We start from the raw sequence: 251406 nt of genomic DNA on the forward strand, positions 1-251406 counted from the left end.
TTTTGTCAAAGCAACAAAAATAACTAGGGCTATACAAAACTTGGAGAAATGTTGGGGTTAAGTGGGTTAAAATCTTCAGAGAAATCACAGAGACTGCACAGAGGAACATGTAAAAATGCAGAATTTTGGCACTTTAGCAAGTCTTCATTCATATTAAAAATCAGATGTATTTAATTGTCCATTTATTCTATATTAATGGGCACTTCAATTAATATAACGTACTTTTAAAATCCAATATTGGTGCACAATTTCTACATAAAATTTCAAAGGGACACAAAAGGGACTTGTGGAATGACCCACCTACTGTAAAATATGGTGGTGGATATTTAACGTTATGGGGCTGTTTTGCTTCCACTGGTCCTAGGGCCCTTGTTAAGGTCAACGGCATCATGAACTCTACCAAGTACCAAGACTTTTTAGCCAGAAATCTGGTTGCCTCCACCAGGAGGATGAAACTTGGCCACAAATGCATCTTCCAGCAAGACAATGAGACCAAGCACAAAATCAACATTTTGCAATGGCCATCTCAATCTCCGGACTTGAGCCGTGGTTTGAAATGACGAGGGCAGTCCATAAGCGCAGACTGGAGGATCTGGAAAGATTCTGTATGGAGGAATGGTCTAAGATCCACCCCAATGTGCTCTCCAATCTCATGAAACATTATAGAAAAACGCTCAATGTCGTTATTCTTGCAAGGGAAGGGTGCATAAAGTATTGAAAACAGGGGTGCCAATACTTTTGGGAGAAAAAAGTATTAGTTGTTAAGCAAAATCTCTTTCTCTGAGGAATTGTATTAGTATAAAATAATCTAATTTTCAAAATTTTTTGGAGCATGCAATACAGCTCAGTATTGTAACTATTTATTTTATACACTCTTTTTTTGCTCATCTTTATCAAGGGTGCCAATTATTTTGAAGGTGACTTCACTCTTAGAAAAAAGTGTTCCAAAAGGGTTATTTGCAGAGGGATAGGGTTCAACCAACAACTGTTTTCATCTGAATAACCTTTTTTTGGAAAACAAGGGTTCTTTGTAAGGCAAAGGGTTCTAAGAACCGTTTTGGAAGAAAGGGTTCTTGAATCATTCTTCGTAAGGCAAGAAAGATTCTTTGGAAGACAAGAATAATTCTTTGGAAGGCAAGAAGGGTTACATAGAGCCCTACTGAATCTGAGTAAGGTTTTTTATTGTAATTTTTAATAGTGCCTCAGCATTAGGGTTTACCTCAGTGTTTAAACTTTAATATCAGGAGCTTGAGTAATCTGATACATTTAAAAAGATGTGAGAATGTTTTAAACTACCCATTTTATGGGAATATTTGTGCATGTATCTGGTATTACCTTAATCATTTTACATATACAGTACTGACATAGTTGATTTATTTGCCATGATTTCTGACTTTCAAATTAGTCTTGTCTGTGATTTTATTGAGCAGAGAGTAGGAGATTAGAAGGAAATGAGTGAACCAGCAGTGTATTGTGTGGTTTACAGCAAATTGGCAAGTTTTACCTAGTATTGACGTTTTCGTTGTAACATGTTTAGTGTTGATTCTGAGTTAAAGTGGAACTGACAGTGTTTTAACTACTTTGCAGATATGAAACAAACAGACAACCATAATATCAGTCAAAAATATACAATTCCCAGTTTATGCTACAAAATCTGCTTTATAAGGTTTTAAAAATAGGTTCTTTTTGACAAAACATTTCATGACGTAGAGTAAGGCATTGTTGGCAGAATAGATGGATGCAGTTCAATAAATGTATTTGTAGTCCAACAAATATTGCTATCAGTTTGTAAATCACAGCTGGCCAGGTACACTGTTTGCTGCCTCTGTTCAGGATGCACTGTTTCAGTTTCAATGACTCAGTATTTTGGACAAAAACAGACGAATGTCGCTAACTAAGGCTGGGAATGTCAATATAATCAAATTAGTAAGAGCAATTATCACAAGTCAGTCATAACGTGGCTAATATGCTAGCTTATCTATTTATGTAGCATGCTAAAAACACAGAACCTTAGCTAGCTAGCCAGCTGCTGGGAGGTTGTTATGCAATAGAAGCCGTTGAGAGGAGGACGGCTCATAATAATGGCTGGAACAGAGCAAATGGAATGGCATCAAACACATGGAAACCATGTGCTTTATGTATTTGACACCATTCCACCCATTCCGCTCCAGCCATTACCACGAGCCCGTCCTCCCCAATTAAGATGCCACCAACCTCCTGTGATGTTACGTCCCTGGAGGAGTGGGTGAGTGGCCGACTTTTCCCCCCATATCGCTTTTCTGTTGCTACAGATAGAGATGCAGGCGTCCTTTGGTTAGCTAACAAGAAATGTGAATCACTTTGCTAGCTAGCTATGCTCAACTTGTACGTCTGTTAACCAGAGTTAGCATGTCTCATAGTTGTCAATCAAATGGATTTGGCATTGATCAAATGAGCTGGAAGGCAAGTTCCCATTCAGTTGTCAAAACGTGTGTTGGACAGGCATGCATTGGCAGGCAAGATGTAGAAGGGAGAAGAAGCTACTATCGTTTATCAGTGCAATTTTGAAGACAACTACAAGCTGAAAATGTTTGAGAGGGTTTCCCTCGTTATCAACTGTTCCCTCGTTAGATTTGAGCTCATCTAGCTCTGGCTAACATTAATTGTTGATCTTGTTGTTGTTGATGTGCATTGGCAACTGAGGGAGAGCCTACCTTAAAATTCTAAATTAAATAGCTAAATAATCCATAGTATGACCATCTTAAAACAATTCCCCCCCCCTTTATGAACAACCCTACATAAAGAGTTTGCCTTTCATGCCAGCGACCTGAGTTTGCTTCCGTGCCCCGCTGTTCGATACAGTGGTGTCAGAAGCGGGATGGCGGCCGTGAGGCCGGGACATGTGTGAGGGGGCTGAGTAGTCGAAGCACTTGGACGTGCCTTCCTGTTCGGAGTGGTAAGTGTAGCGATCCTCGCTATATGAGCCATATTACAATTCCTACCAAGTGGGTTAGTTCTTTTGGCGTAATGCATAGGGTGTTTGCCTTTCACGTCAGCGATCTGTTGTTCGCATACCCTGCTACGCTGTTCGCTGCAATACTGTCAATTGGTAAGTACACACCCACAACAATATCTCAACCTTAATAATAATACACTTATAATATGAACAAAAAAAAAGGTATCCAACAGACAGAACAGATTGGATTTTTTTTGTAAACAGCATGTCCATGACAACACAGCTGGTGGACTGCTATACTAGAGCTGGGAGCCAGTGGGAGGTCAGTATGGTCATGTGGGTGGTCACTGTGTGTGTTTGCCACGAAGAGACGAGTTCTGCAGGAGCGAGACCTACAGTAGAGTAAGAAAATAACCAACTGTAGTTTCTAGCGTCCCTGTGTTCGGTGTAGGATTTAGAGGTTATTCATATAGTACAAAAATAACTTACTCTACTGTAAGTCTGTATTCTTTCTGTAGGCATTTCTGTCAATTTCTATACTTATTGATATCCATCCCATTCCTCATTAGGCTTACCACCATCACATTATATTATGGAGTGAGAGCATTCCCACTACAGAGATGGAACAAAACTATTCAGTGTTAACAACAACTTTAATGACATGCCAACTCTCCCCCAATTGAACTGGGAAGTGGAAGTGAGGATTTAACATTCCTGGTACCTGTCATGGTTAATTAAGACATGTGGGAGTGAGGAGGAAGTGGATAGGGTTGTGTGACTCATTCATTAGGGGTCACTCTGGGCAATCAACAAACAACCAGTCTTTGTAGGGGAGTGTTTATAGGGCATCATTCGCACATTGGGCTTGTTCGACTTCAACTGCCAACTGATTGATTTACAAATCACTATGCATCATAAATAACTACTCATTATTAGTAGTTAGTCACAATTTACTCACAATGCATCACAGATGTCATGCTCTCCAACACGGCCCTCACTCCATTGGGGATCATGGATGGCCAGCTATGACAGGACTGGGAGTTACAATTAATACATCATCATACACTGTGTCACTGTGTTCACCTTCCTCCATTACCAGGAGATTGTAAACACACAGGACAGGCCCTCCTGGGTGAAACTACTGTTTCCACTTTCTGGGTGCTCTGTATGTGCTGTTCTTTGTCATTTAGTCAGCCCTCACTGTTATACTGGATGGTTGAATGTGTCTGTCAAGACATCATAAACAGGTGTCCCATTTAAGTTGTTTTATTGATGTGGACCGAGTCTCTTACTGGGTTGCATTAACCCACACATGGGGTAAGTGAAAAAACAGACGTTTTCTCGTGAAAAAGGACGGCGCATTTGTTCTTCAGTGGACTATGTGGAAACATATGGCATCTCGTGTCTGCGTAATGCAGTGACTCACAAACACACTCACTCAGTCTTACACATAGACATTTCTTTTTTAACCTTTGTTTAACTAGGCAAGTCAGTTAAGAACAAATTCTTATTTTACAATGGCTGCCTACCCGGCCAAACCCTCCCCTATGCTGCGCCGCCCTATGGGACTCCCGATCACGGCCGGTTGTGATACAGCCCGGGATTGAACCAGGGTCTGTAGTGACGCCTCTAGCACTGAGATGCAGTGCCTTAGACCGCTGCTCCCTTCGGGAGCCACATACACGCACACACACACAAACACAGACTGTGGCCCCTGCTATCTGCACAGAATGTGATCTGCTTGATATACACGTGGGAGGTGAGGACTCAGAGATACTTAGTGTGTATGTCAAAGGGGAGTGCAGTCAATGAGTCATCAAAAGATATGTATTTTTTAAACTTCCCAAAAACGTCCAATAACTTAATACTATGTTGGATAGGAATTTTATGAAGTGGCTTTGTCTCATTCTGCAAGTGCCATGTGTGGGATAGAGGTAGACACTGGACAGGGTGCATTGGCACCTCCCAGTCAAACATCAAGAGGGAAAGGGGTGGCCCTGGTCATCCTCCCTGGCTGTCGCTGTCGCCTTGCGTCAAGGTGAAGAATATTTCACAGAATGTTATAAGGAGCTTTACACTGTTACCAAATCCCTTCCTTATGCACATGCTGTACTGGTCTTCGAGCACATAAATTATCACAGTGACAACTTCATAGGGGGACAGAGGGGAGGAAAAGTGCAGCTCATGCCAAAAAATAAGACTGTTTGCAGTCAAAAACAAAGCCACGCCACTGCATGTGGTGGGGCTATGTCCTGCAGCGCGCTCCTCAGATAGGCTTCCTGGGAAACAAGGCCGGCCACCCACATTCCTGGCATGGAAAGAGGCGCTTTTCTCACGGTCTGAGGACAGCCTGCCTGTCTTGGGTCAACAGTGTGGTGATTTAGTTTGCAGCGGCTGCGGGTCTCCACTCATTGTTCTGCTCCGAGCAAACTTTAGGCGCCCAATGTGCCTATCCAGTGTCCACTGACCTTGCAGCAGGTCTAGTTTCTCTCCTACTAACAAGTGTGAAACAAGGCTTGTGGAGCAGTGGCGGTTATAGACCATTTCAACTGGGGGGGCCAAGCTGGGGCCAGTTGTACTGTTAGAGGGGCCAGTTACATTAGATGTTATTGTTGTCATATCGTTTTCTTCACTGCATTGCAGGCATTAGCAGGCAAAAGACCATGTTCCACTTTGCCACTGTCTAATAACGGATGTAAAAAAAGATTGATAGCAAAAAAAGGGGGTCCAAAATTGTTGTCACAGGGGCACTGCCCCCCCCCCGCCAGAATCGCCCCTGTTGTGGAGGAGCGTACTTAGGCGGCAGGAGGGGTTGTGTGTGTGTATGTGTGTGTGTATGTCTTAGGGGGAGGCGAATGGGGAGGTGAGGACATGAATGTTACCCAGTCCTCTTCAGGGATCAGCAGCATGAGGGGATGTTGGACGGGACATTCTAAGCACAGAGAAACTGTTATTCTCCTTTATGAATTTTACAGAGCACTGACAGTAATTATAGGTACAGGGAGAATTTGTACTCCATGTCGGTTTTCAGTTTCTAAACAAGCAATTATATGCTTACTAATAAGTGTTGTTATAATAATATAACAAGTTATACCATGGCATTGTTGAATACTTGTTTCTGATTGTCTTTAAGGACATTCTACAGCGTGCATTATCTAAGTGATAATACCATACCGTGCCAATATATCCTATAAACACCGGCTTTGAGGGCATTATTACTTTTATATAATGGGTTACCAACACATTCAAATAATGATTGATTTTTATTAAAAACATTATTTTCATTCATTGATTAATACTATTTAATTCTTCCACCATATATAGTCAGTGGATTGCGCAGTCAGATGGAACAGAGTAAATATGCATTTCAACATCATAGCTTTAGCTGGTGGTAACTTGTGGAATAGACACCGGATGGAATGGGGTTTTAACTAATCTGCATTCAGGATTAGACCCACCCATTGCATAATTCCCTATCATGCACAGTATTCAATCGCTATAGTTCATTCTTGTTTGAGCTGCTTTTGAAAGCAAAGGTCGAATTGAAAAAAAGTGTTGGCATTGTTGAATTCGATTTTCATAACGGCAAGCTAGGACTGATGGTTTGGTTAGCTAAACTACCAAAGTATGTTTGTTTACCACGGCAACTATTGTACTGTAGCTATGCAGTTAACCTGCTAGCTACTTCAGTGGACGTTGAACACATTTCTAGCGGCAAATGTGTTACATTTGGTATGAAAGGGGCGCTCTCCGTAAAGTAATGCAACTCTGGAAGGTCAGTTCACTCCGGTAGCGCGTCGTGGAACACACCTTCCAAGTCCTCCATTATTTCCCATAGAACGCATAGAGCCTCGTTGATTATCCCATATATATTACCAAATATCTAGGCAAATCCAATTTTATGAATTTGGGTTTTAATTCAACAGTTTTGAACTGGTTTCTAAAATCTTTGTTCATATGCCAGTTTTAACCAATACATGAATTGTAAAGACTTTGCAGCTTAATTGGGTGTTTTAACGTTTCTGTTGTCAAACGTAGCCCTACCCACCAAGCAGTGCTGTGCTTCTTCAGACAGTAGAGTTGAGTGGCTTAAGGGCTGAGATCCGGACCTAGATATGCTGTTCTCCCCCCAACACAGTCAGCCTGACCCTCTGTAGATCAGCCCAGCATTCCTCCCTCCCAACCTTTAGGGGTCTGAGGGAAACACTCACAACCACCACTGGCTACTTCTGGAGAGGACACACAAACAGAAACCAACATAATCTCTCCCCTGGGATGTTCCCTGAGGCTCCTAGCAAGGCCCCATAGGGCTAGCAAGATCTTCCCCCAAACGAGGATGGAAAATTAGTCTCACTAGGTGACCTTTCCCTTTAGATGATTCCTTAGTCAGCGTTCAAGCAGTGGACTCCACATCCATAACTGATGCCCATGTGTCTCCCTTAGAACTTTCACTGATGCTGTAGCCTCTCCACTGGGGCTGAAAACACAGGTGTTTTACTGTCTGTCTGCCTAATATGGGCCACTGAGCCTCTAGAACAGGGTCATGAGACAGCGAATAGGAGGAATTTGACCCATGTGTCCAGGGAGTCAGTGTTTGGCTGCTGTATGGGGAGTTGGTCACTGCTGTGCAACTCAGACATTTTCAGTCTCACTGGACGGAGAATCTGTAGAAAGACGCCAGGCAAGCAGGGCTGTGTGTGTGTGTGTGTGTGTGTGTGTGATGGGAAGGTGTCGCACAATAACTCACCCTGGGAGGGGCACCTTGAGACAAATGGGATCACATCTGTGTTAATACATTCTGCGGAGAGCCTTCCGGCTCATACACTTCTCTAAGTGATAGGACGAGTAATACGTCAGGGGCCTGGGAGTTCACACGGGTGCTGTCCTAAATGGAACACTATTCCCTATTTAATATAGTGCACTACTATAAAGTAGTGCGCTATAAAGTGAATAGGGTGCCATTTGGGACACAGCCTTGGTCCGTTCCTCATGGCTGCATGATTGCTTGCCCTGCCCGCACTGGTCTCACTGTCCAGTCTCCAGTGGCATCCAGACAATAAAATGACCTTGAATGTGGCACCCATTTGACACAGCTCATGGAATCCTGTGCAAATACATAACACAGTGTAGACAGTGAATGTGACAGGGCTTGATTTTAAATATAGATTTTTAAATATTGAACTATAGCAAGTCTTCATGAATAAAATGTATTTGAAACCAGTCATATCATCCTCTCTCTCTCCAGGTGCTTGAAAAGGTACTGGGGGCTGGTTACAGGTAGAGAAATTAAAGCTGGGCGAAATGTAGGGAAAAACACTGTATATTGTTGCATTTTCACTTGCTTAGATAATAGTTTGTTCAAGCATGGCTTAAAATAAGGTGTCTCAAAACACGGTCCAGTCAGACTATTAAAGACTGGTCATGCTACCTGACTGGATTGCAGCTGGAAAATCATGCAGCTCACTTATGACACCCTGTGGCCAAGCAAGAGAACACCACCTACATTCTTCATCCGCGTTTCAAGGTGTACTCTATCAGTGTTACTGTGACCATAGTTGAGTATTTCAATATCCAGAAATCAAGATAAGAAAAATCCTGTAAAATGTAAACCCTGGTTCCTCCCATTTGAGCCATGCATTCCAATTGACCCATGCATCCAAGTTAACATTATTTGGCTCAGAACAGCTCAAAACAAAGACTAAGCTAGATATAAATCGCTATGCCACAAGCCCTGTGGATAAGATCCAATGACACAAACATATCAGACAGTGTGGCACTGGCACTTCTCTCACACTAGAAACTGACACACAGCCGTTTACACTCAAACTAAGGACATTGGATTGAACCAGACATGCTATCTGAAGCAAAATAGATTTTATTACAATAGAGGATATTCACTGAGTGTACAAAACATTAACAACACCTTCGTAATATTGAGTTGCCTCCCCCCTTTGTCTCAGAACAGCCTCAATTCTTCGGGGCATGGACTCCACAAGGTGTCGAAAGCGTTCCACAGGGATGCTGGCCCATGTTGACTCCAATGCTTCCCACAGTTGTATCAAGTTGGCTGGACGTCCTTTGGGTGGTGGACCATTTTTGATACACACGGGAAACTGTTGAGCGTGAAAAACCCAGCAGCTTTTTAAAGTGATTGAAGTGGATTTAACAAGTCACATCAATAAGGGATCATAGCTTCCACCTGGATTCACCTGGTCAGTCGATGTCATGGAAAGAGCAGGTGTCCTTCATGTTTTGTACACTCAGTTTAAAATAAATATACGTTACTTTTTTCTCCTTTAAGTCATTTGTACAGTGAAATTAGGACAACGTAGCTAAAACCAGCTGAATAAATGTGTTATTTTTATTTCCTGCACTGTGCTATTGCCTTACTTACACACACAGAAAATGTTTTAGAATTGACAGACACCCAGACCTGCAAAGTGTGGTTGTCTCATGCCATGGAGACAAAAGATAATGTGGACCACAACATGGTGGAGCACTTCATGTCTTAATACAACTTCGGTTGCGTCCCAATGTAGTGCACTGCATCCCAAAGTAGTGCACTATGAAGTAAATAAGGTGCAATTTGGGATGCAACCCTTAGAGATGAGGAGGGCTGCTTGACATAAACATGCACAAAAAATTATGTTGCTTTTTTGTCTTTCTGTGAGACTTGAAATCGCATGCTCTGGGTAAATTGGTTTCATATTGGAGGACAGAGAGCACCACGCAACATGCACAAGAGACCTAAACAGCTTCTCAGAAGGCATTTTGATGTATCACAGGAGCACTTTGCAAATGGGAGTGTCTGTCTTTCTGTACAGACTGTTGAGAGGGGGGGATGATAAGTGCTTAAATTGTGGATTGGAAAAGGGAGGTACATGCAACACTAGTAAAGGGGGAACGTGAAGAGGTACAGGCCTAGAGGTGCACTATCATTCATATGTGTATTCATTACTAGTGTGTATTCATTACTAGTGTGTATTCATTACTAGTGTGTATCTTTAGATGTCCACACAAAAAGGTAAGAACTCCTAAAAAAGCTTTGTCTGGCATAGAACTTTTATACAACCTCCATATCTTTAGTGTCTAAACAAGACATAAAAAATAAAAAAACATGAAATACTTTTCATTTACCACTAAATATTTCAGCTAATAACAGTGCATTCAAAGAAAATGATCATATCAATAAGTTTCAACGAGAAATTATTAAAATGTGTTGATATGTACAGCATTTTAGGACAATATTAATTAGAATAGAAAATGCAAAATCATCCTACGTTGTACTTTTTTGCAGTCATTAAGTTAGAGATGGGACATATTGAACTCAAATTTGATATTTAACCGCTGCTGTCATTTTGAAAATAACAGACCCTACATTTTAGATGACAACAAAACAACAAATACAGAAACAAACTCAAATGTAACTCAAAGGTATTAGAACAGATCAGAAAGCATAGGACAAGGAAAAATAAACACAATCCTGAACATCACCTCATGTGATGGCAACTTTAAACATAAACACTAAAAAGGCACTGTCCACACGTTAAAAAATGCCTTGTTTCAACCCTGTCAAACTGAGGAGTTCGTGCTGATTTGAGAGAAAGTCCCTGGACTCTATAGACTGAATGTTGCATCACACAGTATCCAACTAGATGATTATTTCATACGTTTTTATAGAGAATCATTTCCTTTGAAAAAACTAGGAGCTATCAAGTTGACAAGCAGGTTTATGGTAGATTGGTCATTTTAGTGATTCAGGCTCTGTTAGACAGAGGTGCCCGTCTATATCTAGCTACTGTATGCGTCATTAAGGCAAGAAGAGGAAAGCTCTAAAACATGGGTATTATTCATATATACTGTATATACACAGTGCCTTCAGAAAGTATTCACACACCTGGACTTTTCCCACATTTTGTTGTGTTACTGCCTGAATTTAAATGGATTAAATTTAGATTTTTTTGGTCACTTGCCTACACACAATACCCCATAATGCCAAAGTGGAATTATGTTTTTCAAAATATTTACTAATTAATTACAAATAAAAAGCTAAAATGTATTGAGTCAATAAGTATTCAACCCATTTGTTAGGGTAAGCCCAAAATAATTTTAGTAAAATATTGCTAAACAAGTCACATAATAAGTTGCATGGACTCACTCTGTGTGCAATAATAGTGTTTAACATGATTTTTGAATGACTACCTCATCTCTGTACCTCACACATACAATTATCTGTAAAGTCCCTCAGTCAAGCAGTGAATTTCAAACACAGATTCAACCACAAAGACCAGAAAGGTTTTCCATTGCCTCGCAAAGGACGACACCTATTGGTTCGCAAAGAAGGGCACCTATTGGTAGATGAAAAAACAAAAAACAGTCATTGAATATCCCTTTGAACATGGTGAAGTTATTATTTACACTTTGGATGGTGTATCAATACACCCAGTCACTACAAAGATAAAGGTGTCCTTCCTAACTCAAGGAAACCGCTCAGGGATTTCACCATGAGGCCAGTGGTGACTTTAAAACAATTACAGAGTTTAATGGATGTGATAGGAGAAAACTGAGGATTGATCAATAACATCGTAGTTACTCCACAATAATAACCTAATTGACTGAGTGAAAAGAAGGAAGCATGAACAGAATAAAATCTATCCCAAAATATGCATCCTGTTTGCAACAAGGCACTAAAGTAATAAAACTGCAAAGCAATTAACTTCTTGTCCTGAACACAAAGTGTTATGTTTGGGGCAAATCCAATACAACACATTACTGAATACCACTCTCATTAGCATAGTGGTGGCTGCATCATGTTATGGGTATGATTGGAATCGTTAAGGACTGGGGAGTTTTTCAGGATAAAAAAAATAAACGGAATGGAGATAAGCACAGGCAAAAACACCTGATTCAGTCTGCTTTCCACCAGACACTGGGAGATTAATTCATCTTTCAGCAGGGCCACAACCTAAAACACAAGGCCCAATCTATACTGGAGTTCCTTACCAAGAAGACAGTGAATGTTCCTGAGTGGCCGAGTTACAGTTTTGACTTAAATCTACTTGAAAATCTATGGCAAGACCTGAAAATGGTTGTCTAGCAATGATCAATAACCAATTTGACTTAGCTTGAAGAATTTAGAAAATAATAAGGGGTAAATATTGTACAATCCAGATGTGAAAAGCTCTTAAAGACAGTCCCAGAAAGACTCACAGCTGTAATCGCTGCCAAAGGTGCTTCTACAAAGTATTGACTCAGGGGTGTGAACTTATGTAAATTATATATTTTTGTATCATTTCATTCTCAATAAATTTGCTAACATTTCTAAAAACATTGCATCTCAGTGCTAGAAGCATCACTACAGACCCTGGTTCGATTCCAGGCTGTATCACAACCGGCCGTGATTAGGAGTCCCATAGGGCGGCGGACAATTGGCCCAGCGTCGTCCAGGTTAGGGTTTAGCCAGGTTAGGCAGTCATTGTAAGTAACAATTTGTTCTTAACTGACTTGTCTAGTTAAATAAAGGTTAAATAAAAATTAAATAAATACATGTGTTATTGTGTGTAGATGTGTGAGAAAAAAAAATTCAGCCATTTTGAATTCAGGTTGTAACAACAAAATGTGGAATAAGTCAAGGGGTATGAATACTTTCTGAAGGCACTGTATATGGAAATAATACATATGATTGTATACTATATATACAGATATATATACATATATATACATACACAGTGCTGTGAAAAAGTATTTGCCCCCTTCCTGATTTCTTATTTTTTTGCACATTTGTCACACTTAAATGTTTCAGATCATCAAACAAATTTAAATATTACACAAAGATAACCCAAGTAAACACAAAATGCAGTTTTTAAGTGATGATTTTATTTATTAAGGGGAAAAAAGCTATTCGAACCGTCATGGCCCTATGTGAAAAAGTAATTGCCCCCTAAACCTAATAACTGGTTGTGCCACCCTCAGCAGCAACAACTGCAATCAAGCGTTTGCAATAACTGGCAATGAGTCTTTCACATCGCTGTGGAGGAATTTTGGCCCACTCTTCTTTGCAGAATTGTTTTAATTCAGCCACATTGGAGGGTTTTCGAGCATGAACCGCCTTTTTAAGGTCACGCCACAGCATCTCAATTGGATTCAAGTCCGGACTTTGACTAGGCCACTCCAAAACCTTCATTTTGTTTTTTTAAGCCATTCAGAGGTGGACTTGCTGGTGTGTTTTGGATCATTGTCCTGCTGCAGAACCCAAGTGCGCTTCAGCTTGAGGTCACGAACTGATGGCCGGACATTCTCCTTCAGGATTTTTTGGTAGAGAGCAGAATTTATGGTTCCATCAATCACAGCAAGTCGTCCAGGTCCTGAAGCAGCAAAGCAGCCCCAGACCATCACACTACCACCACCATATTTGACTGTTGGTATGATGTTCTTTTTCTGAAATGCTGTGTTACTTTTACGCCAGATGTAACGGGACGCACACCTTCCAAAAAGTTCAACTTTTGTCTCGTCAGTCCACAGAATATTTTCCCAAAAGTCTTGGGGATCATCAAGATGTTTTTTGCCAAAAGTGAGACGAGCATTTATGTTATTTTTGGTCAGCAGTGGTTTTCGCCTTGGAACTCTGCCATGGATGCCATTTTTTCCCAGTCTCTTTCTTATGGTTGAGTCATGAACACTGACCTTAACTGAGGCAAGTGAGGCCTGCAGTTCTTTAGGTGTTGTTGTGGGTTCTTTTGTGACCTCTTGGATGAGTCGTCGCTGCGCTCTTGGGGTAATTTTGGTAGGCCGGCCACTCTTGGGAAGGTTCACCACTGTTCCAAATTTTCTCCATTTGTGGATAATGGCTCTCACCGTGGTTCGCTGGAGTCCCAAAGCTTTAGAAATGGCTTTATAACCCAGACTGATAGATGTCAATTACTTTGTTTCTCATCTGTTCCTGAATTTCTTTGGATCGCGGCATGATGTCTTGCTTTTTCAGATCTTTTGGCCTACTTCACTTTGTCAGACAGGTTCTATTTAATTGATTTCTTGATTCAACAGGTCTGGCAGTAATCAGGCCTGGGTGTGGCTAATGAAATTGAACTCAGCTTTCCCCAAAATGTGATTAACCACAGTAAATTAATTACTTTGTAACATAGGGCCATGAAGGTTCGGATAGCTTTTTTCCCCTTAATAAATAAAATCATCACTTAAAAACTGCATTTTGTGTTTACTTGGGTTATCTTTGTGTAATATTAAAATTTGTTTGATGATCTGAAACATTTAAGTGAGACAAATGTGCCAAAAAATTAGAAATCAGGAAGGGGGCAAATACTTTTTCACAGCTCTGTATATGCATTTTTTCTTTCTTAACAATATTTAATTTAGAGTACAATTAACAGTGCTGTAAGAAACAAGTGAATGCCTTCTTCAATTACAATATTCAACATTAGATTTACAATAAGGAATGGATATCCCAATCATTTTCAAAACCATAAGATAACTGAACTGCATGCTTTCATAGTAAAACTGAAGCATTGTGCAAGTGAAAGCTTTTCTCTTTGATTTTGCATAGGAACTGCTTGACAGTTATTTACCCCACCATCACCTGTTGGAGCCGCACAATGAATAATACTTTTGATACCTCGTTTGTGTGGAGATGAAAATTGAGAAACCGTATCCGATTTATTCTTAACGCTCTTCAACTATACTTCAAATACATGCCATAGAAAAAAAACGAGAAAAAAAACAACCTTTGAATAGCTGCTGGTTTTGTTCCCGAGAAAACACCACTGTTCTGGGAAGGCGGTTGTTAGTCCACCGGGCCTGTGTGCCTGCCAGACCATCGGGAAAATAGAAAAGAGAAACTCAAAACCAAACCAATACATTGACATTGTATCAACATCAAAGAAACAGCCAATCCGACATGCAAAACATTCTGGGCGACTATTAGGAACTCATGTTGAACAAGGAGGGAGCAGTCCTTTTTGCTCATTCTGGTCTTTTGGTGTTCACCTCAACACACACAAGATATACTGTAACCGTGATTCAGTAAGCTGGGAGTGCTGAGAAAGACATCGGATATGTGTGAGGAGAGAGAAGGAGAGAGACAGCCAGACGTTGGTCAACAGCAATACGACGGGCTCTCTAAACGTGTTTGACTGAGCCAGAGATAATAGGCCAATACATCACTGAAGATCTGCGCAGTATCACTGTCAGAAGCGAACAGCTTCACAGAGCGCAGTCTATCAGTTGGGAAATACATGGTAGTACCTTGTATTGTGGCTGTGAATATTCTTACGATAGAAAACAGAATAAGTCTCTCTCTCCTTTGGCAACAAAAGCACAGTGTTGATCATCATCATCAATATATACCTGTTGAACATGGCTGATGATTTTTGAACATCACAAAAGGCCGTTAAAATAATCGTAAAAAAATTCACACATTTTTCGCCATTGCTGCAAAATAGGTCCAGTTCTCTCAATGGCCAGTACATGTCAGTGTTTCAACACCCCTTCACCAGTCACAGAACAAGCTAAAGTGGCTGCCTTATTCCATGTCCGTCTATCTCGGCGCGTTTGGGCACACACATACAGTACAGTTCCAGTCAACTAGTTTTCAAAGGATAAATACTATAAGAAACAACTTCTCTGCCTTCATTTATACTCAGTCCGCAACCAGCGGTGTGGAGTTGAAGAGGATGGGGCATAATACTTCATCCCAAATTTGTTCCAGCTCTTTGCAGATCCGTTCAGCAGTGCAGTCCTTTGACTGAATAGGAGAAAATACAAACTGAAACTGTAAAGGGCAATAATGAGAAATAAAAATTTAGAACATTACGTTAACAACAACAAAAAAAGATCAGGCAGTAAAAGTCTCTGGAACATACACACTTTTGGCTTCCCAGTATGGTGACGACGCGCACCTTCAGTGACCTTTGGTGACCTTCAGTGACGTCCGTGTCCATGGTAAGATCCGTCAAGCAAAGGTGTCCACAAAGAGGCACCTCACACACTTCCGGCTTGAAATGAGATCGTTCAGATTCACCAACAAATGTTTCCTTGACGGATACGACCCATAGTAAAGAGTAGCTTGGTTGTTGTAACCTGTCTGACGACATGCGGTACCTAGAGTTGTTGGAGACAATTAAAGATTACATAACTTGCTGCATAAACCTTTCCTTCCAATGCAGACTTTTAGACTACAAATCTAGACAAACAAAAGGCCTAAAAGTAGAAAACCCTAAATATTAATATAACAAGATTAAAATAAATGGTGTATTTCATAGTTCCCTGCAATGACATCAGCTAAAGAGCTGACTTTCTCTTATACAAATGTGATTCCAAGCCAACGGGAGAATAGAAGATTCTGTCTTGTTTTCTCATCAGGAAAGTGTTGGCTCATTTTCTTTCTTTTGCTTTGATTGTTATCTGTACATCATAGATATCCAGGGTAAATAAATGTACAGTGAAGGAAAGTGAGGACAGTAAAGGGCTATTTTCCTTTGTCAATATCGAACAACATCTACAAAAACATCAACGATCAAAGTAAACTTAAACTCCACTTCGCAAACAAACAAAAAAAAGTGTCTCGTTAAATGAATAGAAAAAGGTGCTATATGGTATTTATATATATTTATATATGAACAGAGCTGCAATTCTTCCTCTTGAAGAACGTGTTTTTTGTAAGTGCTGTGAATCGTAGTCTTAGTGTAGTAGGCGTGTGTAGTCAAAGTTGCACCTGATGTGTTTCCTTCTTATAATCTAGTATCAACAGATTTTGTCACTTGATGATGATAATAATAGAAAATCTTGTCCTATGCCCTTAGGAGGCAGTGTTTGTTTTTGGTTCCTATGTTGAGTTTGCCTTCATATTGCAGTGCCCTCCGGTAAGTGTGAGGGCATTGGGTGGAAGTGAGGCCAGGGTCACTCTGTGTAGTAGGGCTGACGTGAAGGAGGAGAGAAGTGACTGTTGCGTTGTCGGAATGATCTGACACGTGACGAGGTCTGATCAGGATGAGGGGAGATAAGAGGTTATGCTAAGGTTTGTTTGAGGTCGAGGGTTAAGTTTGGGAGAGGCCCCCTTGCTGTTGATTTGGAGAGCAGTTCTCGGAGCCTCAGTAGCGGTGGGATTGGTGGGAGTACTGTGAGCTCTGCTGGGATGACGACGAGTATCCCTGGGACTGAGTGGAACCTTGGACGTTGCTTTGGTAACCAAGGCGGGAGTTGGAGTGCTGGAGAAGAGAATGGAGAGGAAATAGTAAACCGTTGATGGCTAGAGACCCCTGTCATTAATTATTTATCAGTCAGCACCACTGGAAAATACCGTTGTATATTTCAACCTTGCATGGGGTTTGAGAATAAATAATTCAATAACTGTACCTTGGGAGACCTTGAGGGAGGGGAATGACTTTTGTTGGCAATGTTTTGAATTGTAAAGCTGGCTGAATAATTTACAGATCAAGTATGAGTCCTATAGAAAAGCATGACGCATTGCCACAGATCTGTAGTGTTTATCAACATACCGCTGTGGCTTTTACTTGGCATCCAAAGATGTGGTCTACTTCTCACCGATTTAAAACAGAATCAGCAAGAGACTACCAACCCAATTCGGAGCAATTTACAGTGCCATGACAATTCTATATCCTAAACAGTATACTGTGTATCACGTGACATAGTAAAACGTGCACGAGCGGCTGATGCCAAAAACCCGCTGCATGTTTTATTGTTTGATGATGTAAAACCAGGACCGTTTCTTTGTGCTCTGTACTTTGCTCAGTGATTCCAATGATTGCTTTTGTTGGTCTGAATAAATAAATGATCTGGGGGACTGAGCCACCACATCAATAGATGTCAAAAGAAGGGCTAACTAACCACCTTATACTACAGCTGTAAAGAAAGCCTTCTCTGAATCAGATGACTGATTACGGACCGTGACTCACTCTAACCAGCTCAGACTGGGCCTAAGGCCAAATGTCCTAAAAAGGCAACAACAAAAAAAAGGCAGAAGTCACTGGCCTTCAGATGAGAAACCCTTCTTCTGAGCCACCAGAGTGGCCCTGAGGACCTGCTGCTGGACTGGTGCCCAGGGGGCTTGGGTAGAGGGGATGGGAGCAGAACGTGGCTGAAACTCCTGAAGTATGGAGACCTCGTAAAAAAACTACTCCCATACATCTCTGACTACAACCCACACATCGCCGCCTGTCTAGCAGTCTATCTATCCGCACTCACAGAGAGAGAGGGGGAGCAAGTGGTGCCCATTGGGATACCATAGCCTCGGGGAGAGTGATCAATGAGAAGAAAATTAGGGCGCGGAATGTGACGCCACAGCAAGCTAGCTCTCTGTTCCACTAGGTCTGCCCATCCAGAAAGCAAGGGGATATTTATACATCTGTTCTGGTGAGTCTTGAATTTGAAGAGCCCAGCAGCTGTCCACATGCAGCCTCAGCCCCCTGCTAAATATAGCCTAGTCAGTCAGTCAGTCTAGCAGCACCCCACACGGCCCGGGCCAAGCCAGGAGACACCTCTGAACAGACCACAGTTGAGGTCCGGACAAGGTCAGGGAGGTCACCTTTATCTCACCTTCCTCACACGTAATAAGACTCTCTCTTCCTCTCTACCACATTCTCCAATCTGTCCCCTTTATCAGTCACTACTCCAGTCACCCGAGCCACAGACTGTTCACTGTTACCATCTGGCAAGCGGTATCGGAGTAGCTTCTTCCACCAGGCCATCAGACTGCTGTCTCCCTACACAGACCTGCACCTTAGAGACTATCTGCACATTAGAGATGATTTGCACGGACTACCCACACACACACACACACACACACACACACAGTCAACTCTGCTGTTCTAATACATACTATTGATTCCACTACCCACTTTATACACTGAGTGTACAAAACATTAAGGACACCTGTTCTTTCCATGACATAGACTGACCAGGTGAAAGCTATAATCCCTTCAACCTTGTGGAAAGCTTTTGACACCTTGTGGAGTCCACCCCCTCCCCGCCAAAAGATAGAGCAGGCGCCAAGAGGGGGAACAACAGTGATAGGGCAGCACAATGTTTTGCTTACAGCTTTATCAGCAGGCTAGTGCGAACGAGAGGAAGGACACTATCATCCTGATATAACGTGACCTGTATTCCCACTAGACAGCACAATGCTCCGCTCCGGTCTGATTTGAGGCTGTTGTGTCTTTTCACAAGTGTTGCACGTCCCTGACATCCCCTGCTGTACGTATCTTTGCTCTCTAGTCAAATTATCAATAAAGGAACCTGTTGTTAATCATCAATAAAGGAACACTTGTTTCTTCGGGTCTCCCAAGGGCCTATATGGACATTTTGGATGTAGCAATATGTTAACATTTTGAATCAATTACATTTGCTGACATTTGGATTAAACCCATTTAAATATCAACTCCAGATAATAAATGTAAGCATGCTCCTCAAAAGACAACAACCACAAGCGATCAACCATTGGTGACTGAAGCGATGTCTACGCCTTTCATCTCCTTTCAATGAAAATGGACAGTAACACTATGGATAAGTGTAAAGCTGTAAAAACTCTAACCTGGTACTCGGACTGGTGGACCCCAGTGCCGGAGGAGGCCCCAGAGGGCCCGATTCGAGGTTTCTTGTTTGGGGGCCCCTGGTCCTGGCCGTGCTGGAGGCCTCCACCTTTGTTGGCTCCCGTAGCACCTGTGTTACCGTTGGTCTGTGCAGAGGTCTGTTGGGTGGAGGCTTGCTGGGTGCCACTCTGCTGCTGGGCCTGGGCCTGGGCTGTCGTCTGCTGGTGCTGTTGGGCCTGGTTCTGATGGAGGACAAACACACACAAGTGTTCAGTTAGAGACTGACACCCTGACAGGTTCCTTAGAGTATAACTCTGTTGTAATGTTGTAATCTGCCATTGTGCACCAACACACTCACTGATTCCTTTAAGTAACAGTGTAGTCAGACATTCATACACAATGTACATAAGGTCACTATGGAAAATGCTCACTCAGAAAATGGTATCAAGACAATGTTGCTGTACAACAACAGCCAAATTAACAATGTTTCACTGATCCATCATTGTCACCCTCCCAAATAGTTGGGAACTGGTTAGTACAGTATGTACCCAATATTGTGGTCAGGGGTTTGTTTGCTCAGAGTCCTCAGCCCAGCTTACCACTTCTCAACCACAGGAGGTCAGTGGCACCTGGCTGGAGGGGAGTGGAATGGTATCAAATATATGGTTTCCATGTGTTTGACATTCCATTCGCTCCGTTCCCGCCATTATGAGCAGTCCTCCCCTCAGCAGCCTCCTGTGTTCTCAACATATCCACAAGGCTGAGACATGTGAACCTTAGGGTCAGCGAAAACAAGAGTGGTGTAAAGTACTTAAGTAAAAATACTTTAAAGTACTACTTAAGTCGTTTTTTTGTGGTATCTGTACTTTACTATTTCTATTTTTGACTATTTTTACTTCACTACAAAATATTGTACTTTTTACTCCATACATTTTCCTTGACACTCAAAAGTACTCGTTACATTTTGAATGCTTAGCAGGACAGGCTGATGGTCCAATTCCCGCACTTATCAACAGAACATCCCTGGTCATCCCTACTGCCTCTGATCTGGCAGACTCACTAAACACACATGCTTCGTTTGTAAATTATGTCTGAATGTGCCCATGGATTTCCAAATATAAGGACATTGAAATGATTTATAATTTTACTTTTGATACTTAAGTGTATTTTTTTAAACCAAATCTTTCTCGAATTTTACTGAAGTAGAATTTTACTAGGTGACTTTTACTTGAGTCATTTTCTATTAAGGTATCTTTACTTTTAAACAAGTATGACAGTTGGGTACTTTTTCCACAACTGGAAAACAAGGAGTCCCTCTCATACCCTCTGGGCCCAGGTTGGCAGAGGCCCTGCAGCCTTCATGACGGCTGCTCTGAGGCAACACTTGTATCAGGTGTTGCCTACTTGAAAACAGCTGCTAATGTGATGCAGGCCTGTGGAATGGCAGAAACCGCTCTGTGAGGAGGGGACTGGTATCTTTCTGGCTGTAGTACACACATGCACTCCCTTTCACCTCGTATACACTGATTTGGCTCGGTGTCATACAAGCACCTGCTTTCTGTATGGTCTGGCATATTCATAACATGGTGTTTGATACTCATGCTACGGAACCAGCCAGCCTACATGATCAGTAACACTTTTGTCCAAATAAAGCCTCCTGTAGCCTATCTGCTATCAGGGGAAAGGCTCAACATTACATTACATTTACATTTAAGTCATTTAGCAGACGCTCTTATCCAGAGCGACTTACAAATTAGTGAGATTTACCTTAAGTGAGATATGCATAGAGAGCTAGGTGAGATATGCAGGGGTGCAACTTTGGTTTTAGAAGTGGGGGGCGCCATATTTTTTTTATATATATTTTTTTTTATCCAGCCGGATAAACACTCCAAACAGCCTACCCGACCACTCGGAGACGTCCACATTATCCTAAAGCACACGGTTGCCTCGTTTTGTATCACATTCCAATGATAAAACTGGAGGGGCAAAAATGCAATTACAGAATGTGTGGGTGGGGGGGCACATGTCCCCAGTTAAAGTGTTGGCCCTGGAGGTATGCATCGAGAGTGTATGACAGAGAAGGCCTGGGATTTCCTCTTGATTTGTATCTCACTGATCCACCGGTGGTCTATGAACTAAAGACCACCACCTGACGAATTCAGTTTAACCTAATTTATTTTATTATCTTTGTTTAGCCCGTGTGCTATCAGGGGGCAGGCTAACTGGAATGCCTTTACTTCCAGAGGTCAGTGGACCTCTTCTGGAGTGCTGGGTGCAGCTGCTGCTGTTTGTGCAGCTTGTCCTTATTATCCCATGACATGCCATTCCCTCTCCTAAAACACTGACTCCTTTAGTGCATAGGACACTGTAACGCCCTGGCCATAGAGGGGTTTTTTGTTCTTTATTTTGGTTAGGCCAGGGTGTTACATTGGGTGGGCGTTCTATGTTCCTTTTTCTATGTTTTGGTATTTCTTTGTTTTGGGCCGTGTGTGTGGCTCCCAATCAGGCACAGCTGAAGCTCGTTGCTGCTGATTGGGAGTCACACATAAGGAGCATGTTTTTCCTTTGGGTTTTGTGGGTAATTGTTTCTGTTTGAGTATTTTCCTAACAGGACTGTTTGCTGTCGTTTTGTTCATTTTGTAGTGTTCTCTTGTTTATTTGAATTAAAATTCTAATGATGAGCACATCCTCTGCTGCACCTTGGTTCCCTCTTACAGACAGCCGTTACAGAATTACCCACCAACAACGGACCAAGCAGCAGAGGAAGGAGCAGCACAAGGAGAGGCACCAGGAGAAAAGCTATCTGGAGTCATGGACTTGGGAGGAAATCCTGGATGGGAAAGGACCATGGGCTCAAGCTGGGGAGTATCGCCGCCCGCAGTGGGAGATCGAGGCGGCGAGAGCTGAGAGGCGCTGGTACGAGGCAAGGGAGCTCAACGGACACGGGAGGCAGCCCCACAATTTTTTGGGGGGGGGGCACACGGGGAGATTGGCAGAGTCAGGTGGTAGACCTAAGCCAACTCCCCGTGCTTACCGGAAGCAGCGTGGTACTGGTAGGACACCGTGTTATGCTGTGGAGCGCACGGTGTCCCCAGTGCGCGTTCAAAGCCCGGTGCGCTACATACCAGCCCCCCGCAAGTGCCATGCGAGTGCAGGCATCGAGCCAGGGCGGATGGTGCCAGCTCAGCGCGTCTGGTCTCCAGTGCGCCTCCTCGGTCCAGGTTATCCTGCGCCGGCGTTGCGCACTGTGTCTCCAGAGCGCTGGGAGGGTCCAGTTCGCCCAATGCCTGCTCTCCGCCTGTGCCGGGCCAAAGTGGGCTTTCAGCCTGGAGTGTGGGTAAAGAGTGTCCGTACCAGAACTCCAGTGCTCCCCCACAGCCCGGTTTATCCTGTGCCTCCTCCTCGGACCAGGCCTCCAGTGGGTCTCCCCATCCTGGTCCATCCTGTGCCACCTCCCAGGACCAGGCCTCCAGTGGGTCTCCCCATCCTGGTCCATCCTGTGCCACCTCCCAGGACTAGGCCTCCAGTGGGTCTCCCCATCCTGGTCCGTCCTGTGCCACCTCCCAGGACTAGGCCTCCAGTGGGTCTCAACTGTCCTGAACTGCCAGAGTGGCCAGGGACGCCCGCCAGCCCGGTGAGTCCTGTGCCTACGCCTAGGGCCAGGCCTCTGTCATGTCTCCCCAGCCTGGTGAATCCTGGGTCAGTGCCGTCGGAACAGCCAGGGTCGCCTGCCAGCCGGGCTCAGCCAGGGTCGCCCGCCAGCCGGGCGCAACCATCGCCGGCCGCCAGCCGGGCGCAACAAGGGTCGCCCGCCAGCCGGGCGCAACCATCGCCGCCCGCCAGCCGGGCGCAGTCAGCGTCGCCCACCAGACCTTCGGCGCGGCCAGGTGCGCCACCTAAGAGGGCGACGTCAAGGGTGGAGCAGAGGCCACGTCCCGCACCTGAGCCGCCGCCGTAAGAAGGCCCACCCGGACCCTCCCCTTCAGAGTCAGGTTTTGCGGCCGGAGTCCGCACCTTTGGGGGGGGGTACTGTAACGCCCTGGCCATAGAGGGGTTTTTTGTTCTTTATTTTGGTTAGGCCAGGGTGTTACATTGGGTGGGCGTTCTATGTTCCTTTTTCTATGTTTTGGTATTTCTTTGTTTTGGGCCGTGTGTGTGGCTCCCAATCAGGCACAGCTGAAGCTCGTTGCTGCTGATTGGGAGTCACACATAAGGAGCATGTTTTTCCTTTGGGTTTTGTGGGTAATTGTTTCTGTTTGAGTATTTTCCTAACAGGACTGTTTGCTGTCGTTTTGTTCATTTTGTAGTGTTCTCTTGTTTATTTGAATTAAAATTCTAATGATGAGCACATCCTCTGCTGCACCTTGGTTCCCTCTTACAGACAGCCGTTACAGACACAAGTAAAGATGAAAGTGGATCAGATGTGAACTCATGCTGTAGCGGGATATGTGATCCGGAGGCTCATGCGGCAGCGGGATATGTGATCCTGAGGCTCATGCGGCAGCGGGATATGTGATCCTGAGGCTCATGCGGCAGCGGGATATGTGATCCGGAGGCTCATGCGGCAGCGGGATATGTGATCCGGAGGCTCATGCGGCAGCGGGATATGTGATCCGGAGGCTCATGCGGCAGCGGGATATGTGATCCTGAGGCTCATGAGGCAGCGGGATATGTGATCCTGAGGCTCATGCGGCAGCGGGATATGTGATCCTGAGGCTCATGCGGCAGCGGGATATGTGATCCTGAGGCTCATGCGGCAGCGGGATATGTGATCCTGAGGCTCATGCGGCAGCGGGATATGTGATCCTGAGGCTCATGCGGCAGCGGGATATGTGATCCGGAAGCAGTGTCTTAGGCAAGTGGTTCCCAAACCCCTTCCCTCATTTTGCCATGTCTTGTGTGTGTTCACGTGATATCTGAGTGACACAAACATTACAACAAAATCAATGGCCTAACCTGAGTGGTGCAGTGGTCTAAGGCACTGCATTGCAGTGCTAGCTGTGCCACTAGAGATCCAGGCTCTGTCGAAGCTGGCTGTGACCAGGAGACCCATGGGGCGGCGTACAATTGACCCAGTGTCGTCTGGGTTAGGGGACGGTTTGGCCAGCAGGGATGTCCTTGTCCCATCGCGCTCTAGCGACTCCAGTGGAGGGCAAAGCGCATGCACGCTGACACGGTCATCAGTTGTACGGTGTTTCCTCCAACACATTGGTGCGGCTGGCTTCCGGGTTAAGCCGGCATTGTGTCAAGAAGCACTGCGGCTTGGTTGAGTAGTGTTTCGGAGGACGCACGACTCTCGACCTTCGCCTCTCCCGAGTCCGCATGGGAGATGCATCGATGAGACGAGACTACAGTGGGGGGAAAAAGTATTTGATCCCCTGCTGATTTTGTACGTTTGCCCACTGACAAAGAAAGAAGTCTATCATTTTAATGGTAAGTTTATTTGAACAGTGAGAGACAGAATAACAACAAAAATATCCAGAAAAAAGCATTTCAGAAATGTTAGAAATTGATTTGCATTTTAATGAGGGAAATAAGTATTTGACCCCCTCTCAATCAGAAAGATTTCTGGCTCCCAGGTGTCTTTTATACAGGTAACGAGCTGAGATTAGGAGCACACTCTTAAAGGGAGTACTCCTAACCGCAGCTTGTTACCTGTAAAAAAGACACCTGTCCACAGAAGCAATCAATCAGATTCCAAACTCTCCACTATGGCCAAGACCAAAGAGCTCTCCAAGGATGTCAGGGACAAGATTGTAGACCTACACAAGGCTGGAATGGGCTACAAGACCATCGCCAAGCAGCTTGGTGAGAAGGTGACAACATGTGGTGCGATTATTCACAAATGGAAGAAACACAAAAGAACTGTCAATATCCCTCGGCCTGGGGCTCCATGCAAGATCTCACCTCGTGGAGTTGCAATGATCATGAGAACGGTGAGGAATCAGCCCAGAACTACACAGGAGCATCTTGTCAATGATCTCAAGGCAGCTGGGACCATAGTCACCAAGAAAACAATTGGTAACACACTACGCCGTGAAGGACTGAAATCCTGCAGCTCCCGCAAGGTCCCTCTGCTCAAGAATACATATACATGTTCGTCTGAAGTTTGCCAATGAACATCTGAATGATTCAGAGGACAACTGGGTGAAAGTGTTGTGGTCAGATGAGACCAAAATGGAGCTCTTTGACATCAACTCAACTCGCCGTGTTTGGAGGAGGAGGAATGCTGCCTATGACCCCAAGAACACCATCTCCACTGTCAAACATAGAGGTGGAAACATTATGCTTTGGGGTGTTTTTCTGCTAAGGGGACAGGACAACTTCACCGCATCAAAGGGACGATGGACGGGGCCATGTACCGTCAAATCTTGGGTGAGAATCTCCTTCCCTCAGTCAGGGCATTGAAAATGGGTCGTGAATGGGTATTCCAGCATGACAATGACCCAAAACACACGGCCAAGGCAACAAAGGAGTGGCTCAAGAAGAAGCACATTACGGTCCTGGAGTGGCCTAGCCAGTCTCCACACCTTAATCCCATAGAAAATCTGTGGAGGGAGCTGAAGGTTCGAGTTGCCAAACGTCAGCCTCGAAACCTTAATGACTTGGAGAAGATCTGCAAAGAGGAGTGGGACAAAATCCTTCCTGAGATGTGTGCAAGCCTGGTGGCCAACTACAAGAAACGTCTGACCTCTGATTGCCCACAAGGGTTTTGCCACCAAGTACTAAATCATGTTTTGCAGAGGGGTCAAATACTTATTTCCCTCATTAAAATGCAAATCATTTTATAAAATTTTTGACATGCGTTTTTCTGGATTCTTTTGTTCTTATTCTGTCTCACTGTTCACATAAACCTACTATTAAAATTATAGACTGATCATTTCTTTGTAAGTGGGCAAACGTACAAAATCAGCAGGGGATCAAATACTTTTTCCCCCCACTGTAACTACCAATTGGATACCATGGAATTTAGGAGAAAAAGGGGTAAAAAATAAATACATTTACACCAAAAAAATTGTATATCTATGACCTAAAAAACAGAGATGGGCTAGTTGATTTGGAGTTAAAAATAGCTAAGGTCTGCAACGACAAGAGAAACTGCTGATGCACTACTTGGTTGAATGCACAAGGTGCAATTTCAAAATTATTACAACGTTGAAGAGTAAATTGAAAGCCTGACTGAGTTCCTTAAAAAATAAATAATTATAAAACAAGAGGGACTTCCATATAGAAGCGTAACTTAGCTAAACATGTTGGCAATGGAATTTGAAATGATGCCGACATGACCAGATTGTGATTTATAAATGGACCGTTTTTGGAACGCGTAAACAACAACAGGAATGGTGTATAGGCGGGGATGCAGGGCTGTGTTCCAAAGAAAACCACTACAAGTCTGCTGGCTCTAGTTCCTCAACGGCATAGCTATGAGAGACTCTTCTTTGAGTCGTAAAATGCATTACGTAGGACCTGTGCACACTTTGGAGAGGCGTGTTGCCACTTGGAGACACCAGCTTTGTCTTATGTTGCACCTACCTACATTTCCATGAATATTCTTATGTTACTGAATGTATCCAGAGTATTTTCATATTTCAAATGTGTCGAAAAGTACGGTAAATGTAAAATGCACATAAAATCAACAGTGTAATGTTTGGATTCAGTCTTGTGTCAGATTAACTGTTTTGTCCTCACATTTAGTCTAATAACTTTCCAATAATCTCCAAACTGTTCCCTTTTCATTGCCACCATGGTTATGCATATGCTTTCCATATTCCTTCTGTAAGACACATTTCAATTTATCCCTATCTATATACAGTGCATTCGGAAAGTATTCAGACCCCTTGACTTTTTCCACATTTTGTTACAGCCTTATTCTAAAATTGAATAAATTAAACGTTTTCATCAATCAATCTACAAGCACATTTTTGCAAATAAAAAAAATATATAATTTAGCATTCAGACCCTTTGCTATGAAAAACTCGAAATCGAGCTCAGGTGCATCCTGTTTCCATTGATCATCCTTGAGATGCTTCTACAACTTGATTGGAGTCCACCTGTGGTAAACTCAATTGATTGGACATGATTTGGAAAGGCACACACCTGTCTATATAAGGTCACAGAGTTGACAGTGCAAATGTACACAATGTCAGAGCAAAAAGCAAGCCATGAGGTCAAAGGAATTGTCCGTAGAGCTCCAAGACAGGATTGTGTCGAGCAATAGATATAGGGAAGGGTACCAAAAAATTCTGCAGCATTGAAGGTACCCAAGAACACAGTGGCCTCAACCATTCTTAAATGGAAGAAGTTTGGATCCACCAAGACTCTTCCTACAGCTGGCTGCCCTGCCAAACTGAGCAATCATGGGAGAAGGGCCTTGGTCAGGTAGGCAGGGACTGGGAGACTAGTCAGGATCGAGGCAAAGATGAACGGTGCAAAGTACAGAGAGATCTATAATGAACACCTTCTCCGGAGTGCTCAGGACCTCAGACTTGGGTGAAGGTTCACCTTCCAACAGGACAATGGCCCTAAGCACACAGCCAAGACAACGCAGGAGTGTCTTCGGGACAAGTCTCAATGTCCTTGAGTGTCCCAGCCAGAGCCCAATCGAACATCTCTGGAGAGACCTGAAAATAGCTGTGCAGCAACGCTCCCCATCCAACCTGACAGAGCTTGAGAGGATCTGCAGAGAAGAATGGGAGAAACTCCCCAAATACAGGTGTATCAAGCTTGTAGGTCATACCCAAGAAGACGCAAGGCTGTAATAACTGCAAAAGGTGCTTCAACAAAGTACTGAGTAAAAGTCTGAATAGTTATGTATATTTCTGGGTTTTTTGTGTTTTTTTATTAGCAAAAAAATAAAACTTTTTTCTTTGTCATTATGGGGTATTGTGTGTGTATATTGATGAGGGGGGAAAAAACAATTCAATCAATTTTAGAATAAGGCTGTAACGTAACAAATGTGGAAAAAGTCAAGGGGTTCGAGTACTTTCCGAATGCACCGTAGGCCAATTCCCAGGAGGGGTTAAGGTGTTTTGGGTCTTTTTAGACAGCATGATGGCAGTTCTTAATAACAGCGAATGGCTAAGGATTGTCAATTGTGAGGGGTTCAAGATGCATATCGTAGTATTTCACTTTTAGTCTATAATAGCCTAAACCATTCCACCAAAACTCTATTTACCTTCTCTGTTTTCTCTTCCGGCTCATCTTCGTTCAGGAACTCTCGTTTCGGGTAAGGTATCTGACATCCGGCAAATACACTACAGGAGAGAATGAGACGAGGGATACACACAATCAGTTGTTTGTGAAATAACTGAGAAGCTGGGTGTGGTGCGTACAAATAAAAAAAAAATCGACGTCAAGAAACCAAATCACAACCAGGCTGACCAAGATAAAAACAGGAATCTAGAAATTCAAAACATACCAGACTATGAAATCACAATTCAAGGAATGATTTGGAAGTGCTCTGTTTTAAGTTCACTAAAGCAATGACCTCCATTGTTAGTTTATCAAACAGACTTCTCATGATGTGAAGGGGTTCATTTTTTAAATTGTTTTATTTATTTCACCTTTATTTAACCAGGTAGGCTAGTTGAGAACAAGTTCTCATTTGCAACTGCGACCTGGCCAAGATAAAGCGTAGCAATTTGACACATACAACAACACAGAGTTACACATGGAACAAACAACACATACAGTCAGCTATGATCATGACTGAGTTTGGAAAAGAAAGTTTAGTAGGTCTCACTCTGAGGTTGGTAAAGGGTCCTCCAGGAAATAGGGGTCCTGCAGTGCCTGTTCAGAAGTAATCCTTTTGGTGGGGTCCATTGTGAGGAGTTTCTGGAGCTGAAAAGTGGTGGATGAACACTAAGTTAGTGGTGCCAAGCAAACCCGATCAGCCAGCCAGGCGTATTGGTTTTACAGCTCTTATATCTAGATAGGTCCTTATCTTATACTCTCCAGTGTAAATCAAGGTAGCAGTAGCATGCCCTCCATAAACTGGCATTAAAGTTCAAGAATATACTAGTTACTAGACAGTGTGCCTACCAACAGGAAAACCTTGCTGTCAGGTTTGACTTTATGCTTCTCCATGTATTTGATGAGGCTGCTATTTGCATACCTGTGAATGGGTGAAGCACAGCACATGTAAAACAAACATCTTATAGCAAGTGAATAGTCTCAGAAGGCTGTCAAGCCTGAGAGAAAAGGTCAAACGTGATGTTCGATGTGTGCGAAGGGTTCAGGTATCTTTGGACAGCCGAGAAAGCCCAGGTGTGGTCAGAATGTCAAGCCTTCTCCACTCACGTCGTTCTCCTGAAGTCTTTCTGAAGGGTGGGGTACTCGGGCATCTTCCTGATGTCCTCCCAATCTTTATCTGACCCAATTCAAAACAGATAAAACTTCAGGTCACTTTAACCCCAATTCTTATACTTGCTGCCTTCAGAGGATAATGTAATCTACTGTACATAATGTTCGACAACAAGTACAAGAGAAGGACAAGGTTGATGTTGAGGACTTTTTACCAAAATATTATACGTCATGACTTTCATGACCGTGAGAATCTAACTGGGTTCTTAATGTTCTACATGGTCTCATCGTGTGTGTGTGTGTGTGTGTGTGTGTGTGTGTGTGTGTGTGTGTGTGTGTGTGTGCTGGTCAGACCTGCTGGGAAGCCCATGACACTGAATATCCTGTCCAGCTGGTCGTGGTGGAAGGGGTTACTGGTCTTAATGTCTTCCTGGCGACAGTGGAAGATGGGCTCGGACGTCAGCAGCTCCGCAAAGATGCAGCCAATCGCCCAAATGTCTGCATCAGATAGACAAGCAGCTAGCAATTAAACGGAGTGGTCCGGGCCTATACCTTAGCAGGAACGGACACAAAAGAAACTCGTCTAAACTCGAAGGTGTATCCGAATATCTCTCACACTAACGGAGACTGGACAGTCACAGGAGTTTCCTCTTAAGAATTCATCTTAGGAATTTCTGCATCTGCAACCCTGTGCATAAACTCATCTAATCTCATATGTGATGGCTGTAGTGTATGCCTAGGGCCTTTTAGTGTGTTGGCCTGCTATATGCATCTGATGGCAGACACCCCGAAGGGCCTGTTGGCTTCGGCCAGGGGGGCTCTATTGAGTAACATATGCCATTCCTATACAGTAGGGCGTTCATTCACTGCTGTACAATGTAGAGAAAAATAGGGCAATTCAAGGGGTGCTACCAAACGAATATCAAAACTTAGGGCAAAGAAAACCATGTCATTACAAATGATATAGAATGAATCATTAGATTGTTCACTACAATATAACATTAATATATTTGTACTTGACAGTGTTGATTAAATAAAAATGTTAATTTGCTGTGACCGGTGCTAGTTTAGACTGCGCCGCTCTTGGTTGTATCGTCATATTTGGCGTTGTGAGGTGGTACCATTTGGAGGCGTTTCTGCTGGTTGGACCAATCAAAATCAACTCATCACCTATATATCACCTATATCCCCTGGCAAGACGGGGGGCACTAAAATGTTTTGCCTGCGAGGTGGGGCGGACCCGACCAAATATCGCTTAGGGCCCCCCAAAAGGGTAGACAAACTCTGCAAATACGGTCTGAGTGAAAAAAATCAAAAGAGCAAAGTCCTACTGGTCTGTCTGTGCTGGTCGATTTTCAATTCATTTCCATCTAATCTCTGTGCTTTGGTTGCAAAATAGGAAGCATGTGTTAGGTATGGATATAATTTAGTTACACAATACTTCTCTGGAATGTCTTTTGATGTACACTCTCCTGTGCATTTATTTGGACAGTGAAGCTAAAAGACTTAATTTGGCTTTATACTCCAGCATTTTGAATTTGACATCAAATGTTTTATATGAGGCGACAGTATAGAATGTCAGCTTTTATTTGAGGGTGTTTTCATACATGTCTGTTTTACTGTTTAGAAATGAGTTTTGTATTTTAATCCCATATTCCTAACATGCAACGATTACATCAAGCTTGTGGATGCATTTGCAGTTTGTTTTGTTTGTGTTTCAGATGATGTTGTGCCCAGTAAAAATGAATGGTAAATAACGTTGTCGAGATACAGAGTTCGCTTGTAAGCCTATTTGGCAGGAAATTGAAGCTGAGCTGTAGTTTCGGTTGCCTGCTTCAGTTTATGAGCCTTTTATTAAAGAATGTAAAACAATGTTCTGTCTATTTGCTGCTTTTCATTCAATCATATAGCTTCTTTAGGCTATGGCCTAAAATCAATTAGTTCATATGGGCAGAATATTATATTTTGTAACATATGCTACTGAATTTATGAGCTCATGCTAAAATATTTAGATCTGGTAAAAAGGCAGACATTTGATCATTTCAATAAAAAAAATAGTCTGTGTCACGTGACAATAGAAATGGAAACATTGTGATTTCAGAGACACAAAGTAATCATACCCTCTATGATTAAAGGGATCGGAGTCCATCTGTTACTGGGTTATCACCATCGTCACGATTTACAACATCCAAATTCACCAAATCGTGTGTTTATAAGCCCACTAGGCTACTCATCTGTTATCAATAAATGTCCTGAATGACAGAAAGGAAAATACCTTGGGTGTTCGCGCAATAGCCTAGACTCACTGTCCAATCCAACGCACAGAAACATATGAAAACATGAACTCATTACCTTGATGCTTTCCCTGTTAAATCTTCTAGACCCTGCTGCAAATCAAGCAGACAACAGCAGATAATCAACACAAATGTAATGGTATTGGATCACAACCGTCTTCACTGACACAACGAACGAGACAAAAATATATTCTGGACATTCTTCTGAACACCGTTTTCCACACGGGCTGTTTTTTTTGCATCACGTGCTATAGGCCTATCACAACAGCGGTTTGTCACTTGACTGTCATTCAGAAATATATTTCCTGGGTGGTCGACAATATCACTAGGCCTAACGAAACAGATGGATACCAAATGCGCATCCAACAAGTAAATCCATTAGCCTATGCATAGCCTATAGAAAAACCACGCAAGTTAGGTGACTCTCACCCAGAAGCATTCGATTTTGCAATTTTGGATTTGTGTGTCAAAGAAAAATGTTTTCACGGGCGCAGCCTAAAATATCAATATGTACATTAGATAAAGCGGTACTGCCGTTAATAGTGCACCATCTCATAGACTGAACAATACTTTTGTTCCGCTGATAGCCCAAAAGGGATCAATGGGTTTTGTATTCCAATGATTATGCTTTCAGAACATTCATACTTAGCCTACTGGTCAATCAGCTCACAGTCGTCTGGACACTTTCCTGTGTGCAGTGCAGGTCAGTCATAGTTCCTTCTCCTTTTCATATTCAAAAAATGCAACTAGTAGCCTATTGATACAGACTTTACATAGGATTTTGGTGCCGAATACTATAGCCTAATACTCCTCCAAATCGATGGACTGCCGACAAACAGCGGTGCAAAAACTCGAATAATTAGGCTATCCTATAAAACGCAGCGTGTGGCGAAAATGAATGAATCTGCACAGCCCTTGCTAAAGCCAATTATGATGTTAGAGTAGCTATGCCTATTAAGGGAAATATCATAGGCCTAGTTTGATTATATAGAGCAAATTCTAAGAAAATAAATTATTACAAGGTTGAAATACCATTTCTTTATATGTACATGTTTTTAATTGATTCATTAATGTATTAGTAGGTTTATGGATTACATGTTTCAAGTTATTTGCCCAACCTTGTTTTATTTGTTTTATACTGTCTAAAAGGCAACAAATGCAGCAATTTTTATCTATTTATTGTATACAATATTCTGCCCATATAAATAAATGTATATACAATATTCGACCCACACCCACCCTCATGATGCCATCTATTTTGTGAAGTGCACCAGTCCCTCCTGCAGCAAAGCACCCCCACAACATGATGCTGCCACCCCCGTGCTTCACGGTTGGGATGGTGTTCTTCGGCTTGCAAGCCTCCCCCTTTTTCCTCCAAACATAATGATGGTCATTATGGCCAGACAGTTCTATTTTTGTTTCATCAGACCAGAGGACATTTCTCCAAAAAGTTTGATCATTGTCCCCATGTGCAGTTGCAAACCGTAGTCTGGCTTTTTAATGGCGGTTTTGGAGCAGTGGCTTCTTCCTTTCTGAGCGGCCTTTTAGGTTATGTCGATATAGGACTCGTTTTACTGTGTATATAGATACTTTTGTACCGGTTTCCTCCAGCATCTTCACAAGGTCCTGTCCTGTTGTTCTGGGTCTGATTTGCACTTTTCGCACCAAAGTACGTTCATCTCTAGGAGACAGAACGTGTCTCCTTCCTGAGTGGTATGACGGCTACGTGGTCCCATGGTGTTTATACTTGCATACTATTGTTTGTTCAGATGAACGTGGTACCTTCAGGCGTTTGGAAATTGCTCCCAAGGATGAACCAGACTTGTGGAGGTCCACAATAGTTTTTTCTGAGGTCTTGGCTGATTTCTTCTGATTTCCTAATGATGTCAAGCAAAGAGGCACTGAGTTTGAAGGTAGGCCTTGAAATACATCCACAGGTACACCTCAAATTGACTCAAATTATGTCAATTAGCCTATCAAAAGCTTCTAAAGCCATGACATCATTTTCTGGAATTTTCCAAGCTGTTTAAAGGCACAGTCAACTTAGTGTATGTACATTTCTGAACCACTGGAATTGTGATACAGTGAATTATAAGTGTAATAATCTGTCTGTAAACAATTGTTGGAAAAATTACTTGTGTCATGCACAAAGTAGATGTCCTAACCGACTTGCCAAAACTATAGTTTGTTAACAAGAAATTTGTGGAGTCGCTGAAAAATTAGTTTTAATGACTCCAACCTAAGCGTATGTAAACTTCCGACTTCAACTGTATATCATATTTGGGGGCATGATCTTTGTGCATCTGTAACTTGCTCGCTCATCATTACGCACTCATCATTCATGATTATCCATAATTGTGGTAGCATCCACATTAATGTAGAAGAGTTCAGAAACAGATTCTATGTACCTCTCACGTTAAAGCAAATTACTCACCGATTGCTTTGGTGTAATGTCGGGCCCCTAGAAGCAGCTCAGGGGCCCTATACCAGAACGTCACCACGACGGGGTCAAGGTCCGCCAGGGGTTTGAGAGGAGAGTTGAAGAGTCTGGCGAAGCCCATGTCAGCTAAAAGGTGAATAAGATAGAGTGGGGGAAAGACAACATAGTATCAACGTGAATGAATGACGATGAAAAACAGGGCGAGCTCAACTCAAAGCTACTCTACTCTCCATTTCTTAAGCCAGGAGAGCCCCATCAGAAGAGACTTGATAGTGACTAGCAGCACAAGCATTTCAAGCAGCCTTTGATCTGGTATTTCCGTGAAGGTGTTTGGTATCAGGGATGATCCCTGGCTCTGTTGAGCAAGTCATATCGTTGGCAACGTATAACTTGTCAAAGCCACCACGCTTGAATTCCACTGCTTTTTCTCTCTCACAAGAGCAGGCTAATCAAATCAAATGTATATATATATTTGGATTGAAGTCCAATCAAAATATACGTTGTGACTGGTGTTTATGTCAATAGGTCATCTTATGGGCTAGGTCTGCACAGAACCTGGAGTCTGTCATGATCAGTAGTCTTATGGGAAGCTCTCATTTCTGTAGTCTCATGGGAAGCTCTTATTTCTGTAGTCTCATGGGAAGCTCTTATTTCTGTAGTCTCATGGGAAGATCTTGTTCTGTAGTCTCATGGGAAGCTCTTATTTCTGTAGTCTCATGGGAAGGTCTTGTTTCTGTAGTCTTATGGAAAGGTAATTCCCTATCATGGGTAAGTCTTCTGTGTCTGTGCAGGACCCGAAGTGAAGTCTGGTGGTCTGGCCTGGTGGATGTCACACGGTCATCGACACCCAGACATCCCTGAGCTGCAAGTCACCAAGGGGGTCCTGTAACTCTAAAATAATAACTTAGCACTAACACTAGACTCTCAGGGTTCGGGTATAAATATAGTCCAGCCGCCACTGCAGACCTGTGACATCATCCCAGAATAGTGTCACGCTGGGGAGTAGGTTATGCAATAGTGTCATGTGGCCATTTTAAGCCCCTCTGCCTGTCCCTGCGCTCAGAGACCCTCTCAGAGGCTGGCTGAAGGTGAAACGCTACAGCCATTGTACTCTGTTAAGTCAACAAACTCATTGATCTATGGTCACATCATTCAGCTGTTTTGATCACATTTAATTTTACATTAAAATGTGAATTCAAGTAATGTAAGTACACATAAATTATCTCTGTCAATCTACTGACAAAATAACATACATTATCTCTGTCAATCTACTGACAAAAAAAACATACACTTACTGACAAGTTTAAGCCTTTAAAATCACTGAATCAGCAGCCCGCTCCATCTATCATCTACAGAGTACTGACTTCAGTGTGTACATTTAGCCCATCTTACCAATTTTCACCCGTCCTCGTTCTGGGCCCTCCCCCATCACCAGAATGTTGGCCGGTTTCTAGAGAAGAGAGAGACAAACAGTCAACTATCTTCTGCGTGTGCTTCAGCCTTCAGGGAAGCCTCAGAGGCTCCAAGTCCAACTAAGAAAACACAACATAGAAATAAGGTTACATTCACTTTACAGGTTTATCACATAATAGACAAAAATGCCATGCATTTCCAATGACTTTTAGAAGGGAGGTTTGGGTAATAACAGTGTAACACACAAATAACAGAGGCAGAGCATGCCAAATGGAATGTAAGTTACGCTCTTGACCTCCATACTGCCAAAGACAAAAAAATTAAAAAAGAGGTCAAACTATTATGGTGAAAGATTGCTCCATCAATGATTCTACTGATCGTTGATATCAAGGTCTACCATGGTGGTGAAACATGCCTGTGCCTTTGGGACATCGCTTCCAACGACATAATAATGTTCTCTGTCTGAGTCTGTGTTTTGGGGCTTTGGGGAGGCACGATATTATGGTGCCCTGTATAGCAATGTGATTTACTGCATGACACCAGAACCACCTAGCCAATTTAAACCCGGAAACATTGAGAAACATAAAAAAAATATGAATCTAGGCCAGACAGTCTGTGTAGCAACAATTCAAATTGCAGAATAAATACATCAAATAACAGTTTACCATGATGTTCTCACTTTCACCATCTACAAAGCTTTCTGCCCAAAGAAAAATGGCCTCCATGTTATAGTATTGCTTCATCTAATACTTTACTCATCAATATATACTCAACAAAAATATAAAACAACATGTAAAGTGTTGGTCCCATGTTTCATGAGCTGAAATAAAATATCCCCAACATTTTCCATATGCACAAAAAGATAATTTCTCAAAAATGATGTGCACAAATTTGTTTACATCCCTGTTAGTGAGCATTTCTCTGTTGCCAAGATAATCCATCCACCTGATAGGTGTGGCATATCAAGAAGCTGATTAACAGCATGATCATTACACAGGTGCACCTTGTGCTCGGGACAACAAAAGGTCACTCTAAAATGTGCAGTTGTCACACGACACAATGCCACAGATGTATCAAGTTGAGGGAGTGTGCTGACTGCAGGAATGTCCACCAGAGCTGTTGCCATAGAATGGAATGTTCATTGCTCTATCATAAGCCGCCTCCAACGTTGTTTTAGAGAATTTGTCAGCACGTCCAACCGGCCTCACAACCGTAGCCCACATGTAACCACGCCAGCCCAGGACCTTCTTCACCTGCGGGATCGTCTGAGACCAGCCACCCGGACAGCTGATGAAACTGAGGAGCATTTCTGTGGGCCTATGCCCTCCCATGGCGGCGCTCCTGCCCAGTCATGTGACATCCATATACTAGGGCCTAATTCATTTATTTCAAATTACTGAATTCCTTATATGAACTGTAACTCAGTAAAATCATTGACATTTTTGTTCAATATACATTATCTATACTGCACATTCATGTCGTCTGAGTGTAAAAAGGTACACAGCACATCCAAAACGAATCGTCAATTGAGTGCGTCATTCTGTTCCAATGACTATACTTACACAGTAGGCTACTTGCCCACTGTTAATTTCCTCATGTATCCTTTATGTATCCTTCCATTTTCTGTCAGTCCCCTGAGTCTGTGTGTGAATCTTAAACCCATAGGATTCAATCTGCTCAACAAACACGGGCTGTTGCTATAGGAACCCCACTAATAATGAGCTCTATTATTCAAACACACAACAAAACAGCGCTATCTGCAAACACAATGACGACTCCCTCGAGGAGGGTCTCTCTTCACTCCCAAATGACTGGCACCGGCTCCTCTTTCAAATTCTAAATAACTGGGCTCATACAGTCAGACTAAAGAAATTCCTTTTCACTGACCTTGTGTTTAAAGAGATTATATTTCCATACAGGTGAGTAATAATTACCAAAAAGTTCACATAAAAACAGAGATTGGATGAACGGGCAATGAAAAAGTAAACAGAGCACTGAATTGAGGTTGTAATATTGCTGTCTGATAGTTTTCCACAAAAGTTTGGATTTTTTGGGACTCTTAACATGTGCTTAGCTTCCCAGAAATGTAAGGAAGTTTCATGAGAGTGGGTCAAGACTGGAAAACAAATATCCCTAAGCCCTCTGTGGGACTGAAAATTCAATCCCTAAGGAGGTGCCCGTCTTTCACAAAAACCCCCTGTAGAGTCAAAAATAGCCAGAGGCACACCATCTTTACATGTACTGGGAACCATACAGCAGTGCCATTATTAATTCAGTATCTTTGTCCTTGCTTTCGCTGTAGTATTTTTTTTTCTTCTACTTCCTACATGTCTTATGATTAAGTAATGACCTGTTTTTTTTCTCTCGACACACAAGCATTAACCACTCTACTGTACTATCAGAACCCCATTACACACTGCGCCATGAGTTATAACAGCGCAGGCCTGCCTCAGCCCACTCTACACAGGATATAGACCTAGGGAGGGCACACGCACAGTACATATTCAGACAGAAGGACAGTTCGTGTGTGGTTGCTGTTTTTCCCAGACATTTCCTAGTGGCACATGTGACACGTGATCACGGGGAGCCAGGGATCACTCCAGCTATGAACAATATTCCATTACGCCAGAAGGCACGTCTTTTATTAATCATGAAAACGAGCCACCGTAGGCAGGTAGGTGTGAGAGAGAGAGAGAGAGAGAAGCCTAGCACATCTATTTGCTGCAGCTGAAACCTGACTTTACTCTCAGTGTAACGTGGCTACAGCCTGTACATATTGACAGTCGAAGGCATTTTCAACCTCAAACAATTGTTTCGGGCAGAAATAGGAATTACTGCAGTATTCGGGTTTGGAGTACAGCTAGAGTCAGCATGGTGGGGGAGGGATCTAACTTCTCTGGCTAGTGTGGGTTACATAATTTAGGCAGGAGCAGGGGGCAGGGCTGCTTGGCTTACTGGAGAGGAGGGGGTAGGGTAGGCTGGTTTCTCTGCAGCTGTGCAGCGCAGCACAAGGTTACGTGTTGCATAACGGGCAAAGTGAGTGGTGGAGGGAGCCATGCAGTTACTCGTATCTACCCCTGTGGCTGTAGATATAGGAATGCTGCCAGAGCCACTCCCCCCTCTAGCCTAACTCTAACACACCTCCCCCAACATTACTGTGGAGTAAAAATTGATAGAAAACCACCCCATATCCAGACGCGCTAGAATGTGGCCTTTTTCAATGAGTAGCAAAATGCGAGGTAGGAAAAAAACTTGCCTCTCATATTTCAGAACAATTTCACAATGAAAAGGCTAACAAACTAATTGCGCAAAACAGATACTCACATATCCCAAATCTTTTGCGTCCTGGATGATTCATTAACCGCATATACTGACCAGGCATTAAATACCTGCTTATGCTATAGAATCTCTAAGCAAAATTATAGCAATCCACTATTACCATGGCATAAACTGCTGAGCAATCCCCATCATCATCAACAACGTGGTCCACTATCCTCTGAATGTTATCAATCAGATTTCAACTCCAAAAGAACCCCACCATAACGGTATGCCTACAATACATACGTGCTCTGTAAACTGCATCTCTGCATTACTCGACTCAGGCTGATGTGGTAGGCCCAGTGACTGAGGCCCTGATTGATAGAGCCCTGTGTATTTATATAACGCGAGTTAGCGTTGGTCTTCATCGCACGACCCTGCCATCTGGGAGACCTGAAAGAGATTGCATAAGAGGGGATGACTTGATGGAGACCTTATAAGATTCCCGTAGCTGTGGGATTTGCAGAATCACTCTCTGATTTCCTCTGCCTCTCCAGTGACGGAATGAATCGGAAGTCGCATCAATATTGACTGACTCAATTAGTGTGCAGGGAGAGAACATCAAACAGCTGGCATCAATGAGTTAGAATAGATTAGATTCTCTACTACCTGGTCATCCATCCACATACATGATGAGTTTTTAATCAATATAATCAATATAATGACACAGCTGGTGTCCCTAATAGCAAGTCACACTGGCTGGCATGACAAACTATTGGCTTTCCATAAGCAAGTTGGTGTGTGTTATGCTTCTGTTTTATGGTGTTATATGGTGGTATACAGTGTCATACAGTGTTATAATGTAATATAGCCTAGCCCTTTTCACAGAAAGTCCAAGTTGGACCATAATCTGTTGGGTTTAAGCCAATCAGAAGAGCAAAAAAAAATCTCAATCTACAACAAAAAAAAGCTTCTTAATAAGGAACTGCAGAGAGAGATACAGTAGGTGTTGCAAGAAGGAGAGGTTTTCACAGCCAAATAAGAGAAACACGTTCCGAAAACACTTCCAGAAAACACTCAGCAGTGGTGCATGGGTAAAATCACTAAGGAAGCCAAGCCAGGGGGGGGAAAAGGCATTTACAACCTGTTGTGATAATTGTGCTGTTTCATCTATAACCTGTTAGTTATATCCCTTGCCACCGTGATATATAGGCCTGAGGCCGAAACAATAAGAAGACACAGTGGCAGAGTAAATTCAACCACACCTTAGTTTCATCATAAAACCAGAGAGCAACACCTGCCCACAAACAAATAGTTACATGACTTACAGCACGGTCAAGCAAGTTAATGTTTGACATTTTCGGACTACTAAACAACTATTGATTTAGAACCAGAGAGTTACCGCAAGTCACAAAGAAAACAGGAACTGCCTCCACTATTCCAGCACCATTTCAACTTCAATATTTCAACATCATCAAATCACCTCTGTTTAGTCTAATATAGTGACAACTAAAAGATACCAAAAACAATTTAGTCCAATCAACGTGAGCAAAATATGATATGGCTGTCCATGGTACTTATTTGCGTGCGTGCGTGCGTGCGTGCGTGCGTGCGTGCGTGCAAAAAGAAAAAAACCATGTTGACTCACCCAGAAACGCCAATGCTCTCCTCCTCTCTTTCATGACTCTGTCATAACCTAAAAGTGTGTAGTGTTTGTTGTCCTAGGCCACCTGGCTAAAATGCTTGCTGGCTAGCCTAACTTCCTTTCATGGGCAACGATGTGCCAGTCCAGCTACTTAACATTAGCCTACTACATCTAGCGACATATTAAACTTCCATCCTCTCAGGCCAGGGGCACAATGTATGAATTTATGGTTAGATCAGAATCGCCGTTATAATCGTTGGCCAGAACAGATAATTACATCCATGGCTAATTTGGGAAAGGGACAATTTTAGCAAGCTAGCTAGCCACCGAAGGACAATTCTGTAAATAACGTTTAGCTTGTGATTGGTGTGAAGCCAAATCCAAACTGGCTTCCCTTGTATGATCTTAGCATTTTTTTTTATCAAGGGAAGCAAAATGCTCGCTGGCTTCCCTTGCATTCAATGCTACGGGCGGCAACAATGTCATACTCTTTTTGACCAGACAGCATCAGATAGATGGCCAACATATACTGAGACAGAGGGGTGCTGTTTCGCTTGCTCGCAAGCTTTCTCCAGTGAGATACATTCAGCCTCTTGCAAATTGAAGGAAAATTATGAAAGACAGAGACGAAAGACTTAAAAAATAATAATAATAATCTTGGTCCATTTTTTGGGAAAGCCTGGCTTCCCTTGGAATCCATTAATACACGCCACTGAAAACACTGTGGGAAAACCGTAGGGGCGAAAATCTCACATGGGTGCTAGAGTACAGGTTGGGTGGTGGCGGTTGGTGAGGGTAGGGGGGTAGAATTGACAACATTAACCAGCCGAGATACTTTATTCCACAGCCAACGGCGTTAAAATTCTAATAATAAAGTGTACAAGGATTTAACAGCACCTGTGCCAGAACATAACAGGATTCAGTTAGTTGGCGAGAGGGTTGCTTTTAGGATAGCTGTTGTAGTGGACACCACTCATTGCTGCTCTTAGATATGCAAGCAAACAAGTGACTTATTTGCATGCATCCTATTGGTTAAAAGCAGCCTGTATCATAGTTCAGATCAATGACCAACAGCAAAAGGACAGATCAGTGAAGACTGGTCTCCCTCAATGTGAGCAAGACAAAGGAGCTCATCGTGGACTATGGGAAAAGGTGGGCCGAACAGGCCCCCATTAAAATCGACGGGGCTGTAGTGGAGCGGGTCGAGAGGTTCAAGTTCCTTGGTGTCCACATCACAAACAAATTATCATGGTCCAAACATACCAAGACAGTCGTGAAGAGGGCACGAGAAAATCTTTTCCCCCTCAGGAGACTGAAAAGATTTAGCATGGGTCCCCAGATCCTCAAAAGGTTCTACTGCTGCACCATCGAGAGCATCCTGACCGGTTGCATCACTGCCTGGTATGGCAACTGCTCGGCATCTGACCGTAAGGCGGTACAGAGGGTAGAGTCGAATGGCCCAGTACATCACTGGGGCCAAGCTCCCTGCCATCCAGGACCTATACAATCGGCAGTGTCAGAGGAAAGCCCATAAAATTGTCAGAGACTCCAGTCACCCAAGTTATAGACTGTTTTCTCTGTTACCACACGGCAAACGGTACCGGAGTGCCAAGTCTAGGACCAAAAGGCTCCTCAACAGCTTCTACCCCCAAGCCATAAGACTGCTGAACAATTAATAAAATCGCCACCAGACAATTTACATTGACCCCCCCTTTTGTGCACTGCTGCTACTCGCTGATTATTATCTATGCATAGTCACTTCACCCCCACCTACATGTACAAATTACCTCAACTAACCTGTACCCTCGCACACTGACTCAGTACCGGTGCCTCTGTATATAGCCTCGTTATTCTTATTGTGTTACTTTTGATTATTACTTTTTATTTGAGTCTACTTGGTAAATATTTTCTTAACTCTTCTTGAACTGCACTGTTGGCGAAGGGCTTGTAAGTAAGCATTTCATGGTAAAGTCTACACTTGTTGTATTCGGTGCAGGTGGCAAATAAAGTTTGATTTGATCGGTGGATGAGGTGTCAGTGAGCAGGCGTAGCAACACTGTAAATGGACACTGATACTACACTCTACTCACCAGATCCCTGTGAAGCACCCAGTTGGCATGGAGGTAATGGATCCCGTCCAGAATCTGATACAGGAGAGACTTGACCATCCCTCTCGGCAGCTGCATGGGCTTCTTATTGGCCTTGGAGGCTCGGTGGAACTTGATGATGTGCTGAAAGGAGATCAGAGGGAGTGGTGTAGAGAAATGTATCAAGCAAAAGACTGAAAACACCTAGGTTTCACAATATACACTACCGTTCAAAAGTTTGGGGTCACTTAGAAATGTCCTTGTTTTTGAAAGAAAAGCACGTTTTTTTTGTCCTTTAAAATAACATCAAATTGATCAGAAATACAGTGTAGACATTGTTAATGTTGTAAATGACTATTGTAGCTGGAAACGGCTGAATTTTAATGGAATATCTACATAGGCGTACAGAGACCCATTATCAGCAACCATCACTCCTGTGTTCCAATGGCACGTTGTGTTAGCTAATCCAAGTTTATCATTTTAAAAGGCTAATTGATCATTAGAAAACCCTTTTGCAATTATGTTAGCACAGCTGAAAACTGTACATAGATACATAGATACATAGATACTTACATACATGGTACAGACAGGAAAACATCAAGAACAAAGATTAAAACAACCAACAGAACAGGTTGATGAAACATCCAAACAAAGACTGGCTAACTGACGGTCATGATGAATCACTTACCCAGAGATCATGCTCGGCATAGTCGAAAAGGAGCCAGACCTTTCGGTCACTGTGGGACAGGAACACTTTCTGCAGGGCAATCACGTTGGGGTGTTTCAGCTCTCGAAGCAGCTGGAACACACAGCAAGAGGTTACATGAATCTCCAATAGCAAAAAACACCTCTTTCAATGCACATTTATTAACCCACTGTGAACACACTGGTTAATTCAAAGTTGTTTCCACATAATTTCAATGAAATGACATTGAACCAATGTGGAATAGATGTTGAATTGACGTCTATGACCAGTGGGAACACATTGTGAATTATTGCACTGACTAGAGTCATTCAGGGTTACAACATGAACTTTGAAAAATTACACTAATTAGGTACATCAAGTGTAACAGGAAACATCAAGTTTCCCGAGTTAGAATAGATTAGATTCTCTACTACCCGTTCATCCATCCACATAGATGAGTTTGTTTTGTTATCAGGAACATATCTTTCCAACAGTCCACTACTCACAATTATCTTGTGTTCACAATATAATGACACAGCTGGTGTCCCTAATAGCAAGTCAACCTGGCTGGCATGACAAACTATTGGCTTTCCATAAGCAAGTTGGTGTGTGTTATGCTTCTGTTTTATGGTGTTATATGGTGGTATTCAGTGTTATAACAATGTAATACTTATATTTTTTTATTATTTTTATTTAACCTTTATTTTACTAGGCAAGTCAGTTTTAAGAACCCATTCTTATTTACAATGACGACAGATTTTTACCTTGTCAGCTCGGGGATTCGATGTAGCAACCTTTCGGTTACTGGCACAACGCTCTAACCACTAGGCTACCTGCCGCCCCAAATATATAGCCTAGCCTTTTCATATAGCCTAGCCCTTTCCAAGTTGCACCATAATCTGTTTTGTTTTAAGCCAATCAGAAGACAAAAAAAACAAAAAAAACACAATAAGAAGACAGTGGCAGAGTAAATTCAACCACACCTTAGTTTCATCATAAAACCAGAGAGCAACACCTGCCCACAAACACACAGTTACATGACTTAATACAGCATGGTCAACCAAGTTAATGTTTGACATTTTCGGACTACTTAACAACTATTGATTTAGAACCAGAGAGTTACCGCAAGTCACAAAGAAAACAGGAACTGCCCCACTACTCCAGCACCATTTCAACATCATCAAATTTGTATTAATTAGGGATCCCCATTAGCTGCTGCCAAGGCAGAGAACTATGTTTGAACTAAATGAGCTAAAGACAAAACAGTAAATCATTTAACATCCCTACACCACCACATATCCACAACACAAAATGTTCAATACCATCATACAACAATATCACAATGTGTGCGTATGCATGTGTCTGTACCTTTGTGTGTGTCTCTTCACAGTCCCCATTGTTCCATGAGGTGTATTTTTACCTGATTCTACTGCTTGCATCAGTTACCTGATGTGGAATAGAGTTCCATGTAGTCATGGTTCTATGTAGTAACGTGCGCCTCCCGTAGTCTGTTCTGGACTTGGGGATTGTGAAGAGACCTCTGGTGGCATGTCTTGTGGGGTATGCATGGGTGTCCGAGCTGTGTGCTAGTATTTTAAACAGACAGCTCGGTACCTTCAGCTTGTCAACATCTCTTCCAAAAACAATTAATGATGATGTCTCTTCCACTTTGAGCCATGAGAGATTGACATGCATGTCATTAATGTAAGCTCTCTGTGTATTTAAAGGTAATCCCTGTTCTGAGCCAACTGCAATTTTCCAAAGTCCCTCTTTGTGGCACCTGAACACACTACTGAACAGCAGTCCAGGTGCGACAAAACTAGGGCCTGTAGGACCTGCCTTGGTGATAGTGTTGTTTAGAAGGCAGAACAGCGCCTTACCATGGACAGACTTCTCCCCATCCTAGCCACTGTTGTATCAATATGTTTTGACCATGACAGTTTACAATCCAGGGTTACTCCAAGCAGTTTAGTCACCTCAACTTGCTCAATTTCCACATTCATTATAAGACATAGTTGAGGTTTAGGGTTAAGTGAATGATTTGTCCCAAATACAACACTTTTAGTTTTAGAAATATTTAGGACTAACTTATTCCTTGCTACCCATTCCGAAACGAACTGCTGCTCTTTGTTAAATGTTGCAGTCAGTTCAGTCGCTGTAGTAGCTGATGAGTATAGAGTTGAGTCATCTGCATACATAGGCACACTGGCCTTACTCAAAGCCAGAGGCATGTCTTTAGTAAAGATTTAGTAAAGGGCCTAAACAGCTACCCTGGGGAATTCCTGATTCTACCTGGATTATGTTTGAGAGGCTTCCATTAAAGAACACCCTCCGTGTTCTGGTAGACAAGTAACTCTTTATCCATATTATAGCAGTGAGTGTAAAGCCATTACACATACGTTTTTCCAGCAGCAGACTATGATCGATAATGTCAAAAGCTGCACTGAAGACTAACAAGACAGCCCCCGCAATCATTTTATCATCAATTTCTCTCAGCCAATCATCAGTAATTTGTGTAAGTGCTGTGCTTGTTGAGTGTCCTTCCCTATAAGTGTGCTGAAAGTCTGTTGTTTACTGTGAAATAGCATTGTATCTGGCCAAACATAATATTTTCCAGAAGTTTACTAAGGGTTGGTAACAGGCTGATTGGTCGGCTATTTGAGCCAGTAAAGGGGGCTTTACTATTCATGGGTAGCGGAATGACTTTAGCTTCCCTCCAGGCCTGAGGGCACACACTTTCTAGTAGGCTTAAATTGAAGATGTGGCAAATAGGAGTGGCAATATCATCCTCTATTATCCTCAGTAATTTTCCATCCAGATTGTCAGACCCCGGTGGCTTGTCATTGTTGAAAGACAACAATAATTTTTTCACCTCTTCCACACTGACTTTATTTGGTCAGATATACTTGGATGTGTAGTGTCAGCATTTGTTGCTGGCATGTTTGTTTATCTTGCCAATGAAAAAAGTCATTAAAAGTAGTTAGCAATATCAGTGTGTTTTGTGATGAATGAGGCATCTATTTACATTTACATTTTAGTCATTTAGCAGACACTCTTATTCAGAGCGACTTACAGTAGTGAATACATACATTTCATTTTTTTCATTTCATGCATTTGTTATTTTTTTTTGTACTGGCCCCCCGTGGGAATCGAACCCACAACCCTGGCGTTGCACACACCATGCTGGCGTTGCAAACACCATGCTCTACCAACTGAGCCACAGGGAAGGCGTAGTTTATGTTTAGTCACGTGTTCCCTCATCTGATTAAAGTGGTGTGGAAATCCATTATGTTTTGTGTCTTTATCGGTTAGGTGTTCCGGTGAGTTAGGACATGAGAGATTTATAACAGGCATAAACAGTAGCCTACAGCATGTAGGACAACTGTTATACTTGATGCACCTGATTAGTGTAATTTTTCAAAGTTCATGTCTTAACCCTGAATGACATGAATGACTCTTGTCATTGCAATAATTCACAATGTGTTCCCACTGGTCATAGACGTCAATTCAACATCTATTCCACATTGGTTCAATGTAATTTCATTGAAATGATGTGGAAAAAACGTTGAATGAACCAGTGTGTTCACAGTGTTGTAAATAACAGCTGGTGCACTATATCTAAGGAAGTCTCGAGCTATTTCTCGCCTGAGGTTGTGTATGTCATGATAAGCTGTACACCACACTACCTACCAAGAGAGTTCTCATCTGTATTCTTCATAGCTGTTTACATAACACCTCAGTCAGAGGTTAGCACTAAGATAGCATTGAATGAGCTGTATTCCGCCATAAGCAAACAAGAAAACACTCACCCAGAGGCGGCGCTCCTAGCAGCCAGGGACTTTAATGCAGGGAAACTTAAATCAGTTTTACCAAATTTCTATCAGCATGTTAAATGTGTAATGAGAGGGAAATGAACTCTGGACCACCTATACTCCACACACAGAGAGGCAGACAAAGCTCTCCCTCGCCCTCCATTTGGCAAATCTGACCATAATTCCATCTACCTGATTCCTGCTTACAAGCAAAAATTAAAGCAGGCAGCACCAGTGACTAGATCAATAAAAAGTGGTCAGATGAAGCAGATGCTAAGCTACAGGACTGTTTTGCAAGCACAGACTGGAATATGTTCCGGGATTCCTCCAAAGGCATTGAGGAGTACACCACATCTGTCATTGGCTTCATCAATAAGTGCATCGAGGATGTCTCCCCCAGTGACTGTACGTACATATCCCAACCAGAAGCCATGGATTACAGGCAACATTTGCACTGAACTAAAGGCTAGAGCTGCCTCTTTCAAGGAGCGGGACCCTAACCCGGAATCTTATAAGAAATCCCGCTATGCTCGCCGACGAACCATCAAACAGGCAAAGCGTCAATACAGGACTAAGATCGAGTCGTACTACACCGGCATTGACGCTCGTCAGATGTAGCAGGGCTTGCAACCATTACAGACTACAAAGGGAAGCACAGCCGAGAGCTGGCCAGTGACACAAGCCTACCAGACGAGCTAAACTACTTCTATGCTCGCTTCGAGGCAAATATCACTGAAACATGCATGAGAGCACCAGCTGTACCGGAAGACTGTGTGATCACGCTCTCCACAGCCGATGTGAGTAAGACCTTTAGAAATGTCAACATTCACAAGGCCGCAGGGCCAGATGGATTACCATGACGTGTACTGCGAGCATGCGCTGACCAACTAGCAAGTGTCTTCACTGACATTTTCAACCTCTCTCTGACCGAGTCTGTAATACCAACATGTTTTAAGCAGACCACCATAGTACCTGTGACCAAGAACACTAAGGTAACCTGCCTAAATGACTACCGACCCGTAGCACTCAACATCTGTAGCCATGAAGTGCTTTGAAAGGCTGGTCATGGCTCACATCAACACCATCATCCCAGAAACCCTAGACCCACTCCAATTTGCAATACCGCCCCAACAGACCAACAGATGATGCAATCTCTATTGCACTCCACATTGTCCTTTCCCACCTGGACAGAAGGAACACCTATGTAAGAATGCTATTCATTGACTACAGTTCAGCATTCAACACCATAGTGCCCTCAAAGCTCATCAATAAGCTAAGGGCCCTGAGACTAAACACCTCCCTCTGCAACTGGATCCTGGACTTCCTGACGGCTGCCCCCAGGTGGTAAGGGTAGGTAACAACACATCCACCGCGCTGATCCTCAACACAGGGGCCCCTCAGGGGTGCGTGCTCAGCCCCCTCCTGTACTCCGTTCACTCATGACTGCACGGCCAGGCACGACTCCAACACCATCATTACATTTGCCGATGATACAACAGTGGTAGGCCTGATCACCGACAACAAGACAGCCTATAGGGAGGAGCTCAGAGACCTGGCCGTGTGGTGCCAGGACAACAACCTCTCCCTCAACGTGATCAAGACAGAGCAGATGATTGTGGACTACAGGAAAAAGAGGACCGAGCATGCACCCATTCTCATCGACGGGGCTGCAGTGGAGCAGGTTGAGAGCTTCAAGTTCCTTGGTGTCCATATCACCAACAAACTAACATGGTCCAAGCACACCAAGACAGTCGTGAAGCGGGCACGACAAAACCTATTCCCCCTCAGGAGACTGAAAAAATTTGGCATGGGTCTTCAGATCCTCAAAAGGTTCTACAGCTGCACCATCGAGAGCATCCTGACTGGTTGCATCATTGCCTGGTATGGCAACTGCTCGGCCTCCGACCGCAAGGCACTACAGAGGGTAGTGCGTACGGCCCATTACATCACTGGCGCAAAGCTTCCTGCCATCCAGGACGTCTATACCAGGCGGTGTCAGAGGAAGGCCCTAACAATTGTCAAAAACTCCAGCCACCCTAGTCATAGACTGTTTTCTCTGCTACTGCACGACAAGCGGTACCGGAGCGCCAAGTCTAGGTCTAAGAGGTTTCTAAACAGCTTCTACCCCCAAGCCATAAGACTCCTGAACATCTAGTCAAATGGCTACCCAGACTATTTGCATTGTTTAGGGGCTCGTGAGTAAGCATTTCTCTGTAAGGTCTACACCTATTGTATTCGGCGCATGTGACTAATAACATTTCATTTGATTTGTTTTTGGTATCTTTTAGTTGTCACTGTACACACTGGTTAATTCAACGTTGTTTCCACATCATTTCAATGAAATGTCATGAACTTTGAAAAATTACACTAATCAGGTGGATCAAATATAACAGATTTCCTGACTGATATAAAATCTCATGTCCTGGCTTACCTGGAACACCTAACCGATAAAGACAAAAACCATGGGCTTGACTTCATTCAACTGACAAAGGGAAATTAAACAAAAAGGAAGACTGAAATGTATTGAAATTCATGAGGGATTTCCACACCACTTAAATCAGATGAGGGAATATGTGCTGTTGTCGTGAACTCTCCATCCCACTCCAACCATCAGGCTATGCAGCCAGCCCAGCCCAGAGCTGTGTGTCCATGGATTTATTCCATAAAAGGGATGGCCCTGCGTGTGTTAACTGCTCTAGTCTGTCCACTGAACACTGTGTGCCATACTAATGGGTCCAAAGCCGATGTTCCAGCGCCACCGTCGCAGGCAACTCAGCCCCTGCACAGCTGTGCCAGGTCAGTCTTCACTTTACAGTACTAACACAAAGACAGTACACTCCTACACACTAAGGACACTGTTTTATTGCACTAAGATAATGACATTACACTCCTACTAACTCAGCTGTTCCTCTTCATATTCATCCCTCCCAGCTTCTTTTGTCAGCGAAGGCACTCTCGGACAAAACTAAATCCATAATCAATTGAGCCCTTTAGATAGACTATGATATATATATATGTGTGTGTGTGTGTGTGTGTGTGTGTGTGTGTGTGTGTGTGTGTGTGTGTGTAGAGAAAGAGCTGAAACGGTCCGTAATCCAGCTATCCAGTGAATGAATTATTCACCCATAGGGCTAATGTGATTACTCTGTCACCGGACCTGAAATCCCATGGAAAAATACACATAAACTTGCTCTACTGGTTGTCTGTGTGGTTTGTCCTTCTGCTGCTCGAAAATTGAGACAAAATATCCACAGAGTAGTGTTATTAACCCGACTTTCAGTACGCTGGTCTGTATATTGGTTTGTAGTTTCAATACTGATGCAATTCGCATGTGCAAACACTTGCACAGTATGGCTGAGCCTCTGGTTGCACACTTCCAGCTGATTGCGAGGAAAAGTGCTTCGGTCGACTAAATTCGGTTACATTCGGCTATTGTTTACATATTGTGCATCACGTGCAATGAGTCAAGAGATCGAAAAATATAAGCGACAGAACATACCAGCGCCACAAAAAGTCAGGTAAACACCTCCTACTGCTGCTAAAAGGACCAACAGCACGGACAACCGGTAAAGTCACCTCAAACATCCTTTTATTCAACATTCTGGCTTGTAGAGACCTATTGAGTCTTTTTTTTCTAGCAACATCTTTCAGACTGATAGCCATGGAGTAACCATGGTAACGGTCTGATGTTTGGGCAAGGGCAAGGACGGCTATAATTTCAGAGTGTCCGCCCGTCGCTGACAGAGGGTTACAGCCAGGTGGTGGGTAGCTCTCTGCGTTGACCTTGTGCTATATCATGCACACAGTCTCCTCCTTGGTTCTACCCGCAAGGCGGGCTAGTACTACAGTAGTAAGCTTCAAAAAAGTGACAAGAGGTGTGAACACAGCTCAGGGGGAATAATGCTGTGATTGTATGCAGCATGTTTGATTTGGCCTTTGGATGGGAGAAATGAGGAGGAGGGTTATTGAGGTTAGTGTTTAAATCACAGCCTAATCCCTGGGTTATCACATGGCATTGTGCTAATGAGCCCTGGGCTTAGAGGCAGACTACAGGCAGAACCCTGGCTTTGTGACGCTTGGCCACGCTGACTGGACTCAAAGAGCCACAAGGACACACATTCGTGCCACACAAGACCAATGCTGGTTTGTAGGTCTGGCACAGTTATTGTATAACCGCGTAACCGATGGTTATGGATGAAGACCATAATGAAAATAAAATAACCCATCTTCTGTCACCGAACAGCTCACTCAAGACTGGACGGACATTCGTGCCATTGAGTCTGTTTCTGCGGTAACATGGACTCTTAACTACTTGATGAAACATTGTTGCGCCTTGCTGAAACAAGCAGCAGCACACATAGAAATAGAATGACTAGAACGTGCTTAGATCCTCTAACCCTGGCAATTTGACTGGTAAACTCATGGGTACACTCGCAAGGGCTGTCTGGTATTGGGATGCAATAGTTTGAACATAAGATTCAACAACAGACATAAACTGAACAAGTTCCACAGACATGTGACTAACATAAATGGAATAATGTGTCCCTGAACAAAGGGGGGGGGGTCAAAATCATAAGTAACAGTCAGTATCTGGTGTGGCCACCAGCTGCATTAAGTACTGCAGTGCCAGTTCTTGCTGTGAGATGTTACCCCACTCTTCCACCAAGGCACCTGCAAGTTCCTGGACATTTCTGGGGGGAATGACCCTCCGATCCAACAGGTCCCAGACGTGCTCAATGGGACTGAAATCCGGGCTCTTCGCTGGCCATGGCAGAACACTGACATTCCTGTCTTGCAGGAAATCAGCCATACTGCTCGTTCTGTGCGTGGTGGCATTGTCATGCTGGAGGGTCACGTCAGGATGAGCCTGCTGGAAGGGTACCACAAGGGAGGAGGATGTCTTCCCTGTAACGCACAGCTTTGAGATTGCCTGCAATGACAACAAGCTCAGTCCGATGATGCTGTTACACACCGCCCCAGACCTATCCTAGCTGGAGGGGTGCTCTCATCTTATCTATGAAGACAGGGCTCTAACTCCCCTTGCTCCACAATGAAATAGGGTGCAGGCCAGGCAACAGGCTGTTAGCCAGCCTGCCAGCTTAGTGGAGTCTGCCACTAGCACAGTCAGTTTAGTCAGCTCAGCTATCCCCATTGAGACCGTGTCTGTGCCTCGACCTAGGTTGGGCAAAACTAAACATGGCGGTGTTCGCCTTAGCAATCTCACTAGAATAAAGCCCTCCTCCATTCCTGTCATTATTGAAAGAGATTGTGATACCTCACATCTCAAAATAGGGCTACTTAATGTTAGATCCCTCACTTCCAAGGCAGTTATAGTCAATGAACAAATCACTGATCATAATCTTGATGTGATTGGCCTGACTGAAACATGACTTAAGGCTAATGAATTTACTGTGTTAAATGAGGCCTCACCTCCTGGTTACACTAGTGACCATATCCCCCGTGCATCCCGCAAAGGCGGAGGTGTTGCTAACATTTACGATAGCAAATTTAAATTTACAAAAAACCCCAGACGTTTTCGTCTTTTGAGCTTCCAGTTATGAAATCTATGCAGCCTACTCAATCACTTTTTATAGCTACTGTTTACAGGCCTCCTGGGCCATATACAGCGGTCCTCACCGAGTTCCCTGAATTCCTATCGGACCTTGGAGTCATAGCAGATAATATTCTAATTTTTGGTGACTTTAATATTCACATGGAAAAGTCCACAGACCCACTCCAAAAGGCTTTCGGAGCCATCATCGACTCAGTGGGTTTTGTCCAACATGTCTCCGGACCTACTCACTGCCACAGTCATACTCTGGACCTAGTTTTGTCCCATGGAATAAATGTTGTGGATGTTAATGTTTTCCTCATAATCCTGGACTATCGGACCACCATTTTATTACGTTGCAATCGCAACAAGTAATCTGCTCAGACCCCAACCAAGGAGCATCAAAAGTCGTGCTATAAATTCTCAGACAACCCAAAGATTCCTTGATGCCCTTCCAGACTCCCTCTACCTACCCAAGGACGTCAGAGTACAAAAATCAGTTAACAACCTAACCGAGGAACTCAATTTAACCTTGCACAATATCCTAGATGCAGTTGCACCCCTAAAAACTAAAAACCTTAGTTTCTTATGTCAAACTCCCTGGTATACAGAAAATACCCAAGCTCTGAAGCAAGCTTCCAGAAAATTGGAACGGAAATGGCGCCACACCAAACTGGAAGTCTTCCGACTAGCTTGGAAAGACAGTACCGTGCAGTATCAAAGAGCCCTCACTGCTGCTCGATCATCCTATTTTTCCAACTTAATTGAGGAAAATAAGAACAATCCGAAGAAAAAAAAATGGATACTGTCGCAAAGCTAACTAAAAAGCAGCATTACCCAAGAGAGGATGGCTTTCACTTCAGCAGTAATAAATTCATGAACTTCTTTGAGGAAAAGATCATGATCATTAGAAAACAAATTACGGACTCCTCTTTGAATCTGCGTATTCCTCCAAAGCTCAGTTGTCCTGAGTCTGTACAACTCTGCCAGGACCTAGGATCAAGTAAGACACTAAAGTGTTTTAGTACTATATCTCTTGACACAATGATGAAAATAATCATGGCCTCTAAACCTTCAAGCTGCATACTGGACCCTATTCCAACTAAACTACTGAAAGAGCTGCTTCCTATGCTTGGCCCTCCTATGTTGAACATAATAAACGGCTCTCTATCCACCGGATGTGTACCAAACTCACTAAAAGTGGCAGTAATAAAGCCTCTCTTGAAAAAGCCAAACCATGACCCAGAAAATAGAAAAAAAAACTAATCGGCCTATATCGAATCTCCCTTTCCTCTCAAAAATGTTAGAAAAAGCTGTTGCGCAACAACTCACTGCCTTTCTGAAGACAAACAATGTATACGAAATGCTTCAGTCTGGTTTTAGACCCCAGCGTAGCACTAAGACTGCACTTGTGAAGGTGGTAAATTACCTTTTAATGGCATCAGACCGAGGCTCTGCATCTGTCCCCGTGCTCCTAGACCTTAGTGCTGCTTTTGATACCATCGATCACCAGATTCGTTTGAAGAGATTGGAAACCGAAATTGGTCTACATGGACAAGTTCTGGTCTGGTTTAGATCTTATCTGTCGGAAAGATATCAGTTTGTCTCTATGAATGGTTTGTCCTCTGACAAATCAACTGTAAATTTCGGTGTTCTTCAAGGTTCCGTTTTAGGACCACTATATTTTTCACTATATATTTTACCTCTTGGGGATGTCATTCGAAAACATAATGTTAACTTTCACTGCTATGCAGATGACACACAGCTGTACATTTCAATGAAACATGGTGAAGCCCCAAAATTGCCCTCGCTGGAAGCCTGTGTTTCAGACATAAGGAAGTGGATGGCTGCAAACTCTCTACTTTTAAACTCAGACAAAACAGAGATGCTTGTTGTAGGTCCTAAGAAACAAAGATCTTCTGTTGAATCTGAAAATTAACCTTGATGGTTGTACAGTTGTCTCAAATAAAACTGTGAAGGACCTCGGCGTTACTCTGGACCCTGATCTCTCTTTTGACGAACATATCAAGACTGTTTCAAGGACACCTTTTTTCCATTTACGTAACATTGCAAAAATCAAACATTTTCTGTCCAAAAATTATGCTGAAAAATTTATCCATGCTTTTGTTACTTCTAGGTTAGACTACTGCAATGCTCTACTTTCCGGCTACCCGGATAAAGCACTAAATAAACTTCCGTTAGTGCTAAATACGGCTGCTAGAATCCTGACTAGAACCAAAAAATGCGACCATATTACTCCAGTGCTAGCCTCCCTACACTGGCTTCTTGTTAAGGCAAGGGCTGATTTCAAGGTTTTACTGCTAACCTACAAAGCATTACATGGGCTTGCTCCTACCTATCTTTCCGATTTGGTCCTGCCGTACATTCCTACACGTACGCTACGGTCACAAGACGCAGGCCTCCTAATTGTCCCTAGAATTTGTAAGCAAACAGCTGGAGGCAGGGCCTTCTCCTATAGAGCTCCATTTTTATGGAATGGTCTGCCTACCCATGTGAGAGACGCAGACTCGGTCTCAACCTTTATGTCTTCATTGAAGACTCATCTCTTCAGTAGGTCCTATGATTGAGTGTAGTCTGGCCCAGGAGTGTGAAGGTGAACGGAAAGGCACTGGAGCAACGAACCGCCCTTGCTGTCTCTGCCTGGCCGGTTCCCCTCTCTCCACTGGGATTCTCTGCCTCTAACCCTATTACAGGGGCTGAGTCACTGGCTTACTGGTGCTCTTCCATGCCGTCCCTAGGAGGGGTGCGTCAGTTGAGTGGGTTGAGTCACTGACGTGGTCTTCCTGTCTGGGTTGGCGCCCCCCCTTTGGTTGTGCCGTGGCGGAGATCTTTGTGGGCTATACTCGGCCTTGTCTCAGGATGGTAAGTTGGTGGTTGAAGATATCCCTCTAGTGGTGTGGGGGCTGTGCTTTGGCAAAGTGGGTGGGGTTATATCCTGCCTCTTTGGCCCTGTCCGGGGGTATCATCAGCTGGGGCCACAATGTCTCCTGACCCCTCCTGTCTCAGCCACCAGTATTTATGCTGCAGTAGTTTATGTGTCGGGGGGCTAGAGTCAGTCTGCTATACCTGGAGTATTTCTCCTGTCTTATCCGGTGTCCTGTGTGAATTTAAGTATGCTCTCTCTAATTCTCTGTCTTTCTCTCACTCTTGGATGACCTGAGCCCTAGGACCATGCCTCAGGACTACCTGGCATGACTCCTTGTTGTACCCAGTCCACCTGGCCATGCCGCTGCTCCAGTTTCAACTGTTCTGCCTGCGGCTTATGGAACCCTGACCTGTTCACTGTGATTACTATTATTTGACCATGCTGGTCATTTATGAACATTTGAACATCTTGGCCATGTTCTGTTATAATCTCCACCCGGCACAGTCAGAAGAGGACTGGCCACCCCTTATAGCCTGATTCCTCTCGAGGTTTCTTCCTAGGTTTTGGCCTTTCTAGGGAGTTTTTCCTAGCCACCGTGCTTCTACACCTGCATTGCTTGCTGTTTGGGGTTTTAGGCTGGGTTTCTGTACAGCAATTTGATATATCAGCTGATGTAAGAAGGGCTATATAAATACATTTGTAATTTGACCTATGACGGTGCCACGTTGAATGTCACTGAGCTCTTTAGTAAGGCCATTCTACTGCCAATGTTTGTTTATGGAACTTGCATGGCTGTGTGCTTGATTTTATTCACCGATCAACAATGGGTGTGGCTGAAATAACCGAATCCACTCATTTAAAGGCGTGTCCACATACTTTTGTATATACAGTTGAAGTCAGAAGTTTACATACACCTTAGCCAAATACATTTAAACTCAGTTTTTCACAATTCCTGACATTTAATCCTCGTAAAAAGGCCTTGTCTTCGGTCAGTTAGGATCACCCCTTCATTTTAAGAATGTGAAATCCCAGAATAATTGTGGAGAGAATGATTTATTTCAGCTTTTATTTCTTTCATCACATTCCCAGTGGGTCAGAAGTTTACATACACTGAATTAGTATTTGGTAGCATTGCCTTTAAATTGTTTAACTTGGGTCAAACGTTTCAGGTAACCTTCCACAAGCTTCCCCACAATAAATTGGGTGAATTTTGGCCCATTCCTCCTGACAGAGCTGGTGTAACTGAGTCAGGTTTGTAGACCTCCTTGCTCGCACACGCTTTTTCAGTTCTGCCCACACATTTTCTATGGGATTGAGGTCAGGGCTTTGTGATGGTCACTTCAATACCTTGACTTTGTTGACCTTAAGCCATTTTGCCACAACTTTGGATGAATGCTTGGGGTCATTGTCCATTTGGAAGGCCCATTTATGACCAAGCTTTAACTTCCTGAAAGATGTCTAGAGATGTTGCTTCAATATATCCACATAATTTTCCCTTCTCATGATGCCATCTATTTTGTGAAGTGCACCAGTCCCTCCTGCAGCAAAGCACCCCCACAACATGACGCTGCCACCCCCGTGCTTCACTGTTGGGATGGTGTTCTTCAGCTTGCAAGCCTCCCCCTTTTTCCTGCTAACATAACAATGGTCATTATGGCCAGACAGTTCTATTTTTGTTTTAATCAGACCAGAGGACATTTCTCCAAAAAGTACAATCTTTGTCCCCATGTGCAGTTGCAAACCGTAGTCTGGCTTTTTTAATGGAGGTTTAGGAGCAGTGGCTTCTTCCTCGCTGAGCGGCCTTTCAGGTTAAGTTAATATAGGACTCGTTTTACTGTGGATATAGATACTTTTGTACCCGTTTCCTCCAGCATCTTCACAGGGTCATGTCCTGTTGTTCTGGGATTGATTCGCACTTTTCGCACCAAAGTACGTTCATCTCTAGGAGACAGAAGGCGTCTCCTTCCTGAGCGATATGACGGCTGCGTGGTCCCATGGTGTTTATACTTGCGTACTATTGTTTGTACAGATGAACGTGGTACCTTCAGGCATTTGGAAATTGCTCCCAAAGATGAACCAGACTTGTGGAGGTCTACAATTGTTTTTCTGAGGTCTTGGCTGATTTATTTTGATTTTCCCATGATGTCAAGCAAAGAGGCACTGAGTTTGAAGGTAGCCCTTGAAATACATCCACAGGTACACCTCAAATTGACTCAAATTATGTCAATTAGCCTATTAGAAGCTTCTAAAGCCATGACATCATTTTCTGGAATTTTCCAAGCTGTTTAAAGGCACAGTCAACTTAGTGTATGTAAACTTCTGACCCACTGGGATACAGTGAATTATAAGTGAAATAATCTGTCTGTAAACAATTGTTGGAAAAAATGACTTGTGTCATGCACAAAGTAGATGGCCTAACCGACTTGCCAAAACTATAGTTTGTTAACAAGAAATTTGTGGAGTGGTTGAAAAACAAGTTTTAATGATTCCAACCTAATTGTATGTAAACTTCCGACTTCAACTGTATAGTGTATGGTGACTGCTTCATTTGGCTGGCCGATAATCGTCATTCAAAATTCCATGACCGTCACACATCTGGTTTCTCATCAGTGGAGGCTGCTGAGGGGAGGACGACTCATAATAATACCTGTAATGGAGTCAATGGAATGGTTTCAAAGATATGGTTTCTGGGTGGTTGATACCATTCCATTGACTCCATTCCAGCCATTACTATCAGCCGTCCTCACCTCAACAGCCTCCACTGTTTCTCATAGTACAGCTTTCAACACTATGCACTGTTTATAATCATCTAAACTAATAAAAGTGATCCTGTGCAGTCACATGACTACGAAATGTCTAAAGGTAATTTTGTTATGATAAAGAGCAAACAGTATCTGGTATAACAACACATTGTATTTATCCTGGGGAAGTCCAGGCTATGCATACAGTACAGTAGTATAACAGTGCTGTTTTTTCATCTTAACATTTCAGGTTAATACTCAATCCCCTTCGACAGACTCAATAAGCTTATTGCAGTGAGTCCATCACAGGGGATTGGACCTTCGTAGAATCACTCCAATCTGAAGTGAATTTGAGAACACAGAACAAGAGTAAAGCGAGGAGAGTGCAACAACAACGTACTGTAACCAGGACAGCCTCTGTCAATGTTCATGTTCCTTTACAGGGGGCATGGCCTTAGTGAAACCTCACTGCCGTAATCAGATGCCCGTAATTCACTCTCTCTCTCTCTTTGGATCACAGGAAGAAAATGGCAGCTATCCCAGGGGACATTTTACTGCGCGGAGTATAGAAAAACTCTGACTGGGTCAACATGAGGTCATATCTACACTGGGGTCTGAAATGATTGACACCCTTGATAAAGATGAGCAATATTTAATGACTGTATAAAAGAAATAACTAAAATACTGAGTTATATTGTATGCTAAAAAAATAAGGTAATTGTATTATTTTATACTAATACAATTGCTCAGAGAAAGATATTTGTTCAGCAAGTAAGACATTTTTTTCTCAAAAAAAGGTAGGGGTCCAAATTATTGACACCACTAAAGATTCTTATAAATAAAGTAGTCAAAAGTTTAGTATTTGGTTCCATATTCCTAGCAGGCAATGACTACATGAAGGTTGTACCTTTACAAACTTGTTGGATGCATTTGATGTTTGTTTTGGTTGTGTTTCAGATTATTTTGTGCCCAATATAAATTAATAGTAAATAATGTATTGTGTCATTTTGGAGTCACTTTTATTGTAAATAAGAATAGAATGTTTCTTAACACTTCTACATTTATGTGGATAAATAATATAATTCCCAAAAATATTTTTTGCATACAATATAGCTCGGTATTTGAATGATTTATTCTATAATTATTGCTCATATTCATCACGGGTGTCAATAATTTCATACCCCATGTTACATGGGGCAACGCTAGCAGATACACAGACTTCCACAAAACTACCTCTAACTTCCTTCATTACTGGACACAGAGACATAAAAACGGTATCCACATGTTAATCGGACTCTGGTGAAGTAGATAAGGCGCCTCATTGCCAAAATCCAGAGGTATCCCTTTAAGGTAGTACCTCAACATGCTCAGGTACAGAGGGCAGTCGGGGCACGAGCTGTCTCGTGGTCTGTGTTGTTGCCATCTTTGTTTGGATTTGTGTCCCTGATTCTTTTTTTCTGCTACACATAGCATGTCAATTAACGATTGTGGCAAATAACATAAAAAAAGGTCACGATTTATGAACTATTAATCTGCTAGATCCATAAAATAGAGAAGTCTTGTGTAATCAATCTTTTGTGACCGTGCTGTAAATCCCAATATTGTACACATTTCCTGCTTCAAACCTTTCCTGTTTGTCTGTCGAAATCAGTAACAATAACAGGAAAGAAAATACAAATTGGGTACAAGAAAAAATGCATTAAAACAATGTAGCCTAACCAGAACCCTCATAGTGAATGTGTGGCAAGAACATAAGTCCTTGGCCTGTTCTGGGAAAAATGTATTTTTTTTTTTACAGAGAAAGCTCTGGCTAGATTTGGGTCAAACGTTAGCACAGCCTCTGTGGCCAGGACAGCCAATACACCTTTAAAAAGAGGGCACATACGACCTGGATCCACGAGGTCTTTGGCTTTCAGGCCACTAACCACCCGTGACCCTTATAAACTGTAAATAACCCCACATATCATTTGGACAGTTAAATAGCTAACAATTCAGTTTATTTCTAGGGACATTTAAGCTTTGGCAGTCATTAGCACATTATACATTGTCACATTTACAGTACTAGTCAAGAGTTTAGACATACCTACTCATTCAAAGGTTTTTCATTATTTGTACTATTTTCTACATTGTAGAATAATAGTGAAGATGTCAAAACTATGAAATAACACACAAGGAATCATGTACTGTAGTAACCAACAACAACAACAAAAAGAGTTAAACAAATCAAAATATAGTTTATATTTCACATTCTTCAAAGTAGCCACCGTTTGCCTTGACAGCTTTGCACACTCTTGGCATTCTCTCAACCAGCTTCATGTGGAATGCTTGAAATTCTATTATTAATCCACATAAATGTAGAAGTGTTTAGAAAAATACTATATTCTTATTTACAACAAAAGTGACTCCGAAATGACACAATACATTATTTGGAATGAGTAGGTGTGTCCAAACTTGACTGGTACTGTACAAGGGTTTAGATCAATGTGGGTTTTGTATTACACTCAAAGATCAAGAGTCAAAACAAGTCACTAATGTGACTTGGCGCAAAGAAGGGGGATAAGAGAGTGAGAGGAACCAGAAGAAAACAGCGTTTCCTTGAGTTGGGTGAAGTCTCAAATGACATCCTATATAGTGCTCTCATTTACCAGAGCCAGATGGGCCCTGGTAAAAAGAAGCGCGCTACATAAGGGATAGGGTGCTATTTGGGACGTAACCGAGGACCGACTAACTCGCTGGCTTCCCTCACGTGGCTACAGTGCACTGGGTCGATAAATCCAGGAGGCATGCTGCTGCTGCGTTTGTGTGTTTGGGACCGAGAACCATTACCCCAAGCTTTTCCCCTGAGACTGAACAAAGTGAAGGCAAGGCAAGCATTCCGCTCTCTCTGCTCGTGCCGCCGCCAGCCATTTGCGCTTGTTATTCCGTGTCGCCCAGAACCTGCTGACTCTGCTGTGTCATTGAGTAACCATGGTCTCTGTGGCTCTGGGGAAGATTAGCGTAGCTACTAGCGGCATCTTCTTGAACAGAATGGATGCCCACACGCAGGTTCTCTTAGGTACGCAATATAACTCCCCTGAAGAACCCATCTCATGGCTAATGTGTGCCATAAAAAGATGCATAGAGCAATTCAATTTAAAAATGGCCAATGGTTTTAGATCACCATTAAGCTAGCTTCTACCTCTATTTTCCTTTATTAACTTCATATGAAACAAAATTCCAATTATACAACCGTCTCCCCTATCTAGCTACTGTACTAAAAAGATCTTCCTCGGCATGGACACACTGTCACTGACTCTCATTTCATCCATGGAAACCAAGTGAGAGAGCCTGTCAACCCCCTCCCTATGCAAACACAACCAAAATATGGTCATGTTTGCACAGTGATTAGAATGGTGGGAGAGAATAGCTGACTGGGTCTGGCTGACGGAGTGAATAGCAGAACTCCTCTGAGATCGAGCCAAAGCAGGTCCCAGAGGGAATCCATGATCATAGGATTCACAGAAAATTCAGTATCAGGTGTCTTGTGTCGAGGGACCCATTATCCCTGTCCCCTAGTAAACCTGATTGCCAATGTTTCGCGTGGTGTAGTGTTAAGACATAATGTGTAGCTTAGCCAATGTGTAGCCCTTCCCAATGTGGGCTTATCTGATGAAAGATCCCCTGACAGTGACTTTTTAAAAACTTTTTTACAACATGTTTTCGTGAAACAAAGTACATATTTGTGCAAATCACTGTTGTCATTGTTTAGTCTGAAGGACATTTATCCTGGTCCCCTTTATTGTATTAAAACAAAAGCCATTTTCTGATATAAAACTAAAGGGAAAATGTGACTTGCTTCAGGGGAAACACCGCATTTCAAACAATGTTTCAACCCTTGAGGTGGGTCAATCTAAATTGGACCAACAACAGACCCACACCTGTTAGTTTAGAAATAGACTCTCGAAGTAGAATGGGTGAAATGGATGCCAGAATTGCACAATAACAGGGTTTTTATTGGTGTTGCAGTGCCAATACACTGCTCAGATTTTCTGCATGAGTCACAGACCTAAAAAGCCTTTGGACAACAAGTGAGAAGTACTGGCAGACCTCAGGCCACACCATAAGCGGCAATAACCCACTTATGAGAAGTAGGCTTATCAGCAAACGACTAGGTCTATTGACCACTGACTGAGTTTGAGAGAAAACAGAGAATGACACATCTAAAAGATATGTTTAATACAATGCTACTGCTGTATCTAGTAAAAGTCGACAGAGAAAAAGTGATTGAGAAACCCCATCAACCACAGACATAGATAAACCCACTGACTGACCTGAGTGAAAGCGAGCAGGATTCCTTCTCTAGGAAGGCTCACACTCTGAGGCCTTTATTTAGTACAGGCCTCCACAGGTCAGTTCACTTCCTGAGGACTTACCCAGTATCATCTAAACATAGTCTCCTGTGTAACAGGGGTTTAAGGGGTGAGAGAGGTTCAACTTGAATCCTCACTGACTGGTCTATAGTACATTATGCAACCAGCTGCTTTAAGCTGTGTTTCAACAACCAGGTCAGTGGCAGTGCACAGTGCAGTGGTTACATGTGGATCCTTTGACGCAGATGAGTTACAAGACCTTGCTTAATTCAATACAATTAATAGGCCTACACATCAACATACACTGAGTGCACAAAACATTAGCTCTTTCCATGACATAGACTGACCGGGTGAATGTTGATCCCCTATTGATGTCACCTGTTAAATCCACTTCAAATCAGTGTAGATTAAGGGGAGGAGACAGGCGAAAGAAGGATATTTAAGCCTCCAGACAATTGAGACATGGATTGTGTATGTGTGCAATTCAGAGGGTGAATGGGCAAGACAAAAGATTTAAGTGCCTTTGAGCCGGGTATGGTAGTAGGTGCCAGGCGCACTGGTTTGAGAGTGTCAAGAACTGCAACACTGCTGGGTCTTTCATGCTCAACTTCCCATGTGTATCAAGAATGGTCCACCACCCAAAGGACATCCAGCCAACTTGACACAACTGTGGGAAGCATTGGAGTCAACATGGGCCAGCATCCCTGTGGAATGCTTTCGATGCCTTGTAGAGTCCATGCCCCGAAGAATTGAGGCTGTTCTGAGGGGAAAAGGGGGGGTGCAACTCAATATTATGGTGTTCCTAATGTTTTGTACACTCATTGCATATGCTATTGCATGTCATCTGGTTTCATTAGGAAACATTACCCATTACATTATGCAAAAGCTTAAATTAATTAATTAATTAATTCCAATGATTGCGCAATTTCAAAAAGGTACTGTACATTCACTTCTGAAAATGTATTACACATAATGATTTTTCCACAACTTCTGAAGGGACATACCAACATGGAAAAAGCTAAAAAGATCCTCAAGCCATTTGAATGCACAAAACCAATAACACATGGCAGCAAAACCTCCCTTAGTCAGTTGTGAGTGTGGCATGCCAAACATTAAACTCTAGCACAGTTTGCACAACAAAATGGGGGTTGCAGTGGTGGTGACACAAAGAGTCCATTGTTCTGTTGAAGCGAAGTTGGTCTGAGAGACTTTGAGGAAAATCCATTTCTGGTGGCTCTTAACTTCAGCAGGCGCCCTCGGGGTGTTATGATGTGATGATGGGAGCCTGCTGTTGTACTGCTCATCTAATAATAATAATAAATAATAATAATAATAATAATACTAATTTGGTGGGTGCATTTATTTGTCCTATTTCCCACTTGTACAAGATGTTTTCAGAGTATTTTGAATACTTACAGACAATGCGATTAATCACAATAAAAAAGTTCACTAACATTTTAGAACTGATTAACTCTCATTGCGCTAATTTGAACATAGTGCATTTTTAAATACAAATAAATGCTCCCATGCATTTGAACCCAGGTCTGTTTGGTATTTGAAATAATGTATTTGGAATACTTTCAAATAGGCCTACTTCCAATAGAAGCAGTCGATTCGGGCCATAGTATTTAAAAATACTTGAATACAAAGAAAGTAAGTATTTAATGAAAATCTGTTTTTAAATAACAAACAGGCTTGTATTTGAACCCAGGTGTGGAGCTTTCTTCCTGAGGGTGTCCACAGGGTCTGGGTCAATCCCATAGCAATACCAAAAAGAAAAGGTAAAAGATTGAAATTCATGAATTGAACTTACTATGGGCAATTTTCCAGGGACGTGTTTGCATTTCAACAGCATTACAAGTTATAGTAGTCATGAGGGCAAGCCAGCCAGTGGTGACACAGGGCTGACTAATCCATCAGTTTATAGTACAATGAATAAGCATCAGAGACCACATGAAGGAAAAATTGCACGCTGGCCAGAACTCTGTGCCATCTGACAATTCAGTCTCCTGTAGCACAAACTAGAGGACGGCGCCAGGAGAGAGAGCAGCAGAGCAGTAATACAGTCAGAGCAGTAACCTGACACCGACTAACAGTGTGCAGCTACACACGGTCGTAGGCCAGGATGATAGGATCCACTGTGGAGAGAGACTGGGAGAGGTGTGCTATGCAAACAGAACAGGCTAAACACGCTAGCTAGATGCCCAGTACTGGGTCAGATCACCAACACAACACACCAATATTTACTTTCATTCAGAACAATTTAGTAACATTCCTTGCCAGAATTTCCGCCTGATGGTTCAAAAAACAAAGCAATGCTGCCATAATAGAATTTGAGCTGAGACTTTTTTTTTGAATGAAAGCGTCATGTTCTGTTATAATTATCATAATTACCATAGATATTCTTTTCAATTACTATTGTAATTCCTAATTCTATGATCGTTACCCTGCATAGCTACATCTGAAAGCAGAGTGGGTGAACCATAGAATCAGGAATTAGAATACTAGAATGGCTTTGAACCTTCTTATGATGAAAGGTCAGCCATTTTGGTCAGGGAGTTGGTCAACCATGGTTTGCCAGTGCTGTGATAAGATAGTGTAAAATAATGCATTTTATGAATTTTTCTGCACTGTATGTTTGTTAGCTAGCTAGCTAGGCAGACAGTTTTAAGGAATGATTACATTAATTTCTCAAATTAATTGCCAACATTCCATTCATATCACATGCCTTACTCTTATGTTCCTACATAAGTAAAAGCCGGATTATGCCTCTACTGCCATTCATTCCAATTAGACTGGTTTGGATTTTTTCCTGACAAATATGGCTGCCATTTTCAGCCCATTCTAAAACGCTGAGGTTTTATGATCTACCGCCAGGCCATCAGACTGCTGAACAGCTAACCCTAGCTGTCTCCCTACACAGACCTGTACCTTTGAGACTATTTTCACGCTAGAGACGATCTGCATTTCAGAGACTATTCACACTGACTCTCCACACATCCAACCCTTACAGACAATCACAAACGCAACCCATAACCCCACACACAACAACCCATAACCACTCAAACACACCCCAAGTCAACGCAGCTGCTCTAGTATACACACACTACCCACTGGTTGAATCAACATTGTTTCCACTTCGTTTCAATGAAATTACATTGAACCAACCTGGAACTGATGTTGAATTGACGTCTGTGCCCAGTGGGTACGCACTATATTTGTAAATACAACACATTCATTATCTATTATCTTATTGTGTACATATCAGGCTAATACTATGCATATTACCTCTTCTATTACAAAAATGGTATATTTGATTTGACTCTAATTATTGATAATTGTACTGCAATGTTGAGGGAACTAGCACACAAGCATTTCGCTGCACCTTTTATACCTGCTGTAAACTGTGTATGTGATTTGAATTTAGACTTCTTATTTACCATACTGTACCTCCAAGAGCTGTGCAAATTTGGAGATCGCTTTGAAATTCACTATTCCGTTGACAGTCTATCGACCACTAACAATGTGTTCAAGACCCCCGCCCCCCCTCCAAAAACGTTTTTTTCTTTAAGATTAGCCAGCCAAACAATAACGCACACATTCTTTCTACTCTCACGGTTTGCAGCCAATCATCACCCACTGAGTAAGCTTGACTGTATTGTGGGTAGAAACACAGTAGGTTTGTCACCACAACAAGTAGTGTAACCATCATACAACATTCTGATATTGTGTGGATCATGTAGCACATACCTAGAGAGGTTGGTATGTGGAACTTACATAACAAATCCCAGTCAGCTCCCCTAGCCTGGTACGAACCATCCTGATCTCACGAGCTTACATTCTACTACGCTACACAGACACATCGCATCCGTGTAGCGAAACAGAATGTAGAGAAAGGAAAGGGAAGATACCTAGTCAGTTGTACAACTGAATGCGTTCAACTAAAAATGTCTCTTCCGCATTTAACTCAATCCCCTCTGAATCAGAGGTGCGAGGGGCTGCCTTAAAAATCGACAAGCTCACGAAATCAAGACGGTTGGTATGAGGCTACAGCTCCCGTGTTCTTGGACTGCTTCTGCTTTGCACTGGGTTAGGAATAACCTGCAGAGCAAGTGAAAAATGTAAGCGACCACTGAGTGTAAGCAAAGAGGAGCTGAGTGGACGCTGGCGTCTTCACAAGGGCACTCGTTTGTGTGTTTCTCTCTTTGCACCAAAGGCAAATATTGTATTGTTTATAACACATTGGAGGCCTGAACACTATACAGTAGATGTGTGGGAGCCATAAAATGTGCAGACCTTTATTTATTTATTTATTTATATATATATATATATATATATATATATATATATATATCATGTTTACATGGTGATGTCTCTATTCTTTATGCCATTAGGAACACTGCGCAACTCTGGGGCTATTACAATCCCAGAAGCACATCAGTACAGGAATACACTCCACAGACAAAGTAGAACAGTTCTTAGGTTTCTACTCTTTAATATAGCACCAGCTAAAGGGTTAAAGTCAAGAAAATGGCACGGTGTAGCGACTACACATAGTATCTTATTGTAGGAGAAAACACAGGAGAATGGAAAACAACATTGTCCTTTCTCCTAGAAAACAGCGCCTTTAAGCAATATATTAACTTACAGCAATTTCCCTGCAAGCAGACATGGATATTCCAGTTCCTTCAATTTGCTTCAGTGCGTACTCCTTCTCATCTTTCCTGCAGAGAAACAGACAAATAAAAAAATAGGACATCACAATCCAGCTTTATTGCTTTGGCAATGTAACACAGGGACAAATCTTGAGCATTGTCCCTGAGCGTAACACAGGGACAAACCTTGTTCTTGAGCATAGACAGATTAATAAAATACTGCATCAGGTATTGAAGGTTGTGTGTTTATGAGCGAGAGTTAGAAAGGACAGGGGAAATGGAAATGATGGAGACGGACTGCTCGACGTGTTCTTATGGAACAGTAGAATCCCTGCCATTAGCAATATCCTCTTGCTGAAGACAGCTCTTCCCTCGCCACAGGCATGCTCTGTTGTTGTTGAGTGCAGCCTCTCATCATTATCTAACCACCCTGCATTTCACCCCCCCAATGCAAACACACGCTCTGGCTTCAACCATAGCCTACATACAGAATTCATAGCACACACAGTGCAGAATCAGAATGATCAAAGACAAATAGGATTTGATTTAATAAATGCAGTGTCAGGAAAAATCAGAGGGATTTTTTCTTGACATTGTATTCTGAGGGTATTCCTATGCCCTTGTAAAAACTTGTTGGTGGTGGGAAAAGGCATTGATGAGATGTGCCTGCCAATGAAGAAATGTGAGACATATTGTGGTATGCACACATACAGCACACTACGATGCAGGGGACAATTGATTATCTGAGATAAGCAGTATCCTCGTAGTAGGGGAACATTTATTAAGCCAATATTGACTCTTCAGAAAATATTATTGAGACTAATTCAAACATGTTAGATTGCAGAAAATGGTTTTGGTGAAAAGGTGAAAAACTTTGGATAATGAAGACCAAATGTTGTACTACAAATCCATAGTGAGTTGATTCATGTTTTTTTAATCAAACATGACATCACCAACTTGCCTGATGCACAGTAAACAACACTGTAATCATGAACAACACAGTGGATTGTCTAGTCATAGAAAATGATAATGCACAACAAGAATACAAACATGAGTTTGGAGGGTGGGGGGGGCTTTTTCTTTTGCTATTTTCCACCACATAATACGAATGGTGAATAAAGGATGCTTCCCTACCGAAACAGTTCAGAAGAGTTTGTGCATATATTATGATGACATTTTGTGATGTTTTTGTTCGTTTTGGACTTCGGTAAGGGTTTTTTCGACTGTTGAGCACACATTTCTTTCCTCAAGGCTAGCGGAAGTTCGGGAGCCGAATTCTACGCCCCTTCGTTCGTGATTGGTCAACTGCAGGGATTCTTCAATATTCTTTGTTGTCATTCAACGAGAGACGACTCATTTTCATTGATAAATACAGCGCCAAACATCTTAGTTACTGTAGGTGTAAAATTGCGCCACCAAGATCGCCTCGGCAAAAACTTCTAAATTAATGATAGATTTCTTGAGTTATCTTAAATTACTTCTGACTATTTTGAGGAAGGATAGGAAAAACTATTGACGCTTTTTTCTGGTCTTTTGAGTATGCGAGCACACTCGTTTGGTTCGCTAGCAGCCAGCCGAACTGAAGCATGCTGACGCCTTAAGGCTGTCACAAAAGCCTACATGGCCACAATCCTGATTCATGTTCCTAAATTCACATATATGCGGACTCCCTCTTCTCGAATATCCATACTGTATACTACATACTTAATAAGCATATACTACAAACAATTTTTTTATTTAACTAGGCAAGTCAGTTAAGAACAAATTCTTATTTAGAAAGGACGGCCTACCCCGGCCAACGTTGGACCAATTATGCACCGTCCTATGAATCCTATGGGACTCCCAATCACGGCCAGATGTGATGCAGCCTGGATTCGAACCAGGGACTGCAGTGACACCTCCTGCACTTAGATGCAGTGCCTTAGACCGCTGCGCCACTCAGGAGCCCACTATATACTATTAGTTCATTTTAGTATACTGTAAACTAGGTATTCCCAAACTGGGGTACGCGCAATGCCGTCAGGGATATGCCACATTTTTTTATTTTTTCCCCCTTCACATTTTCAAACAGTCCATTATATTTTCCAACGGGGCTATACATTTGGGTGAGTTTTTTTTCTCGCCTGAGTAGCCTCGTTTCACTGCCCAAAATAAAATTAAACCATCTAGTGTTCAGCAAAATAACAACAATGTCAAATAATTAACATCCAATCATATTAACCGTTACACTCTCAGGGGAATTCCACTAACAGTCCGTATGTAGCCAAACGTAGCTACTGCTCTTGTTGGTATCTGTATTGATGGCGCAAAAGTCATGACAGGGAAACATAGTGGAGTGGTAACGCGCGTGCAAGCAGTTGCTCCCGACGCCACTTGGGTACACTGCAGCATCCACCGAGCGGCTCTGGCTGCCAAGGGAATGCCTGACAGCTTGAAAGACGTTTTGGACACTACAGTTAAAATGGTTAACTTTGTTAAAGCAAGGCCCCTGAACTCTCGTGCATTTTCTGCACTACTCAATGATATGGGCAGCGACCATGTAAAGTATTAACGCCTGTTTTTGAATTGAGACCATCATTTTTCACTTGTCTGACCGCTTACATGATGATGAGTTTCTCACACAACTGGACTATCTGGGTGATGTTTTTCTCTCGCCTGAATGATCTGAATCTAGGATTACAGGGACTCTCCGCAACTATATTCAGTGTGCGGTACAAAATTGAGGCTATGATTAAGAAGTTGGAGCTCTTCTCTGTCTGCATTAACAAGAACACACAGGACTTTCCATCATTGTATGATTTTTTATGTGCAAATGAACTCAAGCTTATGGACAATGTCAAATGTGATATAGCGAAGCACCTGAGTGAGTTGGGTGCGCAATTACGCAGGTACTTTCCCGAAACGGATGACACAAACAACTGGATTCGATATCCCTTTCATGCCCTGCCTCCAGTCCACTTACCGATATCTGAACAAGAGAGCCTCATTGAAATTGCAACAAGCGGTTCTGTGAAAATTGAATTTAAATCAGAAGCCACTGCCAGATTTCTGGATTGGGCTGCGCTCAGAGTATCCTGCCTTGGCAAATCACGCTGTTAAGACACTGATGCCCTTTGCAACCACGTACCTATGTGAGAGTGGATTCTCGGCCATCACTAGCTTGAAAACGAAATACAGGCACAGTCTGTGTGTGGAAAATGATTTAAGACAGACTCTCTCCAATACAACCCAACATTGCAGAGTTATGTGCATCCTTTCAAGCACATCCTTCTCATTAACCTTTGGTGAGTTATTTACAATTTTCGATGAACAAATAAGGTTTTATATGTAAGATGGTTAAATAAAGAGCAAAATTATTTATTATTATTATATTATTATTTGTGCCCTGGTCCTATAAGAGCTCTTTGTCACTTCCCACGAGCCGGGTTGTGACAAAAACGCACACTCATTCTTATGTTTAATAAATGTATCGTATAGTGTGTGTGTGGCAGGCTTACAATGACTATAAAAAGTTTGGGAACCACTGGTGTAAACGAACGGTATCCTTTCAGTTGAGCGTACTAGCGCTTCACCTGTCTACCGGAAGTCGATGCTGTTGCCATGCAACCTCTTGCTTTTTATTTTTTATTTTTTGGTTTTATTATTATTATGAACAAAACAAATACAAAAACAGAAAATCACAAACAAGAGTATATAAACCTAACAGACAGGGGTATTACATATCGAGATACATTTTCCATTTGTCAAAAAGTTTTATGCTAAGTATTGCTTTTTTGTTTTTACACTTACTGATCATTTTCAAAATAATATTTAGATTCCATCTTAATTAAAACAATGTTTTGTTCTCTGCCCACTTCATTTTATGGATATAGAATCTGCCATGAAAAATAAAGAAAGGAACAATGAAAGTTAAATCAGAGTCCATATCATTTGGATCAAAATAAAACAATATCAGTCTTTCAAATGAACATTAATAGTAGTTTCATTTAAAATAAAATCTTCTGACATAAGAACAGTCCCAATCTGTGTATGATAAAGGTCTTTGAGTTTGTATGATACTTCTTTCACCTTATTAGATATACAATATTTGCCAGACAACAACAAGACTTTGTTGCAGTTCACTTGTCCTAGGGCTGCATTCCAGTATATTCTAGCAGATGGAATAGTAACATCTTGACAGAGTTCTTATATACATGTTATTACATTTATAGTATAAAAATGTCAATTCCTTCTAGCAGTATTGAGGCTACAAAATCCTCAACAGTGGCACTTGAGTATTGTTATATTCTCCTAGAAGAAGAATAGCACCTTTAGGGACAACTATTTGAAACTCCTCAGGAGTGAATGTAACATTTGTGTTCTTATGAATTCTGGATAATCATATAGTTGTCCATCATTATCCAATAATTGTTTAACCCAGATAACGCTGTTGTCAAACCAGTTCTGAAAAAAACTTGTTTTTGTATTTCATATGGCTTTATTATTCCAGATTGTATATCTATGTGGGGGAAATTGTTTGTACATGAGGTTCCAAGTTAGAAGTACTTGTACTTAATAGGGATCTTTACCCACATCAAAGTTGCATTTGAGTAAGAATTCCTGACCACAAATCTGTTGAAATATTAAATTAGGGATTATATTCCAAATACAATCCTTATTTCTTAAATAGTTTAGTATCCATTTGATCGTAAAGACTGTAATAGAGGTATTAAAATCCAGAGCATTCAACCCTCCCTCACTTTGGGTGGTACATATCACAGCTTTTCTTAAATAATTAGGTTTATTCCTCCATATGAAGTTAAATAATTTAGTATCAACCATTTTAGTTACTGACAGAGGAATATCCAAGGCAAGGGAGGTATACAGTAATCTGGACAGACCTTCAGATTTTGACAAAAGTACACATCCAGATAAAGAAAGATCTCTTAAGAGCCAGGAGTTAAATCTCTTTCCATTTTTTTCTACAATAGGAGAGAAATTTAAGTTGTCCCTTTCTTTCTGATCTTTGCTAACTTTAATACCAAGATATGTGATCACATCGTTACATACTGAGTTTAAGTCACATCTTTTCAACACAAATAATTCACATTTCCTAATATTCAGAGATAAACCAGATACATGTGAGAAGGCATTAATACCCTTAATAGCTTTCCTGACTTCATTATGATCTTTATTTTTTTAATGGTGGTGTTGTCAGCCAATTGTGAACATTCTCTCTTTATCTTGTATCTGAGTACTCCTACAACAATCCTTACTGATATGAAGTGCCATAACTTGTGTGACCAATACAAATAAGAAAGGAGAAATTAGGCATCCTTGTTTAATTCCACGTCGAATGTCAAATCTCTGAAGTTCCATGGATAATTTCACAGAGCTGTTACTATTATTGTAAAGTGTCTTAATTACTGTTCACCTTGAAAATATTGACCAAAACCCAAAAATCGAAGAGTCTCAAAAATAAAAAAAATAATGTTAAACTGTATCAAAAGCCTTGTAAAAGTCTACAAATAAAATAAAGCTATATTCCATAATGTGTTCATTGTAGTCTATCAATTCCAAAACTAGTTGAATATTATTACATATATGTCAGCCCTTCAAAAAAAAAAACAGACTGGGTATCATAAATTATTTGGTCAATAACTTTAAGTCTTTCTGCAAAGATGAATGCAAGTAGCTTTCCATCATTGTTCATTAATGTGATTGGTCTCCAATTTTCAAACATCATTGGAACTTTGTTTGGTTTGGGGATTACAGAAATGAGGCCTTGTGTCATATATACAGGCAGGACCCCTAAATCAATTGCCTCCTTAAACATTAAATATAAAAATTCAACAATATCCTCCTGGAAAGATTTATAGAATTAACTAATAAAGCCATCATTCCCTGGAGATTTGTTCTCTTTTTACGTGCTGATAAATTTATTTCATTAATATAAATAAATTCATCACAAGACTTTTGGAAGTCTTCATCTATGAATTTTGCATAGTTTTTGACAGAGTCTAGAAAGGCAGATATGTCACTAGTAGGACAGACATTACTGGTGTAAAGATTACCATAGAATTCTGAAACATGTTTTGGAATATCTTTGGAGTTTTCATTTTCTTTGCCATCTATATTAAGCTTATGAATAGAGGTATATTCAGAATTTTTGTATTTTTAGTTTTTTTCTTCCCTTTCCTCTAACCATCTCTTTCTTGATTTTACAAATGCACCTTTTGCTCTCTCTTCATATATTTGGTCCATTTCTAAAGAAAAAAATTGTAAATAAAATAACTGACCCTTTCCTTCTTCATCAAGGTCCTCTATAGGGATTAGAGAAAGTATTTCCTTAACAAGTTTCTCTTCCCTCAATTTTTTAAGTTCAGCAATTTCTTTACCTCGCTTCATGACTGTTTGTCTTATTTCATACTTCAATATTTCCCATAAGGCTTAAATAGTTGTGCTTTCCTCCAATTTTCTTGTACAATATTTTTGGCATCCATCTTGAAATGATCATCTTCCAACAGTCTACTATTGAGTTTCCAATAACTCCGATTCGGTTTAACTTCAGATCCATTAATATATAAAGATAAGAATATAACTTTACGATCAGTAAGAATGTATGGTTCAATGGATACCTTGACTACATTGTTATCTAATGAATTAGAAACCAACCAGACGTAAATTCTTGACTGTCTGGACATGTCCTTGTTACTCCAAGTGAAGAACATTTTATCAGCATATTTAGATCTCCAAATATCGAATAATCCAAGACTAAGACATAGATTAAACTCAGGAATAATAATGCTGGATCTGTTAGGAGGGGCATATCTGTCAATCATTAGATACAGAATTAAAACCTCCACCTGAGATAAAGGTGTATTTCAGGATATCAAAGTTAACTCTAATCTATTATTCAGTGACGTTGCAGGCTAGCTCAGTGCTGCCCCCTCTCATTGAGTATCTCAAGTTGAAGGCCGACCGATGTACTGCAGGCTGCCATTAGCAACTAAATTATCCTTATAACTGTCTGTGTGAGATTTTAAAGTAATCGGTTCAAGGACATACACCTAGTGAAATAAAATAAATTACTTGTACCATGATTGTGATTTAAAAAAAGTAATGGATCCACAAATATTAACCACGAAGATTGCCATTTCCCCATTCATTATAATGGAGGATCCTGTTTTCTGGAAACAATGCCTGCAGTACCACCTTCGGCCTTCAACTTGAAATCCTCAATGCGAGGGGACAGTCGTTCTCCCCTGGGCTAGGTCTATTAGTCTGGCTAACACCTAACTCGAAGTCCTTCTGACATCAGTGTGTCACAGCTCTCCATCGCTGTGATTCACGTAAGTTGTGTCAGCCAGGCCTACTGCACCACCCCTGAAAGCATGCGTCACTGAAAAATCAGCAACAACAACGCTATGTTTCAGTTTGACAGAGACACTATCCAGAATATTGATTAACTAAATAGATAATGGGACTTATCTATCAATATTAGTAAGCCTACAAATGGCATAAATGAATACACAATATGTCCAAAAAATATCAGCTGTTTTTCTCAGGCTACTTGAACGACAGATGACGCTACCTGTAAGAAAAAGCAGGGAGGGGGGGGGGTTTGCGGGAAATGAGAGGAACGGAACACCAGCATGCAACCGAATTAGATTACAGTGCATTTCCACATAATTCGGATAGCCACGCTAACTTCGCCCTCATGTGTGTGCTAGCAAGCAGGCAAGGTAGTGCTAAGTATCAACAGCCAATCCAGTAGGGGCTGGAAGTTATAGTGAGCTTCAATTGGTCAATAGTGTTGCGATATTGCAGAGTATTTGCATAAAGTTCAGCTTTCCCCAACTTTGATCCTGCCCTGTTTACGCTCCCTCACCCATACATGCATTGTCCACATTCCGTGAAAATAAACAAAGCAATAAAATAAAACGGCCCTTTTTCAGGACCCTGTCTTTCAAAGATAATAAGTAAAAATCAAAATAACTTCACAGATCTTCATTGTAAAGGGTTTAAACACTGTTTCCCATGCTTGTTCAATGAACCATAAACAATTAATGAACATGCACCTGTGGAACGGTCGTTAAGACACTAACAGCTTACAGACGGCAGGCAATTAAGGTCACAGTTATGAAAACTTAGGACACTAGAGAGGCCTTTCTACTGACTCTGAAAAACACCAAAAGAAAGATGCCCAGGGTCCTTGCTCATCTGCGTGAACGTGCCTTAGGCATACTGCAAGGAGGCATGAGGACTGCAGATGTCGCCAGGGCAATACATTGAAATGTCCGTACTGTGAGACGCCTAAGACAGTGCTACAGGGAGATAGGGCGGACAGCTGATCGTCCTCGCAGTGGCAGACCACGTGTAACGACACCTGCACAGGATCGGTACATCCAAACATCACACCTGCGGGACAGCTACAGGATGGCAACAACAACTGCCCAAGTTACACCAGGAACACACAATCCCTCCATCAGTGCTCAGACTGTCCGCAATAGGCGGAGAGAGGCTGGACTGAGGGCTTGTAGGCCTGTTGTAAGGCAGGTCATCACCTCACCAGTCATCACCGGCAACAACTTCGCCTATGGGCACAAACCCACCGTTGCTGGACCAGACAGGACTGACAAAAAGTGCTCTTCACTGACGAGTCGCGATTTTGTCTTACCAGGGGTGATGGTTAGAATCGCGTTTATCGTTGAAGGAATGAGCGTTACACCGAGGCCTGTACTCTGGAGCAGGATCGATTTGGAGGTGGAGGGTCCGTCATGGTCTAGGGCGGTGTGTCACCGCATCATCGGACTGAGCTTGTTGTCATTGCAGGCAATCTCAACACTGTACGTTACAGGGAAGACATCCTCCTCCCTCATGTGGTACCCTTCCTGCAGGCTCATCCTGACATGACCCTCCAGCATGACAATGCCACCAGCCATACTGCTCATTCTGTGCGTGATTTCCTGCAAGACAGGAATGTCAGTGTTCTGCCATGGCCAGCGAAGAGCTTGGATCTTAATCCCATTGAGCACGTCTGGGACCTGTTGGATCGGAGGGTGAGGGCTAGGGCCATTCCCCCCAGGAATGTCTAGGAACTTGCAGGTGCCTTGGTGGAAGAGTGGGGTAACATCTCACAGCAAGAACTGGCAAATCTGGTGCAGTCCACGAGGAGGAGATGCACTGCAGTACTTAATGCAGCTGGTGGGCACACCAGATACTGACTGTTACTTTTGATTTTGACCCCTCCTTTGTTCAGGGACACATTATTCAATTTCTGTTAGTCACATGTCTGTGTAACTTGTTCGGTTTATGGTCTCAGTTGTTGAATCTTATGTTCATACAAATATTTACACATGTTAAGTTTGCTGAAAATAAATGTAGTTGACAGTGAGAGGACATTTCTTTTTTTGCTGAGTTTACGACTTGTGCCAGAAGGCCCTATGCCAAATTACCAGTCGAACCTATATAGAAAAAAACACCCTCAACTGTGCACTGGCATTTACATTTTGCAAATTATTTATTGTTTCTTACAGATAGTATATATTCTGCTACTATGGACAAAAGTTCCATATTACACTGACTTCCCTAAAGGAGGGATCATTTTTTGTCATCATAAGCCTATAATGTCTTCCCTGTGGCTCAGTTGGTAGAGCATGGTGTGTGCAATGCCAGGGTTGTGGGTTCGATTCCCACGGGAGGCCAGTACAAAAAAAAAATGCATGAAATGAATGAAATGTATGCATTCACTACTGTAAGTTGCTCTGGATAAGAGCATCTGCTAAATGACTAAAATGTTAATGTAATAATGGGCTATAAGGCCTACTAGCCCAATCAGATAGACATATAGGAACTCATTGCACTGATCAATCAATACTGGAGGTGATATACTGGATTACATCCAGTATTGATTGATCAGTGCAGATGAGTTCCTATGTCCTATATGCATATCTGATTGGCCTAATAGTCCAGTATAGGCTAATGATAGTGTTATATAGTGGTCTACTCCCCCTCAAAACCGAAATAGCATAGCCTACATTTCCACTTTCCCTCCAATCTGGGGAGAAGTCTATGCTCCAGGCATATCATGAGATTGGTACCCAAATGAGAATCAAACACAGCAGAAATCACTTGCTTGTGCAGGAAAAACACATTTCGATGTATTTTAAAATGATCCCACAGAAATGTTGGCGCCTTTGCAAAGTAAATGGCCAATAAGGAACAGCAACAGCAAACATTTACAAAATGATTCATTGTGTGATTTGAGTATTTTATCCATATTAGAAAACAATAATAATAAAGTATTAGCCAAATACTTATATTCTAATCATTGCTGTGACACTTGTTTTATTTGTATTCCAGCACCAAAAGGAGTTAAGCGTTGCCTCGAGTTCGACTGTGTCAGTGCTCTTGAGAGATCTTGGCAATAATATGATGATTATTTTAAGCAGCAAAAACTTAGCCAAGTTGACCAAGATCATAGCTTACACGATTCTACTGGCGATATTCGGCTTATATAAATAACTAAATTTGAAAGTACTCTGGGTTCCCATGAACAGGGTGTCAAATAAACATCATCACTGTGTTGTTTTGGGGGAGGACCGTTGCGAGTGAGTGCGTACATGAAAACAAAAACACACACTGGCAGAGCTCAGGGAGGTTCAAATGTGGTCTCTGTCCAACGTGCAAAGAGATACAGTCTTCATATAAGGCTTTCTGCAATCAGTTTATTGAGTAAACAATAACGTTCAGAATCTTACCCGTCTTTGCGCTTAGCTTTATAAACGTGCCCGTATGTGCCTCGACCCACTTTGCAACCTTCATATTCGAATAGATCTTCTACCTTCTCTCGTTCGGCCGCGAGCTTTGTTTTGAAGTCGTAATCCATTTTAACCCATAAATATTTCTTAAATTACAATAAAATAAAATATTAATTATTACATGCATTAATTAAATAATCTGGTCGTTTTATTCCCCCACCATTTCCTTGTTTGGGATTTTGGTCTACTCCGTTTAATGTTCACTGGCTCGTTGACGTTTCTAATTGGCACGCAGGGCTTTCTGGGGAAGGTAGTTTACAAAAACGTCAGTTTGAGTTATCAACATGGAAGTAAAAGGTCCGTGAAACTACAGTCCGCATTTTGCGTTACAGTTTTTATTTAACCTTTATTTAACTAGGCAAGTCAGTTAAGAACAAATTCTTATTTTACAATGACGGCCAAACATTCCCGTAACCCGGACGACGCTGGGCCAATTGTGCGCCGCCCTATGAGAATCCCAATAACGGCCGGTTGTGATACAGCCCAGGATGAAACCAGGGTCTGTAGTGACGCCTCTAGCACTGAGATGCAGTGCCTTAGACCGCTGCGCCACTCGGGAGACTTAAAGTGCAGTTACTGCACTTGCATACTCATGAACATTCAAAAAGAATGGGGGAGATCAGTTGTAACATTTCGTGTTTTATATACTACTCAAATTAACAAATGTGTCAGTTACTCTTTTGTAGTTTGACCCAACATGTGCAGGTCTCCAATACGTTTTTGAATTGAAATAATCAAGTGAGGTTTTTCTCAAGTAGCCTCAACTAGAGGAATAGTCTACTATACTATCCCCCATTTGACACCTATTGCCTTGAGCTGTTACATGAGAGAGGTACATGTAGCGAATCGGCATAACCATCATTTTGTAATATGTTTGGAGATTAGCAATGTACACACTTTCGTCATGCTGACAGTTGCCTCAGCCAATCGCCACTTAATGAAAAGGACCCGCCAATGTGATTCGACTAACTTGAGGGTGACGTGATAGGCTAGGTGAATAAAATCACTGTGCAGCCCTCATTCTGCGCTCTCCACAGTATGGCCGGCGATATTAGCTAGCAGTCGCTCTACAGTATTCTCTGTAAAAGGGAAGACGGTAAAACCAAGAAATTACACCTGGATTGCTAAAGGACTGTACTTAATAAATTATAACGATCAAGCAAGGACTAGCTAATTAAGTTGAAAACGTAACCGACATTTAATTTCTGTTATTGGTGTCTGCTGTGCCACGATGGAAGAGAACGGTGCACACTTCTTCGAGGGAACCGAGAAGCTGTTGGAGGTGTGGTTCTCCCGGCAAGATGAGAATAAAGGAACAGGGGACCTCCGTACCATCCCAAGGTTTGTGAAGTGAAGATTTGATTAATGCATGCCTGTCTCTACTTGACTTTGCTTGCTAGCTAAGCTGCTAGCATGTGGCACTGTATGGACACAAGCAATCCGTCATCTGAAGACTGGCTGTAGAATCAACCCTCAACAATCGCTAAAAACATCGTAACCAGGCTTTCTTCCTCTTGCTAGTCAGTCTGTTTAATGACAACGAGCCCAGTTATCTCGTGAACCTCCATAGCATCTTTCACTGACATGTCATGTGGTGGCCGAATGAATTACCATCCCCCATATTCGACCGCTAGCTGTAGTAGCTTGGCGCTTGCTAGCGCGGTAGCTAGCTGAGTCATTCATTCAATCGGTGTTAGTTAGCTAACGTTAACCATGTCACCTGTTTGTTGGATGGTTCGCTATATGTTGGCTAGTCTACCTATATTTCATCCAACTGTCAAGCATGGTCTCCAGTAAAAAATCTTTGTATTCTAACATGTTCAGAAATGTATCTAAATATGGCTTGATGCAATGTAAGGTATCCGGCTGGCTACGTATTTGAAATCGAGTAAGTTTTTTTTGTTACCCAGGCAAGAGAAAGGGTACGATTGGGTTGAGTTTGACTGCGCGGGTTTTTCGCATACTGCGCATGCATTTGGAGTTAGACCGACGTACACGTGCATCTTTATGCAGTAATGCATCTTATGTCAAAAGCTAGGTAGCTCACTAAATCTACAACTCAACTTGTGAAGTTGTCATTGTGTAACTAGGTTTAGTAATTTTCCATTTCATTTGTTCTCCTGCGTCACGCATGTGGGCCCTAGCATCATGCTAAGCATGTGGTAGTGCCTTGGGGCCGTGCCTTGTGGCAACTTTAAATATATATATATTATTGGCTGTCTTTCTGTTAAGCTTTACATCTGCAATGCAGAATGAACTAAACCTATAAACATAATCAATATGTAATGGATAATGATCCGTTTGAGTTGATTGCCCACCAGTTATCTGAGAAACGAATCTTCAATCGGACTCAATGCATGAATGGTCTGTAGTTTCATTAACGTTACTTGGAGTCTCTTGCTACTATTACTTGTGCAGGTACGATGAAATAATAGAGTTCCATGATACTCACTCGTGGTTCTCCAACTTCATAAACTAGGCCCTTAATGCATTGCCCTAATATGTTAAAGGACGTGTTACTATCAACCATACTAAAATTATTGAAATGCTCTTTTTGAATACGTGAGAATGTTTCTTGGAGTTCCAGCAAACTGCTGTTATGTATGATTAAGTCAAACAGTAGGGCAGAGATTCAAACTTTTATTTACTCCGTGATGACCACATTTGGAGAATTTCAAAACCCCACCATGTAAAAAAAAAAAGAAAAGTGATTTAATTGGCCAATGTTTGCTTTTTTTATTTGGGGCATGACTTTTTTTATTTACAAATTAGCCTGAGTGTACTTTTGAATTTCAATCTAAAGGAAGTATGGTTTGAAGTGACAAATGCATTAGTTAGTGGATAGTTCAGAAGATCATCAAGCAATTTTGTATGGTCTACTATGTAGATTGATTTTTCTATTCTATATACCCAGTCTGATTTAGTGCCTGGTCTAGGCTTGGGCTGTACCAGGATGTTTAGAAATGGTCATGTGATTTTTACAAAACTGCTAACAATTTTACGTTTTTCAATAAATGTATCTGTACTTTAAGCAAATACCTGCAGTGAACTTGTGCACTACTTTAGGAGACTAAGCAGATGGTGTTCATTTCACATCACATTATGAAGCTTATGTTAGTTCCCCAGAACAGTTGAGCCAGTCAAGTGTTTGTAAATAGCACCGCAGGAGAAAGCAGGAACAGGTGAGTCCAGCTGTGTATTGACAGGGTTTGTTTTATATTGAAAGTAAAGGTGTTTTGTTTTTCTCAATAGTGATCAGGGACATTCAACTACAGTTTTCTGTCATAGGAAATAGTATAAATCATTAAGCAGGAAATGGCTTGTCAATGACAACAGTAGTGCGAAACTTTGGCTGGCAGCCGCACAAGTAATTGAGCTTACAATAAACTTTTTTTGTTGTTGCTAAAAACAATGCATGGCCATATCTTTATCATAAAGAATATAACCAGCTACATTTCCTAAAGTATTATGGTTAATGCTTAAATTTAATATTGCATTTTACCAGAGAAATAGTCTGTAGCAACACATCATTCAGGTGTCTTCTGATGGCATGCCCGTTCATGAATTCTCATCTAAGTGGAGAAATGCAACTGAAGCAAAACATTAATCTGATGCTGAGCAGAAATTACAATAGAAAGCATTATAGAGCTGTGTTTACGGAACGCCGCAAGATATTTCTTACGCATTTTCTTTTTCCTGCGTGGGAAAAATGAAGAATGTTACGTCGACCCTTAAGGTTAACTTGCTAGTTAAGGTTGTGGGGCATATTGTTTTGGCTTTCTGCTGTGCTTAAAGTCAAAGCCCTTTGGATGAGTTACCTGTACAGCTGATTTCCTAGTTTTTTCCGCCAATGTTCTGTGCCCGTCTACGCCTCACCTCTTCTCCAAGAAGCAGGCAGGCCCGTTGCAGCTCCGACTCCACACAGTACTGTTCTTCCTCCAGACAAGCATGCATACATTTTTTTTCATTTGCTTGTAAAATAAAAAGAATTCTGACTTTCGGTACCTCCTACCTACAATACATGACTGAAAGTGTGTGGACACGTGCTCGTCAATCAATTCATTGCAATATCATGGGCGTTAATATGAAGTTGGTCCCCCCCCCCCCCCCCCCCCCCCCCGCCTCTAACAGCCTCCACTCTTCTGGGAAGGCTTTCCACTAGATGTTTTAACATTGCTGCAGGGACGTTTGTCCATTCAGCCACAAGTGCGTTAGTGAGGTTGAGCCTGGCTTTCCAGTTCATCCACACCGATCTCGATATACCATTTTTGTATGGGCCTCGCTTTGTGCACAGGGGCATTGCCATGCTGAAACAGGAAAGGGCCTTCCTCAAACTGATGCTGCAAAGAATGGTCTAGAATGTCATTGTATGTTGTAGCATTAAGATTTCCCTACACTGGAATTAAGGGGCCTTGCCCGAACCATGAAACAGTCCTAGACCATTCCTACGCCACCAAACTTTACTGTTGGCAATATGCATTGGCGGAGGTTGCGTTCATCTGCCAAACCCAGATTTGCCAATCTGACTGCCAGATGAGTAAGTGACTCGTCACTCCAGAGAACCTGTTTCCACTGCTCCAGAGTACAACCACTCCAGTTGACGCTTGGCATTGCGAATGGTGATATTAGGCTTGTTTGCGGCTGCTCGACCATGGAAACCCATTTCATGAAGCTCCCGACGAACGGTTCTTGTGCTGACGTTCCAAACTGCATCTGGAAGGAACTTGGTAGTGAGTGTTGCAACAGAGGACATACAATTTTTACTTTCTTCAGCACTCTGCAGTCCAGTTCTGTGAGCTTGTGGCCTGCCAATTCGCGGCTGAGCCGTTACTGCTCCTAGACATTTCCACTTCACAATAACAGCACTTACAGTTGACCAGGGCAGCTCTAACAGAGCATGAACTTGACAATCACATTGTTGGAAAGGTGCCATCCTCTGCCAGTGCCACGTTGACAGTCACTGAGCTCTTCAGTAAGGCGTGGCAGTGAGCTCCATTTTTCAAATGTTTTTTATACAGCTCGCTATGGGTGTGGCTGAAATGGCAGACTCCAGTACTGACTCCACAACTTCATGAGCTGGTTTGCCGGTCTTTGCGCTCATTAGCATTTTGTTGGCGTTCTGGTAATGGACGCCAAATGTGATTTTTGTTTTTTGGGGGGGCTCCCCCTTGTGTACTAAGACAATAATACTCTAAATCCCAGTGTGGACTGAATGAGGATATGAACATCTGGAACCTAGACAACGCTAGTCTTTCCTACTGTTCAAGAAAGTCCTGCTCGGCTTCTGGGCATCAGACGGAAACCACTCATGCGTGTTGCCAAGAGTCTACCTTTGAGTGATTTTTATACATTTTTATTTTTTTTAGCTTAAAACATTCAAGAGCCACATTATTACAAGAGCATCTAGCGGCTACCGACGGTTACTGACAACCCCAGTTCTATGAACCAAGCGCCGTTTTATTTCAGTTGCTTTTGCAACCCCGCTTTCAAATCAGGCAACCCCCACATGGGGTCACGGCCCTTAGTTTGGCAAACACTACATTGGGGCATACACTGCTCTTAAATATCTAGGTTTCTTGACGTGCCCTCTCCACCATGCCTCTGTTTGAATGCTTGGTTGGCTGAAATGATCAGTTAAATCCAGTACACAAATTAAGATGTCACATTTTCATATTGACGACACATAATCAATCAGACTCAATGTGTGCAACTTCACTAGAGCGTTACACTTTGTTACTGTTTTTTCCTTTTCTCCTTTCAGTGTCCATTTTGTTTCAATGTAGAGTACCAGTCAAGTTTGGACACCTACTCATTCCAGGATTTGTTTTATTTTTACTATTTTCTACACTGTAGAATAGTAGTAAAGACCACTATGTAATAACACATATGAAATCATTTTAGTAAGTGTTAAACAAATCAAAATAGCCTTAGGCTGTACCACATCTGGCTGTGATTGGGAGACCCATAGGGTGGGGCACTATTGGCCCAGCGTCGCTGGGGTAGGCTGTCATTGTAAAAAAAAAAGAATATTGACTTGCCTAGTGAAATTTTATGAAGTTTTGCGCTCTCGGCATTCAACCAACTTCACCTGGAATGCTTTTCCAACAGTTTGAGTTCCCACATATGCTGAGCACTTGTTGGCTGCTATTCCTTCTCTCTGCGGTCCAACTCATCCCGAACAGCTCTATTGGGTTGAGGTCAGGGGATTGTGGAGTCCAGGAAACTCTTGACTAAATAGGTGTGCGTACTGTTAGGCCTGTAAACCCCTATGTAAAAAGGGAGATCACAATTCTGTTTGTACACTTTTTAGGTGGATATGCTTCTTAAAACCTATTTGAAACAAGCCTTTACACTTCGTTATTATCATGGCATTTAATTGTTATTACTTATAAATTTGAATTTACAAAGAATGCTAGGTTGAAGAGGGTCTATCGCTTCGTAATTGTGCATGGCGGAGTCAAAATAAAGCTATATGCCTACCTTGTCTTTTGCAAATAAAGAAAATATTTATCCAATTTTGATACTAAACATTTCACACTAAGCCCTTAAATAATTTCACGTTTTCCAGTGGCAATGGTCTTCAGATAGGATGCTGTAATGAGAGAAATAATCTTGCCTGATCTACTGAAAATAGGCCTTAAGCAAGATTAAATCATTACATGAGTGTTTGACTCCTATTAAAGATGGAGTCTGCACATGCTGCTTTATGACTGGACATATAGGCCTATAGAGAATGCTCCCCCCCCCCCCCCCCCCCCAACGTAAAAAGACCTGTCAATTAAAGCCACAAGCAAATGATTCTCCTTCCTTTAACTTATTTTAATGAAACTAGGCCTACCTTAGGCTTTTCGAAAGTAGGCTATAAGATAATAAATTGACAAGGGGAGTATGCGCCAGTATGAAATAGACAAGCTGTGTATTAGTTGTCGATCGGCATTGATTAATCTAAAATCAAGAATATTCACTGTCAAATTATAACATGCCTGGTTTGAGAGTATTGGTGCACTGTCTACTTGGTGCATTATAGCCCCCCCCCCCTTATGTGGCAAGGTTCATGGCTACTCTTGCCAACGTAGGGGAAAGCTTGAGTTCTGTTTTAGAACATAATCATCAGATCTGGGTTAGGAAAGTGTCAGGCTTACAGAATGAATGACAGCGGGTATTAATTTACAGCCAGGGAAGATTAACTGCTCAGACTCTGGATCAGGGGTGCTGGATGCCTGCCAATGTCCAAATAAGTCCAAGGGCATCTGATTCACGAATCTGTACCTCACACCCACCTATGCCGCTGACTTTCTCTGGGCTGAGTAGCTGCTTAAATTCTGTCCTCATCAAATTGTGGGCTGTTGACCAACATTTCTTGGTGTATTGTCTGACTGAGGAATGTTGACCAGAGCTGCCACTAATGGGGAAAGTTCACCTATTCATTTGACCTACGTTGAGGGTGTTGCAAACTTATAGTTCCCCAGATAGGCACAAACCCAGGCACACATGGCAAATATCAGTTATTTGGCTGTGTTTATCCTGGCTTTCCCTTTCCCTCAAATTTCCCAGGCAAGAATGGAGTCCATCGTCACCAGGAATAGCTATAGTGCCCATGTCACACTGAGATGTGAGCTACTACAGCGCTCCATTGAGAGCCACTCGATCGGTACTGGGATGTTACCAGACTCTTCTAGTAAGAGTGTGACCCAAACTTGATGACCCCTGAAATGAGTCCTGGTCCTGTAAAGGATATTGCCATCAATGTTCTTGTTGCCAGGGTTATTTGCCCAAGGCTTGCGCAGTTGGGCAGAATGGTGATTTATGTCAACCATGGAAATTGATGTCGGTGGCTGGATGAGCTAAACTATTATAGCTTATTTTGACATCTATTACTTAAAGGACAATTCTGCCACATTACCAGTTAGTGTGTATATATGCACTACTGTAAGATATGATACACTTTTATCGTTTTTGTTAGAAATGATTACTTGTTTTTGCCACTTTGAAGCTTCTGTATTGCCCTCGTCTACAGCATACTAAGATTCCCAGGGTGCATTTTGTCTATCAAGCCCAGGCTAAGCTTAGTCTAAATATATTGCTTATGTTATGAGTGCATTTCCCATTTTAATTTTGGGTTGTAAATATATTATGCTTGCATGAATGTCATGTTGAATATATTGATTATACAAAACATTAGGAACATAGCTTTCACCTGGCCAGTCTAGATACGAGCCCTTATTGATGTAACTTTAAAGCATTGAGACACATGGGGTGTGTGCCATTCAGAGGGTGAATTGGTAAGACAACATATTTAAGTCCCTTTAAACTGGTTATGGTAGGTGCCAGGTGCACAGGTTTGAGTGTCCAGAACTCCAACGCTGCTGCTGAACAGTTTCCCATGTATCAAGAATGGTCCACCACCCAAAGGACATCCATCCAACTCGACACCACTGTGGGAAGCATTGCAGTTAACATGGGCCAGCATCCCTGTGGAATACTTTCGACAGCTTGCCCCGAAGAAAATAATTCCACCTTAATGTTAACAACCTATGCTAACCATAAGTTACTGTTTCTAGTTAGCCTGTTAGCTAATCTGACTGCTACATGCCAAAAAATAAGTGTTTGCAACAGCGGTTTAAGAATGTATAGGGTTGCAGCCTGTATATTTGGCGCTAATGTTAGCAATGCTAGCTAAGAATCTAAACCTACTGCTTCTAGCAATGTTTTCAACAATAAGACACATGCAGCCTTAGTGACTGTCCAAGCAATCATCCAACACTGGAGGTCTTTTGGAACTAATATGTAGTTTACACGTAAATATGAAAATAAAGGCATTTGCAAAGGGCACAATGGCTGCAGGCGTGGCAACTTCAGTCCTTCATGGTGGTAGTGGTTTCGCTGAATGAAATCATGGGAGTTTGAGCATTGACCAGAAATTTGAGTAAGCTGGCTATAAATATCAGGTATTCAATCATCTATTTTAAAATAATTCCGGACGTTATTAGACAGACAACCAGAGAAACGCGTGTGTGTGTATATAGCTGGAAGAGGAAATATGATCAGAGCTTCAGATAGTTATTTTGATCACTGAACATGACTGTCCAATTATTGTATTCGTCATCTCAGGGATTCTACTTTAATGTCAGAAGGAATTTCTGGTTTTGCTCAGCACTGAGCAGTCAATAAACAGACATCGTAAAATTACACGTTACTAAACATTTTGGTTATTATGGGGTGTTTAGTAAAGTGGCGGAGTTGTCCTTTTTTAAGGAACGCTCCTGATTTAATTGAAACTGTTTGGATGTTTTGTGGCTCACCATACTTAAGTTGGCCTAATTGCTATGCACATTACATTTCTTAAACACACCAATGGATAAATAGAGCCAACAGGTTTTCAGCACTTGAATCCATGACCGCTTAACTAATTTTCTAATTTTCTCTCTGCAGCAGACATTTAGTGAGCAATATGTTTTGAACATCTAATCGCAGTATCGAATCACAATACCTATAGAATTACAATACCTATAGAATTACAATACCTATAGAATTGTGACAATCTCAATACATAACATATTGCCACATGTATCGTATCATGAGATCCCTAGTTGAGAAATCTGTGCCCTGGAGGTGAGGACTGAATGTTAGACACAGCTGGAGGCTCTTTGCAAATGGATTCTATACTGGTCTGAGGACATTTTCCTGTTCAAAGGTCACAAAGCCAAAGCTGTTTGCAGTGTGACCACTAAAGGGGCAGTCAAGTCGTGTGGGGTTCTGCCAGGGTTGCGCAACGCTCCTTTTTAAAATTTCACCTATTTAACCAGGTAGCCTAGTTGAAGTTCTAGCACCTGCAAGGGAATGCCAGGGCTCTGGACCCGGCACAATCCATGAGTATAATACTGGAGCTTGGTCTGTTTTCTTGGAAGGTGAGTTAACTTGTCAAACAGCTCTGTTTTTCACTGTCACTGTCCATTTTTTTTATTTCTTTGTCGGGCTAATTAGATAACCCAAAATTGCATCTATGGAATCGTAAAATGATTAGCTTAGATTAGGGCTGGGGGACAATCCGAATTTGTTTTTGTGCGACATTCCAAATGCCTGTAAGTATCAAGGTTATCGTTTTATGAGCGTTTTTGTCCGCATGTTGTATTTTTGGTTATTTCTCACCTGTGTGCACCTTAGAGTACAGTGCCTTTGGAAAGTATTCAGACCCCTTGACTTTTCCACATTTTGAAGTTATAGCCTTATTCTAAAATTCATTATCTACACGCTACCCCCATAATGACAAAGCAAAAACAGATTTTTGCCTATTTATTAAAAATAAACGGATATCACATTTGCATAAGTATTCAAACCCTTTACTCAGTACTTTGTTGAAGCACCTTTGACAGCCATCACAGCATTGAGTCTTGGGTATGATGCTACAAGCTTGGCACACCTGTGTTTGGAGTTTCTCCCGTTCTTCTCTGCAGGTCCCCTCAAGCTCTCAGGTTGGATGGGGAATGTTGCTGCACAGCTATTTTCAGGTCTCTCCAGAGATGTTCGATCGGGTTCAAGTCCAGGTATTGGCTGGACAACTCAGACATGCAGTGACTTGTCCCGAAGCCACTACTGCGTTGTCTTGGCTGTGTGCTTAGGGTCGTTCTGTTGGAAGGTGACCATTTGTCCCAGTCTGAGAACCTGCTCCAGAATGCTCAGTACTTCAAGGATGTCTCTGTACTATGCGCTGTTCGTCTTTGCTTCGATCCTGACTAGTTTCCCAGTCCCTGCTGTTGAAAAACATACCCACAGCATGATGCTGCCACCATGCTTCACCGTAGGGATGGTGCCAGTTTTCCTCCAGATGTGACGCTTGGCGTTCAGGCCAAAAAGTTCTTGGTTTCATCAAACCAGAGAATCTCTTCTCGTGGTCTTGAGTTTTAAGGTGCCTTTGGTTAACTCCAAGCGGGCTGTCATGTTCCTTTATACTGAGTGGCTTCCGTCTGGCCACTGTACTATAAAGGCCTAACTGGTTAGTGCTGCAGAGATGTTTGTCCTTCTGGAAGGGTCTCTTGGTGCCAGAGTTCCTCTGTGGAGACATGTCAGAGTGACCATCAGGTTCTTGGATGCCTTCCTGACCAAGGCGCTTCTCCCACGATTGTTCAGTTTGGCCGGGGGGGGCCCAGCTGTAGGGAGTCTTGGCCGTTCCAAACTTCTTCCATTTAAGAATGACGGCCACTGTGTTCTTGGGGACCTTCAATGCTGCAGACATTTTTTTGGGACCCTTCCCCAGATCTGTGCCTCGACACAATCCTGTCTCGGCAGTCTACGGACAATTCCTTTCGACCTCGTGGCTTGGTTTTTTTCCTCTGACGTGCGCTGTCAACTGTGGGACCTCATATAGACAGGTGTCTTTCCAAATGTCCAATTAATTGAATTTACTACAGGTGGACTCCAATCAAGTTGTAGAAACATCTCAAGGAGGATCAATGGAAACAGGATGCACCTGAGCTCAATTTCAAGTCTCATAGCAAAGGGTCTGAATACTTATGTAAATGTATTTGTTAATTTTAATACAGTTGCAAAAATGTCTAAACCGGTTTTTGCTTTGACATTATGGAGTATTATGTGTAGATTGCTGAGATTATGTATTTCATTTTAGAATAAGGCTGCAATGTAACAATGGGTCTGAATACTTTCCGAAGGCACTGCTTGAGGAGTGGAGCATGCCCAACTTGACTGGAGCAAGATTCCCAAAGGCTGGAGCTTCACGAGCTCAGCATGCATTTGTAGTCTACTTATTTTTATTCGTCCCCCCCCCCCCCCCTCTTCAGAGGACAGACCTTAGTTTTTTTGCTACATATGCGTACGTGGTACTTTTATGTGCAACAGTCGCAAAGAATACCAACTCTTTAATCCCACCTACCTATCATAGGCCACCCTCATTTGGTTTCCATGTGCCATATATTAGTTGTGCTGTGATACACTTTAGAAAAAAGGTTAAATGTTTTTTAATTGTATCCACAGATGAGCTAAATAACCTTTCCTACGAGTATATTATTTATTGACTATGGCTTTCCAAATTGCCCAACACTGCTATTTGTAAGGTTAAGTGCACTTCTTTTTTTTATGAACCATTCCTGAACCTGTGACCAGAAACAAGCTACATGGGGGAAATACCAGAATAAATAGTCTATTGATTGGTGCCAAGAGAATCTACAGAGCTGAGATTGTATGCCATATTTCTCTTCTGTTGGTGGCAAGAAGGTTATATAATTTAAAGACTGTTGAATCAAGTGTAGTTTTTGTACCAGTTCATAAACCATGTGCCATGGACTTGGTACATTTATTTTGCAACCTGTATGGCCCAGCTGTCAACATTTTTGTCCTCAGATGAAACTGGTTATGGCAGTCAAACAAGTTCCCTACATTCTAACTGCATATGACACATCTGTCTATTTATATCATAAATATAATGATGTATAGAAATGAAAAGTTATAATTTAAAGGCAACCTTTGAACAGGTAGAGCCTTAACCTACTGGAGAACCATTTTGTGTTTAAGTATAATTTGAGTGAAGCTTTTAGTGAGATTTAATTTTTTTATTTATTTTTTTAACCCCAAACTCATAATCATTATGAAATATTTTTTGCTCATATGATAGAGTTTTCTGGAGTAGGCAGTGCCATTAGTAAGTAAACTGTGATGGGACAAATAGGCAAGTATTTACCTCCATGGTTGCAGAATCCGATCTAGTTTTGCTAACTTTCTATTAAAATTCATTTTAAGTTTATTAGATTTTAAAAGTGAATACCAAGTATGTCTACTTCACCATCTGCCCATTTTATTGGTAAACAAGGTAGTGTAAACACTTTACATAATATGGTACACACTAGGTTTTAATCCAGAGGCTAGAAAATGGAACAAGATAGTCAATGAGACTGCAGGGATCCAGTTTGCGGATTTAAGATAAACTAGTCATCGGCATCCATTGACCCTTTTTGTTTTTTTCAACCCCTTGATCTTGTTGGCTCTCATTTCAATGGCCATAATAAATAGATATGGAGACAACGGACAGCCTTGTTTGACTCCTCTTAAAAGCTCAATACCTTCTGGGAAGTAACATTTACTATTTTACATCTGGGGTTGCTGTACAGAACTTCAACCCATTGTATAAGAGATTCAAATTAAAGTAATCCAGGCATTTATATATAAATTCTAGTCATACTTTATTAATGCCTTATCAAAATCTGTTATGAAGACCAGACCTGTTATCTTTTCATTATGTTCTATTGTTTCAAGTAATAGTTGTATATTGCCCATGTAAAAAAAAAATAAAAAAAAGTCTAATCAGGATGAACAATATTAGACTTTAAAAAAAAAATCGGTACTATGCATTTCGCCAGGATATTGGCATAACATTGAAGTGTTAGAGGCCTCCAGTTTTTTACATTAGCTATCTTTACACTTAACACCTGGGTCCTGTTTTAAGTAATGAAATCAGACCTTGAGTACCTGAGGGTACCATTTGTATAAGAGTAAAACATGCTAATGGGTATTTGAGTACATCAAAGGTCTGATGCCTCCAGTGGTATACTGTCAAGCCCTGGTGTTTTTCCAGAATTAAAAGATTTTATTGCCTCAAGTTCCTCTAAGTTGGCCTTCATTTCTAGTCTGCTTGTGCTGCTATAACCCCCTTGCTTTAGCTAAGGTCATGGCGTTCGCTAAATATTTTCATAAAGAAACTGATAATACATTTCGCTGAACTTGAAATATAAAGATTAGCCGGCTAATCACTAGCACGTGGCCTTGAGTGACACCTGTTAATTTTCTATAGTCTAATACCTGCTACAAGAAGTTGGGCATTATTAGTGCATTAAGCATGGTTGTATTTAAATTTGTAACAAGGGCAATTTGATAGATGGACTTGAATGCCAGATCAGTGATTATTGCACAAAAAAAGCAGCTAACTATTTTGATTTAATTGTATTGGGCTTGTTTGGAAGGTTTATTTGGCCTATATCTTGAAGCCCTGAATTCATTTGATTATTGCTGACTGTTTTTAAATGCAGTGTATTTGACCTTTAATTGTACAACGATGCTTATTTAGAACATTTCTTGATGTATATTGTGAGTCGCCCATACATCAGAGTATTTTTAGGCCATATTGTCCAGCCCTAGCATAGCTCAATGTTTTAATTTAGTCTGCTAGCAATAGAACTACAGACACGGCTCTGAGGGTTGTTTTTTTTATTGAGAAAAAGTGTTTAACTTCAGTAAAAAAAAAAAACATCAACAAATGCTTTTGTCTTTCAGGTTTGAGTGGGACAAACTTCTGGAGAATGTGCACTGTTTGATCATAAGTGTGACGAAGACCGACAAGCAGGAAGCTTATATACTCAGGTGAGTAGCGACCGGATCCCTGTTCTGTTTGCCTCTGTCACCTTGGCACGTACCTTTTTCCTCTTCCAGATTAGGAGGCAGGTATTACATTTGGGTCATCTGTAATCTTCTCATTACGAGTGGCTGTATGGCTGGCTGCATGGAAACTGTCTTCTCCCCTTGGGTGAAGGGTGTCTCTGGCTCTATCTGAAGGGCCTAATGACCTGGGTCTTATCTGAACCCAGGTGATAAGTGCCAGCTTTTGGCCCCCAATAAAGCAGCTAAATAAAACTGGCACCAGCCAATTGTGCAGAAGAGGGAACACAATGCTTTTTAGCCATTGATGGAAATGCTTATCGGTCTATAGGTTCATTTGCACAGTTTCGTGGAATTAAATTGGAACATGTCTTAAGTCGTTATGATTCTTATCACACCACATACAAATGGATACAAAACTTAGTTTGAGGGGGAATCTGTCAGACAGTGCGAGAGCTGCTGCTACAGCTCCTGTTGCTGCGGGAGTGAAACATGCTTTTATTTGACTAATCATTGCGAACCGTTCAAAATGCAATTTAATGTTGGTTTTGATGGCCACAATTTAAAAATGGCTGCTTTATTTATTCTCCACCGGTAGTTGGAGCGCAGCTTCCCATTCACCTTTAAGTGCTGGCAACGGTAAGCAGGCTTCAGCGCGTCACACCACGAGGCGAAGAGCGCAGGAGGCAGTATGCATTTTGAAAACAATGTAGTTAATTGTGAAACCAACATTTTACTTCATATTATGAGGTATGTACTTGTGTTCTCGCGGCTACTTTGAAGCAATCCGTTTCTATAAACGTGGAGGCAATTATTTTATAAGACTTGCCATTGCAACAAGTAGCTTATTTCTGTCATGTCCTATTTGTTTTCACATCAACTTTAATTTTCCAGTATCCAAAGGCACAATCCTTGTCATATTAGCGACCCATGCTAGTTGTTGGCTCTTTAGATCTCGCTTATTTTAATCTCACATGCCACAGCTCACATGTGCAGTGCGCTTTTGAAATCTGTTTTCCATCAAATTGTATTATGGCACATGTGCATGTAGTCTACTGCTGTGTGAGCATTGCTGCAAAGCTATTTGTAAACTAGTTTATCACTGTTTTTAAGCTAAATGTTCTGAACAGCCTCAATACCTTCAAGTTATTTTGATGTACTGGTTGTATGAATTGGATCTATTGTTCCACAACTGTCCCAGTCTGGAGTAGGCCATTTCTTTCTTGCACAGAATAACAAGCTTACCAGTAGTATAGGTCTACTATGTGGGATAGTAGATAGTCTAGTGATTTTGCTGTTCGTTACTCCTCTTATTGGCTGTGAAAAGGTAAACCTGTACAGTTTATCTAAAATCGTCAAAGTGAGTGTCGGAATTCGGTCAGGACTCCTCCCACCGTTGGGTTGCGTGTTCTGTTAAGATTCATTACCGTAATCTAAGTGTGATTTGTTATTCTGAGCACTGTGGGTGGATGCCATAATCGCATTAAGCACCCAATCCGTATGTCCAGGAAATTTTCAAATGCTGTCAAATTTCCTAACGGAAACCCTAATAAAGCTAATATTTTACACATTTTGTTTTTAATGATAAGTATTGAGTTGAACCTATTTTATAATTGAAGTACTGTGGATGGTTACAAATATCCCTGTGAGCTTCCCAGGGTTAAGAACATATTTTAGACCAGGTATTCCCAAACTGGGGTACGCAATGCCGTCAGGTACGCCAAACAAAAATGTGACTCGGATTTAAAAAATAAAAAAAATTCAGTTCTCGCCTGAGTAGCCTCATTTCACTGCCAAATAAAATTAAACCATCTAGTGTTCAGCAAAATAACAATGTCAAATACAGGTAGCCTAGTCAAATTATTTAACATCCAATCACATTAACTGTTACACTCTCGTGGGAATTCCACTGATGAACCGCATGTAGCCAAATGTTACCTGTACTGATGGCGCAAAAGCCATGACAGGGAGACATAGTGGAGTGGTAACGCGCGTGCAAGCAGTTGCTCCCGGCGCCACTTGGGTACACTGCAGCATCCACGAGAGGCTCTTGCTGCCAAGGGAATGCCTGACAGCTTAAAATGTTTTGGACTCTACAGTTAAAACGGTTAACTTTAGCAAGGTCCCTGAACTCTCGTGCATTTTCTGCACTATTCAATGATAATGGCAGCGACCATTTAACGCATTTACAACATGCGTGCGCTGGTTATCAAGAGGCAAAGTATTGACTTTTTTTTTTTTTTTTTTAATTGAGACTAGCTTAATTTTCACTTGTCTGACTGCTTGCATGATGAGTTTCTCACACGACTGGTCTCTGGGTGAAGTTTTTTTTTTCTCGCCTGAATGATCTCAATCTAGGATTACAGGGACTCCGCAACTATATTCAATGTGCGGCACAAAATTGAGGCTCTGATTAAGAAGTTGGAGATCTTTTCTATCTGCATTAACAAGGACAACACACAGGTCTTTCCATCATTGTATGATTTTTGTGTGCAAATGAACTCAAGCTTACGGACAATGCCAATTGTGATATAGCAAAGCACCAGAGTTGGGTGCGCAATTACGCAGGTACTTTCCCGAAACGGATGATACAAACAACTGTATTCGTTATCCCTTTCATGCCCTGCCTCCAGTCCACTTACCGATATCTGAACAAGAGAGCCTCATCGAAATTGCAACAAGCGGTTCTGTGACTTAAATTTAATCAGATGCTCAGTATTCTGCCTTGGCAAGTCACATTAAGACACTGATGCCCTTTGCAACCATGTACCTATGTGAGAGTGGATTCTCAGCCCTCACTAGCATGAGCTAAAAACAGGCACAGACTGAAATGATTTAAGACACTCTCTCCAATACAACCCAACACTGCAGAGTTATGTGCATCCTTTAAAGCACACCCTTCTCATTAACCTGTGAGTTATCAATTTTTGATGAGCAAATAAGGAGATATATATATACACACACACACACATACTGCTCAAAAAAATAAAGGGAACACAATGTAACTCCAAGTCAATCACACTTCTGTGAAATCAAACTGTCCACTTAGGAAGCAACACTGATTGACAATACATTTCACATGCTGTTGTGGAAATTATAGGCAATTAGCAAGACACCCCCAATAAAGGAGTGGTTCTGCAGGTGGTGACCACTTCTCAGTTCCTATGCTTCCTGGCTGATGTTTTGGTCACTTTTGAATGCTGGCAGTGCTTTCACTCTAGTGGTAGCATGAGACGGAGTCTACAACCCACACAAGTGGCTCAGGTAGTGCAGCTCATCCAGGATGGCACATCAATGCGAGCTGTGGCAAGAAGTTTTGCTGTGTCTGTCAGCGTAGTGTCCAGAGCATGGAGGCGCTACCAGGAGACAGGCCAGTACATCAGGAGATGTGGAGGAGGCCGTAGGAGGGCAACAACCCAGCAGCAGGACCGCTACCTCCGCCTTTGTGCAAGGAGGAGCAGGAGGAGCCCTGCAAAATGACCTCCAGCAGGCCACAAATGTGCATGTGTCTGCTCAAACGGTCAGAAACAGACTCCATGAGGGTGGTATGAGGGCCCGACGTCCACAGGTGGGGGTTGTGCTTACAGCCCAACACCATGCAGGACGTTTGGCATTTGCTAGAGAACACCAAGATTGGCAAATTCGCCACTGGCGCCCTGTGCTCTTCACAGATGAAAGCAGGTTCACACTGGGCACGTGACAGACGTGTCAGAGTCTGGAGACGCCGTGGAGAACGTTCTGCTGCCCGCAACATCCTCCATGACCGGCTTGGCAGTGGGTCAGTCATGGTGTGGGGTGGCATTTCTTTGGGGGGCCGCACAGCCCTCCATGTGCTCGCCAGAGGTAGCCTGACTGCCATTAGGTACCGAGATGAGATCCTCAGACCCCTTGTGAGACCATATGCTGGTGCGGTTGGCCCTGGGTTCCTCCTAATGCAAGACAATGCTAGACCTCATGTGGCTGGAGTGTCAGCAGTTCCTGCAAGAGGAAGGCATTGATGCTATGGACTGGCCTGCCCGTTCCCCAGACCTGAATCCAATTGAGCACATCTGGGACATGTCTCGCTCCATCCACCAACGCCACGTTGCACCACAGACTGTCCAGGAGTTGGTGGATGCTTTAGTCTAGGTCTGGGAGGAGATCCCTCAGGAGACCATCTGCCACCTCATCAGGAGCATGCCCAGGCATTGTAGGGAGGTCATACAGGCACGTGGAGGCCACACACTACTGAGCCTAATTTTGACTTGTTTTAAGGATGTTACATCAAAGTTGGATCAGCCTGTAGTGTGGTTTTCCACTTTAATTTTGAGTCTCCAAATCCAGACCTCCATGGGTTGATAAATTGGATTTCCATTGATTATTTTTGTGATTTGTCAGCACATTCAACTATGTAAAGAAAAAAGTGTTTAAGATTATTTCATTAATTCAGATCTAGGATGTGTTCCCTTTATTTTTTTGAGCTATGTATGTATGTATGTATGTATTCCGGACTATAAGCCGCTACTTTTTTCCCAGGCTTTGAACCCCGCGGCTTAAACAATGACGCGGCAAATATATGGGTTTTTGCCGCTTTCAAAAAAAGATTTATCCAAAAAAACACATTCTGTGACGTGCTCAGTTATTTTTTTTTTTTTTTGGCGGCATGAAGCTTTCATTAGACTAATGAAATTGCCAAAGGGGTTAAGGGCAAACTTTTTTGTTTAAATCGAGCGCTCAAACTTCCCATTCTGATTACAGTAGTCATTTTGTCACCCTCATCAAGTCAAAGACACGGAGAAATGCATATGATGCAGCTTTCAAGTTGAAGGCGATTGCTCTGGCTGTTGGAAAAGGAAATAGAGCTGTTGCACGGGAGCTTGGTCTTAATGAGTCGATGATAAGACGTTGGAAACGGCAGCTTGAGGAATTGACTCAGTGCAAAAAGACAACTAAAGCTTACTGCTAATTTTTTGTTACAAGCCGTGTTTTGTTAAAGCTTGTGTAAAGTTAATTTGTTTCAATGTACTTATAGGCACCTGTGGCTTAGACGTGCGGCTTATTTATGTTCAAAATAATATTTTTTTTTTTTAATTCAGTGGGTGCGGCTTATATTCAGGTGCGCATAATAGTCTGGAAATTACGGGATGGATGGATGGATAAAGAGCAACGTTGACTATTTGTGCCCTGGTCCTATTAGAGCTTTTTGTCACTTTCCATGAGCTGGGTTGTGACCACTCGCTCTTATGTTTAATAAATGTATTGTACAATGGTGGCAAAAAAAACATTTGAGGGTCCTGGTGCTAGAGGGGGTACGCAGCTGAATGCTTGAAGGGGTACGGGACTATAAAAAGTTTGGCAACCGCAGACTATTAACACTGTAGTAAACCTTTTGTTAAGTTATTCCATGGATCCCTTGGCCAAAATGTGTTTAATCTTTTAGTAATAGACATTACATTTTATTAATGAATTTGATATCTGGTTGTGGCGGACCCCACTGAGACCCAATGGACTAGGGGTGTCATCTGAGTGGGGTAGTTGTGAAGGCCGAGGTCGCCGGTCCCACCTACAACCCTCGGAGAGCGCACAGATCACAAGGGAGGTGGTGGATCCACCAACCTTGACGGGATCAGAGCTAGCTGCGTAGTGAAGTGGCAGCTGTCAACTGTTTGTTGATGATATGGGAACGGCGTAGTCCTGATTTCAGGAAAGGACTACTTGTGATGGCTTGAATGCAAGTAGACAAAACATGACTGATCTTCGACTCCTACCGTCTCACTGGCTATGCTATAGTCAACTGACTGTTCCTTATTAAGAAAACATCACTCTGCACGTCTCCCTGGAAGTCGTCTGTGACTAATGCCTTGTTCACACTGGCAGTTTGAAGTGAACCTAAGGCATTTGATGACTTACTCGCCTATGTTTGTTTTATTACGTGGGCCCTCAAATTCAACTCTGGACCTCGAAGCCAGTTTCACTGCATTTTGTCATTGTTCCCCTCTAATCAGGGACTGATTTTTAGAACTGGGACACCAGGTGGGTGCAATTCATTATCAAGTAGAATGGAACCAACAGGCTCCAGACCTCGTAGGGTAAGAGTTGAATACCCCTGCTCTATAGAATCATTTGTAAGCTGTCACTAGGGTAATGCCTGGCCAAGGGTGGCATGTCATGGTGCCTAGCTGGAAGGCTTACAACCTCAACTGGAAGTTGTAGAAACTCAAACCTGGGGAAACAAATTGTTCTATTTTAATTCTGAACACAGTTTGTAATATTGGATGTCAGTCGCGTTCATGTCACAAATGTAGGCTTAAGGCTATATTTAACTGTACGTGTGTAACATGCATAACTAATCTTCCATTTCTTTCTGTCCTTTTTTTCAGTGAGAGTAGCATGTTTGTCTCCAAGAGACGTTTCATTTTGAAGACATGTGGAACCACCCTCTTACTGCAAGCACTGATGCCTCTGCTGGAACTCGCCAGAGAGTACTGTGGCTTTGATGCCATCGAGGTCAGTGTGACACCCACGCATGACCTAAATGTTTCTTCAAACCAAGAATTACCCACCGTTTATAAACCATGTTATGCGGCAAGACATTTTGTGAGGCTCATGTAATCTTTGTACTGTCTTGTTTTTGTAGCGACGTTCTCGTGGACAGGATAGGTCAGAGGTTTTAACTCCATCTCCTCACTACCTACAGAATTTCTTCTATTCTCGCAAGAACTTCATGAAGCCCACCCATCAGGAGTTCCCTCATCGGAACTTCCAGGAGGAAGTGGAATTTCTCAGCCAGATTTTCCCAAGTAAGTACTAATCCCCTCCATACTCTAAATTCCATTCTCGAACTCTAATCACCATGGGCGTGACTGGTAATTCATGGATGGGGTGAGTCAGCGACGCTGTACAGGCTGTGCTGTTTTATCCTCTACTGATTTTAGAGGACAGAGTATGAGACATGGGCACATGAGAGAAAGAAATGACATGCGGTTCTCCTTTTCCAGACGGAGCAGCGTACTGTATGGGACGTTTGAACTCTGATTGCTGGTAAGGTCACAACACTTGATACTGAAGGAATATACTCAAGATACTGTTCCATTAATGACAATGAATAATGCAGTGGACATTGCCATTGTTAGACTTTAACTACACTGTTCAGTGCTGCTGAATGCGTGCATGTTTTTCCTGTACGCTGTTTCGCTGCAGGTACCTGTTTACTCTGGATTTGCCAGAGTTCTGGGAGAACGAGCATGCGGATCAGACGCTGGAAGTTCTGATGAGTGACCTTGATCCAGCAATTATGGACCAGTTCTTCATGAAAGACGGTGTTTCTGCAAATGATGTCACTCGTGTAAGGCCCACTGACTAGCACTGTTCTCTTTGTTTCCTTTTAAGAGGGGTCACTCAGTAGGGTACTGTTCAGGGGGACCTGTCTTTATGACAGTAATCTATTGTGGTTTTTGTCTAATGACCTTCCCTGGTGATTGGTACTAATATGGAAAATATCTGGGGGGGAGGGGTTTTCGATACGGTTTTATAAAAATGCATTTCAACTGATTGTGTCTGAAGTCGTGACCGCTGCTTGTTGATTGCCCATTGTGCTAGATGTGAATGTTCTGGGGGGGGGAGGGGGCGCCCTAACTTACCGAACCAGTTGGTGTACAATTGGAAGCTCATCAACTGACGTCCCATGAGCAGGAAATTATATGTTGATGGTCTGTGAAAGGGGTTTTGTGCATGCGGGGATATTTTTTTTAAATTTTTTTTTTTAAACAATCGTGTAGGTGAACAGGAAGAATAAACCAATATCGAGCTATGCCTTGCTCATATTTATATCAAATTATCCCTATTGGTGCCCACTAGCAATATTCCCCTTATCGTATAGATAAACACCATCATAAAGCTGACTGTTCATCAGTCAACTAGTAGTTGCTGTTTTGTAGTGCAATTATTAGTCAGTTTTTCTGTCTTTTCAGATGAGTGGAATTCGTGACCTGATACCAGGTTCTGTGATTGACGCCACAATGTTCAACCCTTGCGGCTACTCAATGAATGGAATGAAGACTGATGTAAGTGGATCTTGTCAATGGTCTTGTCTTCAGGGTCTTCTCTACAAATACACCTGGGACATTATCGAAAACCAATGTCTTTTGTCTTACAGGGAACTTACTGGACGATCCACATCACTCCAGAGCCAGAGTTCTCCTATGTCAGCTTCGAAACCAACCTCTCTCAGACGTCCTACGATGATTTGGTCAGGAAAGTTGTGGACGTGTTTAAGCCAGGAAAATTTGTGACAACGCTATTTGTTAACCAGGTATGTTCTCGTTCAAAACGGTTCCGTTGTTGCTTGTGGATGTTCGGCTCTGCTTTTCAGAAACGTGCTCTATAATTGACTCTATGGCTTCACTGTACTTGGCATTTTCACCGTTAACCTGTTCCCTTTCTCTTTTTTTCACTGTAGAGCTCCAAATGTCGCAGTGTCTTTTCTTCCGCCCAGAAACTCGAGGGGTACAAGCGCCTCGACCGCCAGTTGGCCCAATTCAACGATTACAATTTTGTCTTTACTAGTTACGCCAAGAGCCGCCAGCAGAATCAGCAAAGTTGAGGTTTAAGAATGAAAAAGAAGCGTAAAAAGAAAGGAGGCTGCGTCGCAGGCCTCGCCCCCCGCGGCCGTCTCTCTGTCCAAGCAGAGAGGCCCACTCCACTCTGCTGCCATTGTTGTTCAGGATTTCTTGGCGTCGAGGCCACAGGCCCTAATAGTTTGAATTGTATGCGTTGTTGTACCTATAACTTAGCTCTCTTGCATGAAAGCTCTTTTCTCTGTTTAGATAGTCTAGTGCACTCTTGCTGTGATCTTGAAGTGCATGTCGAGGAATTAAACATGCTCTATTTGAGGCTGTCCAGCCTTGCCCCGTGTGCCCAGTGCAGCGGCCCCTTCCTGCAGGTCTCCCCCCTCATTCCCCACAGACAGGGTTTCCGTGCCCACTAGTCCAGGGCCCTGACATGCTCAGATGGGTCCACCTCTATGTGCTTACCGATTTATTTAAAAAAATGTTGAAGTTGAAATGCAATCCCCCCCCCTTTCACTGATTTGCTGTTTATTTGATCTGTTGCAAATGTCTTTGTTTTTGAGTGCACTTTAAGAACACTTTTCAGCTCGAGCAGGACTCCTCAGTACCCGAACATAAAACGCCAACCCTTTTTTAGATTATTGAATTTCATGACTTTGGTCTTTGAGTGATTTAGAAGCATGTGAGCTTTGGCCCATAATGTTATTTGTCATGTAGCATCAACCTATTTAATGAATTCCTTAAATCAAAATGCCATACTTTGTCAGTGTTTCGTTACCAGAGGATTGGATAGAGGCTGACTGCTGGGTCAATTTGTTCTTGGCTGTAAACTTCACCGGAGCCAAAATGCTAGAATTGGGTTAACCTCCCGTTCAGTCAGCCATGCTTCTCTCCACCTCGACAATACATTTAGCTGTTGAATGTGTCCACAAAGACGGGCTTTCAACTGTTCCCCATGCAACAATACACCTTAGTGTAAATAATTTAATGTCCAGTTGGGTACTTCACAGTATGGGATGTGTAATACATGTTCACATTTACACCAAGGCTCCTTCTACATTTATAAACTGAGTGGTTCAAGCCCTCAATGCAGATTGGCTGAAAGCTGTGGTATATCAGACCATACACCACACCCCCGTGTGCCTTATTGCTTAAGTATACTGTACCAACAGGAAGCATCTGGTTCATGGAATTCTGTTTTAAACACTTAATTTATGCATTAATTGAACACATTTTTTTTTTTCAAAGTCCAAACTTGACACTAGATCAGTCATGTAAGAACAAAGGCTGTGCCAACTGTGAATGTTGAGGGCCATGTTTAGACTAGAGGAGCCCGTTGAGGGGCTTGTATCTGAATGTAAATGACTCAAGGAGACTCAGTCCCCTTGTAGCTGCGGTGTGGGCCAGAACAATGCCCTTTGCCGTCCAGCATGGTCAGCCATTGTCCCTCGGCCCAGCAGGTCTCCGTAGCATACAGTGAGACTGTCAGCTGGCCCCAGAACCATGCTTGACAGAGTGGTGCTCCTGGCTGCACCGTGTGGCCCTGAATGGAAATAATGACTCAGACTCTGCTTAGTGCAGCGGTTGCCCAGCAAAGCATTTCTTTTTATAAACAATGTACATCCTCTCTTTCCCCCCCTATACAGGAATCGGTAAGCGCACAATAGAGGCCCACCAATCTGAGCATGCCAGGGTGATCCCGGATCATTCCACACAACTGTTGCATAAACCATTTTATTAATTTTATTGTGCGCAGACATTTGGCATTGAATTGGTCCCAAATGTGACTCCACTGCAGTTTTTTTTGGAGCACAATCAATACCCTTTGTTCAGTGAGGGGAAAAATCCTGTGACGCTGTGGTGCATGTGACTAGTTCTGTATTGCTTGACAGTGTAGTGTTCTGCGGTCTGTTCCTCCTGTGTAGAGTGATGTGCTTCACCTTCCAGTTTCATCAGCTCAGGTAGATGGGACTGAGGCATTCTGATGTTTTATTGAACAGGTGGGTTGGGGTTAATGTTTGTGTACTTTGCCACCTTAGTGCTGAAGGCAGGCCCTCATCTATATGGTTACTATACAGAGATTGATGTTTTGAAATTGAGTTTTTATATATATTTTTTTTTAGGATGTGGGATTGTCTTCTCGGGCTGGTCAGTAATATTCATGATGCTTCCCCTGCCAGTGAATGCAGATTGATTTGAATTTGCTGACAAACCTGGGGGAACATTTTTTTTGTTTTTGACTGCTGTTTAAAAAAAATAAAGAATTAAGACTGCTGTTTCTGGCCTGCCTTTAGCGCTACTTCTGAGGGTTATAACCTGTGCTGCGTTGCCCCATTATGTTAGGAACTGTAAGGTCACGCTAGTTCAGAAAGCTCTTAAAACACCAGAGAATGGATCATACATTATATACACACAAGTCTGGACATACCTTCAAAATTGTGTATTCAGCTATTTCAGCCACATCTGTTGCGGACAGGTGTGCACAATTTTATACATCGTACAAACATTGGCTGTAGCATGGCCTTAAGGAAGAGCTCTGACATTCAATGTATCGCCGTCGTAGGATGCCACCTTTCCAACAAGTAAGTTCGTCAAATTTCTGCCCTGCTAGAGCTGGTAGTGCTGTTTCTGTGAAGTGAAAACATCTAGGAGCAACAACGGCTCAGCAGCGAATTGGTAGACCTCACAGGACGGCTGAAATGCGTTTTAAGTGTGTGTGTGCGCATATATATATATTTTTTAGTTCTCGGTTGCAACACTCACTACAGAGTTGCTTCCAGATGCAGGTTGGAACGTCAGCACAAGAACCGTTCGTCGGGAGCTTCGTGAAATGGGATTCTATGGCCGACCAGCTGTACACAAGCCCAAAATCATCATGCACAATGCCACGCATCAGCTGGAGTGTACAGCTTGCCGCCTTTAGAATATGGAGCAGTGGTTTCGCGTTCTCTGGAGCGACGAATCATGCTTAACCATCTGGCAGTCCGATGGCCAAATCTGGGTTTGGCGGATGCTATGAGAACGCTACCTGCCCCATAGTGCCATCTAAAGTTTGGTGCAGGAGGAATAATGGCCAGGGGCTGTTTTTCATGGTTCAGGCTAGGCCCTTTAGTTCCATTAAAGGGAACGCTTAACTCAACAGCATACAATAACATTCTAGATTATTTGCTTCCGACTTTGTGGTTTGTCGATCGGTGTGGTTGAACTTGACTTGTCTGCACAGAGCCTTGACATCAACTCCATTGAACACCGTTTTTAGGATGAATTGGAACACTGACTGTGAAGCCAGGCCTTAGCGCCCAACATCAGCGCTCAACCTCACGAATGTTCCTGTGCTGTAGGGACTTGCTTCCCTTCAGCCAATGTTCCAACATCTAGTGGAAAGCCTTCCCAGAAGATTGGCGGCTGTTTTTAAAAGCAGTAAGGGGGGACCAACTCAATATTAACGCCCATGATTTTGGAATGAGATGTTTGAGGTGTCCCTGTACTTTTGGTCATGTAGTGTGATGGTGTACCGTAGACAACGACAATTTCTCCCCAGGAAGCTGAAATTGTGACTGACGTTGCAAGTGGACCATTAGAATTAGTTGTTTCATGTAAGGACCTGGGCAAAGTTGACAATTTGGAATATCTTCCCTCCAATATGTCTGGCTTTTTGGAATGGTTTCGCTTTTTTTTTTTTTTTGAGGACCAACCTTCGCCAGGTATCCTTACCTGAAATGTCATTCTTATGCCTGTATTGACCAGCCTCTGTGTTCTAAGAGCTGTAGTGACTGGTTTAGGGAATGGGCACCAGCACATTTCACAAAAGGTAACTTTTGGTTACTGTTTTTGGATGAAGTCATATTTAGACTTGATGATCTGCGTAGGGGTTAGTTCTGTTGGTTTGGAACATAGCGTAAAAAAAAAGGGAGGGGGGGGGTGCAATTTTGCCTACGGACCAACCATATTTTGTTTTTGTCCAACCCTTTTTGTTGTAAAACCAGTGTTCCAAACTTAGCTTCTAAAAAATATATATATATTTGGATCATGAAATTGTTCTTGCCTTACCTTTTTAGAATCCCGTGCTGTGTTTTCTGGGGAAGGGAAAAGTCAAACACCGCCCCTGATTTCAGGGTGAACTTACAGGATGTACTGAAGGGAAAACTTTGCTGTTCTAATTATTTTGTTATTCTTTGGATGGTCAAGATGTGCTAAATATATCTGTACTATGAGCTTGATGCTTTAATAAATAAAGATGACTCTTCTGTGTGACTTTTTTTTTATCAGCATTGGGCATAAGCTGAAGTAAAGCAGTAAGTCCAGTCCACTGCGTTGAGCTAAAACTGTAGAATATCCAACCTGCACATAAATATATGGCATTAATAACGCCGGTGTTAGGATCAGGTCTGATGCATGACTGGTCATGATTCAAGATGTTAAATTAATTGATAAACATTTGAAGTTACAAGGCTCACATTTAATTTCAATGTCTCATGGCCCAAAGCGACACATATTGTTTGCTAAAACCAAAACATGGTCCCAGGACCGAGTTTGAAGAGGATAGGCAGTCTCAGCAAGGCGATTATGCTGCAAGCAAAGGAAGTCTGCTGGGGCTAGCTATTGGTTAAAATGTGCACCTACAATATCTACATTTATTTACATTAATATAATTCGCCCTTTCAGATCTCGGAAATATGTCCTGTATTTTATATATACTAAGTTATCATTCATTCATGTATTTAAGATATACAACATTTGAAATAAATCGTAATGAAAACAAGTTCAGAGAGTTTGGGTTGGTGTTGGGTTTGAGCATAAATCAAAAAAATCTGAATTAAGTAATCGATTACTTTACCCCATTGTTTCCTGTGAGATTGCTCAGGGGCGCGTTTGATCAGGAAGTGTCATTTCAGCGTGTGCCATCTTGGAGTTTTTGGAAGCATTTCATGCGCAGTTTGAGCTACTCTAGGCTCAATGCTGCACTCTGAGTGTCTCAAATTGGAGGGTGACGGAGGTACTGCAGGCTGCCATTAGCAACTAAATTCTCCTTATAACGTAGTCTGTGATGTTAAAGTAATCGGTTCAAGAACACATCTGATAAAATAGAAACAATTAATGGTACCATGATTGTGTTCTAAAAAAAATATCCACCAATATTGACTACGAAGATCGCCATGTGCACCCCAGTATCTACTTGCACATTCATCTTCTGCACATCTATCACTCCAGTGTTTAATTGCTAAATCGTATTTTTTTCGCCACTATGGCCCATTTATTGCCTTACCTCCCTAATCTTACTTCATTTGCACACACTGTATAGACTTTTATATTGTGTTATTGACTGTACGTTTGTTTATCCCATGTGTAACTGTGTTGTTTGTGTCGCACTGCATTGCTTTATCTGGGCTAGGCCGCAGTTGTAAATAAGAACTTGTTCTCAACTGGCCTACCTGGTTTAATAAAAATAAAATCCCGTTCACTGTAATGGAGATCCTGATTTCTGGAAACAATGCCTGCAGTACCGCGGTCGGCCTTCAACTTAATCGTCAATGCAATGGGACAGTCGTTCTACCCTGGCGTTGAGTTATCGACGGGTTTTATAGCTCTCTATCGTCATCCAATGGCCACCTGAGAGTACTGCACATGTATCCACTGTACAGAACGACGGATGTGACGCAAAATTAACCGCGACATTTTCCGCTGCTGTAATATTCACGTGGAGTATTTTGAAGCAAGCACACGAGTGAAGCCCTCAAAATGAAACAATACGGAGGAGTAATGTAAGTTGTGTTTTACCAACAAAAGTATATCATGCTTAATGTGGTTTTTACCCTTAAACTATAACTTTCGAGTATTTATGTAGTTAAACGAAGTCACTTGCTAGGAAACTAACAATGTAACGTTAGCTATCTAGCTTGCCTAATAAATCTAACTAGTTAGGTTTCCATCCAAATGGCGACAGATTTTCATGCGATTATACTGAAATCCGCATAAAAACAAGATTCGCATTTTTACGGCCGGAGATAATTCAATTACATTGATTTGTGGATAAACTGCTGTGCGTGATGACGCAGTGCACATAAAAATGCATCGCAATTGCAACTCCGCTGATTTTCTCACATATGTTGCGTTAAATAGCTAGTGTGCCCACTCTGGTATTGGCACATGCACTCTAGCCAAAGGTTCGCAGATACAGTGCGGACATGGCGAGGTTATTTTTTGTTAAAACGGCAGCCAAGTATCTGGTCATGTTATTAGAATTAGACCATAAATATTTATTGGAAAGGTGCATCAAGCTCATCACCTTGCACTTTCACCACCCTGTTAAATACATAATGTATTTCATCTGTAGCCTAAAACTGCGTGCTTTCCCGACGAATCGTAGTGGGAAGACCACACAATGTCAGTGACTCCCAAATGTACTTATTTTATATCAATTTTTGTGCATAAAAGCGTTTCCACCGGCATTTCTTGCATAATTCATTTTACCGACACAAAAATATCCCACATTGTCTAGCATATTTTGTTTTGTCGCGATTTGGAAAGTTTACCAACATTTTCTGTTTCCATCAGTCCTGTCTTGACTTTTTTTAATATCCGACATGTAATTTACATGCTGACCAAACCGCTCATCCAGCCTCTCGCATCTCCTCATTGGTTTTAGGAGCATATACCCACGTGGGTGATTGAAAGATGAGTAGAGGACCTTGTGCATTTATAGGTAAAATAACAACCCAATGTTTATATCCCAGAACAAATCTGCTATCAACAGCAAGCTAGTTAGCTAAATTGCCATACATGTTTAATGCTTTTCGACCTGTCCTTAAATGAAAAATAATTGTTTCAGTGTTTTTGATATTTCAATCTGCGTGTCCTGATTGTGTCTGATGTGGGGATACAAAATCAACATGCATGCGTGCTGTCGCAAAATAAATGTGCACATGCATGTTATTCAATCATTGCACCCACACTGCTCAGGCGCTAAAGTAGAACTTCTCCCATCTCCTCATTGGTTTTTAGGAGCATATACCCACGTGCGTGATTGACAGATGAACTGAGTTCCACACTCCAGTCCAGTTGGTAGTGGTAATGCCCTTATAGTTGGTTGCCAACTGCCATATAAATTCAGAAGAAGAAGCCTGAAGGAGGAGAGATTACTAGAAACAAACTTTTACCCTTTTATCTGTGGATTAATTGTCGGAGTAGAGGACTTTGTGCATTTCAGGTAAAATAACAGCCCAATGTTTATATCCCAGGACAAATTAGCTAGCAACAGCAAGCTAGCTAGCTAAATTGCCATAAATGTTTAATGCTTTTCGACCTGACCCCGAAACATTATAGTTGGTTCAGAGTTGGTTTTGAAATTTCAACCTGCCTGTCCTGATCGCGTCTGGTGTGGGTGGACAAAATCAACATGCGTGCGCACACACGCAAGCATTGTGGTCAGCATGTTACAGGCATGTAGGCCTACATACTTTTTTGCATGTGCCAAGTTAACCCATTCATAGATGCTAACTACCTTTAGCGACTCTTAACAACGCGAGGAAACTTTGTTGCCCCTTGCTGAAGCAATCGACGAATAGAACCGACTTGGAACTAGTCTGTGTACCAGTCTTTTTAGCTAACATTCCACTCCGTCATTGCCAAAGAGACTGGCCTTTCGGCAATAGTCCCAGTTTGTAATAGAACGTCGCGGCTCTGCCTGCCTGTGGGGGAAACAAAATGTGGTTACCTTTTACAATGCCTTTCCCCCAGTACATGTCTAAAGATTACTTTTCCACATTGCCTGCTATCGAGCATTCTAACTACTTTCCAACGAGCTGCAGTTTTGGAATAATTATCCCGTCTACTTTCCGCAAAATGCTACTTTGCAAACTGTTAGAGCCATTTATAATTGGTATGAGCTATGCTATAACCACCTTAAACATACAGGTTCCACACTGAAAATATGCAAAAACATTGGTTTGATTAAGACAGCGTATTTTCATCAATCATTAAGTCTAGGCCTACTCACCAAACAGATGTCGTGGTTGTAATTTATCACCATGCAGGGTTCCATTTCAGAAAATAAATTGAACGTCATGTATATTGAAAATAATAAATATTTTGGTTTGTAGGCTAACTTTCAACTCGCCAAATTCAGCCCTGTTTCAAACGATAACTCTTTGAGAGTAACTGTTCCAGGCACAAGATGCACATCACTTTGCGCTGGCAACTTTTTTGATTTGTAAAAATATTCTGTTCTATTTCATTTTATTGTTATATTACATCATGTTTTAACTAGAGGTCGACCGATTATGATTTTAACGCCGATACCGATTTATTGGAGGACCCAAAAAAGCTGCTACCGATTAATCGGCCTTTAAAAAAATATATATATATAATATATATTTGTAATAATGACAATTACAACAATGCTGAATGAACACTTATTTTAACTTAACATAATACAAATAAAATCAATTTAGTCTCAAATAGTGAAACATGTTTAATTTGGTTTAAATAATGCAAAAACAAAAAGTGTTGGAGAAGAAAGTAAAAGTGCAATATGTGCCATTTTAGTTCCTTGCTCAGAACATGAGAACATATGAAAGCTGGTGGTTCCTTTTAACATGAGTCTTCAATATTCCCAGTCAAGAAGTTTTAGGTTGTAGTTATTATAGGAATTATAGGACTGTTTCTCTCTATGCCATTTGTATTTCAATGCTTCAAGCAATGCGAAGAGCTGCTGGCAAACGAATGTTTGAATGAATGCTTACGAGTCTACTGCTGCCTACCACCGCTCAGACTGCTCTATCAAATAATAGACTTAATTATAATAAACACACAGAAATACGAGCCGTAGGTCATTAATATGGTCGAATCCAGAAACTATCATTTCAGAAACAAAACGTTTATTCTTTCAGTGAAATACAGAACCGTTCAGTATTTTATCGAACAGGTGGCAACCCTAAGTCTAAATATTGCTGTTACATTGCACAACCTTCAATGTTATATCATAATCTGGCAAATTAATTACGGTCTTTGTTAGGAAGAAATGGTCTTCACACAGTTTGCAACGAGCCAGGCGGCCCAAACTTCTGCATATTCCCTGACTCTGCTTGCACTGAACGCAAGAGAAGTGACACAGTTTCCCTAGTTAATATTGCCTGCTAACATGAATTTCTTTTAACTAAATATGCAGGGTAAAAAAATATTATTGTGTATTGATTTTAAGAAAGGCATTGATGTTTATGGTTATGTACATTGGTGCTACGATTGTGCTTTTTTCGCAAATGCGCTTTTGTTAAATCATCACCCACTTGGCGAAGTTGAAGTAGGCTGTGATTAGATGATAAATTAACAGGCATTGATTATATGCAACGCAGGACAAGCTAGTTAACCTAGTAATATCATCAACCATGTGTAGTTAACGAGTGATTATGTTAAGATTGATTGTTTTTTATAAGATAAGGTACGTTGCGAGCTAGCATTAAACTTGCCTCCTTGCTGCACTCGCGTAACAGGTGGCCAGCCTGCCATGCAGTCTCCTTGTGGATTGCAATGTGATCGGCCATAATCGGCATCCAAAAATGCCGATTACCAATTGTTATGAAAACTTGAAATCGGCCCTAATTAATCGGCCATGCCATGCATCATGTCTGCGAAATTAACAAAACAAGCCTATGCCATTGCACAGCCATAGGCTTCTGCAAGCACTGGCGGTTACTGCCTGCTTGTAGATATTTTTTGGAGGGTTTAAAAACAAAAATGTGACCTTTATTTAACTATATAATTCCATGATATAATATAACCAGTTGATATTACGGTTTAAATAAGTTAATCTTAAAGGGTACTTGTTATTGACTGTGTGTGTGGGACAATTAGGATTTATCTGTAATGGTTATGGTAAGTTAGGCATGGTTGAGCACTGTTGGCATAGAGATAAATGCGCACCTTTTTTCCAGCGTGGGCCTCGGGGGAAAAATTTTGCCAGTACTCAAACAGTAAAAAATGTCAACTGCCCATCCCTAAGGCGTAGCTGTGCAAATTTGCTATCTGCGTCTCCGAACACCTGTGTAAACTGAAGACAGACACCACAAACGTGTTGGCACTGAAAAATACTGTTGGCTGCAACTGTGTTAAAACAATGTATTTTGATGTGATATGAAAGTACTGAACGACAGTTGAGAATCGAGTCACGTTCAGATGGAGTATTTGGCTGTTATGGCTGCCAGAGCCAATTGGCCTCTAAACTGAACGTGTAAGGTCCTTGGACGACAAGAAGTAATGTTAGGCTCCTTTAGTCCAATGTTGGTCTAGTGCCAGGTTATATTAATCAGCGTTTTGAAAAGTCGGTTTAGTAATACTTTCCTGTGGATATTGTCTCAAATTTCGAACCTACATAAGGACCAACCAACCGCACAGACAAGCGGTAGAGCAAGCTCAAATGTGATTTTGTTCAACACTGGCTTGAGAAAACTTTACACGTTTTTTTGCAGTGCTTTGTTTGACTGTACACCAATAATTGGTATCACGGTCTTATTTATTGGGCAAGTAGTTAGCTAATGTTAACTAGCTAGCTAGACTTCCAAACAGTGTTGATTGAGTGCATTTCGCTAGATGGAAGCGCTATGTCCGATCATCTGTGTTGTTACTCATGTCCTTGTCTACCATAGCTGAAGTGTCTTTTTGTTGTTGAACGAATGTCTCCTCAGAAAACCTAAGACGAAGAGGGCTAAGCGCTTCCTTGACAACAGAGCTCCCAAGCTTACAGAGAACATCAAGAATGCCATGATTATGAAAGGAGGCAACACCAGTATGACTGTCACTCAGGCCTTAAAAGACATTGTACGTTTTCTGACTGTCGACCCTCCTCCCCATCTAGAATCATGAAGACTGTCAAGGTTTGAGAGTGCCAGCTAGATAACTCTCAATTTGTTTTTTTTCTCCAGTATGCCCTGAAGAAACCAAGTGCTGTACTGTACAAAAAGTAAGTGATGGATTTTAACTTTACTTAAGTTAATCTTCAAACAAACCCAGTATACTGGTTGTACTGAAAATATTGTATTTAGTGTTCATCATGTTTTATTTTGCCAATGTCGTTGATAAGTGGATATTTAATACTTGTGCATGAAGGACTGGGTTTACTGAAATAATAATAACAAGGCATAAACACTAGTCCGTCAATTGCTGGTACTTGAGATGTGTGTTTTATCCAAATGTTGTTTTTCCTTCCAGGAAAAATATAACTAGGCCATTTGAGGATTCTACATCATTGGTCAGTTAACTCAATATGTTGCATGAATTCATTTCCACTTCATATCAGATTTGTTTTAACTTGGACATACCAATTGTTTGGGATTGTGATAATTTGTGAACATTCACCTGCTAGTAGTCAAAGCAGTATTTTACACTGTAGACATACTAGCATCATTTTAAGATGCAGTGTGTTCACAGCACTAAAATCAGCACTCCCCGCGGATTATGTAAGAATTCCCAATCATCGGTATTTTGTCTCTGTCTACAGGAATTCTTCTCGAAGAAAACAGATAGTTCTCTGTTTTTGTTTGGCTCACACAACAAGAAAAGGCCAAACAATCTCATATTTGGTAAGCATTTTTATATTTTATCAGTGGGAGATGGAGACCTTGCTCTACAGGAGATGTCTGGTATGTTTCACAGCAGATAAGGGTTTGACTTTTTTTTTTTTTTTCAGGTCGTCTGTTTGATTTCCATGTGCTGGATATGATTGAGCTCGGCATTGAGAAGTATAACTCCCTAAGTGACATCAAGGTGACGTTTCCTTTATTTTGAGACATTTTCTATGTAAGTTGTAGTTGCGTTGTTCAACATTGGTGCATGACACCACTGTGCCTTCTCAATCTGCCAGGATCTTAGTTCATTAACACTGAGTGTTTCATCGCCTTGTCTTTGTCCACGGTCTGCTACGATAGGCCAAATAAATACACCTCATTTACATTCTCTCCCGGTGGCCTGAATTAACATCTAGAACTGAACTTTGCTCTAAACACTATTCTAGACGCATTGTCTTCCCGTTCTTTAAAAATGATTCATTTGGAAAATTGTAGTTTTACTGACAAGACACTAATGGCTGGAACAGGCACACTTGGATTGTAAACAAAGTAAGTTGTTAGTGTTCATCATGTCTATTTTTATATGATGAATTTATTGTACTTTTCCTCCTGTAACTTTATGTTCGGTTTCCAATGCATTGCAGAGCAGCAAATGTCCCGAGGGGACTAAACCGATGCTGGTGTTTGCAGGGGATGCTTTTGACCATGACAATGACCACAAACGCCTAAAGAGCCTTCTTACAGGTACAATTTAGTCTAAGCTAAACTTTTGAATTTAGTGTTAAGTTGTTGTGGGGTTAATTTCAGTCCTACAGTTAAAGATTTCCCCTTTAGTTAAAACACATTTACTCTAACTAGAAAACATTTAGATAATAAATACTTACCAAATCCTCCATTATTTTGGTCTTATAATAACATTGCATTTCATGTCAACGACACTATTGACCATTTTCTACTCTAACTTTGTTTTATTATTCAGACTTCTTCAGAGGTCCTGTTGTGCCTTCAGTGCGCCTGGCTGGTCTGGAGCATGTCCTGCACTTCACTGCTCTGGAGGGGAAAATCTACATGCGCAGCTACAGGTATGTCTGCCTTCGAGCAGCTGGACCATCTACCAGTGCCTCCTATTATGACATACGGGTTGTGTCCCAAATGGCACCCTATTCCTCATGTAGTGTAATACTTTTGACCAGGGCCCTTTAAAAGGAATAGGGTGCCATTTGGGACGTTGCCACGTTCTGTGAAGTTAGTGTCTACCGTCCATCTCACCCCCCCGAAATGATCACTAGTCAAAGCTCTTTGTTTTCTCCAGATCCCTGTTGAAGAAGTCTGGATGTCGGACCCCAAGGATTGAGCTGGAGGAGATTGGGCCGTCTTTTGACTTTATCTTGCGGAGAACACACCTGGCATCAGACGACCTGTACAAGACAGCTCACAAACAGCCCAAGGCTCTGAAGGTAGGAAAGATGTCTAGTTGCAGTCAACATCTTTTTCACGCTCTTTCAACAGCCGCTATGTAGAATGGCGCGAGAGGTTGCTTCTTTTTAAAACGTCTTAATTGAAATGAAACTTCAAAGCAATCGAAGTTCTCATGTTGCTCTTTGTCATTTCTATTCTTTACAGCCCAAGAAGAAGAAGAACATATCCCACGATACTTTTGGTACCAAGTTTGGCAGGTTGCACATGCAGAAGCAGGATCTGGCCAAGCTCCAGACACGTAAGATGAAGGGTCTGAGGAAGAGGAGGGGCCCGGCAGCCGCTGCTGTCGTGGCAGGAGAGACGTCCCCGAAAGCCACTGAAGGAGAGTGAAGTCTTCCCAGGCTTTAATGGACATTTCACAAGCTCACGTCATCAAGTTAACTGTGGATGTTGACTGATTTCTTCAGAATTGTCATCAATGATGAAAAGAATGACCCCCACATGTTTACCTTCTGCAGGTATGTTCGTCAATGTTTCAAGACAACAATGTGGTGGTGTGCTAATCGATATCTCTTTTTAATGCCTTGCAAATTGTCTTCATTCTGTTGCTGATGTTGCGTAGGTTGGAAAGGTTTTGTGTGAATGGCAGGCAGTCTGTGTGGGTGCATAAGAAAAATTTGAATTAGCCATCATTCATCTAAAATACTTTTATTTTCTGTATTTTAAACTGCGCGTACATCGGGGAACAGTTCTCAATGAATAAATTTGTTTTGTACATCTTGTCTTGTGCTGTTCTTTTCATAATGTACTATTTATCTCTGGTACATTCAGAAATGTTAAGTTTGAGAGGAAATAATTACACTTTTCACTGTGCCACCACAAACCTTCAGGTATAAAGATTTGCCTCCTTATGAAGAAATCACAACTGTAATTAGACAACTTGGTATATTTCAGTCAGCTTCCAGGTATGAAACATTTGCCGGCAGATGTGGATATGAAGTCAGAAGTATTGGTGTTAAATTGCTGGATGTTTCTGGGGATAGTTAACTTTGTACACAAGGTCGCTGTTTGACTATTGAGCTGCTAAATTCATAGTTAATATTCTCTTTTATTGAACCTTTATTTAACTATGCAAGTCATTGAAGAACAAATTGTTATTTACAATGATTGCCTATCCCGGGCCAAACCCTAACCCAGATGATGCTGGGCCAATTGTGCACCGTCCTATGGGATTCCAAATCATGGCCGGTTGTGATACAGCCTGGAATCGAACCACTGAGATGCAGTGCCAGAGACCACTGTGCCACCTTGGCTATGGCGTTATATTGAAATCAATAGCAAAAATAGTACAATTAAGTCTTATTTAAAGGAAGTTATGTTTAAAAGTGTTAGATTTCGTTTTTTATAATGTTTAGGCCTACTGATCATGGGGATAATTCAGAAAACTTTGGGTAATAGGCTACTTATGAAAACAGGTAATCGCCCCCTTCCTAACCACCATTGTATGTAAAGTTAATCTGGATTGATTACATTTTTTTGATTATGGACGTTAACTTCAATACAGCACAAATTCTAGTTCTGAGACTGCTAAATAAACTTTTGCCTTGCAAGCAGAAGTTATCTCCTCTGTATAACCAGGTGAAACAAATGTGTTCTGGATCTTCTCTTTAATGTTTTTTTCAAATGTTTCAATCGCTACAGTAATTATTCAATGCTCTGGCGTCATACTTTAAAAAGACAGCAATGCGTCCAATCAGCGACAGCTACCGGCATAATGTATGCACAACCCGCCCCCCGGGTATCTATTTATACAATATTGCAACACTGGTGTTTTACACTACTGACAGTGCGAGCTGGCGGTAGACATTTTCAATACGGCTTCTGCTTCTGAATGGATGCATCTTCCAGGTAACAATTCGCTGAAAAGGAGATGCGAAGTATTCTTATTTGTAGATAGACACGTTTAGGGGCATACCATTATCTGATTCTCTTCAGTTGAGTTTGGCTGCAGCTTGAGAGCGCACCATTTAGACTAGTTACCGGTATATTGCTGTCATCATATTTGACAGTGTTAAAAATCTGCACAGTCGTTCCAAGAAATGACAGCCGGTACCAACATGACAGACATTGAATCTGACGCAAGTAAAGAAGCGGTCGCTGAGGAGCCTGCAGAGGAGACACCAATGAAAGCAGAGGAAAAGCGCTCGGACGATGCTGAGGAAAAGAACGAGAACGGGGATAGTAAAGGAACCATCCAAGAGCAGGTTCCCGTTGCTGTGGAGGAGCCCGAGTTCGTGCACCCAGAAGGAGGATGGGGTTGGGTGGTTATGCTGGCTGCAATGTGGTGCAATGGAGCGGTGTTCGGAATCCAGAACGCCTTTGGCATCCTGTTCATGTCCCTCCTGAAAGAATTCGGCTCACCAGAAGACGATGACCTCAGGTTTAAAACAGGTGAGTTCACAAAATGGGTAGTGGGCACACGAACACAGCAAGCTAGGTAGCCAAATACCGTAGTAGGCGGAGTGCATGCATAATCAAATATTTGTACTCCTTTTTGGCTGTATTTCATAAAGTGAAATTTATTATTGCACCTTCTGGTATGTCTAAGCCACGTAAATACGTTCTGATTAGGCAATGGCATAAAACCCACACTAATCCAAAATACAGTTACCGCACGCTCTACTCTAGATTGTTTTCTGTCAGTCAGCGATGCACATGGCTAACTCATTCGTTGAACGTTAGCCCAATGCGGTTCGTTTAGGCCGGCATTTCAATAACAGTCCGTCAGTCGCAAACAGCCAGCTAGCGTGCCAAATAATTGTATATAAACCATTGGATACTAGCTACATGCCTCAATTAGAAGCTGGCCTCATTCAACTTAATCTTTTCATTTGTAAAGTTGTGTAAATCATGTCCAGCTCCCCGGTGTCCCCCTACGTTTAGGTGGCTACAGGTGTGCGGTGTGCAGGGTTGCATGACAATCATATCTGTTCTACTATTTTGTTACTTTACACCCCTCTCAACCGGCCCCTGACAGTAAAAGTGATTCATTGTGTGGTGGAAATCTTTGTCGGCCCTCACTGACATAATATAACAACATTGACATTTGTCATTTATACATCTGCTTATGTTAGCAAAATTGTGTCTGGCTATCTGCATACTTCCCTTCATTCCCGTATGGCCATGTACCGATTACTAAGAACAGGGCAAGGGGCATATTTCCGCTCCCCCTGACTCTCTCCAGTCTCAATGTGCATTCTTTGGCAGCTGCTCTTGCAGTGCATACAAAACTCATTAAATGTTCATGAAAGAGCAGGACCCCAGAATACCTTAGCATTTCAAGGTTAATGTTTCCGAAAAGAAGCCCATGAAAGATTGTGTTCTCATTTGGCTGTTAGTTAAAGCTGGAATCCTTAATGGTGAAACTGCCACGTCCATTTGGGATATTAGAACAAAGTCGTTACTGCGCACAACGAATACAGACCCACCTCCCCTCACACGCGTTAGAACCGCAGAATATGTGTTGCAATTGTTTTTACTACACTGCTCATCTGTTTCTACGCTCCTCACTTCTGTTTAGTCAACAAAACAAACAAAAAATGCGCCTGGGGTCGACCAGCGGTGCTGTCACCTTTCGGGATCTCAGCTTTAATGGATATAAATTACACTGTCATTTCAGCCTTACAGTATTGTAATGAAACAGCAGGGAGCAGGTTTCGAACCCTCGACCTTCAAGCCCGAAGTCCGGCGAGCTATCGACTGTGCCGCAAAAGCATGCTCGTCCGGCAGAGTCGATTTCCGCGCTTATAAACCCAGGGTCGTTACAGTATTAAATAAGAAGAACATCCTTTGTATAACACAGGCATAACAGTTTGTGTGGTAGACTTGATTTAGCCCTGTCTGAAACAAATTACCACAGCTCTCTCAGTTTCGGGGCCATTAAAATGTTGAAACATGCCTGGAAACGGTCTGTTCAGACCGCGTTCATCAGCCACCTGTAGCTGATGTTATCGGGGGTTTCTGTTGATGTGTGAAGTGCTCCATTTGGACACTAATAAATGTGCGAGAAGGCTATTTACCACGCTTTGATTAGGTTAACGTGTTAAGAAGACTCGTTGTGTAGACTATGACCCTTTTCAAAGGGAAGGTCATGCATCAGTCCTTGGCAGTGTTAATCATCAGATTTGATAAGGCAATCAGTAATCACCCTTTTCCTCACATTGACATTGTTCTGATTATTAGGAAGATTTGCACAAGTGATCAATCCAGATATAGATGAATCAGATCCTGTTAACTGATAGCTACTAATCAAAGCATTCACTTAAAGCATTGTCACATTGTAATTACAATTCATTATAATTCCAACTAATCACTCATTGGTCATGGATTTCCTTGTTATATTGTTTTTCTTCAGTACCATACTTAGTAGGCCTACTGAACCTCAGATTATTCCCCCGCCCCAAAGTGTAAACCTAGTCCCCTCTTCCTCAGTCTGAAATGAGTAGCAGGGATTGCGTCAGCGCGCTTCAAGTACAGCTGTCGCCCGCCTTCCACTTTCCCTCGTAGTCCCTCTCCAGTTGTCAGAGAGGTCTCACCTAGGGAGAGCCTGAGAGGAACATAATCCAGCTAGGCACTCTGCCACTAGATACAGGTCCCAGACAGTGGGGGTGCTTCTCGAACCTTTGGCAACACATACGGTGCCTTCGGAAAGTATTCGAACCCCTTGACTTTTTCCACATTTTGTTACGTTACAGCCTTGTTCTAAAATGGATAAAACAATTTATAATTCTCAGCAATCTACACACACAACCCCATAATGACAGTGACAACAGTTTTTTAGAATTGTTTTCATATGTATTCAAAGAAAAAAAGATAAGTATAAAGACCCTTTGCTATGAGACTTGAAATTGAGCTTAAGGTGGATCCTGTTTCCATTGATCATCCTTGAGATGTTTCTACAACTTGACTGTAGTAAATTCAATTAATTGGACATGATTTGGAAGGGCACACACACACCTGTCTATATAAGGTCCCACAGTTGACAGTGCATGTCAGAGCAAAAACCAAGCCATGAGGTTGAAGGAATTGTCCATAGCGCTCCGAGACAGGGGAAGGGTACCAAAAAATATCTGCAGCATTGAAGGTTCCCAAGAACACCGTGTTCTCCATTCTTAAATGGAAGCAGTTTGGAACGCCCAGCCAAACTGAGCAATTGGGGAGAAGGGCCTTGGTCAGGGAGGTGACCAAGAACCCGATGGTCACTCTGACAGAGCTATAGAGTTCCTCTATGGAGATTGGGAGAACCCTCCAGAAGGACAACCATCTCTGCAGCACTCCACTAATAAGGCCTTTATGGTAGAGTGGCCAGACAGAAGCCACTCCTCAGTAAAAGGTACATGACAGCCCGCTTGGAGTTTGCCAAAAGTCACCTAAAGACTCTCAGACCATGAGAAACAAGATTCTCTGGTCTGATGAAACCAAGATTGAAGTCTTTGGCCTGAATGCCAAGTGTCATGTCTGGAAGAAACCTGGCACCATCCCTATGGTGAAGCATGGTGGTGGCAGCACCATGTTGTGGGGATGTTTTTCAGCGGCAGGGACTAGGGGACTAGTCAGGATCGAGGCAAAGATGAACAGAACAAAGTACAGAGGCCCTTGATGAAAACCTGCTCCAGAGTGCTCAGGACGTCAGACTGGGGTAAAGGTTCACCTTCCAAAAGGACAAAGACCCTAAGCACACAGCCAAAAAAATGCAGGAGTGGCTTCGGGACAAGTCTCTGAATGTTCTTGAGTGGCCCAGCCAGAGCCTGGACTTGAACCCGATCGAAAATCTCTGGAGAGACCGGAAAATGGCTGTGCAGCAATGCTCCCTGACCAACCTGACAGAGCTTGAGAGGATCTGCAGAGAAGGGGAGAAACTCCCCAAATATAGGTGTGCCAAGCTTGTAGCGTCATACCCAAGAAGACTCAATGCTGTAATCGCTGCCAAAGGTGCTTCAAGAAAATACTAAGGGTCTGAATACTTATGTAAATGTCATATTTAAAAAAATAAATAAATAAATAAATTGTAAATTAGAAAATGTCTTAACCTGTTTTTTGTTTTGTCATATTGGGTATTGTGTAGATTTAATCAATTTTAGAATAAGGCAGTAACGTAACAATGTGGAAAAAGTCAAGGGGTCTGAGAACTTTTAGAAGGCACCGTATAATGTATATTTTGCCGAACTCTGGGTATGCCTTGTTTGGATTGCTGGTTGGCTGCCAGAGAGGAAACGTGATCATTTCAATACATTGTTGTATGGCTGCAGAAGTAACGGGGAACATATAGGAAGGGGTTTCTGGAAGTCTGTTTAATCAATATGGAGTAGATGGATCATGAATATAGCAAGACGTTTATTTTATTATCTTGTTGTAGAATACCAAAGATCAGCCCGGTCTTCATCAAGAAATTCAGGAATCTCTAACTGGTATTAAAGCCTCCTTGATGTTAACACGAGCATACGCAATGGTCCCAATAGGGTTGAGATGAACTGGGACCTCAAATTAGCTGTCACTCAGGTAAAGTAGAATTTTTAAATTGACCCTAGACAACACCCATTTAGGCCCATCTATAAACTTGATACACCAACATGAGCCCCTCGACCCCTTCCTATCCAGTCAGATCGTAAAGGTGTTGACTCTCCATTCACCAGTTGGACAATTTCCTGTTAGGTGCTGTTTGTCTCAACAGTTGGACTAATGACCTCGGTCAACATTCATTGACGTCCTTTCTCTCCCCAACGTGGGGGTTCAAGGGGGGAAGATTGTTGGGTTGCACAAATGCTACCTAAATGCCACCTGCCTCTGTCAGGATGTCTCCTAAGTAGAAGTGCAAAGGAAGGCCGTTGGTTGGAGGCCCATTGCTTTCACATGACCGGAGGTGTTGATATTAAGACTAGTTTAAATTGATGCTCAATCGATCATCCTAATTGAACTTTGTCCCTTCCGTCTATGGAATTTCTTTCACAGAGCGAGGTGTTTTTAGATAGTGAAACACTAATTTGTTTCCGTGTAACAGGGTTAACAAGATTGTTTAAAATGATTTAGATTGTATTGAACTCCGTCAGATTGGCCTAATTTTACAAGCAATTCATTTCATGATGAATTGTAACGACATTATTTGTAAATTAATTCTCAATGACCTGTCAGGGAAAATTGGGTTGGATGGGAGATAAAAGAGATGCTTTCAGAGTACTACAGATATCGTATCTTAATTTGATCACTGTTGTCGCAAACTTGTAGTGTATTCAATGTTTAAAAAGGCTTGTAAAGTTTGTACTTTCCACTTTAAAAATTTCAGACTTGATTTACACTAACTCAAAATGTATCAACTCCTACAAAAATATCCATGAACCTTTTACTGCAGTGGGCTAAATTAGGTTCACTGAGTGTTTCTTGGTAGTCTTAAACTACTTTGAAACAAAAGTATACACCTCACACACATGGTTATGGGCCTGTACTATGTCAGATATAGAGTTGAAATGTATTACATTTTGAGTTTGCATCCCAATATTACACTTAGTATACATCACACAAGACTCAAATATAACAAAGCTGTTTCACATAGAAGCACTGGATTTTTGGCGGGAAAAAATAAAATGTTGATTAATTATGAAAAATATGAATATAATTCCACCCATGACTTCGCTGAATTGACTGAAGGAAAAAGGGGTACTTCTAATTAACATTTCCTGTTGCAGGATGATTTTCCTGCTGTGAGAAACTGGTCACATTTTAAGATGGTACACCTGTATAATCAACCATGTAGTTGCACTTTTTAAGCCTATACGCTATTACCAATTTTCATTTGTGCTGTTATTCATAACTTTTTTTTAAACATGTTTCTTAATATTAACATTTGAAATATATATATTTGATTCAGCCATCACAGTATCAGCCATCACAGTATCAGCCATCACAGTATCAGCCATCACAGTATCACATAAGTATCAGCCATCACAGTATCACATAAGTATCAGCTATCACACCATGTAAAGCGCGTGTCAAACTCATTCTACAGAGGACAGTGTCTGTGGGTTTTTGCTCCTCCCTTGTCCTTGATTGATGTATTAAGTGATTAGTAAGGAACTCCCCTCACCTGTTTGTCTAGGTCTTAATTGAAAGGAGAAAACAGCAGACACTAGACCCTCCGTGGAATGAGTTTGACACCCATGTTGTAAAATAAACTATTTATTTTTTCTTCATAAAATGCAATACACTGGATTTATTTAAACTCCGTCAGACATAATAAAAGCCTTTTTTATTTTTATTTATTGTCCACATTTTTTTAAAGGCCTCGCTTGTTTCATTTATAACATCGGATTATTCAAATATGTAATACAAATCTCACCATTGTTGTTTTAAACAACATTTATAAAGCAAACATGACTTCAATTAGTTTAAGCATATGTTGCAGAACAGTGGTTAAAATATTGACAGAAAAGAGATCTTAGTGGGGTTAGCCATCAGTGGCGGAGTTGACAACATATTCAAAACCATTGAATTAGGAATTCTCATTGCTCAAAACTGACATATTTTTACCTCAAATTCAAGTAAAAAAAGGAAAATATAGCAAATTATTCATTTGAAAATCCCCAATTTAAAAACAACCATTCTATCAGATCCTTCAGCACTCTGACAGAGTTGAAATAATATATATTTTTTAAAATCTGAGCTGATGTTTTACGAAGTTGCCAAATTGCATATTTATCTTAATTATTCAAGTGGCATACGTATTAGAAATAGTTTTTCCTCAGTTGCTTTATGACTCTAAAACCTAATTTTAAAATGAACATTTTAACCATAACTCATTCTGTCTTAATCTATAAGGGAGATGGAGTTGAGAGGTTGTGATCGTGGTGATTTCAATATTGTTTAAATCTATCAAAAGTAGAGGTCTTTCGGGACCATGCATTGTCTTGTTGTACTACATGCAATCAGGAGATGAAGAAGAGGTTATGGTATAGCTGGCCCTGCTCAGTCCTGACTAATTTACAATTTTATACAAATCTGAGTTGACCAAAACCCCAGATTATTTAAATTTTATTTTTTTAGGAGTCAAGGTTTTGAGAGAAATATTATTTAAAGTCAGAGAGGGCTATTGCAAGAAAGTACACAAAATCCTTTATCCCTTTTTTTTTTTATAGTTGAAAAAAAAATAAAGTTTCCTAGCCGGACAAGAATTGTTGAGACTTTCAAGAATCTCTGCAATAATATATAAACGTTTACCATTTATTTATATAAATTCATTTTCAGGAACAAAGACTAGCCTAAGTGTAGGCATGCACAATTAAAAAAAATATTGGTAGTGTTTATTCGACCTGTATTTCTCAACTGATCCATCTTGTATTGATCACTTATGGGATGCTTGCCATCATAAGATGTGCTCTATTTCTATGGCACTACGCATGACTAAACTAATCTTAAACCACAGACCGGGTTAAAAAGTTTGGTGGACTGGCCCTCATCTGCTTAGGTAGATGGCTATGGGTCTCTAAGAAATTCTGTATAAAATACATTCTTACTGGTATTCGGGCCTCCTTGATGTTTAAACTAGCAGACCAGTTTTTTTTGTGGCCAGCCTGCAATTGTTCATGTTGACTAGAGAGTTCTTGAGGTGTAAAATGCATGGCATTATGCTAGCGTTATCACAATCTGTTCAGTTGAAATGGAGGTTTTATGATTTTTATTAGGATCCCCATTAGCTGACGCCAATGGCATCGTTTTACTGTGGATATAGATCCTTTTGTACCTGTTTTCTCCTGCATCTTCACAAGGTCCTTTTACTGTTGTTCTGGGATTGATTTGCACTTTCCGCACCAAAGTACGTTCATCTCTAGGAGACAGAACGCGTCTCTTTCCTGATCGGTATGACGGCTGTGTGGTCCCATGGTGTTTATACTTGCGTACTATTGTTTGTACAGATGAAAATGGTACCTTCAGGCATTTGGAAATTGCTCCCAAGGATGAACCAGACTTGTGGAGGTCTACAATTTTTTTTTCTGATGTCTTGGCTGATTTCTTTTGATTTTCCCATAATATCAAGCAGAGGCACTGAGTTTGAAGGTAGGCCTTGAAATACATCCACAGGTACACCTCCAATTGACTCAAATGATGTCAAATAGCCTATCAGAAGCTTCTAAACCCATGACATCATTTTCTGGAATTTTCCAAGCTGTTTAAAGGCACAGTCAAGTTAGTGTATGTAAACCTCTGACCCACTGGAATTATGATACAGTGAAATAATCGGTCTGTAAACAATTGTTGGAAAAATTACTTGTGTCATGCACAAAGTAGATGTCCTAACCGACTTGCCAAAACTATAGTTTGTTAACAAGAACTTTGTGGAGTGGTTGAAAAACGAGTTTTAATGACTCCAACTGAAGTGTATGTAAACTTTGGACTTCAACTGTAGCAAAAAAGACATTAGACAAAAATACTTTTCATAATTATTATTCTTTTTTTTTATCCCCCTTTTCTCCCCATTTTCGATCTTGCCTCATCGCTGCAACTCCACAATGGACTCGGGAGGTGAAGGTCGAGTCATGCGTCCTCCGAAACATGACCCGCCAAACCGCGCTTCTTAACCCGGAAGCCAGCTGCACCAACGTGTCGGCAGAAACACCTTTCAACTGACGACAGAGTTCAGCCTGCAGTCCCTCGGCCCACCACAATGAGTGGCTAGAGCACATTAAGCCAAGTTAAGCCCCCCCCCACAGCCTAACCCTCCCCTAACCCAGACGACGCTGGGCCAATTGTGCGCCGCCTTATGGGACTCGCAATCACGGCTGGTTGTGATACAGCCAGGGATCAAACCCGGGTCTGTAGTGACGCCTCTGTAGATGGCTGCGCCACTCAGAAGGCCCCACTTTTTTTTAGACACAAATGTACACAAATGCAACTAAAGAATAATGATATGTGGGTGTGTGTAGAGTTTGTTTGTGTGCATCAGTAACGCATAGGCCATGTGAGTTTATACACACAAAGGTTTGGAACTGAGGGTTAGGTACAGTATTAGGAAAGCCAGGGTGAATGTTGGAAATATTGGCTTAAAGTACAGTGACCACTGCTCCTACCAGGGAATAGCAGAACATGTCTGAAAGCATATTTGGCAGTTGCAACCAAGTTACATGCGTACCAGGGCCTGTTTAATTTCAGTTGGAATGGATAAAGACATGGTTTGATGTTGAAAGTTGTTATTCATCCTGAAAGTGCTAGAGCAATTCTTTAAAAGTGGATAGAGAAAATTCCAAACATGTTTATTCTCTGATAGCCTATTCAGTAGCAATGCACAACTAGTCTAGCAATGCTGATGTCAAAGAAATGGTGTATAGACTTAGGTCTAGATAGCATTAGATTTGTACTTTTACCTTTTTCTATTTATGGTGCACCTCACAAAAGAGCTTGAACTGCCATGTCAGGGGAATTTAGCTAAAGAGTAACTTCTTGAATAAATATATTTACACCCAGAGAAAAGAGCAAGGCATTTAACCTCAGGATTCAACTTCAACCTAACTCTTGTCCAGGTTTGCTTATTAAAAAAAAAAAAAAAAATTCATCAAGGTGTTGTCTGGGTGTTGGGACTGTGAAAACAATGTCAGCCCCTCTTGGCCATTTGCCATAAATCTGAACTTTTTAACAAGCAAATCTGTTCCATTTTGTGTGACTCAAGCCACTTCTCCTAATCAGCTGTACAGGCCGGGTGTGTCGGTATGCTATAAGGACACCCCTGGCCTGCACAGCTCTGTGTAGGAAAATTGAATATAATGTTGCAGGCTTTTTTTTTTTAAATTTTTTTTTTAATTCTAACTAAACTTCTCCTTCAAGAATGTCAGCCTGACTGTTGGCCAGGTTAGTTGGTCATCAATGTGGGTCATTGCCGCTCACTGTTTATCTGACGTCATGGCATTTAGACATTTCCCCAGAGCTGCCAAATCTAAATGAAAATCTAGAATCCCCTTTTTAATCCAATTAGTATGGTCCATGGTTACCCCTGCAAATGGGGGGCAGGGGTACAAACCCTTTGCTTTGGCCCTAGGCTTAGCCCTCCTGATGAAAACCGAATGAAAGCCACTTGATCCCCATTCAACTTGCCAACTGAAAAGGATAAACAAATTATTACTAGCTAATCTAGTGGTATTAGTTGTGTGAGGAGAGAGGAGTGATCACAGATCAGGTGGTGTCTGTAAACTCATGGCGTGTGTGTGTGAAGTACGCGTCCCTGTCAGTAAATTATCCTAACACCTTACTGGCTATCAGGAGGGGGACATGTAAATTCATTGTGCGGGTATGTCTCGACTGTGCTGTGGTGAGGAGAGGGCAGTCAGGGACAGCTAGGCTGTACTGGCCAGTTACTGTTGGTTTGATGAGGTGTTGCGCCCCTCATTGCCCCAGTACCAAAGATCTAAGGAAGAGCACTGTTCCAATTTCCCAGCAGGCTTCCATTCTGTGCTCTTCTGCCACAAGTGAGCAATTCAAAGTTGCTAGTTGAGGGTCAGAGGTCAGGGTAATTTTTCTGCCGGTATATTGTGTGGTCTTGTATTCATCATCCTGTCATGAGGTAGTAAATATTTCTCTATGGCCTCAAAACAGCTCAGTAGTTCTTAAATACTTTACGATAATGGTTAAGGAGATTTGCGTAGAAAAAAAAGACCCTTGCCTTTTCTGTGCGCTGTGGTCAGGGGTGTCATGCAACCCAGAAATCCCAGTACGTTAAGATGGCTGGGGTGTGGTCTGTTTTTGAAACGGCTGAAACAGATCTTTCCTGCAATCTAAAGTCATAATCATCATGCTTAATTCTATGTCAAAAATGTAAATTTTTCTGCATATCTTAGCATACCTCTTGAGTGGTCTGTATCCTCCTGATTTACTGTTGAAGCTCTTCATCAGAAGCACACTTTTTGTAAGTAGTTAACTGTTGTCTCCAAGTTTAGCTGGAATTTAGACTGAAAGGATTTGACAAATGTGATTGGTTGACTATGACATTGGCCTACGCTGCGCAGAATAGCACATCTCAACAACTTTGGAGAAGTGTTTAACATCACCAGTAACACATCCTTATAGGTATATAGAGCTATATATCTCAGTACCAGTCAAAGGTTTGGACACACCTACTCATTCCAGGGTTTTTCTTTAATTTTACTATTTTCTACATTGTAGAATAATAGTGAAGACATCAAAACTATGAAATAACACATGGAATCATGTAGTAACCAAAAAAGTGTTCAACAAATCAAAATATATTTTCTGTCTTGATGACAGCTTTGCATACTCTCAGCCAGCTTCACCTGGAATGCTTTTCCAACAGTCTTGAAGGAGTTCCCACAAATGCTGAGCAATTGTTGGCTGCTTTTCCTTCACTTTGTGGTCCGACTCATCCCAAACCATCTCAATTTGGTTGAGGTCGGGGGATTGTGGAGGCCAGGTCATCTGATGCAGCACTCCATCACTCTCCTGCTTGGTCTAGCCCTTAAACAGCCTGGAGGTGTGTTGGGTCATTGTCCTGTTGAAAAACAATTGCTAGTACCACAAAGCCCAAACCAGATGGGATGGCGTATCGCTGCAGATAAATAAATCATGAACAGTGTCTCCAGCAAAGCACCCCAGCACAATAACACCACCTTCATGCTTTACGGTGGGAACCACACATGCGGAGATCATCCAGTCACCCACACCGCGTCTCACAAAGACGCATGTCGGTTGAGACCAAAAATCTCAAATTTGGACTCCAGACCAAAGGACAAATTTACAGTACCCGCAAAACACCAGTCTCAACGTTAAGTGAAGAGGCGACTCTGGGATGCTGGCCTTCTAGGCAGAGTTGCAAAGAAAAAGCCATATCTCAGACTGGCCAATAAAAGTCAAAGATTAAGATGGGCAAAAGAACAGACACTGGACAGAGGATGTATGTCAAAAGTGCTACATCACAGCAAAAGAGGCAGGTTGGAATGTCTGACTGAAATGCGGGGACAAATCAACCTCTTTAAAAAAATAAATAAATTGTAAATTAGTGTTTTGAATTTGTTGATAAAATCCATGACATTTGGTTCCAGGACAAAGGGCCAATATGTGGGACTGTCCCACACAATCCAGGACATGTGGTCACCCTAATTCCACACCTAGCTTCTCCATTTCTATCCCACTAACAGTGACCCCAGAGGATAAGCCAAGTATCATCACTCAAAAAGAGATCATTTTAAAATAAAAAAATGTGGATAAATATCCCTTTTAGGAATTACCATGATTTATTTCACCACATTTACAATCCACTCCAGAGGAATTCAGTACCTTGTACAAAGTAAATAAATCTTCATGTTCTTCAGTCTTGGCTGTTCCCCTTGTCTTTCTATAAGGCTCTGGTGAGATTAGAGTGAAGCCTGTGCCAGGCTTGTCTGGTCACGTGGCATCATGGTTCACTCCCCTACACAGTACACACAGGCCTAACTGTGCCCGCCCTCCTGCCCAAGTGCAACTCCACAGCCTGTGCCAGTGCCAAAGCTGAACACAGGGAGGCTTGACAGTTGGAAACCTGATCAGCCTATCATAGCGTTGGATGTTGGGGCGTGGGGAGCAATAAGCAAAGGCCCTGCCAGGTCACTGGCCTTCACATCTGTGTAATGGGCTTGGGCTCCCATCTGCTCTCTCTCTCTCTCACTCCCCTAAAGGAGTCGACTTTGTCTCTTCTGTCCTGGGCTCTTTGTGTACCTCCGACCAAATCTTTGGGCTACCCAAGAGTTAACGCTGTCGAAAAATAGGCAGGAGAGCGCGTCCTTGTGAGACTAAGGTGAAGGGAAAACCGGCCAGCACTTCCCTCCATTCTATTAGTATAGTCACTTGATAATAAGATGGATGAGCTACGGTCATGGATTTTATATTAATGGGATGCTCTAGCTGTAATATTCTCAGTTTTTCAGAAACATGGCTTTCGGACAAGATGCTCTCCCCCTTTTGCCATCAGAACAGACTCAATTTATTGGGTCATGGACTCTACAAGGTGTCGAAAGCTTTCCACATTGATGCTGACCCATGTTGACTCCAATGCTTCCCACAGTTGTTCAAGTTGGCTGGATGTCCTTTGGGTAGTGGACCATTCTTGAAACCACAGGAAAATCTTGTGTGAAACCCAGCAGTGTTGCAGTTCTTGACAATCCACCTAGCACCTACTACCATACCCCGTTTAAAGGCCCTTCAATATTCTCTTGCCCATTCACCCTCTGAATGGCAACATGCACAATCCATGTCTCAATTGCCTTTAACCCGTCTCCTCCCCTTCATCTGCACTTATTTGAGGTGGATTTAACAAGTGACATCAATAAGAGATAGCATTTAGCTGGATTCACCTGGTTAGTCTGTCATGCAAAAAGCAGGTGTTTTGTATAGTCAGGCCACAACAACAAGCTAGCACTTGACGAACTGTACGAGGCTATGAACCATGCACCCAGAGGCTGCTTTTCTTGTGATTTTTCTTCTGCTTCACTAAGACACACATGATGCCCAACTTCTATCAACAAGTCTCCTTCGCCACTAGGGGCGATAAAGACCATTGTTACTCAACCCACAAGCAAGCATACAAGGCCCCCCCCCCCCCCCCCCGGCAAATCAGATCATGACTCCATACTTCTGCATCCTGTTTACAAACAAAAGCTCAACAGGAAGTACCTGTGATGCGCCATAGAAAAATTGTCCACCATAGCAGAGGCTATCCTGCGAGACTGTTTTGCTAGTGCTGACTGGAATATGTTCCGGGACTCCGCCGACAGCATCGGCGAACTAACCACCTCCGTAACCGGCTTCGTAATTAAATGCATCACCAATGTTATCCCCACAGGGAAGGTAAACCGCTTCCCCAATCAAAAGCCCTGGATTAACACAGAGTTGCACGCTAAACTGAAGGACAAAGCTACCGCTCTCAGGGCTACTGCAGCCAACCCTATGGCTGAGGACGTGAACGCGTACAAGAAGTCTCACTACGACCTCCGCACAGGCAAAAGGACAATATCGGAACAAGGTGGAGTCCTATTATACCGTCTCCGATGCTCGACGCATGTGGCTTTTTTAAAGGTCTTTAAACCGGTCAACACTAATGGCCAGATGGTATTCCAGGGCGTATCCTCAGGGCGTATCCTCAGGACATGTGCAAAAACCAAACTGAACACAAGGGCGCTGTTTTCAAACCCCACTGACGCACTGTGTTCCGATGGTTAACAATGCTAACAAGTTCATGTAAAATCCCATAGAGAATACGAACTTAATTCTAACAAGTTACAGCCTTAACAAGCCTAACAAGTTACGTTACAGCCTTATTCTAAAATGTATTAAATAAAAACATTTCCTCATCAATCTACTGTACACACAATACCCCATAATGACGAAGCAAAAGCAGGCTTTTATAAATTTTAGCAAAAATAAAATACTGATATCACATTTACATAAGTATTCATACCCGTTACAGCCTTGCGTCTTCTTGGGTATGACGCTACAAGCTTGGCACACCTGTATTTGGGGGAGTTTCTCCCATTCTTCTCTGCAGATCCTCTCAATCTCTGACAGGTTGGATGGGGGAGCTATTTTCAGGTCTCTCCAGCGATGTTCGATTGGGTTCAAGTCCGGGCTCTGGCTGGGCCACTCAAGGACATTCAGAGACTTGTCCTGAAGCCACTCCAGGGCTTAGGGTCATTGTCCTGTTGTAAGGTGAACCTTCGCCCCCAATCTGAGGTTCTGAACGCTCCTCCATTGATCATCCTTGATGTTTCTACCACTTGATTATCCCTCAATCCTGACTAGTCTCCCAGTCCCTGCCGCTGAAAACAATCCCCACAGCATGATGCTGCCACATCCATGCTTCACCTTAGGTATGGTGCCAGGTTTCCTCCAGACGTGACACTTGGCATTCAGGCCAAAGAGTTCAATCTTGGTTTCATCAGAGCAGAGAATCTTGTTTCTGGTCTGAGAGTAATTTATGTGCCTTTTAGCAATCTCCATGCGGGTTGTCATGTGGCTTTTATACTGAGGAGTGGCTTCCGTCCGGCCACTCTACCATAAAGGCCTAATTGGTGGAGTGCTGCAGGGATGGGATAACCTTCCACAAGGACAACCATCTCCACAGAGAAACTCTGTCAGTGACCACTGGGTTCTTGGTCACCTCCCTGACCAAGACCCTTCTCCCCAATTGCTCTGTTTGGCCGGGCGGCTAGCTCTAGGAATAGTCTTGATGTTTCCAAATTTCTTCAATTTAAGAATAATGGAGGCTGCTGTGTTCTTGGGGACCTTCAATGCTGCAGAATATTTTTGGTACCCTTCCCCAGATCTTTGCCTCGACACAATCCTGTCTCGGCGCACTATGGACAATTCCTTCGACCTCATGGTTTGGTTTTTGCTCTGACATGCCCTGTTAACTGTGGACCATATATAGGCAGGTGTGTGTGTTTGTGTGTGCCCTTCCAAATCATGTCCAATTAATTGAATTTACTACAGGTGGACTCCTATCAAGTTGTAGAAACATCTCAAGGATGATCAATGGAAACAGGATGCACCTGAGCTCAATTTCGACTCATAGCAAAAGGCCTGAATACTTATGTAAATAAGGAATTTCTGTTTTTTATTTTTAATACGTTTGCTAATATTTCTAAACCTGTTTTTGATTTGTCATCGTAGGGTATTGTGTGTAGATTAAGGAAGAAACACATTTTAATCCATTTTAGAATGAGGCTGTAACGTAACAAAATGTGGGATAAATCAAGGAGTCTGAATACTTTCCCGAAGGCACTGTGTATATTACCATCGGTATTTATATATTCCTGCTACCAGCCTATCACGCCTACACTGACACTCTCATGCGCACACACCCACCCACCACTTATACCGCTGCCATACTGTTTATTATTAATCCTGCTACCAGTCACTTTCTCCTAATCCCTGCCTCCATGTACACATCTTCCTTGCACTATAAGCGTACCACTGTACTGTACTGTACTTGTGCTTGTGACAAATGAAACTTGAGCTTAAAAGAATGCCAGGTGGGTTTATTATAGGCCCAAAGTCCTGAAACTTTTGGAGAGCCTAATGTTAGTGTAGCTGTAAAATAACTTTGCGTCAGCTCAAAGTCCCAAAAAGCGTTTTTTTGTTTTGATATAATGTGAAGTTCATGCTGAATGATTGATTGACATCTAGCTGCTAGAGTAAACAGGGGTTCACACACATATAACGCTGATATTGTTTTGCCTAGCTATGGAACAAAAACGGACAGGGAGACGGATGAGATGATGCTGCTAACGATGTTTTCTCTAGATGTGAAATTGACCAGTTTTCAGGGATGAAACAGAAAATGTTATTTCACTAGATCTCCTAGTGAGATCAAACTGTGCTTCTCTGCAAATGATAGTTGCTATGACTGCCCCCTGGTGGTTTTGACTGGCAAGAGCGTGAAGGGTCTGACAAGCCAGTGACCTGCTGGAATCCAGACCCATTCTTGACCTGCTGCCCGTCGCCAGCATAAAATCAGTACTAGAGACCCCAAACATGAACAATGATTCCGACGCAACTAAGATTGCATAACGCTGTGCAAGTGTCTGTAATTCTCTGACATGGCATTCCATCTGTACAGGTCGTCAGGTATGCCTCACTGGAAGTGATTTTACTTTTTCTGATCATTTGTAAATGCGGAAGCAAATTAGGATTGCGCAGCAGCCTGGGATCGAGATGTACGTTTTTAGGCCTAATCCCAAACCTGTCCCTCCTGGCCACGCAGAGTGTTCCTCCTCAGGTTAATCTGCCAGCTGTCCTGTTCGTTGCTGGACCGAGCTAGTTCTCCCAATCTGAGTTATATAGCTGGGACACAGTGTTGCTTTCCTCCCAGTCAAGATCCCACGGACCTGCTGGGGGAACAGGAAACAAGGTGGAGTGGGACGAGGCCTTTCCTCCTCCTATTCCTCTCCTCCGTTACTCCCTCCATCTCTGGGGGTCTCCAGCTCCGGTTCTCCAGGCCAACAGCAGGAGCTGTCTGAGAACGGACCACACAGGGTAAAGTTTATTTTCTTTAAAAAAATAATACAAAATGACACAATGGTTCCATGTCTGCCTGTGGTGGAGGGAGGGATCTTATCAAGCGTTGTTTTAGAAGAAACGCTTTGAATCGCTCTATCAGTCTCTCCTTCCTTGTCCTGAGCTCAGCCATACAAAAGACAGGCATTCCCAGCCTTGTTTTCAAAGTGGTGATTTAACATTTACAAGCTATGGCTCTAGTGGGCCCTTGGGTTTAATTCAATACTTAATGCGTCTGCTGTTTTTTTTACGGCTGCGACAAAACTATAGCCTACTGGAGACGTGCACAAAAAGTGTTGGTATGACCAAGTATGGGCAGTTGGCACACATTTTTAAACGAGTACGTGGACGAAAGCTCCTCAAATGTTTGATCAGTAAGCAGGTTAATGTTTGACAGAGCATTTGATCTCTGTCTCAAGTAAGCTTGACACTGCGTTTAGGTCAAGGTTGTTGGGAGATGACGTGTATGAGTAGGTAAACATACTGGCGGAAAGTGCAGCAGCACACAGCCCACAGTGGCTGCATGAGCACCGATTTATACTTTTCTTTTTCTTGGCTTCCTGATCATGATGGTCGACGTCAGCCCATAGACTGAGGGGCTGGAAAAAGGACATCAGCGAATGACCTTCAGTGACCGAGCACCTACAGTAGTGCTTTGGAAACGGGTACAGCAGGAGTCAACAGAAGCTTGACCATGTGCAGAACACCAAGTCCCTCTGCTCTGAACACCCCTTATAGAGCAGGCAAGTGTAATGCCTTCCAGCAGGGAAGGAGTGAGAGGCGAGGGAATGACTGAGGCAAGTGCAGTGTAGTGTGTAGAGCAGACCTGGGTTCAAATCATTTCAAAAATCATTTGAATACTTTTAGCATTTGCTTTAGTCTTCCTGCAGTGCCAGATGGACAGGGTTTGCGCTCTTGTAACTATGCTATTGGTTCCATTGCACCAGGCAAGCTCAATCGAGACCTCATAATGAAATTATTTCAAATGGTATTTGAACCCAGGTCTGTGGTTGTGTAGTGTACAGTGAGGCCCAGGTGTGGACTGGAGTAGTGGACTGTGGCCCTCCATGGGGGCTGGAGGATTAACCAACTAACTGCTCTAATTATTGGTGTAATTGCCAGGAGCTCTGGTAATGTCATGATTGGGGCCTTTCTCATTACTGCTGGGCTGGTCTGGCCTGGAGGTGGGTGTGTGGGTAGGGGGCAGTGCCGATGAAGCACCAGGCAGGAGAGAATGGAGCCACTGGCAGCCTAAGCCGGGCGTTATAACATTTGTCAGTGTAACACCAAGGTGCTCAGGCCGAGCTGGACAATATTGGCCCTCCTCCAAATGGAGACTGGCTTCCTGTGAGCTAAATTGGGCTGATCAGTTTAGTTCTGTAATGACATCTCTCTGATTAGTTCTCTCTCAGACCGTGTCTGTCTGTGGGGACTGGGGATGACTTGTCTCTGGTCATTGTCAAACCCAAAGAGCCCTGTTTCCTTGGCAACAACGGCACAGATTCTGACTGCTTTAATACTATTGGTTAGTGGTCCATTATAATAATGAATCTGAGAGGAACTACAGATTTCTTTTTCTGGACTGAATCATTGAGATGTTTTGAAGAGCCATATGTGTAATGTCTTTCCATGACGTCTGTGTCTTAGAGCAGTAAATACTATTTTGTGGGCTGAATGTAAAGGGAGAGGGTTTTAACAGCTGCTGAGGTTGTTTCAGGATTGTGGCCGTTTACTCTCCAACTCCCCTTGGGGCACATTTAACATCATGGCCTGGCCTGCTATGCTCAAAAACATGCTCAACATATGGAGCCTTGTGTGTTAAACCCATTAACCCTACTCTAGTCTACTCTCCTCCTCCTCTTGGATACATCTCTGCTCCAGTCAGTTAGCCTCACAGTCTACTCTTTGTCTCTCTGACACCAGAGGCTTTATGTTATACAGATACTGTACAGTAACAATAGCTTAGTCGTTGTACAGTTACAGTACACAATCTCTGAGTCAGTCTTCCTTCGAGTCAGAGGTGACTGGGTCTAAAATTAGTCCGACAGGCTGATCATAATGCGACGTGGCTGTGCTGGCTGGTGGTGTTGAGGCTGCGTTGCTCTGGCGCTGTGCTCCATTTACTTCCCCCCTGATGGAGCCCTGACTGGGGCTTGTCCTGAGATGTCTGGGCTGCAGCATGGGCTGGGCTGGGGATGTGTGAGCCCTGCGGGACGGGTCTGGACCTGGGCCAGTTTGTCAACATCAAGCAGCTTAGCCTCCCCAGATCAAACCCAGGAGCAGGGACAGAGGCCATGGTCAGGACCGACGGGTCGGGTCGGCTAGAGTTACTGGGGCAGCCAAGCCAAGCAGCTCCTCATAGGAGTTAGCCTACTTCTCTCTTTCTAGCTTTTAGCCTACATCTCTTACCATTCTCCAAAACCCCTGTGTAGTTATGTAATAACATGAACAAAAAGATTTGGTCTTATTTTTTTGTGTCGACAAAGCTGAAGTGTAATTGAGGTTGCGTTTTTATGCAGCTGTGGGCTACGTCACAACCTACTTCTGGGGTATTGTAATCTTTCTAGGGAAAGTAAAACCAGCCCATTATGTTTCCCAGTGAGCACCACCTGACACCGAAGTCCATGGATGTTGAAAAGACGTTGAAATTTGGTCCGTCCGCCCTGGCGTTGATTTCAATATCCAGTCATCCACAGATGACTTTTTTTGGGGGGGGGCGGGGGGACAGATTACCGTTACCTCTTCACCCTCTAACCCCCGATCACTCTGCGCTAGGTTCCACTTTATATCAGGTGAGGGGTAGTATAAGTCATACTGCATGGGAGACTAGTCTTATAGAAAATGAGTCTGTTTTAACAAGCCCCAGTATATGGATAAAAACCTAAAGAAAGTAATTTAATATTCCAACCCACACGCACACAAACATACAATATAGAATTGCCAGCTTCAGATCTGTATGTCTTCCTTCCATTGAGGCTTTGGATGTATAGCGGATTTACAGCATATCATTAGTGCTTCTGCCTTAAGCCATTTCGTCACGTGTTTGCACAACCATAGTCCGTTAGACTTGCAAACAGTTTGATCACCGTATGTTCATAGATTTGGTATTCTATACCCTCCTGTAAACTATTGGATTAGCATAGCTGCGTTTTGGATCCTACCTGTCTGTGTTGCTTTATCATTTTCACTATAATACAAATTTGACTCTTGCTCTGAATTTTTTTGTTTCAACTGCTTGAGCTTGTTGAGGTGTTGATGACCTAGTGGTTCTAAGGACAAGGTTGGTAACCGTAACAACAACCAACCTAGTTTCAAAACCCAGTGTCCCACAACCTGAGGTTACAATGAAATGACACCTTAACAGTGTGTACAGTTGAAGTCGGAAGTTTACATTTTAGACATTTACATTTTAGTCATTTAGCAGACGCTCTTATCCAGAGCGACTTACAGTAGTGAATGCATACATTTCATAATTTTTTCTTCCTTTACATTACATACACTTAGTTTGGAATCATTAACTCGTTTTTCAACCACTCCACAAATTTCTTGTTAACAAGCTATAGTTTTGGCTAGTCGGTTAGGACATCAATGCATGACACAAGTAATTTTTCCAACAATTTGTTTACAGACAGATTATTTCACTTATAATTCACTTTATCAGAATTCCAGTGGGTCGGAAGTTTACATACACTAAGTTGACTGTGCCTTTAAACAGCTAAGAACATTCCAGAAAATGATGCTTTAGAAGCTTCTGATAGGTTAATTGACATAATTTGAGTCAATTGGAGGTGTACCTGTGGATGTATTTCAAGACCTACCTTCAAACTCAGTGCCTTTTTGCTTGACATCATGGGAAAATCAAAAGAAATCAGCCAAGACCTCAGGGGAAAAAAATGGTTTACCTCCAAGTCTGGTTCATCTTTGGGAGAAATTTCCAAACGCCTGAAGGTACCTCGTTCATCTGTACAAACAATACCACGCAGCCGTCATATCGCTCAGGAAGGAGACGCCTTCTGTCTCCTCGAGATGAACGTACTTTGGTGCGAAAAGTGCAAATCAATCCCAGAACAACAGCAAAGGACCTTGTGAAAATGCTGGAGGAAAAAAGCCAGACTACGGTTTGAAACTGCACATGGGGACAAAGATCGTACTTTTTGGAGAAATGCCCTCTGGTCTGATAAGCAAAAATAGAACTGTATGGCCATAATGACTATCGTTATGTTTGGAGGAAAACGGGGGAGGCTTGCAACCTGAAGAACACCATCCCAACTGTGAAGCACGGTGGTGGCAGCATCATGTTGTGGGGGTGCTTTGCTGCAGAAGGAACTGGTGCACTTCACAAAATAGATGGCATCATGAGGGAGGAAAAGTATGTGGATATATTGAAGCAACATCTCAAGACATCGGTCAGGAAGTTAAAGCTTGGTTGCAATGGGTCTTCCAAATGGACAATGACCCCAAGCATACTTCCAAAGTTGTGGCAAAATGGCTTAAGGACAACAAAGTCAAGGTATTAGAGTGGCCATCACAAAGCCCTGACCTCAATCCTATAGAAGATTTGTGGGCAGAACTGAAAAAGCGTGTGCGAGCAAGGAGGCCTACAAACTTGACTCAGTTACACCAGCGCTGTCAGGAGGAATGGGCCAAAATTCACCCAACTTATTGTGGGAAGCTTGTGGAAGGCTACCCGACACGTTTGACCCAAGTTAAACAATTTAAAAGGCAATGCTACCAAATACTGAGTGCATGTAAACTTCTGACCCACTGGGAATGTGATGAAATAAATAAAAGCTGAAATAAATCATTCTCTTTACTATTATTCTGATGTGTATGTAAACTTCCGATTTCAACTGTAAGTGAGCTACGCTTTCCTCTCAGTGTAGGTAGGATGGCACACTGTACTTGTAGTCAGTGTGTGTTGTGGACCTGTGTTCAAATATGTGTATTTGAGTATCTGCTATTTAAAATAATTTCAGTGTATTTCAGAGTATTTCCAAACATATTAAACTACTTGTCTTTTAAAATCAAAAGATATCTCAATACATACTTTGAATGTATGTGAAAGTAATTGAGATATTTGAAATAATATTTGAACCATGAGCCCGTGTCCACAAAGCATCTCAAACGTCTTTAAAACCTGTTTCAAGACAACAACAAAACTCCCAGCTCAGAGTAGGTTTTAGAATGTTGTTAAGACAATGCCCTGACAAAATCTGAGCTAGGAGTAAAACCACTCCTAAAAGTTTCTCAGCTCGTAATCACGACAGTTTGAGATACTGCAAAGGAAAGTTAGTGATGACGCTCATTGACATTGCTGCAAATGATGGGGAATAACCAGTCTGTGAACTCTAGTCCATAGCACACTTCAGACAACCACGGTGAATGTGACTGTACATCAAATGTTGCAACGGTCAGGGACGGACTGGGACCAGAAATCGTCCCTGGCATTGCTATCATACCAGCTCATTTATTGCCTCGAGGGAAACGGTGATCATTTTCCGCAAATCTCCCAATTTAGACAGGCCCATTGGGATGACAATGGACCAGCCCATCTGGCATTTGGCAGAATTTCCCAATGGCCAGTCCATCCCTGGTAAAACGATTTGATATCATTTTCGCCTGACATGATCACTTTGCCCACTCTTAATTATTGCCTAATATGTTGGCATGCATCTTTTGTATTTCTTTTTAACCAATTCTGATGCTTGTTAAAAGTCGAATTTTGATCATATTACATATCAACACACTCCCGTTTTAACAACTCCAAATCACTTTGGCACAGTAGGCATCAAGTCACTTTCCTTTATTGCGTACTGTACAACGTTTGAAAGGTATCATTTTCATCTAACACAATCAAAGAAACAAAACGTGTTTATTTATTAGCCAAGTGGTTTAAAGTATTTAGACATATCGTTGTCAAAATTGCAAGAGATACTGTTGCATGTAAGTCTAGATTATTCATGTTTTGATCATAAAGAAATATCTAAACATTATTTTAACAACTCCAATGCAATTGCATGTGTCGCAGGAACCACTGACTCGCTGCATTTTTCTGTTATCAAGACACCTGCTGGTAACTCGTAACTGGTTAGGACCGCTCATGAGGGTGTCCGAAATATGTCAACTAAGTGGGACTATTATGGGGCTTCATGCATAGCTTTTATTCTTACTCATACGGTTAGGAGTAAAGGATCTCTATTCTCAGCACTTACGACCTAGAGTCCTATAGGTGTGGCTGAGGTCTCTTCTCCAGCCCTGGGCTGTTTGGTGTCAGGGGAAGCCTGTCCTGGCCTGTACTGAAAAGAGAGCTCATGCCATGGCTACCTAGCTAGTTTCCATGTTGCTAGGCCTAGAATATATTATGAGTGGCTTTTTGTTTGACGAATGAAGCGAAATTATCTGTTTCAACATTGAAAAGTGGTGATATTGGATTCTCTGCTTTGCCATTAGTAGTTACTTTCCATTGACTTCGGTTAATAAGTAGCCAAACCCTCAGCTAATGGTCTAAAATGTGAGGTTTTTAGTGTATTTGCTCAATTCAGGTCCTACCCACTATCTTCCATTAACTAGAACCGTTTGGCGTCCTGTTAAGAAAATGTGTGCAGCCAGCTACTCTTAATGTTACTGCTTACTGTCAGGGATTGGCCTAGAGGGTGGACAGACAGACCATGTGAAAAGGACAAACATTTCGTCCTGTTTTCATCCTGGGCTCAGTCAGTGAACAACAGCACTTGCGTAAGCAGAATAACTGCCATACCAGCTAAATCTATTAAAAAAAATGTTTTTTTAAATTGCTGCTCAGAACTGCTACTCACATTAAATAAATTGCATAATAATCACGTGGAAATTTATTTAGATGCTATAAATGTCTTCGAGCCAGAGTGTTCATTGACCTCCACTGAAAAGTCCATCAATGTGCCCTCCTTAGTTGCACAGTGAGGTCTTGCAAGAGGGAGATGCAAGCCCAGGGTAACTGAGTGTGAGGGGATTGTTTCTTGGCGTGGGGTAAGGTAGGTCTGGTCTGGTTGCTGCTGGGTTGACTGGGTTCACCATCCACAGTCTCCGAGCACAGCAGCGGGAGAGAGAGAGGGGGGTTAGGAAGTGAACAGAGGAGACTTAGACCAGCTCTGACCAGTGTCTGTCTGTGTCTCTGTCAGTGACTGCACGGTTGGGGCCTCCGGCGCTAGCAGGATGTCACCTGGAAAAGAGGGCATCATCCTGATATTACATTTTCAATTTGGAATTCTTCCCTTTCATCTGAAGTGTAAATGCTTTTTAAATGGGGAAAGCCCACAGATGAAAACGGGACAGCAATTTCCTGTTGTCTTTTGTGAAATTCTTCTTCTTTTTTTTGTTCAGTTCGGTCCATGTATTACAGAATGTAGGCTAAAATGGTATGATGTCTGAGAAAATGTGACACTCTTAGAACATCCATAGAATGTCTAGGAGTTTGTTCAGTTGGGACCTCAGTACTTCCCTTTGAATGTGGCCTTAACCTGTTTTTTGACTGCATTCAGCCTACGTCAGTATTTAATCAGCATGTTTACTTCCACAGTGAATATAAACAACTAGAGGTGATTCCAGGATATAAAGCAATAGTTTTCAAAAAATGTTATGCCACATGCAGTGTGACAGTACAGTGAAATGCTTTTCTTGCAAGCTCTAACCCCAACAATGCAGTAATCAATAACAATGTAATACTAATAAAAACAAGGTAGATCAAAAAACGAGATATAAGAAGAACATGATATACTAAGTAAGAATACTATATACAGGGTCTGGTCCAGTACCATATTTACAATGTGCATGGATACTGGATTGATACAGGTCGCTCTGTAAGGTGACCAGGATATATGGCAGAGTAGCAGCAGCAAATCTTAGCAAACTTTATTTGCCACATGCGCTGAATACAAGTGTAGACTTTACTGTGAAATGCTTACTTACAAACCCTTAACCAACAGTGCAGTTCAAGAAGAAGAAAATATTTACCAAGTATGCTAAAATAAAATGTAACACAAGAATAACAATAACGAGGCTATATACAGGGGGCAACGGTACCTAGTCAGTGTGCAGGGGTACAGGCTTGTTGAGGTAATCTGTATATTTTAGGTGGGGGAGAAGTGAGGGGGGGGTGTCAATGTAAATTGTCCTGTGGCGATTTTTATGAATTGTTCAGTCTAATGGCTTGGGCGTAGAAGCTGTTGAGGAGCCTTTTGGTACTAGACTTGGTGCTCCGGTGCCGCTTGCCATGAGGTAGCAGAGAAAAGAGGAGTGACTGGAGTCTGACAATTTTATGGGCTTTCTTCTGAAACCGCCTATTATATAGGTCCTGGATGGCAGGAAGCTTGGCCCCAGTGATGTACTGGGCTGTTCGCACTACCCTCTCTAGTGCCTTACGGTCAGATGCCAAGCAGTTGACATTCCTGGTGGTGATTCAACCTTTCAGGTCACTCTCGATGGTGCAGCTGTAGAACCTTTTGAGGATCTGAGGACCCATGCAAAGTATTTCTAGTCTCCTGAGGGGGAAAAGGTTTTCTCGTGCCCTCTTCACGACTATATTGGTATGTTTGGACCATGATAATTTGTTGATGTGGACACCAAGGAACTTGAAACTTAACACCCCGGCCATCCTACAATCTAAGCTTGATGCCCTCAATCTCACACAAATTATCAATGAACCTACCAGGTACAACCACAAATCTGTAAACATGGGCATGGATGTCATCCTCAATTAACTCGCCCTCCAAATACACCTCTGCTACGATCACTGCCTGCATCCGTAATGGGTCTGCGACCAAACGACCACCCCTCATCACTGTCAAACGCTCCCTAAAACACTTCTGCGAGCAGGCCTTTCTAATCGACCTGGCCGGGGTATCCTGGAATGACATCGACCTCATCCCGTCAGTAGATGAGGCCTGGTTATTCTTTAAAAGTGCCTTAATCACAATCTTAAATAAGCATGCCCCACTCAAAAAATGTAGAACTAGGAATAGATATAGTCCTTGGTTCACTCCAGACCTGTCTGCCCTTGACCAGCACAAAAACATCCTGTGGCGTTCTGCATTAGCATCGAATAGCCCCCGTGATATGCAACTTTTCAGGGAAGTTAGGAACAAATATACACAGGCAGTTTGAAAAAGCTAGCCTTAGCTTTTCTAACAGAAATTTACATCCTGTAGAACTAACTCAAAGTTCTGGGACACTGTAAAGTCCATGGAGAATAAGAGCACCTCCTCCCAGCTGCCCACTGCTCTGAGGCTAGGAAACACTGTTACCACCGATAAATCCACTATAATTGAACATTTCAATAAGCATTTCTCTACGGCTGGCCATGCTTTCCACCTGGCTACCCCTACCCCAGTCAACTGCCTGGCACCCTCCACAGCAACCCGCCAATGCCCCCACCATTTCTCCTTCACCCAAAACCAGATAGCTGATGTTCTGAAAGAGCTGCAAAATCTGGACCCATACAAATCAGCCGGGCTAGACAATCTGGACCCTCTTTCTAAAATTATCTGCCAAAATTGTTGCAACCCCTATTACTAGCCTGATGAACCTCTTTCGTATCGTCTGAGATTCCAGAAGATTGGAAAGCTGCCGCGGTCATCCCCCTCTTCAAAGGGGGTGACACTCTAGACCCAAACTGCTACAGACCTATATCTACCCTGTCTTTCTAAGGTCTTCGAAAGCCAAGTTAACAAACAGATTACCGACCATTTCGAATCTCACCGTACCGTCTCCGCTATGCAATCTGGTTTCAGAGCTGGTCATGGATGCACCTCAGCCACGCTCAAGGTCTTAAACGACATAACCGCCATCGATAAGAGACATTACTTTGCAGCCGTATTCATCGACCTGGCCAAGGCTTTCGACTCTGTCAATCAACACATTCTTATTGGCAGACTCGACAGCCTTGGTTTCTCAAATGATTGCCTCGCCTGGTTCACCAGCTACTTCTCTGAGTTCAGTGTGTCAAATCGGAGGGCCTGTTGTCCGGACCTCTGGCAGTCTCTATGGGTGTGCCACAGGGTTCAATTCTCGGGCCGACTCTCTTCTCTGTATACATCAACGATGTTGCTCTTGCTGCTGGTGATTCTCTGATCCACCTCTACGCAGATGACACCATTCTGTATACTTCTGGCCCCTCTTTGGACACTGTTAACTAACCTCCAGACGAGCTTCAATGCCATACAACGCTCCTTCCGTGGCATCCAACTGCTCTTAAATGCAAGTAAAACTAAATGCATGCTATTCAATTGATCACTGCCCGCACCTGCTCGCCCCTCCACTACTCTGGACGGCTCTGACTTAGAATACGTGGACAACTACAAATACCTGCGTGTCTGGTTAGACTGTAAACTCACATTTAAGCATCTCCAATCCAAAATGAAATCTAGAATTGGCTTCCTATATCGCAACAAAGCATCCTTCACTCATGCTGCCAAACATACCATCCTACCGATCCTAGACTTCGGTGATGTCATCTATAAAATAGCCTCCAACACTCTACTCAGCAAACTGGATGTAGTCTATCACAGTGCCATCTGTTTTGTCACCAAAGCCCCATACACTACCCACCATTGCGATCTGTACGCTCTCGTTGGTTGGCCCTCGCTTCATACTCGTCGCCAAACCCACAGGTTATCTACATGTCTCTGCTAGGTAAAGCCCCGCCTTATCTCAGCTCACTGGTCACCATAGCAGCACCCACTTGTAGCACGCGTTTCAGCAGGTATATATCTCACTGGTCACCCCCAAAGCCAACTCTTTCCTTCCAGTTCTCTGCTGCCAATGACTGGAACGAACTGCAAAAATCTCTGAAGCTGGAGACTCCTATCTCCCTCACTAGCTTTAAGCACCAGCTGTCAGAGCAGCTCACAGATCACTGCACCTGTACATAGCCCATTTATAAACAGCCATCTATCTACCTACCTCATCCCTATACTGTTATTTATTTATTTATTTATTTATTTATCTTGCTCCTTTGCACCCCAGTATCTCTACTTGCACATTCATCTTCTGCACATCTACCATTCCAGTGTTTAATTGCTATATTGTAATTACTTTGCCACCATGGCCTATTTATTACCTTAACTTACCTCATTTGCACTCACTGTATAGAGACTTTTAGTTTTTTTCTACTGTATTATTGACTGTTTTGTTTGTTCCATGTGTTGCATGTGTCGAAGTTGCTATGCTTATCTTGACCAGGTCGCAGTTGCAAATGAGAACTTGTTCTCAACTAGCCTACCTGGTTAATTAAAGGTGAAATAAAAAAAATAAAAAACTCTCGACCCGCTCCACTACAGCCCCGTCGATGTTAATGGGGGTCTGTTCGGCCAACCTTTTCCTCTAATCCACGATCAGCTTCTTTGTCTTGCTCACATTGAGGGAGAGGTTTTTGTCCTGGCACCACACTGCCAGTTCTCTGACCTCCTCCCTATAGGCCGTCTCATTGTTGTTGGTGATCAGGTCTACCACTGTTGTGTCGTCAGCAAACTTAATGATGGTGTTGGAGTCGCGTTTGGCCACGCAGTCGTGGGTGAATAGGGAATACAGGAGGGGACTAAGTACACACCCCTGAGGGGCCCAGTGTTAAGGATCAGAGTGGCAGACGTGTTGTTGCCTACTCTTACCACCTGGTGGCAGCCCGTCAGGAAGTCCAGGATACAGTTGCAGAGGGAGGTGTTTAGTCCCAAAGTCCTTAGCTTAGTGATGAGCTTCGTGGGCACTATGGTGTTGAACGCTGAGCTGTAGTCAATGAACAGCATTCTCACATAGGTGTTCCTTTTTGTCCAGGTGAGAGAGGGCAGTGTGGAGTGCGATTTGAGATTGCGTCATCTGTGGATCTGTTGGGGCGGTATGCGAATTGGAGTGGGTCTAGGGTGTCCGGGAGGATGCTGTTGACGTGAGCCATGACCAGCCTTTCAAAGCACATCATGGCTACCGACGTGAGTGCCACGGGGCGGTAATCATTTAGGCAGGTTCAAATCAAAGTTTATTTGTCACGTGCGCTGAATACAACAGGTGTAGACCTTAGGTTACCTTTGCTTCCTTGGGCACAGGGACTATGGTGGTCTGCTTGAAACATGTAGGTATTACAGACTCAGTCAAGGAGAGGTTGAAAATGTCAGTGAAGACACTTGACAGTTGGTCCGTGCATGCTTTGAGTATACGTCCTGGTAAACCGTCTGGCCCAGCGGCTTTGTGAATGTTGACCTGTTTAAAGGTTTTGTTCACATCAGCGTTCAACACCATAGTGCCCACACAGTCATCCAGAACAGCTGGTGCTCTCGTGCATGCTTCAGTGTTGCTTGCCTCGAAGCAAGCATAAAAGGCATTTAGCTCGTCTGCTAGGCTCGTGTCACTGGGCAGCTCGCGTCTGGGTTTCCCTTTGTAATAGTTTAAGCCCTGCCACATGTGACGAGCGTCAGAGCCGGCTTATTTGATGGTTCGTCTGAGGGCATAGCAGGATTTTTTTTTATAAGCGTCCGGATTAGTCTCCCGCACCTTAAAAGCGGCAGCTCTTGCCTTTAGCTCGATGCGGATGTTGCCTGTTATCCATGGCTTCTGGTTGGGATATGTACGTACAGTCACTGTGGGGACGACGTCATTGATGAAGCCGATGACTGAGGTGATGATGTATTCCTCAATGCCGTTGGTTGAATCTCGGAACATATTCCAGTCTGTGCTAGCAAACAGTCCTTTGGTGTAGCATCCGCGTCATCTGACCACTTCCGTATTGAATGAGTCACTGGTACTTCCTGCTTTAGTTTTTGCTTGTAAGCAGGAATCAAGAGGATAGAATTATGGTCAGATTTGCCAAATGGAGGGCGAGGGAGAGCTTTGTTTGCATCTCTGTGTGTGGAGTAAAGGTGGTCTAGGATAAAAAATCTAAAAAATCCCCTGGTTGCACAATTTGGAAAAAACTGATTTAAGTTTGCTTGCATTAGTACCCGGCCACTAGGAGCGCCGCTTCTGGCTGAGCATTTTCTTCTTTGCTTATGGTCTTATAGAGTTGGTTGACAGCAGTCTTAGTGCCAGCTTCGCTTTGTGGTGGTAAATAGACCACTACGAATAATACAGAGTGCGGTCGACAGCTTATCGTAAGGGTACTCTACTTCAGGAGAGCAATACCTCGAGACTTCTTTAATATTAGGCATTGCGCACCAGCTGTTATTGACAAAAAGACACACACCCCCACCCCTCGTCTTTGCAGAGGTTCTGCCGGTCGGTGGAAAATCCCACCAGCTCTATATTGTCCGTTTCTTCGTTCAGCCACGTCTCGGTGAAACATATAATGTTGCAGTTTTTAATGTCCCGTTGGTTGGATAATCTTAATAGTAGGTCATCAATTTTATTTTCTAACGGTTGCATGTTAGCAAGAAGAATGGAAGGCATTGGGAGTTTACTCGCTCGCCTCCGGATTCTCAGAAGGATCCCCAATCTACGTCCCCTTTTCCGGTGTCTTTTCTTCACGCAAAAGGTGGGGATCTGGGCCTGTTCCAGTGAAAGCAGGATATCCTTCTCGTCGGACTCGTTAAAGGAAAAGGTTTCTTCCAGTCTGCGATGAGTAATCGCTTTTCTGATATCCAGAAGTTATTTTCGTTCATAAGAGACGGTAGCAGCAACACTATGTACACTAAGTTGCACAAAACGCAAAAGAAAAATAACAAAATTGCACAATTGGTTGGGAGAATGTAAAACGTCAGCCATGGTCTTCGGCGCCATCTTGGTTCAGCAGCGTGTATGATGATTGCACATGAGTGGGTGTGTAGTCAGTGTAAATATGTGCGTGTGAGCAGATGCTGGAGTGAGTGTTTGTTAGTCTCAATGTGTTGGGGCCCTGTGAGTGTGCATAGAGACAGTGCAAGAATAAAATACAAAGGTCAACTCAGTCCGTGTAGCTATTTAGTTAGCTATTCAACAGTCTTATGGCATGGGGGTAGAAGCTGTTCAGGAACCTTGTGGTGTCAGACTTGCTGTGTGGAAACAGAAGTCTTTGGCTTGGGTGGTTGGAGTTTAAAAAAATATATATTTATATATATTTTTTAATGATTTTTCCGGACCTTCCTTTCACACCGCCTGATATAGAGGTCCTGGAAGGCAGGGAGCTCGCCCCAGTGATGTAATAATAGCCTAGTAGCCAAAAAGACTAATTGTTAAATATTTTGTTCATCAGAACATGATTGTGTTTCTATCTGTCTTGGTATAGGCTCTGAAATTAAATAGTCCAGGCTATGATGCCGCGCTCCTTATATCGCACAGCAATACTGTAGCCTACGCTTCCTGTCAAGGCTACTGGTCTATTGACTTTCAATCATGCTTGGCTGTTGAATGAGCGATTTTGATAAATGGTAGATTGGAGATTTGCGTGGAGATGCACACACTTTCCGGTCAAGTTCAACATTTTATAAATACCAACCTTTGCTGGAAAACTGGCGCATGCAAGGTTTTAGAGTATTTTTGTGTGTGCATGGGCCTTGATAAATGAGGCCCCTGGTCCCAGATTTGTTTGTGCCATCTTCCCAGCTCTTATTGCTGTTGCGTTGGCAAGATAGCGTAAACCAATCTGGTACCAGGCTCAGATCTCCTTAGCAGCTGTTTCCTCTTGACAATGGCATGTGTTTTCTGTTCCTCTCTTATAACTGTAGACTGCAACATCTGTTGTAGTCACCCTCCATGCTTAGGACAATATCAGTTGATTTGAAGTTTATTTAAATTTTTACAGGGACAGTGCACATTAATCAACGTTTCAGTAAAAGTGACAGTTTTAACCAGCCGGCTAATTTTAAACCCCAGTCCCAGGTTATTAAAAACAATTACAATAACAATACAGACAAAGAACGAGCAGTGAGCACATGCAGAGCAACATAGGACAAGCAACACGTAGACTTGTTTTTGATAGCTCGGAAAGATTTGTTGTGTATACTCTTCACGTTCACTGATGTGGGGCCTAGTCTTATCTATGGCGTTATTATCGACACCTGTGATTTTGGACTGTGACGGATTGTCATCACAAGCTTGATCTATTTGTACAATCTGGAATAATAGAATTAGCCTAGCAGGCAGCCTGCGGAGAGGAGGGATTCCTCAAATGGAAAAGAGGCGTATAAATTGAGGGATGACCAAGGCTCTTCACCCTGGGTAAAAAAGTACTCCGAGACCTTTAAACTCTGGAATCCGTAATGGTGAAACGGCCACGTCCGTTTGCGTAATTACAACAACAACAAACACCGTTTTTTTTCTTCTCTCTCGGTCTGACATCATTGCACGTGTGATAGAAGAGCACAATATGTTCTGGAATTTTGTTTACAATGTTACGCAGCGCTCCTCAGCGCGCCAACATAAACGATAACAGTGGTGGTGGGGCGGCCAGTGTCGCTGTTTCCCCGCTACTGCTGATTCCACTTTAAGGCAGGGATTGACATTCAAGTCTGAAAATTATTTTTGGGTTGCTTTAAGATTAGGATCGGTTAGGGGTTTGAATCTGAGATATCAGCACTGGAGTTCTCTCAAAGCAGGCTCAACCTGCCGTAAATGGTCTGTCTTTTACTTAAACAATGGAACCAGAAAAATCAATAACAAAATTGGTGTGTGTGTGTGTGTGTGTGTGTGTGTGTGTGTGTGTGTGTTCCACTGCCGTTGGGAGAGGAAAAACAAGCAATCTCACGTTTGCTTATTTCCTATGATAAGAATAAAGGGCGGAAACCATATTTCTTCAGCTCCATGCTGTGTTTATTTATTCCAAGGAGGGATCCTAGAGTGAGGGTTGTTATGGCCATGGTGGTAGACTAAGGCCTGCTGGGACCCAGATAGAGATCAGACAAGCAGAGCAGCTCCACGGGTCTATATGTCGGCTATGACCGGCGGCACTGTTGTTGTTCACACCTCTATTAGACTGCCTTCTGTTAGTCCCTGTAGTTATTTACCTGCACAGTAAACAAGAGGAATAAGTACATTCCTCACCGGGCGCAGACGTCAGTTCAACGTCTAGTTTAAATTTACATTTGCTTGAGTTGTCAACTAATGTGAAATCAACATAAAAAAATCACAATGTCATTGGATTTAAATTAAAAGTTAGATGAAGGTTAAAAAAAAGACAAAATGCCACTGACTTTTTGCAAATCCAAAAAGTTTTCCAGGTTGGTTAAATGTAATCACAGATTTTTTGGGATGGTTGAAATGACGTGGAAACAACGTTAATTCTACCAGTTTTTGAACAGTGTGTTCTCTCTTTTGACATGTATTTAGGTGGTTATTCTGATCCGGGAATATTATTCAAAAGTGCTGATATAGCTTAGGCCTATGTTATGTTTCTTTTTGTCATGAGGAACTGTAAGGGTTATTTTTCCGTATCTGTTAGAAGGACATGGTCTGTAGTGTGTATTTGGTGTTGATATAAGACTCAACTGTTTTCCTGATCAGTGTTTCCTCTTTCCTCAGTCGTTCTTCCTGCTCCTTTGTCCTACTACTAGTGCTCTTCACTACTGGTCTGGGTGGCGCTACATGTTTAGATCAAGCCTCTTTCTAGTTTACTGTATTCTCTAATACTTTGGTTAGGATTCAGATATTAAGGTCACTCCTCCTCGTCCTTTAGGACTGTCGTGTGTAGATTAACGTGGCCTATTCCATAGGATCAGTCAAAAGGTTAAAAATAAAATAAACTTTATCTAGGCAAGTCAGTTAAGAACAAATTCTTATTTACAATGACGGCCAAACCCTAACCCGGACGACGCTGGCCCAATGGGACTCCCAATCACGGCCGGTAGTGATACAGCCTGGAATCGAACCAAGGTCTGTAGTGACGCCTCTAGCACTGAGATGCATTGCCTTAGACCGCTGCGCCACTCGGGAGCCCAAACATGTCCTCTTGTTTAGACCAGAGGATGTGTTTGTTCAGATAAATGCTCAGAGGACAAAAAGAGTCACTTAACTAATTAACCCAGGAATGATGCTTAATGCAGAAAACTATCGAATGTACAGTACCAGTCCAAAGTTTGGACACACATACTCATTCAAGGGTTTTTCTTTATGTACTCTTTTCTACACTGTAGAATAATAGTGAAGACATCAAAACTATGAAATATCACGTAAGTAACCAAAAATGTTCAACAAATCAAAATATATTTTAGATTCTTCAAAGTAGCCACCCTTTGCCTTCATGACAGCTTTTCACACTCTTGGCATTCTCTCAACCAGTTTCACCTGGAATACTTTTCCAACAGTCTTGAATGAGTTCCTACATAAGCTGAGCACCTGTTGGCTGCTTTTCCTTCACTCTACGGTCCAACTCATCCCAAACCATCTCAATTGGGTTGAGGTCGGGGGATTGTGGAGGCCAGGCCATCTGATGCAGCACTCCATCACTCTCCGTCTTGGTCAAATCGCCCTTACACAGCCTGGAGGTGTGTCCTGTTGAAAAACAAATGATCGTCCCAATAAGCGCAAACCAAATGGGATGGCGTATTGCTGCAGAATTCTGTGATAGCCATGCTGGTTAAGTGTGCCTTGAATTCGAAATAAATCAGACAGTGTCACCAGCAAAGCACCATCACACCACCATGCTTCACTGTGGGAACCACACATGCAGAGATCATCCATTCATCTTCTCGGCATCTCAGAAAGACACAACTCCTCAAACCAAAGGACAAATTTCCACCGGTCTAATGTCCATTGCTCATGTTTCTTGGCCCAAGCAAGTCTCTTCTTCTCATTGGTGTCCTTTTAGTAGTCGTTTCTTTGCAGCAATTCGACCATGAAGGCCTGATTCACGCAGTCTCCTCTGAACAATTGATGTTGAGATGTGTCTGTTACTTGAACTCTGTAGCATTTATTTGGGCTGCAGTTTCTGAGGCTGGTAACTCTAATGAACTTATTCTCTGCAGCAGAGGTAACTCTGGGTCTTTTCTTTCCTGTGGCGGTCCTCGTGAGAGCCTATTTCATCATAGTGCCTGATTGTATTTGCAACTGCACTTGAAGAAACTTTACTAGTTCTTGAAATGTTCCCGTTTTGACTGACATTCATGTCTCAAAGTAATGATGGACTGTCGTTTCTCTGCTCATTTGAGCTGTTGCCATAATATGGACTTGGTCTTTTACCAAACACGGCTATCTTCTGTATAACATCTCTACCTTGTCACAACACAACTGATTGGCTCAAACGCATTAAGAAGGAAATAAATTCCACAAATGAACTTTTAACAAGGCACATCTGTTAATTTAAATGCATTCCAGGTGACTCCCTCATGAAGCTGGTTGAGAGAATGCCAAGAGTGTGCAAAGCTCTCATCAAGGCAAAGGGTGGCTACTTTGGAGAATCTCAAATATAAAATATACTGCTCAAAAAAATAAAGGGAACACTAAAATAACACATCCTAGATCTGAATGAATGAAATAATCTTATTAAATACTTTTTTCTTTACATAGTTGAATGTGCTGACAACAAAATCACACAAAAATAATCAATGGAAATCCAATTTATCAACCCATGGAGGTCTGGATTTGGAGTCACACTCAAAATTAAAGTGGAAAACCACACTACAGGCTGATCCAACTTTGATGTAATGTCCTTAAAAAAAGTCAAAATGAGGCTCAGTAGTGTGTGTGGCCTCCACGTGCCTGTATGACCTCCCTACAACGCCTGGGCATGCTCCTGATGAGGTGGTGGATGGTCTCCTGAGGGATCTCCTCCCAGACCTGGACTAAAGCATCCGCCAACTCCTGGACAGTCTGTGGTGCAACGTGGCATTGGTGGATGGAGCGAGACATGATGTCCCAGATGTGCTCAATTGGATTCAGGTCTGGGGAATGGGCGGGCCAGTCCATAGCATCAATGCCTTCCTCTTGCAGGAAGGTCTAGCATTGTCTTGCATTAGGAGGAACCCAGGGCCAACCGCACCAGCATATGGTCTCACAAGGGGTCTGAGGATCTCATCTCGGTACCTAATGGCAGTCAGGCTACCTCTGGCGAGCACATGGAGGGCTGTGCGGCCCCCCAAAGAAATGCCACCCCACACCATGACTGACCCACCACCAAACCGGTTATGCTGGAGGATGTTGCAGGCAGCAGAACGTTCTCCACGGCGTCTCCAGACTCTGTCACGTCTGTCACGTGCTCAGTGTGAACCTGCTTTCATCTGTGATGAGCACAGGGCGCCAGTGGCGAATTTGCCAATCTTGGTGTCCTCTGGCAAATGCGAAACGTCCTGCACGGTATTGGGCTGTAAGCACAACCCCCACCTGTGGACGTCGGGCCCTCATACCACCCTCATGGAGTCTGTTTCTGACCATTTGAGCAGACACATGCACATTTGTGGCCTGCTGGAGGTCATTTTGCAGGGCTCTGGCAGTGCTCCTCCTGCTCCTCCTTGCACAAAGGCGGAGGTAGCGGTCCTGCTGCTGGGTTGTTGCCCTCCTACGGCCTCCTCCATGTCTCCTGATATACTGGCCTGTCTCCTGGTAGCGCCTCCATGCTCTGGACACTACGCTGACAGACATAGCAAACCTTCTTGCCACAGCTCGCATTGATGTGCCATCTTGGATGAGCTGCACTACCTGAGCCACTTGTGTGGGTTGTAGACTCCGTCTCATGCTACCACTAGAGTGAAAGCACCGCCAGCATTCAAAAGTGACCAAAACATCAGCCAGGAAGCATAGGAACTGAGAAGTGGTCTATGGTCCCCACCTGCAGAACCACTCCTTTATTGGGGGTGTCTTGCTAATTGCCTATAATTTCCACCTGTTGTCTATTCCATTTGCACAACAGCATGTGAAATTTATTGTTAATCAGTGTTGCTTCCAAAGTGGACAGTTTGATTTCACAGAAGTGTGATTGACTTGGAGTTACATTGTGTTGTTTAAGTGTTCCCTTTATTTTTTTGAGCAGTGTATATTTAGATTTCTTTTTTTTGTGGTTACTACATGATTCCATATGTGTTATTTCATAGTTTTGGTGTCTTCACTATTATTCTACAATGTAGAAAATAGTAAAAATAAAGAAAAACCCTTGAATGAGTAGGTGTGTCCAAACTTTTGACCGGTACTCGTATGTGTACATGGGCTTAACATGAACCTATATGGAGGAAGGTTTTACTTACTCTTTTCTTTGTTGATTTGTTGACATGCATTGTTCATAGTAATTCGTAAAACCTGACTTTAAAAAAAAATGTTTGTTTAGCGGGGCAGCCAGAAGAGGACTGCATCACTTCACCTCACACTCCAGCAACATTTCCCATGTAACAACAAAGCCTGTGTGAACAGTTAAATATTGCTGTTATTGTTCGTATACTGTAATGTAACACGTAGCCTAACCCTCATCTCTCTCTCTCTCTCTCTCTCTCTGTCCTGCAGCGTGGGTGGGCTCCCTCTCCATGGGGATGATTTTCTTCTGTTCTCCCATCGTCAGCGTCTTCACAGACCTGCTGGGCTGCAGGGTGACCGCCGTGGGCGGAGCCGCCGTGGGCCTGGTGGGACTGCTGGCCAGCTCCTTCGTCACGTCAGTACTTGTATAGCTACCCTCCTCATCAACCATTCTGATGTGTTGTGTCTACAGGTGTTGGTGTACCAGGGACTTTGTGTGTGTGTGTGTGTGTGTGATAAAGGATGTACAGGAGCTCAGCCTGCTCTCAGGTCCTCTCTTTCTAGACATCTCATGAGATGGCACAATACCAAACTCTCAACCATTTTAATCTATGTACATACACTACTACTACAATAATAATAGTAGTTGGCTCTGTGTCAGTCAGTAAGGCTATTGCCTGACTTTGAACAACACCTAGAAAACCCCCTCTGGATCTGTTCTCTGGGTGGTCTTTTTAAAACATATATTTTTGTCACACTCAAAATAACTCTAGCTTTTTTAAAACCCATTATCTGTACTAAATTACGGGACCATTACTACATGTGACATATCACTGGGTCAAAGTAGAAGTACAGTGAAAGTATTGTTAAACGCAATAAATGAATACCACAGCTGCGTTTTATCTAGGGTTAGCCCCTGCAGTGGCGTGACAAGTGAGTAAACATTAGCGCTCTTGTCTTGATGATCGTAGCACTCTGAGAGACCTGTCATTAGCGCTGGCCTGGAAGCAGCTCCAGCTCACCCCTGACCTCTCTCACTGATCTATTTATCCAGGATTAGTGATGTGCTAACGGTAACCCTGGTTAGAGCGTTGGGCCAGTAACTGAAAGGTTGCTAGAGCGACTCCCTGAGCTGACAAGGTAAAAAATCTGGCGTTCTGCCCCTGAACAAGGCAGTTAACCCACTGTTCCTAGGCCGTCATTGTAAATAAGAATTTGTTCTTAACTGACTTAGCATAGTTAAATAAAGGTTCAAATAAAATAAAAAAACGAGGACTGGGAAGTAAACAAACATTGTCAGTATAGTGAGTGTACACATCCTGGGAGTGAGGCTGTAGCTGATACCCTCCAGGTGTTGGAAGTTGGACCAGGCTAGCAAGTTCACAGCAGCTCAATTATCTTCACCCTGGTGTTTGGTTCAAGTCAGACTTGAGAACTTGTTTTGCTAGAACCTCTGAGTCAAGTTCATAGAGCTTGTTTTTTTTTTTTTCTGTGTGAAATTTTAAGCAGGTATAAACATGACTGTGGGGAACTCCCATCATATCCTGTCTCTCTTCTACTCTCTGAACCCACAGGTCCCTGGGTCCCATGTACTTCACCTACGGCATCGTGTTCGCCACGGGCTGCTCCTTCGCCTACCAGCCCAGCCTGGTGATCCTGGGACACTACTTCAAGAAGCGCCTGGGCCTGGTCAACGGCATCGTGACGGCCGGCAGCTCTGCCTTCACCGTCACCCTGCCCTTCCTCCTGTCCGGCCTGCTGGAGAAGGTGGGCCTGCAGAACACCATGAGGGTCCTCAGCATCCTCATGCTCATCCTCATGCTGGCTGGGTTAACCTACACTCCCCTGCTGCCAAAGCCTGTCAGCAGCAACAAGCCAGGCAGCCGCTGCCCGCCCATGAGTAAGGTGTTCAACGTCAACATCTGGAAGTCTCTGGGCTACCGGATCTGGGCCTTCGGCATCCCGGCAGCTCTCTACGGATACTTTGTGCCTTATGTTCACCTGGTGAGTTTTGTTTTTCAGTGGTGATGTGTACTATTGGGGTGTGTGTGTGTTTTGTTTTCATTACTCCGGTCTCGCTTTGTCAAAGGTTACCGACATGTGGCAAAAAGTAACAGAAGTAGAAACGCAGCATAGAAACGTGGCTGTGTGGAACATGTGGGGTTGATTTCGTGTCCACTGTCCGTCATATTCTCGATTTCCCTCATGGTGTGTTTTGGACATTGGCTCTGGGTAACTCAGTTGACAGTAATAGCCAGGGGTTATTGGTTAGTAGATCTAGAGCAGGGATCTCTGCCAGTAGCTTTCTGCCCACCTATGAGTAGCTCGCCAAGCAATTCTGAAAGTACATGCATTTGTTCCATCCCGAACTGTAAAAAAACATTATCCTACCCTAGTTAACCACTATTGGCTTAAAACGCAACACAACGTCTGCCAATACATTTCCATCAATATTGCCTCTGTCGGTTTGGTGCACACATTTGTTTATGACGCCGTATGTTGCCAGTTAGCGACGCTAATGATAACGTCTTGTGGGTACACCGAAAAACTTTCCCCAAAAACCTTCTCAATTAAATGTAAACGTCAAAGTAGGCTTACCTGACTGAACTATAAATCATGATTTATTTGTATCAATTGGGTGGCCATTTTTCTACAAACTGTGCCCATGATGTGCTGCAGAAGTAGTCCTAACAGCAGAAACATCTCTAGAACATCTTCTTTCACATTTGTTCACAAAAAAAGGGAAATGTGAAAAAGGAAATTTCACCCCCGTCTAGCCCTATATACAGTGCATTCGGAAAGTATTCAGACCCCTTGACTTTTTCTACATTACAGCCTTATTCTAAAATGGATTAAAATAGTTTTTTTCCCCCCCTCAATAAACACACAATACCCCATAATGACAAAGCAAAAACAGGTTTTTAGACATTTTGGCAAATATATAAAAAATGGAAAAATATCACATTTACATAAGTATTCAGACCCTTTACTCAGTACTTTGTTGAAGCACCTTTGGCAGCGATTACAGCATCAAGTCTTGGGTATGACGCTACAAGCTTGGCACACCTGTATTTGGGGATTTTCTCCCATTCTTCTCTGCAGATCCTCTCAAGCTCTGTCAGGTTGGATGGGGAGTGTCGCTGCACAGCTATTTTCAGGTCTCTCCAGATATGTTCGACCTGGCCAACTGAAGGACATTCAGAGACTTGTCCCGAAGCCACTCCTGCATTGTCTTGGCTGTGTGCTTAGGGTTGTTGTCCTGTTAGGTGAACCTTCGCACAGTCTGAGGTCCTGAGTGCTCTAGAGCAGGTTTTCATCAAAGATCTCCCTGTACTTTGCTCCGTTCATCTTTGCCTCGATCCTGACTAGTCTCCCAGTCCCTGTTGCTGAAAATCATCCCCACAGCATGATGCTGCCACCATGCTTCACCGTAGGGATGGTGCCAGGTTTCCTCCAGACATGACACTTGGCATTCAGGCCAAATAGTTAAATCTTGGTTTCATCAGACCAGAGAATCTTGTTTCTCATGGTCTGAAAGTCCTTTAAGTGCTTTTTGGCAAACTCCATGCGGGCTGTCATGTGGCTTCCGTCTGGCCACTCTCCCATAAAGGCCTGATTGGTGGAGTGCTGCAGAGATGGTTGTCCTTCTAGAAGGTTCTCCCATCTCCATAGAGGAGCTCTGTCAGTGACCATTGGGTTCTTGGTCACCTCCCTGACCAAGGCTTTTCTCCCTCGATTGCTCAGTTTGGCCAGGCGGCCAGCTCTAGGAAGTCTTGGTGGTTCCAAACTTCATCCACTTAAGAATGATTGAGTTCTTGGGGACACAATCCTGTCTCTGCGCTCTACGGACAATTCCTTCGACCTCGTGGCTTGGTGTTATATCTGACATGCACTGTCAACTGTGGGACCTTATATAGACAGTTGTGTGCCTTTCCAAATCATGTCCAATCAATTGAATTTACCACAGGTGGACTCCAATCAAGTTATAGAAACATCTCAAGGATGATTAATGGAAAGGATGCACCTGAGCTCAATTTCGATTCTCATCGCAAAGGGTCTAAATGCTTAGGTAAATACGTTTTTTAAAATTTATTTACATTTTTTATTTGCAAACATTTCTAAAAACCTGTTTTTTCTTTGTCATTATGGGGTATTATGTGTAGATTGAGGTTTTTTATTTATTTTTTATTTCATCCATTTTAGAATAAGGTTGTAACGTAACAAAATGTGGAAAAAGTCAAGGGGTCTGAATACAACACACCCCACTACTTTGTGACCCCAACAGATCCTACACCAGGCCATTGGTCTGGGAGGCTGGAACCCCTTCTCTCAAAGCCTCCTGTAGTTCTTCTGCCCTGAAATCTCTGTTGCTGTTACTACCAATTAAATCTTCTGGGATTTCCTTTCCATCTGTGTGTTACAATTATTGACGATAGCTATAAATGCCAAGAAGCCAACTTCCCTAAAGCACAAACTGTTGGGGTCACTCTGTAATGGCCGACTACTCACAGGGATCCTCTCAGGCTCCCTCACCCTTTGCCCACCAGCACATGACACTTTCTGCACTGCTCTCACACTGGGAACTTGAACCTGCCTCACTTGCACAGGACATGTCTGATCCCCAGCAATATAGCTACGGCCACAATTGAAATACTTTTACTGATGTGATTTAAGTATTGACATGGTCTCAGAACATCCATTTTCCTTGTTTCTCTATTAATAATTGTAATATTGAGAGTTAACTGAAGAAAATGAATTCTGGAAAATACTAAAGATAATTTTACTGGGGCCTGTCAGGCCAAATACTGTTTATTAACTATTATTTACCAGGTATATAGACAGAAAACACATCTATTGCACACCCAGGACCTGGGGAAGAGCTGCAGGGTATGGGAGAAGAGAACAATGTGCCTATTCAAAGGCTATTAAATAAATGAGTAGCTTGCCACGTTTCATTTTTTTAAAGTAGCTCTCGTGCTAGAAAGGTTTGGAGAACCCTGATCTCGAGCTTCACAAATACAAAAACCCACATTATCAAGTGTGGAAGGTCAGGAGAGGGGAAGTCTACACCTCAGCTATGCCTGTGGCATAATGTCTTTGTATGGCCTCAAGGACCTGTGTCACTGTTTTTGAGCTGGAGTTTTTGTTTCCTTCCTTCCTATGGCATGAGAGTTGTTTTTAAACATCTCTCCTGACCTTTGGCCTGTTGCTGCTCAGTTCAACTGAGTACTGTGCCATAAGCGTTTAGTCATAAAGCAATTCATTTTGTACACTGCATGTCAAAATTTGAAATGCTGCTATGATATAGGCTTGTCAGGCTTAGACACACACATCAGTTGTTTTTTCTATCAGCTTATGTTAAATGTTTGTCTTCAAATGGTACAAAGATATATAAAATACAAGCACTGCTTACACATCATATACTTGACTGTTAATCTGTGGTGCCATAACAGTCCTAGATAGAATACTGTTCAGTCTTGTATTTTACTGTACACATTATACCAAAGACAGAGCCTGTAGTCTCTTCTGACAGTCACTGTATGACATGAGTCTGGAAAGTAAAACTAAAGTGCTTCAGACCTGACTGGAAGATGGTTGTAATTTTGAGTTTTTTGTTGTTGTTGAAAATACCAACTTTTTAAATACTCAAGGTTGAATATTGAGTTTCAACTAAAAGGCAACTATTTTCTTTGATATTCAAATACAGGTCTTAGAAAAACAAGTAATATTTGAGAGTATTTTGAATACCTCTCATAAAACCAAATACTGTTTCACGGTATTTGAATATATGCCGCCTTGAAAAAATGTTTGTATTTGATGGGTTCCAAATATTTAATTACCAAAAACTACAATAGTTAGTTGAATCCTTCTAAATATATGATCATAAGCACATTTTGGAGGGCTCCTAGATATGAATCTTAAAATAGCTTATAGTCTAGAATGAAATACGTGAGGGACGTGGAATCACCTCAACATTAGAATAGACAATTTTTACAGCTTCAAAATGAACGAACAAATATTTTCATAATGAGACATGAGGTAATACAGTAACACTTGACATGTATTGTGACTTTGATTATTACAACAGCAACATTATTGTTACTAGGACGTTAGAAATTGCTTTATAATTGCAATCTAATGGAATTATTATGTAAGTGGAATCCTTTACAGTAGTTACAAAAATTCTCAACTCATTGCTACGCAATTAAAATGAAATTACCAAAGTATTATGTAACAACATGCTAATAAAATGTTGCTCCAAGTAATTACATTTGTAATACACGGGCACAAGAACTGAGAATGCTAACGTCAACACAATATGGCTATTAAGTGTCAAGGAAACATCCCAAAACTGCCTTCTTAAATCAACTACAGTCAATGTAGCTGGAAAAAATCATGTTTGTATTCTGAGTAAACTGTCCCTTGTTAAAGATGGTATAGTGCAGGCGTCGGCAACAGGTTGACGATTGTAAAATCACCAGAAATTCAGCTAAAAATGTATTTAGGAAATCTGTTCCCAAGTATTCCCACGAATAAAATTTTTTGTAAACGTGTCTCAGTGTAATTAAAGGTATGAAATTATTGTTATTTTAAAATACAATCTCTTTTTGCGCTTATTTGGGGTCAATTTGCAGTATACAAATTATTATGTATTCAAATAGTTGTAGTCACCTGCAAAGTAACTTTGTTTCCTTGGAAAATGTTTTACTTTCCGCAAAGCATAGTTAACTTCTTTGTGATCTGGGGGCAGTATTGAGTAGCTTGGATGAATTAGGTGCCCAGAGTAAACTGCCTGCTACTCAGGCTCAGAAGCTAAGATATGCATATTATTAGTAGATTTGGATAGAAAACACTCTGACGTTTCTAAAACTGTTTGAATAATGTCTGTGAGTATAACAGAACTCATATGGCAGGCAAAAACATGAGAAAAATCTAACCAGGAAGTGGGAAATCTGAGGTTTGTAGTTGTTCAAGTGATTGCCTATCCAATATACAGTGTCTGTGGAGTCATTGCACTTCCTAAGGCTTCCACTAGATGTCAACAGTCTTTAGAACGTTGTTTCAGGCTTCTACTGTGAATGGGGAGGGAATAAGAGCTATTTGAACCAGGTGTCTGGAAAAATGGCATAAGCTCAGTCATGTGAAAGTGAGCTGAGTTCCTTTTCATTTCTGAAGACAAAGGAATTGTCCGGTTGGAATATTATTGAAGATTTATGATAAAAACATCCTAAAGATTGATTCTATACATCGTTTGACATGTTTCTACAAACTGTAATGCAACTTTTTTGACTTTTCGTCTGGACATAGTGTATGCGCCTTATGGATTTGGAATAGTGAACTGAACGCGTGAACAAAAAGGAGGTATTTGGACATAAATATGGACTTTATCGAAACAAAACAAACATTTATTGTGGAACTGGGATTCCTGGGAGTGCATTCCGGTGAAGATCATCAAAGGTAAATTAATATTTATAATGCTATTTCTGACTTTTGTTGACTCCACAACATGGCGGGTGTCTCTATGGCTTGTTTTGGTGTCTGAGCGCCTGTACTCAGATTATCGCATGGTGTGCTTTTGCCGTAAAGCTTTTTTGAAATCTGACACAGCGGTTGCATTAAGGAGAAGTGTATCTTTAATTCTATGTAAAACACTTGTATCTTATATCAACGTTTTATGATGAGTATTTCTGTAAATTGATGTGGCTCCCTGCAAAATCACTGGATGTTTTAGAGGCAAACATTACTGAACATAACGTGCCAATGTAAACTGAGATTTTTGGATATAAATATGAACTTTATCGAACAAAACATACATGTATTGTGTGACATGAAGTCCTATGAGTGCCATCTGATGAAGATCATCACAGGTTAGTGATTAATTTTATCTCTATTTCTGCTTTTTGTGACTCCTCTCTTTGCCTGGAAAATGGCTGTATGTTTTTTTGTGACTAGGTGCTGACCTAACATAATCATATGGTATGCTTTTGCCGTAAAGCCTTTTTGAAATCAGACACTGTGGCTGGATTAACAAGAAGTTAAGCTTTAAAATGGTGTATAATACTTGTATGTTTGAGGAATTTGAATTATGAAATTTCACTGGCTGTTGTTGAGGTGGGACGCATATCCCAGAGAGGTTAAAACTATAGTTATCCCTGGTCTGAAGAGCATGAGACTCTGTAGAACTCAGGGCGTCCAAACGGAGGATAACTCAATCTAAATAAAAAGGTTGCCAAATGTGTAGTATTGCTTGGATGCATACCAGTGTAAAGTATTTCACAGCAGTTATTCAATCCCCTAATATACATACGGTAGATGCTTTAGTAGTGTGGTCTGTGGAGAGTCAGTAAATATGTCTGGGAGGTTTGGTGGAGTTACATAAACACAGGTCTTATTATTCCAGTATTGCATACCATTTATAGGATGGAAAACATCTTCTGTGGAGAGACCTTGAGAGGAGAGATCTGTCCTGGGGCTTAGTAGGTCACTGTTTATTTGGAGGAGATGACTTTGTTATTGGAGGGAGGTCACTTTCTTCTGGGGACAGCCCTCCGTGTTCTCCTAACACTTTAGTGTCTGCTACCCAGGCTTGGCCACCGCTGGGCCCTGTCAGTGTCCAGCCCTAGCCCCATCCCTGGGCCCAGCCCGAAGCTTCTATATCATCAGGAAGACAGGGGAACCCAGGGGTGAAAGGCTGGATTGTTTAACCTTTTCAGGAAGGGAGTGCTCACCTCGCAGTGTGCTGGGACTAACAGAGCTGCTAATCCTAGTGGGATATTTGAGCTGTTTTCCCTCAGCTACTCTGCTCTGGTCAAAGTGCTGAGTCCAGCCCTTTAGTGTGTGTGTGTGTGTGTGTGTGTGTGTGTGTGTGTGTGCCTATTCCTCATCCGTAGCCAAGTCCCTATCAGCTGAAGACTGGGAGTCTAAAGTCCTGAAGAAGCGTTCCCTCTCACACTATTCCAGGTATTTCACATATTGGAGAATTAGATAACGTATTTCACCACGTACGACTGTATTCCTAGAGGTCTGATTAAAGGGAAAGGCATTGGCATTGCCAAGGACAAGTTGAACTGTATGTTTTGCAGGATATGTGTGAAGTCTGGATGGCATTGGTGTGCAAAAACGGGGCAGGGCGGTAGCAGATTCAGTCAGTGCATGGATTGTGTTAAGGTAGCCTACCAGAGGCAGTGCAGGCTGGCTTTCTCACAGTGCTTCCTAATTACATTTTTACATTTACATTTTAGTCATTTAGCAGACGCTCTTATCCAGAGCGACTTACAGTAGTGAATGCATACATTTCATACATTTTTTTCCTCCGTACTGGTCCCCCGTGAGAATCGAACCCACAACCCTGGCGTTGCAAACACCATGCTCTACCAACTGAGCCACACGGGACCATACCAATTACATTCAATCATGAAACCTGTTTATCAAATTACAAAGTTTATTCAGCATTTACTTTGATCTTGGTTTTGCACCACTGTGTTAGTCACTGTCACTGGTGAGTTTAACTGCCACCAATTTGACAACAACAAACTCATTTGTCACCAGCTGCTGTGTGCTGGAGGGAGGGTGTTATGTCCTGGAAAGGTTTATAATAAAGCTTGTGGAGAGGGCAGCAAGTAGCCTAATGGTTAAGAGCGTTAGGGGTTAAGTGTCTTGCCACGGGCCCAATTGCTCCTGCAAGTCGGTCTGGATAAGAGCGTCTGCTAAATGACAAATGTAAAATAGTGTCTGAGCTGCAGATGGAATTAGTTTAACAAGCCGTGTGTATGTGTCTTGGGGGGGGTGTGTCTGTCATCGAGGATGATGGTTGTGTTGTTGGTTTGTCTGTGCAATGTGCGTGCGAGAGCGCGTGACGTGCGTCAGCATGCACTGACGCGGTTGTTTGTGTGCCTCGGTAGTGTATTGTTGGCTGGTCAGTGTGGTGTTTATTTAAGGAGGGTGGGATGTTCCATGTTCCTGACAGGGACACCTGGCGGGTGGTAAGTCAGTAAGCATTAGGTCACGTGGCTAGGCCACATACTAGAATACGCGATCACAGACGGGGACACGGCCCAAATGCCAGCCTATCCCCTATATATTCACTACCAGGGTCCCCTAGTGCTCTAGTCAAAGTAGTGCACTACATAGGGAATAGGGTGGCATTTGGAAGAGTCAACATCCCCCAAGGTTATGTGGTTGATCGGGAGGGATGATGCCCACTGGCCAGTAAGTAAAGTGCAAGTGAGCCTGTGAGCAGGTGCCCTAGCAGTATTTAAGGGCCAGGTGTTGCTGGGTAGTATAATGGCCAAGCACAGCAGGCCTGGCGTCTGAGCCAGCAGGGAGTGGGACACCCTGTGGACTGGAGGAATGTTGTCTGTGGGCTGTAGTACTATAGCCTCGTGAAACCAGACTGAAGGTGGAATAGAGGCTCTTTGACTGGGACGCAGCAGCAGGAAGGGGTTTGGATGTGGTGTTGGTGTCCTTGGAGGCTGCAGCTACTGGCAGGGCTCCAGGTACCAGGCCGGGCCTCCCAGGCAGCCTCCCCAGCTCTGGGGCACACCGATTGGTGCTCCCGTGTAGGCGGGACCGGCAGAGGCCTGGAATCGACATCTGGGCCGCGTTTCACATGCTCCGATACACTACGACCGCAACTATGCAGCCCACAATAGTTGCGATGGTGCTTTCACTTTGCCTGTGAATTGAGCAGAAGGAGTTGCAGCGGCTGCTATGAATATTATATAGGGATACAATGCCTTAAGAATGTATTCATACTCCTTGACTTACTGCACATTTTGTTGTTACAGCCTGAATTCAAAATGTATTAAATATTTAAAAAATTCTCACCATCTACACACACACACACAACCCCATAACAACAGTGAAAACATGTTTTTAGAAATGTTAGCACATTGTTTTTGAAAATGAAATACAGAAATATCTCATTTACATATGTATTCCCACCCCATTTTGCTATGACACTCCAAATTGAGCTCAGGAGCATCCAATTTCCTTTGATCTTCCTTGATTTCACTACAAGTTGGAGTCCACCTGTAGCCAATTCAATTGATTTGGACATTTTAAAAAGAAACACCTGTCTATATAAGGTCCTACAGTTGACAGCGCATGTCAGCAATTACTGTGACATTATTGCAGGTATCCCTTGGGCTTTGTCAAGCGCCATCCATAGTGGTTTTAAATGTATCCTGTGTAGGGCCTCTGATCGAGGACTCAGGCCGCGGGGAGAGACAGACCGGGCGGGAGCGTTTTGAGATGCAGTTGCACTGGGATGCCATCTGGCCGCAAGCAAAGTTAGGAGAAGAGGAATATTGGCACAGGGACACTAAGGTGGATTACTGAGGAGGAATGGAGGAAAAGAAGAGGTGGCAGAGAATGAGGAAAGCAGAGTTGGATTTAAATTTGAGGAAGATGGCGATTTTAAAAGTGGAGATGGGGTGTTGAAGAAGATTGGTATCAAGTGCAAACAGTGAGCCGTGTATCAGACCAAGTTCTGGAGGTTAAATGTAAGTGAATGAGGGCGAGTTAAGTAAGGTGGAAGGTGTGGTGAAGAACTCTGAACCTGAGCCTGACATCAATGGACATGATAAATTGAATCAGTTAAGGTAACCTGTAGTGGACTTTGATATTTGTTTGTAGTTTCTTCTAATCAGAGGGAGTGGGCGTTGGCCTCCCGAGTAGCGCAGTGGTCTAAGGCACTGTATCGTAGTGTTGCGGCGTCACTACCGGGAGTCCCATAGGTCGGCGCTCAATTGGCCCAGGTCGTCCAGGTTAGGGGAGGGTTTGGTCGGGGGGGGGGGGGCTTGTCTCATCCTCTGAAACATGACCCGCCAAACTGTGCTCCTTAATACATGCCCGCTTAACCTGGATGCCAGCTGCACCAATGTGTCGGAGGAAACACTGCTCAACTGACGACCGAAGTCAGCTTGCAGGCGCCAGGCCCGCCACAAGGAGTCAGAGTGCGATGAGCCAAGTAAAGCCCCCTCCACCAAACCCTCTCCTAACCCAGACCACGCTGGGCCAATTATGCACCGCCCTATGAGACTCCCGGTCATGGCCGGTTATGACATAGCCCGGGATCAAACCCTGGTCTGTAGTGACGCCTCAAGCACTGCGATGCAGTGCCTTAGATCACTGCGCCACTCGGGAGGCCACAAGGTGATGAGTTTTGAATATAGGGTTAGTTGGCAGGGTAATTAAAATGTATTTTATTTCTTTATTTTCCCGGTTCCCCTTTTCTCATTTTGTGTCACAAAGTGTAATATATCTATACTATAGTTCAGTTGGATGCAGTAATGCAACATATTGGATGCCAACTGCCATTAAATATCACAGAAGTGCATGTCAGAGCAAAAACTATACCATGAAGTCCAAGGAACTGACCCTAGATCTCCGAGAGAATTGTGATTAAGGCATATATCTGGGGAAGGGTATTAAACTATTTCTAGAGTGTTGAAAGTTTCCAAGAGCACAGTGGTCTCTATCATTGGGAAATGGGGAAAAAAAGATGGAACTGCCTAGAGCTGGCAGCCCCGTCCGACCCAAACTGAGCAACCGGGCAAGGAGGACCTTAGTAACCTCCCTGACCAAGAACCCAGTGACCACTCTGACCGAAATACAGAGTTCCTTGGCTGAGATGGAAGACTCAAAGCTGTAATCGTTGCCAAAGGTGCTTCTACAAAGCATTCACTCAGGGGTGTGAATACTTAGTGCCTTCAAAAAAATATTCATACTCCTTATTTCACATTTTGTTGTTACAGCCTGAATTTTAAATTGATGTAATAGATTTTGTTCTCAGCCATCTGCACATTACTACCCCATAATATCAAAGTGAAAACAACATGTCATTAGAAATGTTATTGAAAATGTAATCTACATATCTCATTTACATAATTATTCCCCTGAGTCAATACAAGTTAGAATCACCTTTGGCAGTAATTACAGCTGTTAGTCTTTCTGGGTAAGTCTCTAAGAGCTTTCCACACCTAGATTGTACAATATTCTTAAAAAAAAATCTTCAAGCTCTGTTGTTACGAATCCCTTTGGCCCTGCAGTCTAGGGGGGATGGAAACGAGACCCGTAACAACATAACTCATGCAAATCATAATAGTGAGAACAAAAACCACAGACAACTTAAATCTACTGTCAAACACTATAGGTTTATTTTAAAACACATGGTAAAGGGGGGTGGGAAAAGGGGCTGAGCTGGACCCAAGGAAAGAAACAATAATCCAAATACACCCCTAAACTAGACTACTTCAAGAACACTTAGCTAACTAACCAAAAATACAGTGGGTGGTCCACCCAGTTATAACTAGTGTATTTAGACACTTTTCCTATGGGTAATGTAGGCCCATGGGTGACTTGGCACACCACCCCCTTTTGAGAGAGGGAGAGAGAACACATCTGTCAAGTTAATTGTTGATCACGGCTAGACGTCACATACATGTGATTAGCAGATGTTATTGTGGGTGTAGCGAAATGCTTGTGCTTCTAGCTCCGACAGTGCAGTAATATCTAACAAATTACACTACATATACACACATCTAAGTAGGAATGAATTAAGACTATATACATATGGACAAGCAATGTCAGAGCGGAAAGGACTAAGATACCGTAGAATAGAATACAGTATATACATATGAGTATTGCTAGATACAGTTGATGTCGGAAGTTTACATACACCTTAGCCAAAACACATTTAAACTCAGTTTTTCACAATTCCTGACATTTAATCCTCGTTAAAAATTTCCTGTTTTAGGTCAGTTAGGATCACCACTTTATTTTAAGAATGTGAAATGTCAGAATAATAGAGAATAATAGTAGAGAATGATGTATTTCAGCTTTTTATTTCTTTCATCACATTCCCACTGGTTCAGAAGTTTACATACACTCAATTAGTATTTGGTAGCATTGCCATTTAAATTGTTTAACTTGGGTCAAACATTTCAGGTAGCCTTCCACAAGATTCCCACAATAAGTAGGGTGAATTTTGGCCCATTCCTCCTGACAGAGCTGGTGTAACTGAGTCAGGTTTGTAGGCCTCCTTGCTCGCACACACTTTTGCAGTTCTGCCCACATATTTTCTATAGGATTGAGGTCAGGGCTTTGTGATGGCCACTCCAAAACCTTGACTTTGTCACAACTTTGGAAGTATGCTTGGGGTCATTGTCCATTTGGAAGACCCATTTGCGACCAAGCTTTAACTTCCTGACTGATGTCTTGAGATGTTGCTTTAATATATCCACAAAATGTTCCTTCCTCATGAAGCCATCTATTTTGTGAAGTGCACCAGTCCCTCCTGCAGCAAAGCACCCCCACAACATGATGCTGCCACCCCCGTGTTTCACGGTTGGGATGGTGTTCTTCGGCTTGCAAGCCTCCCCCTTTTTCCTCCAAACATAACGATGGTCATTATGGCTAAACAGTTCTATTTTTGTTTCATCAGACCAGAGGACATTTCTCCAAAAAGTACGATCTTTGTCCCCATGTGCAGTTGCAAACCGTAGTCTGGCTTTTTTTATGGCGGTTTTGGAGCAGTGGTTTCTTCCTTGCTGAGCGGCCTTTCAGGTTATGTCGATATAGGACTCGTTTTACTGTGGATATAGATACTTTTGTACCTGTTTCCTCCAGCATCTTCACAAGGTCGTTTGTTGTTGTTCTGGGATTGATTTGCACTTTTCGCACCAAAGTACGTTCATCTCTAGGAGACAGAAGGCGTCTCCTTCCTGAGCAGTATGACGGCTGCGTGGTCCCATGGTGTTTATACTTGCATACTATTGTTTGTACAGATGGTACCTTCAGGCGTTTGGAAATTGCTCCCAAGGATGAACCAGACTTGTGGAGGTCTACAATTGTTTTTCTGAGGGCTTGGCTGATTTTCTTTTGATTGTCCCATGATGACAAGCAAAGAGGCACTGAGTTTGAAGGTAGACCTTGAAATACATCCACAGGTAAACCTCCAATTGACTCAAGTTATGTCAAATAGCCTATCAGAATCTTCTAAAGCCATGACATCATTTTCTAGAATTTTCCAAGCTGTTTAAAGGCACAGTCAACTTAGTGTATTGTATGTAAACTTCTGATCCAGTGGAATTGTGATTAAGGGAAATAATCTGTCTGTAAACAATTGTTGGAAAAATTACTAGATGTCCTAACCCACTTGTCAAAACTATAGTTTGTTAACAAGAAATGTGTGGAGTGGTTGAAAAACTAGTTTTAATGACTCCAACCTAAGTGTATGTAAACTTTCGACTTCAACTGTATGTAAACATTATTAAAGTGACTAGTGTTCCATTCCTTAAAATGGCCAGGGATTTCTAGTCTATGCCTATAGGCAGCAGCCTCTATTGTGCTAGTGATGGCTGTTTTTCAATCTCTCTGTCCCAGCTTTGATGCACCTGTACTGACCTCGCCTTCTGGATGATAGCAGGGTGAACAGGCAGTGGCTAGGGTGGTTGATGTCCTTGATGATCTTTTTGGCCTTCAGGTGCTGTAGGTGTCTTGGAGGGTGTTTGCCCCCGGTAATGCTTTGGGCAGACCGCACCACCCTCTGGAGAGCCTTGCTGTTGCGGGCGGTGCAGTTGCCGTACCAGGTGGTGATACAGGATGCTTTCAATTGTGCAGTTGTAAAAGTTTAAGGGTTTTAGGTGACAAGCCAAATTTCTTTAGACTCCTGAGGTTGAAGAGGCTCTGTTGTGCCTTCACCACACTGTCTGTGTGGGTGGTCCATTTCAGTTTGTCAGTGACATGTATGCCAAGGAACTTGAAGCTTTCCACCTTCTCCACTGCGGTCCCATTGATGTAGATAGGGGGTGCTACCTCTGCTGTTTCCTGAAGTCCACAATCATCTCCTTTGGGAGTGTGGTGCCTGGAAAACAACCTCTCACTCAACGTCAACAAAACAGTGTCTGTTGGAAAGCAGACTGAACCAGGGTTTCCTCTAGGATTTTGCTCTCCCGTTTTCTTTTGATCAACAAAAAAAACTCCCTAGGCCTTGCCGATGACAAGCATACCCATAACATGACGCAGACACCACCATGCTTGAACATTTGAAGAGTGGTACTCAGTAATGTGTTGTGTTGGATTTGCCCCAAACATAACGCTTTGTATTCAGGACAAAATTAATTTCTTTGCCACATTTTATGCAGTTTTACTTTAGTGCCTTATTGAAGACAGGGTACATGTTTTGGATTATTTGTATTCTGAACAGGCTTCTTTCTTTTTTCGCTCTGTCATTTAGGTTAGTGTTGTAGAGTAACTACAATGTTGTTGATCTAACCTCAGTTTTCTCCTATCACAGCCATTAAACTCTTAACTGTTTTAAAGTCACCATTGGCCTCATGGTGAAATCACTGAGCGGTTACCTTCCTCTCTGGCAACTGAGTTAGGAAGGACACCTGTATCTTTGTAGTGACTGGGTGTATTGATACACCAGCCAAAGTGTAATTAATAATTTCCTCATGTTCAAAGGGGTATTCAATGTCGGCTTTTTTTATTTTTACCCATCTACCAATAGGTGCCCTTTGCAAGGCGTTGGAAACCATCCCTGGTCTTTGGTTGAATCTGTGTTATAAATTCACTGCTCGACTAAGGGACCTTTTATAGATATGAGGTGGTACAGAGATGAGGTAGTCATTCAAAAACATGTGAAACGCTATTATTGCACAGTGAGTCCATGCAACTTATTATGTGACTTGTTAAACACTTTTACTCCTGAACTTAAGTAGGCTTGCCATAACAATGGGGTTGAATACTTATTGACTCCAGACATTTTCAGCTTTACATTTTTTATTCAATTTGTAAACTTTTCTAAAAACATAATTCCACGTTGATATTCTGTGTAGGCCAGTGATACAAAATCACAATTTTAATAAATGTTTCATTCAGGCTGTAACACAACATTTTTAAAAAGTCAAGCAGTGTGAATACTTTCTGAAGGGCCTGTATGTATAACTGTTAAGGCTGGGAGATGGTGGTGGCTTCACTGAGTTGTATGAATGGTGCACCCTGCCTTCCCCACTTCTGAAAAAGGAGTGGTGTAGAGGGAGGACTCCTCTCGGGGGTATGCCTGAAACATGAGGAGACTGCCCCCCCCCCCCCTCCCAACTCATAACTACAAACACATACTGTATACTCTATCAAACATGTAGATCCTCCTTACAGCACATTGTCCACATTGAACACAATGTGCCAAGATCATTGTTCTATGTTCCATATATGCTTCCCATTGCAACTTATCGCTCTTATGACATCTAGAAACTAATCAATTGTAAGCATCTACTAGCCTTTTGTCTGTTTTCCACTAGACGTGGCAGCTGTGTTCTGATGTGACTGAGTACTGACGAGATGCTTGTGTCCTTTACGTCTGTCCCATAGATGAAGCATGTTGAGGAGCGCTTCGGAGAAGACGCCAACAAGGAGGTTCTGCTCATGTGCATCGGCGTCACGTCCGGCGTGGGCCGCCTCATCTTCGGCCGGGTGGCTGACTACGTACAGGGAGTGAACAAAGTCTACCTGCAGGTAAAGTCTACTAACCTCGAGGTCTTGCACAGGTCATTACTAGGTCTTTAAAAGATACCCTATTCCCCATATAGGGCACTACTTCTGGCCCGATGACACCCCACTCTCCATAAAGTCTACTATGTGTGCAATTTAGGGTGTCATTTCAGATGTAGCCTGAAGCCCATGTCATAACCATTACTCTGATTAATGCAATGCTGCTGTGTGCATCACATTCATGTTGCCTCTCTGACATCCCCTCCGGTCTCCTCCCGCCCAGGTGTCTTCGTTCGTCGTCATTGGCGTGATGTCCATGATGATCCCTCTGTGTCATGTGTTCGGAGGGTTGATCGCGGTGTGTCTGCTCATGGGCCTGTTCGACGGCTGTTTCATCTGCATCATGGCCCCCATCGCCTTTGAACTGGTGGGCTCTCAGAACGTGTCCCAGGCCATCGGCTTCCTGCTGGGCATGATGTCTGTGCCCATGACCGTGGGGCCTCCTATTGCAGGTACAGTTAAGCAGTCAAGCCGGTTGGCCGCGTTTGAGATGGCATCTTCCCGGGGGGGAATAGGAAAGTTAGTACGAGGCAGGAAAAAGTTAAATCAATCATAGAGCCACTGAATTGGTTAGGCTGTACTGTTTGAAAGATATTAGCATTTAGCTTGACGCTGTAAAACGTTTGTCCCTGGAGTATGATTGTGAGCTTTAGTTGTTTTTCTATAAACCTCTGGTTCCACCTGGTGTTTCGGTGCAACTGTGAAAGTGAAATGCTCCATACTCTACCATACACAAAGGAACATAAAGAAATTGATTCACAACATGGCAACTTTGCACCTTCTACAATTACAACTTGATATGAGTAGAGACATTATCTTGTGAATATGATACTTGTGTAAGCAATTCTATACCTTGTGGAAGATGCATATGTTGAGTGCACAGACGTCCATTCATTTTAATCTCTTTCTAATTTAGATATCATTCATATCCACATGAGTCATGTGCAACCTGTTTGCACTGTATTACAAAAAAAAGGCATCCGTTTTTCTCTGAAATAGACTAGCATTCCAGGAAGAGAGGGAAACAAGGTGGTAGAAGCAGGGAATGCAGGAAGTCATGCAATCTAGGGATGTTAAGGGACGGAAACCACAATCCACAAAGGGGGGTTCAGACGGAGGGGCCTAATTAGCCCTGAACCCAATCCACTCAGTCTTCACTAGCCAGTAATAATCAGCTCTTTGTATTAAAAGAGAGGGTTTGCACTAACCCAGTACCACTGGGCAAAAGCTGATTGAATCAATGTTGTTTTCATGTAATTTCAACCCAAAAAATGTATGTTGAATCCACGTGGAAAACTGATTGGATTTGAAAAAAGTCATCAACATAAGGACATTTGGTATTTTTTTTCACCCAAATTTTTTATCTAAATCCAATAACATGATTGATATTATTTTGCACGGTGAATTCCCATTAGTTGACAACTCAACCAAATGTAAATCAAAACTAGACGTTGAACTGCTGTCTCTGCCCAGTGGGTACCTGGTATCACTCTGTCCCAGCTCAGATAAGCATACCTTTTTGTTTTATATCTGAAAGGACCTAATAAGGTGTTCACTGTGGGGTGAAGTTATGGGGTTATGCACTCAGGACTGGGGCATGCTATTGCTGACCTGTGGGGTTTGTTCCTTGTCTTTAGGACACAAAATGATTCAGGATGAACGAGTCCCAGATATTTTGATTAATGATGAACGAGTCCCAGATATTTATATGTCTCTCTCTCTCTCTCTAGGGTTCCTGAGGGACAGGCTGGGGAGTTATGACGTGGCCTTCTATTTGGCTGGTATCCCGCCTATCATCGGTGGGGCCGTGCTGTGTCTGATCCCCTGGGTGGAGGCTAGACGTATCAGGAGAGAGCAGGAGGAGGCAGCCAAAGATGGCACCCAAGAGCAGATGCTGGAGTTCAAGAGGAACAGTGGGGGTCAGGGAGATGCACTAGCAGTGAAGACAGCGACCCCCGACTCTGTCATCTAAGTCTCCCAAAACACACTCAAAACAAAGATACAACTAGACATACAGACAGTTCATATTCACTCGCAGGAACTTACATTTACATTTAAGTCATTTAGCAGACGCTCTTATCCAGAGCAACTTGGAACTGCTGATTTATCATATTTATTTATGATACAAGAATAGACGAAATATGTATTGACCTGTATGTGTAAACAATATTTTAATGGCTGCTTTTGCAGGAGAATGTGGGGCAAATGCTGAAGTAGTACTACATATCAGTTATACACATAGATACTCAACAAACACAATTGAACATGAAGGTGATCTTGAAGAGCTTTGCATCGGATTGTTTTCCAATCTTGCAGCTGTTGAATTAACTTGAAGGTTAAAATGAGGAAATCTAAAAAAATATATATATATATTTCTTACAAGGGAACGCACATTTTACTTGGGTGCTTTTTGAAGTCTGCAACCACTTATTTACATGAGAATAGCAGTGGCCAGCCTTGCTAGAAAATTCCCTCGTTTTCAATGTGCATTTTTTTTTTAAGGGCATTGAGGATCGTTCTCATCATTGCCTAGAAATGTTCAATACAAGCTTGGATATAGTTTTTAGGCTTTGCAGAATTTTGAAGAGAAAAACAAACTAGATTTATTGGGTTTGATGAAAAATATATATTTACAATAAACGCTAGGGACATATAATTGACCATATATGGTAAAATAAACTGTAATATCTAATTTATTTTCTCAAATGATCCCATAAGTAGTATAGGTAAGTAAAGTGTGTTTGGGACACATATGTTGCTTGTCTTGACAACAGTATAGCAAAGAATCTACTGCTAAGTAGAATTTAACTGGGGAAAAAGCTGCTTTTAAAAGTCAACCCTTTTCTGTTTATGGCACAAAGTGATCTGTGGGGGATTGACACTCTTAAAACATGCCAAGATTGTGAATTTCTGAGTAATGAGGTATGACCTGACCATACAATATCACTTCAAAGAAGTGCTTTATGAGATAATGGGTGGGGATGTAGTTAGTTCCTAGTGGTGGTAGGGCTTACTATTGTCTTAGTTTTAAAGGTCACCTTGAAGGTGCTTGAGCACCTCAAGGGAGCAGCTTGAAGCACAATTACAGCGGCCCACCCGTGAAATATGAAACGTCATGTCAAGGCTGCAGTACTCTGGACCTGAAATAGGCCTGACTTTACCTGAGGCTGTATTCAGTCGTTAGTATCTCTGATACAGTATAACTTGAATGCGTCGTACACAGTGCCTGAGAATCCTTTTCAGTGTTTTTTTTAATCAGAACCACCGTTGTCATTTTGTATACATAGTTTATAGCAGCTCGGAGCAGGATTCTCAAACTGAACGTCTGCTTGTCTGACTATGCAACGTGAGTAAAGGATGAACGTCAGTGTTGATTATAAGGAGTAATTTACATAAAACGGAGATGAATGAATATTATGAATAGATTTTTTTTTATTGTTGATGGCAGTATTTTGTCCAGCACATATAGGCTAGTAAACCAATGTTATACTTTCATATATTCTAATTGTAGTAGGCTCACTCAGTCCACCATATTTCAAATGTAATTTGATATGTAATCATTGACAAATGTGACCATTAGTCAAGTTAACCATTGACTATGTGCTCAGTTCATTAGCCTTTTGTTAGGAAAAATATTTGTTTTAATGATATTTTTCATATTTGTATTTATTTTTTTCTAGAATTTGTTTAGCGGCTGATGTCATGCCATAATTAATTGGTGCTTTCCTTTCTCATATTATTTGATGTTTTGAAGACCAAAACAACTTTTTCGTATTGATTATTTTGGGTGTGCCCTTGAAATGTAAAGAAAATGGCCGATTTATCTATGGTCAATTCTATTTGCCAAAGCACCACCCTCAGGATAGTTTATTAGGCCTTTCAAACATTTTATGTTTCAAATCACCCTCCTGACTTTCAACAATCATTTGATAATTATAAAGATTGCTCTTGGAGAACTTGAAGACCCACAACTTTTACAGTGTAGGATTTTGACTCGACAATCCCTTGACCACTAAGCACGCAGAAAAGTCATAACTTATCAAAATCCAAACTATCCAGCTCTGTAGGTCATTGGTTTCGCCAAGGCAAGACTTGTGACACAATCTACCTCAGATGTCATGCAAATGTCTAGTATTTTGTCCTACACAGTATTTGCAGGACAGAAAGAGGCTTTCAGTTCAAACCATTACAAAACACGACCATCACGTGTTGTTTGGGCAATATTTCCCTTCCACTGTATGTCTTTATACAGTCGATATCCAAACATTAGGAGAGACTATGTAAAAGAGTCTTCCAGCTTCCTAGCCATCACTGTTTGCTCTGAACGGGATTGCTGCCTATCTGTACCACAGAAAAGTGTTTGTCTGAGAAGTACAGTACTTCAGTAGAATTTTGTGACCAGGGAAATGCAAATAAATGACTAATTCTGAAAAGAAAAGTTATCTTGAACTTAAATCTTGCTTTGGGAATTGTTTTTTTCTATACTTTGAATTTCCTTTTTTTTTTGCTATCGATGTGAGACTTAGATAATACCCATGTCACAAGGAATGTTTTGGATACATTTTTTTCTTTTTCTAACCAGAGCATACATTTCTATTAGGGAAATGTCAAATTTATATATATAAAATTTGTTTTATCAAGTCTTATTTTTTTGTTAAGTTCATCTTTTAGTTATAATTGCTATATTATTTTACTTTACATCCTAGACATACGCAGTTGCACAATTCACCGATGAAAGCCTCAGGTAATTTCTCAATAGAAATTCCTGAAATTGTACCCTGGAGGTTTTACTGAGATACCTCCTTTGCCATACACATCTTAGTAATTATTCATTACATTATCTCGTACTGAATTAATTCCTTGGCATCCAAAGAAGTTTGTCACCTTTTTGGGAATGTCCCAGTATTTAGATCATATGAAGAGAATTTAAAGATTTGAGTTTATGCATGTTATGTTTAGTGGCTAAAGACCAAATTCAACAGCATATTGTTTGAAATGATTCAATTAACATGTTTCTAGTTACATATGCAGGTTATATATAGATTTTATTCAAACTCTTTTGCTGTTCACAGGTGTAATTGAGTGTATATCTATGCCTAATGCAACTAGAATTCTACCACACTGTCACAAAAAAATATTAACTTTGCTGCTTTCACTTTCACCCCATGTTATGTGCATTATGTGCATCTCTCATTTTGTTGTTCACACAGATACAGTTTATTTCTTTAGTGTATATGTATTTCTTTAAAATACACTTTTTTTTATTGCTGATCATTAAAATCTCTTAGCTTTGTAGTTATTTCAGCATTTTATTGCTTTTCTAATTGCCTTCATAATTTTATTGCATTATTTGTTTTAATATGTCATAGTACTATGTACAACTGAAATTAAAATACATTTTTAACAAAGTAAGGATGTGTTTAAGTTTTTTTCCTTCCCCCTTGAGTTTCTCATCAATCATCCCTCTCTAGTTGCATCATGGGAAAATTATACATCACCCAATTTGAGCCTACCAATGTCTCTGTCAACCTATAGGGCCTGGTTATTTAAGCTACTTTATGCATGTACACACACTAAAAAACAAAGTGTTTGCTGTAATCCAATATCAATACTGGACCATCCTTCCTCTTAACACATTGTTCTCACACGTCTCTGTCATACAGGGGAGTCAGACTGTTGCCAAAGCGAGCCATCAACTATAGAAGGCCAATCTATGTGGCTAAGCACGACTCCAACACCATTTAGTTTGCTGACGACACAACGGTGGTAGGCCTGATCACCGGCAACGATGAGGCAGCCTATAGGGAGGAGGTCAGAGACCTGGCAGTGCGGTGCCAGGACCCCAACCTCTCAACGTGAGCAAGACAAAGGAGCTGATCGTGGACTACAAGAAAATGAGGGCTGAACACGTTCACATCGACGGGGCTGTAGTGGAGTGGGTCGAGAGTTAAGTTCCTTGGTGTCCACATCACCAACAAACTATTATGGTCCAAACACACCAAGACAGTTGCGAAGAGGGCATGACAACACCTTTTCCCCCTCAGGAGACTGAAAAGATTTGGCATGAGTCCCCAGATTCTCAAAAAGTTATACAGCTGCACCATCAAGAGCATTCTGACTGGTTGCATCACCGCCTGGTATGGCAACTGCTCGGCATCTAACCCTACGGCGCTACAGAAGGTAGTGCGTACGGCCCAGTTCATCACTGGGGCCAAGCTTCCTGCCATCCAGGACCTATATACTAGGCGGTGTCAGAGGAAGGCCCAAAAAATGGCCAGACTCCAGTCACCCAAGTCATGGACTGTTCTCTCTGCTACCACACAGCAAGCAGTCAGTACATGAGCGCGAAGTCTAGGTCCAAAAGGCTCCTTAACAGCTTCTACCCTTAAGCCATAAGACTGCTGAACAATTAATCAAATGGCCACCCGGATTTATCCCCTTATTGCATTGACCCCCCCCCCCTTTTTGTTTTTATACTGCTGTTTATTATCTATGCATAGTCACTTTATCCCTACCATGTACAAATTACCTCAGCCACTGACTTGGTACCTGTATCTCATGTATATTGCCTCTATTGTTATTTTGTGTTACTTGTATACATTTATTTTTACTTTAGTTTATTTAGTAAATGTTTTCTTAACCAACAATGCAGTTAAGAAAATAGAGTTGGTTTTACTGCTAACCTACAAAGCATTACATGGGCTTGCTCCTACCTATCTTTCCGATTTGGTCCTGCCGTACGTACATACATGTACGCTATGGTCACAAGACGCAGGCCTCCTAATTGTCCCTAGAATTTCTAAGCAAACAGTTGGAGGCAGGGCTTTCTCCTATAGAGCTCCATTTTTATGGAATGGTCTGCCTACCCATGTGAGAGACGCAGACTCGGTCTCAACATTTAAGTCTTTACTGAAGACTCATCTCTTCAGTAGGTCCTATGATTGAGTGTAGTCTGGCCCAGGAGTGTGAAGGTGAACGGAAAGGCTCTGGAGCAACGAACCGCCCTTGCTGTCTCTGCCTGGCCGGTTCCCCGCTCTCCACTGGGATTCTCTGCCTCTAACCCTATTATAGGGGCTGAGTCACTGGCTTACTGGTGTTCTTCCATGCCGTCCCTAGGAGGGGTGCGTCACTTGAGTGGGTTGAGTCACTGACGTGGTCTTCCTGTCTTAGTTGGCGCCCCCCCTTGGGTTGTGCCGTGGCGGAGATCTTTGTGGGCTATACTCGGCCTTGTCTCAGGATGGTAAGTTGGTGGTTGAAGGTATCCCTCTAGTGGTGTGGGGGCTGTGCTTTGGCAAAGTGGGTGGGGTTATATCCTGCCTGTTTGGCCCTGTCCAGGGGTATCATCGGATGGGGCCACAATGTCTCCTGACCCCTCCTGTCTCAGCCTCCAGTATTTACGCTGCAGTAGTTTGAGTCGGGGGGCTAGGGTCAGTCTGTGATATCTGGAGTATTTCTCCTGTCTTATCCGGTGTCCTGTGTGAATTTAAGTATGCTCTCTCTAATTCTCTCTTTCTTTCTCTCTCTCGGAGGACCTGAGCCCTAGGACCATGCCTCAGGACTACCTGGCATGATGACTAATTGCTGTCCGCAGTCCACCTGGCCGTGCTGCTGCTCCAGTTTCAACTGTTCTGCCTGCAGCTATGGAACCCTGACCTGTTCACCGGACGTGCTACCTGTCCCAGACCTGCTGTTTTCAACTCTAGAGACCGCAGGAGCGGTAGAGATACTCTCAATGATCGGCTATGAAAAGCCAACTGACATTTACTCTTGAGGTGCTGACTTGTTGCACCCTCGACAACTACTGTGATTATTATTTGACCATGCTGGTCATTTATGAACATTTTAACATCTTGGCCATGTTCTGTTATAATCTCCACCCGGCACAGCCAGAAGAGGACTGGCCACCACTCATAGTCTGGTTCCTCTCTAGGTTTCTTCCTAGGTTTAAGCCTTTCTAGGGAGTTTTTCCTAGCCACTGTGCTTCTACACCTGCATTACTTGCGCTTTGGGGTTTTAGGCTGGGTTTCTGTACAGCAATTTGAGATATCAGCTGATGTAAGAAGGGCTATATAAATAAATTTGATTAAGAGTTAAGTGCTTGTAAGTAAGCATTTCACGGTAAGGTCTACACCTGTTGTATTCTGCGCATGTGAGAAATACAATTTGTGTCGAAGGCCAATCTTCAGAAGATGTGAAGACATTTTCAGTAAATTTAGACATTCTTACAAGTAAAATGACCTTTCCTTGCATGAAAAGCACAAAAGCAAAAATATTTGTAAGGAAAACGTCACAAAATATTTATATTATGACCTCTAGAGGTCACTGTTCCCAACGACAATTTCAATCATACGACCTACTACTTCCTATACGCTGACGCGTCAACTGAGCCTATCATCCATTGAACCACATCGTAGTAGCAAAGATTTGTATAACTAAACCCAGATAGACAACAGCCTGTCGTTTCCAACGGGAACAAATTAGTCATAGTGGGCAGAACAAGCAAGTAGGTGGGCAGAGCCAAGCACGAGCTAGCGAGATCCTATTGGCGCGTTCTAGCAGATATCTGCATATTTCCGTTAGGGAACGCCTCCTATGTGAAGTGCATGTGTTCGATTCACCATTGCACTCCTAAACAAAGCGATTTTTTTTTTTAATTGTAAAGGGTAAAGTCTACAAAACTTTGTTCACTCTGTTCATAACATATTGTAGGTTTGGGAACAGAAAACTGTACTGAGATCAAATGTTTAATCGATGAGAAAATGTGCAGAATGTCAGCCAAAATCCATCTCGTTCCATCTTCTCCTACTGCCGACCAGTGGGCTTCCTCTCACTACCACATTTGGTAATGAGTGGAAACGCTAGGCGGATGCTTCACATTTATACATCCGGTGAGATATCTGTCTCACTGTGGTATTAGGCTTTTACCGCGTTCACATATTAGCCGAAAAACTAGGAAACTCGTTATGCACGTGTATAACTACAACCAGTTACCAAGTCAGAAATGAACGCGTTTCCTAGTTCCGGCTAGCATCTGAACGCGGAATATTACCCGCAGCCACCATTCTCCCGGATGACAAAATGAACCGAAGGTGTATGTCGACCTGGCCAACTTGTAGTCCTAAAAACCGGAAATTAGTTACCTCTGGTTTGTTCAGCCATTCCTATGGGGAAAATGAATGAGGAAATAATATGGTTTTGGGGTAAAGGCGGAAAATAAAGTCTGAGGTTAGCACAGGCTAAGGAGATCCTATACGTTTTGTTCTATGAGATAATATCAGTCAGTTAATATGACCTTTAAAAATTATGAAGACTTTGTGCTTTTTTTCTTCATAAACGCTTAAAAATGCACAAAAAGTGACGTTAGCTGAACAAAACGAGTAAGATATCCTTAGCCACATACCTTATTTTCGGCATTTACTCAAAAACTCCATTCATTTTGTACAACGTACCATGGCGGAGTTAGTGCATACAAAAAGACGCCATTACTATTTATCTCTAACAGAGTAGGATATCTGAACTTGTCGTTCACTGAAGGCGCACCCGGTCAGTTTGTTTACCAACTGCGCTGGCGCAAACTTGTCAATATTGCCAACCAGCAGGATTCAAACAAAGACGTTAGCCATAATTTGACAGCTCGACCATGTCTGTCTCGGCCGCCAGAGATCCTGTTGTGAAAAAGAAGCATGTTCGTTTCGCTAGAATGGAGGAGGAGGATGATAACGATGACCAAGAGGAAGATACTCTGTTTGACAAGAGGAAAGACACGAGACGAGGGCTGAAGAGTGTCATGAAAGGGAGGAAGACAAGTTCGAATTCAGAGTTCGACGATGAGGTTGAAATCATCGATAGAGGTGGCAGGGCCCGCGGTTCTGGAGGCTGCAGCAGCTGGATGATCACCTTAGCGCTCTGTGCGTCGTTCCTCGGCCTGGTAATGATGAATGCTTTTTATTAGGCTAGTAGGCTAGCCCAAGGGACTGAATTGGAACCATTCTGTCATCATATGTACCTTTTTTATATCTGAGAATTGAATAGGGTCTCTGGTTTTATTGCATAGTTTGTTTTACATGGACATTATTGTTCTGGTTGTTTCCCTATCCCCATATCTTCACTAAAACTAAAATACAGGTTTTCTGTACATGTTTTAAAGCTTCACCTAATTTTACATGCGTCTCACATGGTCAGTAACTATTCCCATTCCCATTCGATAACATCTAGCATTTCCAAGATTCATTCATTGAGTTCATTAGTTCTGTGATTGTGATTGTTTTAGTGGCATTTGAGACAATTGTTACTTTCTTATTCTCAGGTAAAATGAGTGTTGTTAGGGATATATTCTGAATGAGCCGGATTTGCATTTCATGGCTGTAAAACTAGCTCTTCAATTTAAGAACAGGTTTAAAAGGATCCGCCCCTTTCCCCCCCGAATTTTCGCTTAAAATGACATACCCAAATCTAACTGCCTGTAGCTCAGGACCTGAAGCAAGGATATGCATATTCTTGATACCATTTGAAAGGAAACACTTTGAAGTTTGTGAAAATGGGAAATGAATGTAGGAGAATATAACACATTAGATCTGGTAAAAGATAATACAAATACATTTTTGTAATTTTTTGTAACATCTACTTTGAAATGCAAGAGAAAGGCCATAATGTATTATTCCAGCCCAGGTGCAATTTAGATTTTGGCCACTAGATGGCAGCAGTGTATGTTCTAGACTGATCCAATGAACCATTGCATTTCTGCTCAAAATGTTGTATCAAGACTGCCCAAATGTGCCTAATTGGTTTATTAATACATTTTCAAGTTCATAACTGTGCACTCTCCTCAAACAATAGCATGGTATTCTTTCACTCTAATAGCTACTGTAAATTGGACAGTGCAGTTAAATTAACAAGAATTTAAGCTTTCTGCCAATATCAGATATGTCTATGTTCTAGGATTTTTTTTTTGTTACTTACAATGTCATGCTAATCACATTAGCCTACGTTAGCTCAACTGTTCCGCGGGGGACCCACCAATCCTGTTGAGGATTTTTTAAGCTTTTACTTCCTGGCACCTGTCCAAAGGTACAATTTTGAATAACTGTCGTCTTCCCGAAAGGGAAATGAAAACCCAAAATGTCACACTTTATATTATTTACCATTGGCTGCCACAAATAAAGTTCAAAATACCCTTAGAATATTACTGTATGTATCCTAGAAAATGATGATGGCCCAAGACGCTACCACTGTTTGCCTAAGAACTCTGAGAAAGTTCTGAGATATGCGCATACTTATACTTGCCTGTAGTACAGTGTACTAGTTTATTATTTATGTGTTCCAGGGGATGAGTATCTCTGTCTTAGGCCCCACATTTCAAGACCTTGCCATCAACGTCAACCAGAACATCAGCAACATCTCCTACATCTTCGTAGGCCGCTCGATGGGCTATATAGGCGGCTCTGTGTTGTCCGGGATTCTCTTTGACTGCATGAACAGCCATCTGCTGCTGGGTATGTCTAACAGACTAAAATATACATAGACTTAACTCAAATACAAATACGTGGTGTCCATTGGCTCTGAAAAACATTTGATTTAACCTCTAAGATATTATTGTGGTCCTGTGTAGGCTATGAGTTCGTAGAGCATGGCGCTAGCAATGCCAGGATCATACTTTTGATTCCTGCCCAGGCCACCCATACGAAATATGTATTCACGCATGATTGTAAGTCACTGTGGATAAAACCGTCTGCTAAATAGCATTTATTAGTATTAGTATTATTATATTAGTATACAGTATGCATTTGTTGTTGTTATTATTATATTAGTATACAGTATGCACAGAGAATGCATCACCTTTGCTTGTCAAAGAATGCCAAAGGTTGTTTTTGTGGGTGATCATGACTTTTATACAGTGCATGGTGCATGCTGGTTGAATATACCCCACTCCTAACACTGTATCTTCTCCACAGGCCTCTCCATGTTGGTCACAGCGTTTGGGATGTTTGCCATCCCTTTCTCTAAGACGGCCCTTCTCCTCACTGCTCTGATGTCCAGTATTGGAGTTTCCATGGGCTTTCTAGATACAGGTGCAGTTCATCTCACAGTCTTTATCTTTAAGATAGTAAATACGTATCTACTGCACACAGTACAAGAAGTGGTTGTCAGTGAATGTCTCTGATGCTGTTTACTGTCCTCTCTGGTAGGTGGTAATGTCCTGATCCTGCAGACGTGGGGGGATCAGGCTGGCCCCCACATGCAGGCCTTGCACTTCAGCTTCGCGGCTGGGGCCTTCGCCTCGCCCATCATCGCCAAGCTGCTCTTTGGAACGGACCTGGACGTGGCTACAAACAGCAGCATGGAAGCCCCGGTGGCAAACTCCACCTCCCCATCTGTCACAGACCACATACCCCAAACCGTGTCTTCTCCTATGGTCATTCGCTTCGTCCACAGTAGCAGCACCCTCAAGTCCATGTGGGCCTACGTTGTGATCGGTGGTTTCATCCTGTTCGTCTCCCTCGTCTTCTTTATCCTTTACGCCCGCCACAGCCCCTCAAGGGGCAGGGCCCAGACCCCCTCAGGGAATCCCCTGGTGTCCAAGCACCACAACGCACTCATTGCTATGCTCTTTGTCTTCTTCTTCTGGTACGTGGGGGCCGAGGTGGCGTACGGCTCCTTTATCTTCACCTATGCTAAGGATTACATTCAGATGGACGAGGCTCAGGCAGCAGGGCTCAACTCCCTGTTCTGGGGAACGTTTGCTGCCGGCCGGGGCCTGGCCATCTTCTTTGCGACCTGCATGTACCCAGGCACCATGATTCTACTGAGCCTGGTGGGCTGCACGCTGTCCTCCCTGTTCCTCACCCTCTTCAACAGCAACAAGGTGGCCCTGTGGGTCTGCACTGGTGTCTACGGTGCCTCCATGTCGACCACTTTCCCCAGTGGGATCTCCTGGGTGGAGCAGTACACCACGGTGACCGGGCGCTCTGCTGCGGTGTTCGTGGTGGGGGCGGCCCTGGGGGAGATGGTGCTGCCCGCCCTGGTGGGCTTCCTATTGGGAAGGATCCATGATCATCCCTTGCTAATGTACCTGGCCCTGGGCACCGCCACCATCACCTCCATCCTCTTCCCCTTCATGTTCTGGCTGGCCTCGTCCCCCAGCGGCCCCAGTAGGACACCTCGCACCAGGAGCCACATGGAGCCTGACGACAGCGAGTACCGCCAAGCCCTGCTGGACTCGGGCGCCAATGATGAGGAAGAGGAGCAGGAGCAGCAGCGGGAACAGAAGCAGGATCACGAGGCCGACCAGTGGAATGATGCCGACTTCGAGGTCATCGAGATGGATGACACCAGCCTTATGACCTCTCCTAATAAAGCGGTGTTCTCTTCTCCTAGCAAAGCGCTCTCGTTATCTCCTAATAAAGCGTTGTCATCTCCTAACAAAGGGCTTCCACCCCCTGATGTTGCTGGGACATCAGGGGACACTACTGCCACATCTGTCCCCGCTACTCTCCAGTCCCTAGAGCCAACAGTTGGGGCCTCTTTCACAGACTCTATGTCTCTCCGGGGAGACTCACCCAGACGGAAACTGCTGCGTTCCCTGGACCGGCAGAAGAGAGACTAGGGGCTAGATTCAATCAGATCAAGCATTAACCGGCGATTGCCGACACCCCCATAGCTGGTGTTTTGGTGGTGTAACTGCATTAGAGCTGTCAAATCGGAGCTGCTGCTCGTGTGATCATTGTCACGAAGTCATACCCGTCCCACTCATGTTAGAAGTTCAGAACAAGTAAGTGTAGATTATATAGAAATAATGACGCTCAAATGTAAAATCATTAAACAAAATGAGGATTTCTATCAGCCTAATCGAAGTGTAGATTTATATCTCACATTCCACTAAACAACTTGTAAACAGGCTGCATGGGATTTCTCTTAATGCGACTACGTGCGGCCAATGGCAATATCCGCTTTAGGTATACTGCCGGGAGCCACTTGTGGATTTGACAGCTCTAATGCAGTTCCACCTCTGACACTCTGCCTGGGAGCCCGGGATTCAATCGGATTAACAGTAAGGCCGGGATTCAATCCTAAAGCCAGGATCGCATCCGATCGTGCTTTGTCTGCAATGTACCTTTTTAAAGGCAATTTTCTCGCGTTCACAGAGACCACATTTACAGTCAATGCTGCATATGTCTGCTCAATCGGAAATTACCTTTAAATTGTGCATTGTCACGAAGTGCGATCGGAATGAATACCGGCCTAAGGGCTCTAGTCTGTGAAATGCGCCATTACTCCAAGTGCTTTAAAGACATTACTGTATTCTAGAAGAGCCATGGCCCTCTTCAGAGAAACTTGTTGATGTCTGATTGTCAGTGACTGTAATTTGACCTGTTTAGTTTAACACACATGTAAATGTTTGATACTACAGATTTACAGTGCAATATCATTTACCCCACTCCTACACAGCTTATGTATACTACATCATTTGAAGTTGTATGCTGTGGTGGACATTGAATTTGTTTAAACATTAAGACCTCTTGCCACTGTTGCTGGTAATGAATTATAACTGTTTACATTAGTGAAAAAATGTTCCTTTAGATATCCTAAAGATGTCATTTTCTTTGTCATATTTGAATTATCAACAGTTAAAAATAGGAATTTTGCCACCAATGTGGCCTGATTTATGAATCATTTGTTTTTTGTCAGACCTTTGTTTGAATATATGTCGCGTTCATGTGCTAGTTGGAACTAGGAAACTCAAAAATGTTAGACTTGCTAACTCGTTGTAGAAAGATGTTCCCGAGTTTCCCACTTGGAAAGTATCAGAATCAAGCCACTGGGCAAAGATGTAAAATCAAATCAAATTTTATTAGTCACATACGCCGAATACAACAAGTAGACCTTACAGTGAAATGCTTACTTACGAGCCCCTAACCAACAATGCAGTTTAATTAGATGTTCAGTAGTCTTATGGCTTGGGGGTAGAGGCTGTTTAGAAGCCTCTTGGACCTAGACTTGGCGCTCCGGTACCGCTTGCCGTGCGCAAGCAGAGAGAACAGTCTATGACTAGGGTGGCTGGAGTCTTTGACAATTTTTAGGGCCTCCCTCTGACACCGCCTGGTGTAGAGGTCCTGGATGGCAGGAAGCTTGGCCCCAGTGATGAACTGGGCCGTATGCCCCAACCTCTAGTGCCTTGCGGTCGGAGGCCGAGCAGTTGCCATACCAGGCAGTGATGCAACCAATCAGGACACTCGATGGTGCAGCTGTATAAACTTTTGAGGATCTGAGGACCCATGCCAAATCTTTTCAGTCTCCTGAGGGGGAATAGGTTTTGTCGTGCCCTCTTCACAACTGTCTTGGTGTGCTTGGACCATGTTAGTTTGTTGGTGATGTGGACGCCAAGGAACTTGAAGCTCTCAACCTGCTCCACTACAGCCCCGTCGATGAGAATCGGGGTGGGCTCGGTCTTTTTCCTGTAGTCCACAATCCTCCTTTGTCTTGATCACGTTGAGGGAGAGGTTGTTGTCCTGGCACCACACGGCCAGGTCTCTGACCTCCCTATCGGCTGTCTCATCGTTGTCGGTGATCAGCCCTAGGCCTACCACTGTTGTCATCGGCAAACTTAATGGTGTTGGAGTCGTGCCTGGCCGTGCAGTCATGAGTGAACAGGAAGTACAGGAGCGGATTAAGCACCCACCCGAGGGGCCCATGTGTTGATGATCAGCGTGGCGGATGTGTTGTTACCTACCCTTACCACCTGGGGGCGGCCAATATCTTTTCCACATTGGTTCAACAGAATTGAATTAAAATGTCGTGGAAATGTTGATTCAACCAGTGTATGCCCAGTGCGAACCACTACACAAATAAGTTACGTTAATTTTAACTCCGAGTTTCCGATAGCACATGAACAAGTTCTCTCTCACTTTTTTGTAAAAAAAATTGATTTAAGTCTTGTGCTGTGATGAATTGATTGTCTAGTAATCTGTAGTTTTTCCATTCAGATGTGTGATCTTTGTTAAAGTTTATCACGTTTGAATTTTTCTATTAAAACAAATCAAAACCATGAAAAACACTAAAACAAAGACTAGAGAATTTAATACATTGAGTTTTATTATATCAATCTTCAACCTCCACCCACAGCAATGTCCATTAAAAACAAAGCAAGAAACACTTCCTTCATATTTTTTTTTGTACATTTACATTTATACAAATACACAGATCCTGTGTATAGTTGTTTGGGAAATAATATAATCCATCTTGACATGGGTAGATGGCATATGCTGTTTTAACATGGAGAAAGCATTAGAAATGTGTACAAAACAAATATGCACAAGGAAATAATATATACTCTTGCCATAAATTATCAAAATACATTATTGCAACAGTCCCAGAAGTAAAAAGTGAAATGAATACTCCCCATCCTCTTTTGATAGGCATTAGAGCCTCAGAGTATAATGATAATATGCTTTTTCATAACTGACAAATACAAATCGAGGCTAAAAGAAACAAATGGCACACAAAACAGAATACATAAAAACTAGTTGATTTGTTTTCATTTTTTAATGCTGATGCACAGATAATTCAAATGGGCACTTTACAAGAACTATTTACCAAAGATTGTATTTGATATAAAAAAGGGAAATGTAGTTAAACAGTTTTCTTCAGTCAACCTTTGCGTCGTAAGGAGCTCCTTAGAAATACTGTTCAGACTTTAAGTCTTGCATTTACAAATTGCTACGGCGCCTACAAAATAAAACGGTAGAGTCCTCTTCGGGTCAGAGTTAATGCCATCTTTATGATACAGAAGAGACCATCTCCATCCATCTGAAGAAAAAAAAACATCAGCTTCAATCACAACCAACCAATAGCAGCTAATGAAGACACAGTGAGCGAGGGAGAACGAGCCCTTGAAAACCACTCCCTCGTCTCCTTCAGGAGGCCCAAACCCAGCCAGAGCAGAAATACTTGTATAACAAATAACAACGGGACAACATGAAAACCCAACGGGGTTCAATCAAAGCACCATTTAAAAAGGAACAGACAGGGGAAACAGCTGGATGAGACAGCGTTGGTTTAGCACCAGAGTAGCTGTGCTGCGCGGGGCAGTGGGCCACGGGGCAGTGGGCCACGGGGCCGTTCAGAATCCGAACTGCTCCAGGAGCTGTCGGAGGTAGGGGGCCTTGGTGAGCTGTCTGTTGACCCGGGACAGCTTGTAGAGCACAGGACAGTCCAGAGACACACACGGAACCTGCCGCTCCGCACTGCCGCTGCAGTTCCGACAGATCTGGACCAAATGGAAAACAGGTTGGTTGGTTAATGGAGTTTAAACACTGATGAATCTTTATAGCTTCTGCTCTAGCTACAGAACCTCACCGACCAGTTGGAGTGAACTGTCCCTCTAATATTACATGATGACAGGGCTAAAAATACAACTCTAAGCTTAGCTCGATTTCCATCTCGCTGTACTCTGACTCTCTAAACTCAAATGCAGACAGTGCTTGGAGACTATTCAGCATCGGCTTGTAGTACACTACATGACCAAAAGTATGTGGACACTTGCTCGTCGAACATCTCACACACACCCCATCCTGCTGCTATAACATCCCCCCTCCACTCTTCTGGGAAGGCTTTCCACTAGATGTTGGAACATTGCTGTGGGGACTTGCTTCCCTTCAGCCACAAGAGCATTAGTGAGGTCGGGAACTGATGTTGGGCGATTAGGCTTGACTCGCAGTCGGCTTTCCAATTCATCTCAAAGGTGTTCGATGGGGTTGAGGTCAGGGCTCTGTGCAGGCCAGTCAAGTTCTTCTACACCGATCGACAAACCATTTCTGTATGGACCTAGCTTTGTGCAAGGGGGCATTGTCATGCTGAAACAGGAAAAGGGCCTTCCTCAAACTGTTTCCACAAAGTTGGAAGCACAGAATCGTCTAGAATGCCATTGTAGCATTAAGATTTCCCTTCACTGGAGCTAAGGGGCCTAGCCCAAACCATGAAAAACAGCCCCAGACCATTATTCATCCTCCACCAAACTTTACAGTTGGCACTATGCATTCTGGCAGGTAGCGTTCTCCTGGTATTTGCCAAACCCAGATTTGTCCGTCGGACTGCCAGATGGTGAAGCATGATTCATCACTCCAGAGAACGCGTTTCCACTGCTCCAGAGTCCAATGGCGCCGAGCTTTACACCACTACAGCCGACGCATGGCATTGCGCATGGTGATCTTAGGCTTGTGTGCGGCCGCTTGGCCATGGAAACCCATTTCATGAAGCTCTCGATGAACAGTTATTGTGCTGACGTTGCTTCCAGAGGGAGATTGAAACTCGGTAGTGAGTGTTGCAACTAAGGACAGATGATTTTTACACGCTACAACAGTCTGCAGTGCCATTCTGTGAGCTTGTGTGGCCTACCACTGAGCTGTTGTTGCTCCCAAATGTTTCCACTACATAACAGCAGCACGTACAGTTGACCGGGGCAGCTCTAGCAGTGCAGAAATGTGACAAACTGACTTGTTGAAAAGGTGACATCCTATGATGGTGCCACGTTGAAAGTCACTGAGCTCTTCAGTAAGGCCATTCTACTGCTAATGTTTCTCTATGGAGATTGCATGGCGGTGTGCTCGATTTTATACACCTGTCAGCAGGGGTGTCCACATACTTTTGTTTATATAGTGTGGTGTAGCTTGCCAATGATGTCCTCCCCCCCGACCTTTCACCTTTAGCAGCTGGTCCTGCTGGCTCTCCCAAAGCCGCATGTCCTGGTAGAGAGTGACGGCCACGCGTTGGGGCTCGGCCCGGCAGCTGGCACACACCCCTAGCTGGGTGAGCTCGTCACACACAGGACAGTGCAGTGTGGTGAAATACTGGGAGATAGTCCCCTTCCTCCCCACTTCCTCCCCTCTGGCCACCATGGAGCATGACGCCTTCTGGACCTGAAGACAGAGGACATGTTTAGAGCCATGGACTAGGATAGATTTGTGGTGATAAATAAGGTATTTGTTTTTATCAAGACTGTAATTCAAATAGTTGACAGGTCAGACTATTTTTGTCTCTAGAACTGGTGTCAAACTCACTTCATGGAGGGCCTAGTGTCTGCAGGTTTGTGTTTTTTTTCCTTTCAATTGAGACCTACACAAGATGAGGGGAGTTCTTTGACGAATTAAGGTCACTAATTAGGGAGGAGCGAAAACCGCAGGCACTCGGCCCTCCACGGAATGTGTTTTGACACGTGCTCTAAAACAGTGTTTCCCAACTCCAGTCCTCCAGTACCCCCGACCGCACATGTTTGTCGTTAGCCTGCTTCAGACTGAAGGGCAAGGGGACTTGGCTCTTTCAGACCAGCGTTTCTCAACTCCAGTCCTGCAGTACCTCCAACGGTACAGGTTTTTGGACAAACGCACCCGATTCAACTCACCCAGGTCTTGATGATTAGTTGACAAGTGGAATCAGGTGAGTTTGTCCGGAGCTACAACAAAAACGAGGTACTGCAGGACTGGAGCTGAGAAACACGGGTCTAAAAAGAGCCAAGCCTCCTTGCCCTTCAGTCTGAAGCAGGCTAACGAGACAACAGTATGAAATCTGCATGTCCTTTACACAACTCGCCACTAGATGGAATCATTGGCATTTCAAAAAGGCATGCCTAATAATGGCTTGGGTACGAGATTGGATATTTGTCTCATTTGATTCCCGACATGTAGCCCTTTTTTCTTTTGTTCTCTGTCTGCACGACAGTCCGGACAAAGCATTCAAAAGCACCACTGCTGCTTCAGTGGTCTCTGTGTGTGTGTCATCAAACGTCTATTCTCTGCTGCATGGATCTACCATCAGTTTGATGAATCCCAGTAACTAACGAACGAAGAGCTGGGAGACCAGAGGGCCCACATTTTAAGGGTCCGACGACCCCCCCCCCCCCACCCCCCTTTCATAGCCTCACCCTGGGGAGCTCCTGGTACCAGCTGAGCACATCCACACCGATGAGCTGGAAGATGCGCCGCAGCGGGGGCAGGATCTGCTTGGTGATGTAGTAGGTGGCGTTGAGGCGCAGGCCCGGGTCCTGCAGCACCTCCAGGGGCCGCCGCACCAGCTGGATGAGGGGCACGCCGGGCGTCCCGTACACGATCACGTAGGGCACCCGCTCGCCCACCCGTGGCTCCAGGCGCCGGTCATAAGCCATCATACGCCTGGGGGGGGGGGGACATGGGGGTGGCAGGACACAGCATTGGAATGGCTGTTTCATTATAATCTAGCACCCCAAATATGTGCAGTGGTATAGGACCACACATACATAATGTACTCAGATTTCATTTCATTAATTTATCACAATTGTTGCTTTTTTTTTAAACCAAAGTACACAAATATCTGAATAAAATATGATGCATTTGCTCCTTGTTTTTGTACTGCAGTAGTACTACTGACTATAATAAATTGTAATACATTTCCTGAATCACACAGAATATTTTTCCCCTTTAACCATGTCTCTGAAATCAGGTTTTGCCACCCATTATGGGCTGGGTTGCTAGGCAACTGTCTCAGGTACAGTACACTGAGCTAGGCCCGTTGTAGTGCAGGCAGACAATGGACATTGTGGGGAATCAGTAAGTGGCTTCACAAAGGGCACACAGCCCGACGAGAGGGGAGGAAGGTCTCACACACACACACTTCAACAAGCCACTCCACAGAAACACACTAGTTAGACATGCAATGACATTTAGGCACTGCCATATTGTCCACACACAAGATTTCTCAAAGATGCTACTGTCAATTCAACACCGTCGTGTCATAAACACACAGTGGGACTACACTCCCCTCAGGCGGCGTGTTGTTGGTGTACCTGGTGAGCTCCAGAGCAGGGACGCAGGCCCCCGGCCGGTAGGAGCTGCTGCCCCTGTACTCCTTAGCGAAGGTCAGGTCCTGCATGCTGGCCTTGGCCTCCAGCACCTTCACACACTGACGCTGCACAAACTGCTTCACCTGGCTGATGTCCCGCGTCTCAAACAGCAGCTTGATGGAACGCTCCAAAATCTAGGGAGACACCAGACGCCAGTTTATTTCTACACGTCGACCAGGCCGACTGTGATAGTATAGAACGTTCAGACAAGGACTGATTCCCATGTGTGCGCTTTGCATTAATCTGAGCACGGTCTGCTAGTAGAAATCTGGCATGATTGTGAAGGCTGTAGACAGAGAAGGCAGAAAAATCGGTCAAATTTTGCCGGTTACCTTGGAAACAGCAGTGCAGCCGTCTCGGCGCACAGTTTCGATCCCCTTGGCGTCGAACACGGGGTCCTTCTGGTCCAGGCTCTCGTACATGTAGCCCACGTACCGCTTCTTTGTCTGGAGCACGCACGGGAGGTACACCTGGGATCACACACACACACACACACACACACACACAGAGAGAGAGGAATTAAACCACACACACATTGTGTGGGCTTCAATACAGACAGCCAGTCTAGCAACTTCATACTGTACTGAGCAGACTGTACCTTCTCAAACTTCAGCTTGACAGGTTTAGGGTTGGTAGCAGTCACCGCCTCGGCAATCTCGTTGCCGATCTTGAAGGCCTGCTCTTTAGTCGCACCCTTTAGCAGGACAAACATGCTGGAAGAGACACAAGCAGAGGTTAAGAAAAGACAGTCACCGAAAACACCAGGGCCCAATATCTCACGCTTCCCACTCTGGGCTTGTCCCTACCTGTCTGTGTCACCATAGACAACGTGGGCTCCCCACTTCTTGGTGTCGTTGACCAGCTTGATGGCCCTCTCCAGGGTTTCCCTGGCTTTGTGGACAATACTATCTCCAACCTGTAGAGGCAATAGATGGAGACATGCATGAGAAAAAGGCTGAGCTAAGGTTACTGACAGAGCGGGGGCCAGAGAAAGATATATCATGGTCATGGAGTTTTGGGTAAGTGTGCCAGACGTTAGCGTGACCCCTCACCTCTACGCTGGGCATGCGTCCGGAGTAGTTAGCGGCGGTGTAGCCGAAGGTGACGTTGGCGATGAGCTTGAGTCCCAGCTGCCTGGCGTCCAGGAGCCTCATCAAGGCCTTGTCCTGCTTGTAAGTCTTCATGGAGCGCTTCACCATGAACCGCGTGTTCAGGATCTCATCCAACATACTGGGCAGGACCCCCTTCCTCACCGTGGGCTGAGCAGGGAACAGACAGACACAGTTAAACTCAATAGTTCCATAACGGTTTCATTTATTTCAGCAAAATCCACCTCTTTCATGGGGAAAAAGTGAACGTATCAGAAGAGTTGTACCTTGACAAAAGCGATGCCGTTGGGAGAGATGGTGATGTCATTGCGGAGCTGGTAGAGGAGCTCAGGGGGGACCCGCAGGGAGGTGCAGCCAAACTTAAACTCATCGGGCCTGAAACATGACAGTGGTCGGTCTCTGTACCTTGACTGACATCTCACTCTACCAAAACTAGAAGGTGTGTGTATGCATGTATGCATGTATGCATGTATGCATCTTACGTTCCCATGCTCTCCACGTGGCCCAGGCAGGTAGAGTAGCAGTAGTTGTAGGCGATGACGATGGAGGGGTAGAGCGACTGGAAGTCCAGCACCACCATAGAGTTGCTGTAGAAGCGTGACTCGGGCTCCATGACCAGCGGGATGCACTGCGGCGCCCTCTGCTGGGCTCTCTGCTGCATGCTGGGCGTCACGGGGATGTAGTTCATGGGCTTGGCCACGCGCAGCATCATGGACTCCACCCGGTACTGCAGGGAGAGGAGAGCGATGAGGAGAGAGAGCAGAGTGGACTTTCTCAGACTGATCACTGACAACTCCATGCGGTTTAGCGCATTCTCGACAAAACGTGTCCTTGTTTCCCCTTGATCATCCCGTCTTTAATTTGTGGTGTGCAGTACTTGTTCTGACCATCACCAATTCCTAAAAACCTTCTAGTTTACCACAGGAGGCGGTAGAAGTGAGCCAGACAGAATCTCATCCTGGACTTCAAAACGGTCCTGATGTGCCTTCTTAACTCCTCTTACCGGTTGAAAGGCAGTGGTCAAACCACATAAAGACACAAAATGAGACTGTGAGCGAAACACCAGAAAACGTAGCACCTGCAGAGCAAAACATTACATCAACGCAGCGTGCCAATCCACACCACAGCCAATAAGCCAACATTTCTGAGATCCGGTGGGTTCCTGACCTGGGATCCTCTGGTGAGCACGTGGTAGAACTGGATCCCGAACACCCTGGCCAGCTCGCTGGTCCTGCCGATGATGTCGTGCTGCTGGAGCAGTTGCATGGTGCCGCCCAACCGGCTCACATAATGGTCCACCATCTTCCACCTGGCAGGCACACAACAACAGAGTCATACTGCAGATGTAACAACCCATTTTATGGTCTTGTTTCAGTTTCAACTGAATTGGTATGCAAAACCATTAAAAGAGTAAATCGCCAAACAGAGTGACGATGGTTATAATGTGAGCGCGGTGAAAAATTGAGAGCAGCCAGGTAGGTGGGTGGGTGGGTGCGGTGCCCACCTGTGCAGGTCCGTGTTGTGGTCGAACCAGTCCGACAGGGTGCGGGGGCTGTACAGGGGGAAGCGCTGGTGTAGGACGTGGAAGGCCACATTCTCAAAACTGTAGTTGTTCAACGTTACCTGGTAAAAAAAATAGGAAATACACTCCTACAAATAACCCCAGAAACCAACAAGAGAAGATTCATAACCAAAGCTAATTTATACGGTGGAAAGGTTGGCAGCGTCGATTCTAAGCGATTGATGAGGTCTGCAGTGGCAGCAGATACCTCAGTCTTCATGATCCTCCACAGGTTGATGACGATGCGGCCGATGATGTGTATCTCTGTCATGGTGTCCGCGCCGTACTCGTCCCTCTCCGCAGCGAAACGGTTCTCCTTGGCGTCACCTGAGGACGACAGACAGACGTCACCACACCCGACGGAGGAGCAGCCAGACGACCGGACACATCTAGCAACACATGCTCCTTTGACCCGGACGGAATGGCTGGCGGTAGAACGTCAGTGAAAAACCTCCTTGACGTTTCTGTACGGAGAGCCAATATTATTTCAATACAGTGTTGTGGCAGCAGAGAGGGCAAGGGTCAGTGCCACCCTACCTGGCACCCTGGAGAGCTGCTGGCACAGGTCAAAGTTGAGTGCTGATGCCCGCTGGAGGATGTAGCCCCAGGAACGCATCTGGACTTCATAGCCTACCAGCATGTCTGGGTCAAACCTGCCACGACAGAACAGGGACTCGTGTTAACAGCCACAGTACACATGTTTAACAGTGGCCAAAACAAAAACAGAAATGGTAAGATTTCATAGAAAGGGAAACAGATATGAATATGTATAACACATTTAAATCAAAAGCAGTGAATTTGCATATGCGCTGTCAGTCTTGGGAACATGAACACCCAGCGAAATATTTAACAACCGATCAGGTGTCCAACAAAGCCACCGTGTGCTTCAGTTCTCCTTTTTTTCGCAATGTAAGGATCAAGGTCAGAACCACAGGAGCCAATACGGTACCTCCTCATGATAGTGACAACTTCCTGGAACAGCTGCTTCTCATCCACAGCGTAGGTGACCTGCAGTCCTGAGACCCCAGATCTGACCAGCAGGGGTGCTGTTCCTCTGACACCTGGGAGGACACACACACACACACACGTCACAAAACGCTGTTCTTTCAGCTCCAAGCACAATGACCGTTTACACAATGACAATATTTGAAGCCAGGTCAGACAAATGTGGTCCATCCATCCACAGCATGGCGGGAGGGACTGAGGGAGTGGCCCATCACCTTGGCCACTGTCCTGGCAATCCTTGTCCACCACAATGGCCCCAGTCAGCTGCGTCTTGTCTGAGTCCAGAAGGGGTGCGTCAGAGCTGAAGCAGTAGAATAAGGCACATATGGGGTCAAACTCGGGGTCGGGTTCCAGGTCCCGCCGGGTCCGCGCGTGAAGCTCCATGCTCATCAACGTCAGGTGCTGCACCTACAGATGAAAAGGAAAAGCATGTCACATTCCTTCTGTACCACTACGGTGTGTGTGTGTGTGTGTGTGTGTGTGTGTGTGTGTGTGTGTGTGTGTGTGTGTGTGTGTTTGCGTCACCTCGTGCAGGGCTTTAGCGTCCTGGAGGTTCTGCATGCTGACTTTGAAGCCGTACGAGTTGCTGATGCTGGGGCCCTCGATCTGAGAGTTGTCTTTCTTTGTAACGTTCAAAGCAGCAAACTGGTTCTGGGGACGGAGGAAGGGGGGGGGGGGAAGCCCGATCACATAACGTTAAAAAGGGAGAACGGTGTATCCGGGCAGATAAAGTAAACGCGACTGATTCAAATGATCAAAGCAAAATCTGTAACGCGTCTTGGGCTATTTACTTGTCTGATGCTCTTCATCAATATTCTGAAACCATACATAGCTCTTTAAGGTATAGAGGCCAACATATAAAAAATAGTTTTTTTTGGAGTGAATGGCCTAAAATGAATAGGAGCTTAAATTCTCCGTGTTTGTCCTGACCTTCATCTGTGTGGTCAGTAGCACTCTCCTCAGGGTTTCTGTGTGCTCCCCTCTCCTGTGCTGCAGTCTCTGAGATGGAGACTCTGCGTCTGGGATTGAACAGAAACCCCAAAATGAGTTCAGGGAGGTGGTTCGACACATAATGACATTCCAGAGGACAAAACAACTGCATGCAGGCGGCTTCCTCCTATTAAAAGCTAATTCAATAAATGACTGTGACAGATTAACAATTCTGGTACGCTTGATTAGTCAATTATGCAGTCATTAATAGAAGCCATAAAAATTTCACACCGAGGTAAGAAAGAAAGTTGGAGTAAAGAAAAGCTTACGGCGGGAAGGATAGCGGATGCTATCGCTAATGTCATTTCCCACGGTCGGCGTTAGTGTTAGCGGCCGAGGCAGGATGAAGAGTGATAGGTGCCGACGGCCTGCGGCCGGAGAATGATGGGGCTTACCTTCAGTCAAAGGGGTGCTGCACACAGGTTCAGACTCGCCTCTGCATCTGCGTCTCCTGAGGACTGGGGTGCTGTGGAGCTGAAGGTGGGGGCTGGTCCTCTCCCTGTCCCCCCGGCTCTTCGTGGAAGGCAAGGGAGAGGGACTGAGGAAGTGCTTCTCCTCGCTCCTCTCTGGGGAGGTGCAGAGCCTGGGGGACAAGGGTGACCCTAGATCTGACCCTCTCCTCTCACCCTCTACTCCATCTAGTCTTGAGGGGCTGGGCTGCGTGGGCTGCTGCCAGGGCGGCAGGTCTGGTGAGTCTGGAGAGATGGATTTACCGTAGTACTCCTCCTCGGGGTCTCTGGTGTTAATGTCTGATACAGGCTTCACTCCTCTGGGGCTGTCCTGAGTTTCCACCCCCTCAACAGGTGATATATGTAGAGAGAGATTGTCCCTCTGAGTCCTGATATCGGAGGGCTTCACAAACCCCTCCTCTTCCTTCAATGCTGCACAATGGAACAGAGTGGGCTGTTCAGTCCTGTCCGTTTGCTGCTCTTCTCTTATCTGTTCTAACCGTCCCCTCTCCAGTGCTCCCATGTCTCTCCTGCCCCTCTTCAGATGCTCGTACTGTTTCCTGGCCTCCAACCATAGCTGGACGCGCTCGCGGCTGGGGGCGCTCCTACAGGGCAGCAGAATGACCTTCTGGTCCCCGGCTGAAGAGGGGCTGAGCTGGGCCTGGTCTCCGGTGGCTTCTGCTCCCAGGGTGTGAGAGGAGCCGGGCCGTGTCATGGCGGAGAAGGCCGTCTTCCAGAAGTGTAGCCCCTCCAGGGATAGGTCCCCGTTGAACTCAGCCAGTTCCTTGGCCAACCTGGTCTCCACCGTCAACTTACGCCCACCGACCTCCCTGGAGAAGATAAAATGAGTGAACGATGTACGACATCATGCCTCGCCACAGCCTTAGTCACAGACAGATATTGTGTGTAACATTTAACCCTCGACTCAATCAATCAAATGTATTAAGTATTTTTCACATCAGTAGTTGTTATACAGTGCTTTTAAAAAAGTAAATCAAATAATCCCGCGATTAGAGCTTAGTGGTCTTACCTGGGTTTCCCTGGGGCATCTGAGGGGTTGCTGCAGAAGGGTTCCTGAAAGGTGGCCTCAGACATCTCCAGGTCCAGGAGGGTGGTGAGGATCTCTTCCCGGTTGGGAGGGGACATGAGGGGCTTGAGGATGTGGGCTCCCCCCCCTGTCCCCCTGAGGAGCTGGCTACTGGTCTTCACCTGGGATATAGAGTTAACCGAGCGCGGAGAACTACTGGCCGTGGTCGACGTCAAAGCATCATTCCCCTCCAGTAAGTCCCCGGTCGGTGATCCTTCGTTGTCTGCGAAAGACGCAGAGCTCAAAGGCAGCGGTAAGACGGGGTCGAAGGCAGAGAACAGCAGCTCTTTCCTCTCACAGTGAAAGCCCTGGAAGTGGCTGAGGCCGTGGAGTTTGCCCAGGGACGTTCCCCACTCTCTGCTCCTCAGTAACCTCTCGGAATCCAGAGAAGATAAATGGTTGGAGACAGATTCACCATTTTCTGGCTTGTCAAAGAGGTCAGGACTCAGAGGTCCAGACAAGCTTCGTTGGAGCGCCTCCCCAGACCCAGACAGCCTATCAGGCCTCTTCTCAATGCTCAGCGCCAGCGCAGGGTCGGCCTCCTGGGTGATGTCACTCAGGAACTTCTGAGGCAGATTCTTGTCGGTCAGAACAAACTGGCTGCCCATGTACAGGCTGGAGAACTCTGTCTGGCTGCCAATGCCGATAGCGTTGATGTCGAAGTTGTAGTTGTGTGGGAGCTCTGGGGAGAGGCTGTCCTCTATGGAGTAGCAGCTGTCCAGGCCTGGGTCTGACAGGAACACTGGGCTGTCGTCTGACATAGGTGGCTCCTGCTTCACCGGTAACTCCGGCTGAGAGTTCGCCTTACCTTTCCTGCTTCTGGGCTTCTTCTCCTTGGGAGTTGTAGTTCTTGAGACCCGGGGTTTCCGTGGGGTGGCTGAGGGAGTTTTCCTGGCTCTTGGTGGCTTGGCTGCAGCAGGGTCTGGTGTGGGGCCAGGGGGCTGTGTTGTAGTGGAGGAGGAGATCTCTGTGCCCACTGTCTGGGTTGGGAGGCACTGACCACCTCTCTGCTGCCTCTTCTGCAGGAGCTTCTTCAGAACAGCCAGGCCAGAGGTATCCTCAGGTAGGGCCTCCCCGTTCCTAAGGCCTGAGTGGGGGGACCCTGCTTTGGGGGCGCCCTTACTCTTCCCCACCATGGGGGACTTCACCTGAGGAGCTGTGCACTCATCAACCGTAGTTTCTGCCTTCACAGCACAACCCTGCAGTTGGCCTGGATGCGTTTGGAAGAGTTTGAGAGCAAAGCTTTGGTTCACCTCCATGATGGAGGTCTCATAGTCCTCGGACTTTGGTTCAATGAACTGGGACAGGGATTTAGAGCCAGTGACCCCATGGGAGCCGTCAATGATCTGGCTGGTTTTGTTAGCTGACTGCTGAAAGGGTGGTACAGCCTTTGAAGAGGATTCAGTAGGAGGCAACTCATCCTCTGGGAAGAGGAGCTGGGAACTGTCACAGTCTCTGCTTTTTACAGGGAGCTGTTCAGCCTCTTCAGCCTGCTTCTTCCTACGAGGCCTTCGCGTTCTTGTGGTGGTGTTAGTAGAGTCACCACCCACACTAGTCCCATCAACTGTTTCTAGATCTTTCTTTCTCCTCCGTGGAGTCCCAGTAGTACTTTTCCTTCTCGTGGCACTCTCCTTTTTGACTTCCGCCGAAAGCTTATTAGCAGACTTAGTCCGTCTTCTTGGGCTGCTAGGTTTAGCAGTCCGGCTTCGGTTCCGCACACCTCGGCCTAAGGACTCTGGGGGGGTTTCCTGACACACAGAACTGAGACAGGGATCATTTAATGGGTTCATCAACCCATCAGAGGACATGGCTTCCATAAGGGGGTCACTGGGGGACCAACACCGGGGTGGGGTTGAATCAGTGGGGCTAGGGGATCTCTCAGACAGATAACCCAACTCCACCATCACATCAGAGTACTCAGTGGCGTGGTCATCGGCCAGTTCACAGTAACATGGCCGCGGGCATGGCAGAGAGGGTAGAGTCGAGGCTTTCCTAAGGCCTTTAGTCCTTCTAGGCCTCTCACCCCCCTGCCTGACTCTGACTCGAGGTTTGGGTGGGCCACTGACCGTTTTCTTAGTGGTGGTGGTGTTGACCTTAACCTTTCGTTTGGGCTGTTTCTTATTAGCCTTGGGCTCACTGAGAGGAAACTTGACTGCACAAGACTCTAGAACCTTAGGCCAGAAGGTCTTGAGAGGGGCCATTTTAGTGTACGTCTCCAGTTTGTCTGGTGTGAGCACCACCCGCTGCTCCTCAGCACTCACCTTGGCCATCTTCACCAACATGTTCTTCCGACCCTTGAACCTGTTGATGATGATGTACTTGATGATGATGGGTGGCTCCCGTGGCTCCTTTCTGGACATCTTCCGTCGTTTCTGGTACTTGAGTTCCTGCGTGCTGAGGATATAGTTGTCTTTGAAGCGGACGTAGTTGTCTCGGAGGGCCAGAGGGTGCTTCACACGAGAGGCGCCCGAGTGTTCCCCGTCCTCGCTGCTGTCGTAGCTCATCTTGCGCTTGGCCCTCAGGGTGTACTTGCTGCCAGGCAGACCGGAGGCTTTGGTGCTGGTCACTTTAGCAGGAAGCTCAGGCAGTGGGGCCAACCTGCCCTCCACAGACGCCTCAGTGGGACTGGTGGGGACTGGGGACGGTGTAGGGGACACGACAGGGGCTGGAAGAGGGGAAGGGGCCAGGACAGGGGAATGGGCAGGAGCAGGCGATTCTGGGAGTGGTGCTGTGGGTCCAGTCTCCTCCATGACTGACTTTGCCACTGTGTCCGTGCTCTTAGGACAGGCAGGCATGATGGACGTTAAGGCCATGCCCACTTGGCTGTCAGAGGCTAGGCTTTCCCCAGCGTTCGCTTTAGCTTTCTGGGCTGCTGCAGCCGACCTCCTCTTGCCCAGCTTTAGCCTGGACCTGCGTGGCTCTGCCTGCTCTAGCTTAGCGCAGCCATCGGTCAACTTGTTGCCCACCACCTTCTTGGCGGGCCTGGTAAGGCAGTTGGAGAGAATGACACTGGGGAAGAACTTGTAGTGTGCCTCCTGCTGGGCTACTATGGTCCTCTCAGTCTTGTTCTCCTGATAGTCCTCGTACCGGATCTTCAGCTCGCCCATGTCCCCCTCCTCGCTGCCTTGGCCCATCTCACCCTCCCGCGAGGCAATGAGCTCGTCCTCTTCTATGGGGCAGGGGGCTGGGTTTATACTGTTCCTCGGTATGGGGCTTTTACAGTCTTTCTGACCCAGCTCTAGATCTGTCTTGCTGGGGCAGTTCCTCAGCTCAGAGTAACACAGGGAGAAGCTCCTGTGGTTCTGCAGGATGGACAGGCGATTCTTCTCCACATTCTTGATGCTGCTGTACTTCTTCCTGCTCTGGGTGATTTTCCCGTTGCCGAACGGAAAGACGTCCAGATCCGACTCATCCAGAGCCATCGTCTTCTTCTCGTAGGTGTACAGAGGCCGAACGACATCTATTTTGTCCACACAGATCTGAGAGACCTCGGCCTGGTTGGCGATGTTGCAGGGAATGGGGTGTTTGACCGGCTGGATGTAAGGTATCTCTTTATTCACCTTGAACCCTGTGGAACACTCATGACTGTCTTGGCTGAGGGAGAGGAAGTGCTTATCAGCTGGTTCCTCTGTGTCCTGTGAGAGGGCTTGCCGGTGCTCCGGGTGTTTGCGGTCTAGGAGGATCTTGGCTGAAGACGGGGGCTCCAGGTGGACTGTCTCCCCAGGAAAGGGGTTCCTCTTCCCCAGGATCTTATCGGTGACGGTGAGGGACGAGTGGGTCCTGGAGCCTTTGTCCGTTACCGATGAATCTAAAGAGGAGATATAACAGGAGAGGAGACAACATCTCGATACCGTGACAGGAATGTATAAGGCAGGAGTCAATGAAATGTGTCGATGTGTTAGCTGCAGTTTATCATCTATATTACGTTCTTATAACTCACCACTGTTCTCATCCGCAGCACCGTCCAGCTGAGGAATGGACAGGTTGGCAAAAAGAGAGTTGTTCCCACTCCATTCCATCTCCTCATCTGACGAGTCCTGGGGCTCGTCACTGAAGCTCTCTTCTGCCTCCTTCACACCAGGTCTACGGAGGGAGATAAGACACATTGATTTAACAATGAGGCATCGCTTAAACTATTTAGTCACGGCCCCCCGCAGGTGACCTTCATCTGACTGCCAAAAGTGTTTACCATTTACCATTGTGAATTCAGTAGAAACACATGAAAATTATGTAATTAGGTGTTTTTATTGAGTTAATATTAAACTCATAATTAATAAGTTAATATTGAGCAAGGAAAAGAAGTACAAGGTAAAGAAAGAAAATAAGAAATCAGTCACCTCCGTCTAGTAGACTGTTCTGGAAGGTCGCTGTCCCATCTCTGTGACATCAGCAGACTGAGTTCTGCCTCCTCCCTCTCTAGCTCTGGCCCCTCCTCCTCCTCATCACTGTTGTAGTGAGCGCTCCCTCCCCCGGGCAGGGAATGCTGGGAGTTCTGCCTCATAGGGGCCGCCCGATACCCATCATCCTCCAGGCCTGCCAGCAGGTCCACCATGGCATGGTCCTGGCTGCTGTCTGCAACACACAGAAATACCTTGGAGGTCGCTCATCTCCAGACTTGGATGCTCTGCTTATGGCCTGGAGTTATAACTAGGGCCCAGAGTTTAAAAACTGCCATTGGCGATGCTATATAAACAATCCGTTGATTAAAAGCAGATTTAAAAAAAAAAAATGAAACTGATAAGAGCAGTAGGATAAGCTGTTCTCCGTAGATCCGATGAACACAGTGCAGTATGTTTGCCTACCTAGTATGGGTGAGTGGTTGGATTTCTGGGAGAGGGGGAGAAAGGTCTGACTGCTCTCCAACAGACTCAGAATGGCCTCCTCATCCACAATGGCCTCCTCCTGGTCTTTACCACGGCTCCTTTTAGTGTCTGAGTGGCGGGAGAGAGGGAGAGAAGGTTATCATTACTGACAAACAGAGTGCACGTGTCCCAAATGGCACCCTATTCCCTGCACAGGGCACTACTTTTGACCAGAGCCCTATGGGCCCTGGTCAAAAGGCGTACACTATACAGGGAACAGGGTGCAATTTGGGACACAGCCACAGTGAATGGTTCAGCATGAGGCCCCGCCGTACTCCATTCTGTCTCCGTGTGTGCCAGTCGCCTTGCTTCCCTAGCATTTCCACTGGTCCTACGGGAGACTTGGCAGACTGAGCGAGCAGATTAGGCTAATGTAGATCAACACTGTGTCACACTTGAAATTCAGTCACAGTAGGAGTGATAGGATATCATTTGGACGAATGTCAATCCACCTTCTCTGGCATTCAGACAGACAGTCTAGCAGAGGGCCAGTCGGTCGGGAGAATTGGGAGGAAAGTTGACGTCACATCCCTTTTACTGTCTAGTCTAGCAGAGGGCCAGTGGGCAGACGGAGACGCCTTGCTCACCTGTCTGGGAGTCTCTATGCGCCTCTACCAGGTTGGCTGGTGTACACCGCAGCAGCTCTGGGGTCAGGACGTCAGGGTGTAGAGACAGATCAGCTGGGGATGGATCCTGCTCCTCTGCCGCGTCATCCACAGACCCAGACTGAGTCCTATTTAAAAAAAAAAAAAAAAGAGGGATGCGACCGTTCAAAAAGGAGACTGTTGCTAAGGTTATTACTTGAGTCATGGACGAGGTCCCTGGGACCAAGCGCCGCAGCAGTCATGTTTTATTAGCAATCCTTATTGTCTTAATCAGGAGATATGGCTGCAGTGTGTGTGAGAGAGAGAGAGAGACAGAGAGGGAGAACGAGTGAGAGAGAAGAGTGTGGGATCGAGAGAAAGAGAAGAGGGAGTGTGTGTAGACTGTGTGTGTGTGTGGGAGGAGGTATGAATGGAAAGCTGGCAGGTGGCCAGCAGTACTTTGGGCTCTCCTCCAGATGCCTCTCCCTATCAGGCTCTGCCATCCGCTTTGTCCCGTGCTGCACCCCTGCATTGCTTAGCAACTCACTACTTATCAACTCAACGGAATATTGAAAAATATGCAAGGTGGTACACAAAAGGTAGAACAAGCAATGCAGGTACTAGTCCCCCCCCCCCCAAAAAAAAGAATTTGAATATTCTATATGTCTCATTTCCATTATTGTAGGGCAGATGAAGGAGTGCAGAGGGGCTCCAGAGACAGGCCTCTGTGCTCACGACTGTCTCGATCTGGTGTTAATTAGTCTCGTTCCTAATGACTTTGGTGGCTAAACGAGGGAGCCCAGCAGGTGCCAGGAGATTCCTGCAGCGATTAAAACATTTCAGCTCCCAACTCCGCCTCCTCCCATCCGCAAAAACCGCTCGTCTGTACTTACTACAGTACAGCCTGCCTGTCTGTCTGTGGTAACAATCAGAGAGAGAGAGAAAGCGAGCAACTAAATAACAGCTTTAAAAAAGTGCATAAGAGTGTAGTGGACACCTTTAGATGTACAATAGACAGACGGACTCAAATCAAAGACAATGCGTGTACATGCGAGAGCACGCCAGACAACCAGTGAGAGTTGTGATCTGGGAATGTGTGTGTGTGTCACAGTGCTGCCAAGCCACAGCGCCGTCACGTGAGAGGAAACGGGTCCCTGTGCCAGGGCCCAAACTGCTCCCATACCGGCCTGGCCTTTGATAGAGCCGTTTCACTTTCCTCCCACTTTCTACCCATTGGTATCAACTTAGCTTTGTGAGTAGGAGCCATCTGGACCTGATGTAACAGCGCACACCGGGCCAACTGTACTTTTATTTATAACAGGAAATTCTTTCTGCTCGGCAAGGAGGGGGAACAGGGAGAGCCCTGGGATATTAGACAGCAATGACCCCCATCAACCCTGGACCAACCCCCTCCCTCCCTCCCTCCATCCTCTCTGGCCCAGCCACTGACAGTGTTGAGATGAACCAGGAAGAGGCATGCAGTCACCATCTCATATAGACAAAGACAGCAATACACTAACCAAAAAGGCATGGGGAAAATAAGTAGCCGTTTTAACATAAAGAATGAAAGACAGACCAGATGTAGATTCTCTCTAAACGCAACTTATGTGTTCTCCGGCGGTAGACATCTTGTCTTGAAAGCAGCAGATGTTTACTCTCAAAGACCACCCCTGCCGCCCCCTCTCTCAACTTCCCAAACCAAACAAAGCACAGCTATCCACTTACGCAATGTTGAGCAACTGTTTGTCCGACGATGACTAGTCAAGTTACCCTTAAAGACTATGGGAAACTCTTGTGGCGAGCCATTCCCCCGCTTAAAGACAGCAAGCTTGAGGGTGAAAGTTGTTACTTACACATCAAACTCATTTTCCTTCAGGATCTCCTTGAATCTCTGCATGAAGGCTCTCTCGCTGTCCGTCGAGGCGACAAACCCACGATCTGGAGGAGCACCAAAACGCAGGCAGAGGTTCAATTATTACACTTTGATGTATGTGTGATGCACATGGGACAGCAGTCAGACTCAGAAAGGCATGAGTCGTGACAGAGACAAGCCTAGGTTATTTATTACCTGGTCGATGCATGTTCCAACAAGCAGACGGGCACATAATATGGGGAATAGACCACTGGCGATTGATGGCACCTTTATTGGGGAGGACGGGCTCGTGGTAATGGCTGGAGGGGAATAGGTGGAATGGTTTCCACGCGTTGGATGCCATTCCGTTCGCTCCATTCCAGCCATTATTATGAGCCGTCCTCCCCACAGCAGCCTCCACTGGCATCGACTTACAGGTAACAGCGAAAATAATAAAAAAAACTGTTGAGTAGATGAGGGTTCTGGCGGCTCTGCTATGGTGTGGGGTGCATTTTCCTGGCATGGTTAAGGTCAGGGGTCGCCAACCTTTTCTAGCATTAGAGCTACTTTGAAAAAACATAACCCGAGCGACTCATTTTTCGTTCTCTTCTCTTCTCTACCCTGCAACCCTTCCCCGGGTCTTTAGTGTACAAGAGATGTGTTTTCTGTCAATATGCCTGGTAAAATAATGGTTAGTAAACATTATTTGGCATGACAGGCCCCATAAAATTATATTCGGTTTTCTCCGTTTTTTTTTTATTTTTTATGTTTCCTACTCAATATTACAAATATTCACAGAGAAACACCAAAAATTGATGTCCTGAGTCAATGCTTAAATCACATCAGAAGAAAGAAATGTAGGCCTGAAAAAACTGGAATTCCCCTTTAACTGCCATCTAGCAAGAGAAGAATTTGTTGATCTAATGATGTTTCTGCTGTTCGGACGACTGCTGCAGAACATGTCACGGCAGAGTTTGCAAAACAACGGCCACCCATATGAAACAAACAGTCACGCTAGGCAAGCCTACTTTGCAGTTAACCTTCTCAGTTAAAATGTTTTGGAAAGTCTCTGTTTACTCGACCCAAAAGACGTTGTCATTAGCAACGCTAACTGGCTACATAGGGCGTGATAGACAAAAGCACGGTCCAAACACACAGACAGACGGGCAATATTGCTGGAAATTAGTTAGCAGATATTGTGTTACATTTGGCTTTTTAAGCCAATAGTGGCTAACCAGGGGTGGGAAAATGTCAATGTGGCTTTTGATTCGATATCAGCTGGGAGCTGTATGTTTATGACAGTGTGTGATGGAAAAATGCATGTACGTACAGAATTGATTGGCTAGCTACTCATAAGCGGGCTGCGATCTACCTGTCGGAAACCCCTGGTTTAGGTCAACTCAACCCCTTAGAGAGGGAAAGGCAAACGCCAATAAATGCACAGCCATTTTGAGTGATCGCCTTCGACCTACGGTGAAGCATTTCTACCCTGGTCGCTGAATGGTTCGACGAGCGTGAAAACGATGTATATCTTATGTCATGGCCGTCGCAGTCACCAGATCTCAACCCAATTTAACACTTATGAGAGATTCTGGAGCGGCGCCTGAGACGGCGTTTTTCCACCACCATCAACGAAAATGCCAAATTCTGGAATTTCTCATGTAAGAATTGTGTCGCATCCCTCCAACAGACACTTGTAGAATCTACGCCAAGGTGCATTAAAGCTGTTCTGGTTCGTGGTGGCCCAACTCCCTATTAGGACACTAGGTTTGTGTTTTCATTATTTTGTCAGTCACCTTTATATTCAGCCGATACACATGTAGGTAGACCTGCTGGAAGTTTAACTGTGGTGTTGACTAACGGAGGAACGGCTGTGAGGAGGTATAGAGCTGTCAGTCACTCACCCTGTGACCGTGGGGTCTCTGAGATGACTGGTTCACTCACCCTGTGACCGTGGGGTCTCTGAGATGACTGGTTCACTCACCCTGTGACCGTGGGGTCTCTGAGATGACTGGTTCACTCACCCTGTGACCGTGGGGTCTCTGAGATGACTGGTTCACTCACCCTGTGACCGTGGGGTCTCTGAGATGACTGGTTCACTCACCCTGTGACCGTGGGGTCTCTGAGATGACTGGTTCACTCACCCTGTGACCGTGGGGTCTCTGAGATGACTGGTTCACTCACCCTGTGACTGTGGGGTCTCCATCTGAGATGACTGGTTCTTCTCTCGTCGTCTCTGCTTCTCATCCTCCCAGATGGCCTGCAGGCCAGGGTTGCTGCCAATCTGATCTGCACACACACAGTGTCGGCATAGATCAGTCGGTTGAATGAGGACCTCTGCATTTCCCATCTACAGTTGGTTGAATGAGGGCCTTTGTTTCAAAGAGTACATTGACGCACGCAAAGTTAAAGAGCTCAGATCACCACTAACCACTCAAAACTGGACAAGAGCTCGAAATCAGAATCATTCCTCAAACCATTTCCTTTTCAACAGCGAGTTTGTATGTCTGTTTTTTGGGCAGATGGAAAATCTACTTGCTGAAGGCACATATGTGGACTGCCCTGGCGTGACCCCCTTTCTGCCAGATAATGGTGTGTGTGTGTGTGTGTCCCACACTCCATATTCTGAGCACAGCTAATCTAAAACACAACCAAGCACTTTGTTTCTGCTGTGTCATTCTGTTCCTAACATGTATCACGAATAGCAGGAAGGCTGTAGAAATAGTTCATACTGGATTGAGATACTATAAGGTCAGGGAAAACATTCCAATGCAAGACGCGTATTCACGCATGTTTTTAACGGAATGTTCTCTTTTTGCTTTATGTTCCCAGTTCAATCTGCTCTTCCAGTCTTCCATCCTACACCCCCGTTTCTCTCTCGCTCCCCCCCCCCTCCCTCCCCTCCCTCACAGAAGGTCTGAGGCAGACGAGACTACAGAGAGACAGGGTGAGTGGACAGTGTTTGTTTTGGCCCGGGTGGTCACTGATCTAACGCTCTGGTGTGCTGGAGAGACTGGCAGTGGGGTGAGAGACAGACTGTTTGATCTGGAGAAGGCCTCCATCGCTCATCTGGGTTACATCGGCAGGGGTCCCAAATGGAACCCTATATAGGGCTCCGGTCAAAAAGTAGTGCACTACATAGGGAATAGGTTGCCATTTGAGACGCAGCCGAGGTTCGACGAGGAAAAGCCTTCATTCCTCGACCGTGTCGCATAGTCAGAGCAGTGGAGTCATTCACCAACCCGTTCCCTCAGTCTCTCCTCATGCGTCTGTCGGTACGTCTGACTGGCGGTTTTATATATATATATATATATATAAAAAACTAAAAGATGTTGTTTCCCAGTTTCTCGCCGTCCTTACTCTCTATCTCCAGACGGTTGAGGATGTCTACAGCCACAGCATCCACTTCCAGCTCACATGTGCTCTGTTTCTCCACATCCTCCAAGACCAGGGAACTGCATCAGAGAGAGAGAGAGAGAGAGAGGGGAGGGGGGGGTAGAGCGAAATGGAGAAAGAAAGAAGGAGATAATGCAGATTGGGCGAGCGAGAGCAAGAGGTGAGCACACAACATGGATATACACATTACACACCAAATCCTACACGGAAAGAAGTGTACAGACAAGACCTACAAACACAACGCTGCATTGGCCCACAACATGTAATTGGAGCCGGTCTGTGCTGGCGTGGCTCACCAGGCTATGGCATCATCCTCCCAGCGGACAAACATGCCTCCCAGCGTACTGTCACTCAGTTTGGAGGTACAGGGGCTCTTCAAGGGGCTGGTGCCTGGCCTGCTGCTGCAGCCCTGGCGATCTGGGGGAAATCCCTCTGTTTAAGAGACACACAGACACACAAAAACGTGAATCGTGCGTCGTAAACCAGTCCGCAGATATTGTGTCTTCAACACACAGCAAAATGCAAAAAGAAAAGCATACCAGCTCAGTATTTTCCAATTTACTTGGATCTACACAGCTTTCTAAAATCCCAGGTCTTTTGTCATCGTCTTCACTTGATCCCAGATTACAAACTCCCTTTCAACTAGGTGTTGTACAAAGAAGAATATAAGCAGGTGTACATTATCACAGAGTTTTAGTCCCTTTGTACTTTTTGGTTCTTTGCAACCCATTTTCCATTGATTGCATCAGAATCCAGGAAGTGGCCCTCTCTTTGTCTGGGAGAGTGTTGCGTGAACATTGTTAAGAACCTGTTCATCTGAAGCGGGGGGGGGGGGGAGGGGGAGGGGTCCTGGCCTATTCATTAACCCTTCCATGCATGGTGGTGTCATGCTGGTTTCTGCCTTCCCTGGCCCAGGAGACTCGCTCAGGCATGAAGACAACTGCAGAGCGGAGATACCTGTCCCATCTCGGCTCAGCACGGCCCGGGATTAGCACTTGGTAAGCCTCAGTCGAGATCAAACAGAAAATGGCCAATCTACCGCTTTATTCCCAACCATCAGGCGTAGACGAGTGCGAAGCCAAGGCTAAATTCAACCCTTAGATCCGAGGGAAACCTTCCTGCTCCTCCAATCCCACTGTGAAACACCTCCCCCCTGTTCTACCACTCTCGCCCCGCTACTGCGAGGCGCCTAGCGAGTCACAGGTTCACGTCCTGGGATGACGGGAGGAAATCTGACTGCCACGGCCCTCAACACTCTCCAGCCTCACTGGAGAGATATCGATTGTCCCAGCTCGGCTAGCTGCCTGTGGTTTTGTTTTGGTTGGCAGAGGCGATGTGGGACGTAATATTAATACTTAACAGCTGTGTACAGTGCAAGTTCAATCAACAACCCTAGTTCAACAGGTCATAAGTAAACACATCCATATTCAAGCCCTTGCTGTTCATTTCTCTAGATTGATGGCTGGGTGTTTATCCAACTCAGGTGAAAAAAACAAGTATGCAGCAGCAGTACCAAGAATGTGCTTCAGGCTCCTGGATCGGGGTACAGACGGACGGGGACGGACAGATGGGGACGGACGGACGGGGGACGGACGGACGGGGACGACGTCGGTCTAGCGTTCTATTCTGGATCTTCTGTGTACCTTCACTTCTTGTTAGGTATGCTCAACAGGCTTGCAGTGTTCCAGAATGCTAGTTATTCCTCTAGTCTGCCACGGACCCCATTACTTCCAGTCTTCTCCCGCGCTCTTGTCTTCCGCTCTAAACTTTACTGTGTGTTGGTGAGGTGTCATCTTTGAAGAAGTCCACCTTTTAAAAAAAAAAATGTATGGAAAGCCTGTCAGGTCTTTGTAAAGCAAGGGTGTTATCTGCTAGCCACTTAGCAAATTACACACTGCCCAGGATGCATTAGGAGGATAAGGTTTGTGTGTGTGTGTGTGTGTGTGTGTGTGTGTGTGTGTGTGTGTGTGTGTGTGTGTGTGTGTGTGTGAGATGGAAAGAGAACGAGAACTACAGCAGCTGCCCGAAGCATCTCAAGGCCATCGTAAAGAACACAAATACATCACGACAAAGCATGGCAGCTCTTCCTCTCTTACACACCCCACCGAGCCAGTATGTCCAGTCATAGCTCTGGACTGTTACGACTGGGCACACTGCGCACCCCTCAGCCACACCTAACAGGCAACAGTCGTACCCATGACTGCTTGAAAAAGAGAAGGGGGGAGGGGGGGACAGCAAAAAAAAACGGTGTGCCACAACACCACTCAGCCAGGTCACCGGTTTGTAACAAGGTTCCTAAGCGGCCTACTCCGTTCCTGCCCGTCCCTTACCTCTGCACGGCCGTCTCCGGCGGAACTTGACGGCTCCCAGGTTGACCAGGTTCATGCCGTACAGGTTGTAGTCGATGAACAGCTGCAGCAGGTAGGGGATGTGGGCCTCGTGGGGCTGGTAGCTCTTGTTCATCACAGCGCCTCCTTGTAACAGCTCACACACCCTGGAACCACACACACACACACACACACACACACACACACACACACACACAGTTTTACGTTGGATTAGATGTACGTTATTGTACGCTATTCCTAGACATGTACTTTGCATCCAGACAAAGCTGTGTGTTCCAAAAAGATTGAGTCGGAGAGGCTTTCATTCCAGAGTTGATATGCTTTCATTCAAAAAAACACAGTCACCTTGTAGTCCGAGTCGCTGGAAAACAACTGTGACCACACGCAATTTTACTTTTCAAACCTGAAACGTCCCGCCAATCTTTTGGTCGGTCCTATATCCATAATAATAATGTAGGCCACAGTGACAGTTCCCCTTTAAAGGTCAGAGCGGAGAGAGTTGATTGATTCAGTGATTGATCTGGAACAAGACAGGGGCTCATAACAGTCAGTCAGGCTGGGAGCAGACAGTTTGCCAGTTAGTCTCTCTCTCTCTCTCTCCTCCCTCAGTGTCTCTCTCTCTCTCTCCTCCCTCAGTGTCTCTCGCTCGCTCTCCTCCCTCGGTATCACTCGCTCGCTCTCTCTCTCTCTCTCTCTCTCCTCTGTCCCGTCTCTCGGAATCAGTGCAGTAGCACGACTCCACTCACAGTGACTGATAGCTTCAGCAGCTAAATAACAGCCGGTGTGCGTACACACACACACACACACACACACACACACACACACACACACACACACACACACACACACACACACACACACACACACTCTTACACAACAGACACGTACTCGCTCTGTCTCTCTGTCTCAAAACACACACACACCGCGAGAGCTCTGTAATACATAAGCGGGCCGATCAATATCAGCAGAATGAGCATCATAGTCATGTCCACACAGGCTAGCCTACAGACAGAGAGCATAGCCCTCTCTAACAACAGGAACACACTGCGAAAGTTAACATATAGGCTATTACAGCTCCAACTAAAAAAACACAGACTGGTGAGAAATGCAAGCTAAGGCAAAAACAGTAGAACACGCTCCTCACCTTTTGACCATCTGAGGATTGTACAGATAGATCTTCATAAACTTCTTCTCCATGGCATGGTATCCATAAAAAGGCCTGTGGGGGGGTAGACAGTCAGAAGAACCTCTTGGGAAAACAACACAATACAGACTTCACCTACCATTCACCTTCTAACATAACATGAGCCTTCAGACTCTGCCCCTTTCTCAATGTGTCTTTTCTTGATTCCTCGTGTCTTCTCTCCTCGCCTCCTACTCAAAACCCATAGGAGGAGAATGCCCTAGGGGAGGAACCTTGGGTCATCTCCTCCAATGAGGTTTGATGAAGGAAGCGAGGAAACAGGATGGGAGGAAAACCAAATTGAGAAAGAGCCTCCGCCGTGTACTGAGTGACCCTACTAAGGAACAGTGGTCTAGCTAAAAGAGAGGGAGCGGAGACTTACATGCCGGAGACCAGTGCCACCTTGAAGACGTGCTGTGTGTTGGAGGAGGGGTTTCCCATGGACACGTTGAGGGCCCTGTCGACGCTGAAGGCCACCTGACGCAGGTAGCGCTCCGCCTGCTGCCCGTAGCCATCGTAGGGCACATAGAGGTAGGGGAAGATGCCATGGAGGTGGAGACAGGTCTTCTGACCTGAGAGAGAGAGAGAGAGAGAGAGAGAGAGAGAGAGAGTCAGTCTGGTTGAGACAGTGGTAGGCTAATCCTTCATTCACCGTGGAGAAATCGTCGGGAATTGAACAAACAACGTTCTGTGGTCAGAGGCGATAGGATGGCCGTTCGCGTTGGTCCGCCTCGTCCTTCAGACAGAGGGCGTGTGTTCATGTGGCAGAGCTACTGTGTCAAACTCAAAAAGAAAAGTTGGTTACCTCAACCCATAGTAACAAAATGTGAAAACAGGCACAGAGTCAAAACACAAAGCCACTCGGCATTATACAGCGATATAAAACTAAATTCAAGTAGTAGTCAGACTCCTAGTTCATTTACACAAAAAGCAAAAGCGGGCCGACTTTAAACAACATATTTACAGCCGGTGACATGACTGATTTTACTAAGATACTATTAATACTAGACATGCACACAATGGAGACAGATTGGCCTCTCTACTGAGGGAAGAAAGAGAGGGGGGGTCCAGTAAAATAGCTCGTACACACTTTCCAACCGCGGGAAGAGAAATGCCGCCATCCAGCCCTGCTCAGACAGACTGATGAAAAACAACAAAAGGTCTGTAAAAGGAGCCTTGAATCATGAGTGCACGCCACCATGATGTCTAGCCGGTCATTACTAACCAACTTGATAGTAGACGGGGGACTGTCTCGTAGATGAGGGACTGTCTCGTAGATGAGGGACTGTCTCCATGAGGGAGACAGTCCCCCGTCTACTATCCAGTTGGTTAGTAATGACCGGCTAGACATCCCCCCTCGTGGAGACAGTCCCCCGTCTACTATCCAGTTGGTTAGTAATGACCGGCTAGACGTCCCCCGTCTACTATGAATAAATATTCTGTGTGACAGAACTAAAAAAGGAAGCCAAGCCATCGAGACCATGCAGACCAGATGAGACGGAAGGACTGACAGCAGGAGGAAGCAGTACAGAGCTTCACCGCCCCAGCACCTACAGAGCCTCTCCTCTCCCACACGTCAGCCCCATCTGTCCGCTAGGAAACCCGGGCACGCGCCCACACAGAGAACGCCACACGGCCCCTTAATATCAACATTTGTAGGGGAATTGAGGAGGGGCGGGGGAGGGGTTGTTGTGGGTAATGGAGTTCTATTTTTTTTAGGGGGGGGGGCCCTTTGGCACTGTAGTCTCCACCCAGCCTGGCCCTGCCCGCTGCATGACAGATGCTGTCAAGTGCAATGCCGCTGCAGTCCGCAGTTCCCTGAACCCGTGGCATGGAGTATTTCTGCAGAGAAAACAGCCTGCGCAAAAACAACATCCTACGTATCTCTGCAACCATGCAGAGGGTGACACAGGAAGTGGTCAAAATATACAGAGAAACAGACAGGGTTATGTCATCATGAGGTGGCTGAGGGCAAACGGACAGCGCCAACCAAGAGAAAGCAGCTCTCCAGGGAAACCCCTTACAGACGACAGTGGCAAACAACGCAGCATGTGAACTGCTTTCAGTTTCGGCACACGGGCATCAACAAGGCGAGCAGACCAGACCGGTGAATAACCCTTCGCGTCTACATAGAACGGCCTAATCGGACATCCGATCCTTTCGCCACCACAGAAACAGACAGTCAAGGCAGGATAAGTGCGCTAGGCAGTGTGTCTTCTCTAAGAACAGACAGACAGACAGGTAGACTGGCATGGAGCCAGTTGGGGGCGGAAAGGGCAGACAAAAGGAGCTGTGAGGTAGGCTAGGTACAGTTGGGAACGTGTGTGTGTGTGTGGGGGGGGGGGGGGTGTATGTGCCTTGCTAGCGAACACAGTCGTGGCACACAGACACACACAGCCAAAGCCATTGGTGAAGCTGCTACTGCAGTTGCTAGGTAACGGAAGCCGGCAAGCAGCACAAGCCCCTGACAGACAGCGGGGAAATATAAACAAGTGATTCTTTCCACCCAGCTGGCCGGTAAGGAGCGAGAGGAAATAAGAAAGATAGAGGAAAGGAGAGGGAGAGAGAGAGAGACACACAGAGACAGAAAAATAAAGTGAGAGAGGGAGAGAGAGATAAAAAGAGAGGTAGATATAGTCTCTCTTTCTAAAAGAGAGAGAGTGTGAGAAAGAGATTGAGATCGAAAGTGAGAGTCTCTCTCTAAGAGACCGAGAGAGAGAGACTGAGATTCTCTCTCGGTCTCTTAGAGAGACTGAGTGAGTGAGTAAGAAAGAGAGAGAGAGAGAGAGGAAATGAAAGAGGGAGTTGTGACTGACTGAGGTCTAGGCCCTAGGGCTGTTCTCTCTCTCTTCCTCTTCCTGTCTGAGTAGAGCGTAGTCCCCAGCCACCCATCAGCTCCTGAACGCCCCCCCCCCCGACCGAGCGGGGCTCCCTGATTTGTTAAAGGGAGGGAGGACCAGACCAGGAGAAGGGAACTGTGGGGCTACTGCAGACAGGGCCCTATCATAGAGTTAGATAGAGGACGCAACATTGGAGCCGTCCCATTATGGCATCTGCTAGAGCATGGTCAGCACAACTGAGGACATCTCCATTTTGAAGTAGTCCATTTTATTCTTCTTCTACGAGTTGGTAAACAAACTGAAAGAGTTCACACTGCCACCAGGAGTGCATTGTTTGAACAGCAATAAAGCCCAAGTCTGTGAATTACTGCCACATTTGCTCACAAGTATAATTCATTGACTGATCCCTCTTGATGACCTGGATGGAATTATGTGATCCTTCCTTAACCCATAGGAAGTCCCACCCAGTTAACTACTTCAAAATGGTGAAGGTCCTCAATGGCGCTGTCCATGCTAAAGCAGGGCACTAGAGTCCTCTATAGAAACGATCTACATGAAGGAACATGGAGGCAGAGATGACGATGATTCTCCCTCTCCTCCTCCAGGTCTGCAGCAGGCAGCGGGTCTGAATGACTCAGCATTACAGCAGCAGCTCCAGTCTGTCAGTACTGTAGAGTTACAGTCAGAGTGCTGCCTGCTAGCTGCTACTGTACACTGCTGCTGTACACTGCTGCTGTCTGTGAAGGAACGCACAGACAGACAGAGACACAGACAGACAGACGTGGATCCCTCCAGCCAGACAGCAGTCTATAGGAGTCCCTCTCACTGCATGGAGCAGCGCTCTTAATAAATATGGAAATTAGCTTGTGTGTATGTGTGTGAGAGTTTGCATGCACTTGTGTGCGCAACTAGCCACTCAGATCCTCCATCTTGATGAATACCCATTCATGCTTTCGCTGGACTGGACCTGATTGATTGCAGGAAGCTCCGGGGTCACACAGAACAAGAGTGTGGAGCTGTATAGAACCCTTCTCTCTGTACAATTTGGGCCCTGAGGCACAACCCACAGATGAATGTAGCTTCGGCGTGAGGGGGAGTCTGGGAGGGAGCGAGGGATGCAGGGGGAGGGCAAGTCCCTCTTAGATGGGGGTCTGTAGGGGGTAACATCCCCTCTGCTATTGCCTCTGGGCCAGAGTAATAAAGAACATGGACAAAACTTGGTTAGGGATTTGGACTGTGGATTATAGACAAAAATACCAACTGGGTTGTACAGTAACAAGAGAATAATAAAGCCAAGATGTTCTAATGAGTTGAGAGAACAGAACCGAGCACCGTGGAAGAGAGGCTCGTCAACACAGCCTGAGCCCATGTCGAGGACATAATATCTGCCTGGTCATGAACCCAGTCCCTAACACTGTAGGATAGCGGGGAGACGAAAGGCTCATGGAAACCTAACACTGGTATCTCAACATCTGGCGAGAGCCTCCTGCATCGTCCGTCTCAATGCCAGGGCACTAGGGTGCGGGGAGCGACAGAAGAGGGTGGAGGGTGGAGAGCGAGCGAGCGAGCGAGCGAAGTGTAAGAGGGGGGCGAGAGAAAGAAATAGCAAGAAGGAGAGAGAGAGAGAACGATCAGAGGGAAAGGCAGAGCAAGTTAGACTGAGGGAGAGACGCACCTGGCATCATCAAATCTAACCCCCCTACCCATTATGCTGCTTCATAAGAGTCACGGTTTCCCTCCATCCCTGCCAGAGCACCTGCAACAACAAAAAAACACCAGCGGCCTGACTGACCAGACATCTTCCCATAGCCCCGTATGGTGTGGAGAGAAGAAGGGACGGACGGCAGGAACAAACTAATGGGTGCCGCATGAAGATACTGTCGATCAATAAAGCTTCTGCTTGCTTAGCAAAGATCTGCACCATCATTTATCTTCCCGTCCTTCTAATGAGTTTTAAATGCGGGCGGGTGCGTCATAACTCCTCGCACAGACACACGGCCGTTCTAAAAGACATCCCAGTAAACGCCGGGGGGGTGTGTGTGTGTGTGTGTGTGTGTGTGTGTGTGTGTGTGTGTGTCTCGTTTTACATTAGACTTCAGGGTAATAAAAACGGGAGTGTGTTGTGGGGGATATCGATGTGCCGTGCCCGTCTCTGGTCCACGTCGCGGGCACGGCGTCACCCATGGGGGAGGGAGGTTGTCCGCGTGTCGAATCTCACGCGACGGTTCAGTTCCGCGGGTTCCCTACAGACGCCGTCCTGCACCACGACACGAGGGGGGGGGGGGATACTTGTTTGAGGAGGAGGAGGGAGAGAACAGAGACTGCAGTGAAGGGAAGAGGAGAAAGAAAAGAGATGAATGACTACTTTAAATCTCATTGCTCTAGTCTGAGGGGTTTACTCCAGTCACCCGCTTGGGGGGTGTAGAAATGTATGCCGCTTCTTTATAAACTATACTGAACAAAAATATAAAAAACGCAGCATGCAACAATTTCAAATATTTTACTGGGTTACAGTTCAGGAAATCAGTCAAATGAAATGCATGCATTAGGCTCTAAATAATCGATGGATTTCACATGACTGGTACTACAGATATGCATCCGTTGGTCACAGACACCTGAAAATAAAATAGTAGGGGCGTGGATCAGACCACCATTTCCCTCATGCAGCACATTGCATAGAGATGACCATGCTGTTTGTGGCCTGTGGAATGTTGTCCCACTCTTCCAACGGCTGTGCGCAGTTGCTGGATATTGGCAGGAACTGGAACACGCGGTCAAACGCGTCGATCCAGAGCATCCCAAACATGCTCAATGGGTGACATGTCTGGTGAGTATGCAGGCCATTGACGGACTGGGACATTTTCAGCTTCCAGGAATTGTGTACAGATCCTTGTGACATGGGGCCATGCATTATCATGCTGAAACATGAGGTGATGGTGGCAGATGAATGGCACGACAATGGGCCTCAGGATCTCGTCACGGTTTCACTGTGCATTCAAATTGCCATCGATAAAATTCAATTGTGTTTGTCTAACTTATGCCTGCCCATACCATAATCCCACCGCCACCATGGGGCACTGTGTTCACAACGTTGACATCAGCAAATTGCTCGCCCACACGACGCCATACAAGTGGTATGCGGTTGGGAGGCCGGTTGGAGGTACTGCCAAATTCCCTAAAACGATGTTGGAGGCGGCTTATGGTAGAGAATTTAAATTCTCTGGCAACAGCTCAGGTGGACATTCCTGCAGTCAGCATGCCAAGTGCATCCTCCCTCAAAACTAGAGACATCTGTGGCATTGTGTTGTGTGACAAAAATGCACATTTTACAGTGGCCTTTTATTGTCCCCAGCACAAGGTGCACCTGTGTAATGATCATGTTGTTTAATCAGCTTCTTGATAAGCCACACCTGTCAAGTGGATGGATTATCTTGGCAAAGGAGAAATGCTCACCAACAGGGATGTAAACAAATTTCTGCACACAATTTGATGGGAATAAGCTTTTGGTGCGTATGGAACATTTCTGGGATCTTTCATATCAGCTCATGAAACATGGGACCAACACTTTCCATGTTGCGTTTCTATATTTTTTCAGTATAACTGGCCAGCATGGTGTAAAGGTCTTCTAGCAGACACTACTTGATGCTAGTCCTGGGTGAGACTATTGAAATGCTGCCAGGACAGCAATTTATGAAGTGGTGTTTGGTGGCATGCAGGAGGAGTAAACAGTGTGTTTGCCATGCTGTGGAGAGACTCTGATCACACTGTGCCTATGTGTGTGTTTGTGTGTGTGTGTGTGTGTGTGTGGTAGAGACACTCAGAGAGGAGGAGGAGAGAGGCAGACATCGAGGCGGGGTGCTGCTATTTTTGGCCTTGCCTGGCTGCGAGGAGCGAGTCTGCTGATGAGCAGAGCAGAGGTGGAGAGGACACAGACAGGGGCTGCTGAGCAAGGAGATGAGCATGTTGATCTATTTACAGCTCTACCTAGCCCTGTGCCCCATTCATACACCGCTGTATAGCCTGTACTGTGCCTGTGACTGTGTGTGTGGGTTTGGGTGCTGCTCATTAACTACCCTCTGTTCGGATACCCCGCCCACTGCCACCCCCTCCTCCCCATACACCATCCTCCTCAAACCCCCTCCATCACACACACACACACACACACACACACAACTGCAATTTAGGCAAAAAGATAATGCACACCGGGTCCATTCAATCACTCATCCTTCAAAATGCTTATGCAAATAGGTTTGTTTTAGAGCGACAGAGAATAAACAAAGGCGTGAGGGTAGGCCGTTTCTTTACGGGCACCTCACCCTCTTTCACTCAGAATAGTACACTGCCGCAGCTTCCTGCTCTGCACTCTTCCCTGTTCTTTGCTTTACACAGTTGGCCACGTCTCCAGATCGGAGTCCGACAACCGACACAGAAATCTCTCCGGTCCTGCCCGAAATTCCACAGAGTGGCAAAACCAGGAACGGGTGTTCACTCACCGACCACCCTGTTCTGTAAATGCCTCGTCCTCCATTCGTTGAACACCGAACATCTCCTATACAGTGGTTTAACCAGGCGTATTCGTCACGGACTGCATCCAGATCGGATTCCGAACACAGGCCAGTGTCTTCAGCTGTGTCCTCAGGCCTCCAACAGAAATCAGCGTAAGAGGCTGGTAGCCCTGAAATGCTTCCTTTCCACTGTCAGTGTGTCACAGCTTCCATTGTGTCATTTCTAGGAGCCAGAAGCCTCCCTGGCTGAGGTGACTTCATGCTGGGAGAGAGAGACTGGTGGTCCCCGGGCCAAACCTGGAGCAGACTGCGCTGTGTTTTCCCTCTCCACAGCCAAGGCCTGTCCTGGCAGACCGCCTGACTCCTGAGCACAGAGTGGGGCAAACAAGTCACTGGATGTCGATTCCCAGCTCTCAGCGAGGGATTTCCTACAGCATTCCCAGTTGTTCCTTCCCATGTCCTGTAACCCCCAGACAGTCCTTACCTAGTCCAGTCCTGAGGCAGACAAAAGCCCAAAAGTCTTTTGAAAATCTCTTCAAGGGAATTCCTAGATCGTTCCCAGACAGCCCTTTACCTACAGTCCTGACTGAGGCATGAAACACCTCTTAAGTCTTTGTGAAGCTCCAGACTGCTGGGTTCAGTAAAGACGTCCCTGGCACTTCAGCGCGGTGAGGAGCAAACAGACCAGACGGCCCTGCCAACCAGTGCCAGTCAGGAGTGTTAACAGATGGCCAACCACCTAGCCTCACACGGAACACACACACACACACACACACACACACACACACACACACCCACACACACATCAGAATACAATATCATGTTTGATTCCGTCTCTGACTGAGGAGTGTGTCACAACAGCACATTCTTCTCCAGACCTCATGGGTATAGGCCTATGTTGCGAGACTCCATCCTAGTGGAAGACGTAGGTGGCTGGGCAGTGAGCAGGGGCCCCCTTCCGCTACCATCCATCTCCGGTGTGGGATACGAGTGGCGATAACGGGCCCCAGTTCATTCATCCGGCGACGGTGTGACGGCACTAATGATCCCGCTACAGCGGATTAACAGCACAGGCCTCCATGCCCTCTGGTGTGTCAAAGCAGGGGCGCACACACGCACGCAGTGTTGCAGTCATTTAGCTGTGGCGCAGCACCGCGGCAAAATCATTGCCGCTAAGGCAACAACAAACTAAAAAATACGGAACGCAAAATAATATTTTGAAGATCCAAGAACAGTCCACATTGACTTTTCCTCTTTAAAACAATGAATAGAAAAAAACAAAATAACCCCATAGTAGAATAGTACATCTATGTTGTGTGTTCTATGCGAGAGAAATAGGCTATTCCTCTCGAGGTGTATTCCAGTTGCGAGTGCCATTGGGAGGGAAACATGCATTCTGACAAGCAATCCATGCACAACAACGCCTAATGCAATTACGGGAGAAATAGCCGTTTTAAAATGGCCTTTGTTAAAAAGAGGGAGATCCAGCTTTCCATTCCTACTTTATTCCTGAGTGCATAGGGGAGAGTGGGGCTAAATGTAACACCTGTCTATTGTAGGGTAACTTGGGGTAAAAAAAAAAGCCACCCTACCTCAAATACATTTTTGGGGGAGTAACTTCAATTGTGATGAGACAGATGACGTTTTCGTTGTTGAGCAAGAGTGGCAACCAGGGAAAGTGTTGGGGGGAGAATGGTGACATGAAGTGGTTTCTGTGAGAAGTACAGGCAGGGGGTGTTTTACCCCGGGTGGCGGAATACCCCACGTTACCCTAACAGATACCTACATTATAGGTCACTGTGTTCATGCAATTTTTTGGAACATAATATTCATCAATATGATGCTAACTAGTTAAAAGATCACATTCGGGGCCTCCTGAGTGGAGCAATGGTCTAAGGCACTGCATTGCAGTGCTAGCTACGCCACTAGAGATTCTGGGTTCGAGTCCAAGCTATGTCGCAGCCGGGAGACCCACAATTGGCCCAACGTCGTCCGGGTTAGAGGAGGGTTTGGCCGGCAGGGATGTCCTTGTCCCATCGCGCACTAGCAACTCCTGTGGCGGGCCGGGCGCCACAGCACCAATACATTTCCTCCGACATACTGGTGCGGCTGGCTTCCGGGTTAAGTGGGCATTTTGTCAAGAAGCAGTGCGGCTTGGTTGGGTTGTGTTTCGGAGGGCGCACGGCTCTCGACCTTCGCCTCTCCTGAGTCCGTACGGGAGTTGCAGCGATGAGACAAGACTGCAACTACCAATTGGGAAGAAAAAAGGGTAAAAATAAATAAATCACATTGGGGATCGAGCTAATGATTAGCCCAATAGGGTAAATGCAGATAGGCAACTTGGTCCTTCAACTATATTTATTTATAGCCACTATGCTGCATCAGTTGGGCCACAGGTGATAATGCTAATTGCTTATGGTATACCTGATAATATGGATGGGCTATATGTAGGGCTGGGAATTGCCAGGGACTTCACGATACGATATTATCACAATACTTTGGTGCCGATACGATATTTATTGAGATTCTCCCGATTCTATACGCATTGTAATTCGATACTGTGATTTTATTGCGTTTCGATGTTCCAAACGTATTGCTCACCATGTGTCTGCTGCAGAGGGATGAGAAAACCACATTTTGATCGGTCATGGAAATAACAGTGCTGAAAACAAATTAGCTCCCTATTTAAAAAGAAGGAGAACAAGCTATGAAGGAAAAATACTGGAGTTTTGGTGCAGGTACAGTCAACTAGTGCAAAAATAATATTGCGATATTGTCAAAATGATACATCTTCAAAAATTATATCCCGATATGCAACTATCCTCCACCCCCCCCCCCCCAAACAATTTTAACAATATGTTATTGGGCTCATTTCATTTTGAAGTGAAAAGTCAGCAGAACTGAGCTCGTCATTCCTTCTCCATAAAAATGCTGTGACCTTCTCCCCCACTGATACGCATATTTCCAGAGGAAACACACACACAACCCCCCGGGGGTGGGACAGGAATATAAGTCCAAGCAGTCAGAGATGTCTCACAGCGAGAAGGAAATACTCTGACTGGGGAATAACCAGGATAGTAGGACCACCGAGACCACCGTCGCAACATGCCTGTACAGACTCTTCTTTATCCAGGGGTGAGTCCTCGCTGCACAGCTGCCCAATGTCAGACGTGGTGAGATAGACAAATCGATGACCTTTCAATGAGCATCACCTGCACCCCGGCACACCTGTCTCAACCAGTCGCATTAATCAGGTGGGCTAGAAGGGTGTGTGTGTGTGTCTGCCAGACCTGTGCGATTACCGCGACGGCAGCCTGTCGATCGATGTCCTGCCAGCTCTGGCTGTGCTCACACAAACATGTTCAATCAATCAAAGTCTGCACGCCCAACCACCTCAAGAAGCGACGGGAGCAAGTGAGCCATAAGATACAAAAACCTGAGAAGGTGAGGAGGCCAAATGACTAACATTCCACGGGGTGTGTCTTTATCAGCGGGATAGAATGACAGAACGGTAGCGAGAGAAAGAGGAAGAGAGAGACAGAGAGGGGATACAGTCCGGTTCGCTAGCACTGCAGTGGGTGACCGTCGCAGTGACGCGCGCAGGTCCACAGAACCACAGCCCCCCCCCCCCCCCCCACAGAACCAGGACCTGGTTTCTGTGGCTTGACCTTCGCTCCCTCGCCGCTCTGTGTGTCTGTGTGTCATTGTGGTCCAGTCCTCTCGCCTACTCCATGTTTATATTTGTGGCCCGCTAATACCAGTGGCCCTCTGAGCCTCTAGCTACAGTCGAGGGGGGAAGACTATTACTAGCAGGCTGAAGAACTCTGCTACCAGGGCAGCTTTATTCCCCACATAGTCCAGACACAAAGCCACATCGGTCTGGCCACAGACCCAAGCACTATGCTTAATGATGAGGAGCGTCAGAGGAGGACAGACCAGAACAGCACAGCCTGGGGGCAGGACAGAACCCACTGGAGATGCAACAACAACTGGAGGACGGGAAGAGGAGGAGGAGGAGAGGAGAGGAGAGAGGGGGCTGTGAAGTGCATTATGCTAGTATGCCAACACTGAGGCAGAGGCCCCACATCCAAAACCACCTGTCCAGTCAGATTAGAAAGACCCGACTTCTCTCTCTCTCTCTCCCTGCATCTTCACTAATGTCTTCCACCGTGTTGGAGCTCAGGTATGTGACCGTGGCTCAGGGCGATGAAGGAGGGGTGTCAGGGTGAGAGGCCGATGAACTTGACAGGGTCAGGGAGGGTAAAGGCCAGGGAGGGTAGATTCAGTCCCACACGCATCACTGACCGGGACCCCCCCCCACCCAAACAGGACACAGGAACACAATGTGACATGACACCTGCAGGGACAGGTCGTCTCTGACACTGGAAGAGAGGGAGTAGCTGTGGAAAAAGGAAGGTGGGTGGGGTGGGGGGGGGGAATTAGGAAGAGAGAGAAATTGGTTCTGCAGGAACTGATTGAACAGTAGGTAGAGGAGAACAAAGGGACAGAAGAGGGAGCGAGGGGAGAGGGAGAGCACAGGGAGAGAGAGAGCGAGAGAAAGAACGAGACAAAGGAGAGGGGAAGAGCGAGTGGAGGAGCGCGAGAGAAAGCGCGAGAGCGATAGAGAGAACGAGCGAGAGAGAGAGGGAGGGAGGGTGAAAGAGCACGAGAAGAGCTCCACAGAGTGACCAGCGGGTAGGGTATCCTCCGTGTCTGCGGCTCTCAGTCTGACAGCAGTGTGTAGACTAGCCTGACGACACACACACACACACACACACACACACACACACACACACACACACACACAGCAGGGAATGAACAGTGTCGGGGAATGACTTCTCTCCCTGCATCTTCAGGTATGTGACTGTGGCTCAGGGTGAACTTGACAGGGTCAGGGAGAGTAGAGCACAGGGAGGGCAGCTGCAGTCCCACATGCATCTCTGACCTAGTCACATTCTGAACAGGACACAGGAACACAAAGTGACATGACACCTGCCGGGACAGGTCGTCTCTGACACACGGAGAGAGAAAGTAGCTGTGGAAAAAGGAACAACAAAAAAAGGGGGAGTGGGGTGGAATTAGGAAGAGAGAGAAATTGGATCTGCAGGAACGGATTGCACAGTAGGTAGAGGAGAACAGAGAAGGAAAGGCCGGCGTAGGCAGACCTGGCTCTCAAGAGAAGGCATTTTGTGGGCAGTGTGCACACAGCCTGAGGTGGAAACTGAGCTGCACTTCCTAACCTCCTGCCAAATGTATGACCATATTAGAGACACATATTTCCCTCAGATTACACAGACCCATAAAGAATTCCAAAACAAACCCAAGTTCAATAAACTCCCATATGTATTGGGGGAAATACCAGTGTGCAATCACAGCTGCAAGATGTGTGACCTGTTGCCACAAGGGCAACCAGTGAAGAACAAAATCCATTGTAAAGACAACCTATATTTATGTTTATTCATCTTCCCCTTTTGTACGTTAACTACTTGCACATAATAAACATTTGAAATGTCTTTGCTCTTTTGTGAGTGTAATGTTTACTGTTCATTTTTATTTCACTTTTGTTTCATATCTACTTCACTTGCTTTGGCAATGTTAACATATGTTTCCCATTCCGATAAATCCCTGAGAGAAGAGAGAGAGAGAGGAGAGAGAGGAGAGTGACCAGCGGGTAGGGTATCCTCTGTGTCTGCAGCTCCCAGTCTGACAGAAGTGTGTAGACTAGCCTTACGACACACACACACACACGAACAGCATCACTGTGAACACGCAATATGTATGACCGCACATGCTGCTGGTTGACCATTAGCCTGGACGCTTCTGTACTAACAAGCAGTCTGATATTCCAACCCAGGCAATTAAAAGACAGACACATTTGGTGTTAGAGAACGTAAATATTCATTTAGTCAGAAACTGCCAGGCAGTCTGGACTGGAGAGCGACTGTGAAATTCGAAATAAAATGACAAATGGATACCCTTGTTCGACGGCAGTGAACAGAACAAAGGGAGACCGACGGCGTCTGAATCGGAATTGAACTTTGCGATGAAATAATATATTATGTAAATGTCTCCCCTTGAGATATTAAAAAATGTGAGAGGTGGAATCAAACAAAGCTATTGTGTTTCCAGCCTAATGTGCTAGCTAGACCAAGTGTTGCACATGATCTACCGTAGGCTAGTACTGTGGCTAATATCAGAATGGCCGGAAGCCATCTCTATCCAATGATAGAGAGAGCGAGAGGAGAAAGAGAGAGAGAGGAGAGGAGAAAGTGAGTGAGGAGAAAGAGAGGAGAGGAGAGACAAAGTGAGGAGAGGAGAGACAAAGTGAGGAGAGGAGAGACAAAGTGAGGAGAGGAGAGACAAAGTGAGGAGAGGAGAGACAAAGTGAGGAGAGGAGAGACAAAGTGAGGAGAGGAGAGACAAAGTGAGGAGAGGAGAGACAAAGTGAGGAGAGGAGAAAGAGGAAAAAGAGAGGAGAAATAAAGGAAGGGGAGAGAGAGAGAGAGAGAGAGAAGAGAGAGAGAGAGAGAGAGAGAGAGAGAGAGAGAGAGAGAGAGAGAGAGAGAGAGAGAGAGAGAGAGAGAGAGAGAGAGAGAGAGAGAGAGAGAGAGAGAGAGAGAGAGAGAGAGAGAGAGAGAGAGAGAGAGAGAGAGAGAGCGCAAGGTACCACGACAACAGCCATCAACATCCAAATCTGAGTTGTCACCAACGTTGTTTATACGCTCCGGTGTCCGCCCGTGTCCGAAACGCCCTGATCAAGATAAAAACACAGCCAGACAACAGGACATTTTCCCTTAACAGGTCTGCGTGCCCATTTTCAGCACGTCGAAATTTGATATTCATGGCATGTCTCTGTGCCACACATCACACAGCGTTGGGGAGGCGTGATTGGTGCATTAGACGAGCGAAACTCCCTTCCTCCCTCTAACACACACACACACACACACAGACCAAATTGCAGCCGATATAGTGCTGTGAGGGAAAATAAGGTAGCTAGGAGAACAAAGGGGATATGGGGAACAGGTTTAGACATTTCCCTTCAAGAAAAAAAACGGATGCTTTTTATAAAGAGGGCAGGCATGAAACTCTTCTAAAATGAAGACAGCAGCAGAAGACTATGTTCTGGTCGACCCAGAATCTCAGTGTTTCATGTAGCCCCCCCTTCACTGTGCTCCTCCAGCACTGACAGAACAGAAAGAAGCAAGCTTGGTTGCCTTTAAAAAATAAAAAAAACAAGCCGGGCTATTTTTAGAGCCAGCCAGAATTCCCCACCCCCCTTTAATAAGCCTGCTTTCATACACACTGTGTACAGTGGAACTGTGGAATTAAAAATTGATCTCAAGACATGCCGTTTGGTCTTCACAGGCACATTGAGATGCGGGTCCTCACAAGGAAGGGGAGCGTAGAATGGGGTGTTCAGAAAGCAGGGCTTTCCTGTCGTAGCTACAGCTTCAAAACAGAAAGCTGCAGTCCTACTTCTCCGTCCCCAACGGCAGATACATAAGACCTACCGATAAGAATTTAATCCATGCGCGTGTGTGTGTGTGTGTGTGTGTGTGTGTGTGTTTTATCAACATCCAGATTGAAGGCACAGCATAACAGGTTCAAAGCATTCCAGTCCAGGCTCTTTCTCTGCCAAATGATTTCATTCTTTTAAAATAAGATCTTCAAAATCTGCCTGAAACACTACACAGTTTCCCATACAACAGTGAGTGGCCTGGGGGACAGAGAGCCTGAATGGCCCGTGCAGGGCCCCTCTCCCTCAGTCCTCTAACTTAGGGACAAAGAGCCCGGAGAAGAGAGGAAGGGTTCGGAACACTCAGAAGCGACCCAAAGTGACCCAACTCCACGTGCCAACACCGGACCAGAGAGGGACCACACAGGCAGTACCTGCTTTTTAGGGACTCCCTGCATTCAAAGAACACAAGCCCACTTAATATCCCAACACAACCGTTGGCAGGGAGACAGCCCACAGTTACTGAGCACTCCACATCAAACGAGAAGAACACAGGCGTATTTCATAAAGTACCGGGGGAGAAAAAAAAGGGAGGCATTTCCTGGCCTGACGCTTGCGACCAACGCAAGTAATCCAGCCCAGCTTCAGTCAGGGACTAATCGCATTACCTCACCGGCAGGCAGCAGTAAAAGCTGACCGAAGACGCATACGAGGCCTACTGATGAGAGCAACAACAGCCCGCTGATATCCCCACAGGCCCCTAGTACTGCCTAGAATGTGGTTAGGGCAGGTGTTTAAGGACAGAAATCCCATGTCTGCTATAGTCCCGGATGTGGTAGAGAGCGCTTGGCTGGTCCGTCCGTCCGTCTGTTGTCTGGCTGGGTGTCCGTCTGCTACGCCAACCTCCCCCATCAGCCTGGAGGTAAATGTCTGTGAGTCAGTCAGTGGGATTTGCAGCCAGAAGACGTATTTACCAGCAGCGAGCGGTAGACCTGGCTGGCCACCTCCACCTCTGTGTGTGTTATTAACACAGCATGTCTCCTATTGATTCGACCCAGCCAAAATCAAACAGCGCAGAAAAGAGCTGCTCACTCAGACAATTAACCATCCAGCGGTGGCCTGTCAGAAGGCGGGAGGTGAAAACACACACTCACGAAGCTGGCTGGGCGAACCGTCAAGGCATGGCGCGGCACCTGCAGTAGTAAGGTGGAGCTCCTCAGACAGGTGCCAGTACCAGAGAGGAGAGGTGGCTGGTTTCTGCTTTCAAAATGGCACCCTTATTCCCGATATATAGGTTCCCTGGTCCAAAGTAGTGCACTGTAAAAGGAAATAGGCTGCCATTTGTGATGCAGCATCCAGGGAGATCCTGGACTCCCTCTGGGGGAGTGACCTTGGCATGGCCGGAGGCCTGAGGGGAGAGGAGACCGCAACTAGAAAGCCCAACACCAATCAAGACTGACAGCACATAATAGTCCTACACACACACACACACCGGTCTGCAGCACCGTCTCAGATTCAGCCGAGCCCACCATGAAGCGAGCCAGCCCAGACTACGGTGGCTGTGTAGTCCCATTCAACTCCCCTGTGCTAATGAATCCACCATCCATCACACAGATATACGGCCCGCCAAAAAATATCAGCGTGGCCACCCCACCAAGGTTCCATCTCACTCGGGCACTGCAGACATCTCTTTCTCCTTTTTACCAGATCCACAAAATCCTGCCGTTAATTCAGCTGAAACAAATCACCTGGCAAAGTTGAGCGTAAAATGTTCCCCCTGTAAGCCATTAGTCAATTGACAAACTGAAATGAAAAGGCTTTGCTGTGAGGCTGCGATTGTCTTTTCAGTTCACTGAAACCTGTCTAAGGTGAAGTCTGAGAGCTAGGTGGGTACAGACCTACAGTATGAAAAGACCAGGGTGTCACCTAACTCCACCTGGGCGACAGAAAAGGATGGCAGGGACAATGACTAGCGCTGCAGCCCCACATCTCTGCCCTCGGCGGTGGTGACGCATTCAAAAAGCCACTGTAGAACCGGAGGGAGCTATTAAAGCCATCAATCACCCAGACCCGGGCGCTGCAGCAAGGGCATATGTGTACTGTACAGAAAAACCTCAGGAGAGAGAGAGGGAGAGAGAGGAAGAGGGAGCTGAGAGAGCAATCAGAGAGCAAGAGAGCACTCAGGAAAAACCTCCCCTCATACAAGACAAAAGGCACACAGTTCAGCTACAGGCCAGACTAAAAAAGGTAGGCCTAGAAGAGTTCAGCTACAGGCCAGACTAAAAAAAAGGTAGGCCTAGAACAGTTCAGCTACAGGCCAGACTAAAAAAAGGTAGGCCTAGAACAGTTCAGCTACAGGCCAGACTAAAAAAAAGGTAGGCCTAGAACAGTTCAGCTACAGGTTAAAGATTTAAGGTGTCCGCATGCTTCCCAGCTGAAACAGTTCAGAAGAGTTTGTGCATATATTATGACAACGTTGTGGCCTTTTTGTTCATTTGGACTTCGGTAAGGGTTTTCTCGGCTGTTCGGGCACAAAATAATTTCTTGAGGCAAGCCAAAGTCGGTGATTGGTCAACAGTAAGGATTTTTCAATAAAGTCTTTGTTGTCTTTCAACGAGAGACGACTCGTTTTCATGCACATTTTTTCATTGAGAAATACAGCACCAAACATCTTAGCTAGATGCAGAATTGCACGACTAAGATCTCCTCAGCAAAAACGTCAAAATTAACGACAGACAATTTTGAGGAAGTGTGTTACAGGCTACGGCATCTCAAAAAATTGACAAAGAGTACTATTGCCGCTTTTTTTCTCATTTATCAAGCGAAGGTCTTTTAACCTCTCTAGGGTAGGGGGCAGTATAAAAAACGTACCCGATTTAATCTGGTTATTACTCCTGCCCAGAAACTAGAATACGCATATAATTGTTTGATTTGGATAGAAAATACCCTAAAGTTTCTAAAACTGTTTGAATGGTGTCTGTGAGTATAACAGAACTCATATGGCAGGCCAAAACCTGAGAAGATTCTGTACAGGAAGTGCCCTCTCTGACCATTTCTTGGCCTTCTATAGCCTCTTTATCAAAAACAGAGGATCTCTGCTGTAACGTGACATTTTGTAAGGCTCCCATAGGCTCTCAGAAGGCGCCAGAACGTTGAATGATGACTCTGCAGTCCCTGGCTGAAAAACAGTAGCGCATTTGGATAGTGGTCGATCTGAGAACAATGACACAGGCACGCGCGTGCGTGCACGTGAAGAGTCCATTTTCTTCTTTCAGTCTTTGAACGAAAACAACGTCTCCCGGTCGGAATATTATCTCTATTTTACGAGAAATCGCATAAAAATTGATTTTAAACAGCGTTTGACATGCTTCGAAGTACGGTAATGGAATATTTCGATTTTTTTTGTCACGACATGCGTCCGCGCGTCACCGTTCGGATAGGGACCTGAACGCACGGACAAAACAGAGGATATTTTAACATAACTATGGATTATTTTGAACCAAAACAACATTTGTGGATGAAGTAGAAGTCCTGGGAGTGCATTCTGACGAAGAACAGCAAAGGTAATCCAATTTTTCTTATAGTAATTCTGAGTTTAGTGAACGCCAAACTTGGTGGGTGTCAAATTAGCTAGCCCGTGATGGCGAGCTATCTACTCAGAATATTGCAAAATGTGCTTTTGCCGAAAAGCTATTTTAAAATCTGACACCGCGATTGCATAAAGGAGTTCTGTGTCTATAATTCTTAAAATAATTATGTTTTTTGTGAACGTTTATCGTGAGTAATTTAGTAAATTCACCGGAAGTTTTCGGTATGTTTGCTAGTTCTGAACGTCACATGCTAATGTAAAAAGCAGTTTTTTGATATAAATATGAACTTGATTGAACAAAACATGCATGTATTGTTTAACATAATGTCCTAGGAGTGTCATCTGATGAAGATCATCAAAGGTTAGTGCTGCATTTAGCTGTGGTTTTGGTTTTTGTGACATTATATGCTAGCTTGAAAAATGGGTGTTTGATTATTTCTGGCTGGGTACTCTCCTGACATAATCTAATGTTTTGCTTTCGTTGTAAAGCCTTTTTCAAATCGGACAATGTGGTTAGATTAACGAGAGTCTTGTCTTTAAAATGGTGTAAAATAGTCATATGTTTGAGAAATTGAAGTAATAGCATTTTTAAGGTTTTTGAATATCGCGCCACTCGATTCCACTGGCTGTTGACTAGGTGGGACGATTTCATCCCACATACCCGAGAGAGGTTTTAAGGGAGTATGCGAGCACACTCACTCCGAACTGAAGCATGCTGGCGCCTTTAAGAGTAAGCACAGTCTATAGCTCAGCTATGAGGTAAAGGCTAAAAAAGGTATATATATCGCCTTGGCCACAGTACAGACTAAAAGGTATTCCGTTCTGCTTTATGTTAGAGGCTATAGGGCTAACTCAGCTAGGCGGTAAATGCATTGGCTACAGTAGAGTTATAGATTGAAAGTTCATTGTGATATAAACCTACCACCCCCAGTAACCGTTCAGCCACAGTCTAGAAGCAGCAGCAGGTGATCGGCATCATCACCCAGAGAAAGGGGTGGGGCCCATTCTTCAGCTTTAATGCACTGTAAATCCTCCATAGAGGCCACCTGCAGTATTAAAGCATTCAACGGACAAAAACAACCTCACTGATTTACACTTGATTGATACCCGTTGCATGGGGGGGGGGGGTTCTAAGCTTTCAAAGTCCATCATGTGCCTGCGGAACCCTTTGAAACCAGATAGCACTTCTGGAATTCCTGGCTTGATGCGAGGCCCCTATGACAGAGACACGGCATGGCATGGAGCTGCTTCTTCACGACCACAAAGACACGACGAGGTGCCATTACTGTCTCCCGTTACTCATGAGAGGGGCACTGATTGGACCACCTTGACGTACTAGAGAAGGAAGGCCCAAAGAGATGGAATGCATGACAAACAAAAGAACAACAGGCTTTTGTTAATGGTTAATGAGACCTGGACAGGCTGAGAGGGGCGTGTGTGTGCGTGTCTTCACTGGAAACCCCCCAACGGAAGGGCTTTTAAAGACCCGGGGCCCCAGTGTCTGGTGACAATAACATCACAGCCTCAGGATTATCAGGGGCCAGGGTTCATGCTGCTCTCTGCATTCACAGCAAACTCCTCTCTCACAGAGCAAGGCATTCCTCCCTGGCAGCTATTTTTTTGGCATCAAAACTAGTCGAAATTGGAACGAGCCTGGAAGGGAATGGATTCAACTGAGGCTAAAGGGACTAGGCCCACAAAAGACAGCCAGCCATGTGGCTACAAAACATGAGAGATAAGTAGATAGCCGTATCCACGTTAAAGTAGCCTAATAAGAAACACAGGCCTAGGTTACATCTTGAGAATGCTAAAGAGTCCAATAAATAAATAAAAAAGGGAGGTAGCAAATCAAGAGAAAAATGACCTTTTGACTAATGAGACGCCCGGTCTTTGAATCCCCCCCATTATCCTGTTGACGGTTCCAGGAGGAATTCCTTTAGAGGGCATTAGAGTTCCCCTGGTGAGAGGTAAAGGGGGAGGAGGGAGGCAGGGGCCAGGAGGAGAGAGGGTTGGAGGGAGGCCCCGTGTTTTATCTCTTGCCGCTGTTCGCTGCTTGACCCCTCATTCAGGTCAATTGGTCATGCAAGTTTCCCCTCCCCTGCACACACACACGCACGCAAACACAGTCAAGCAACACAAACAAAAAAAAAAACTGTTCCTGGCTGCCTCTCCCAGGCATTGAGGCAGTGAGAATGCCTGCTAGATCTAGTAAATCTAGCCTTGCTAGACATCAAGCAGGATCAATGCTGCCAGAGCTCAAAGACTGCAGCAAACTGCAACTCCCAGCAGTGTGGGAGAGACTCTGTATTTACCATGCATGGAAACTTCAATCAAGCCTGCCAGTGCTGCTCGAGCTGGCTGCTGCTGGCCTCTTACATATGCAATGAATTACTGATTACCACTGCATATTGTGCCCAAGCACTATCATTTGGCCTAAATGAGCAACGATTGAGCATGCTGAAAAGCAACGGAAACCATGGAAAGAACAGCATCAGCGTCTCCAGCGTTCCGTCATGCATATGGGTCCCCTGATGGACGTAGACAGGTAGCTAAGGCCTATAGAGGAGTACATTACATCATGTGCTGTGCAACCAGACAGCAGCACACCACTAGAACACTATGCTCTATTAGGGCCGGGGACTGGGCCTCAGGGGCTGGCCAACTAAGAGCAAGCAGACTAAGTGAAAACAGGAAGTGTGGTGTCGAGTGACAGAGGGCAGAATGGTGTGTCTCTCGTGTCTGCTCTGTGCACATGGCTCGTGTCAGGAGAGGACAGGGAGGGGTTAGAGAAACACCAGGTGCATGTCGCACAGGGCCACGCATGTAAACACACACACACACACAGCCGAGCAAAACAAACAACTTACTTTTTAGTCCAGCAACTCCCATAGAATGAGATCAGTGTTTAGGTTACATGACAGCTTTGAAAGCATTACAGACAAATGTAGACTAGCCTATTTATTGGCGTGTAGGGAGAAACAGAGACATGCCAACGTGTTATAGCTCAGCCCTGACGCATGTATACAAGACTGATGATTGTATTACCTTTGTGTGGGTGTCTGTGACCCATTTCCAGTCTATTCTTTTTAACACTAGAAAAGCCTGCCATCTTTTGGACGTCAACAGTCGAAGAAAAAAAAATAATACATTTCATATATGCTAGTGCAAAAAAAGGAAAAATAAATAATTTGGTTGTGTCTATGAAGGTACAGTAACATAAACCGGGGGTCGGTCAAGCCTTGGATGCCGATTGTCTGAAAACCGTGGTATACGAGACAACATGCCACAGGTATGGATGCAAAACTATTGTTTACTGTTCTAATTACGGTGGTAACCTGTTTATAATAGCAATAAGGCACCTCTGGGGTTTGTGGTATATGGCCAATATACCACGGCTAAGGGCTGTATCCAGGCACTACGCGTTGGCCATATACACCACACCCCCTCGGGCCTTATTGCTTGATTAGAATATGAAATAACATGTATTTTAAAGAACAAAATAGCATTTTCATTAGTTTATGTAACTGTAGGCTATATGTACAAATAAAACAAACAAAAAAAAACACTAAAAACACCACAATTCAAGTGTTAAAATTGATTAAATAAACACCATCACAAAGATCATTCATTATTGGTTTGTTATTAGGGCAGGTCTTAAGGAACATTATGCATTTCAGAAAATGCATTTCTGAAGAACAGAACGGCACATTCCGAGTTGAAAAATATTACTGCGTTTTGAGTGTTGCAGTAACGCTATAAGGAAAAATATATTTTAGGTGATTTGAAAAGTTCAGAATCTGCTCTCCTATAAAGACATAAAAACGGATTAACTGCGAAAAAAGGTCACTTTTTGACATTTCATCAGCCTGCCTGTGTAAATTCCAAGCTAGACTATTATATACACGTGAAATTTAATGAAACGGTTTAGGGGAAGTTTCGATGGGCCATCATCAGCCAGTGAATGACAGATGGAGGGGGGGTGCCATGTCCTCTTAAAACTGCTTATAACAAATGTTAGTGATATTAAGATTCTAGCAACGACAGTATGTTATAGACTTATTCGGGAAAAATCAAGGACGGGAGTCAAAGACAAAAAAAAAAATGGCAGAGCAATTAAAAAAGTAAATGAGTCAATATGACTGTTAAAGATGCACTTCAGCAAAGCTATTCAAAATGGAGAAATAAAGGAGTTGTGCTTCTTCTAGACAAAGCATTCCATATTGATGCGCAATTGCACATTGGAAATAGTGAGCCAACACTGATTTAGGCTTGCCACAAGTAGTACATAAACTGAGTGGAGCTGCAGGAGAGAGTTACTGTAAAACAATGCAGCCTGCTAATCCCCAAACAGATGCCTTGTTGTATTGTTATTGAAAGCCACGGCCTCACAATACCTTGAGGTAAAACAATATCCCAAGCACATTCCAGCAGAATACAAAAGCTACGGAATACATGTAAAATTAAGGCTGTCTGTGCTTGCCTCTCGGAGTGTGACCTCGGTGTCGACTAACCGTCTGGAGGTTAGAAAGCGTTAACATTATTCAACAGATCATGCAACGCAATACAACAAAAAATAAGTGGCAAAATAAGTTTCACATGGCATCGGTGAACCCAACCCACGTCCACTTGTTACACTACAGTGCTGTAATGAAACTGGTCAGTGAGGGGTGCAGGGACATTGTCTGAGTGTAGATATGATAAGTAGGGTCCACTTTTTTTTTGGTTCGTTTTTTTTGTCTGCAAGCTGCTAGAGCTGCCTTCTTTATAACGCAGAGGTCAGCACATGAAAAGGTGAGGGGCTAACAGACATCACTTTATTGACACCCTGACCCACACATGAACATATTTCCTTGTGTGGTCTGATTCCAATACATAAACCATACCAGAAGGCAAAGCGCGTCCGTCCTCCATATTTGGCTCGAAATTACAACCACTTTTCCGGTGAGTGCTGCAGGAAACCAGTTAACCAGACAGACAGTCACACCTCCATTGTGGAAACTTTGTCATGCTGTGATTCCAAGTCGCTGTGGAACCATCCCCTCGGGTTGCTTGGCACAGAAAATATACTTCGTTTATTTTATTGAAGGTATTGTAAAGTGGGTTATGTGCCAAATGTTGATCATGTAGGTGTGGTGAAGGTCTGTCTGTCTGTCCACAGCCCTGGAATGGAACACGAGACTGAAAACAAAGCAACTATGTGAAGCATCGCGTGCACGCTGGAAACAGTGGCGAGTTGGTGTATGGTTTGTTACAAAGTGTCACCTCTCTAAACATAATTCAAAAGACCGCTTTCTGTATTGTTCTAGTTTGAACTGGGTTGCTTTTGTAAATGTGTGTTACATCCGTGCACCGCGTGGCGGTACTGTACCAAACAGCAGAGGATAAACCACATATTAAAAACCAGATGAACATACCTGCTGGTGTTGCCCCGAAAATTCGAACCACTGGTACTTTCTTCACGTCACTTTCGCGGAATTCGTTATAACAGACGTCCAAGTCTTTGAGGGGACTTGCAAGGTAGTAGTCAGCGGTGACGATGCGGACAGCAAACATGACTGCTGTGCTGGATACAATCTACCACGCTAGCTAAACGATGATGATCCGGGGCAACATCTAGGAACAGAATGACAATAAAATTGGTCTTTGTAACAATGTAGCAACCGACGAACGGGGAATCAGTTGTATGTCCACAAACGACCTAGCAATAAACCAAAGTCTCGTTTGTTTGTTTATCGAGGCAGCCCGCGGAGTTGCCCATATTCCGCCTAGTTTCGCAGGCGAAAAACTATGAAGAGTAATCTGAGCTGCAGCTACTGGGGGACCATACCGTAACTAATGGAGGTGCCCCGTGATTCAGTTACTATTGACATAGTCCACTCTTCTCCAGAATGTACAGTGCTGAAACTAGCTGCCCACCCGTCCCTTCAAAAATAACACAATCCTGGGCTTCCACGAGACGTTGCATTGGTTCGAGCGGCCATAGCTAGTTAAACCAGCGAAACCAAAACCACTTTCTCCCCACTCGCCGAATCCGGGTGTTGCTACGGCATATCCATCCGGGGAAAAAATGGGCAATTGTTGAGTTTACTCTCCTGCGGAGACCGAATATTTTTACTGCACGTATTTGACTTGCAAACAAAACGCTTGAGAAGAGAATCAAGTGTGGCTGTTCGTGCAGTGGTTTCATGTGCGCTTCCAATGTGGCACTGCGGACAAGGTTTCCTCTTCTCTGTAATATGATCACAACACTAACCCAAAGGCAACACCATTCCTCCCCCGGCAGACCCTCCCCTAGTCTCTGCCGCTACTGGTTAGCTGCTCGCTACTGACACACTGCAGCAACACGGGTCAGAAGACTCAAGATCCAGTCCCAAATTTTGCTGTTAGAACCACCTCATTTTCACGATTGGCATTGGTCCGTTTACAAGCGCGCAAGTGGAAGTTAGGTTTTCAATTGGTTTACAAATCTTTAGGCGGGACATGGGTATGAAAGGCGAAATCGTATTATGCATTTTTAAATCTTCTTATTTGGTTGGGAAATGTTGTGAATATTGAATGGCTGGGCTAATGGGACAGTGGATGCGCATTAATACATCTAATGGCACGGCTAATAGTCATTACCCAGCGAATGAGGAGATTGTGGCGCTATAGCTCCCTGCTATCAACCAATCAGCATCCAGGATCCAAACAACCCGTTTTATAATGAGGGAGTTCTATTAACCGGAGCCGCTGTACACCGATATACGGCACGTGACGTGAGCGGGCAAAAGCGGCGAGGGAGGAACGCCCTTCTCAAATAGAGCAGTAAATCTGCGCCCCTCGGCCATGTTGTTAACAAGTCAGCATGGTGCATCGCTCAGAAACATACAAGATCTATTTAAAAATATATATATATATAGGTTTGAATTATCAAAATGGTTTTTACTGGGACGGCAGATAAAGCATTTGTATTTTTTTAAACAATCACTTTAGCATGTGAAAACACAGACTCCTCATTACTCCACGTGCTTAATCTAGCTCAGGCTACCTCACTTTGGTTTTAAGATAATTTCGCCATGAGTTTTGAATGGCACTTGGCTCACGCACGGGAGGAAGCACCGTTCCAAAACCAATGCAATCACTTTTGACCCGATTCAAACTCCATGCACTGGGGTAACGCGGGCCAGAAAATCGAATCTCCTCAATGACTTAACATTCTCGAATAATTCATTATACTACTCCACTGATCTAAACTATTTAAAAAAACAAAACACAGAAATGACGCCTTCCAATGATGAACGATTACAAAATGCTCTTGAAATGAACTGATTTCGATTGCAATGACTTTCGCAATTACATTTTTATAGAACAAAACTTCCACATACTACTTTACAGGCTCAAGACAAGCTCCCGAAGCATGTTTTCATTCTGCGTAACCTAACATTGCAGTCGTAAAAGACACTGGCGAGACCCTTTCCTCTCGTGCATGATTGGATCACTTTAACGTTCGCTGTGCTGTGATTGGCTCTAACACACTTCCTAGTATGTCCTTCTTTGAACACTTCTAGAAGTTCCTCACTACACTACAGTACAGTACATCACTACAGTACAATTACCATATTTTGATAAATTTTGGCCCTATAATTCCTACATCCATATGAATACAATTTTGTTCCTACATCCTGTTCCCCTTAGTTCTAAATAATGTTTATTTACCACAAGACAAGATAGACAAACAGAATAGAATGGACATAGTTCTAAATTCCACAAGATCTTTCAGTCAGTCCACACAATATTGTGGCACACAACAATATTTGCCACAACTACATAAAAAATATGGGCTATTTTTATAATTATAGGCCTATTTTTTCGCACTTTCTTTCTACTGCCCTGTCATAGATTTTTAAAGCTTCACATTGGTCAATTTAATTCCTTCCATAATAAACCAGGCTGTAGTTGTGGATGGGCAGAGACCGCTCTTTTCTCTTCCACTGAAAGGCCCATAAACCCCTCCAAACACTCGGCTCAGACTGGGGACACAGCCACACTCAATGGGTCCCTGATGACGAAGAATGTACCATTAGCATTTCATCTGGATGGAGCGGGAGCTTCTGTCAATGGGAGTGTGCTCTGACCTTGAGTGAGATTCGGCCCTTTCTCTGGAAACCAATCAGCGCAGGTGAAAATGAGGTGAGTCTGTTTAATAGCAGTTTTCTGCTGAGAGGTAGGCATATGCATCACAATCCAGGATAGTTTAGTCAGCTGTAGGCTATATATTTCTGGGTAAGTATTCACATACAACAGTTAACACAGCTCTCTTGTGACGGGAATTTTCTCCTTGTTGATGGTTGGAGAATTTCCACTTCTAATCTGGAGGCACAGCCCCGTTTGCCCAGGTTAATCAATCACTCACCTCACTGATAAGATGACAGGCTCAGTTTCACACACCAAGCCACCTGCAGGAGAGTATCTCATCTCCCCCTTCCCCAAACCCTGTGGTTGCTTTGAGTTGGCCAGATAAGGCTTTGTATAGTGTGGTGCAAGTATTGGAACAATCATACAAGCAACTGATTTATGGGTGCAGGAAACTAAGCTCTCATGGTTAATGAATGCGTTAGGCTGATAGTGATATATATATATAACTGGCTGTTTTTTGAGAAGAGCAGACATATGTCTCATAACACAGAGAAATACAGCACCTACCATTTTAATACTTTATTGTTATTTACAGTGGAGTATGATTGCCATTATTGACAGAAAATAGTTTGGTTTGGCTCATCAAAGGATGATGAAACCACCGCAGATAAAATACAAGTGTAAAAAGCAGAATAGGTGTGAACCCCAGCCCCTCCCTCTGTTGCAGAAGATTGATGATTTAGTGACAGATTCTTCCTGTGGCCCCTCTGTGGATCTTAAATCATGGATGAATAGGGGGCCCCTAAAAGCACCTTTACATCCTGTTCTATTTATCTGCTAAAACCCAAAGAAGTGTGAGACCTTTACATTGCTCATGGTTTAGTGCTATTCTGGGTAATACAGTAGTAACTATGTAGTATAGGCTACGATATAAAAGAAAGTGTGGCATGTAAATTCAACAACCTCACAGTCAACAGGCCATTATTACTTTCCATTAAAATATATATTCAGATCACATAATATTAGGAACACTGTCACCACATAATGTCAGGCGTAACTATTAACTCCTAACATGTCAAGCGAGCACATTTTTAGGACTTGAAACGTGAAAAAAGTAAATACTGCCACCTTGTGGTTATTTGAGAATTGTGCTAAGCTACACGCCTCCGCCCACACACCATTTCAGTTGAGTACAAAAAAAGGCTATAATCATTTGCCATATAAACATCCAAGTCAATTACGTACCAGAGAAACAATGTGTCTATATCAGTTTAGCTGTTCTCAGAGGGGTCGTATAGAGAGGGTCATCTCTTTCCCCAGAGAGGGGGCGATGTAGCGTTCCTCTCTTAGCAAACGGAGAACCAAGTCTTGGGTATCCTGGGGCCAGCGGTAGATCCTAGTACTCTGGAGCCAGGCGGGGACATGTCTCTGGAAGACAGGAATGGGATAGGTAACATTACACCACGGCGTGAGTGACTCATGAGGATATAACAGGATATAACAACAGTATAGAATCCTATCCCTATGGGGAAACATCTCACTATCCACTCACCTTGGTAGCAGTGGGAAATAATACGGGTACCAGTCGGAAATTAAGGCAGTGCTGTTGGATGAACTCATTCTGGATCTAAAATGGGAAAAGGTGCTCAAAGATAAACGCCTAATGCTTTTATGAATTGTCTTCATTGCATATTAAATGTATACTGTACATAAACTAGACATGGCTGTGGTACAGTATATGTTTCCCTTTGTATTACACAGCAGTGTTTTATACCTATGCTACATCATGACAAGGAGGGGCTGTGGCCAAGGCCCAGAACCTTTTTGTCTCACTGTCCTAATCTTGAGACTCCATAATACATTTAAAAAAAGACTGTAGCTACACACATTCATTTGATATATTCTTACACGTGCATGTATAAGTGCCTACCTGAGTGTGAATGTACTTGGTGTGGAGACCATGCTCGTCCTCCCCGTATCCCTCCACGTCTGCCTTGTACTTAGGACTGATGACCACGATGATCAGCACTGACTTCTGCAACGCAGCATCTCATAGTCAGTTCAGTTTTTGATAAGACTTCATTTTAAAGGGATACTTCAGGATTTTGGCAATGAGGCCAATGAAGGAAGTTTGAGGTAGTTTCTCAAAGCCAATGCTAACTAGCGTTAGCGCAATGACTGGAAGTATGACTTACAGTCATTGCGCTAACGCTAGTTAGCATTGGCTCGAGAAACTACCTGTAACTTCTTTCACACTGGACACAGAGACATAAAAATGGTATCCACAAGTTTAACTGACTCTGGAGAAGTAGATAAATGGCCTTACTTCGGGATTTTGGCAATATCTCTTTAAGGGTCTGTAATAAACTATTCATCAGGCATTTATAAAGTGGGTGTTCACCATTTATTAATCATTACTCCCACATTTATAAACCATTTGCTAATCGTTAGTAACATGTTTTTTGCAGCCCCTAATCTAAAGTGAGCACTAATTATGCTTTATAAATACATTGAGTGACCAGTGTAATTTCTCACAAAAAGATGGGCAAGCCATTGGTAGACATTCCAGCAGTACCTGATAAAAGAATAGGCACACAATGCAGGATATTTATGGGATATATATAGATTTGTGAATAATTAGTTTATTAACATTTACAAATGTGGGAGTAATGATTCATAAATGGTTTATTACTGACCCTTAAAATAAAATGTTACCCATTTTTTTCTGTATAGTTTCGTAATTAAATAGCTCAATTTTATGCTCTAAAAATGCTGACCACTTAGACTTACATCCTTTAAATAGTGGTCCATCCACTTGTTGATGTCCATTCTTCTGACTGGATTATCAAACATGTCAATCTGCCAGAGAGAGGAGTTATGTATGAAAAATAGTGTTTCAAATATTGGGAAATTTCTGAATAAAAGACCATGGAAAATACAGTTTGCAAACTTACAGCTGGTTTAAAGCCCTGATCTATCAGAAACTTCACGAAGGTAAACATCTCTCTGGCTGTGTCCACAGAATACGTAATAAAAACATTCCCTGCAATCAAACAGACAAGCATGGCATCCACATGAATGCTAATTGCACTCAAACAACTATTTACATTTTAGTGGATGTTAGACTTGGTTTTAAGTCTTAATAGTGAGCTCTTACCAGCCAAGGCCATAAGGTGACACAATCATTCTGATTCACAGAAAATCCACTGTTTAATGAACAATTATCTTTAATATAATTTTTGGGGGGGATAAAGTTTTTGGCTGAGTGATTGAGAATGATATGCACTTACTGCACTCCTCAGGTAAACTGATGGTCTTCTTCAGTTCCTGTGTAGCTGTTCCTCCCCCACCTGGTTGGCCGGGGGTCACTGGGTAAGAGGGCACCACACTGACCTCAGACATCACCTCTCTGGGAGGGGCCACACGCTGAGGAAGATTCAATCTGGGGTCTTTTAGAGCTCCTTGTCCATATAGTCTGTTTTGAGCCGTGGGAGTCCTAGAGAGGGAAACAGTATAGAAGATTTGGGTGTCTGCTCCAAACACTCATAAAACAGGAATTATATGTATATTGTAATGCCCATCAGCAGACATTAGTGCTAAAACTGGATCCCCACCAAACATTTGCCTGTTGACATTTGCCTATTAAACTGTAAACAAAGCACTACTAGGAACTTGCGAAATCCAATTGGTTTTGGTATCAGGCTAATGATACAATCTGATGTTAGACCAGTAGGCTATAGGGATATTTAGTGTACCAGGATGGTGGGTCTTGCTGAAGCTCCCGCTGAGGTTCCGTAGGGTGAAGATGGTTATAATGATGACGATTATAGAGGGGACGGGTTTGATTTACGGGTTTCTGACATGTGTACGGTCTCGGACACCTGCCGTGCACAGGATCAGGGCCTGTAGAGGGATGTGAGAAGACATGCTCTTAACATCCTGTCTTGGATGGGCTCCCAATTAAAATCATCACTATCTGAATTATAGAACATGGATCATCCAGGCTATATTTCAGACAGTAATATGAACAATAACCTAAACAAAAACATCACCTACTTCCCAGAAAATGTTAAATAGCTTGGTCTTTCCACAAAAATAGTGCCTTTTGGGTGGGGTAACTCCGTAAAAAAAGTTTTATTTCACCTAATTTTTATTTGCTGTCATAAAGAGCTCATATTCATAATGTTCCCCTTCGTAAAAACATGCTTTCCCATTTCAAGAATTCAAATTAAGAAAAGTGCTAATTAAAGTAACAGGGTTGACTGTGACAATGTTATCTTAAATCAGCCATAACTCCCATTGTGACAGGAGGAATGGAAGCATGTTGTTTTCAACAGGGAAGGGCAATAGAATGCGAGCTAAAAAAATATATATAAAAAAACTTGAAAACATTTATAGCCGATCTATATATGGGTAACGGGTTATCGTGTTATGATTGACACCCACAGTTTTTATCCACAAAAACACCAATGGCCGAAAAGAGTAAAACCAGCTCATCTGCCTTCACACTGATTTGACTATTACTAGATGTTCAATGTTGATTTTGAAAAAATAATAAAATCTATAAATAGTTTCAACATATTAAAATGAGAGTTCAGTTCCCATAACAGGGTTGACCTTAAAATGAGGGAGAAATCACATGAACTAAATAATCATCTTCAGAAATGACTTTATCAAAGCAACAAATAACTAGAGCTTTACATTGATGGTGACAACACGGCGAACTTTTGGGGTTAAGTGGGTTAAAATCTTCCTACAAGTCAGAAAAAGTCACACTTTTCAAAATTCAGATTTTTGGCATTTCGGCAAGTCTTTAGTCATATAAAAAAAATCTGATTTATAAAAATGTCCATGTGGTTTATATTGAAGGGCAGTTCATTAAATATAACATGTTTTGAAATTTTTTGGCACTTTAGCAAGTCTCTATTCATATTATTTATAAAAATGTCCATGTGGTTTAAAATGCTTTAAAATTCAATAATAGTACATCATTTCCACTTAAAATATCAAAGGGAAGCAAAAGGCACTCTATTCGTGGAATGACCCAGCTCCAGTATCATTTTGATACATTTATCTATATCTTTTCTATTTAATGTCATATACAGCACGTTACTTACATTGAGGAGGCATGTGCGCTGGGTATCTCGGAGGGACACAGTGGATGTCATTTAAGTCAGACCTGAGAGAAAGAGGGGCCTCCAAGTGTTCTGCTCCTTCAAGGAAACAGTCCTGAGGTCGAGGCCAGCTGGGTGGACCAGGGAAGCCCTCCGCTCCCCGCCGGACGATCCCAGGGAAAGAGAAGTCCTCATCCTCAGTCCACTGAGCCCTCTCTCTGCAGGGGTGTAACCTGAGGTCGACAGGGTCAGGGGTGTGTGGGGACATGTCTTTCTGATGCAGGGAGGGGGCTCTGGGCTGGGGTCGAAGGTTACCCAGAGGGTCTTCCATAGGGTTTCTCCAGGAGTCCTTGGGGTATTCCACCTGGCCTACGTCATTGACGGTTACCTCAGGGGCGAACCAGGCCTCTTCCTTTGGCCTCTTTCTGTGTTCTGAGCCCTGCCCACAGTGCAAGGGCAATGCTAGGTTCAGCGTTGATGATGTCATTGACTCATCTGTCTCCACCGGAATACTTCTGTGACAACGGGAATCTGACAACAAAAATAGCAACAGCAACAACAACAGACAATGTTATCCAGCTTAAGCCATTTAGGAGAAGTAAAGAAGGAAAAAAATGATGTGATATGTAAGAGTGAGTTTAGTGTAAGGTTAACTTTCCTTTTCGATAGGTGTGGTAGTGTGTACTGTATTTGACAATGGCGTACCTGTGAAAGAGTCCATTCTTCTCTCAGGACGAGGGCTAGATTTTTTTGTAAAAGGAAACAGAAACAAATGTGGTTTAACAGGAATGAAAGCTGACCTCTGTGGATAGCAGAATGACATGACATTCCTGGCAACACTTTTTAGAAAAACTGTATTCACAAGGGAAACAAACTCTTTTACGGGTAAAACAGAAAGAAATCATATGTAGCAGATCGATGAAAAGCCCTTATCACTACAGAACTCAAAGCTGTCCTTTGGCAATACAGAGTCACTATAATACATAACTAAAACCAGTCAGATCAAACATTACGTATGTTCCAAGGAAGTGAACTTTGTCCTCCAGTCAAGCAATTCACTTACCTGCAATGTGTCTGTGAAGGAATAATACAAAAACAAGTCAATTACTAAATTCTTCAAGCAATGAAAACAAGTTAAAACATACAGCACAGGTGCCATTTACAGTCAAGTTTAACAGTTAAACCTGACCCCGGCTCCTATCTGTGTCAGAGCCTTGTATTCCACTCTCTATATGCAAATCTGCCCTGGAGCGAATAGGAAACATTCCCACAATTTTTATCTAGAGGAAGAGATCAGTGATAGCAAAGGAAGGGAGTCCCCCTTCACCATTTATGCAAATAATGTGGGGCATGCAGTTCACGTCCACCAATCAGGTTGTTGTCCAAACAGAGCAGGAAATCTGCAACCAGTCATGGTGAACCTTGTCATGTAAAGTGGAGTGAGTAGTCATAGTAAAAGCACACCTACAGACATGAGGGCACTTGATTCATGGAAAGTGTACAGCCCATTAAAGTGAACACGCTTTTAACATTCATGAGCTTGTTTTGCTAAGAAAATACCAAAGAAACACTGAAAGATCCTACAAACTCTTACAAAATATAGAAAAAAGCTCAAGTTATATAACTCTAAAGTTATCCAGCAAAGAAAACAAGAAAATAAGCATTTCAAAAAGTTTTTCATATTCACAAGTAAATGGAGTTTTATTTGAGAACGCCTTAGCATCGGGTAGAGAGGCTTTAGTTGGAGTCCAGTCACGCCAGTCACAGTCCAATCTCTCTCTTGTAGTCTTTCCTATCGAACCAATCGTGGTTGTACTTGGTGTGCAGGATGCAGTAGGCGACGAAGCGCGGCAGACTGAGCACCGCAAAGGTCAAAGACACCGTGCCCAGCAGGAAGATGGTCCTCCGCACCATACCCTTGGTGCTCCACCCCTGCATGACCCGCCACTCCTCCTTGGTGAGCCACCTGCTGGCACTGATCAGGTGCTGGCCGATCACTGAGTTGAAGATGATGACCAGGATGATGGGGATACCACCGGAGAGGATACCACCGGAGAGGATCGTAGTGTCACGACTTCCGCCGAGGTCGGTCCCTCTCCTTGTTCGGGCGACGTTCGGCGGTCGACGTCACCGGTCTTCTAGCCATCGCTGATCCACATTTCATTTTCCATTGGTTTTGTCTTTGTTTTCAACACACCTGGTTTTCATTCCCCAATTACATGTTCAAGTATTTAACCCTCTGTTTCCCCCATGTTTTTTGTGCGTGATTGTTTCAATGTTCATTTCGGTTCATGATGGCTGGTATTTCGACGGTGCTGTTTTCACCCGTGCGTAATATATTTACCGTTTGTATTTGGTCAAGTGTATTTGTTACCTTGTGCCTTTATTTTTGAGTAAAGTACGTTGCTCACTCATTTTGCTCTCCTGCGCCTGACTTCATGCACCAGCTACACCCACCTTCTGACAGGTAGTAACCCACACCAGGACGGTAGACTAGATACGGTCCCTGTAGTGACACCGGGCACGAGTCACATTCTTCCCCTCTATGGTGAAATTCTTCAGCGTCATCACGTTGATCCAGCCAATGGGCATGGAGGCCAGGTGGGAGACCAGGATGATAGCCCCACGCAGGTCAGCCTGGTAATCTTGACACCAGGTAGAAGGTGTCCAATGATGGCCCAGGCAGCTCAGGTAGATGATGGCCGTGTCAGCCATCCCACAGTTACGGCAGCAGATCATGTAGAACGTGAAGAGATTGGCGGAGGAAGAAGAAATGAAAAGCAGTGGCATCCTGTTTGGAGTAGTGACATTTCCTTTTAAATGTATCTATGAAATGCATTCATGAAAACAAATCCTGAAACATCTCACAGACACATATAGATTTAGGAAACAGCACAAAAAATATAGGATATACACACACCTGGGATCCCCAGAATTCACAGCAAAGGGTAGTAGACCTTCTGAACAGTGATGAAGACACTGGTCCCCTCCATGTTTCAGTCCTAATCCTTAGTACCAGGCAATAGTAGAGATGGTAATCCTTGCAATAAACCCATTAGGGTTAGCTGGATGGGAGGACATTATTGATACAGAGATAAGCATAGTGTAATAAACAATATATGGATAAGGACCGAGAAGGGTTACATCACAGATTAATAAGCGCACTATATTTATATAAAAAAAATACATTGGTTTTTACTGGGCCTTTATGGATATATTATGATTAGAGTTGGTTATTTATTGACAGGATGTTGTTAAGGTTACATATCAATGAGAAAGGGGAGCACCGTTGAAACAGGTTTGTCAGACTTCTTGAGCATGCTTGAAAATTGTGGCGCGGGTGCATCGTATGTCTGATGATGACTACTATTCCCGTGTGGCTCAGTTGGTAGAGCATGGTGTTTGCAACGCCAGGGTTGTGGGTTCGATTCCCACGGGGGACCAGTTTGGAAAAAATGTATGAAATGTATGCATTCACTACTGTAAGTCGCTCTGGATAAGAGTGTCTGCTGAATGAAGTAAATGTAACACAATAATAGACAATAAAGATATTTGACTACCTGAAACATGCACATGTGAAGTCTCTATAGGATAGCGTGACCCTTGTGTACATATGACCTTGAAAGGCTTATATACCCAGTATATAAGGGTCTAAATGACTGTGTGGTAATGTATTGACACTGACATAAAGATGAATTTGTGCTGTTATCTTGATCATATATCTGTGGTTCCAGTAATTGTTTTCTTGGAACTAGGAAACATACAATTTCACCTGTGCTGTGTCAATATAGCACTTTATTTTTTATACCTGGATGCCCATTTAACAAAGTCCAATAAATGTTTATTCATTATTCCTTTGCTGTTTAAAAAAATATTTAAAAAAACAGGACACACTGTACATGTATATATATATATATATATATACATATATATATATATATATACACACTACCGGTCAAAAGTTTTAGAACACCTACTCATTCAAGGGTTTTTCTAAATTTCTTACTATTTTCTACATTGTAGAATAATAGTGAAGACATCAAAACTATGAAATAACACAAATGGAATCATGTAGTAACCAAAAAAGGTTAAACAAATAGTTTATATAGTTATATAGTTTATAATAGTTTATATTTGAGATTCTTCAAATAGCCACCCTTTGCCTTGATGACAGCTTTGCACACTCTTGGCATTCTCTCAACCAGCTTCACCTGGAATGCTTTTCCAACAGTCTTGAAGGAGTTCCCACATATGCTGAACACTTGTTGGCTGCTTTTCTTTCACTCTGTGGTCCGACTCATCCCAAACCATCTCAATTTGGTTGAGGTTGGGGGATTGTGGAGGCCAGGTCATCTGATGCAGCACTCCATCACTCTCCTTCTTGGTAAAATATCCCTTACACAGCCTGGATATGTTTTGGGTCATTGTCCTGTTGAAAAACAAATGAGCCCAAATCAGATGGGTATTGCTTCAGAATGCTGTGGTAGCCATGCTGGTTAAGTGTGCCTTGAATTCTAAATAAATCACAGACAGTGTCACCATCAAAGCACCCCCACACCATCACACCCCCTCCTCCATGCTTTACGCTGGGAAATAAACATGCGGAGATCATCCATTCACCCACCACGCATCTCACAAAGACACGGCGGTTGGAACCAAAAATCTGGTGTTGCCACAAGCAAGTCTCTTCTTCTCATTGGTGTCCTTTAGTAGTTGTTTCTTTGCAGCAATTCGACCATGAAGGCCTGATTCACACAGTCTCCTCTGAACAGTTGATGTTGAGATGTGTCTGTTACTTGAACTCTGTGAAGCATTTATTTGGGCTGCAATTTCTGAGGCTGGTAACTCTAATCAACTTTTCCTCTGCAGCAGAGGTAACTCTGGGTCTTCCTTTCCTGTGGTGGTCATCATGAGAGCCAGTTTCATCATAGCGCCTTACGGTTTTTGTGACTGCACTTGAAGAAACTTTCAAAGTTCTGGAAATGTTCCGTATTGACTAACCTTCATGTCTTAAAGTAATGATGGACTGTCATTTCTCTTTGCTTATTTGAGCTGTTCTTGCCATAATATGGACTTGGTCTTTTACCAAATAGGGCTATCTTCTGTATACTCCCCTACCTTGTCACAACACAACTGATTGATTTGGAGCGGCAGTTAGCCTAGTGGTTAGTGCGTTGGACTAGTAACCGAAAAGTTGCAAGATCGAATCCCCGAGCTGACAAGGTAAAAATCTGTTGTTCTGCCCCTGAACAAGGCAGTTAACCCACTGTTCCTAGACTGTCATTGAAAATAAAAATTTGTTCTTAACTGACTTAAATAAAGCAAACATTTTTTTTTTTAATTGGCTCAAACGCATAAAGAAGGAAAGAAATTCCACAAATGAACTTTTAACAAGGCACACCTGTTAATTTAAATGCATTCCAGGTGACTACCTCATGAAGCTGGTTGAGAGAATGCCAAAATTGTGCAAAGCTGTCATCAAGGCAAAGGGTTGCTATTTGAAGAATCTGAAATATAAATATAATTTGAGATATAATATATAATATAATAAAACACTTTTTTGGTTACTACATGATTCCATATGTGTTATTTCATAGTGCTGATGTCTTCACTATTATTCTACAATGTAGAAAATAGTAAAAATTTTGAAAAACCCTTGAATGAGTAGGTGTTCTAAAACTTTTGACCGGTAGTGTGCATATATATACATCAGTCTCAACGTCAACAGTGAAGAGGCGGCTCCGGGATGCTGGCCTTCTAGGCAAAGTTCCTCTGTCCAGTGTCTGTGTTATTTTGCCCATCTTAATCTTTTCTTTTTATTGGCCAGTCTGAGATATGGCTTTTTCTTTGCAACTCTGCATAGAAGGCCAGCATCCCGGAGTCGCCTCTTCACTGTTGATGTTGAGACTGGTGTTTTGCGGGTACTATTTAATGAAGCTGCCAGTTGAGGACTTGTGAGGCGTCTGTTTCTCAAACTAGACACTCTAATGTACTTGTCCTCTTGCTCAGTTGTATACCGGGCCTCCCACTCCTCTTTCTATTCTGGTTAGAGCCAGATTGCGCTGTTCTGTGAAGGGAGTAGTACACAGCCTTGTGCGAGATCTTCAGTTTCTTGAAAATTTCTCACTTAGAATAACCTTCATTTCTCAGAACAAGAATAGACTGACGAGTTTCAGAAGAAAGTTCTTTGTTTCTGGCCATTTTGAGCCTGTAATCGAACCCACAAATGCTGATGCTCCAGATACTCAACTAGTCTAAGAAGGCCAGTTTTATTGCTTCCTTAATCAAAACAAAAGCTTTCAGCTTTGCAAACATAATTGCAAAAGGGTTTTCTAATGATCAATTAGCCTTTTAAAATTATAAACTTGGATTAGCTAACACAACTTGCCAGTGGAACACAGGAGTGATGGTTGATGATAATGGATCTCTGTACGCCTATGTAGATATTCCATAAAAAATCTGCCATTTCCAGCTACAATAGTCATTTACAACATTAAGAATGTCTACACTGTATTTCTGATCAATTTGATGTTATTTTAATGGACAAAAAAAAAAAAATTCTTTCAAAAACAAGGACATTTCTAAGTGACCCCAAACATTTGAACGGTAGTGTATATGAGTGTAAATGCATGCTCTTTCCATGACTTAGACTGACCAGGGGAAGCCAGGTGAAAGCTATTATCCCGTATGTCACTTGTTAAAACCACTTCAATCAGTGTAGATGAAGGGGAAGAGACAGGTTAAAGAAGGATTTTTAAGCCTTGAGGCAATTCAGACATGGATTGTGTATGTGTGCCATTCAGAGGGTCAAAATGTATTGAAGTGCCTTTGAATGGGGTTAGGATAGCAGGTACCAGTCTCAGCGGTTGTGTCAAGAACTGCAATGCTGCTGGTTTATTCACGCTCAACAGTTTCCTGTGTGTATCAAGAATGGTCCACCACCCAAAGGACATTCAGCCAACTTGACACAACTGTGGGAAGCATTGGAGTCAACATGGGCCAGCATCCCTGTGGAAGGCGTTGACACCTTGTAGAGTCCATGCTTTGTTATATCATTACCATTCCTTTCAAACTGGATAAAACAAATATAGAAAACGTCATAGTAAACTAAATGTATTGCATTTTACCAGTACAATAAAAACACATTTTCAAAACCCCCTAAAACATGCACTTGTCTACAATAATCCCATCAAAATGAATTGCGTATGTAACAATAATAAGATGTAGTACAGATGACTTACACAGAGGGGCAAGCCTGCTGGTATAGTGGAGATCCACTGTGTTGACAGTCCAGTCCAGTCCAGTAGTATTAGGTGATGATGAGGACCAAGTGAGCCAGCTGCAGGTCAAATAAAGCTTCCCTGCTCTCTCTCTCTCTCTCTCTGGGAAGCCAGATCTACATATAGAAAGGAGGCCTCATCTACAGGTGTCACGTCACCTGAAGCACAGGTAGACAGACCTTT

General features: G+C 43.7%; 7 protein-coding genes across 12 annotated transcripts; 4 read left to right on the plus strand and 3 right to left on the minus strand.

Annotated features, from left to right (window-relative positions):
- Positions 1-12794: 12794 nt before the first annotated feature.
- LOC115194053 (cyclin-dependent kinase 19) lies at positions 12795-78640 on the minus strand. 4 transcript variants are annotated; one of them, XR_003878279.1, is made up of 14 exons: positions 78353-78640; positions 67604-67679; positions 43619-43729; positions 42934-43074; positions 35920-35977; positions 34522-34653; positions 30148-30291; positions 29791-29860; positions 29533-29605; positions 29234-29331; positions 28667-28745; positions 19494-19733; positions 15844-17151; positions 12795-15689 (listed from the first exon to the last, which is right to left on the minus strand). XR_003878279.1 is itself a non-coding variant. In XM_029753361.1 (13 exons), the coding sequence occupies exons 1-13, from the start codon at positions 78478-78480 to the stop codon at positions 17035-17037; spliced, it is 1467 nt and encodes a 488-aa protein (XP_029609221.1). In that variant the 5' UTR covers positions 78481-78640; the 3' UTR covers positions 12795-17034. The 4 variants fall into 4 exon arrangements, 2 of the variants coding, with proteins under 2 accessions (XP_029609221.1, XP_029609239.1); XR_003878278.1 differs by having other exon boundaries at positions 15812-17151; XM_029753361.1 differs by having other exon boundaries at positions 12795-17151.
- A 793-nt stretch (positions 78641-79433) lies between these two features.
- LOC115194087 (S-adenosylmethionine decarboxylase proenzyme) lies at positions 79434-105584 on the plus strand. 3 transcript variants are annotated; one of them, XM_029753441.1, is made up of 9 exons: positions 79434-79753; positions 92690-92776; positions 99151-99277; positions 99408-99570; positions 99769-99811; positions 99971-100115; positions 100741-100833; positions 100926-101081; positions 101229-105584. In XM_029753441.1, exons 1-9 carry the CDS (start codon positions 79644-79646, stop codon positions 101370-101372), a joined length of 1068 nt encoding a protein of 355 aa, XP_029609301.1. In that variant the 5' UTR covers positions 79434-79643; the 3' UTR covers positions 101373-105584. The 3 variants fall into 3 exon arrangements, with proteins under 3 accessions (XP_029609301.1, XP_029609307.1, XP_029609314.1); XM_029753447.1 differs by having other exon boundaries at positions 99426-99570; XM_029753454.1 differs by having other exon boundaries at positions 99468-99570.
- A 1407-nt stretch (positions 105585-106991) lies between these two features.
- Positions 106992-115091, plus strand: rpf2 (ribosome production factor 2 homolog). The gene is made up of 10 exons (XM_029753466.1): positions 106992-107099; positions 112017-112149; positions 112254-112291; positions 112540-112579; positions 112829-112910; positions 113018-113094; positions 113540-113639; positions 113875-113977; positions 114208-114352; positions 114519-115091. The coding sequence occupies exons 1-10, from the start codon at positions 107077-107079 to the stop codon at positions 114702-114704; spliced, it is 927 nt and encodes a 308-aa protein (XP_029609326.1). The 5' UTR covers positions 106992-107076; the 3' UTR covers positions 114705-115091.
- A 1044-nt stretch (positions 115092-116135) lies between these two features.
- slc16a10 (solute carrier family 16 member 10) lies at positions 116136-176444 on the plus strand. The gene is made up of 6 exons (XM_029753430.1): positions 116136-116765; positions 153747-153891; positions 155051-155480; positions 170853-170996; positions 171256-171484; positions 172763-176444. The coding sequence occupies exons 1-6, from the start codon at positions 116414-116416 to the stop codon at positions 173002-173004; spliced, it is 1542 nt and encodes a 513-aa protein (XP_029609290.1). The 5' UTR covers positions 116136-116413; the 3' UTR covers positions 173005-176444.
- Positions 176445-180443: 3999 nt separating this feature from the next.
- Positions 180444-185691, plus strand: mfsd4b (major facilitator superfamily domain containing 4B). The gene is made up of 4 exons (XM_029753481.1): positions 180444-180960; positions 182356-182524; positions 182984-183100; positions 183218-185691. The coding sequence occupies exons 1-4, from the start codon at positions 180673-180675 to the stop codon at positions 184633-184635; spliced, it is 1992 nt and encodes a 663-aa protein (XP_029609341.1). The 5' UTR covers positions 180444-180672; the 3' UTR covers positions 184636-185691.
- Positions 185692-187103: 1412 nt separating this feature from the next.
- LOC115194109 (DNA polymerase zeta catalytic subunit) lies at positions 187104-237253 on the minus strand. The gene is made up of 32 exons (XM_029753494.1): positions 236129-237253; positions 212707-212896; positions 212286-212360; positions 211124-211287; positions 209090-209225; positions 208758-208852; positions 207582-207686; positions 205399-205483; positions 203549-203694; positions 202902-203030; positions 202437-202671; positions 202040-202182; positions 198043-201907; positions 196959-197842; positions 196504-196592; positions 196099-196224; positions 195789-195981; positions 195518-195629; positions 195106-195221; positions 194777-194895; positions 194512-194630; positions 194175-194316; positions 193490-193734; positions 193274-193382; positions 192951-193157; positions 192705-192814; positions 192497-192611; positions 192231-192368; positions 191842-192032; positions 190945-191191; positions 189728-189943; positions 187104-188295 (listed from the first exon to the last, which is right to left on the minus strand). Exons 1-32 carry the CDS (start codon positions 236265-236267, stop codon positions 188149-188151), a joined length of 9132 nt encoding a protein of 3043 aa, XP_029609354.1. The 5' UTR covers positions 236268-237253; the 3' UTR covers positions 187104-188148.
- Positions 237254-239393: 2140 nt separating this feature from the next.
- Positions 239394-245214, minus strand: traf3ip2a (TRAF3 interacting protein 2a). The gene is made up of 10 exons (XM_029753507.1): positions 245007-245214; positions 244649-244683; positions 243947-244474; positions 242585-242732; positions 242120-242325; positions 241784-241872; positions 241620-241688; positions 240760-240864; positions 240382-240456; positions 239394-240257 (listed from the first exon to the last, which is right to left on the minus strand). The coding sequence occupies exons 2-10, from the start codon at positions 244662-244664 to the stop codon at positions 240111-240113; spliced, it is 1383 nt and encodes a 460-aa protein (XP_029609367.1). The 5' UTR covers positions 244665-244683; positions 245007-245214; the 3' UTR covers positions 239394-240110.
- Positions 245215-251406: the final 6192 nt, after the last annotated feature.

The sequence above is a fragment of the Salmo trutta genome, chromosome 1 (assembly GCF_901001165.1).
Source record: "Salmo trutta chromosome 1, fSalTru1.1, whole genome shotgun sequence".
Lineage (NCBI taxonomy): Eukaryota > Metazoa > Chordata > Actinopteri > Salmoniformes > Salmonidae > Salmo > Salmo trutta.

Bases quoted from the DNA above. Each gene is read 5' to 3' on its own strand.
- LOC115194109 (XM_029753494.1), bottom strand. From the start codon at position 236,267: ATGTTTGCTGTCCGCATCGTCACCGCTGACTACTACCTTGCAAGTCCC. The intron at 197,843-198,042 runs GTAAGACCACTA...TATCTTCTCCAG, and splicing joins GATGCCCCAGGGAAACCCAG to GGAGGTCGGTGGGCGTAAGT. The intron at 193,383-193,489 runs GTAAGATGCATA...GTCATGTTTCAG, and splicing joins CACGTGGAGAGCATGGGAAC to GCCCGATGAGTTTAAGTTTG.
- LOC115194053 (XM_029753361.1), bottom strand. From the start codon at position 78,480: ATGGATTACGACTTCAAAACAAAGCTCGCGGCCGAACGAGAGAAGGTA. The intron at 34,654-35,919 runs GTAAGATGGGCT...TTCACCTTTTAG, and splicing joins ACGAGGACGGGTGAAAATTG to CTGACATGGGCTTCGCCAGA. The intron at 28,746-29,233 runs GTGAGACCTACT...TCTCTCCTGTAG, and splicing joins GACCCTTTACCAACCTCAGA to TGTATTTGCCGGATGTCAGA.
- rpf2 (XM_029753466.1), top strand. From the start codon at position 107,077: ATGAAACAATACGGAGGAGTAAT. The intron at 113,978-114,207 runs GTATGTCTGCCT...TGTTTTCTCCAG, and splicing joins ATCTACATGCGCAGCTACAG to ATCCCTGTTGAAGAAGTCTG. The intron at 114,353-114,518 runs GTAGGAAAGATG...TATTCTTTACAG, and splicing joins AACAGCCCAAGGCTCTGAAG to CCCAAGAAGAAGAAGAACAT.
- traf3ip2a (XM_029753507.1), bottom strand. The intron at 242,733-243,946 runs GTAAGTAACGTG...ATCCCTCTACAG, and splicing joins AGCGCACATGCCTCCTCAAT to GCCCTGATCCTGTGCACGGC. The intron at 240,258-240,381 runs GTGAGTGGATAG...CCTGTCTTCCAG, and splicing joins TATTTCCCACTGCTACCAAG to AGACATGTCCCCGCCTGGCT.
- LOC115194087 (XM_029753441.1), top strand. From the start codon at position 79,644: ATGGAAGAGAACGGTGCACACTTCTTCGAGGGAACCGAGAAGCTGTTG. The intron at 92,777-99,150 runs GTGAGTAGCGAC...CCTTTTTTTCAG, and splicing joins CAGGAAGCTTATATACTCAG to TGAGAGTAGCATGTTTGTCT. The intron at 100,834-100,925 runs GTAAGTGGATCT...TTTGTCTTACAG, and splicing joins TGAATGGAATGAAGACTGAT to GGAACTTACTGGACGATCCA.
- mfsd4b (XM_029753481.1), top strand. From the start codon at position 180,673: ATGTCTGTCTCGGCCGCCAGAGATCCTGTTGTGAAAAAGAAGCATGTT. The intron at 180,961-182,355 runs GTAATGATGAAT...TATGTGTTCCAG, and splicing joins GTGCGTCGTTCCTCGGCCTG to GGGATGAGTATCTCTGTCTT. The intron at 183,101-183,217 runs GTGCAGTTCATC...CCTCTCTGGTAG, and splicing joins CATGGGCTTTCTAGATACAG to GTGGTAATGTCCTGATCCTG.
- slc16a10 (XM_029753430.1), top strand. From the start codon at position 116,414: ATGACAGCCGGTACCAACATGACAGACATTGAATCTGACGCAAGTAAA. The intron at 116,766-153,746 runs GTGAGTTCACAA...TCTGTCCTGCAG, and splicing joins TGACCTCAGGTTTAAAACAG to CGTGGGTGGGCTCCCTCTCC. The intron at 153,892-155,050 runs GTCAGTACTTGT...CTGAACCCACAG, and splicing joins CTGGCCAGCTCCTTCGTCAC to GTCCCTGGGTCCCATGTACT.